The 226,254-nt window shown below is 41.1% G+C and overlaps 9 protein-coding genes across 11 annotated transcripts; 4 read left to right on the top strand and 5 right to left on the bottom strand.

The window, feature by feature from the left end:
- Positions 1 to 274: 274 nt before the first annotated feature.
- On the bottom strand, positions 275 to 17,730 carry ttll2 (tubulin tyrosine ligase-like family, member 2). The gene is made up of 8 exons (XM_072362897.1): positions 17,509 to 17,730; positions 15,318 to 16,141; positions 13,093 to 13,336; positions 12,629 to 12,775; positions 7,810 to 7,900; positions 3,029 to 3,141; positions 2,388 to 2,467; positions 275 to 329 (listed from the first exon to the last, which is right to left on the bottom strand). Exons 1-8 carry the CDS (start codon positions 17,728 to 17,730, stop codon positions 275 to 277), a joined length of 1,776 nt encoding a protein of 591 aa, XP_072218998.1.
- A 2,362-nt stretch (positions 17,731 to 20,092) lies between these two features.
- On the bottom strand, positions 20,093 to 24,620 carry LOC140267583 (high choriolytic enzyme 1). Its single transcript, XM_072362896.1, has 14 exons — positions 24,584 to 24,620; positions 22,664 to 22,705; positions 22,533 to 22,580; positions 22,404 to 22,454; positions 22,280 to 22,327; positions 22,049 to 22,096; positions 21,922 to 21,972; positions 21,798 to 21,845; positions 21,661 to 21,707; positions 21,400 to 21,469; positions 21,202 to 21,316; positions 20,678 to 20,850; positions 20,335 to 20,416; positions 20,093 to 20,234 (listed from the first exon to the last, which is right to left on the bottom strand). Exons 1-14 carry the CDS (start codon positions 24,618 to 24,620, stop codon positions 20,093 to 20,095), a joined length of 1,002 nt encoding a protein of 333 aa, XP_072218997.1.
- igf2r (insulin-like growth factor 2 receptor) lies at positions 24,564 to 68,211 on the top strand. 2 transcript variants are annotated; one of them, XM_072362766.1, is made up of 51 exons: positions 24,564 to 24,798; positions 27,289 to 27,428; positions 33,342 to 33,460; positions 34,855 to 34,953; positions 35,338 to 35,470; positions 36,225 to 36,336; positions 36,520 to 36,628; positions 36,757 to 36,916; positions 39,042 to 39,231; positions 40,639 to 40,742; positions 41,041 to 41,205; positions 41,575 to 41,718; positions 41,906 to 42,061; positions 42,157 to 42,294; positions 43,203 to 43,353; positions 43,438 to 43,606; positions 43,680 to 43,795; positions 43,888 to 44,047; positions 46,164 to 46,340; positions 46,424 to 46,519; positions 46,600 to 46,701; positions 46,907 to 47,069; positions 47,690 to 47,866; positions 48,037 to 48,183; positions 49,281 to 49,459; positions 50,018 to 50,105; positions 50,189 to 50,398; positions 50,494 to 50,624; positions 50,770 to 50,873; positions 51,443 to 51,576; positions 51,699 to 51,895; positions 52,942 to 53,068; positions 53,229 to 53,360; positions 53,969 to 54,128; positions 54,648 to 54,756; positions 55,700 to 55,781; positions 55,891 to 56,024; positions 57,744 to 57,893; positions 57,979 to 58,137; positions 58,262 to 58,472; positions 59,221 to 59,455; positions 60,355 to 60,488; positions 60,593 to 60,710; positions 61,255 to 61,401; positions 62,722 to 62,906; positions 63,074 to 63,260; positions 63,353 to 63,499; positions 63,594 to 63,663; positions 64,006 to 64,038; positions 64,672 to 64,956; positions 65,034 to 68,211. In XM_072362766.1, exons 1-51 carry the CDS (start codon positions 24,665 to 24,667, stop codon positions 65,184 to 65,186), a joined length of 7,362 nt encoding a protein of 2,453 aa, XP_072218867.1. In that variant the 5' UTR covers positions 24,564 to 24,664; the 3' UTR covers positions 65,187 to 68,211. The 2 variants fall into 2 exon arrangements, with proteins under 2 accessions (XP_072218867.1, XP_072218868.1); XM_072362767.1 differs by lacking the exon at positions 64,006 to 64,038.
- Positions 68,212 to 70,232: 2,021 nt separating this feature from the next.
- On the top strand, positions 70,233 to 78,787 carry LOC140266898 (solute carrier family 22 member 2-like). Its single transcript, XM_072362025.1, has 11 exons — positions 70,233 to 70,823; positions 72,047 to 72,150; positions 72,259 to 72,413; positions 73,164 to 73,332; positions 73,563 to 73,677; positions 74,088 to 74,188; positions 74,271 to 74,485; positions 74,573 to 74,681; positions 76,127 to 76,239; positions 76,688 to 76,787; positions 78,556 to 78,787. The coding sequence occupies exons 1-11, from the start codon at positions 70,422 to 70,424 to the stop codon at positions 78,650 to 78,652; spliced, it is 1,680 nt and encodes a 559-aa protein (XP_072218126.1). The 5' UTR covers positions 70,233 to 70,421; the 3' UTR covers positions 78,653 to 78,787.
- A 1,533-nt stretch (positions 78,788 to 80,320) lies between these two features.
- On the top strand, positions 80,321 to 102,830 carry LOC140267405 (solute carrier family 22 member 2-like). 2 transcript variants are annotated; one of them, XM_072362674.1, is made up of 12 exons: positions 80,323 to 80,834; positions 82,429 to 82,476; positions 82,600 to 82,703; positions 82,939 to 83,093; positions 83,574 to 83,742; positions 84,264 to 84,378; positions 85,021 to 85,121; positions 85,208 to 85,422; positions 85,749 to 85,857; positions 85,977 to 86,089; positions 102,412 to 102,511; positions 102,720 to 102,830. In XM_072362674.1, the coding sequence occupies exons 1-12, from the start codon at positions 80,481 to 80,483 to the stop codon at positions 102,799 to 102,801; spliced, it is 1,665 nt and encodes a 554-aa protein (XP_072218775.1). In that variant the 5' UTR covers positions 80,323 to 80,480; the 3' UTR covers positions 102,802 to 102,830. The 2 variants fall into 2 exon arrangements, with proteins under 2 accessions (XP_072218776.1, XP_072218775.1); XM_072362675.1 differs by lacking the exons at positions 102,412 to 102,511; positions 102,720 to 102,830 and adding an exon at positions 101,669 to 101,895 and having other exon boundaries at positions 80,321 to 80,834.
- On the bottom strand, positions 102,792 to 114,448 carry plg (plasminogen). The gene is made up of 19 exons (XM_072362673.1): positions 114,338 to 114,448; positions 111,559 to 111,694; positions 111,381 to 111,487; positions 111,058 to 111,172; positions 110,834 to 110,973; positions 109,714 to 109,834; positions 109,483 to 109,601; positions 108,768 to 108,930; positions 108,561 to 108,685; positions 108,277 to 108,436; positions 107,470 to 107,645; positions 107,250 to 107,398; positions 107,065 to 107,158; positions 105,923 to 106,037; positions 105,551 to 105,625; positions 105,335 to 105,475; positions 104,705 to 104,811; positions 104,374 to 104,519; positions 102,792 to 103,220 (listed from the first exon to the last, which is right to left on the bottom strand). Exons 1-19 carry the CDS (start codon positions 114,384 to 114,386, stop codon positions 103,059 to 103,061), a joined length of 2,400 nt encoding a protein of 799 aa, XP_072218774.1. The 5' UTR covers positions 114,387 to 114,448; the 3' UTR covers positions 102,792 to 103,058.
- Positions 114,449 to 141,661: 27,213 nt separating this feature from the next.
- vgll2a (vestigial-like family member 2a) lies at positions 141,662 to 149,428 on the bottom strand. Its single transcript, XM_072362033.1, has 4 exons — positions 149,245 to 149,428; positions 147,657 to 147,903; positions 145,682 to 146,164; positions 141,662 to 143,290 (listed from the first exon to the last, which is right to left on the bottom strand). Exons 1-4 carry the CDS (start codon positions 149,320 to 149,322, stop codon positions 143,220 to 143,222), a joined length of 879 nt encoding a protein of 292 aa, XP_072218134.1. The 5' UTR covers positions 149,323 to 149,428; the 3' UTR covers positions 141,662 to 143,219.
- A 42,555-nt stretch (positions 149,429 to 191,983) lies between these two features.
- Positions 191,984 to 212,989, bottom strand: rfx6 (regulatory factor X, 6). Its single transcript, XM_072362533.1, is given in 21 exon segments — positions 191,984 to 192,162; positions 193,811 to 194,011; positions 196,803 to 197,055; positions 197,057 to 197,132; positions 197,201 to 197,513; positions 199,038 to 199,244; positions 200,643 to 200,765; positions 202,430 to 202,547; positions 202,628 to 202,737; positions 204,841 to 204,985; positions 205,065 to 205,224; positions 205,360 to 205,409; positions 206,702 to 206,815; positions 206,909 to 206,986; positions 207,122 to 207,229; positions 207,824 to 207,851; positions 208,048 to 208,125; positions 208,201 to 208,262; positions 208,384 to 208,507; positions 209,945 to 210,104; positions 212,833 to 212,989. Coding segments are annotated over 21 exon segments (2,844 nt in total).
- Positions 212,990 to 216,060: 3,071 nt separating this feature from the next.
- On the top strand, positions 216,061 to 225,329 carry tdrd15 (tudor domain containing 15). The gene is given in 5 exon segments (XM_072362895.1): positions 216,061 to 216,078; positions 216,696 to 216,766; positions 218,678 to 224,284; positions 224,415 to 224,548; positions 225,316 to 225,329. Coding segments are annotated over 5 exon segments (5,844 nt in total).
- The last annotated feature ends 925 nt before the right edge of the window (positions 225,330 to 226,254 follow it).

Here is a 226,254-nt window from a genome sequence, read left to right as displayed (position 1 = left end):
CGGTACACAGGGGAATAGAAATAGATGCAGCAATTTATTTAGATGGATGCAGAGACTCCAGCGTGTTTGCATTGTAGGTGTTGCTGAGGTTTTAGAGCACAGATTATCATTCAATCATGGACCCCAGGATTCGATGGTTATGTGACCATCAGGTGCTGATCAGGAGCAAAAAAAAAGGTGTAAAAAGGCTGGTAATCACTTTGAATATTTCAATCACATTGATTCATTACTGAAATAAAGATAAGTAACTCAGATACAGCAGTAGTAGCACTTGTCAACAGGGACTGATCCCACTGTTCAGAATCAGTCCAGCAGAGATGAAGAGCATCCTGCCAGCAAACACAGAGAGCAGGTTCAAATACAGGTTCTTCATCTGAAATACAACACTTCTTTGTTACCTTTGCTCTGTATTGTCCTTGATAGTTTATTTACTGCTGAAGAAAAAGATAGGTTTGCTGTATTTTCTCATTCCCTACAAATGAAGAGAAATCATCTGAAGTGTCTGAATAGTTATTGACCAGCGGGACGACTTTTAACCTTCATAAAGAGGGCAAAAGCTCAGAGTACTGACACTTGTAACAGCTTAACTGTGCAAGTGTGAGACTTTGTTTGCAGCCTATTACCGCACAGTGGAATCTTTCTGATACTTAGGTCCCAGAAACAATGATAACACTCTACTCAAAATGTTTTTTCTCAAGCAGTATGACAAATAAATCCTTTACTTTCTCTTTAACTTATTTTCATTATCATTAATCAGATCTGCTGTAAAGGGGAAAGGGGTCTACAGAGTGGACGAGCATCTGAAAATGAATGAAATCTTAGACCAAGAGCAGCAACAGGGGTGTTTCCTACATAGCAGCTGTGGTATACGGTCATGTTCAACTATAGGCAGCAAAGTCTCAAAAAAAAAATGTAATAGATACATTTTTAGAGGAAATGTTGTAGTTTCATGATAAAAAGCTCACAAACTGTGAGACATCCAGGTGATGTAAAGCAAACCTGTGATTTAGATAAAAAAAATTGCATTTGTTTGCAGCTAAGCCTAACCAGCAGCGAAAGTAAAATGTTTTTTGGACAAAATTGGTCAGACGGGACTCAAAATTCACACAAAATTCACTCCAGCCACTCTGCCACTTTCTAATGATTCAAAATGTAAACATTGACCCAAATAACATAGACATAACATTTTATTTGGCTTAAAAACATAGTACAATTACAGACTCTAAGGTCTGAGGCTCTGATAAAGGTCAACATAGATCTATATCTCTGTTGCTCCGACCCTCTTTTCCTGACAAATGAAGTTTGATATGATCAACAGCGACATGTTACTTCTCTCAGCTGGGTGGATGTTTTTCTGGGATGGACAGAAGTAATTTAAAGCGGGAGCTCCAGAGGAGGTCAATCCACTTCCAGCAGCTGCTCAACGGGAAGTTAAACTCCTCCCTCCTGATTTTGGTCTTAGATGATGGAGGAAAGAGGCTTGAGATCTTCCAGTCTCTGACCTGCGGGCCTGAGAAAAGCTGAGTTTCACAAGACTTTTTCCTCTGGTGTCTGTAGTCCTTTAACACTGCTTGAACACCCAGTGAGAGACTCACATAGAGATCCAGGATCAGGCAGAGGACATTTCCAAGATCCACAGCCAAGAACAAATTTACACTAACATTTTTCTTCTTCTCCAAACTGAGACTCCCCCTTTCTCACTAGTCCTAAGAAATAGTATCACAGTGTCATATTCCTCAAACAGAAAGATAAAGAAAAGACAAAGTTAACAAGAGAGAAACTTTATTTGGAAGAAAAGGGTGATAAACCTACCATACTACAAGAGAACAGCCTCTGTCTGCCAATCTGTCCAAGATAAAAGGCTAAGGGTGGTGAAAATTAAGCAAATATTGTTGACAAAGAAAAGGTGAAATTCACAGTAGCTCATAGAGAAAAGGCTGTGAGCTCGTCTGGTCCCACCTCAGAATATGACAACACAGTCAAACATCCCCTCACTTTGGATGAATTCATAAAAACACGTCAATAATCCCATTTCTTCAGGGCCTGAAGACATCAGGAAGTTATTGTTAGTTTTCAGACAGTCAACGGCAACACAGAGAGGCTCAAACTTAAACATGGAAACTCGATCCACCGTCCTTGATGAAACAAAAACACAGTTTCTTCCCTGTCAGAGCAGAAAGTCAAGATGAGGAAGCAACCCAGGCTCAAGCTGGGTCAAAAGTCAAAAGCAAGCTGGAATAACAACTGCATTTAGTCATAACTTTGCCAAACAACACAAGTCAAGCCTCAACACCTCTAAATTTCCCATGCATTCCTCTACAAAAGGCCCTGGTAGCTGCAGTGAGGATGAAGATAACCCAGTGTCACTCGGTTCCCAAGCTCCCAACCTTTCTTCCCAGCCTCGGCCTCCAGGGTTCCCATTTAAACCTTTCAGTGGGTAGTTATGACAGCGGTTCTCCCTGTGAAGCTGGGGAGGAAAGGAGGATCCCTGACATCCAGAAACTGAATCTGGACAAGGCTTCGGCTGCTGTCCTCTTCTGCAGCTCCAACACTCAGGATAAAAGCCATCATCAAAAGTATAGAATTCAGATTTAGGCCCATATTTGATGTTTTAATGTCCTAAACATGTGTTTTCATGTGTAAGAATTCAAGTTTTCAATCTAAGTATTAGCTCCATACTTTGGATGTAACTGGATTACTTGCTTAATCCGAAGAATAACCACTGCTTTTAACTTTATCTTATCAAATCATCTTCACTTCCTTTTTTCCTGTTTGGTCAAGTTAAAAAGAGAATAATAAGAGAATTATTATACCCTGCGTCTCAGATATTTAACACGAAGCTTCACAGGAGCTTTAAACAGAATTGAATAATACTTGAACCATTAATCTCCAGTTGAAAATATGTCATTACAGTATGAATTACTGAAAAGAAAGCAGACTTTTAACAATAAGAATAAATAAGAGACCAAACGGTCATTACAGAGAGTCCTTAGAAGCTTCAGAGCAGTTTCCAGCTGAATAATTATACATTTGGGAAGATGGTGCCAGTGTACTCGGCCAGCTGTCTGGCACAACCATTCTGCTTGTTGCTTGTAATTACATTTTTCTTCTGTGCTGCCGGGATGCTTCTCTGCTTCTGCTCTACATTATGGACAAGAGGAAGAATTACAGTGAGTAAAACTTCTTGTTTTGACCTACTGAAACCAGATGTAGCACACAAGTCTGTCTCAGTTACAGACCTGGAGCGACATTTTGTTGTTTTATCTTTCAAGCTTGATGGGACATAATCATCAACCCTTTAAAATCCTCCTCTACCACTTGGTAGAGCACATTTTTTACTGACTATACTCTGGAAAAGGTATGTAATGCTAAAAGAGAGTATGTCTCATGGCACTACTTTTTCATAATTTAATACTTTTAACATAAAGTGTCACCCCAAACATCACGAAAGCTTTTCCTGTTATCACTGCCTTTAACAGAGCCACAGGATGACTCCTGTTACATGGACACGGCTCCACAGTGTTCTGTCAAGGCCTCTGAAGCAACTGAACGCAAACCTCTGAGGAGCAAAAGCAGGGACACAACCAGGAAGTAAGAACATCTGGCCTCCTCAGAGCAGACAGACTGAGGTAAAAACCACAGGAAGAGGCAACATTTATAGATTATGAAGACCAAGATGACTAACTATGTTGCAGAAATGGTCAAATTACGTTCAAGAGATGGTTTTAACCCACTGACTGTTGACTTAAACTTTTCTGGTTTGTTTATATGTTCACGATGAAGACTTACAGACTTTTGACGATGTTGAAATGCATAAAACAGACACATAAGCTGTGCGTTTCACAGGGACACAGCGGAATCAGTTATTTTGGGATTTTTCTCTGTGGATTAATTCAGTTGAAGTCAGCTGTCATATTCAGAGATCGACGTCTTCTGAAACACTACTGGATGATAAGTTAGATTTAATTAGCAATGTGGAAACAACATCGACTTTGTTTTATTACTTTTTTTAAAGTCCAGTCAGACAAAAGTACAATAACTGTAATATTTAAACCTCGTCTACAACCAGATTCAGGACAACATTCAGTGGAAAACATTCAGGACAGCTGTCAATCTTCCCAGGAGTGGACGTCCCAGCAAGTTCACCCCGAGGTGAAAAAGCCCAGAGCTACATCTCAGACTCTCCAGGCCTCAGTTAGCATGTTAAAGGTTAAAGTTCATGACAGCACAGTTAGAAAAAGACTGAACGAGGATGGCTTGTTTGGAAGGGCTGCAGGAGAAAGCCTCTTCTCTCTAAAAAGAACATGGCAGCACAGCTTAGGTTTGCAAAGCTGCATCTGAACAAAGCACAAGACTTCTGGAACAATGTCCTTTGGACAGACCAGAGCAAAGTGGAGATGTTTGGTCATAATGCACAGCAGCACGTTTGGAGGAAACCAAACACAGCATATCAGCACAAACACCTCATACCAGCTGTCAAGCACGGTGGTGGAGGGCTGATGATCTGGGCTGGTTCTGCAGCCACAGGACCTGGGCACCTTGCAGTCATTGAGTCCACCATGAACTCCTCTGGATACCAAAGTATTCTAGAGTCAGATGTGAGGCCATCTGTCCCACAGCTAAAGCTGGGCTGAAACTGGCTCATCAACAGGACAATGATCCCAAACACAGCAGCAGATCTACAACAGAATGTGTGAAAAAGAAAAGAATCAAGGTGTTGCAATGGTCCAGTCAGAGTCCAGACCTCAGCCTGACTGAAATGCTGTGGTGGGACCTTAAGAGAGCTGTGCAGAAACCAATGCTGCAAACCTCAATGAGCTGAAGCACCGCTGGAGAGAAGAGTGGCCAAGATTCCTCTACAACTGTGTGACGTTATCTCTAGACTGATAAGGTTACGCGGAAAGAGTTTTTGTTCATCTGAGGTTAAGTTTACCTCATTTAAAGACTTGATGACTGTGTTCCATCATGAATGTGGTCACCCTGACTCTGTTGATAAAGTAAACTGTCCATTTTTAACACTTTCCATCTTTGAATAAGTTCATGAAAATTAGTGCTAATGCTAAACAAGGAGAAAGTACGAGCCTTTACATTTTTGTGTTAAATGTACTTTTCTTTCTTCAAACAACCTACATTCATAACCCCTCACAACGACAAAGTAACACCATGTTTATCAAAATTAAACTAAAATCTCTCTGCTTTCATTTAGCAGCTTCAAGTCTTACACGGTGTATTCCATCAGTTCATGATTTTCACTTAACTTTCAAACATGTCTGAGCATGTGCGCTCATTATATGTGTCTTCAGTGTCTACAGTGAATCAAGTTCTGTTGAAAATAGTCTCTAAAAACAGAGTGATATATGATAACCTGATAACCCACAGCAAATAAACACGACTTGAACATCCTGAGGAGTTCACAGGTAAGAACACGTTATATTTGTCAGCGTATAAAACAGACTTTTAGCAGTTATTTCATTATCAAAATGATCAACACTTAGTTGGTAATAAAGCAGCTCTGCATGTCATTTTATCAGGGTAGCATTGCCGTGTCAGTTTTTCTTATCTGTTTTTTCCCCGCTATATTCTGCATGCCCACAGATTATCTTTGAAGCCAAACCACAAAATGCCACTGCTCTGCTATGCTTCAGTCTGTTTAAATGTTTCTCCCTCAGGCCAGCGCGGAGGTGCGGATGAATACTTTTATCTCTTATCGTTTAGATTACTGTAATGCCCTGCTCTCTGGTCTTCCAAAAAAGAGTATCTCTAATCTTCAGCTACTGTGGAATTCAGCCCCACGAGTGCTGACGAGAAGCAGAGGGCGGGAGCACATTTCAAAATCGCTCCATTGGCTCCCCGTATGCTTCAGGATCCATTTTAAGATTCTTTTATTCATTTTTAGATGTCTTAACTGTCTTGGGCATTCTTATTTATCGGACTTACCTTCACCATATCAACCCCCACGGACCCCGAGGTCTTCTGGCAGTGGCCTTTTAACCATACCAAGTGCTCGATCGAAAACACACGGGGAGGTGGCTTTTACTTATTATGGCCCCCGATTGTGGAACAGCCTGCCGGAGAACCTCAGGGCCGCAGAGCAGTGACGTGCACAGGGAACCCTGACGTGCAACCCCCTGTGGCCCAATTTTTGGAAAAACGCATGCTAAAGTGCCCCCTTAAGAGCCAAACCGCGTGCTAAATTGCCCTTAAGTGCCCTCTCGGGAGCCAAAATGCGTGCTTAAGGTATAGTATAGTAAGTATAGTATTTCCGCTCATGAGCAAACAAGAACCGAAACTTTAGGAAGCCAATACTGAAATTACAGACCACAAAGTGCAAAACTCACTGCAGGGTAAAAATACATCTGCGGTCACCGACGCACAAATCAGATAAAATAAACTTAAAACTTTTTCAGGGCTTTGTTAATCTGCGCCTCTGACATCATGCCCATCACCGTAAAACAGCCCTGATCCATCAAGGCATGGAGAATCTGGAGCAAATTCAACTGATTGAACTTGTTGTCTATTCTTTTGCAGTGTAACAACGTACAACATCCTGCAGAAAGAGGCCGTGTAAAACAGATTTCACATATTTCTAGCACAGCTGCTGCAGCCAAAGCAGGAAGAAAAGCTGACAAAGACTGCTGACTGTGTGAAAGTGTGAACTGACAATGTAATCGTTATCACTGCCACAGAGTTGTAGCACGAATGAATAAGATCAAGTTGCGATTATGCATCTTTTTTAATTAATGTGTTGCAGTATATTCTTTTAGAAAAATGATAGTAATGATAGAAATGATGAGTGTTGGTGTCGGTCTCATTCTGTCAGATGCAAAACTTACTGTTTTACATACTTTTTATACCAAATAAGGAACAAACTGAAAAGCCATCCAAACCAGTCATTTGAATATGATCCATCATTTGATGTAAGTTTGATAAGCTGCTAAAATATAGTTCAGTGATTATAAATAATAGAAACATTATGTGAGTTTCACATCCTTAAAAGTCAACTGCAGCAAGTTTCAGAGTAATCAGCCGCTGTTTGAGGCCACAGGAGCTTTTCCCTCCCTCCCAGATGAGAAGAGGGTGTTTCTTCCTGGAAAAACAGGGAGGACAGGATTGATTCGACAAATTTCTTTCCAAGCAAAGCAATAAATTCTGAGAAATCACCAAAACTGGTTTTGCTGTGTTACCAAACTGGCACTAAGACAGATATGGCGATGAGTGGAGGAGAAACCAGAGTAGATGGAGATGAGACACAGGCGAGGAGGTATATTGTCACATTTTTCTTTCTTTCTATATGGGAGTGTGAAAAATCTAACGTTTCTGTGACAATCAGCACAAACTAGAAGCCAGAGGGCTCCAGGGAAGTGTTTGGGTCAAAATATGAAGTTATCCACTTGTGTTGTGATGATGGTCAAAATGAAAGAGAAACAAACCCGCTGCAGGGTTGTAGCGTGGCTCTTTCTAGTCTCTCGTGGAACTGCAGAGCAACCCGACTGCATCTGTGTCACTGTAATCCCACATTTTTGAAAAGCTCCATTCTGTAATACGTTGAGCCGTGAACACCGCCCGCCCCTACAACAGGTACAAAATGTTGCAGAACTAGTACCACTAGTGTTCCTGTGTAATTTCTTTCAGTTGAAAACAAAGCGTTCGCCTCAGCAGTACTTTCAGATTCCACTTGAGCCTGATTCAATACGAAACTCGGTTCTACGGCTCATTGTGAGGTTGTTGTGAGTGTTGCTGCTGGAAATTTACCAGTAATGACGTCACCAATGCTGATTTGACCCAAAAAAGCTGGAAGGTTTGTGTTACCTTTAAAAACTTTGACAAAAACTCTCGTTTTCAGAGTCAGAACAGACCTGCACAAGTCCCTGCTCGTCTTTCTGATCTTTGTCTTGTCATACTGGAGACAAAGAGCGATGATGCTTTAAATGTCAGGAGGTGTGGTTAAAAGAGGGATTATTTGACAGGCACTGAGACTTAACATACCAACACAGTAAATATAGAACAAGTGAACCGAGTTGTCAGCAGCTGTAATAGAGATTTACAGGCTTGAGGAGGCTTGTGAAGCTGTCTCCAACAAAATGAGAAATAGTTTTACAATCCTGTAAGTATATTAGTTGGACAGCTCAGTCAGTTTTATTACCTTTGAGAGTATCAAAGTATCACTAAGCACCAGCCGGTTTGACATCAAACAGTTCTGGGGAAGAAAAAATCTCCTCATGTCAATACTAACTGATCACATCCGTAGCTGAAAACGTTGTGTTCTGACACAGTCACCATGTGCTCACTTTTCTGGGTGCAGTTTGTACCGTTTCTAAACTTGTTCCTGTTTCTATTGTTTCATCAACTACAGCTTTATCAGTCAGTAAAAGGCTCAATTATAAAACTGCGTGTAAACTGCACAGATACTGACACTAATTGTTATCTAAACTCAATATTGACAATAACTGTTATTTCAAAAGATATGTAGAAAATGCACTCATGATGGTATCAACATGTGTTCTCAGCTGATAGAATCAAACCATTATTGACTGCAAATTGGGGCAATTCTTGTGAAAGTTTTGGAATTCTTTGCTTCCTATTTTGAGATAAATTCAAGCACCAAAAGAAAATGAGACAAAAATGAAGTAATTTCAAACATGAATCAGTTTTATTTTCATATTCTATTAATTTGATTATTTATAGATGTGAATTTGGCCATAATATGTTTTACAGTAATGTGATTATTGTTTAATTCCTTTTACATGTTTAAATCTCATGTGAAAGTGGGGATGACCTCAGAATTATCAGACATGACAACGGCTCAGCTCAGGAAAGTAAGATGCCAGCATCATCCCTTCTTTATCTGAAACTCAACCGGCTTGTTTTTCTGTGTTGGATGGAAACAGGTGATGCTGCTCGGTAAATAACAGCATGGTGTAATTCTGTGGAAACAGAACATTTACAAATGTACTTCCACCTCCCCCTCATGAACCGAACAGGTTCGTCACGCACAGAGCGGCATGAATTTGAACAGGTTTACACTTCCTGTGTTGTAACTCTGACTCTGCAGGCAGCAGGTGGATGCATCCAGCAGCAGCCAGCTGGCAGCTGATAAAAGGACTCTCTAATCCCAGGAGGGGGCTCTCATTTACGCCACAGTGCCCCCCAGTGAACGGTTGATGCATTGCACAAACGTGTTTACCTGCCGTCCGCCTGGATCAACAGGCTGATCCAGATATGGCAACAGAACTTCCTTTCAGCAGCAGCCTCATCAAGCAGAACAACAGTGGACCCTCAAAAATAACAAAGAGTCCAAGGTACTCACCCGGCCGCCACCCCCCCCCCCCCCCCCCCCCCCCCCCCCCCCCCCCCCACATACCCATCTGTGGGAAGCGAGTCCAATCAACAAGGACCCCTCCCGACAACTCAGAGCCCAGAGGATCTATTGCCAAACATCCTGGTACCAGACACTCCAGGACACCCTCTTTGGTTGTAGGATTGGGTTTAAAATGCCTCCGACTCATAAAAAAATAGTTAGGGCTGGGTTCCACTGAGCCCTTCTCCTCCCCTCTTTGCTTTCCATGTCTGTATATGCCATTGTTACTGTCACCATCTGTTATCCCAGCCTGGTGTTTTTGCGTCTGTTTGTGTCTCTGCTGCTCTCTCATCTCAACAGCTCTCTCTTTACTCCGTTCAGGTTCATCCATTCAACAGGACGAATATATGCTGTTTCACAGGTTTGTTGTAACAAGAACAAACTCTGGGTGCATTTCAGAGTAGAAACAAATCTTGTGGAGTGCAGAGGGGTTTTTAAAGTGAATTGTTTATTGTATGAAAGCCCAAAGTCTTACAAAACACCACAGCAACAATGCTTCCATACTTTTTATAGATTGTTCTTAATGTTTTCTGTCATTTGGGACACATTCTGCCTCATGCAAGAACATTTTCATCATTTCTTCTATCAAGTTTCACTGAGATCAGTTTCATCCCATGAACTGCTTCAGCGTGATAAGAGCCACCTGCTTATGATGAGGTAAGTTGTAAGATTTGATGATTAGCATAAATAGTATTACATCCCAAAAAAACACCATGTAAGGCTGCATGTTCTGTTTCATCTGAGAGCAGCTTCAGAAGGGAAAATCAGGATGAAAAGATCCATCCAGTCATTTTCTGTTCCCTCTTTTAAGAAATTCAGGGTCACGGGGAGTGATGAGATCTATCCCAGCTGCCATTGGGCAAGAGGCAGGGGACACACTGGTTGGGTCACACCCAAAATGCAACGACACATGAATGCAAAGCGGTCAGACTTGATATTAGCCACTGAAAAACTTCTCTCAAAGCTAGAACATGAATTTTTAGTTTTTAGAATTAGGTTTGTCTGAGTTCTATGTTACATTTTGTTTAGTTCCCTTTTAAATCTGTTTAAATGGGTTATTTCTCGTCTATTTCTGACTCAAACATCATGTCTTAATTACTTTTAACTTTCATTTGTACCGTAGATAAAAAAAAATAAAAACTACCCCAACACCATAAACTCTTAAATTGCTCCTATGTGCCACATAAAAACAAATCTGTTCATGAAAGGGCTTCTTGCATGACACCAGATGCCTAATAAACAAACCATAAAGATTCATGTTTCCTGTGAATGACTTTGAGAAAGCGTTGTATGTTAATGTTAGATTACATGGAGAAGCAAAGTAGTTCTCAACGAGCTAATAGCCAAACACATCACTCTGTGGTCTCTGCCATATTGATCACTTGATGCTTTCTAAGTGCTAAAACACTGATGATCTCAGCTGAATTGATTTGCCTTTGTTTCCTGCTGTAATTTGATTTGCTAGTGGAAATAAATTAAGACATGCTGCCTCCGTTGGTTTTGAGGTTGCTCTCTGATATTGATGGAAATAGAGAGAGAGAAGCCATGAAACCCCTGAGAAATACAGTAGTAGTCATTTCTTTAAGGAGTCTTCAGGAATAGTTCTCCAGGCTTCTTGAAGGACATCCCAAAGCTCTTCTTTGGATGTCGGCTGCCTTTTGTTCCGTTCTCTGTCAGATGATCCCACACTGCTTCAATAATGTTGAGGTCCGGGCTCTGGGGAGGATTCATCCCTCCATAAGACCTGTTGCCACTGATTTTCAGTCCACTTCTTGTGTCATTTGGCATAGCTCAGCCTTTTCTCCCTGTTTCCCTTCCTTAAGAATGGCTTCTTGACAGCCACCCTTCCATGGAGCCCATTTCTGATGAGGCTTGGGCCAACAGTAGATGGATCAGCTGAAGGTCCAGATGCATCTCTCAGGTCCTGTCAGGTCTTTGCTGGATTTTTTCCTCTTTCTTAAGGACATCACTTTCAGATCCTGTTCATCTGCTGTAGATAGTTTTTTAGGCCTGACACTTCTTCTTTTGTCCTCCACTTGTCCAGTTTCCTCAAATGTTTTAAGGACACACTGCACACCATGCTGAGATATGCCAAGTTTTCAGCTAATAGCTCTTTGGGAATCACCTTTTTGCTGCAGAAATCCTATTTTCTGTCTGTCAAACTGTGTTATCTTTGCTGTTTTTCATAGATGCAACTAAAGAAATGGGAACAAATGATGTGTCTTTGTGACAGGCTGCTAGTAAAGATACTACAGAACTAGAACTAGTACTGGTTCTTTGTTAAATTGTCTGTTATGTGTCGACACAACACTGGTTTCTCCCTTGAGTTTGGTGCCTTTTCCTGCTTAAATGAGTCATAGGTAGGTGTTAAATGATTTACATTTACAAAACACACATTCCTCTGAAAATGGTCAGGTACAAGTGAGGGAAAAATTATGCAATGTCCAAAGAAAATCTTTAGACCTTTAGAAAGCCTGGAGGACTTTTAGTGAAGACCTCTTTAAAAGATAACAGGAAAGTCTGGCTGCTTTCGTGGTTATTCAAGACTTCTGCACATAGTTTTCCCCTAAAATACCATAACACTCCATTTCCTCTGATTAATTTTGAATGTGTATCATGTTACTCTCTATATATTTTATTCTATTTATACCTAACTTCTATTGTAAATCCTTTATTCTCTTCGTTAAGCTTTGTGTTTGCTAAGTGGTCTTTAAGCATCCTGTTAATAATTGAAGAGGACAAACAAAAGATGGTGTCAAAGCCTGACTGACTTCATTACATGTTCATGCAGTGCAACTGGATATGTTCCCCCTGCACAAACGTCACCTTATCTTTTTACCTGCCCATACAGCGACTTGTCAACAAAATACAAAAGTAGGATATGTATCAAACAGCAAACTGATATCTTTACAGTGCAGCATTATAATGACACAACACATGCACATACACAGATTTGTTATCAGACTCAATCAAATGATTGTTTTCTACAAAAGTGGCTGATAGAAATTATTCCTAATTAAACTTTTGTTGTGATGGTGAAGGTTTCTTTTTTGTTTTGAGAGACAACTGACGACAAAAACGGCCACATTCATCGATCATGAGGCACTTTTTGGTGGCTTCATATCACCTTTGGACTATAATAATCCCTCAGGTTCCTTTTTGCAGTCACTGTTGGGAGAAACCTGGTCAGACAGTTCAAATCTTTTGTTTCCTTTACTGAAGTTGTGTGGGTGTTATATGGGCACGATGCTGCACACAGGTGACACAAACCCACTCCCAAATAGTCTGGATGAGCTGCTCCTTTCCGGAGCTTAAATGCTGGAATCTCAATGATTCATTGGATGTAATACAGACACTCAGGTTATAAACAATAATTATCCAAAGGAGAGTCTGTCTGGCCACTTTTCCAGGGAACATCTTTGAAAAATAGACAGACGTTTAGCACCTCATCCCGAAAGAGAAACTGCTTCAGTTGTGTTGCTCTTTGTTGCTCTGTGTAGGAAACTGTGGTGATCTCACTATGCTTCTGATGTTATTATAAAAGCTGAATGAAGCCGTGTTGTTTGTGTCTTTCAGAGTTTTTACATTGGCTCTTTCTGTGTGATGTCATGAGATTTTCTTGCAAAATTGTGATCACTTGGATTGACCAAAGTGGGTTTGAAGCATTGACTGAGCAGAGGGGGGTCCGTTGGGCCCCATAACAGTGAATCAAAGCAATTGTCGCCATCCGTGACCTTCCTCGTGCCCTCGTCTCTCCTCCACTTCGTCTCGTCTGAGTGGCCTGATGCCAACAGACCAGTCAGCTTCTGAAGCTCCTGTGTGATGATCGTAACATCCAGTTTGTGCTGTGATGCCTTCAGGGTGGCTGCGTTAAAAGGGAACGTTCGGATGAAGTTTCCAACTCTGACTGGAGGGATGTGTTGTCCATTCGGTGCTGTGCGTCTCCCCACACGGATCCCTGCTGGACTCTGACTCCCACTGTGAATCACACACAACATTCATCATCATGTTGATTTGCCCTCCAGCAGCTGTTTCAATGCTCCACTCTCACTTAAATGTCATAATAACTACCCACAACATGTCCATAACAAAACCCCTTTAACTGACATCAGTCTTACAATTTATCAATATTCATGTATTCTGTTTGGGACTAAATTTCGTCAGAAATAAAAAAAAGAAATAGCTTTATTGCTTTAAGTGCTGTGTTTCTCATTTTCCAGAGCTGAGGAGAGGAGCAATGACTGAAGACAGAGAAGCCCAAAAGCAACGAGGAGAATGGCTGACATGGTGGGAAAGGTCAGAGAAACTGTTAATTGGACCGTTGGTTATGTCGCAAACACCTACTGTCCGTTTTTAACTGCTGAAAAAGTTGTGTAATGCAGCTACAGACGAGCATAAAGACCTGCAGCGTTGAACTGAGGAAAAACTGTAAAATTCAAAAAATTATTTTAAACCAAACAACTGCTTGACATGGAAAACATATGGCAGCCCAGTGTCATCAAAATTTATCCACTTGTCTAAAAATATAGTTATTTCATATTTAATGGATGTAAATTGTGAGATGGTAACATGCAGCATCCCCAGGCAAACATCACCTATGAATATAAAAACCATTTTCAGCTCAGAGCGCAGTAGAAAAGTAAAAAATCTGCAGTTTAGTGCCCCCCACCTTCCCCTTCCTCCCTCCTAAATAGCTTTTGTGGTCTGTCAGTCTAAACTGCTGCTGCTCCATTGCGACATCCAGTTTTTTTCCAACTGTCACAATATCACCACTTTAACAAAGATCTGGTTCAGAAGTTTCATTATTATTCAGTCTGAGAAGTTGAACCAGGGTGAGTAAGTCAAGGCAGTTTGATAAGAAATGATTCATTCTGCTTGGAAAACAAAATAACTAAATTTTCCAGAGAACCTGAAGGTTTTTGAAGATTATTTTAAACTAACTTCATGTCTGAATGGGTTAAATTGGTCCTGTATGAACATCAGAATCAAAATTTTTTGTGATTAAGCTTCACAAGCTGACATCACCACATTTATACCATTAAGAAGACGACCCTTGTCACGACTTTGCCACCAACTATCTTACAGTTCAGAGTTGCAGCAGCTATTTCTGTGGTGAAAAACTCCCGTTTTCAGGTTATTTCTCTGGAGGCTGATTTCCACACATGTTGAAGTTGAAGCATTTTCCAAGTGCAAACATTACAGAAACAGCTTTGTGTCTTAAGGGCTGCTCTACTTCTGCTGCTGTAACACGACATCCAAGTAATTATCAACCTTAATTACAGGTCAACACAGGAGGATTTAGTTCAGTCAAAGTTACGGAGCCATCCATACTTAGTTAGGTCAGAATGAGTCGAGCGATCATCTCTAGCTAGTTCACACATCTGCTATTTCATTTTCTTGTTTGTTTTTGCAGTAATATAATTACCTGTAAATGTTTGGGAGCCTCCAGGACTCAGCAGACCGTCTGTATCCCTGCCCCCTCTGCTGGGGGTCAGGTGTCAGAGAGGAAACGTCCGTCTCTCCTGAGGGATCCATTTCAGCTTCTGTTTCAGTGTTGTCATGGTTCGTTACCTCAGACATCTGAGGACTGCTTTCCATCTGGCACGATGCAAAAGCTGCACAGGTCTGTCCCTTTACCACCGAGGCATTTGTCCTTGAATGTGGGTCGAGTGTCCGGTTTAAGGTCGGGCCGGTGCAGGTTTTGTTAGCGTTGGTTTTAAATGTCGTCCCCCTGGCTTGAATAGGAGGAAGGTGTCTTTGGTAGTCGGGTATAAAAACACGTTGCCTGGTTTGTCTTTGCTTTTGCTTTTCAGGCTGAGTTTTCAGCACAGGGAGTGTTTGGTTTTCTGAGGATCTGCTACTTTTGCTCTTTCTCTGGAAATTGTGTAGTTTTAACTTGGAAAGCACAGATAAAGAGAAACGTGAGGAGTGGTTGGCACTGAAATGAGGCTGCTTGTACCTCTGCTTCTTATAAGCTCTGTCTCTGAATCTGTCAGTTGATGCGTAGTTCATCAGGTCGATCAGATCACCGATCAGCCCCTTCTTCACTGAAACGTCAGCTTGGCAGTCCAGAGTCAGCGCGGGGCTGTAGTTGACCTCCAGCAGCCAGGGTTTAAACTTATTATCAATAAGAACGTCAAAACCGAAGAGCTCCACGCAGTTTGGACACGAGGGCACAGAGGAGGCGATGGTGAGGAGGGTCAGAGTGACGATGTTGTTGATCCTCTGCCACAACAGGAGCTCATTTATGTCAAGGCTGTGGAGGAAATGCCTGAACTTGCTCATGGTCCACTTGCATCCCTGACCCACACTCCCTTTTTCGGTTCTGTAGAAGGGACCAAACTTGTTGATGCTGGTGTTGGTGAGGTGAGCGTACAGATTACGCAGAGATGACAGGTTGTACTTCTCAGTGGCAAAGCGCACCAGGCCCTCCTGATGGATATAAACCGTCAGCGGGTTAAAGCTCTTCACGCACACATAGATCCTCAAGTCAAACTTGTAGCCAGAGATCAGCAGGGGGCTGCTGATGTACTTCTGTACGATTACAGAGCAGTCGTAAACCAAGTCCTTAATGTCCTCGAAGATGAAGATCCCTCTGCCTCTGGAGAGGTCCACGGGCTTACAGATCCAGTAGATCGAGCATCTTCTGCTCAGACGCAGCTTGTTGTACTCAGCCAGGAAGCGGGTGTAGTCGTTGGGGAGGATGAAGGCAGCGGGGCTGAAGTCATAGAGAGCTGAACCGAATGTGGCCCTCATTCTCCTCAGGTGGCGTGCCAAGCAGTCCTTCCAAAAGAAAACCATAAATCAGTATTCCACGCCAAGGTCACGTTACTTTGAGCTGATTTCAGCTGATTTTTGATTTTTAAGGCTTTATTCACACCTAACATTAACACGTGCTCCTTATTTGGATGCGGTGGTTGTCAAAAAGGTGGCGAACTCTTTAGGAGGTTCCATATTTCTACATAAATATGACATCAGATTTTCACTCAAATCATAAAAGATGATCCCAGAAGGCTTCTTGTGCAGAGATGAGACCAAATCAGAACTCTGTGATATACTCAGAGAAAAGGAAACACTGGAACAGTATGCCATCAGTGAAGCATGTTGGTGTCGTGTTATGGTTGGGACCCAGCTGTTAAGATCCAGGGGTTTGGTTGTCTTTTGGTTTCTTGGACTGTTGGAACTTATAGTTTTAGTTTTATCATCTGGTTCTTAGGTGTGTTTTTGCCTTCATTGAGCCCCTGTTTGTGTGTGCATTAGTTCTTATTTTCTGTTCAGTTTAGTGTTTCTGGCCATCGTCTTTGAGCTTTTCCAACAGAATCTCCTTCCTGAGTTTTGTTTCTTGTTTATTTTGTGCTTCCTCATCACTACCTTCGTGGTGCCTTTTGTTGTTTATAAGTCAGATTTTTTTCTTCATCTTCTCTCTTCCCACCTGTTAGGGGTCCTACAACTCATTCTCCTCTGGCCATGTATTGTGACACCTAAAAACATCTCAGAATTCAGAATTGTTCTGTACAATAAAGGATTTTATGTGCAGGACTGATCAACGGTTAGTTGTAGTTATATCCTGCAACATACTTTGTAATGCTAACATAAATAATATTACTTAATCTTCTGAAAACAACAAGTTCCACAGCATCATATTTTACCTCTATATTACTTTTTTTGTTAAGTTTTTTTTTATCTACTGAGATGAGTGAAAATTTATTGATGTTTCTGGTGAATCTAGATGGTTTAGATGTGCTCGAAAAGCTCTGTTTAAAGATTAAAGATTTGCAGCTATGTTAGAGACAATTGTTTGAAGATAGGATCTTTAATATTTCAGTCAGTCATTCTTTCTTTGTTACAATATTCAGCTCGTCTAACAGTCACATATCTCACTGCTGGAGCTGTTTTGTTGCATCGAGTTTGATTTTAAAATACAAAGTTGTTCTGTAGGGCTTTTTTTTTCTTCTTTAAGGACAAATGTGTGAGTTTTATAGTGCACTTTGTGCTTTTCAGGACAAACATGTTGAGGTAGATCCACGATAAGCTTGTTTTTATTTTACGGATCAGCACCTGAACTCAGCACAGTTGTTTTGGCAGAACTCAGTGAGACCGTTTACATGAAGCTGAAAGCAGCATTTAACACACAAAGATAAGACCATCACCTTGCGTGTGATGCCCACAGTTTTGGGATGGTGGTTGAGGCGTTGCCACGGCAGCAGGTTTTGATATTCTGAGCTGTGAAACGCTGAACCCCGCCAGTAGAGATTCCAGTCTTCCTCCTCCCTCTTTCCTCCATCATATTCCTCCCATCCTCGCTCCAGAAGCACCTCCCTCACCAGCTCTGGACCTTTGTCGTGCATTCTGAACACGAAGGCTGCAGCCATGCAGCATCGTAAACTGAAGCGGATAGAAATGACCGGAAATGGGAATCAGTGATAATCAGCTTTCTGGCTTTAAACGGGGACATCAGTCATTCAGATTGATTTGTGTAGCACTTTTCATACTAAGTGAATGTAACACAAAGTGCTTTAGATGGTGCAAATGAAAACTAAGCACCAAAAACAATACAAAGAAGATTGCATAAACTTTATGTACAGATCTCATAAATCCCATAGATTTGTAATAAGACAAAGATAAAAGAATCCCAAAATTGTTCGGTACTAAAAATCCTGGAAAGTGAAACCAGCTAAAGTTCATGGATAAACAGACAAATAATTACAACTAATTACAGATACTAAGCAATTTAGCAGGAATAGTCCAAATAAAGCAGCACAAAAAGGGTTATGGTGATGGTGTGCATCCATATTCTGCACACAGCAGCTGCAAATAGCTCATCTAGTCATAAAATAATCCCTTCCACGGCGATCCCAGAGTTATTTTTATGATAATAGATTGCAAACCACTGCCACCCTCGTGTTTCATTTCATGTTTCATGTTAATTACATAGAGGTTGGAGTGTTTAATGCAGGAGGTTTGGGTGAAAACTCAAACGGTACACACATATCTGGGCATATTAAGCTTTAATAAAAACAAAGAAATAACCAGTACACACCAACAGATTCTCCCTCCCTGCTGCTTTCACAACACACTGTGTGTGAGCTGAAGCATTTGGATGGTGAATCGGAGAAGCCCAAACAAACCTGACACTTTGCTGCCCCGTCAGCACAAAAACAGGTCGACAAGAATCAGACTCCAGCTTCAGAGAGCCAGAAGTCTCACCAACCAGAGGAAATGCTGCTGCATGTTGCACTTTTTATATAAAATGCTCATATATATACAGTAAATATTGTCAAATGTGTCATCACTGGTGTAGAAGTGTGTTTATTGGTCTTTATGTAAGCATTGAGATGCATTTCAATCTCACTTCAGAGGTTTATCCACATTTATGAAGAAAACTAGAATTTGTAAATCTTCCTACTTCTCAAATTATTGTCAGTAACAGAAAAAAGTGGGAAAAGAAACCTTGTCCTACCTTGAACTGAATGCACAGTCTTGTCAGGTTAATGGAGGGAAGATCCTTTCAGCTCACCTTGCATACACAGCATTGATGACAGGCTGTCCTCTCAGCTCCTCCCACAGACAAACCACAAAAGGAGCATGCTGTGGTCATCAGTGACCCTTTACATCTACAAATCTGATAGTGGCAATCTCTGCTTTTATTATAGACACTGGTATGGGCTACTCACAGATGCAGCCATTTAATTTCCTCTTCTATTCAAAGGCAAGCCAGTTCCCAACAGGTTTCAGGGATAGACATTGCAGGGAACCTGCTGGGAAGTGAATGGCCCATGTGTGATGCAGTTGGACATTAAGAGGCTGCATCTGGAATGTTGGACAGTGCACCCATTTCAGCATTGGCTGCTGCGTTTACTAGTCTTCAGTTGAATCCAGTCACTGTTTTTGTTCCTTGATAAGTCTCTGAACTTCCATTGTTAATATGCTAGCATCCAGGTTATTCACCTGCAACTTCTTCCCCCATGCATGACATTAAAGTTCATTGTTCTGCCTGTGGGTCCTTAGGTTAAGACTGACTCTGGGAGATCATTGTACAGCCAAGTTTAACTGAATACCCCACACAGACATCTTTAGGTTGAATGGTGATTTTGTCAAGATGCTGCAGTTAATATAAAATTAAAGCCAGAATTTTAATGTAACCAAGCATTTCCACAGTCTTTACTCCAAGTTTTAACTAGCAGTCATCATTTCTTAAGGTATTTAGTCCAACAAGATCAATTAGAGCACCTGTTTGATTTCAAACCCTCTGAAGTGCATGTGTAAGTGCGACTAGCCAGTGTAATTTGAGCGTTAGTCTGGGTTTGAGGCGCTTTGTGTTCCGAATTCTGGTCAAATTTGTGACATGAAAATGTCCCACAAGTGCAGATGTGAGCTCACCAAGTCAACGTCATAGGCCTTAATATTAAACAAATTGAGGTGCAAATTACTTTAGTTTCTCCTCATGTTTAACCACCAGTTAGCAACAAAAAGGGAGTTTTCATTAATGGTTATGGCATGTGATGGAATGGTTCATGAAGAACTTAATGCTCGAGATACTTAAAAAAAAAAAAAAAACTCAGTCAAGAATAAACGCTTAAACACTTTTTATAAACACATTTTATTAAATGTCACCATGAATCTTTCGTCCGTGAGCCACCTGAAAAAGGACATTTGAGTGAGTATCACTTGTACGTTAAACCTGCTGCAGTGTGAATATTTACAGCATCTTAAACCTGTTCATTAAGGATGAGATCACACGATGCCGCTTTTGCCACAGCGGTAGAGCCTGTTCAGCTTCTGTATGTCCAGCTGGCTCAGATGGTTCCTTTGCCCGATCTCCACGCCGCTCCTTTTGGGCTCCAAAGTTTTGCTTCCGTCGATGCTGAAGTAAGACCTACAAACAACTCGAGTTGAAACAAACTGTCTGAAGACATGAAGGGTACCATAACATGAACTACATTTACTTTGGACGCGAAATGCGAGTAACTACTTACGGGCCATAGTGCATTATGGAATCAAAGTCATATGGCAGGTTGAGGGAGTCTCCATATCTCATTTCGAAGTTGCTTTTTTTGTCTAAAGAAACATTTAGAGACAGTTTAATATAGAGACCTCACATTTCTGGAACATCTAATCAAATTTCTAAATCGTAACATTTTTGGCCAAATTAAATAAACTTCAGTATTTGAGTCTATTGGCATCTTTTTTTTTTATTATTATTATTTTTTTTTTTAAAGAAAATTGTTTGCATCAAAACTGCTTTGAAAGTTGTTAAAGTTGGACACAGCCTCCGTTTCCACACAGTTGAGGACAGACCTCGTTAGGAGAGGTCTTTACCTGGTTTGATCTTCTGCCAGTGAACTGTGACGTAGCCGTCACGGTCCGCCCGGGTGTGTTCGTGATACAGCCCTATCGCGTGCAGAAGCTCGTGGCAAAGGTTCCCTACAGAGCAGGTGTCTCCAAAATACACCGGCTGGGATCCTCCGCGGCAGCCAACGAATGAGGCACACCTAAAGAAAACAATTTGCAAGATGAACATCTTGAGGCAGAAATCCTAATTTCTTAACATTTCCTTTGTTTACCCTACGAGTTCAGGGAAGGTGAACTAAGAAAACTGAACCAACATTGGCAGCCACAACACTTGCTAGTAACTGTTCTTCATTTAACATTTGGCTTTACAGCTCTGTAGTGATTTTGGGGTCCTTGCAATCCTTAGGTCAAAAGGTCTTATATCCATTTAAGATGGATAGTAGTCAACTGATCATGCAGTGCATCAAGCTGGGCACTATAATCCATGTCCCTTTGCAATTAAACCTCCAGGTTGTGTTTACAGAGATGACTAAATAAGCAGACCGTCTCACCCTCTGCCATCCTGGACATGGATGTAGTTGTACTCGTTTGTGTGCTGCTGAAAGCGGATGCATGTTGAACGCGAGATCACCCTGAAGGCCTCCTCGACCTCAGACCGACGATTGCCTGTTCGAGTGAAGACATGCAGGCGCTTTGTCATCAGTGCAGATGGTGAAACACGCAGCCAGGTCTGAGAGGCAACAACCCACCTATAGCTGGGCTGATTTTGAAAGGCACGACACCACCTGACCACAGTGTCTTCACAGCGTTCCTGTTCTCCTGTGGAGAGAAACCTTTAATTAAGGACATTTGACAGCCAGCTGCAAAAGTCTCTGCAAGCTTAATCATTTTAGTTCAGACGATCATGAAAACAATGAGGCACTCAAGTCTAAGAAAATAAATACAAGACAGTTTAATGGCCCACATACCTTTATCTTTCAGTTAAGGTGGAAACAGTTTCCTCAACTTACCGGCAATAAAACATCTCCCTCGCTAACCACAACATTGTTTTGTTGCTCTGTGACAGAAGTGAAAAAAAAACGCATTTAATAAAGTTTTTTATATATAGATATATATTACTGTAGAAATTTAAATACATGAATTTTACCTGCTAAGGTTTCTGCGCTCTCATTCAAAACTGGCTGCTTAGAAGACACTGCACCAAGAGAAAATTAAAGACTTAAACTAATAAAAGAGAGTCTAAAATGTATTTAAGATCAATTGCCACTAACCTGGGGCAATGCTGGTTTGATTCTGGGTGTTGTTCAATGAACTGGCACTTACTAAGAGAAAGAAACATAGTTGCAACTTAAATAATTAATAGGAAGTTCTTCAGCACATAAACCTGATTAAACTTACCATTTGTCTCGGTTGTGTTTGGCTGCAGCACACCAGTAGTAATATTACCTGCAGATACAAAAGTAATCCCTTATAAAACAGCGCTGGTGCAGTGAAGATGCGCACATGAATCCAGAGAGCGCCAACCTGGGGCAGCTTCTGCTGTTGGACTGACAGGGACACCTGCAACAGCAAATATATAGCATTTGATAAAGTTTGATTATTGTAGAAATTTAAATACAGTAGTTTTACCTGCTATGGTTTCTGCGCTCTCATTCAAAACTGGCTGCTTAGAAGACACTGCACCAAGAGAAAATTAAAGACTTAAACTAATATAAGAGAGTCTAAAATGTATTTAAGAGCAATCACCACTAACCTGGGGCAATGCTGGTTTGATTCTGGGTGTTGTTCAATGAACTGGCACTTACTAAGAGAAAGAAACAGTTGCTCCGTAAATTATTAGTTAATGGGAAGTTATTCAGCACATAAACCTGATTACACTTACCATTTGTCTCAGTTGTGTTTGGCTGCAGCACACCAGTAGTAATATTACCTGCAGATATAAAAGTAATCCCTTATAAAACAGCGCTGGTGCAGCAGAGTTAAGACGTGCACGTAAATCCAGAGAGCACCAACCTGGGGCAGCTTCTGCTGTTGGACTGACAGGGACACCTGCAACTACAGACAAAAAAAAAATAAAATAGTGTCTAAGCACTGATGAGAACATGTGAAATACAAATCCCTGAATCTGTACCTGTTGCCATACAACAGAAAACCACAGGCCACGTTTTACAACTCAGCAACATTTTTATACTTGGGTTAAAACAAAAACATTTGGCTAAAAGACAAGACTGAGCAGAATCTGTTGTAGCGCTGACTTAAATGTAAAAACTCTGCTGGCATCAATCATCTGAACAGCTGAGCTCACTTTCACTGATTCACTTCCCAGCTCAAAACTGAAGATAATGAGGCACCATGTCACTTCATGTGCTCAGTGATGGGCTATCAGCTGAGGAAACTGAGCACTTGTATTTCTCATGCAGTGGTTTCCTTTTTACCCCGAGTGTTTTTTAATTACATCTCAACCCAAAAAAATCATTTTAAAAGACACCAGCAGCTTCTGATTAGCTGTTAAGCATAGAGGGGTGTTGAAAAACACTACTTATAAGATTCTAACTAATGTAAACCGAGATTATCACAGAGGAATTATATCTGAAAATCGATCACTCTTCAGACTAACAAGCACAGGCTGCTTTTCTCTTAGAGGTTTTTGTAGTACCTCAGGGTGACCACTAGATGGAGACCGAGAGTAAATAACTTGAAGCTTCTCGTTTTATTCTAAGGCGTCTTCAGTTGCCAGTTTCCCCTAATGTGCATAATAGTGTAGATGATTAAGGCTGAATCAATGACAATCAGTGGATGAGGTAAAGTTAGAACTAGGTAATATCTGAATTACACTGGATTACTGTTTTGATTTATGTTGGATTCAGTGGACTCCTCCATTACAATCTTTTCTTCTGCATTTTATGGTTTCATACAAAGTTAAAACTTCCCACATCTGATAAAACACTTGTTCTGTCAACAATTAGCCCAATGAACAATTAACATATTCTTTAGATTTGATTTGTTAATCTCTTAATTATGGTCTTGAGTAGCTGTCAAATTATTTTGGTTTCCTAAGAGGAACAAGCTAAAGAAAATATATAGTGATATTTTTGTTTGACTGCTAGTCCAAAACATAAAGACATTACTACAGCACTGCACCTTAAACCACTCCTCATTTCCTTTTGAAATGCCAATAAATAGAATAGAATAGAATAGAAAATACATTATTCATCCCCCATTGGGGGAATTCAAATAAGTATGTCAAGTGATTTACTAAAAATGCGCAAACTAGAATTAGGTTTATAAGACAAAAACAGAGTTTGTACAGTTCTAATGAGCTTTAAAGATAATATTTGGTCTGAGCTTCCACGGAGACCATTTCTGATGAGACTTGTTTTAGATCTTTGCTGGATGTTTTTCCTCTTTCTTAAGGACATCACTTTCAGATACTATCTGCTGTAGATAGTTTTTCAGGGCCTGACACTTCTTCTTTTGTACTTGTGAATAAATATTGTTTTTATATTTGACAAGCTACTGGAAATAAAGTGCCTAAAAGTACAATTTAATAAAGGTTAACTTGTCTGTTATTTGTAGACACAACATTGGTTCATCCCTTGAGTTTTGTCCCGTTTTTATGTTTGAATGATTCATAGGTCAGAGTTAAGTAACTTGACTAACAAAAATGTTCAGGTACAAGAACTGGACTGTAAATGAGAAAAAACATTAAGCTACTTTGTATTTGGGTAAATTTCCCTTCATGGTTGACGAGCAACTCACACGATAATATTTGGAAAAGTTCAACGTGTGCGAATAATTAAGAAAAAACATTATCACTGGCTGAAAATCGTGTTGTTTATTGGTTGAGAGTTTTCCCACAGACATTGAACGCGTCATCATCCAGCATCATGAGAGTCATGTGATGTCCTGTCATGTGGTGCAGTCACTTCCTACTGATTCGGGTCAGAGCTGGTACACTCTGCTGTATCATGTCGTCTTAGTTAGGCTCCACAGACAGGATTCCACACGGTAAACATGTTATTTCAGGAGAAAACCACACGCCGCGCGCCTCTGAAGCTCGCCCTGTGGTTCGTGGCGTGTCTGGGGTGCTTGTCGGTCCGATCCCGGGCGGCGGAGGACACCAGCCTGTGGTACCAGGACCTCTGCAGGTAACAAACACACCTCCTGGCAGAAACACCGCAGCTAATAACAGATGGGAGCACGTCAAAGCACTTAACCGTTCATCCTTTTTACGTACACGTCGCCTAACTACACGAACTGATTCAGTAGCGTGTCAGTTGATGCTAAATTGCTTTTTTCCAGACACGCTCCTCTGCTATCACGCGACCTTTGGCATTTACCTCTTGCTAAAATCAGCTCACAGACACTGTCAGCTCTTTGTTTCAGTGACAGTATCACTTTTTAGTCCCCAGCCCCTGTCCAACGGTACCGCTCCCACCGGTGTTAGCTAGCTAACTTAGATAGCGATCACATCCACGAAAGTTGTTTTTCGTGCTCAAAAAGCGGGCTTTTTGACAAGTTTTTAAAGAGCTGACGTAAAGATGAAGTGGATGAGCTCTGTGTCTGAGTCACGCGAGATTAAAGTTTCAGTTAACGGTTTGTTTTGATCAAGCTAAAGAGTACAGCGGAGCTAACTGCTAATGTTGCACAGAACAGTTATGTACGTACCGTTGCTGGTATGTTATTAACCGGGTCAGCGGTGTGGCAGCCTCCTTAAAGCAGTCATACAAGAGAGAAGCAAATAATGTGAATGTAAATAACAGCTAAATATCTATTATATAAGTGTGTGTTGCTCCTCTGTACAGGAGCTCTGCCTCTGCGGCTACTGTCTAAATATTGACTCAGCATTAACTCAGAAATGATAACCAGTTAAGTCACACTGGCTGTATTTTATTCCCCTATTTTGACAGACTTTGTTCAAACACTTCGCCAGAGCAGGCTGTTTATAAACGTTAATGGTTCACAGGTAACCTGACTGAAGTTGAACTGCTTTCAGTGCTTATATAGCTTGTTGTTTAGTGGAGTATAATTGGTATTCAGATCAACTACATAAATAGAATTAGTTGCCTCACCCTGTGAAATTGAAACTAGCATGAAAGTAAGCTCAGGGAAATGTTCTCCCATATCAAAAGTAAAAGTGCAATGCAGAGTATAATATATATTGTCATGTTATAGGAATAATTACTTAATTGTTTCTCTTTCTTATTGCAAGATGTGGAAACTACAGTTGGAGGCTGAGCTCATTTATAGTCATGCTTAGGTTACCTCCAGTTATTCCTTTTTTAATAAAAACAATTCTGTCCAAAAGTCCCGATCCCCCCTCATTTCTTTATATTTTCCTTCCAAACAGCCAGACTTTCTTGTAATCTTTTAAAGTGGCCTTGAGCAATAGTTCTTCAGGCTTTTTCTTTCACAGTTTTTCTCTGGCTGCTTTTTCACTCATTCAGTCCAGTTCTTGTACCTGACAAGCCACTTAATATTGACCTATAAACTATTCAAGGCTACTGTGGATACATGCAGCACTCATATCGACACAATAAGGAGCCTCATCTGCTATTCTCAACGTGAAAATGGCTAAAGACACATACTGTCCACATTTTTCTTCGAAAAACAGCAAAGATAACAGTTTGACAGACAGAAAATAGGATTTCTGCAGCAACAAGGTGATTCCCAAAGAGCTATCAGCTGAAAAGCTATTAGCAGATGGACAGGATCTGAAAGTGAGGTCCTTAAGAAAGAGGAAAAAATCCAGCAAAGACCTGACAGGACCTGAGAGATGCATCTGGACCTTCAGCTGATCCATCTACTGTTGGCCCAAGCCTCATCAGAAATGGTCTCCATGGAAGGGTGGCTGTCAAGAAGCCATTCTTAAGGAAGGGAAACGGGGAGAAAAGGCTGAGCTATGCCAAATGACACAAGAAGTGGACTGAAAATCAGTGGCAACAGGTCTTATGGAGGGATGAATCCTCCCCAGAGCCCGGACCTCAACATTATTGAAGCAGTGTGGGATCATCTGACAGAGAACGGAACAAAAGGCAGCCGACATCCAAAGAAGAGCTTTAGGATGTCCTTCAAGAAGCCTGGAGAACTATTCCTGAAGACTCCTTAAAGTCTATTAAAACATATGCTGATGGTGAATGTATACAGAAATATCTGTGATGGGTCATTGTTCACACTTAGGAAAATATGAGGGTGTAAAGTAAGAAATGAGTTACCCAGAGGATAAATGATGCCTTTCCAGTCTTTCATTTGTCTAACTTACACTCTAAACCTGAAAATAATTCAAAGCTAATTTAGGAAATGTTCTTTTTTTAAATGTAGAAACCATGAAATGGTTGTTATTTGATGGGATTAATTGATTTATCGATTACTAAAACAGTTGACTTGCTGTTTCAGCTGTTCTTGTGTGTGGTTTTATCTTCAAGCGTCATAGTTTCTCTGTTTTTGACAGTCCTGCTTAAAAAAGGTTGATTTAGTGACATAATCAGTTGTCATTTATTGTGTCGGCTCTAAAAGGCAGTTTAAGTTAAGACGCACTCAGACAGGCGATGATTCTCACCTGTGGCAGCTGCCAAAGTGTCTTCTCTTAAGGTTTGATCACAAGCTGTTAATCAGTTCCTTTTCTCTCTGTCTTGCAGTTATAAATGGGAGGCTATAGACCAAGATAACAAAGTGAAATACACACTGAAGCTCTGCGAGTCTTCACCGTCCACCAGCTGTGGGCCCAGCTCTGCCGTGTGTGCTCAAGACCTCGCCACCAACGTGGAGCAGCCAGTGGGTGAGTACAGCCGACATCAGCTCCCCGTTATCAGCCAGGTGGGCTGGCATCGAGGCTCAGTCTCTGATTCTGATCGGCTGTATGTCACCGTTAGACGTGTCAGAACGTCAGTAAAATGAGCTGGAAGTAAGGAGTTAGTTTTCCTGTGAGAGGCTTGGTTTTTACGCCACATGTGTGCTCTCTTTTCTGTACTTCCATCACCTCTCCTGTAAAGGTAAAGCTGTTGAATATGATCATCATGTCACCTTTGCTCTGCCAGTGAGTAAACTGTGAAAGAGGAACCCGCCTCCCTCACTTGTATCCGGCTGCATCATATTTGCTTAGCCAGAGATGAGTGTGTTTTACAGCATCTGCTGGCCAGAATGAATCACCTCGAACCAATGTGTCATTCCTTTCCTAATTAATTAGTTCGTGTTTTGAGGAGCGAGCTGCACGTGGGCAGATATATTCTGGACCTCTCAGCGTTGCACTTTCAATCTAAATCAGCATGAAGCATGACATCAGGATGGTTTTAAACTGAAATGATATATTTTTACCACTTTATTTGGGCTGATTGATCAGTCTTCAAATCAGTGGCCGTGCAGGTCGAACCAAAGCAGCGTGAAGGTTCTGGTTGATGGCTGTCTGTCGTCTTTACAGTGAAGCTGCTTTCACTGTGCAGAAACAATGCGGACTTTGTTGAGATCTTTTCTGCTTGCAATCCTCCGGAGAATCCACAGAGAGCCGGCCTGCACGCTGTGAACAGTAGCTGCCTCACAGTTACCTCTGTTTGCCTGTAATTGCTTTCCACTTTTAGTTTGACATCTTGGATCCACATAAACATTTGGGGCAAAAACGGACCTTCTTATGGATGCAGTCACCCGCCTCATCCTGCAGTCTCTGATGTTGCAGGAAACTTTCCGTGTCCTGTGCAGCATCTTTTGTGTTCAACCGAGCGACTCCTTCAGGGCTTTAAAATGCATTCTTAATGTTCTTTATTAATCAGCTAATCTGACGAGACTAGAAATATGCAGGAATACTGAAATAAATGGCATTGAAATTCCCCAAATTCCCTCGAACTCAAGGAAAAGTATTCGAATTCCATGATTTATTCGTGGGAGAGTCGAGCAGCAATCTTCCCTTTCAAGGACTGAAACGATGACATGGCAATAATAAGATAATAAGATCGTGGATCTTAGTGTGTGATAACAGGGAATATTAGACATGCATGCGTTGAGATTGAAGGAGAAGAACATTTTAGTGCTTTTTTTTTCATGATTTTCTTTAGTTGTGGGCTTGTTGGAGAGTTTCGTAACAAACCTATCTTCCCTTTTACATGTGAATATGTGTTCCTCCTTGTTTAAAAAGTATCCTGACTGCTGTTTTTTGTTTCAAATGCTGCATCAGGCAAATGCTGCTGACAGCAGGAGGTTTGGATGCTAATCAAACTGATGTTGTTTGGATCAGTCTGTCAGTGCTTCATCAGAGGCCTGATCTCTGTGCTGATCAGGCTGAATCTCCTGCTGTGTGTGTGCGTGTGTGTGCGTGTGTGTGTGTGTGTGTGTGTGTGTGTGTGTGTCAGCAACATCTTCATCTGAGTTGGCCTCTCATGTCCAAGCCTCCCTATAGAGCGTACAAATGATTATCAACGTACATTAAAAGGCTTTTGGTCTCAACAGGGATCTTTGTGACCTTCCAAAGAATCTGTGAACTACAGAAAAATCAGTTTTTCTGGTGTGCAAAGTAAAGACTGAAAGCATGTAAAAGTCTGCATGTCTGGTCATAGGTCAGAGAGGGATTTGTCAGCAAAATGAACGTGTCAAAGTCTCAAATCGACATCTTTTACACATTCAAACATGTAATAAGAACTGTAAACATGAATGAATTGATAGAGTGGAGTCACTCCTGGGAACATGGAGCTTTCTGATGAGCTTTTTTCTGTTATGTCCTCAGTTTCTAACAGTAACTGAACATTTGACTTGTGAACCTGGTGATCAGGATTAAAAAGTGCAGGTTACAGATGTGATTTAACCATCCATCAAAACATTAATATTCAACTTATTTGAGCATATTTGGAGCTAACTTTAAACATTAAGTCACTTTCTGCATTAATTTCACCTGCAGAATAAACCTGTCATTGTTCCTTTAAGGCTGCCACATCTGGATAACATCTAACCCCACATGTGTTTGTTTCCATCTATACAAAAATATTGTATTTACAGACTATAAATGGGAGATGCTACATAGGTTATCTAGAAATCCATTTGGCTCTAAGCTCTTAACTTTTTCTTATTTCATGAAGGAAAACATTGACTTCTTTCTGAATATGTTGTTGCAGTCGACTGCATGACGCATTTTCACCATTTTCGACGCAGTTTCCGTGTTTTCCATCCGAGGAAACGGCCCGTGGCCATTCAACCAGCCTTCTTTTTGGCTAAAGTGGGCGTATCCCGGGTACAGTCACATGACTGATGACATACAAGCAAACTCAGATCGTCATACTTCGATTCAGACGAGCCAGCAGCTCTCAAAAGATTTCTTTCATGGTGTCAACAAATTTTATTACTTCTTTTAGTTGTTTTAATTGTGAAAAATGCTAAAAGCTTTGCTGTTTTATGTTATTAACAATAGATTAAAGCTAAACAACACGCAGTCCCTTTTACCTGAAGTTATTATTTAAGGAGTTCAGATGTCAGATAATCGCCGGTCCCGCCTGCTCAGATGTCAGTACTTGTTTTTCTGTGACTGATAATAAAAACTAGATGTCTTTGGGGTGTGAACTATTGACTCAAACAAAATAAAGATTTAATGGAAGTAAACGAGCCGTAGATGAATGAACAGTGAAAACAACAAATTGTAGGTTTACAGCTACGTCACAGAGGCAGAAGGTCCAACTAATCACCTGTGAATCTGAGTCTTTCTCTGCTTTCTTAAACACCTCCATCTTTAATTTATTCACATTGTTTTATCTGAACAAGCCTCGCTTTATTAGCCTGAATACTGTCTTTTTGTGTGTTTCCACATCAAAAACATGTTGAATACAACCTCTGGGATTTTGCCTCCTGGGGTAAGGGCCCCTCTGATTTAAAAGCCCCTGATTAGAGATTAGTTTATCTCAGGGGACCGATGTTCTGCTCCCATTCTAGTTAATTAACAGACACATTCATGTTCCAATAGCTTGGTTTATAATAAAAACACTGAATAATGAATTAAGTCGTGGATGGAAACCAAACATCTCGTTGTTTAGCGGTCGTGTGTTTTCATTGGCTGCCTCGATCACAAGCTTCAGTTACTACATATTATAACACGAGTCAAAGGTGTAGCTTTTTATTCCAGCAGTGTCTTAGAAATTAGATAATTTGGCAAACTTACTGGGATGTCTCTGTCTTTATGTTGAGCCTGACAGGGTCAGCTGACTGTCAGAGTCACTTCAGAGTCCCACGCAGCCTCCCCCTGGTTGCATATCAGTCTTTGGTGCTTCTCAGTCAGAGTGACGTCATTCGAGTCAGATTCCTTACTGATGAGGCGCTGCGTTGCTTTTGAAAAGCCGTGCGCTGATGACTCGTGTGGTGTCTGTGCTCATTTTACAGCTCTCCTTGTTGCATGTCCGTAAAACTTTAACAAACCAAATTTTATGGAAGTGCATAAACATGAGCAGTGTGGTCAGCTGAGCTGGAGTTTAGTCACTCTGGCTGACTGCTCACATGACCCAGGAACATATCATCAGGCTCAGCGGAGCAAAAACACGACACTCAGGCTCTTCTTGTTTTTTTGTTGTGCTGCTTGCCCGAGGCTTTATTCATGCTCCCTTTGTGGCTCTGCTCAGAAACAACCCCCCAGTTTTTCTCATCTTCTGGTGTAAAACATCACTTTAGTGTACATAGTATTCAGAATAGGTTATATTTATATCTAGGCAGATGATATTCCTGTGGGTCGTTTTAGTTCCTGAACAAATACATTTATCTTGGCCCAGTCTGCTGGTGGTGGCTGTGTTTCAGCTTTCTCTCTGAGGTGGTTGTGGTTATGAAACATGGAGGGATATGGCTTCCTGGTTGCCTTTTGCTGTATGTTTGCATTGCTTTGCACCCTTTCTGGTCTGTGTTTGCACGTGTAACCATGTTAGCTATTCCCTCTGCTCTGCGGTGTTTATCCTGTGGTCACACATCAGTAGTTTGGCCATGACAAGAGCGTACCATCTGCCTCTGAAGAATTTTAAAGCTGTTTGGCATGACAGTGTTGCTTAGACCTATGTTTACTCCATTCTGCTGGAGTAAATCAAGCTGTCTGATCTTTATGTGTACATTAATAATGACATTAAATACATATTACCTAAAAATGCTTCAATACACAGTAATAAGCATTCAAATGTATATTTTGAAGATAATTAGTTGGAGTGGAAAGAGGCAGATGGAAAAATAAAAACATGATTTAGTAGATGTTGGATTTCCTCTCTATAAACCACCTCATTGTTGTTGATATCTGGCCCAAAATTGGCACATTTATATGACACTAGAAGTCAAAATTTAGCTTTTAAAATGCATTTAAACGTTGTTAGTTTGACCAAAATCAAGCTTTTCAAAAACAAACCCAGGCTTTAAGGTTTGAGTTTGACTCTTCAAGACTCTGATCACTATAAGCATTTCCAGACTGCCGCTCTGCTCTAATAAAATCCTTTTTTTTTTTCGGCATCAAACACTCTTGGGTTGATGGCTCTTCAGTTTGTGTTCTTCCTCTTGCATTCTGAGTGTTTTTACCTTTAGTTCTTCGATGTTAGACGTACATTTTGGTGATGATGCTTTTGTACTTGGTAAAGTTTTGAATGTAGGATGTGATCACGCTTCACAAAGCAGCAGATCTTCACATTAGCTTCACAGAAAGGTGTCAGAGAATCAACATGTTTAGTACATAATCTGCTTAGTTTTGCATTGGATATGCGTGTTCTGGCTGTTGCTTCCAGTCATTTCTACACAGCCTGAAATATGAGGGATAAACATTGAATCTGTTTCAGCTGAGCAGTCTGAGGGTACAGGCAGCTCGGTCTGCAGCAGCTTCCAGTGTTAGTAGGTCACGCTGTTGGCCAGTTACAGGCTGCTATCACAGGACAATAAAGGATATTGTCCTCCTTTGATAGCAGCCTGTCCAATCACAGGGTTCAGAGAGCACACACACATAAACACACATCAGTTCTTATGCAAGCAAATTCAAGACCGATATTTAAGAGTTGGCACACAAAAATGAATACGAGAACTAGAATGAAGCCATAAATTAGGTTTAAAGTTCCTCTTGCCCATTTGTCGATGCACCTGAGTGAATTTCAGCACATCTGGTACCACATTTACAGATGTCAGTTACTCTCATAGTTTTTCATGTGCGTGACCAGCAGTGAGTTAATCTCACTGCCTGAGTCTTAAATCCAGGGAGAGCCTCTGCATGCACATCATTTCCCATAGCAGTCAGTTTTCAAATGATTAATGAAGACGTTGTGGTTAAAATAGCCTGTGTGGTGTTTGTGAGACCTCCAGAGTTTCCATTGACCTGTCGGGTCATGGACGTATGGTGGGTTATGATGTCAAACTGTCTGCTATAACAACCAAGCAGGATGAAAAACCTGGGAATGAGAGCCTGTGTGTATGTGTTTGTTGGATAAATTTACAGATTATAATCACTTTCCATGTAAGCAACCACATCAAGCCATTTTTATATACTTATAATTTGGTAAATAAGCTTATAAAAGGGGGAAAAAGCTAAACATACTTACAGATAATGTCATTTTTTCTTAGTATATTCCAGTTTCTGGATCTTGGAAAGTGTTACTGCTCATTCTCATTCGTGGGCGTTTCCATTCTTTTGTGCTATAATAGGTTAAAAGCCCTAAAATAATTCCGTTTTAATGTGTCGTGCACTGACGACGGTTTCTCTTTCTTCAATGTGCAGGTGACTTATCCCTGCAGAGGCTCACCGGCACCGTGCTCAATTACAACAGCTCAAGAAAATGTCCTGGAAAGGAAAACAACATTCAGACCAGCATCAGCTTCCAGTGTGGGAAAACCATGGTGAGACTCCCAGGCAGCGCCGCACGGACATGTTTGGAAAGACGATTGATGCGTCTCTGAAACACCTGTCCTGTTTCCACAGTTTTCATTCCAATAGCTCTCCATATTGTCCCTGCAATCTAAGCAGGTCTAAGCATACACCTCGGAAGAGTTCAGATAAGTTGCCTCTGCCAGTGTAGCGGTAACACTGTCGTACAAAGTTTTAACGGCCATCTTTGGAAAGCTTTGGAAACTCAAGTTGAGGAGCGTACAGTGCATACATGGAGCTGCCGTAAGGTTTAAAGTATTGCTAAATATTAAAAAGTGCAAAAGAATTCAACTTCACTTGAGCAGATGGTTACAACCTGAACTTCCTGTTGAAGTGTGGTGCAACTGTGGTGCCTTGTTGTTCTTTATCTCTAAGCTCGAGTGAACGTGTTATGACTTGATAGTTTTCACAAAAATGTCTCACTGAAATAAACGTGGAGCAGCTGGAATTATTTTTTGTATAAGTGTCTCCATCTCAAAGAATCCGTGGATGGAAATTAGTCAGAACCGTGTCTGACACCTCACATTTCTGCTCACCTCCACAGAGGGCGTGTGTGTGTGTGTGTGTGTGTGTGTGTGTGTGTGTGTGTGTGTGTGGGTTTGGGCTAAGCTGAGTGGTGGGTTGATGTTAAAATGTCATTTCCTGTGGAGTCACAGACCATTTTGAGTTTCAGGAGAAATTGAAACTCGGTGCAGATTTTAAAGTGGCTTCCCTTTGCAATAATCATCAAAAGCTGAAAAGAAGAACTAATAAAAGCAAAATGTAGATGATTTGTAATGGAAATTGAGCTCATCTGTACTGTTTCGACATCAATATTAGGGAGATACTTCTCTGAATAAGCAAATGAGTCATTTTAGCTTGTGGAATTTGTAGAATAGTATATTTCTACCTGACTTCTTAATTAAATTAGAACATTATTGAACTTTCGTGGGTCCTACTTTGCACTTTGTAACAATTACCTGGTCCCTGCAGATGTTTTTTTTGGCCTTTACATTCAGATTCCTCTGCTCAGAGTGGATCTGTTAGTTTTAAATCAGTGGCTCGTTTCAGCTGAAGCTGTCACAGCGTTGAGAATGAAGCTCAAACTGCATCATGTCTGCAGCAAATGATCAGAAAGAAGTAGATGCGGTTTCCTGAGAATGTCTGGTAAAAGATGAAAAGCACTGTTACTACGCCTCCAGCAGCAGACTGTGGCTGCACAGGGCTGCTCTCAGCTGTCATTGTGGGCCATAAGTTAAACATTTAAAGAAAAACGGTCATGGGACGGCTCTCTCTGACATCTGTTTTTTGGCCCTGCCGTGCATTTGCCACCCTGTTACCACCGAACTACCTTTCTTACTCATGTTCCTGTTTTTGTTTGCCACAGGGTACCCCGGAGTTTGTTGCTGTGTCTCAGTGTGTGCATTACTTTGAGTGGAAGACCTACGCCGCCTGCAAAAAAGACAAATTCAAGCCACATAAAGAGGTTTGTGGTGGAACATGCGATGGGACACCTAAGAATGAAACTGTCACCACATCTGTTGCAGGAATGGGAAACGGTGACTCAGACCAGATGAAATCTGAAGTTGTCTGATGATGTTTGAGCGGTGGTGCAGAGATATCACATGCTATCGCAGTGATTAGGTTCATTTGGAATAATTGAAAGAATGTGTGAAATACATTAAAGCCGCTCCTTTAGCAAAAAGGTTTTTCTTTTAATGAAAGCCACCCAAAAGTGTTGGAACTGTTAGTTTGATTATGACACTTCTAATGTATTTTGAGGATGGATTCCTTCTCACGGCACTTGCTGAAACATAAGTGTCTCTGAAGATATGTCAGTACTGCAGCATCAATCCTCCTATCTGTCCAGGTGCCATGCTACGCCTTTGATTCAGATGGTAAGAAGCATGACCTCAATCCCCTGATAAAAGTGAAGGATGGTTATTTGGTGGATGACGGTGACGACACCATCGACTTCTACATCAACATCTGCCGAAGTCTTAGTAAGTTTCCTGAGTGAGCGTGAATGCATCGGATGTCTGATTAGATTCGGTAACACTGAGCCTTTCCGTGAATCGGGGGGAAATTACAAAAAGCCTCGGGCTCTTAGCCCCGCCCACTCAGATCTGGCCTGGATGGATGAAGCCAGCTTTGCTTGGAAATGTTCTGTTGTGAGTTGTACCGAATAGGATGCATCTTACATCTATCCCCAGCCTCAGAGGATATCAGAGCCCAGTGGACAAACTGTTTTTGAGGGTAATGTTCCAGCAGAGTTCGCTAAAGACTATTCATCCAATCATTTTAACAAGTTTGTCCAGTTCAACGCTGGACTGCTGTAGCTTCTCAGTTCCCTGAACTACGCCCCTCTAAAAAACAGTCTCAAGCATCTCTCTGCTTGCCTGGTCTCAGGGGAGGTCGTTCAGTAGGGGTGAGAGGAGGGCTATCTTGCTTAAACTAACAGTTATTTTGACTGTTTCATACATTTCAGTGAGACCTCATGAACGTTGCATCTGGTCTTAATGAGTAAAAAAAAATAGTAATATTTATTTCAAGTCATATTTCTGCCCAGTAGATGAATCTAAGTTAAGCCTACTCTTTATTTTTTGGTTTCTTCCCACTTCTGAGGGATATTTCTGCATAATAAGGAGCTCAATCCTCCATGTTCACCAGAGCTGACTTGTCTGATAGCTCTCTAAAGGTTAACTGAGACACATTTCACTTCTCCCTTCATCTCATGCCCTTTTTCATCCTTCTCAGACAGTCCAGATAAATCGTGTCCAGAGGGCTCTGCAGCTTGCCTCATCACCAGTCAGGGTTTCTTCAGCATGGGGTCTCCTACAGATCAACTGGAGCTGGTGTCCAGCGACAGGTACCTTCATAATATGTCCGTAAAACCGAGGGCCCTCAACTGTCCTCTCTGTTTAAAGAATGACTTGTGAAGGAGGACTTTGTAGCTTAGTATGTGCAGGAATAGTTTTGATGCAATTTGAAATCCTCATTCAGCAGAAATTGATTTTTTTTCCTCTTGCTTCTCACATCCTGTCCTCTCCAGCTTGAGGTTACAGTACAAAGTGAGTCCCGGCTCATCGAAGCCAGAGTTCTGTAAAGAACACGAGCCTGCCGTCACCATCACTTTGATCTGCCCATCGAGCAGACATTCGGTAGGTTGCACAGCTGACAGGACTTTTGAATCATTAATGTCTGCTTGCTTTACTTTAATTTGGTTTTCACCGTAGTGTTTGTCAAACATGTTGTACATTCTCCCTTTTCTTGATTTTTGGCCTCACAGGGCAGCACCCCTAAGATGGTAGCCAGTTCGAACTGTCGTTATGAGGTGGAGTGGGTGACTGAGTACGCTTGTCACAGAGACTATCTGGAGAGCCATAGCTGCAAACTGACCAGCAGACAGCATGACATCTCCATAGACCTAACGCCTCTGATTCTGAGCTGTAAGTAGGTCATTCCTTGAACCAGGGGCTAAATCCTGCAGATCCTTACTCACTGTCAATTATCATCTACTGCAGCATTCGAACCATTTTCTTACGACTTAGAAGCACTTACAGTACTCTTCAAAGGTCTTTTTTTTTTGTATTTTCCTTCCAATCAGCCAGACTTTCTTGTAATATTTTAAAGTGGCTTTCTACAGACTTTCTAAAGGTTTTTCAAAGCTTTTCTTTGGAAATTGTACCTGTGTACAATGTGTTTTTGTTCTTTAAGCCACTTAACACTGACTTATGAATCATTCAAGCATAAAAAATTTAATGTGTTGTGTCGACGAACAACAGACAACTTAACAAAGAGCCAGTTTGAAATAGTATCTTTACTAGCAGTCACAAAGACACATAATTTGCTCCCATTTCTTTAGTTGCATCTATAAAAAACAGCAAAGATAACACAGTTTGACAGACAGAAAATATGATTTCTGCAGCAACAAGGTGATTCCCAAAGAGCTATTAGCTGAAAACTTGGCATATCTCAGCATGGTGTGCAGTGTGTCCTTAAAACATTTGAGGAAACTGGACAAGTGGAGGACAAAAGAAGAAGTGTCAGGCCTAAAAAACTATCTACAGCAGATGAACAGGATCTGAAAGTGATGTCCTTAAGAAAGAGGAAAAAATCCAGCAAAGACCTGACAGGACCTGAGAGATGCATCTGGACCTTCAGCTGATCCATCTACTGTTGGCCCAAGCCTCATCAGAAATGGTCTCCATGGAAGGGTGGCTGTCAAGAAGCCATTCTTAAGGAAGGGAAACAGGGAGAAAAGGCTGAGCTATGCCAAATGACACAAGAAGTGGACTGAAAATCAGTGGCAACAGGTCTTATGGAGGGATGAATCCTCCCCAGAGCCCGGACCTCAACATTATTGAAGCAGTGTGGGATCATCTGACAGAGAACGGAACAAAAGGCAGCCCACATCCAAAGAAGAGCTTTGGGATGTCCTTCAAGAAGCCTGGAGAACTATTCCTGAAGACTCCTTAAAGAAATGACAGAAAGCTCGTCTCAGAGGCTTCAGGCTGAGTTGGAGAATAAAGGAGCTCAGATCAAATATTCACTTTAAAGCTGCTTAGAACTGAACAAACTCTGTTTCTTGCCTTATATTCTGCATTTATTTGCAGAAATGAGGTGTGGCCTCAATATTTTTGCAAACTACTGTACTTTGCAGCAGCAGAGGTTTTAATGTCAGAATAATAAACACAAGCTCAACTATACATTCATACATTTACTTGCGATCATGTGATGGTGGAAGTGGGATAGAGAGTATTTTCGCTGACATCATCGCTGTTGCTTAAAAGAACAGAACTTTTTCTCAAATTTTCACCCAAATCAAAATAAAAAATCCTTTTTGAGGAATAAAAGCTTGTCTGGATTCATCAAGACGGTACACAGAAAATTAGGAGGAAATATGAGTTGTTTTCTTCAGATGCTGTTAGAATAAATCCTCAGAAAGCTCAGAGCTATAGTTGGTTCTTATTGTACCTGTCTTTGTCCTTTTCGTAGTTTTATCACTCTTATTGCTTACAAATATAAGAAGAAGAAGCTGCTGGCTCATGATGTTGCAGTTAGAGGAAGTTCTTCATGAGAAAACTGTTGTGAACTTCCTGTTTTTCTTCCGACTCATTGTTAGAAGAGTGTGTCACAGCCTGTGAAACGTCTGGTGCTTTACGGATCACCTGATGTTAATTCAAGCTGTGCTCCACATACAATTCGGGAGCTGCTAATTTGAAACCAAAGCTAGTGCCTGTGATTCAGTTAGCCTGCAGTCTTAATGTTACAGGGGATAGTTCCTCGTTTTAGGAAGAAGGCTGAAAAGACGGATAAAACACAGTTTGAAGCCAGGATAAGCTAATTTATAAAACCAGCAGAGTATAAGTTGATGTACGAAGTGACATCAAGCAAATAAGCCATAAACCTATTGTGTTTGAAGTATCAAACAGTGTTATTAGGATATTAAGGTGTTTCGTACCCTCTTTAAGTGATTGTACAGTGAACAGTCACGGCTGTTGAAATCTTGGAGAGATACGGATGATGAATATGTCAGGGTTGATCAGTGCCATGTTGTGTTTGTGCATTTAGCTACAGATCCCCCGTATTATGCCCACTCTGGGTCCAGCAGCGGGTCTGACGACTACATCTACTACCTGAACGTGTGTGGAAAGATCCCCACAGCCGAATGTGGAGAAGATCCATTCATATCGTCCTGCCAGGTGAAGGAATCCGGAAACATGAATAAAGTGGCTGGAAGATACCAGAACCAGACCCTACGGTAATATTTATTTGGGTGCAGGAGGAGTTAAATACAGATGCTGCAATACATTCACAACCTCTCAACTCATATCTATAATGTACGGGTTTTAGAAGCTATACGTTTCAGATTATATAATCTTTACTTCCATTTAATCTTTTAATCATTTTTCTCTGTCCAATTTAGCTTTAAACCTTGTTGTTGCCCTCTTCAATCTGCCTCTTTAAGACCATTTTGTGAAGGCACAGAGATGCTTTTTAGCTTATTTTATTTCATTAAAAAGAACTCAGAGCTCTGAGTTCCCCTTTGTCTTGTTGGTGGTGCCTCATAGTTGTATTTCTGGGTCTTTTGTGGCCTTTTAAAAGAGTGATGCTTTTACTTGCTGAACAAAAACCTTTTGGAGGATGTCTTTGTTGTTGTTGTCCACCTCTGACCTGAATTCACTGACACAGTAACTCATTTTCTTTTTGCATGACTCATATCAGTGTTGCGAGCTTTTAAACTCTCCAAACCATCACAGACCTCTTGAGTTATCTCTCAGGTTTCTTTTCTTCTTGTTTCTTATCTGCTGCTTGTTGACTTTGTGAAGTTCTTCTTCCAGAGCCCGTTTGTTGGCAGGGAGCCTCGTTTTCTAACCTCGCAGCTCCATATCTGCGCTCAAGCTTTGCAGTTCTTCTGAAACATTTATCATTTCTTTTTGCATGATCTCATTTTTCTGTTTGATGAGCTTGTTTCTCCTCGGCCTGAGACCCAGGAGTCGTTGTGATTTCTCCTCCAGGACCTTTTCTTTTTAATCACGGCTTCTTTGTAAGCAGACGTTATGTTTTCGCTTTTTGTTGGCGCAGCGACTTCTTTCTGCATCGTACAGCGTTTGCATTTCAAGTGTTTGGAGTATTGAAAAGCACCTTGAAGCTCTTTGAGTGCCCTGTTCTGTTATTGTCACAGTTTTTCCTTCTGAAACATTTTCTGGCTTCATTTCAACACTTCTGGCTGATGCACTTTGAGCTCTCTCAGGCTTTTGTTTGCCTTAGCGAGGTCTTTCTGTAGAGTTTCATTTAGCTCTCTCATGCTGTCTGTACTAGATTATACGTGATCTCAACTGCATCTAGATCTTGTGGTTTTTCCTTCGGTTGCACACTCACTTTAAAAGATCTGTCAGGTGAAAAATGTAGTTTTAAGAAAGACACCCGCCACTACATTGCATTGATAATGTGGCATCGCATCAGCTGAACTTTCTGTGGCTTAGTGGCAACTTTGAGCTGAGGTGCAACCACACAAAGTGAAAAGGGACAGAGAATACCACTAACTGGCTGTAAGATGAATATTGATTTCCAGTATGATGTATAAAGTTCTGCACTGCATTTTAGTTTGAATTTGTTGCATCTTTCAGCTCTCCATTGCTGCTCCCTGTGCTTTGCTCCTCTGCAGGTATTCGGATGGAGATCTGACTCTGATCTACCCAGATGGCAGCGGATGCTCCTCCGGCTTCCAGAGAATGACCATAATCAACTTTCAATGCAACAACACTGCATGTGAGACACGCAAACACCTTTGCTGTATGATTTACCTGCTTAATTTAGCAGCTCTGTTGAATACACAGTGGTAAAGAGTTGAAATCTGCCTACATTTTGTCATCAGAATAGGGGGAAAGAAATGCTTCTCAGTGTTTTCCCTGGTGACAGGATACAGGTTTCAAACTGCATGGAGATGGAAATCATTCAAGTTGTCTCGCCTGTCACGTCGTGTCGTGTCATCGTTCTTCTTTATTCAACTTCCTCCTGATGTTTGCTATAATTTGCTATAATATAATAATGGCTATCATTTCTGCAGCCAACGGAGGCCGAGGGAATCCGGTGTTCGCAGGGGAGACCGACTGCACTTATTACTTCAACTGGGAGACGACCTTCGCCTGCGTCAAGGAGAAGGAGGATCTGCTGTGTCGGGTCACAGATGGCAAAAAACACTACGACCTCTCACCCCTGACAAGATACCCCGGTTAGTTTAACTCCTCAGTTGGTGAAACTCTTTATTCTGCTTATGTGAAATGTGGCCTGAGACTTTTATTGCTTTTTTAATTCCACCTCTAATGTGATGACATATTTATGGACCCAAGGAAACGTTAATCTCATCTGTTTAAGTATGCATAAATGTTTCTGTTGCAACCCCAAAATATCTTACACTCGGCATGTTCCAATGTGAATGAAATTGTTTACTTTCCAGCTTTTTTTTTTATATCAGGCATGTAAAATGTATCACTAAACACAGCATCTATATTGCCGTAATGCAGCATCTTTTCAGCGTTAACCAACTGGTAAATTGTCATTTATAAGTCACCTTCCACTGTGTCTCTGTTTGCTGCTTCAGGGTCAGATGGCAGTGAGAACTGGGAGGCAGTGGATGCTAAATCCTCACAGTTGGACTCGCGTTACTACCTGAACGTCTGCCACAAAGTCATCCAGGCCGGGGGTGCAGTTGGCTGCTCGGAGGAAGCGTCCATCTGTGCTGTGGGTACGTTTATACACAGGAAGGAGGTTTCTAATTATTCACCAGGTTTGATTGTTTCAGATTTCTGACCCCAGATGTTCTGTCATGGCTACAGAGTCTAATGCTGTGAGAAAACTGTCAGTTTAAAACATTTTAAAGAGAAGCCTGATAACATAACCATAGCTGTTTATCGCTTGTGTCTCTGATCCAGATAAGAATAACAATACCATCAATCTGGGCAGCTTCCTCTCACCTCCACAGAAGATTAAAACAGGAGACGACATCCGACTGTTGTATGCTGATGGAGATTTTTGTGCCAATAAGAAGACAAGAATCCAAACTATCCTGACCCTCAAATGCAAACCGGGTAGGTTGAACAGAGATAAGTACGGTTTACTCTTCAGTTCTGAGTGTGTTGCTGCTTTTCCAACACATGTTGTCGCCTTTACTCGTTTCTTGCAGGAGATCTTGAGAGTGCCCCTGTGCTTCGAAGTGTTTCATCAGATCAGTGCGTTTATGAGTTGGAGTGGTACACCGCTGCTGCCTGCGTCCTCTCAAAGATGCAAGGAGACGACTGCAGGGTGGAGGACCCTCAGGCTGGTACGAGACACACAGACTCTGACTTAACAATGCTTGAACTTTAGCAAGAGACATCCAGACAGAAGATCATAGAGAAGCAATGGGTTTAATGCTTTATGTAAATGTGCATTTAGGGGCATTTTGATCTGCTCTTGCTGCTTGGAAATCAAAAATGAACCGAGAGGTTTCAGGCTCACTTTCATTTGTGCATTTGTCTGGAAGTGCAAGGCATCTTTAGGGCACTTATCAAGAGAGACAGTTCCTAAAGCACATAATGGCATCCTCACCTTCACCTGTCTGCTCGTGTGTAAATACGAGGCGTTATGATGATCCAGAACAATGAAAAACATTCATGTAGCTCCACCGTGTCGTTGTTTCAGTTGAGTAAAACGGTGGTAATTAAGGTAGCTCTGAAGTTTTTGTGGTAGTACACAAAAGCAAAAACTAACTGACCTGAGAGTTAATTATTATGCTTTCATGAAACATTTATTCTTCAGGGAAAACAGCTGAAAGTACTGAAAGATTTAAGAATTATATTATTTTTTACATCTCAGACTTTTTCTCGGGTATTTGATTGTGTTCTACCCTCAAAGAAAGCTTCTCTTTATAGGATACACACTGTTAAAACCTACAGCGTGAACTCTGAACTCTGAAATGAAACTATCATAACGCTGGCAGACTTTGGCTGTGAGGAGGTTTCACTCCACCTCCTCATCTCTGCCACCTGGTGGAGAGTGTGTGTTATGAGGCTGATATGAGTCATTCCAGAGATTTTACATCTTTTAATGCCGCACCTGACAAAGTTGTGTGAAGTGCACATATGAACAGAATGCAGTCATTTGAATTTTATGGCAGCGGTTTGGCTAAAAGGAATGGGACAGCGTTTGGACTTTAATCCTCCTCTCTGACTAACCCGTGTGGATCCACAGGGTTCTTTTTTGACCTGTCGCCTCTCACTAAACCTGACGGCAGCTTCTACAACCTGACCAATGGCAACTACAACTACTACATCAACGTCTGCGGGCCCGTCAAAACTGGCACGTGTCCTGAGAAGGCCGGAGCGTGCCAGGTAGAAAAGAGGTAAGGCCGATACGCTAACCAGTGACATCACACTCTCACAAATTTCTTTCTTCTTATATTTTACCGCCTGACTTTCCTCTTTAGTTCTTGGAGTCTTGGGAAGGCGAACTCCCATCTGTCCTACTATGACGGCCTCATCCAGCTGACCTACAGTAACGGCTCCCAGTACAACAACGAACAACACACACTCAGGTCCACTCTCATCTCCTTCCTCTGTGACCCAGAGGCTGGACCTGGAAACCCTAAATTCCAGGTAAACCTCGCCCTTCCTTTAACTGTTTAAGCTTACTCTTTGCATGTTGTTGATTTACTCTTTATGAATACAGGTTGAGGACAAATACACATACAACTTCCGCTGGTATACATCCTACGCTTGTCCTCAAAGGCCTCACGAGTGTTTGGTGACAGATCCCAACACTCTTGACCAGTACGACTTATCCAGGTACGGCACATTTAATAAGCACCAAAGCGGCATCACATTTCTAAAACACTTCCCTGCCTCACCGCCTGTGTTGTGTCCCCTTCTGCCTTCAGCCTGTCGCGGTCCTCCTCCAGCAGAAACTGGCTGGCGATGGACCTGTCAGACACCTTGAACCTGAAGAAGTACTACATCAACATATGCCGGCCCATCAACCCCATACGGGGCTGCGACCGCGATGCATCCGTCTGCGAAATGAAATACATTACTGAGCAGGTATGTAAGCACCTGGGAAACACTGCTGGCTCCGATTATTTACCTGAGTCAGAGTCGCAGCAAATGTTGGAGGTTTGTACATCAGTTATATCCCAGAATACTGCTGAATGTCCCCCCCCACACACACAGGAAGGCAATCATGAGCAGGAGAGCAGCAGCTAGTGTCTATACAAGAGGCTTTCAGGGACAGTGTTGAGTGTGGGTCATCTGGGTTAGAGCATGTCACCGTGACCAAAGAAAAATAGACGTGACACTTACGAAGAAGACTCATCTTGCAGCTACTTCATTCCTCAGGTGACGTTTACAGCTGTTTAGATAAAGTAGAGGCTTTAAAACCAGGTCTGAAACGCTTTGTGTCTGAGGGAACTATTTGCCTGTGCAGTTAACTGGACTTCATGGGTAGTGAACTGTGCGCTGGAGCAGGAAGGATCAGAGTAGCAGGCAGAAATGAAGGAGATGTGGAATAAAATGTTGTTCATCAACCAATTTCAGTGACAGTGAGGTCTTACTTAGAAACACGACTTGGTAAAAGTTGAGTCCGTGCGGCTGGGTGTGTGTGCTGCGTATATTTTAAAGGTTTAAAGATTAGATAATTAAGAAGAACCTGATTTATTGAGGTTCAGCAAACACAATCTGTGTTTCTTTATGTGCTTTTTAAAGGCTTCAAAAGGTTGATGGAAACTTGAAAGTTTCTGTTTTTGCTTGTTCTCTCTCTGTTAAACGGTTAATGGAGAAATATTCTGCCCTTTTTTCACGAGCTGACACAATTTCCTGAGGTCTTAATCATCGTATCTGACATGTTTTGGTCAAAATAACACAGAGAGACACAACAGCAGCAGCTAATTTACACCTCTGCTCCAGGGGATTGTTTTACGGCGTGGAGTGACTCACTTGAAAGAACTCTGCTCCTTTGTTCCTCAGGGTCTGCCTCTTTTGAGAGCTGTCGTACTCAATTACCCTTTAAGCGTGTTGTTACATGACGGAGTATTCAACAAATATCCAGAGAGATCAGACTACACACCAAACTGGTAGTTTTATTCCCAAATACTTGGGATTCCCCTCATCTGCAGTTGGACAATAGCCAGCTGGTGGGCTACTGATCCCTCTTTGGGCGTAGTCATCTCAGGAGTCATGTGTGAAACGGTCCAAGTTGTTAAAACACGCCCACAGAACACAATGACAGCCAACCATATCGGCTCCATAAACTCTGAACTTCACAGCTGCTCCATTCCTCTGTGCTGCCTTTAAGTGTTTAGCTGCTGACATTAGAAACTGATGCTTATGTGGGCAACAATTCACCGATGTTTGTTTTTGAGGCTGTTTCTGTTACCAGTGCTGCACTGATGGTGCATTTAATGACAGATGTATAACGCCAATTAGAAGTCAGATTTCCTTGTTGGGACACAAAATATTGGACACGGTACTGGTAGAGCTTTATTACCTCATTTATTTGTAACTATCTTTACAATTATGATGAGATTTGATGTTAACAGCAAAGCAAAAAGCAAAAGTGTCGACTTCCCAATTCTGAGGTACAGTGAATGCAGCATGATGTGAAGTTGAAGTTAGGTGGTGATAACAAAAAATAGGCTGTGTGAAGTTATAAAGTTACACATTTCCACTGGACATCTGAACAGCTCACTGAATGTCACGCTTTCAGGTCACTAAATGCAGTTTTTAAGTTGGTATCGACTTCAGATACCAAAAAATATCCTCTCAAGCACAGAAAAAGTGATTTTCTTCTTTTCTGTATGTCCCCTTTAATGTCCGCCAGATGATCGATCGGCCCTTTGTGTTTCTAGAAAATAAACCTGGTGACATGAAAGAATAATTATCGTGTACACAAATGGCCAAAGAGACTAATTATTTCTGCTAGCAGGTAGTAGTGTGTTTATTACAGCCATGTGTAATGTAGCCTGCACCTCCACCTTTATATGCGGCAACATTTCAAAACTCTGTCTCAGATTTCATTGACAGTTGGTATACGAGCAGAAATTAGACATTAAACATGAACCTGTAGTTGCGTTTCCATCGGAGTGTGAGCATCTATTTTCCAGTCATCATAACGGACTCCGTGGTGTCTGCAGAGATTTTTCAGACCTCCTTCTGTCCACAGGGCTCCCCAAAAGAGGTGGTGTCCGTCAGTAACATGGGCATCTCGAAGCGAGGACCGATCATAGAGGCACGGGACCAGCTGCTGCTGGAGTTCACAGACGGTTCCGTCTGCTTGTCGGAGGGTCAGAAGCTGTCGTACACCACACGCATCCACCTGGTCTGCTCCAGGGGAACGACTGTAAGTGAATTAAAAAGAGTGCAGCCTGTTTCTGCCCTCCATGTGTCTGCGATGTGACTGTGTTTGTGCTCCACGCCGTGCAGTCTATGGGACCGCGATTCCTGATGAAGCAGAACTGCACCGCTAACTTCATGTGGGAAACCAGGGCAGCCTGTGCCATCCAAACCATCGAGAACAACGTAAGTTCACCTTTTACATGGAACTTAAATACATTTCTGATATGAAAAGACTATTATTTGATGTCTTTTTGATATCTCAGACATGTGTCGTGGTGGACCCCAACTCTGGCTTTAAATACAACCTTCAGCTCTTGGCCTCCAGCACCGGATACAAGAAAACAGCAAATGGCAAAGACTTCCTGGTAAGACACTGTCCGCACACCCACCAGCTGAAGCTGTAATGCTTCATTTGAATATGTTTGGGTCAGTGTTAGGGGGTTAGGGTTAGACTGTGGGTGTCTTTTGATGGAAAATGTACTCAGTGGTAGTTTTATGAAGAAGGATGATGCTGAAATACAGAAACACTCAGCAGAAAGTAAACAGAAGTGCAATCGCTCCTCCCGGCAGGTGAACATCTGCTCAGAGGCAGCAGAATGTGGAAAGGGTATGTCTGGCTGTGAGCTGGAGAACGGGCTGCCCGTAAGCCCGGTGGGGGTGGAGAAGACCCTCCAGTACACCACTGATGGCATGCTCAAACTGACGTACAAGGGACCGCGGGACGATACCACAGGTACCAAACCACAAAAATCTTATGTTCACATTCAGTTACCATAGATTTAGTTATTAGTCACTAAATTCCAAGAATTTGAGGATGATTCAGGATCCAGGCACAAAAATGCTCCAAAGAACTGCTCAGATGCTATAAACGATTCAAGACCCACCTCTTTCTATGAATATATTTTCCTTTAGAAATAAACCAGTTTCAGTCACAGTTGTGGAAACGGTGCGAAGGATTCAAGTCTTGTAAGACTTGTCTTTATCTTCCTCCCGGGTAGAGAGATCAGGCTCATCACGCTGTGGCTATCCTGCATTAGAGATATCGCTTTTGTCATCTTGTCCGTACACGTGATCATTTGTCATGGTGATAAATAACAAGCCTGTCGACACACAGCAGCACTTAACCCTGCTTTCTGGCTTATTAAATCTTGTGGTTTGTAATGTGACATTACAAAACATCTTAATGAAGGCGTGTCATTGCTGCAGAGGAACATGCATTTCCTCTTATTATAAGGAGAGTTTTGACTTGGAAAACAAGTCAAGATACAAATAGTTTATATAAGTAAGGTAATTAAGTACTAAAAACTTCTTTCTTTTTGTTTGTTTTAATCTGAACTTGATCTCATCCGTCAGCAACTCGGGACACTTTCATAATTAACTTTGTGTGCGACCCGAAATCTCACCCTGGCTCATTGAAACTGGTGCGGGAGGACATGAGCACGTTACCCAGCCACGTGGTCCACAACGTCCTCTTTGAGTTCTCCACCGCCCTGGCCTGCATACCTTCTCCAGTTGACTGCAGGATCTCTGGTACAAACACACACAGATAATCAGTTTGATATGTTTCTGTGATGCAATGACGTGTTTTGGTGTAACTCAGATGACACAAACCAGATGTCTTTAATCACCAGAAGGTCTTTTTTCTGCACAAAAATGTCAGAATTACCATGTTTTTTTTTTTCTCTTCTGTTCCCCTCTAGATTCCTACGGTAATGAGTACGATCTGAGCAAGCTGATCCGGTACGGAGACGACAGTCCTTGGATTCCCATAGACACGGATGCAGTGACATCACGCAGCTTTTACATCAATGTCTGCAAACCCCTCCCGACTCTCAAGGACTGTCCAGGTCAGGAAAAAGGTTTAGACCAGCCTGCTATTTAATGAATAAAACTTGGACATTAAGTTTAGAGGCAGTGGGAGTTCAGGTTCTCCGTTACCTGCTAAACAGAATTCGAACCTACGATACAAACCTGGCTTTAACTGGTTTATTAAATATTCTTGTTAGCCTGCACTTAAAGCCACTGAGGTGCTGTTTAAACACATAATTCTTACATTTATGAAGATTTATTTGAGCTTAAATGGTCTTCATTTGTGCTGTAAGCCTCCACTTCTTTACTTTTTCCACAGTAATTAATGACAGAACTAAACAAATGACATTACTTAGCAGTCAGAAAACCTTTTACGCTCCTCCGTGCATCAACAGCTGTCAAATGAATGAAAGTTCTCACCTGTATGGTGCAATCAATTAGCTCACCAGTGGCACCAGTTGTGCCAAATAAAACTTCAAAATGGCTCCTGCAGTTCATGTTAAACTTTTTTTCATCAAACTGCATTTAACTCTAATTATGAAAGGTACTGATTAAGAATTATGTCATTTCAGAAATTAATTTACATGTTAATTATATTGGTTATTAAGGATGTTTTTCTCCCTAAAATACCAAATTTAGCTGGTCCCAGCTTAGATCAACTGGTTAACTTTATCATTTTATGACAGCTGACTTTATCACATGATCACAATAACAGTAAAAATACTTGAAAAATAAACATTTCTATCAGTTTATCTCATTTTATCTTTGTTTTTGAGGAGTTTTTTAGCAGTTAAATTAAACTCAAATTATTGGAAAGGAGCTTTAAAAATTGTAGGGAAGAAGCATTCAACAACATTAATATTTTATTTGATTAAATAACAAAAGGCCTTTTATTTAACACGATTATCACGATCATCTTCCATACAGGCATATATTTTTCATTTTTACTGAGTTATATTGTTCATAGACTGAATAATTGATCAGGCACATGAGCAGATTAATTGTTAATTGCAGCCATATGCATGTGTTTAGAGTCCTTGATTGAATTCCAGCTCTAATTAGGAGTATTTTAGAAGATCTTAAGACAAGGAATCTCAGTAATTGATGAAAATAAAGCCTTTTATCTTCCTTGCAGTGGGTCCTTTGGGTTCTTGTGGTGTGATTGATGGGAAAGGCTACAACCTGGGATACGTGCAGTCCAGCCCACAGGTGGCGGAGGACGGCTCCATCAGCATTGTGTACCAGAACGGCGACAGGTGTGGTGCTTCATCCTGGTACTCGACGCGCATCATCTTTCAGTGTGACGACAACCCGGTGAGTTGGCTGCACCCTTCCACTCTTTAACCGTCCAAGTTAAGACCACCACATGATGAGTGGTGGTGGTGTTTCTGATAGTCTTTCATTTCTTTCACTGCAGAGAATGTGGATCAGATTTGGTGTAAACACTGTAACTTAGTACCATAAATGGCTATAAAAAAGAAAAGTTATATTTCTGACCGGGTAAATGAGCCTCTGATATTTTCATTAGAAATTTTAGTGCACTGACTCACTCATAAAATCCTTGAATTATGCAACCTGTTGCCACAAAACACAGATTATACCAAACAGCGTTACTTTCCTGGTGTTGCACTGATCTGTCTCATATTTAAAATGGAGATACTTACAGGTGTTGTCTTAGTTATTGTCTAATTTTGTTCAGTGTGAATTCAGAGCACCAAACAGAATCATTACAAGAGGAAAACCTCCAGTTTTTCCACTTTTTATGATAAAGTGGTGCTACACCACCCTGTATGTATCCTGCAAAGTCACAGTGGGAAGTGGTTTTGGATGCCATGCCACCAAATGATACTGGATGTGAATGTTTGCTTGTAGGGCTCGCCCATGCTCGACCGCCAAGATGGTTGTGAATATGTCTTCATCTGGAGGACATCTGAGGCCTGCCCTATCAGGAAGTCTCAAGGTAAATCCCAAGTGATCTCAACAGTCAAACTGCATCAGAGCTGTTATGAAGTTGTAAGAGACAGCCCAAACTTTTTCTCCCAGGTGAAAACTGTCGGGTTCGGGACCCTAAGAGTGGGTACGAGTTTGACTTCAGTTCTCTGAAAGGCAGAGATTACCCCATCCAAAGCGGCAAGTACACCTACCACCTGTCGATCTGCGGGGCGCTGGAGAAAGACGTCTGCACACACAAAGACACGGGAATCGAATCCGTGTCCTCCTGCCAGGTGGAGGGAGACAATCACAAGATAGCAGGTATTAGAAACAGGCTCAAAGAAAACCCAAAAACAGCAGAATGTTTTGATCTTGGTGTCGTTTTCCTGTGCTTAACTTTTTTTGTGTGTGAGCAGGAATGGCAAACCAGGTTCTGAGCTTTGTGGGGGACCAGATCATTCTGAACTACACCAGTGGGGAAACCTGTCACACCATTTACCAGAGATCCACAGAGATCTCCTTCTCCTGCCACCCTGACAGGCATCCTGTAAGTGTATCAATAAGGTTTGATTCTGAATTTGAGAGCAAGCATGCTCAAAATGTCTGTGTCCGCTTATTAAAGATCAGGAGTCACCTCAGCTGCTCTCATTGATGGTTATTTGCTGTGTTTGTTTGATATTTCACTTGTTCAGGGAACACCAGAGTTTATTAAAGAGACTCCAGACTGCACCTACCTGTTCAACTGGCCCACTGCACTGGCCTGCGTCCCAGTCAAAACCACCAGCTGCTCCTACAAGTAACCATCCTCACCCTCCTCCTGCTCCTACTCCTTCCATCTTTGTCCCTGTCACTTCTCATCCAGACATTTCCTTAACTGTCTACTGTAGAGTAATGAAAATACTACGACAGCTGACACTGTTAGAAGCAGCAGGGGCATTATTTTGTTTGTTATTGATATGCTTGCTGAAGAAAACACGCAATGAATTAATGAATTCAGTGTTTCATCGTACTTTTTTGTAATCTGTGAACTTTTGTTGCCACTGGAGGCCACAAATTCCCCTTCTCTGACCTTAATGTGGTTTTTCCCTGAGTTTTCAAGGAATAGTTTCCTGGAAAAAAGGGACTTCTGCCTGAATAAGCCTTTTTTGTCTCCTAGAGTGAATTCAACTTGTTGTAATTTTATTTATTTTTAGTTGTAGACTAAGACAAACTCAGAGAATCTGAAAAAGATGGCTCTTATTTTCTCCTTCGTACATAAGATTTATTGTGCAATCCACATGCAAAAATGTATGTTAATAGATTAAAATGGTCTTTTTAAGCAACGCTAAGCGGAATAAACTCCAGCTTTGTCTGTTCTGTCCGCAGCGACGGTCAGGGGCACTCGTATGACCTCTCTCCTCTGGCTATGGACTCCCGGAACTGGGAGGTGGAAGTCCCAACTCAGGACAGTAAAAAACGTTTTTACATCAACGTCTGCAGGTCGTTGGTGGATCAGGGAGGTCAGTGCGCAGGCTCCTGTCTCAGTACAGCATGCACTGCAATGCGGTGACACCCATTTTCAGAGCATTATTGCATCTTCTGTAAGTTAGATGAGGTTGACCCTCCACTCATCTCGCCACAGGCTCATGGACATGTCCCACCAGTTCAGCGTCCTGTGTGAAGGATGGAGATGAATATGTGAGTCTGGGGCAGGTGGAGTCTGGTCCTACGTGGGACAGAGGTGTCCTGAAGCTGCAGTACACCAGCGGCCAGGCTTGTCCGGACGGAAAGCGACACAGGACCAGTATCATCCGCTTCAAGTGTGACAAAGACAAAGTGGTGAGAGATTCAGTGTGCAGTGGTAACACAACAAGCTCCTCCCATGTTGGTCAGCACAGCGCACTTTAGAAACCTTCAATTTCCAAGTCTTTTTATCTTATTGTGTGATTAGAAAGAATCCGTAAACTGAAACAGTTGGAGCTGTCTGGGTGAATTTAGCCTAAATAAATTAGACATGTGGGTTGTTTCCACCGCTACATCTTTCCCAGTGGACCAAGGACCTTTTAAGCAACTAAACCACAGTTTCAACCAAAGAAACTGGTAAAAACTTCAGATCTGTACAATGGTTTCATAGTTCCCTTTGGATGGCGGTTGTGCGGTGTCCTCATGGAGAAAATAACTGCTCACAAAAGATAGAAAAGAGGCCTTTCCAGGCCCTCATCTTTACTGTTCCAGAGTTGGTATTCAGAGTGTGCCTCAAGTGGAGGAGCTGAAGTATCTCTGGGTCTTGTTGTGGTTGAAAGGAGCTGAAGATTAACTGGTGGATTGGGGCAGCAGCTTCAGAGCTTCCTTTGTTAACTCCTTAAGTGTAGGAAAGGGGATAATTCCTACCCACTGTTCCTTCAAAGTGACACTCGATTAACTAACTGGGATAAACCTGGTGAGCATGAGCAGTCTGTGACATCATTCCTTTCCTTTTGAAATTGCCAAACTTTATAGACAACATATCTGAAGCCCTTTTTGTAGAATATTTATTGATTAATCGTAGTTTCGGTGCTGCAGAGCCACATCACAGCTTAGTGTAAGCGAGGTCGGATTCTCATCTTTAGCTCAAACAAGTATAAATGAAATTCATAAGGTTTCATTTGTTTTAGATGGAGAAATTTCGCTCCTCTGTGGCCCTGCTCTGAGTATCTTTTAGCTTATCTTTCCTGTTATAATGTCCCCTTGATTCTCCACTCTGCCTGCTGTCTACTGAAGACTTACTTAAAAGAAAGGGAGATAATCCTTTAATGTCTGTTAAGAAAACTGAGGCAATGCAGTCAAACTAACAGGTGTTGAAGTGAATGAAAACACTGATGAAACTTAATTATATCTCCACCCAGGATTCCCGGCCTACTCTGATCTCTGAGATTGAGGACTGTGTGTACACCTTCTTGTGGTTAACAGCCGCCGCCTGCCCCCTAAACAGCACCCAGCACGATAACTGCAGGGTCACAAACCCCGCTACAGGTCAGGCACTCAAACACTGCGATCATCACCACATATCATCTACATTCAGGTGCAAAAAGGTTCAGACGAACAGAAACTTAGTAGGAGAATGTGCTGTTTGATCCTTTTTGAAACAAGCTCTTCAAAAATGCGTCATGTTGAACTTTTGCGCCCCCCACAGGTCATTTGTTTGACCTGAACTCCTTGATGAAGGACGGGGGTTACACCGTGTACGATCATCAGGAGCCCAGGAGGATGTTCCGCATGAACATCTGTGGAAACGTGACCAACGCCGGATGCAGCCCTGGAACTGGTATGTACCTCCATCCAGTGAGTGGGCTATTCATTACAAAAGGAACACCACACTACAGACTGTACGGCACCTGCATCGGTTAAATTCCTAAAAGTTAGCAATTAGCTTGTGTTTTAAACCTGCAAATCATTCCTCTGTTGGCCACAATAATCTAACCAGCTTCCAGCCAGTCAGAGCTGGCAGACATGCGTCACTGCTGTGTGTAAACTGCTTCAGAGGGACACGAAATTTCAGCCTCTCTCAAATAATTAACCATATGTACAAAGCTGCATAATAAGTTAATTTGTTGATATAATTATGAGGATGTTAGAAATGTTTAATCAGTGTTACGCACTCATAGGCGCACACAGTTTTGAAGGTAAGCGCAGTGGTTTGTTAATAAGATTCTCAAGGTTTGTAAAAGGTCAGTCTTAGATCACCAGCTTTCTGACTGAAGACTGTCACTAAAGGTTTGTCAAATATTGCAAAAAATGGATAAATAAAGTGTTGAATTTCTCAAAAATCCTTTGAGTCCTCACTGCCCGTACGCCTGAGCAGAATTAATTTGCAAACTGGATGTTTGAAGGTGAATTTCCAGCGTTTTTAACATCTGTTTACGTGTGTTATAGCTGTGTGCATCAAGGACAGCAATACAGTGGTCAGTGGCGGTCAGGCGAGCAGAAAACTCTCCTACAAAGATCAGATTCTGGAGCTGACGTATGAAGGAGGAAGTCCCTGCTCGGCAAACCCAGACCTCAAACACAACACCATCATCCACTTCGTCTGCAGGTCCGGCCGTCCTCTGAATTTCTTCTTAGTTTTTATATTTTCTTTGTGTGTGACGCCACAGTTTGTAGGCTCCAAGCACAGCTGAAAGCTAAAAGTTCCCCTCTTACTGAAAAATCCCTTTTATTTGTCTTTCAATGTGTCCAAAGTTGTTTTAAGACATTCAAATAAAAGCAACATTTGAAAGGAGATTTAAAAGTTTGCAAGTTACAATCAGAAGTAAATAGGCCTTTAAATGTGATACATTTTTAAGTGGTTTTAGTTAAGTCAGCTAAACTGAATACTCAACTCCAGTGTTGTTTGTCCTGTTAATGGTATAATGGAAATGTATCGTCCCTGTAATATCAACACCTCCTGTATCAATACTGCAAAGAATGTGCTTGGACTGCTCTAAATATCAGGCCGACAGGATGTTTTCACTTGAAATAAAGGAAAACTGCATATTAGAACGCTGTTATATTTGTTAAGGTTTGTAGGCTGAGCTCAAGTCTGATGATCTTAACATTTCCATTGTTTGTACAGGCCTCCTAACATGGGCTCGGCCCCCCCAGAGCCGGTGCTCATCGACTCCAACGCCGACACCTGCACACACTTCTTCTCGTTCCACACGCCGCTGGTGTGTGAACAATATGTAAGTATCTTTGTGCTTTAAGTCAGACGACCCTGAACAGCTTGTTAAAAATGATTTAGAGACATTTGTTCCATTTTCTCACAAGCTGACACGATTTCCTGAGGTCTGTGACCACTGATTTACACCCTCTGCACCCGCCCCCGTCTTCTTCAGGCTACTCTTTTGAGGTCTTTGTTAGAATATGAGAGAGCATACAGTAAATACCCTGAGAGCTCAGACCGCACACCAAACTGACAGAGAAATACTTGACTGGCAGTTTTATTCTGAAGTATTTACATTTTCCCCATCTGCAGTTTGGACATGGACAGCTGCAGATCCCTTTGTTAGGCACAAGTAATGTGTTGTTAAACTGGCTGCTGACTGGTTAATGACACCATTGAGATCTCATGTTGTAATTCCTTCATTCACTGACAGATTAACATATCAGGGTTGTGTTTTGATCTGAAACTTTGAGTTTTCGTGACCTCAGAGACCCACATATATGCTCTAAACCGTTATTTTTCCATAAAAGATCCCCTTCAAATGGAATTCACCTTTTCACCCTCTAACATAATAAAATACATGTTTATTTATGAATATCAGAGTCATGACTGATTCTGACATGTTTTCATGTCTGTGTACTGTAGATAGAAAGTGTCTTTGAATTTATTGGCTTTTTACAAGAGCAAATAATTATCAGGCACTGCATTGAAGTGTAGCTTTTATATCAAGAAGTTATTTCCACATATTGAAGCAGAAAACAATTCGCATTCCTTCACAAATTGGGACTAAATTGGCTTTTTCAAGGAGAAAATAAGAGCAGTGAGCAGGAGAACTAAAACCAGCTTCTCTCAACAGATCATCAAAGGAGACGGGAATGTTTTTGTGGGATTCTCTCTGATTTATTTGGTTATTGTTCGGTGTGTCATGACATAAAGACGTTTTTTTTTCTTTTAATCATCAGGTCAAGTGTTCGGTCCAGAACGGCTCCTCTTTAATAGACCTGACTCCTCTCATTCATGTCAGCGGATACTACACAGCAACAGGTTGGTGGGCCGAGCTTTCACACTGAAACACAGGCGAGAAACAACAAATCCAGAACAATCGGGGTCTTATCCATAACTGGTAATATAATATTTGTCTGTGTCCTGTCAGATGAAGCAGTGGACCAAAGCGACGAATCTCCAGACTTTTACATCAACATCTGTCAGCCTCTGAACGTCATCCCCGGGGTCACCTGTCCGCCTGGATCTGCTGTCTGTATGGATCCTGATAACGGACCGCCTGTGGTGAGACTAACCTTTTTAACACTTTTATCAGAAAAGGCAGAGAAAGAATTCATTACTGACCTGCCTCATCAGGCCACAAACACTGCTGGTAGCGGCATTATTCCAGGAAACTAAACTAATAAGACATTTAAGTTGGAGTTGCCTCTCCAGGCACTTTGGGACATTTTAAGTTCAAACTGCACATGCTGACAAAATAACACTTAATAAAACAAAGGAGCAATATGCTCTAATGATAAATGAATAACCCAAATCATCGTCAGTACAGACTTGAAGGGTGAAGCTTTCTGTGAATTGGGTAGAAAAGTTTGTTAGTGAGATCTGAGGGAGCGGCTGTCAGTTTGGTTTACTTTAAAGGTGAGTAAAGTCAATATTCATCCATAAAGCACAAAGTAAAATAGTCAAACTATCACAGCAATACAGTGTTTATTAACTGGAATACAGTAAAACAAGAAATGTAATTGGTGAAATGGATTAAAATGTCAGGGACGTTGACGTTCTCAGCAGGAAAGGAAGCCCAAAGAGGAGAGATGGATCTTTAAAGGTGATCGACAAAGTTGGGAGAGCAAAGGCAGTGTTTTGGAAAAAGTTCTTATCGTGGTCCTGGACGAATTTAAGTTTATGGAAGAAGAGAAGAAAGGGTTACAGTGATCTGTACGGGATATAATGAGGGCATTTGTGAGGATTAATAAAGCTGAAACCTTAAGATGCTTAACAGTGTTTAGACGGTGCCTTTAAGGATCATACCAAGGCCTTTACCTGGGTAAGCTAGAGCTAATTTTTCACCTACAAACAGAACCTTAGTCTTATCAGTAGGTAGGTTCAGATAATTATATGAAAACCAGGATCTGGTGAAGGTTGGAGAGTGGAATTGAGCGTGGTAGATGACATTTTTCTGAAGAAGTAAAATATAAATAACCAACTGGAAGTGGCCTGAAATAGGCCTGTGGGGAACACCATTTGTAACGGGCCCCAGATGTGATCAGAATTATTTTAGGCTGAATAAAGTTTCTGTTTCTGCATTTAGCAGACGCTTTAATCCAACTTACAAATGAGGATATAACATTACAGCTAACACCAACAATAAGCTACGTAGAAGGAAACAACGAGTCCGGCTCTGTCAGAGGTGACAGTGTAGAGATGGAGGGAAGTACAGGGTAGGAGATGCTCTCTGAAGAGCTTCAAGGGTTTCTTGAAGCTGTTCTGGTAGCGCTCGGTGGGTCATTCCACCATCGTGGAACGACACATGAAAAGAGATTGTCTTAAGCGTGGTGTAGGAGCTGCGAGACGACAATCCTGTGACGACCGGAGGGACCGAGTTGTGACTTAAGCCTTTGTGAGAGCATCCAAGTAGATGGGAGCTGTTCCATTAAGCACTTTGTACAACATCAGTGATTTGAATTTGATGTTAAGGCTAAGAGAAGCCAGTGGAGCTCAATGAGCAGAGGGGTGATGTTTGTTCTTTTAGGCTGATCGAAGGCCAGGTGTGCCGCCGTGTTCTGGACCATCTGCAGAGGTTTCACAGCTCGGGCTGGGAGAGCAGTTAGGAGGGCGTTGCAGGAGTCAGAATCTGTGCAGCTACAGATATAATCTGATTTTATAAATTGATTATCAATAATTCCAACACAGCAAATTTAAAAAAAAAAAAGTTTATTTTTGTCTCATGACTGTCTTTTAGCTCCTTTGTCTCCTTTTAACGGTCTCTAACGGTTTCTGTTGAAGGATATTGGACAAACCACCAGCGGCCCAGAGCTCAACAGTGCCACGGGTGAGGTGTCCATCACCTACCAGAGCTTCACTAAGTGTGCTGCTGACCCTGCGCAGAACTACAGTTCAACCATCATCTTTACCTGCCAGAGAGGCCTGGAGCTGGTCAGTCAGCACTGACTGATACGAATACTCACACACAGGTTGTTGACTGCCAGGATTTAACAAAGATCTTTGTATCTGTGTCCAGGGCTCTCCACAGATGCTCAGGCTCCAGGGCTGTGTCTATGTGTTCGAGTGGGCGACCCCCCTGGTGTGTTCAGATGCCACTTACACCAGTGGCTGCAAGCTTACAGACTCTCAGCTCCAGTTCACTTTTAATCTGGAGACCCTGTCTAAAGAAGTCCAGGTGAGCTTTCTGCCTGTCAGCACAGAGGGTTTCACACACTTCTGTAGATTCTTACAGATCGGGTGATAAATGACAGGAAATACTTGAGTTACTTTTCTCTGAAGGCTACGTCTCCGTATTCCAGGTAAAAGGGAGCGCCGGCATGTATCATATCAAGGTCTGCGGCTCGGTGGCAGAGCCGGCCTGTAAGCAGAGTGCAGTTTGCCACACGTCTGGTTCTGAATCAGACAAGTCCGCTTATTCGTTCGGTGTCAGCAAGAACATGACAATGAACTTCCAGCACAAAGAGCAGGCGGTGCTGATGCAGTACGGCGGAGGAGATCCCTGCCCTCTAGGTAATAACCTGCTTTTACTCCTGTTTCCTGCTTAGTTTTAGGCTTTTTATCCGTCTGTGGATATAAATATCGCCTCGAGCTTTAAAAAGCTAAACAACAGACGTGCAAAACATAAAACAGAACAACTAAATCCAAAGTCTGACTCAAAAAGCACAGCTTAAAGGCTCATATGAACATTATCATGCTTAAGAATAGAACACACGTTATACCCTAATAGCTGAAGTTAAGCTTTTATCAGATTCTACAGCACAGGTGAGATCTTAAACCCCGACATCACAGCTCTTATCTGTGCTTTGAAAGGGTGACAGAGCAGGTTTGTTTTGGACATTTTGGATGTAAGTAGATGCTAAATCTGTCGGACTCCTTTTACGATCCAGACTCTCGTGTTGGAAACTACTTCATCCACTGATGAGTCAAAGGAATCAGCATTTTTTATGAAAACTTAACAGAATAATCTGCATTAATGAATTCCTTTGACCATTTATTGAAGCAAAGAAAGCCAATAAAGACTGAAGAAGTTTAGCTTTTTCTTCTGAACTCCCTGAATAAAACACAGCTGGTGTTTAAATGTTTCTAGCATCAGAGCAGCCGTTACTTTGTTTTTATTCAAAGCCAGTTTTGAATCTTTTATTATTGCAGCTAATAAAGGAGGACATGTGAAAAGATTCATCTTAATGGATCTTTGTGACACTTTTTTCCTTTTGCACTATTTTACCTTCTCTGAAATCCATCCTGCCTTTTTTTCCAGGCTCCGGTAAGCATCAGTCCTCCATCTTGTTCATCTGCGACCAGTCTGCAGGCCCCGGCGCCCCGCAGCTGCTGTCGGAGACGGAGGGTTGTTTGGCCACTTTCCAGTGGCGCACCAGTGTCGTTTGCCCCCCGCAGAAGATGGAGTGTAAGCTGGTCAGCCAGCATCAGACGTTCAATCTGCGAACTCTGTCCTCCCTCACTGAGCCGTGGAAGTTCAGCAACGCGGGATATTCGTGAGTCTCATTTTAGTAGATAATATCTTCGTGTTTGAAGATGCTTTCTTCTGCTTTATCTTTACTCTCGGAGCAGAAAGAGTAGTTTATAATCTCAAGGGGTTTGAATTCATTATTGTTTTATCGGCAGATTCAAAGTTTGTGCTCATTTACACGAGAGGGATAACTTTTTGCATTAAAACTTTTAGGTATATCAAAGAAAAAATAGAACAAAAATCTTCTGTGAAGCTCTAAAATGACTGAATGAATAAATCTGAATGGAGATTTATTCAAGTGTTTATGTTGACATATGCATCATTTACTTTAATTCATATCCAACACATGACAAACATTATCCCAACGGTGCACATACGCAGCAAAATGTTTAGTTTAGTAGACGTTTAGGTCTATTTGAAGTCCCAGATTTCACCAGGAATATAAACCAATATCTTGCTATTTGGTATCGTCTCTTTTTCAACCCCCAGCGGCACACAGTGACTGTGTTATTTTGACATGTCAACGTTATAAAGGGGGTGCTGAAGGTTCTTAATCAACCAATTTTCAATCAGAACTCAGCTCTGAAATCCTGGTTTGTGGTTTCTAGGATTATATCATGATGTATGGACTTCAGTTATGCAGCTTTTATATTTAAATGAAGTAATTAGGGCTAAACTCCTCGAGCTAAAAGTGGTCAAAATGTCCCCTAAATGATGGTTACGACTGGATGCAGAGTGGAACTCTGCAGTCTCCTGCTCATTGGGAAAATAAGGCTGATATAGCAGGTCTTTTTCTTTTAGAAACATACAGTTGGATTAATGTAGCCTAGAAACTGTAAAAGCATGCAGCCGTCATCCTGTTGAAAGAATCAAGAATAAGATGCGCTCCCTTTGTGACTCTTCACTCTGTGTTCGTGGCCTCAGGTATTTCATCAACCTGTGTCAGGGCATCCATGGCGATCTGACAGACTGCCCAGAGGAGGCAACCGTGTGCCGACACTCAGCAGGACAGACCCAGACCCTGGGCCGAGTTTACACTCAGAGAATGACCTTCACAGGTGGGCAGACCACTCAGACTCATTCAAAACAATTAAGAAATCTCATCCGTCTCTTGTGCATTTTAAAATGACGTCATCTTTGTCTCAAAACACCTCCTCCGCAGATGGAAAGATCTTTGTCAGCTATTCAGAGGGAGATGACGTCTGCAGCAACGGTCTGAATGCCAAGACTGTGATCCAGCTGAGCTGTGGCTCCACAGTTGGACACCCGACACTCATCAGGTGGCACAGCCCATTAAAATCAGCTTTTAAAGTTCTCTGATTTCACCTCCATTAAAGATTATATCACCTACAGAATAAGACACATTAAAGGACACTTTCATGTGGTATCATCTATGTCTAGCACACGTGATGCTTAAAAAGATAATGCACCACATTCTGCAGAAACACTGATTTACTCTTTGGTGGAGGATTTCAGACTCTCAGTTAATGGCAGATCAGAGGGTTTGTCTTTAAAGTTAAAATTTCCTTTTCTGAGATTGCAGAACACTCGGTACACTTGATGTTATTCACGGTCATGACTCTGGAACGCTGCCTGGCTTCACTATAATATACTGAAGAAAGTATATCTTCATGTTTGGATTATATTTCTTAGATTACTTGGTGTTTATTTCCTCTGTTTTTCCCCACGTTTGCAGGCTTTGTTCTTTATTTATTTTTATTCTATATTTTGGTTTTAAAACCATAAATTGGTCCTCGCTGCTAAATGTCTTTGTGAAAACCTTCGTCCTTTATCAGAGTTAATGATCTCTGTCTTTGTGAGCAGAATCGATATGGAGTCGTGTGAGTTTGTGATTGGCTGGGAGACGCGCCTGGCCTGCGCGGTGAAGCAGCGCGAGGTGGAGATGGTGAACGGGACGATAGAAGTTCCTGACACCGGAGCCAGCCTGAGTCTCGGGGCACTTTACTTCAGGTAAAAGTCACACACTTCCCCTGTTAACCTGTGTCCTAATGGCCAGACAAGTTTTTTTTGTAGAGCACAAGGCAATTCAAAGTGCTTTACAGCTACATAAAATCACAAAAGGCAAATAAAATCATTCCATAAAACCTAAAAATAAGCATTAATTAATTCAATTAAAAACGAAGCGTGCAGATGAAATACTTTCAGTTGTCATATGCACAGCTAAATAAACTGATTCTAGCCTGGATTTAAACATTGTCAGAGTTGAGGCCTGTGTCACATCTTCTGGAGGACTGTTCCAGATTTTAGGAGCATAAAGCTGAAACGCAGCCTCAGCTTGTTCAGTCCTGACTCTGGACCCCAGCAGGAGACGCCTCCCTGAGGTCCTCAGAGTCCCAGCTGGTTCATATGGCTCTAACATGTCAGAGATGTACACGAGCAGAGCTGCTTTAAAGTCTATTCTCTGAGCAACAGGAAGCCAGCGCAGAGACCTGAGCACTGGACTAATATGGTCGTATTTCCTGGTTCTAGTCAGGACTCGAGCAGCAGCTTTACGGCCCGTTTAGAGCCCAGTGAGCAGCCCGTTACAGTAGTCTAACCTGCTGGAGACCAACGCATGGATTAGTCTTTCTAAGTCTGGTTAAAGTTCAGGTCTGAGTCCAATATTACCCCGAGATTTCTAACCTAATGCAGCTTCCAGTGTCCAGAGCTGCTTCAAAGCTGGTGTTAGAGCCGGTTTTAAGTTGTGTTTTTAAGAAAGAACCAGCTGAGAACTGATGCCACCACAGATCCACATCATTACATCATCTATAGAGTTTCTATAGAGGTTTCACACAGTGCGAGGAGACATTTTATTGCAGCAGATTAGCATTTTTGTCTGTTTTCTTCCTGCAAACGAGTGTTGTTTGCCATCAGTGTTGTTAATAAAAAGCTGTTTTATTAATAATTTATACACCCAATGTGAATAGGGATCTATAACCAGCAGCTGGTGATGTTAAAGCACTGAACACTGAGCTCGTGCTCTTCTGTTTCAGCTTTGTTTCTTCTTCTTAAGCACTCTGAGCGCCACACTGGCTCTGGACTTTTGAACATGGCAGTCACAACATTTTAGTTGATCTGGCTGGTCTCCGTAGCCCCGCCCCCAGCACCTGAGCTGAGTGGTTCTTTGCTCTGGACCAGCAAAGAGTTCATAACTGGTTCAAATTCATTCACTGGCTCCAAACCAGAGCTGGAACCTCTGGTTTACTTAGTTTTTTATAATGGTAGAAGGGGAATATACTTGCTATATGCAGCTAAAATACAGGGTTTTCTTTGTTTCTTATTTGTATTTAGTCAGCATGAAGCATCTGGAGACATACGAGGTAACGGCGACCGCTACATCTACCACATCCAGTTGTCCGGCATCACCAACAACTCCGTGACCAGCTGCCTCGGTGCCAACATCTGCCAGGTCAAGCTAAACACCTCGTACAGACGCAGGATTGGCTCCTCCAGCAAAGCCAAGTACTATATTAAAGGTAATTTCTATGATTAATTACATAGTTTAATAGTCTTTTTCTCATTGTCAAAGAACAGGAAATGCATGTCAGATTGTCTGTGCAACAGATTCTTCTTTATTAAACATTCAAAAGGCTGTTTTCTGTTGGATGAACGATCATTAACGCCGTCTCTGCGTTTCCGTCAGGAGGAAACCTGGATGTGATCGTGCCGTCTGACTCGCAGTGCGGGCGCGTGAGGACCAAAAACGTCTCGTCCACCATCATGTTCCACTGCAACCCGTCGGCGGGCGTCGGCATCCCAGAGTTCATGCTGGAGACGGACGAATGCCAGTATCTGTTTGTGTGGCACACGGACGCTGTGTGCCGTCTGACGTGAGTGAACTCTGTGATTCTGTTGGATTTAGTTTCAGTTCCAGGTGGCAAACGTAGATAGATGTAAGCGCTGTCTCTGGACTGCCTTGCAGGACTGTTGATCGTGAGACGTATGACGACGGCAGCACTTCTGCGGCTCTCTCTCCGCGGAGCCAGGCGGTGGGGGTGGTGCTGACCCTCCTGTTGGTGGGTGTGACTGTCTGTCTGCTGGGACTGCTGTTCTACAAGAGGGAGAGGAGGTGAGTCCACGAGCATCTTAGGCTGGATTTGGCTTTTTTAAGTGTTTATGGACGCCTCTCGTTAACGTTTTGTACGTTTCATGTCTTCTTCCAGGGAAATGGTGATGCAGAAGGTTGCTGGCTGTTGCCGGAGAGGAAACCAAGTGTCCTATAAATATTCCAAGGTTGGTTGATTGAACTCATCAAAGCAAACACTCAGAATCCAGGTCAGCTGTGGACAAACTTCAGCCAGTCAGCTTCTTCCAGCTGTGATCCTGTTGTTCGATCAGTCCTGTTTACACCCTTTGAACTGATCTATTTTTAAATGTCGGTAGAATTGCAGCCAAATAAGAGAGAGCAATAGTTGTTTTTGCATATACAAGCGGAGGAGTTCCCACATTCAGCATGTCGCAGAGCGCTGTTTCCTGACACTTACGGGTTTGCAGAAATCCAGTGAAAAGCACACACAACAAAAACAGTATAACCCAAACTGCAGGGGCTCATTAGATCTGATCTGGTGTTCACAGCACTTCCTGCGTTGGAATATATCTCATCAAGTTGTGAGTATGAACTATCATGTGGTTTTCTTGCATGTACCCTAACTGCAAATGACAATCGATTAACTAACAATTTATTTAGTTAGTTTGGATTTAGCTCATATATAATATTATAAACTGGGGTATAAGGGTGATATTGATGTATAGAAAATTAAAATGCACTACAGCATGTAAAGATGTGATCTCCTGGATCCCAAAGCTGTCTCATGTTGTAAAGTGATTGCTTCCCAAAACGCGAGGAGAGGAATTAGGACTCAGTGGAAATTCGCTCAACAGAAACTGTTTATATCTACGTGGAGCCATCAAAGGGTTCACAGATCCTGTTCTTCTTCTTTTCTGAATATAAACTCTGGATCTCTTCCTCTGTGGTGAAAGTTTGACCTTCCGTTTGAAGAAGAGGAGGAAATGTCTGCGATGCGTGGCCTCATGTCCTTTGCACTGGCTTTTCTCTCTTGGTTTCCACAGCACCAACCTCTGAATGTCGTGGAAAACCATTGGCACACTTTTAGTTTCCCTCCTGACTTGATGCTTCCTCTTCAGCTTTGAAGATGGAACACCCTGTTCAGCTGTCTGTGGTTTGAAGCTGCAGATCTAACCTGGTTAAGCCAAGTCTGACTCTGTGTTTTACATCTTCAGGTCAACACGGATGAAGAGGGCGGTGAAGAGGAGATGGAGTGGCTGATGGAGGAGCTTGAAGCCCCGCCGACTTCCTCCTCCTCATCCTCGCAGCGCGACAGGAGTAACCACAGCAACGGTCACATCAGGACCAAGCCGGTGAACACAGAAGGTCTGCGCTCGTTCTCGCTGGACGAGCAGGAGGACGACAGCGAGGACGAGGTGCTGAGCGTGCCGGGGGTCCGAGTGGTCAAATCCTCCGGACTCTCCAGGAGCTCCACGACTCACCGCAGCGCCTTCCTACAGGTGAGTTCGGTCTCTACGCTCAGGTCTTACTGCGTCCTGGTTTACCCCCAAAACCTCACACGACCTTTCCATTTCAGGAGGAGAGCGACGAAGACCTGGTTGGCCTCCTGGATGAGTCGGACAGGAGGAAGAAGAGCAGCAAACCTCGCTCTTCAGGCCACGGTAACAACGCGGCAGTCATCAGGAAACGGGACGAGGACGACAGTGACGAGGACCTCCTCAGGGTGTGATGTGCCCTCCTCCTTCCTGCTTCCCTCCATCCAATCTGAACTCTTCTCTCAGCGAATGTCTCTGTGATAGCAGCAACAAGGAAACACCAACAGCATACTGAAAGCAGACACTTTCTCTCGTTTCGGGGATGTTTTTGTTGGGCTGCGCCTTTGCTCGGCCTACTCGGACTCGTTCGCTTGGCCGTCTGCAGACTGCCGGCGTTGGTTTTTATTTATTGGGAGCTCAATAATTGAACTGCTCTTCAGGCCATTTTGATCTGCACCCTAATTTCTCCGGTTTTCTCTCCTTGTTCTGAAACGACAGAACTTTGTCGTCTGTAGTTTTCTTCAGTCTCGCCACATTTATTTGACAGACGCAAACAGGCCAGTTGAGCATTTAACATAAACCCTGGAAGCACACGGCTCTGCAATGAGACACATCAGTGAAATGATGATGGTGATGGTTTAAAATGAAGTTGTGCCATTGCTTTTGCACTTTGACTAACAGAATGAGACATGTCTCATTGCAGACTGGGGTGAGGTCATTTTTTATTTGCCCTTTACGACTGTAATTGGGAACAATGGCGGGCGGGTTTGGCACGAAGGTGTTGGCTGGCGTTGTTTCTAAAGGGAATGAAGACACCGGTTTGTCTTTTCTTGCTGTTTACAGTTGCTTTTAGAGCAGATCTTTTCTCTTTCTTTCCCCTCGAAGAGAAAGCACGATGCCTTCCTGATGATAAATCTGCATTTTCATCGATGAATTGTGCCCAGCGACAGATTGATTTTTGTCTTGTTTTGATCAGAGTTATTGTACATAGATGATGATGATATTCTATAACGCAGATGTTTTGTTTGTTTGTGTCATTTTCACCTGTGAGTTGTTCACACGTTTAATTTTTAAGACCATTTAAATGGTCGTCTGAGCTGATTTTCTGTGTGCTTCTCAGTTGTTTGTGAAAATAGAGTTTGGCCTTAAGTGTGAATGGAAGGTTGACTGAAGGGAAAACGGATATGTTCGTCTGGATAGTGTTGGTCTGAAGTCCCCCTCCTGCTAAAGCCATAATTCTTCTGCCAAAACTGGCACTGATAAGCAGTAAGTTAGGATTTTGCTCCAGCTCGTGTAAATTAACGACTCAGTTTGGCACGCAGGTCTTTGATTGTTGCGTCGAAAGTGAGATTTTAGCTCCGTAACGCCAACCTTTTGCCACGCTGATGTCCGCCTTGTTCAGCCACGTGCATGAGATGATTCAAAAGATAGATGCAAAGAAGAAAAAAGTTTTGACCTACATTTTCTGCTCAGTAATCAAACCAGTGTTTTAAAATGGAAACAAACTGTGTTTCCAATGAGAGCTACAAACCCCACAGTATGAACACAGCTGACTAAACAAAGTGTTGCTGAGTGAGCAAATCAGATTTGATCTCCTTTCATGTCCAACACGACCTCCTCCGAGGTCTTTTATCCAAACTTTCCAACACAATTAAAGAAAAGCAGCAGCATCCTCACATGGTGATCAAAAACAAGACATACTGTCATTTTGGTCATGTTCCTCTCCTCAGCTGAGCTAAATGTTCATGTTTTTGCCAACCGATTTATCAGTTTGCAGCTGAACAAAGGACACAGATGAAGGTTTGACTTCCTGTTCCTCAGCTCAAATCCATCCGATTGTCTGGTTTCGGCTTCTCTTGTGAGGAGTTGCTGCTTATATCACTGAAAACTGAACATATTTAGGGTTTTTTTCTGGCTACAGGCGTCTAAACGCAGTCCAACAGGTAATATAAACGATAATTTGCTACATCCATCTCCTTGCATCAGCAAAAACTACTCGGTTGTTCTCAGGCAGGTGCGATTTTCACCTGACCGAGCAAACTGAAAGAAGAATGTGAACAATTCAGACATTTAATCCCTCCAAATGCACTGGAACAAGGTGAATGTAAATCCTCTGAGAGAAGCCTCTGATTCAGAAGGAGACAGTTATACCCGTGTGTGTTTTCTCTCCGTATTTAGTCTTTACAGCCCAAAGTTAGTAACGAAACATCATTTTATCGCTGAAGTCACAATGGAAAAAACACCGTTCAGGGTATTTCTAAAGCTTTCTACAAAACGTTTCCTAAACAAACTTTTGTAAGATGACATTTGCCCAAAACGCTGAAAAAAATGACAAAAAAATGCATTGGAAACATCAGTATTTTGTATGGATACGTTTGATTTGTGCCATTATTGTAAAACAAGCCAATAGAAAACATTTTGCTGTAGGAATTCCTGTTTTTATCACTCAGATTCAACTTTTAATATCAGTTTTTGACCTTTTTGAGGGATCTAGAATCTGTTTCATCACATATTATGTTAATTGTGGTGTAATCATATCATCAAACTACTGATCCAAAGCTTTAATTTACCTCTGACAGCATGAGGAACGAGAGCACACCGCGTGCAGGGCGGGAATCCAAAGAAAAACAGCATAAATCCATGTCTTTGGTCAGAATATGATTGTAAATCCAGCTGAAGTTAAATTATATCCAGCCTGTCGGTGGCAGACTTTAAGTGTTACATTCATTCACTCAACGTGTGGAGTTTTGATTAGTTTTCTGTAAATTCCTGACCTCAGTAGGAGGCGGTCTGAGACACTGTGTTTAAATCTTTGTGACTCATTTCTCCTGAGGAGACGTTGTAGCAGCAGGAGGTCCAGTTCAGTCTGTTTCTGCTTCACGTGGCACCAAAGTCTGAGGCTCACGTGCACGGTCCTGTACTGAGGCATCCTTTTCCTGAAGATATTACTGGACGTTCTTGTGCTTTTTTTTTTTTTTGTCCTCGCCGTCGATGAATCGGATTCAATCGTGGGTCGAATCGACAGAAACAGAGACTAAAGCGGCACAAGAAGCTTTGTGATGATTTGGTACTATGGGCGATCGCCTTTGTGTTTTAGTTGGTGTAAATTATGTTGTCTGATATGTTCGCAGCTCTTTGCTTGTTTTCCTATTTAAAAGAAATTTGATGTAAAAAAAAAAAAAGAATGCATTATTTGAATAAATAAGAGATCTGCTGTTCCTTACTGTTGTGGTTCAATTCAGTCACAAACTGTGGGCGAAAAGGCCCAAAACCTGAAAGAAATGCAGGAAATGAGGAGCTGACAGGTTGGACATGAAGATGTGGAAGACTTTGACTTATTGGACTGTATAAATATTTGACTTCAGACTTGACTTGTCAGGTAAGAAAGTGGCGACTACTCTGATTGAGATTCCAACCTTTTATTACATATTCTACATTTTATGCTTCAGGTTGTATTAAAAATATAATCTGGTCTTTACCAGGTGTTCAAAAAGACAAACAGTTTTGCTCATGAGATCAAAAAAAGTATCTTCTGTGATTAACACAACCTCAGAATAAACGTGTTACACTGTTTCATTATTTATTTAACTAAAACTAAGACAAAATACAGAAGCAGTGTGTGAAAAACTAAGTGAACCCCTGATCCAGCAGCTTCAGCAGCAGTGAGCTGCAGTAATGGTTTCCTGTGAGACGTTATCAGTCTCTCTCATGGTTCTGGAGGAATCTCGGCCACTCTTCTCTCCAGCGTTGCTTCAGCTCATTGAGGTTTGCAGCATTGGTTTCTGCACAGCTCTCTTAAGGTCCCACCACAGCATTTCAGTCAGGCTGAGGTCTGGACTCTGACTGGACCATTGCAACACCTTGATTCTTTTCTTTTTCACACATTCTGCTGTAGATCTGCTGCTGTGTTTGGGATCATTGTCCTGTTGATGAGCCAGTTTCAGCCCAGCTTTAGCTGTGGGACAGATGGCCTCACATCTGACTCTAGAATACTTTGGTATCCAGAGGAGTTCATGGTGGACTCAATGACTGCAAGGTGCCCAGGTCCTGTGGCTGCAGAACCAGCCCAGATCATCAGCCCTCCACCACCGTGCTTGACAGCTGGTATGAGGTGTTTGTGCTGATATGCTGTGTCTGGTTTCCTCCAAACGTGCTGCTGTGCATTAGGACCAAACATCTCCACTTTGCTCTGGTCTGTCCAAAGGACATTGTTCCAGAAGTCTTGAGCTTTGTTCAGATGCAGCTTTGCAAACCTAAGCTGTGCTGCCATGTTCTTTTTAGAGAGAAGAGGCTTTCTCCTGCAGCCCTTCCAAACAAGCCATCCTTGTTCAGTCTTTTTCTAACTGTGCTGTCATGACCTTTAACCTTTAACATGCTAACTGAGGCCTGTAGAGTCTGAGATGTAGCTCTGGGCTTTTTCACCTTGGGGTGACCTTTAACCTTTAACATGCTAACTGAGGCCTGTAGAGTCTGAGATGTAGCTCTGGGCTTCTTCACCTTGGGGTGAACTTGCTGGGACGTCCACTCCTGGGAAGATTGACAGCTGTCCTGAATGTTTTCCACTTGTGAATAATCTTTCTCTCTGTAGAATGATGGACTCCAGATAGTTTGGAAATGGCCTTATAACCCTTCCCAGACTGATGGGCAGCAACAGTTGCTTCTCTAAGATCATTGCTGATGTCTTTCCTCCTTGGCATCGTGTTAAAACACACCTGAATGCTGCAGAGCAGCAAACTGCTGCTTTTATAGAGCTGCTCATACTGACTGATGATCAGTTAATCAGGTGTATTGATCAGCAGCTCCTGGCTGCTACTTACACTGTTAATTCTTATGGAAGCTGTAAGGGTGGACTTCACACACTGCTTCAGCATTTTGTTTTAGTTTTTGTTCGTTTTAGGACCGACTCGGACTTGATGAATTTATCTCAGATATTGTGACTCGGTTTGAACTTGAACCATTTAAGAATTGCTTTGGATTTGTCTCAGATGACTTCAGAGTTTAGAAAGTATTGTTGATAACTTGATTAGTTCAGAGTGGAACTTGTCTTGAACAGCTTGACTCTGACTTTCTTTTCTAACAGTTACTAACATCTTCATTTCAGCGCTGACTGATTGACAGCATCACTGGACAGGCTTCACCGTCAGATTCATGTCTAATTAACTCTCAACAGGTGTTTTGCCAAGTTGTTAGAGTTGATCTGACGTCTGTAAAAGTGATGGCAAACTTGTTTTCATGCTCCGCTGCACAGCCTGTGAAGAACCAACGTATTTCTGTGGACCTTTGCTCCGGTTTGTGCTGTTAAAAGCTCCGTGTGTGGGGCTCTCAGTGCTCACTGTGCAGAGGGAGGCTCAGCATACAAATTACACTCTGGCTGAGTTGTTTATTGCACTCGTTTAAAGAAGAGAAACCCCTGCATCACCTCTGCAGCCATGACCACTTTTGACGACATCTTGGAAGAAGCCGGGAAGTTTGGCCGCTGCCAGAAGCGAATCTTCGCCCTGCTGTGTATGGTGTCCATGCCCTGGGCCGGCGTGTATGTGGGCATCGTCTTCCAGGGTTTCACCCCGGATCACTGGTGCCGGGACTCTGCGGTGGTGGAGAGGAGGCAGGCGTGCGGCTGGAGCCTGGAAAAAAGTCGTGAGCTGACGGTGCCTGTGGTCAACACCTCCGGAGTGCTGCAGCAGAACGGCTGCGAGCGCTACGACGTGGACTGGAACGCCACGGGGCTCACCTGTGATGCACAACAGCTGGATCTCAGCAGGACTCCCACAGCTGGCTGCACAGAGGGCTGGGAGTACGACTATGAGGGGAGGCAGTCCTTTGTTACTGAGGTGAATAACAACAAAGTGCAAAAAACACAAATGTTTGCTCAATTATTTTAGATCTTTAGGCTTAAACAAATCCGTGATTATGTCATATTGTACATTTAACTGCGCAGAAGAAGGCAAACAAAAAGTTGAATAATAAAGCTGATCAATACATTTACTGATACATATACTCATTCAATTTAAGGCCAGGAAATACAGAATTTATTTGAACAAAACAAGTGAACAGTGTTTTAATTCAACAGTTTATTTGCATGTAATTAGTTACAGTTACATAAGAATTTAAGCTGTTTGGAAGGTATGTTTTATAAGTACAAAAATGTCTCCTTTCATCCATCTTTCAGCCTTTAGCGAGTTGATCGTTTTGAAAGTTGTGTTTGAGTTACAGAGACTTCAGTTCGGGTTAGAAAGCAGCTCGTTATGTTGCATTAGCATCAACAGGAGTCACAAACAGTATGTCTAAAGATGGATGATTTTAGCATTTTTCAAGGTATTTGTTTTATTTCCTTTCATTTTTATATACCTGATTAATCCCTCTCAGTAAATTGCCTGATATTGTGATTTGTATTGAGAAAAAGTAGGTAATGCAAGTGAAAATTGAGACGATATAATCCCTACTTTGAAGGAGCTGTGATGCATAATGACTTCACATGTGGCTGAGCACAGAAATCAACATTTCTGAAGCTCGCCCAAGCTTTCATAGCTCAGCTCGTTGCCACAGAGGTGTCAATCTTCTCATCTAACTGTGCACAAACGTTTCATTTAAACCCATTTTTCTGATAATCCACATGTCAGTCGGCTAATCCCAAAGTTTGGGGTATTGTCCATGTTATCGTGTGATGGACAGGATACTTTTCCATGCAGATGGATTGTAAAGTTTCAGTGGAGTCTGAATAGCCCTCTCTGGTTGATCTTTAAAAGGAACAGGTGGTTACTTCTGTGATTCAAGGCTTTTAAATCCCCCTGAGCATGTCTTTAACCACATCTGAGCATCAGGATAGTTAAAGCATGTTTGAAACAGGCCGGACTACAGTCAGTTTAAGCAGTTACACAGCAGGACTCTCATTTTGTTCCATGTCAAATCATTTGAATACAGACAGCATCGTGATCACTATTTACCTTCCAAAAAGTCACAAACGCGTCATTTGACTTGTGAGACGGTTCTTTATCGAAGAGGTTCGTGAAATGCACACAAGGTGAGAAACGGATTTGTGTTTGACCTGTCGCAGTTTGACCTGGTGTGTTCGGACGGATGGCTGGTGGACATGTACCAAGCCACTCTGAACGTGGGCTTCCTGGTTGGGAGCATTGCCATCGGCTACCTGGCTGACAGGTGAGGCAACGTGTGATCGACATGTCACTGTTTCATTGTCACGTGTGGTCTTGATATGTTTGAGAAACACAGGGAGGGAGACTAAATGATGCTGTCACTCTTCTTCAGGTTTGGCAGGAAGATGAGCTTCCTCATGTCCAACCTGATGAACGGGATTGCAGGCATCCTGGTGGCCGTGGCTCCGAACTACGTGTCTTTACTGGTTTTCAGGACACTTTATGGGTTTGGAGTGAAAGGAGGCTGGGTGGCCGGATATGTGCTGAGTAAGAAAGTTCAAAAACACTTTAAATAATGTATTTATCTGTATGAATTAAAGCAGTTTGTTAGCAATCATTCTGCATCGTGCATTTGATTGTACAGCCAATACTTCTATAATTCTGCGTGCCCAAAGGGGTTTGAAGAAGTCCTGTTTTCCCTTGTTTTGAACTCCTTTTCTCACCAGCATGGTGCCTGTTAGAGGAGGCTGGTGGAATTGAAACATCCTGGGGAAAAAAAATTGTTTAAATAAGAAAATTTATAGAATAATAGAATAATCGTGATCTAATTTTCTGAGCCAGCTGCCTCGGTGGTGATCTTAGCATGCAAATCTTCAAGATTGCTTTTAAAAACTGCTTTTCCTTCCACCCTGACTGCTCATTGTCGCCATCAGCATGGACCAATAGCTGATATCGTTGCTCACTGTTAAATCTTGTGGTTATTTTTGAGAAGTTGCTGCCTTTTGAGCTCCAAGGTTCTTCGTCTTCTTCGTGTTTACGTCCCTCTACGACACGCCAGCTTGAACAGGAGAGATTTACTCATTTTGTAATGTCCGGTGTGTGAGACGTTTGCTAAATACTCCATCAGTCATTAAGTATTTGCTTGTTTTGCTTTGTAGGAGAAAGTTGGCGGTGAAGACAGGACTCACACGGCAACATTTAGAGAAGAGAACATAAAACAGGCTTTTTTAAAGGTTTATTTTACTCTAGACGTCAGTGAAATCCCAAACATGAAGGCACACTTTTGTCTTCCCTCAGTCACAGAGATCGTGGGGGTGGAGTACAGACGTACGGTCGGAGTCATTTACCAGATGTTCTTCAGCGTTGGCATCCTCATCCTCCCTCTGCTTGCCTACTTCATCACGGACTGGCGCTGGCTGCAGGTTGTCATCACCGTCCCCTACCTCCTGTTCCTGTCCTACTACTGGTGAGAAAACACCCTCCACTCCATCAGGTTGTAACACAAACAGTTACTGACCTCCTTTAAGCATCACTTTTACAACTGATACACACATATATGCTGCATCATACAAAAACACTTGCACGGTGCATCAAAACTGTGTTAATTATGTGAAAATTCATCATCAGTAATAAAAAATCAGAATACAAAAGTTCTACCTTTTTGTCCCGTTTGTCATCAATATTTTCGCTTCTCAGGTTCATCCCAGAGTCTCCCAGGTGGCTCCTCTCTCAGAACAAGAGATCCCAAGCTGTGAAGATCACAGAGGAAATGGCCAAAGAAAACAACATGACTCTGTCCAAGAACATCGAGGTAGCTGCTGACTCACAAAGCATCGCATCGGGGCTTAAAGACGACACACAAACCTGCACACACATGCACTTTATACGCACATTTCTCCCTTTTTTATTCCGTTTATTTCCTGAAAACATTCATAGTAGATTTAGTGCAACCTTTGTGTGTTCCAGTTGTGTTTTTGAATTACAAATTTCTTAGAAAGTCCCTGCTACACGATGATATCGTGTTTTTTAGGGTGTTTTTTCTCGGTGATTTGAATGGGACGGACTCTACTGGCTCACAAAAACGACCATGCAATTAATTAGGCTGTAAATATGACAAGATGCCAAAGCTTCACAGGCAAAAATGTTAAAAACTGCTGAACTTTAAACCAAAAATGTCCAAAAAGGAGGATTAACTGGGGCAACTTCTGTTTGATCCTGCAGACTCTGGCTGACGATAACGCAGAGACAAGCTCCGCCTCCTTCATGGACCTGATTAGAACTCCAAAAATGAGAAAACACACTTTTATTCTAAGCTACAACTGGTGAGTACATGGATTAGGTGAACAATAATCTATCAAAGACTCAGCAACAGTTTATGTGAGAGTTTGTGTCTGCCTCTTCCAGGTTCACCAGCGCCGTCGTCTACCAGGGTTTGATCATGCGGCTGGGCATTCTGGGAGGAAATGTCTACATCGACTTCCTCATCTCCGGTCTCGTTGAGTTTCCTGCCGCCTTCCTCATCCTCTTCACCATTGAGCGCATCGGCCGGCGCCTCCCATTCGCCTCGGCCAACTTCGTTGCCGGAGCGTCCTGCTTCATCACCGCGTTCATTCCTGACAGTGAGTGTGGGACACGCTGTGCTATCTGTCCCATATTCTTCTTTTAGATTGTAACATGCTCTCTTCGAACGTTCTCCATCCTCGCAGGCATGTTCTGGTTCAAGACGATCGTGGCGTGCATCGGACGGCTCGGGATCACCATGGCCTTTGAGATGGTGGTGTTTGTCAACACTGAGCTCTACCCAACGTTTGTCAGGTAAAATGAAGGAAGTGTGCGCTCAATTACGCCCAATCACAGCTCCTCTCTTTGGCGCCACTGATCCATTCAGCAGGGTCATGGTGCATCTTTTCTTTTCAAGAAATAGCACTACTTCCTGATCCTTAAAATCAAATGAGCTAAGTACAATAAAAACAATGCTGTTAACTATATGCAGCGAGACAGCCAGATGTATTCAAGCACATTTACATAACATAGTAAAAGCTACTTTTTTCACTGCCACGTTCTAATGATAACTGATAGCTACTGGTATGTACTGGTACTGGTAGTTAGCGAGATAGATGTATTAGACTCATGAAATCAGTCTCTGAACACTGGTTTATATGAATTTTTAACCGATTTTTAAACTGGTTTGGCACAAAAGAAATGTTTTTCTCATGAGACATTTCAGTTTAGTAAAGTAAAGGCCAGCTTCAGTTAAAAAAAAACACTTACTTACTCAATCAGATTTACTTTGTGATTTTGTGCATTTTCACATACAGAATAAAGGTTGTTACAAAGCTCTGAGGCTGCTCAGAAGGCATGCTGCTTTTTGCACAATATTGCCATGAACTAGGGTCTCTCACTACCGGAACTAGCCCAGGCAGACCAGGGGGTGTGGACCGCCCCATCAAAGTGCCATCATGATGAGGCAACATCTGATTGCACGGCTTTAGTCGAGCACCTGCCCATGGCGAGACGTTTTTTGTTTTTTGTTTCTTTTTTTAAGCCATTTTCATATCAAATTTCTTCTTTATTTCGGTGACATAACAAACTACAGGCGACATGGAATTAACAGCACTCGTAATATCTTTCTTCGCTTTAGCAGGTCCTGCAATTCCACTGCTGATGCTGCTAAAAATGACAGATTTTCCTTTTTGGATCTCTGAAAGTAGGACTTCAGTCTCAGAGCCCGTAAAGTTGTTATTTTTCTCATGACTCAACACTTCCTGGCACAGGAGAGAGGAAGCGTAGCCTTATATGGTATTATTTTGGCGTGGAGTATGCAAATTTACTATCCTCGTGCACGTGCACTGGAGGCATTCATCATTTACGCAGGTCGTTTACACATTATTTCCGAAGTTAAGAGCGTTTGTTGAATCTGACTTGTTCGTGGCGTGTTCGTACGAGACCTCCTTACGAAAATAAAAATACGAATATGTTCTTGCATGAGGCCCAATGTGTTGTGCAGGTCTTCACGTGTAGCTATTTTCACACTTATCCTCATTTATATTTTGCTATTTGGAGCCATTTTTTTTTAGTATAATAGACATCTTGTTTTGGTGCTCAGCCTGAAGAAACGGATCTTTCACAACTTGCCTAAAACCAGCAGTTTTTGTTTTGCATTAAAACTTTAAAAGGCTGCTTAGACAGCTGCCTAAACCATACACAGCACATATGTGATGTACTGCACTGTATTTATCTGTTCGTTCCCCTGTCTTCAGGAACCTGGGAGTGTCGGTTTGTTCCACTCTGTGTGATATTGGAGGCATCGTGGCGCCCTTCCTGCTCTACAGACTGGCCGTCATCTGGCTCGAGCTGCCGCTCATCATTTTCGGTGGGTTTTGAATTTTTATCCACTGATGTCAGAGGGTTAGGGGTTAGTGTTACATGTCAGTAAGTGCTGCACTGATCCCTTTACATCCACAGAATGTAAATTAACCAGATATATGTTTATTCAAACCTCAATAAAAAGCTTGTTCGTGTGATAATTGGTTATAATTCAAGTGCCTTTACACAAATGTTTCTGGTTACAGAAGCTACAACACAGGAAAATGTTTGCATTTATTTGTTTTTTATACAAATTTGATCTATGATTACTTCCTGGAAACCAGTTGTTACACAGATCAGGCTAATCAAGAGCAAAGAGAAAATAGTAGATTAAACAACAAATTAAAGTTTTGCTGCCTGATTTCAATAAACTGGATGTAGGTTAACGTCAACGCCATCAGATGAAACTCACATGTTTTATGAAAGCTGATGATATGGTGTACTGTGATGCACAGGGACTTTGGCTTTTCTGGCTGGCGGTTTGGTTCTGCTGCTTCCTGAGACCAGAGGTGTGCAGCTTCCCGACACCATTGAAGACATTGAGTTTCCAGAAAGGTGAGTGATGCAGGGAAAACAAACGAAAACAACGGATCCACGTCCACAATCGGAATAGTTTCAAATGTTGGGATACAATAAAACTCATCTGGCCCTCAAGTCGTCAAATTAGAGAAAAATGGAAACAAAAAGTCAAGAAATATTGTCTCAATAACTGAGGAAAAATCAGAAGTAGTGAGTGAAAGTCCACGCTGACTGCTTCCATCAATAAGGTAAGAAGCAGCCAGGAGCTGCTGATCAATGCACTGATTAACTCAACTCGACTTTATAAAGCCCTTTAAAAACAGCCGTGGCTGAAACAAAGTGCTGTTCATGAATAACAACACAAAGTATAAGACATAAAACATAAGAACAATATTAAAACAAGAAAAACAAGAAAGCAAACAGAGAAACAGAGTCTCATGCTGGGTTAAAGGCCAGGGAGCAAAAATGATCATCAGTCAGTGTGAGCAGCTCTATAAAAGCAGCAGTTTGCTGCTCTGCAGCATTCAGGTGTGTTTTAACACGATGCCAAGGAGGAAAGACATCAGCAGTGATCTTAGAGAAGCAACTGTTGCTGCCCATAAATCTGGGAAGGGTTATACATTACATTTCCAAACTATCTGGAGTCCATCATTCTACAGAGAGAAAGATTATTCACAAGTGGAAAACATTCAGGACAGCTGTCAATCTTCCCAGGAGTGGACGTCCCAGCAAGTTCACCCCAAGGTGAAAAAGCCCAGAGCTACATCTCAGACTCTACAGGCCTCAGTTAGCATGTTAAAGGTTAAAGGTCATGACAGCACAGTTAGAAAAAGACTGAACAAGGATGGCTTGTTTGGAAGGGCTGCAGGAGAAAGCCTCTTCTCTCTAAAAAGAACATGGCAGCACAGCTTAGGTTTGCAAAGCTGCATCTGAACAAAGCTCAAGACTTCTGGAACAATGTCCTTTGGACAGACCAGAGCAAAGTGGAGATGTTTGGTCCTAATGCACAGCAGCACGTTTGGAGGAAACCAAACACAGCATATCAGCACAAACACCTCATACCAGCTGTCAAGCACGGTGGTGGAGGGCTGATGATCTGGGCTGGTTCTGCAGCCACAGGACCTGGTCACCTTGCAGTCATTGAGTCCACCATGAACTCCTCTGGATACCAAAGTATTCTAGAGTCAAATGTGAGGCCATCTGTCCCACAGCTAAAGCTGGGCTGAAACTGGCTCATCAACAGGACAAAGATCCCAAACACAGCAGCAGATCTACAGCAGAATGTGTGAAAAAGAAAAGAATCAAGGTGTTGCAATGGTCCAGTCAGAGTCCAGACCTCAGCCTGACTGAAATGCTGTGGTGGGACCTTAAGAGAGCTGTGCAGAAACCAAAGCTGCAAACCTCAATGAGCTGAAGCAACGCTGGAGAGAAGAGTGGCCGAGATTCCTCCAGAACCATGAGAGAGACTGATAACGTCTCACAGGAAACCATTACTGCAGCTCACTGCTGCTGGAGCTGCTGCTACAAGCTGCTGGATCAGGGGGTTCACTTAGTTTTTCACCCACTGCTTCTGCATTTTGTTTCTTAATGTTCTAATATTTAAAACTTTTAACTTGTTTTTCACATGACTCTACATACTGTGATCATATTTTCCTCTGTGATGATTTAATTAGTGATACAAAGTAAAGAGTTTCATGCCTGCCACTTTTTTTCCAATTGACTAATGACTTCTTCGGCTAATTTTTGCAGCTGTATGTTAAAAGTTTGTATTTGATGCACTGAATGTAACTCTCTGTGTGCTCAGAGCGAAGGAGAGGGCTGAGCTGAGGATACAGCAGCTGACGAACCTGCTGCCCAACAACAACGACGTCTCATCCAACAAAGACCCAGAAGCTGTTTAATCTCCTTCAGTGACCAAAGTATTTATTTATGTGGTTGTGTTAGATAACTACTTAATATTTGTTTTCCGGTGTTTGTCTCTGAGCCTTTTATGTTTAGTCTTCATGTATAAAAAAACAGCAACATTATCATTTCCCTTTGGCATGAATAAAGTCTATTTGATTAAATTAATTTGCATTCCCTTTCATGTTTTATCTGTCATGTTTTCAGTCTCAGGAGCTTCATTATTAAATCATAAAATAACTTTCTTTGAACTCAGCTGCAGCTCCGAGTGTAGAAACATTTTTCTCTGCTTAGTGAGGACAGCCATTCCTGAAAAGCCCTGATCTCCATCACCTCCACCCACTCACAGAAGGCCATACAGGGGCCGATCTCTCCAGCCGTTTTTCATTCCTTCTGTTTTACAGATCTACTTTCAGGCTTATTGCTTTGAGTTTTCTCTCCTTGGTGACCTGCATGTTGCCCTTTTACAAACTACTCATCTTTAGCCACACTCCAGGTTGAATTACATCATCCTTTTTGATTCTGTTATTTTGCCAAGTGTTGTACTTGTTTGGTATGAACACAGAGACAGGAAACGGTGTGGCTGAAACGTGAACTAAACAAGCTAGCATGGCTACAGGTTTAGCATCTGTGGGAGTTTATAGAAACATCCCAGAAAACAAGGCTTTCACACAACCTGTTAAAGGCAGGAATGCTGATTGATCACGGGGCCAACCTGGTGGAAACCAAAACACAAGACGACAAGCAGCTATTTTACCTTTTAGCTTTGATTAAGTTCCAAAACGTTCCTGGTCTCATTAAATTAATCTAAATGAGTTTTAGATGTATTAGGATCAGAGATTGTAATTGTTGTGTTTGACTGTGGTGTTGAATCTTATGAGGGTTTGGTGTCTTAAACTTGTGTTATTTTAACTTCTGCTCCCTTTTCTTTATATCTACATATACTGTTGTGTTTCTTACTGCTGACCTGAGCTGCTGTCTATCTTGGGCAGGACAGAAGAGATTAAAATTTTAATGGTTTATTTCCTGGTTGAATAAAACAGAAGGGATGACTGAAGCCTTTTAAGGACGTTCATTACAGAGATTGATTAAAGAAAAGAGGCTGAGGAGGATACAAAATTGTGAAAAACTGCTTTAAAACTTGCAAAGATTCTTGAGGGGGTGTCTTGTGTCTTATGTTTACTGAACTGTGGAGCGACTGCAAGAATTTAGAGTTTAGTAACTTGTTTTTTTTGCTGTTGCTGCTCTTACTTTAAATTCATCAGGGGTCTCTGCAGAAGCACAGTCGGCTTTTCATCCCTCAGAGTGGGGCATCCTGCAACCAGTGGTGTTCCAAAACCTTTGGACAGGGTTGCTGGAAGCCACCGGTGGGCTTTCCATAATGTTACATGTGCCTGGATTCGGGGTTAGCGTTCATGTTTAATGTTTATCGAACACTCACTTGTGTTCTGCAGCTGCATCCATGTGATTTCGGTTTCAAATGTCGTCTCAGTGCTGCGACGGCACTTTTTTTCCAAACAGGGCAGAGGTTTTCATGAGCAGGAACTCCAAATGTGTGGTGCCCCATCACTGCTTTCATTTTGAATATTCAGGTTTATTCAGTGATTGCATAATTCTGTCATTCTGTGTTTGACTCCATCAAACAGTAACACGACTTTACCTCGAGCTCAGCTATAAGCTTTATTTTCACCAGTCACTTTTGGACTTTAGCTCCACATCGACCTGGTCAGTGAGGCAACACCTGAAGTCGCAGCAGGCAGACCTTTACAGGGCTCTACTGTACAGTGAACATCAGATTATTTTGGTGACTGAAACCTCAGTGTAGTGATGACAACCTTTGATGACCTGCTGGAGGAGGCTGGTGCTTTTGGCCGCTCTCAGAAGCGAATCTTCGCCCTGCTCTGTCTCTTGTCATTGCCTTTTGCGGGTGTGTATGTGGGTATTGTTTTCCAGGGTTTCACCCCGGATCACTGGTGCCGGGACCCTTTGATGGTGGAGAGGAGGCAGGCGTGCGGCTGGAGCCTGGAAAACAGTCGCAGGCTGACAGTCCCTGTGGTCAACACCTCAGGAGTACCCCAGCACAGCAGCTGCGAGCGCTACGACGTGGACTGGAACGCCACAGCACTCAGCTGTGATGCACAGCATCTGGACCTGAGAGGAGTTCCACTTACAGCCTGCAAGGTCAGATCCCAGGACCTCTTCTCAGCTGTTTGGTTGTGCTGTAACTATGATGTGTGGTAAAACTTTGGGTCACAACTATGAAGAGTTTTTAACACAAAAAGTAAAGTGATCACACAAGGTGAAGTAAACATCTGTTGCAGGACTTCTGGTTGAAAATACTCTTCCTGTAGATGTGGGCTTGTTATCCGAATAGAATAACCAGACACCTCCTTTATGAGTAAGACTCTACAACATCAAGTTCAGAAAAGTTGTGTAAAATATCAGTGAAAAACAGTAGGAATCTCATAAACTGATCTTTATTTCAGAGTAGAACAAAAAGAACGTATCAAATGATTAAAGTGAGACTTTTTACTATTTCATGGACCTCAGAGAGACATTAAAGACAGAAAGTAAAGTTGGGCAGATGAAATGGATCTCTTCAAACGTTCTGCAGCAGCCTGCTAGTGATGCATTGATCTGAATCAGGTGTGCTGAAGCAGGGAAACATCTAAAACCTGCAGGACAGCGGCCTTGGAGGACATCCCTGCTGTAAATGTTACACACTGACCCTATAACTGTTCACCGTGAGTCTGTCAGTGTTGTTTCACTGCAAATGTTTGACAAGGGTCTTAAAGCTGGAGTAAATCAATCCTCAGCTGTTTCTGCATTTTGTTTACGTTGTTGCTAAATCGTGTTTTTTAATTTTTTTTTTTATTTATTGCTTTTTCTTTTCTTTTTCTATCTGAGTCCACTTCTAAGCAGTGACAACGAGAGGCATGAACACAAAAGCAGCAATCTGCCATGAAAAGCCAACTGTTCAGCGAGCTATTGAAAAAGAAAGTTTACCTCCAGGGCTTTAAAACTCTGAAAAGCAGCTAAAGCCACTAAATTCAAACCTTGGGCAGGTAATAACTGTAAAGGCAGAGATGACAATGTTAGAGTCTGTCAGTCAGGATTAAAGGATTTCATTTCATCAATGGGTTGTTTTTTTTTTTTCTTGGATTGGGTTACTGCAAGAATGACTGAGAATCTGTTATTGTTGCGTTTATTTTTCTTATTAGTTCTGCTCACTGTGACCCTGAAGTTACATAAAGACGTAGCCATGTGTGAAGCCTTCGCTTAAAGATTAAAAATCAATGAAAACTCCAGAAATAAAGAAGCTTTCATGTTGACTGTTAGAGGTACAGACTTTACAAGCAGTAGCATACGCTAATTTTTATTGGATTCAGCTCATAAACAGAAAGGTATTTCAAAGTTAAATAGTAATGCTGGTTTATATCAACCTCATGTCCCATTCATCTGTCCATCATGTGTCTGCCTGGAATCACCATTTTATTAACATCTGACCTGCATTTTCATCCACTTATATGTGCAGAAATAAGCTTTAGGCTCTTTTTACAGTGTAAGGAAAGATGCCTCAACAGGTATGCCTTTAATCCACACCTTCACAGGTGCAGCCTATCAAGACAGTTAAAACAGAGAAGCCCATCCTGTACCACAACTCTGTGGGGATGAAGAGCACTCTGTTTTAGAGGCCGGACAAGTGAAGAAGGCAGCTCAAAGGCCTTTTGGCATGCTTTAAATGTGTTGATTTGATTGTGTTTTTGTCTTTGAGGATGGCTGGGAGTATCAGGATGAAGGCAGGAAGTCATTTGTCACAGAGGTAAGAAGAGAAATCTGTTTAAATCCAATTCAATCAATAAGATTGTTAATATTACACTTCACAAAGTTAAAGTTGGTGATATTTAACTTTACAAACCTTTACAAATCTTAATTTTGTCCTCAGTTCAACCTGGTGTGTTCAAATGGCTGGTTGGTGGACATGTACCAGTCCACTCTCAACGTGGGCTTCCTCGTTGGCAGCTTTGCTTTTGGATACTTTGCAGACAGGTGAGGCCACGCCTCAAACACCTGCTTGCCACAACAGTTATGGCCCATTAGTTGACTGTAAATTAAATTAGACGATCGCTCACTTCTGTCCTTTATCAAACAAGGTTTCGTTAGAGCGTTCCCCTTCTTCTGGCATCCGTCTCCTCATAGATTTCCCTGTTTTTTTAGAATGACTTTGTCAACATTATTTTATAAATGAATCCTTGTCGAGTGGGTTTTCCCCTTCTCTCTGCAGGTTTGGAAGAAAGATGAGTTTCCTCATTTCCAACATCATCACCGTGGTGGCAGGGATCATATTGGCTGTGGTTCCAGGCTACATCTCCATCCTGGTGCTCAGGGCCATCGTTGGCTTCAGTGTCAAAGGAGGCTGGATGGGCATATATGTGCTGCGTAATGACATTACACAGATACTTCTAAAGCTGCTGTGCTTGATGATACATCAGTGATGATAGTGGGAGGGATTCCATGAATTTTCTCTCTGATAGAAACAAGTTTAATGGTGAAGAGGCTCGTGATGTCATCACTACTGAGCGTTAAAGGGAAACATGGCTCAACAGAGCTAGGACTCCTAGTTAGCCTGGCTACAGTGCTGAAGAGAAACCTTTAAAACATAACCCTCTGTAACTCTAGTTGTACACATTGAAGCTGTAGCTCTATTAACAAGACAATCAAGTTGTGGTTAGAAACGAGGAACACGATAGTGGGCAGCATGGGATTTAGTATCTTGCTCAAGGTTATTTCAACGTGCTAACTGGGGAAGTTGGGGATTGAACCAGCATTCTTTCTAAAGGGTGACCTCTTTATCTACTATCTCTTTATCTCTTTGTATGATCCACTCAACTTTCATAGCCTCACCTGTTTTTCCTTCAGTCACAGAGATCGTTGGAGTGAAGTACAGACGCACTGTGGGCATCTTGTTCCAGATGTTCTTCAGTGTCGGTGTACTCATCCTCCCTCTGCTCGCCTACCTCATCACTGATTGGCGCTGGTGCCAAATTGCCATCACTGCACCCTACATCTTGTTCATATCGTACTACTGGTGAGAAACAATCGATCTTCTGTCCTTTTGTTGGCGTTTCTTATCTTCCGTGATGTAAACATTAGCTGCAGGTTCCATCGTGCTATGTTATTGTTTATATTTCAAAACTGGTTTTGAATGCCAACTACACCAATTCTTTAATGCTGAATTTAAGCCCCTGAATCCTCTCTCTGTTATCACTCTTCATGGTTCTGATATTAAGTCTTTTTTCATTATTCATTATAATTCTCTATGCCTGGCATCCAGCATTTGTTAAAAATCTAAGTTTGAAACTGGGATTGCTGCCAGTTTGTCATAGAGCAGCGAGGCTTATTACAAACCTCGAATCTCTCTCAAGGTTCCATCTTGTCATGATGGAATCAAATATAAATCCGATGCATGAATCTGTCGGCTGCTGTTGACAGTATACAGATGATGGCTCGTATTCTTCGTTGTGTTTGTAAAGCTGCTGCGATTATTGCCTCACTAAACATTTCAGGAAGTGTCCATGTGCTTTCTTATAGTTGTTGTTGTTTCATCAGGTTCATACCAGAGTCTCCAAGATGGCTCATCTCTCAGAACAGTTCTGCCAAAGCTCTGGAGATTATAGAAGCTATGGCCAAAGAGAACAACAGGAAACTCTCCACGAATGTTGAGGCAGGTTGATTTATTAGCTCACTCAAAGCAACCTTGGCTTTGGAATTCTATCTTAAACAACTTGCAGGTCCCTCTCTGCTGTGCTTCAGCTCTGCCTCCAACAGTAACAAAGTCAACTGTTGAAGAGGCAGCGCTTGACACTGGTTAGACTCCTCCTGGCTCTTAATAATCGTTTTCAGTAAGGCACAGTGGACTCTTGCTAATTCTATAATAAGAAAAACGGAGCCAGAAGAACCTGATTTATTTTCAAATTCTCTTTTCCTTTCAGTAGCGACTGTTTCAGTGAATCTTACCAAAATTTATTCAATTTAAGCTTCCGAGTTTGGGTTTGAATGGCAACTAATCATTTTATAGACGACGCCTATGAAAAGATCGAAGTAAAAACGTATGTATGTTGCTAACAAGTATCGTCTTGGCTCAAGTTTCCAATTTAATTGTGTTTTCACAGTGCAGTTTTCTGTATTCAAACCTTTAAGACTAAGTCTGTTAACGATTTGCTTTGATATTCTTATGGGATTTGTTGAAGTAGAACAAAATCCACAGGGATGCATGTTGAAAACTCTTGATGTTCAGTATCGTTTTGTCTTATTTCTTGATCTATCTATAATGTCGCAGTCCCCAACTGTTTGCTCTTTGTTGCAGACAATAAAAGACGAAGAAGTTGAGGTCATATCTGCCTCTTTGCTGGACTTAGTCAGAACTCCAAAAATGAGAAAACATACTCTCATCCTCATGTATAACTGGTGAGACTAATCTAAAATAACATTTGTAGATCAAGCTCACCCTTAGACGTCAGATACACTCAATCTTTAGTGTTTTTACTCTTTAGGTTCACCAGTGCTGTGGTTTATCAGGGCCTCATCATGAGAGTGGGGATAGCTGGAGGAAATGTCTACATTGACTTCCTAATCTCAGGCCTGGTTGAGTTTCCTGCTGCCTTTCTTATCCTCTTCACCATTGAGCGCATTGGCCGGCGCCTCCCATTTGCCTCCGCCAACATTGTAGCTGGAGTTTCCTGCATCATCACTGCCTTCATTCCTGACAGTGGGTCTTGGTCGAGGTTGGGACTTAGCAAAATTATATGCAACCCCTGGCAAAAGTTATGGTGTTACCACTCTTGAAGGATATTCATTCAGCTGTTTTGTAAAAGCTGACAGAAAAAAAGTTTTCTTCATATTATTGAGCTCTTCTTCTGTATGTTTTCAGAAGCCAGAATGTCCAGCAGTTAAATTAAATGGTTTTGTCATATCTGTGAATTCTTATAATTTTTTTTTAACAAAATGAAATGGCTGAAATAACGTAAGAGTGCTGATTCCTTCATTTTTACCAGGGGTTGTAAATGGCTGATGCTGAATTTCTGTGCACCTCAGGCATGTTCTGGTTGAAGACGGCAGTGGCCTGTATTGGTCGGCTGGGGATCACCATGGCCTTTGAGATGGTGGTGTTTGTTAATACTGAGCTCTACCCAACATTTGTAAGGTAATAAAACAGCTGAAATATCTAAATAGCCTTTGAAAGCTAATAAGAAGGGACTACCCTGAGACTGTACAACACATTATATGGTTGTGAATTAACTAATGGATTTTGACTAAATACAGGAACCTGGGCGTTTCAGTATGTTCCACTCTGTGTGATGTTGGAGGCATTGTGTCACCCTTCCTGCTCTACAGACTGGCAACCATTTGGCTGGAGTTGCCTCTCATAGTCTTTGGTAGGTTTCTGCTTCAAATGACAAGCCCCAGACATTGTTTAACATTACACTTCTACATATATAAATGAATTACAAAATATACATGTATACATACGTATGTATGTGTGTGTGCGTATACGCCTGCGTAAATGTATGTGTGAACATATGTATGCGAGCATAAATGCATGTGTGAACGTATGTATGCGTGCGTAAATGCATGTGTGAACGTATGTATGCCTGCGTAAATGCATGTGTGAACATGTGTATGCGAGCGTAAATGCATGTGTGAACGTATGTATGCCTGCGTAAATGTATGTGTGAACATATGTATGTGAGCGTAAATGCATGTGTGAACATATGTATGTGAGCGTAAATGCATGTGTGAACGTATGTATGTGAGCGTAAATGCATGTGTGAACGTATGTATGCGAGCGTAAATGCATGTGTGAACGTATGTATGCGAGCGTAAATGCATGTGTGAACGTATGTATGCGAGCGTAAATGCATGCGTGAACGTATGTATGCGAGCGTAAATGCATGTGTGAACGTATGTATGCCTGCGTAAATGCATGTGTGAACGTATGTATGTATGCATGCATGTGTGAACGTATGTATGCGAGCGTAAATGCATGTGTGAACGTATGTATGCCTGCGTAAATGCATGTGTGAACATGTGTATGCGAGCGTAAATGCATGTGTGAACGTATGTATGCGAGCGTAAATGCATGTGTGAACGTATGTATGTGTGCGTAAATGCATGTGTGAACGTATGTATGCGAGCGTAAATGCATGTGTGAACGTATGTATGCGAGCGTAAATGCATGTGTGAACGTATGTATGCGAGCGTAAATGCATGTGTGAACGTATGTATGCCAGCGTAAATGCATGTGTGAACGTATGTATGCCAGCGTAAATGCATGTGTGAACGTATGTATGCCAGCGTAAATGCATGTGTGAACGTATGTATGCCAGCGTAAATGCATGTGTGAACGTACGTATGCATGTGTGAAGGTATGTATGTATTAATGCGTAAATGCTTGTGTGAACGTATGTATGCGAGTGTAAATGCATGTGTGAACGTATGTATGCCAGCGTAAATGCATGTGTGAACGTATGTATGCGAGAGTAAATGCATGTGTGAACGTATGTATGCGAGAGTAAATGCATGTGTGAACGTATGTATGCATGCGTAAATGCATGTGTGAACGTATGTATGCGAGAGTAAATGCATGTGTGAACGTATGTATGCGAGAGTAAATGCATGTGTGAACGTATGTATGCGAGAGTAAATGCATGTGTGAACGTATGTATGCGAGCGTAAATGCTTGTGTGAACGTATGTATATGTGCGTAAATGCATGTGTGAACGTATGTATGCGTGCGTAAATGCATGTGTGAACGTCTGTATGCGAGCGTAAATGCATGTGTGAACGTATGTATGCGAGCGTAAATGCATGTGTGAACGTATGTATGCGTGCGTAAATGCATGTGTGAACGTATGTATGTATGCGTGTGTAAATGCATGTGTGAACGTATGTATGTATGCGTGTGTAAATGCATGTGTGAACGTATGTATGTATGCGAGCGTAAATGCATGTGTGAACGTATGTATGTATGCGTGTGTAAATGCATGTGTGAACGTATGTATGTATGCGTGTGTAAATGCATGTGTGAACGTATGTATGCGAGAGTAAATGCATGTGTGAACGTATGTATGTATGCCAGCGTAAATGCATGTGTGAACGTATGTATGCGAGCGTAAATGCATGTGTGAACGTATGTATGCATGCGTAAATGCATGTGTGAACGTATGTATGCATGCGTAAATGCATGTGTGAACGTATGTATGCATGCGTAAATGCATGTGTGAACGTATGTATGCGAGCGTAAATGCATGTGTGAACGTATGTAAGCGTGCGTAAATGCATGTGTGAACGTATGTATGCGTGCGTAAATGCATGTGTGAACGTATGTATGCGTGCGTAAATGCATGTGTGAACGTATGTATGCCTGCGTAAATGCATGTATGTATGCGTGTGTAAATGCATGTGTGAACGTATGTATGTATGCGTGTGTAAATGCATGTGTGAACGTATGTATGCGAGAGTAAATGCATGTGTGAACGTATGTATGTATGCCAGCGTAAATGCATGTGTGAACGTATGTATGCGAGCGTAAATGCATGTGTGAACGTATGTATGCATGCGTAAATGCATGTGTGAACGTATGTATGCATGCGTAAATGCATGTGTGAACGTATGTATGCATGCGTAAATGCATGTGTGAACGTATGTATGCGAGCGTAAATGCATGTGTGAACGTATGTAAGCGTGCGTAAATGCATGTGTGAACGTATGTATGCGTGCGTAAATGCATGTGTGAACGTATGTATGCGTGCGTAAATGCATGTGTGAACGTATGTATGCCTGCGTAAATGCATGTGTGAACGTATGTATGCCAGCGTAAATTCATGTGTGAACGTATGTATGCGTGCGTAAATGCATGTGTGAACGTATGTATGTATTAATGCGTAAATGCATGTGTGAACGTATGTATGTATGCGAGCGTAAATGCATGCGTGAACGTATGTATGTATGCGTAAATGCATGCGTGAACGTATGTATGTATGCGTGCGTAAATGCATGTGTGAACGTATGTATGCGAGAGTAAATGCATGTGTGAACGTATGTATGCGTGCGTAAATGCATGTGTGAACGTATGTATGCGTGCGTAAATGCATGTGTGAACGTATGTATGCGTGCGTAAATGCATGTGTGAACGTATGTATGCGTGCATAAATGCATGTGTGAACGTATGTATGCGTGCGTAAATGCATGTGTGAACGTATGTATGCGTGCGTAAATGCATGTGTGAACGTATGTATGCCAGCGTAAATTCATGTGTGAACGTATGTATGCGTGCGTAAATGCATGTGTGAACGTATGTATGTATTAATGCGTAAATGCATGTGTGAACGTATGTATGCCAGCGTAAATGCATGTGTGAACGTATGTATGCGAGCGTAAATGCATGTGTGAACGTATGTATGCGAGCGTAAATGCATGTGTGAACGTATGTATGTATGCGAGCGTAAATGCATGCGTGAACGTATGTATGTATGCGTAAATGCATGCGTGAACGTATGTATGTATGCGTGCGTAAATGCATGTGTGAACGTATGTATGCGTGCGTAAATGCATGTGTGAACGTATGTATGCGTGCGTAAATGCATGTGTGAACGTATGTATGCGTGCGTAAATGCATGTGTGAACGTATGTATGTATGCGTGCGTAAATGCATGTGTGAACGTATGTATGCGAGAGTAAATGCATGTGTGAACGTATGTATGTGTGCGTAAATGCATGCGTGAACGTATGTATGCGAGCGTAAATGCATGTGTGAACGTATGTATGCGAGCGTAAATGCATGTGTGAACGTATGTATGCGAGCGTAAATGCATGTGTGAACGTATGTATGCGAGCGTAAATGCATGTGTGAACGTATGTATGCGAGCGTAAATGCATGTGTGAACGTATGTATGCGAGCGTAAATGCATGTGTGAACGTATGTATGCGAGCGTAAATGCATGTGTGAACGTATGTATGCGAGCGTAAATGCATGTGTGAACGTATGTATGCCAGCGTAAATGCATGTGTGAACGTATGTATGCCAGCGTAAATGCATGTGTGAACGTATGTATGCCAGCGTAAATGCATGTGTGAACGTATGTATGCCAGCGTAAATGCATGTGTGAACGTATGTATGCCAGCGTAAATGCATGTGTGAACGTATGTATGCCAGCGTAAATGCATGTGTGAACGTATGTATGCCAGCGTAAATGCATGTGTGAACGTACGTATGCCAGCGTAAATGCATGTGTGAACGTACGTATGCCAGCGTAAATGCATGTGTGAACGTATGTATGCGAGAGTAAATGCATGTGTGAACGTATGTATGCGAGAGTAAATACATGTGTGAACGTATGTATGCGAGAGTAAATGCATGTGTGAACGTATGTATGCGAGAGTAAATACATGTGTGAACGTATGTATGCATGCGTAAATATATGTGTGAACGTATGTATGCATGCGTAAATGCATGCGTGCGTAAATGCATGTGTGAACGTATGTATGCGAGTGTAAATGCATGTGTGAACGTATGTATGCGAGTGTAAATGCATGTGTGAACGTATGTATGCCAGCGTAAATGCATGTGTGAACGTATGTATGCGAGAGTAAATGCATGTGTGAACGTATGTATGCGAGAGTAAATGCATGTGTGAACGTATGTATGCGAGAGTAAATACATGTGTGAACGTATGTATGCATGCGTAAATATATGTGTGAACGTATGTATGCATGCGTAAATGCATGTGTGAACGTATGTATGCATGCGTAAATGCATGGGTGAACGTATGTATGCGAGCGTAAATGCATGCGTGAACGTATGTATGCGAGCGTAAATGCATGCGTGAACGTATGTATGCGAGCGTAAATGCATGCGTGAACGTATGTATGCGAGCGTAAATGCATGCGTGAACGTATGTATGTATGCGTAAATGCATGTGTGAACGTATGTATGTATGCGTGCGTAAATGCATGTGTGAACGTATGTATGTATGCGTGCGTAAATGCATGTGTGAACGTATGTATGTATGCGTGCGTAAATGCATGTGTGAACGTATGTATGTATGCGTGCGTAAATGCATGTGTGAACGTATGTATGTATGCGAGAGTAAATGCATGCGTGAACGTATGTATGCGAGCGTAAATGCATGCGTGAACGTATGTATGTATGCGAGCGTAAATGCATGTGTGAACGTATGTATGCGAGAGTAAATGCATGCGTGAACGTATGTATGCGAGCGTAAATGCATGCGTGAACGTATGTATGTATGCGTAAATGCATGCGTGAACGTATGTATGTATGCGTGCGTAAATGCATGCGTGAACGTATGTATGTATGCGAGCGTAAATGCATGCGTGAACGTATGTATGTATGTATGCGTAAATGCATGCGTGAACGTATGTATGTATGCGTAAATGCATGCGTGAACGTATGTATGTATGCGTAAATGCATGCGTGAACGTATGTATGTATGTATGCGTAAATGCATGTGTGAACGTATGTATGTATGCGTGCGTAAATGCATGTGTGAACGTATGTATGTATGTATGCGTGCGTAAATGCATGTGTGAACGTATGTATGTATGTATGCGTGCGTAAATGCATGTGTGAACGTATGTATGTATGCGTGCGTAAATGCATGTGTGAACGTATGTATGTATGCGTGCGTAAATGCATGTGTGAACGTATGTATGCGAGAGTAAATGCATGTGTGAACGTATGTATGTGTGCGTAAATGCATGTGTGAACGTATGTATGCGTGCGTAAATGCATGTGTGAACGTATGTATGCGAGCGTAAATGCATGTGTGAACGTATGTATGCGTGCGTAAATGCATGTGTGAACGTATGTATGCCAGCGTAAATGCATGTGTGAACGTATGTATGCGTGCGTAAATGCATGTGTGAACGTATGTATGCGTGCGTAAATGCTTGTGTGAACGTATGTATGCGAGCGCAAATGCGTGTGTGAACGTATGTATGCGAGCGTAAATGCGTGTGTGAACGTATGTATGCGAGCGTAAATGCGTGTGTGAACGTATGTATGCGAGCGTAAATGCGTGTGTGAACGTATGTATGCGAGCGTAAATGCGTGTGTGAACGTATGTATGCGAGCGTAAATGCGTGTGTGAACGTATGTATGCCAGCGTAAATGCGTGTGTGAACGTATGTATGCCAGCGTAAATGCGTGTGTGAACGTATGTATGCCAGCGTAAATGCGTGTGTGAACGTATGTATGCCAGCGTAAATGCGTGTGTGAACGTATGTATGCCAGCGTAAATGCGTGTGTGAACGTATGTATGCCAGCGTAAATGCATGTGTGAACGTATGTATGCCAGCGTAAATGCATGTGTGAACGTATGTATGCCAGCGTAAATGCATGTGTGAACGTATGTATGCCAGCGTAAATGCATGTGTGAACGTATGTATGCCAGCGTAAATGCATGTGTGAACGTATATGTATGCCAGCGTAAATGCATGTGTGAACGTATGTATGCCAGCGTAAATGCATGTGTGAACGTATGTATGCCAGCGTAAATGCATGTGTGAACGTATGTATGCCAGCGTAAATGCATGTGTGAACGTATGTATGCCAGCGTAAATGCATGTGTGAACGTATGTATGCCAGCGTAAATGCATGTGTGAACGTATGTATGCCAGCGTAAATGCATGTGTGAACGTATGTATGCCAGCGTAAATGCATGTGTGAACGTATGTATGCCAGCGTAAATGCATGTGTGAACGTATGTATGCCAGCGTAAATGCATGTGTGAACGTATGTATGCCAGCGTAAATGCATGTGTGAACGTATGTATGCCAGCGTAAATGCATGTGTGAACGTATGTATGCCAGCGTAAATGCATGTGTGAACGTACGTATGCCAGCGTAAATGCATGTGTGAACGTACGTATGCCTGCGTAAATGCATGTGTGAACGTACGTATGTATGCGTAAATGCATGTGTGAACGTACGTATGTATGCGTGCGTAAATGCATGTGTGAACGTACGTATGTATGCGAGCGTAAATGCATGTGTGAACGTACGTATGTATGCGAGCGTAAATGCATGTGTGAACGTATGTATGCGAGAGTAAATGCATGTGTGAACGTATGTATGCCAGCGTAAATGCATGTGTGAACGTATGTATGCCAGCGTAAATGCATGTGTGAACGTATGTATGCCAGCGTAAATGCATGTGTGAACGTACGTATGCATGTGTGAAGGTATGTATGTATTAATGCGTAAATGCTTGTGTGAACGTATGTATGCGAGCGTAAATGCATGTGTGAACGTATGTATGCCAGCGTAAATGCATGTGTGAACGTATGTATGCGAGAGTAAATGCATGTGTGAACGTATGTATGCGAGAGTAAATGCATGTGTGAACGTATGTATGCATGCGTAAATGCATGTGTGAACGTATGTATGCGAGAGTAAATGCATGTGTGAACGTATGTATGCGAGAGTAAATGCATGTGTGAACGTATGTATGCGAGAGTAAATGCATGTGTGAACGTATGTATGCGAGCGTAAATGCTTGTGTGAACGTATGTATATGTGCGTAAATGCATGTGTGAACGTATGTATGCGTGCGTAAATGCATGTGTGAACGTCTGTATGCGAGCGTAAATGCATGTGTGAACGTATGTATGCGAGCGTAAATGCATGTGTGAACGTATGTATGCGAGCGTAAATGCATGTGTGAACGTATGTATGTGTGCGTAAATGCATGTGTGAACGTATGTATGCGAGCGTAAATGCATGTGTGAACGTATGTATGCCAGCGTAAATGCATGTGTGAACGTACGTATGCATGTGTGAACGTATGTATGCCAGCGTAAATGCATGTGTGAACGTATGTATGCCAGCGTAAATGCATGTGTGAACGTATGTATGCCAGCGTAAATGCATGTGTGAACGTATGTATGCCAGCGTAAATGCATGTGTGAACGTACGTATGCATGTGTGAAGGTATGTATGTATTAATGCGTAAATGCTTGTGTGAACGTATGTATGCGAGTGTAAATGCATGTGTGAACGTATGTATGCCAGCGTAAATGCATGTGTGAACGTATGTATGCGAGAGTAAATGCATGTGTGAACGTATGTATGCGAGAGTAAATGCATGTGTGAACGTATGTATGCATGCGTAAATGCATGTGTGAACGTATGTATGCGAGAGTAAATGCATGTGTGAACGTATGTATGCGAGAGTAAATGCATGTGTGAACGTATGTATGCGAGAGTAAATGCATGTGTGAACGTATGTATGCGAGCGTAAATGCTTGTGTGAACGTATGTATATGTGCGTAAATGCATGTGTGAACGTATGTATGCGTGCGTAAATGCATGTGTGAACGTCTGTATGCGAGCGTAAATGCATGTGTGAACGTATGTATGCGAGCGTAAATGCATGTGTGAACGTATGTATGCGTGCGTAAATGCATGTGTGAACGTATGTATGTATGCGTGTGTAAATGCATGTGTGAACGTATGTATGTATGCGTGTGTAAATGCATGTGTGAACGTATGTATGTATGCGAGCGTAAATGCATGTGTGAACGTATGTATGTATGCGTGTGTAAATGCATGTGTGAACGTATGTATGTATGCGTGTGTAAATGCATGTGTGAACGTATGTATGCGAGAGTAAATGCATGTGTGAACGTATGTATGTATGCCAGCGTAAATGCATGTGTGAACGTATGTATGCGAGCGTAAATGCATGTGTGAACGTATGTATGCATGCGTAAATGCATGTGTGAACGTATGTATGCATGCGTAAATGCATGTGTGAACGTATGTATGCATGCGTAAATGCATGTGTGAACGTATGTATGCGAGCGTAAATGCATGTGTGAACGTATGTAAGCGTGCGTAAATGCATGTGTGAACGTATGTATGCGTGCGTAAATGCATGTGTGAACGTATGTATGCGTGCGTAAATGCATGTGTGAACGTATGTATGCCTGCGTAAATGCATGTATGTATGCGTGTGTAAATGCATGTGTGAACGTATGTATGTATGCGTGTGTAAATGCATGTGTGAACGTATGTATGCGAGAGTAAATGCATGTGTGAACGTATGTATGTATGCCAGCGTAAATGCATGTGTGAACGTATGTATGCGAGCGTAAATGCATGTGTGAACGTATGTATGCATGCGTAAATGCATGTGTGAACGTATGTATGCATGCGTAAATGCATGTGTGAACGTATGTATGCGAGCGTAAATGCATGTGTGAACGTATGTAAGCGTGCGTAAATGCATGTGTGAACGTATGTATGCGTGCGTAAATGCATGTGTGAACGTATGTATGCGTGCGTAAATGCATGTGTGAACGTATGTATGCCTGCGTAAATGCATGTGTGAACGTATGTATGCCAGCGTAAATTCATGTGTGAACGTATGTATGCGTGCGTAAATGCATGTGTGAACGTATGTATGTATTAATGCGTAAATGCATGTGTGAACGTATGTATGTATGCGAGCGTAAATGCATGCGTGAACGTATGTATGTATGCGTAAATGCATGCGTGAACGTATGTATGTATGCGTGCGTAAATGCATGTGTGAACGTATGTATGCGAGAGTAAATGCATGTGTGAACGTATGTATGCGTGCGTAAATGCATGTGTGAACGTATGTATGCGTGCGTAAATGCATGTGTGAACGTATGTATGCGTGCGTAAATGCATGTGTGAACGTATGTATGCGTGCATAAATGCATGTGTGAACGTATGTATGCGTGCGTAAATGCATGTGTGAACGTATGTATGCGTGCGTAAATGCATGTGTGAACGTATGTATGCCAGCGTAAATTCATGTGTGAACGTATGTATGCGTGCGTAAATGCATGTGTGAACGTATGTATGTATTAATGCGTAAATGCATGTGTGAACGTATGTATGTATGCGAGCGTAAATGCATGTGTGAACGTATGTATGCGAGCGTAAATGCATGTGTGAACGTATGTATGCGAGCGTAAATGCATGTGTGAACGTATGTATGTATGCGAGCGTAAATGCATGCGTGAACGTATGTATGTATGCGTAAATGCATGTGTGAACGTATGTATGCGTGCGTAAATGCATGTGTGAACGTATGTATGCGTGCATAAATGCATGTGTGAACGTATGTATGCGTGCGTAAATGCATGTGTGAACGTATGTATGCGTGCGTAAATGCATGTGTGAACGTATGTATGCCAGCGTAAATTCATGTGTGAACGTATGTATGCGTGCGTAAATGCATGTGTGAACGTATGTATGTATTAATGCGTAAATGCATGTGTGAACGTATGTATGTATGCGAGCGTAAATGCATGTGTGAACGTATGTATGCGAGCGTAAATGCATGTGTGAACGTATGTATGCGAGCGTAAATGCATGTGTGAACGTATGTATGTATGCGAGCGTAAATGCATGCGTGAACGTATGTATGTATGCGTAAATGCATGCGTGAACGTATGTATGTATGCGTGCGTAAATGCATGTGTGAACGTATGTATGCGTGCGTAAATGCATGTGTGAACGTATGTATGCGTGCGTAAATGCATGTGTGAACGTATGTATGCGTGCGTAAATGCATGTGTGAACGTATGTATGCGTGCGTAAATGCATGTGTGAACGTATGTATGTATGCGTGCGTAAATGCATGTGTGAACGTATGTATGCGAGAGTAAATGCATGTGTGAACGTATGTATGTGTGCGTAAATGCATGCGTGAACGTATGTATGCGAGCGTAAATGCATGTGTGAACGTATGTATGCGAGCGTAAATGCATGTGTGAACGTATGTATGCGAGCGTAAATGCATGTGTGAACGTATGTATGCGAGCGTAAATGCATGTGTGAACGTATGTATGCGAGCGTAAATGCATGTGTGAACGTATGTATGCGAGCGTAAATGCATGTGTGAACGTATGTATGCGAGCGTAAATGCATGTGTGAACGTATGTATGCGAGCGTAAATGCATGTGTGAACGTATGTATGCGAGCGTAAATGCATGTGTGAACGTATGTATGCGAGCGTAAATGCATGTGTGAACGTATGTATGCCAGCGTAAATGCATGTGTGAACGTATGTATGCCAGCGTAAATGCATGTGTGAACGTATGTATGCCAGCGTAAATGCATGTGTGAACGTATGTATGCCAGCGTAAATGCATGTGTGAACGTATGTATGCCAGCGTAAATGCATGTGTGAACGTACGTATGCCAGCGTAAATGCATGTGTGAACGTACGTATGCCAGCGTAAATGCATGTGTGAACGTACGTATGCCAGCGTAAATGCATGTGTGAACGTACGTATGCCAGCGTAAATGCATGTGTGAACGTATGTATGCGAGAGTAAATGCATGTGTGAACGTATGTATGCGAGAGTAAATACATGTGTGAACGTATGTATGCGAGAGTAAATGCATGTGTGAACGTATGTATGCGAGAGTAAATACATGTGTGAACGTATGTATGCATGCGTAAATATATGTGTGAACGTATGTATGCATGCGTAAATGCATGCGTGCGTAAATGCATGTGTGAACGTATGTATGCGAGTGTAAATGCATGTGTGAACGTATGTATGCGAGTGTAAATGCATGTGTGAACGTATGTATGCCAGCGTAAATGCATGTGTGAACGTATGTATGCGAGAGTAAATGCATGTGTGAACGTATGTATGCGAGAGTAAATACATGTGTGAACGTATGTATGCATGCGTAAATATATGTGTGAACGTATGTATGCATGCGTAAATGCATGTGTGAACGTATGTATGCATGCGTAAATGCATGGGTGAACGTATGTATGCGAGCGTAAATGCATGCGTGAACGTATGTATGCGAGCGTAAATGCATGCGTGAACGTATGTATGCGAGCGTAAATGCATGCGTGAACATATGTATGCGAGCGTAAATGCATGCGTGAACATATGTATGCGAGCGTAAATGCATGCGTGAACGTATGTATGTATGCGTAAATGCATGTGTGAACGTATGTATGTATGCGTGCGTAAATGCATGTGTGAACGTATGTATGTATGCGTGCGTAAATGCATGTGTGAACGTATGTATGTATGCGTGCGTAAATGCATGTGTGAACGTATGTATGTATGCGTGCGTAAATGCATGTGTGAACGTATGTATGTATGCGTGCGTAAATGCATGTGTGAACGTATGTATGTATGCGTGCGTAAATGCATGTGTGAACGTATGTATGTATGCGTGCGTAAATGCATGTGTGAACGTATGTATGTATGCGAGAGTAAATGCATGCGTGAACGTATGTATGCGAGCGTAAATGCATGCGTGAACGTATGTATGTATGCGAGCGTAAATGCATGTGTGAACGTATGTATGCGAGAGTAAATGCATGCGTGAACGTATGTATGCGAGCGTAAATGCATGCGTGAACGTATGTATGTATGCGTAAATGCATGCGTGAACGTATGTATGTATGCGTGCGTAAATGCATGCGTGAACGTATGTATGTATGCGAGCGTAAATGCATGCGTGAACGTATGTATGTATGTATGCGTAAATGCATGCGTGAACGTATGTATGTATGCGTAAATGCATGTGTGAACGTATGTATGTATGTATGCGTGCGTAAATGCATGTGTGAACGTATGTATGTATGTATGCGTGCGTAAATGCATGTGTGAACGTATGTATGTATGTATGCGTGCGTAAATGCATGTGTGAACGTATGTATGTATGCGTGCGTAAATGCATGTGTGAACGTATGTATGTATGCGTGTGTAAATGCATGTGTGAACGTATGTATGCGAGAGTAAATGCATGTGTGAACGTATGTATGTATGCGTGTGTAAATGCATGTGTGAACGTATGTATGCGAGAGTAAATGCATGTGTGAACGTATGTATGTGTGCGTAAATGCATGTGTGAACGTATGTATGCGTGCGTAAATGCATGTGTGAACGTATGTATGCGTGCGTAAATGCATGTGTGAACGTATGTATGCCAGCGTAAATGCATGTGTGAACGTATGTATGCGTGCGTAAATGCATGTGTGAACGTATGTATGCGTGCGTAAATGCTTGTGTGAACGTATGTATGCGAGCGCAAATGCGTGTGTGAACGTATGTATGCGAGCGTAAATGCGTGTGTGAACGTATGTATGCGAGCGTAAATGCGTGTGTGAACGTATGTATGCGAGCGTAAATGCGTGTGTGAACGTATGTATGCGAGCGTAAATGCGTGTGTGAACGTATGTATGCCAGCGTAAATGCGTGTGTGAACGTATGTATGCCAGCGTAAATGCGTGTGTGAACGTATGTATGCCAGCGTAAATGCGTGTGTGAACGTATGTATGCCAGCGTAAATGCGTGTGTGAACGTATGTATGCCAGCGTAAATGCGTGTGTGAACGTATGTATGCCAGCGTAAATGCATGTGTGAACGTATGTATGCCAGCGTAAATGCATGTGTGAACGTATGTATGCCAGCGTAAATGCATGTGTGAACGTATGTATGCCAGCGTAAATGCATGTGTGAACGTATGTATGCCAGCGTAAATGCATGTGTGAACGTATATGTATGCCAGCGTAAATGCATGTGTGAACGTATGTATGCCAGCGTAAATGCATGTGTGAACGTATGTATGCCAGCGTAAATGCATGTGTGAACGTATGTATGCCAGCGTAAATGCATGTGTGAACGTATGTATGCCAGCGTAAATGCATGTGTGAACGTATGTATGCCAGCGTAAATGCATGTGTGAACGTATGTATGCCAGCGTAAATGCATGTGTGAACGTATGTATGCCAGCGTAAATGCATGTGTGAACGTATGTATGCCAGCGTAAATGCATGTGTGAACGTATGTATGCCAGCGTAAATGCATGTGTGAACGTATGTATGCCAGCGTAAATGCATGTGTGAACGTATGTATGCCAGCGTAAATGCATGTGTGAACGTATGTATGCCAGCGTAAATGCATGTGTGAACGTACGTATGCCAGCGTAAATGCATGTGTGAACGTACGTATGCCTGCGTAAATGCATGTGTGAACGTACGTATGTATGCGTAAATGCATGTGTGAACGTACGTATGTATGCGTGCGTAAATGCATGTGTGAACGTATGTATGCGAGAGTAAATGCATGTGTGAACGTATGTATGTATGTGTAAATGCATGTGTGAACGTATGTATGTATGCGTGCGTAAATGCATGTGTGAACGTATGTATGTATGCGAGCGTAAATGCATGTGTGAACGTATGTATGTATGCGAGCGTAAATGCATGTGTGAACGTATGTATGCGTGCATAAATGCATGTGTGAACGTATGTATGCGAGAGTAAATGCATGTGTGAACGTATGTATGTATGCGTAAATGCATGCGTGAACGTATGTATGTGTGCGTGCGTAAATGCATGCGTGAACGTATGTGTGCGTGCGTAAATGCATGCGTGAACGTATGTATGCGAGCGTAAATGCATGCGTGAACGTATGTATGTGTGCGTGCGTAAATGCATGCGTGAACGTATGTATGCGAGCGTAAATGCATGTGTGAACGTATGTATGCATACTTAAATGCATGTGTGAACGTATGTATGCATACTTAAATGCATGTGTGAACGTATGTATGTGTGCGTGCGTAAATGCATGTGTGAACGTATGTATGCATACTTAAATGCATGTGTGAACGTATGTATGCATACTTAAATGCATGTGTGAACATATGTATGCATACTTAAATGCATGTGTGAACGTATCTATGTATGCGTGCGTAAATGCATGTGTGAACGTATGTATGTATGCGTAAATGCATGTGTGAACGTATGTATGTATGTATGTGTGAACGTATGTATGTATGTATGCGTAAATGCATGTGTGAGCGTATGTATGCGTGTGTAAATGCATGTGTGAGCGTATGTATGCGTGTGTAAATGCATGCGTGAACGTATGTATGCGTGTGTAAATGCATGCGTGAACGTATGTATGCGTTCGTAAATGCATGCGTGAACGTATGTATGCGAGCGTAAATGCATGCGTGAACGTATGTATGCGTGCGTAAATGCATGTGTGAACGTATGTATGCGTTCGTAAATGCATGCGTGAACGTATGTATGCGTGCGTAAATGCATGTGTGAACGTATGTATGTATGCGTAAATGCATGTGTGAACGTATGTATGTATGTATGTGTGAACGTATGTATGTATGTATGCGTAAATGCATGTGTGAGCGTATGTATGCGTGTGTAAATGCATGCGTGAGCGTATGTATGCGTGTGTAAATGCATGCGTGAACGTATGTATGCGTGTGTAAATGCATGCGTGAACGTATGTATGCGTGTGTAAATGCATGCGTGAACGTATGTATGCGTTCGTAAATGCACGCGTGAACGTATGTATGTATGCGAGCGTAAATGCATGCGTGAACGTATGTATGCGTGCGTAAATTTATGCGTGAACGTATGTATGCGTGCGTAAATGCATGCGTGAACGTATGTATGCGTGCGTAAATGCATGCGTGAACGTATTTATGCGAGCGTAAATGCGTGTGTGAACGTATGTATGCGTGCGTAAATGCATGTGTGAACGAATGTATGCGAGAGTAAATGCATGTGTGAACGTATGTATGCGAGCGTAAATGCATGTGTGAACGTATGTATGCGAGAGTAAATGCATGCGTGAACGTATGTATGTATGCGTGCGTAAATGCATGTGTGAACGTATGTATGTATACATTTGATTAAAAATGTTTTTATTGATATTGCGCCAAATACAACAAATGTCATCACAAGGCACTTCAATAATACAGTCCAATTGGAATTAAATTCATTGTAATCATAAGACCCTCATCTTTTCCTGGACGTGGGTCATATGGGCTTCCCCCTGAAGATAGGCGCTGGGTTGGGGCCCGGCAGCGAGTGCCTGCCGGCCGGGCCTGTACCCAGGGGTCCGGTCGTGCATGGCCTGATAACATGACGTGGGTCCCCCTTTCGACAGGCTCACCACCCGTGGGAGGGGCCAAGGGTGTCGGGTACAGTGTGAGCTGAATAGCAGCCAAAGGCGGCAACCTCTGCAGTCTGATCCTCGGCTACTGAAGCTGGCTCTTGGGACGTGGAACCTCTCTGTTAAGGAAGAAGGCCGAGCTGGTGCCAGCGAGATTTACTCACCTCGATGCACATTTTCACACATGCATATACACTTACATATGTGCACACATACATGTAAACATGGGTTCACACATACATATGTTCACATATACCTATTTCACATGCATATTTAACACATGAATACATACATATTTCACATGCATATCCACATACATACATACATATTTCACACATGGATATACATGTGTTCACATACATAATTTCACACACGCATATATACGTGTTCACGCATGCATATAAACGTGGTCACACATGCATATTTTCACACATGCATATCAACACGTGTTCACATACATATATTCACATGCATGTACACATACATACATATTTAACACATACATATTTAACACATGAATACATACATATTTCACACATGGATATACATGTGTTCATATACATAATTTCACACACGCATATAAACGTGGTCACACATGCATATCAACACGTGTTCACATACATATTTCACACATTCATATAAACGTTTTAACACATATGTTCACACATGCATATGCACATAAATACATACAAATTTTCACACGTTTGTGTCTTTTTTATTATTGTTACCTGATACAGGGGTTGTGGCACTTATAGCTGGAGGTCTGGTGATGCTGTTGCCTGAAACAAGAGGAGCACCTCTTCCTGACACCATCGAGGATATCGAGTTCCCTGATCGGTGAGATGTTTCCCTGACTCTTTAAAGCACATAAAGCTAAAACTAATTAAATGAACTGTGTATTCATGGGATTTATTACCATTTCCCTGTATCAAGGTTTTAGGTGCTGTACTTATTTTTTTTGCAATAATTCATAGCAGAGTTAATTTCGCCATACTTACCTTATATCAATGAGATTATTTTAAGTTTTGAAATGTTATTTTCACAGGAAAAAGAATCAAGAGGACAATCAACAAGTGAAGAAACTTATAAAATCCCCTCTGATAGAAGACAAGGAAACAACCGTATGACTGTCTTTTAATTCAGTTAAAAACAAAAAGGGGGTTATTTTTCTTTTTTAATACATTTTGTACAAAGCATGACTCCCCATTTACTTTACCTTGAGATATTTTTAAGCTCTTACAGGAAAGCGCCAAGCTTAAGTGTTCCCAACAAAGAAAACAGCAGGCAGCCATTAAATAGTACCACTCTGAAAACATTTGGTCATGAACAGCACATAAAGAACACTAATGTAGCTACAGCAGTAACATTTGAGGGTGGATAGTTTCTAGTTTTCTTTGATGGTTTTCTCAATCCAATCGACAAACTTTGAGACGCGAGCGTAGACGCCAGGTTTCATGGCGTTGGCGCAACCCAAGCCCCACGATGTCACACCCTGGAGGATGAACTTGTTCTGCGCATAACAAACCAGAGGGCCTCCGCTGTCGCCCTGTAGGGAGAAAAAGGACATAGCTTATAACTCAACATGCATATTTGGTGAGTTTAATGGTTAAAATACGACAACAAAAAATTAAATGTCATTCTTTGATAAAATATCTGAGCTTTAAGTTAAGTTAGATTATGGAACATATGGTAGAGACGTGCCGTAGGTACAGTAATGTCAACTCTGTCCAGATTGCATCAGTTTTGTTTTGCCATTTTGGTGCCATTTCATGCAGGGGAGGAAGAAAATGAACCTCTATCATTCAGCTGCTCACAATTAACGCAAGAAAACTAAACAAGCACAGAAGCACAGGGCTTAAGAATATGGATACAATTCTCTTGCATGTTAAAGGGAAGCAGGGGCTGGGTTTACTATAGCCTAGATATTTTCTGGGATGTATTATCTACTTGTCAGAATGCAAATGTCTGTATCTGATTATATGTCTGTATCTGATTATATGTCTGTATCTGACTTTTTGCTGAGATATTTCCAAGGACAGAAAATAGAAAACGCTCCAAATGAACTGTAGTTTGACCACAAACAGGTTCTCTGCAGGTTTCAACAGATCAAATGTAAGACTTTTTGAGACCATAATGAATACAATTTAAGACCCATTTCACAACCATACTGGCAAAAAAGTACAAAAGGCATGAAGGAAACTGAAGGTTTTTCTTTTTTTCACATTGGAATACAAAATGCTTCAAACTAAAAACACCAGAAGCCTCTGTTGTGAACTAATATTTGTTCTACTGTTAACTTTGGACTAAAGCAAGACTGAAGTTTATGCATTTGTTTTAAATAAAAATAACGTTAATATATTTTTAAGACCGTATTTAAGACTAAATTTTAAGATAATTTTAAGGCCTTGAATTCAAATGATTGGATTTTAGACATTTTAAGACTTTAATACCCCGCAGATACCCTGACAAAATACTGCAGATAACTGAGCGTTTGTGCTGATAATGACTGCAGCTCATTCTTTCCTTCCTTCCTACAAATGTATTTGGCTTTTCACCTGTTATTTGGTAATATTTTGTATAAATATACAGTCAAGGCTGCAAAGGGGCTCACTTACTGAAATGACTTTCAGACCTTTAAAATGAAGCAACACTGCTGTCAACAGAAACATTTACACCACCGTATTGAAAGCTCTCAGTACCTGGCAGCTGTCGTTTCCTCCTTCGATGTTTCCAGCACACATTTCGTGATCTTTGACTCTTCCGTTCAGGTAGGACGGACGATTGCAAACCTTATTCTCAATCACAGGGAAGCCAGTTTCCTTCAAGACGCCTTCACCTCCCGTACCTGCAACACACCTTCCTGCAGTTATCCTTCTTATCATTGTTGCACAGCCACAGTATTGTGCTGCCGTTGAGATAAACGCCATCATTTAACTTAGACTTAAAACAATCAAAGAGTTGTTGATGCGCATCTTAAATTTGATGCTTTTTGCTTTAAAACATGTGAAAAAACACATTTGTGTGACTTACCTTGAGTCTCGCCCCATCCAGTGACATAACACTCTGTTCTGCTGGGAACGATGAAGTCCTTCTCTGGGAGACATGCAGGCAGCACTTTGTCGTTGATTAGAGCAGGTCTGAAAACACCAGAGATGTCAAAAAGTGACTCCACTGACAACTTAATGATTTTACACGTTTTCTGAACTGTTCTCGCATGCGATGCATTTTCATTTAACAACTTATATGAATAAATGACTTTGATATCTGCTTTATGTTAACGCTAATTTCTTGTTTTCATTTAAAAAATTAAATTTTCAGTGAACCAAACTGACATTGAAAGACAGCGTTTGATGTGGTGTCCAGATTACTGACTGAGATTGAGCTTCAAATAAAGGAAAAATCAACCTTTAAATCCATTTTCAATGAGAAGCTTTACAGTTACTTTGCTTCAACTGAGTAAAAATAATCTGAAGTGGTTGGAAGCATCTCCTCAAAGAAAATATGTTAAAAAAAAAAGCTTAAATTCTACAAAAATGACCTAAATCATCACAAACATTTTTCATTTTTCATTTCAACACGTGTGAGCGGTTAAATCTCACAAAGTGTACACAGTCTGTGATGCTGCATGTTCCTTGTTGGACTGCTTGAGTCTGTACTGACCTTTCCAGTTTGAGCAGAGCAATGTCGGCTCTATTGGGTCCCAGCACCAGTTTCTCCAGCTGCAGCGACTGTTTCGACGGCTCGGTGGCCGCCTCCCGTTGGATACCGAGGACGACCTGATAGGCCCCGGGCCGCTTGGACCTACAATCACGGAGCATTTGTAAACACATATCCAGCGTATGTCGTTAATGCTGATTAAAGCTGCTGTGATCTGACCTCTCCAGACAGTGGGCGGCAGTGAGGACCCACTGAGGGTCAATCAAAGTTCCCCCACAGAAATGGATTCCAGTACTGGTTGAAGGAAAGAACAGAGAGAAGTCTCAGCAGGACAGAATAAACCAAACATATGAGATGACATTTTCACTGTCAGTTAACTAAACTCACAGATTAACTAAAATGTATCTGTCACAGCTACAAAGAAGAAGTGTTTCAATAAAGATTTTACTCATTTCAAAGTAACTGTGTCATTGCTCTCTGTGTATTATACACACTGTGGTTCTTATTGTTAAATTAAAATCCAGATTAATCCCAAACACACTTTATCCACACTCTTAATTCAATGTGAAAACATGCTGTTGTTCTACTCACTTGGTCCGGAGGCTGATCTGCCAGGGCCACGAGTGAGCTTTAGACACACAACCGCCAACAATACGACCAAAACAGCGCTTGGGTTTGACAACCGGCGTCCCACATTTCAGTCCAGCTACAGAGAGAGTTCAGAGTAACTCATTTTCACATGGAGTTGGTTTAAAATGCAGAGGACAGTTCACAGATTAGAGAACAGTTCCTTACAATGAGTAGTGGACAAGCTGTTGGACCTGAGTTTTGTGCTTTACTAGAGTCTAACTGACCACTTAAAGCTCTTCTAACCCATTCACACAGGATGCTTTGACATGTAGCTTTGACATGTAGCTTTGACATGTAGCCTGGGGAAGCCGGAGTCAAACCACTGACCTTCCGATTGATGGGCGACTGCTCTTCCTCCTGAGCTACAGTTACCCCACAACTTTCTTTTCCAATATCTGACTGATCACTAGTTAAAGCTACAAAACGTAATGTACAAAAATGCCGTTATGTGCATTTCTTTATTGATTAAGAAGGCAGATTTCACATTACACAGTATGTATTATCGATGCATTAAGAAGGCTCAACACAGCTTTGTAGCTATTATTTTTCCCCAGAACCACTTGTGATATTACAGCAGTATCAATAAATCCCAAAAATTATTTTCCCCAAATCTAATATGGATTTGTTAGTAAATCAAACCCATACTGCATCGACCACTGAAAGCATGTGTTCCTTAGTAACAAAACACACAAACGACGCAAAGCAAAGCTTATTGGGCGGCTCCACAGGTTTGGATATTCAACATATTTCCTCAGCTGAGAATCTGCATCTTCTTCTCACTAAACAGCATTTTCAGTTAAGATATCGCTGAATAAACATTGTAGAGTGTGATACACAGACTGACTTTAAGGGTACGGGAGAGTTATTGATTTTCCTGGATTTCCAGGATTCTCTCCAGAGGATTTAATCCAAAACTCTGAATATAAACCGCTCCGGCTGAACTGCGTTCAGTCTAAGTTGCGGTGATGATCTAACGAATCAAAAGAGAGCCAAAAAAATCTGACTTTCAGCAAAACAAAGCTTGTTAAGCCACAAATCTCACTTTGCAGAGCGGCGTCCTGTCTTAAAACTGGCTACGTACAACCATGATAAAGTTCACCCACCACAGTCGGGGATCTGGCAGTAGTCCCATTTCTTATTCCTGTCAGTAGTGTAGCACCACGGCCCGTTCACATCGTTGTCCGGGTTTCTGCAGCTCTGGTGATGTCAGAAGGAAGAAAATCGATGAAGAAGGGTTCCTCTAAATCTACATAACAGTTAACAGTCATCTATGAACACACACGCTTACATTGCCGTCCAGCCCCTTGGTCGGGTGGCTCGCTGGTGTGAAGCTGTTGTGTTTGTGGGGGCTCTGAGCGCTCCACGCCTGGCAGGTCACACCCAGTACTGTGATGGAGGTCGGACCTCGGTACGAGTCTCCATTCCCAATCTTGCAGTCTGACGCAGCAGCAGAGAAGTGAAGGAGTGAATGTGAATGCTCAGAAGACACTTTAAAGACGGTTACATACCTATTTCTGGCGTGATCAGGGTGGACTGTGGTTGAGGCAGCGTGGTGGGTCCTCCGGAGGGCTTGCTGGAGCATTTGTCCAGGTTGCAGTACTCCCAGCGGACTTTGGGATCTATGGTGTAACACCAGGGAGCTCGGTCTCCGTCAGGGTTCCTGCACAGGTTCCTCCTGAGATCCCTGTTGGAAAAAAAAAACAACCAGAAGATATCAGCAACCCACTGAACAAAGGTTCTGTAAAGGTTCTGTAAACCAGAGGAGGAACTATGTGTTTCTGTCTGAACTAAAGAAGAAGCGACTGCTGGTAGTTCTCCACCTGTTATATGGACTTAAATGGTGTCACAGCTCTGCCTCCAACCTGATTTTCGACAGTGAAAAGAATCTTGCTCTTAAATTCATGGTTAAAGCTGAACTTTGTATGAAAAATACCTAACAATCTCAGCCAAACTCTTGGACTCTTGAGGGAAAGACTTCAATCTCTGTACTTACCAGGAGGTGGAGGAGGACACCACCTGGTAAATATATGACAGCAATGAAAAGCTCAGCTTTGAGTTTGTTGCTAGAGAGAAAAATCTATAAAACTTTGGACTGTGGTTACATGTGACACACAATAAGTCAAACAAATAATCCAGCTCTGATGATTCCAGCCCATCCTGGAAAGGTCCAGAAGACCAAAACAAGTTCAAACCAACTTGTCTTAACAAGATTTAAAAGGAAAGCTTTCTTTCCTTTCAATCTGCTTGGTTTTTACTTTGTAAAGCTTAAAAAGTTGCTGAAAATAACACTTTATTTGCCGTCATTCTATGCTCACGCTGTGGGGAACTCTTGTGGAGTTTTGTTGTGTTTGTGAGGAGTCATGGCGCTCCACATCTGGCATTTTTTCCCACTGATGGTCTCTGATGTTATTCCCCGATAAGTAGAGCCGTTCCCCTCATAGCAGTCTTCTTCCTCAGAGGGAATCACAGCTTCACCTGAAGAGAGAGAGGCAATAAATATCAACATGTGATGGCTTTCAAATGAAACAGGAGGACATTTAAAGCTACATACACACCCACAGAGCAGGTTCGTGTTATTTTGAGATATGATCTCTTATACCTGGATCAGGGGAGTCACTACAGCGTGGCACCCGGCAGTACTCCCACCGAGTTTCAGGGTCACTGGTGTAACACCAGGGCATCCTCTCGTTGTCAGGGTTACGACAGTAGTTCTCATCAAGAGATCTGGCAAAGAAGGAGAGAGTCGTTTCTTGAGTTACGAGGACCCTACTAATATCTTGCCCCCTCTTCATTCCTTACTCCTTACTTGCAGGGGTAGTTTTCTGGCGTGCGGCTGTGTTTATGTGGCGTCTGAGCCGACCAGCTCTGGCAAGTTTTGCCCGTCTCGGTTACAGCAATCGTGCCGCGGTACGTTTGACCCTCGCCGCTGACACAGGTCAACTCTGGGACAATGGTCGGAGGCGGGGATGCTGAGGACATAATAAAGGTTGTCAGGCATGCTTTGCTCTTATTTTTCAGAATTTTTCCTTCTTTCTTGCTCGACGTGGGTGAAGGTGGTCATCATTTTATCCATTTCTTATCTTTTAAATGGTGTATTTTGTTGTTTAAAAGCTGCAAATAAACCCAGTTGAGTTTAACCGTCAAATATGGAAATCTGTTGACCATTTACTCAGTGATTTAGTGACATCTAGTGGCAAAGTCACAGACTGCAGCCAAATGAAATCCTCTTTACATAAACTTTCTCTGAAAGCATGCAATTAAACCATGGTGGCTGCTAACATGGCGATTCTGAAGAAGGAAACTTGGGCTATTGTAATGGAAACAAATTTGTTCTTTAAAATACGACAAAGTTATGACTTTCATATGACATTTTTCTTAAATCCTACACACTGAAACTTTAAGATTTAAGATCTTCCAAAATGCATGAATAGTATTAAAATGTCGAAAAACACGGTTCATGACCCTGAGTTTTAGAAACTGAGCAAAAGTGAAAGAAAAGACAAGAATACATCAGGACTTACTGCAGCGGGGTATGGAACAGAAGTCCCATCGTTTGGATGGGCTGGTGGTGAAGCACCACGGTTTGGGATCTCCATCTGGGTTTCTGCAGTAGTTTTCCTCAAGATACTTCTCTGGAAGGCTGTATAAAGCATTGACAGAGGTGCTGAAGACTGGGTTTAGCCTCTGGTTTAACTTACAGAGTAGGTTTATTAACTAAACCCCCTGGAAGGTTTTCTCATGTCTTATCTTACGCGCTGGGGTTGTAGCCGTGGTTGTGAGGTTTCTGGGCGTCCCAGCGCTGGCAGGTGAAACCCTTTTCAGTGGTGAAGATTTTCCCTCTGTAGTCCTCACCGCTGCAATGTATACACTCCTCTGTGAAGGCACAAACCGACACGTCACACACTGTACGGTCTGCTGGAGGTTTCTGCGAGAAGTTTTACTTTGTGTTCTCACAGAATTTTATTGAGGAACTACAAGACACTTTCAGGCCATTGTTTGTCTACAGCTGGGTTTCCATTCACCAGTGAAGCAAGGCTGAAGAAAAATGAATCAGCCATGTTTCCACTGGCTGGTTTGAAGTGAATAAATCAGAGTACATACAGAGGTGGTGATGGTGGTAATTGGTGGAGTAATTTGCATCTCTAAAACAAAAGCCTGCAGAAGTCTAAATATTCAAGTAGTTTAAAGAGTGCTTGTAGAGCTTAATGAGCTGTTACACCTGGCTGATTGGCAGGAAACATGGCCCCAGGTGAGCTGTCAGTGCAAACACTGGAAAAGTGAATTCAACTCAAGAGTGTGACAAGAGATGCTGGTTGTTCCCAGTCAGCTGAGTCGAAAACTTGGAGCAAGTACAAACAAAATGGGAAAAGGGAAACGTACAAGTCGACAGAAAACTCAAAGCAATATGTCTGAAAATAGAAAAGGTCCAACAAAAAACATGAGAAGCAAATGGACAGAAATAGGAGTTATTGTTTGTGACTGAAATGGAAGAAACCTGTCAGAGAAGCGGTCATGGATGGTTGGATTAAAGTGAGATTCAGAGATGAATCACCATCTGTTTTGGACAAGGAGATGATGCTGGAACTTTAGTTTGCTCCAATGAAACATAGAAAGACGACTGGCTGAAGAAAACAAGCACATTTCCACCATCACATGCTCTGGGGTTGATGGGGTAAAGGAGCAGGGGAGATGGCAGCCATTACCTCTACAGGAGATGCACAGGTGGATCATTAGGCCATGCAGTATGTAGCACCACCGTCTGACAACACTATGCAGCCAAGTTTACTCATTTCAAAACTGTTGATGAAACACTTCACTTTGTATTTGCTTAATTAATGATTGGGAACCTAACTGCTGCTACATGAATCTCACCAGTACAGCTGGGTACATTGCAGTGCTCCCAGCGAGTGTCGGGGTCCGTGGTGTAACACCAGGGTCCCTGACCGTCCCCGTCAGGGTTCCTACAGAAGTTAGAGTCCAGGTCTGCTCGGGGGTGGCTCTGTGGTGTGATGCTACAACAAACACAAAGAGAAAGATTACAAAGAGCCAAAGAAGAAGTAGTAGTAACTGGAAACAGTTACCATGTCAACACATACTTTGGCCTGTGTGGGAACCTCGCTTCCCATCTCTGACACAACTTTCCAGACTTTGTTCTCGTCTTTGTTCCTCTGTAATCTGTTCCTATTCCATTTACACACTCCAAGAGATATTCTGCACAAAACAAAATAAGCCAATTATCAAGCAAGTCATACGTCCGAACCCACGCTAGTACTTAGTACTTAACTCCAAGTTTATCTCACAGTCTCCCACCGATCGTGCACCAAAGGCTGAACATTGACCACAAAGTCATAAAAACGACAAAATACACGAGACGAAGACAGGGCTCGGTCTGCTTTTATTACCCAGAAGAAGGACATACCATTCTTTTCATATAAAGCTGAGTTGCGTTTACGCATCACCACCTCCGTCTTTGAGTTTGATGCCGTGGTCCAACACTCCTGATCCTTCTCCACATACGCGAAAGACCTGCACAGATGAGGACGGTGTCAGGCTTTGATGCACCGGCCGACCGACAGGAGCGTTGAGTGTGGACTTACTTGCAAAGGAAGGACGTTTCGGTGTTGCATTTGGTGGCGCACTCAGCCACAGTGTTCACCATGTACTGTCTTTTGTTCAACGCGATCACCCACGCCCCTTCAGTTTTAGAGTAGCCTTCCACCTCAGTACCACCAACTGCAATCAGGGATTAAATCAATACACATCCCAATATGCAACATATTAACGGTACTTAATGTGTGAATGAAAACCACAACAATAAATGCTTTTAGACAAACAACAAAAAACAGTTTGTGTAACTTAAATTAAAGGAGATATTCAGGTGTTTGAATTGCCCACTTGGGCGCCATATATAGTGAGTCAGCCATTTTGTTAATGGGTACAAGTTGTTCAGTCTAAAAAGTAAATATATTAGGGGTAAGTTTTAATGCTGCTTTCTTTTAAAAACAGTTGCATGTGAGCTATGAAATGCCAAAAACAGCTTTTTACCAGCTTTTTTTATGTTTATACTGAAGATTTTAATCACTTCCAGTTCTTTAAAGTCATTTAAAGACTCAGATACAAACATTTTGATGTATGAATTTGTCTTGTGGATTTATCATTTTTCAGTGCATTCTTGTTTCATTCAACTTTGTATAATTCTTATGGTTTTGACAAATATCTGTGTGTAGCTGGGCTGATTCTGCTTTCTTGGCTTCTGTAAAATACTGGTAATAATAATAAAACAGGAATTTAAAGGATTGCAGTTTACTGGTGTCACATAGCTTTATATAAGTGTTATACAGAGAGATTACAACATGTTCTGAACCTACATTGTGCTGTCCGTTACTTCAGATTTGGCCTATACGTTTCCTGCTGGCGTTCGTTTAGAATACGAATAAACGGCGTGTGATTATGAAGTTCTGCTGCCGTCAAGCAGGCTTTGAAGCTGTTCAGCTCTACCCACTGCTGAGTCCACTGTATAGTGAACACTAACCAGTGAATGGATGATTTGAACAAAGTAAATAAACACAAGAACACAATTACTGAAATTCAAGAACAAAATCAAAGAAAAGAAAAGATTGTATTCATACCAACATATTGGTGAACTAACGTGGACAGATTTAAAGGATTGATGACAGTAACATGTTGGTTAGATTATAAAATGCTCCAATCAATTATACTCTTATCTTGTCCACTTTGTAAAAATGAGAGGTTGACTTTTCCCTCAACAGTTTGATTTAAATAGCTCAATTGTAATTAATATTAGCCCCTTGACATGTTAGTTAAGATAACTAAACTCAACTTAATGACTGATTGTCTTCGGGGGAAGAACCAGATGTGGGTTGATGCTCTGGATTAACGTGTGGCTTTGACCAAAAAAAAAACAATGTTGTAACAGTGTGCTGGGACATCCGTGTTTGCAGAGTTCAAGTACACAACACACTGGTCATCTGGTTAGGTTTTAAAATGGGGGAGACATTTTGGAAAAACAAAATTAGCAGAGGTTTGGGGCTCCTAGTTTTCTACATTTTTTCCATCAGAAAAACAGTCTGTGCTGGTTTAAATTAGTTAATTTTGTGCTAAAATCTGGAATATATCAAGAACAGTTTAAAAGTGAAGGATTAGAGGAATTAATGTAAGACTTAAACCATACTTCAAATGTATCCTAAATCGAAATAATGTCAGATTGTTGGCTGCGAAGCCATTTCTTCAAGTTGAAATTAAGGTAAACAAAGAAGTCGCACCAGGTTGCAATGGGAGCCCAAACCTGTTAGGAATGGTCTTCTGCTGTCTGTGCTGTTGTTGGGTTGAAAAGTTCAAAAGGGTCAAATGTGGTGGTGAAGAAGACAGAAGGAAATGGGGAAAAGAGAGGAAGCTGCCAGGAAGCGCACACTACAACTGGACTGGATTACAGATCCTGATGCCTGCCTCCACTCAGACTCCTGCAGTGTCGGGACACCTGTCTGGACTCTGACTGGACCATTGCAACACCTCCATTCTCTTCTTTTTCACACATTCTGCTGTAGATCTGCTGCTGTGTTTGGGATCATTGTCCTGTTGATGAGCCAGTTTCAGCCCAGCTTTAGCTGTGGGACAGATGGCCTCACATTTGGTATCCAGAGGAGTTCATGGTGGACTCAGTAACCTCTATCGTGTATCCGTTGCACCTTATTGACGTAAAAACAAGTCCTAATTGACTCTCCGCCGTTCCTCCTCATAACTCAGACGTGCCAAACAAAGTCAGAACAGCCCCGGATCGCTGTGTGCTCACACAAATCAAGATGGCGCCGCAGACTCAGCCCTGTGAAAGCTTTGAGGTGTAAGCACACCTCCATTAGCTTTGTTGCCAGCTCAGAGGTTTATCAGCTGCAGATCGACTTCTGTATCAGTCCCAAAGATGCTCACACTTGCTGATGATCAATCAATCAAATGCACTTGATTAGCTGTTCCTGGCAGCTACTTACCCTCATATAACTCCTCCATAGTTTAGATTTTTACTCACTGCTTCTACATTTTGGCTTAGTTTGTGTTTAACAATTAAAGACGAAGTGATTTTGTTTATCTGGGTTCTGAAATGACCCAACTCTAAGACCTGGAAAGGACCAAATTATCATTACGTAAAACCCTAAGAGTTGGAAGAGGGTGTAGTTTCTTTTCTACCGCCGCATATGAAGTGAAGGACATCATGAGGTTTTATCCACTTTGCACCATTTGTTCTTCAGCTTTAAGTTAGCAAAATCTAATTCAGGCAAATACAGAAATATAAAACTTTTTTTTTTGGGGGGGGAGGAGAGTTCTTATCAGTTGCAATAACAATTATTAACAATAACATCTTACCAGTGCTGATGAAGGCTCCCAAAAAGAGTGCCGCTTTGAAAAGGTCCATGTTGAGCCCCTTACACTGGCAGCTCAGTCAACTCACACAGGTCCCCTCCTGGTAAATTGTTGGGCTCCTTTTAGCAAGTCAGGAGGACAAATAAGGCATTAATCAATAGTCAATCATTGACCCGACAAGGACAGCAAAAGAGCAATGGGTCAAAATCCCTGTTTATGGGAGAAATTGGAACAGCCAGAATTCACAAAATCACAGCATTTCATTCAAGAAGAGCCACGTGTTGCTCAGTTCTTACCTTGTGCCGGCACTTCAACACCTTCTGTTGGAGATCAGGACGGCTTTCTACGAACTGAGGAGCCCCAACGAGACTATTTGTTTTGTTCTGCGCCAACAACATCAGATTTGAGAAATTGCAGCTGAGCTTTGCCCTCTTTACATATCATGTGACCTTTTGCATCAACCGCTAACGCCGTCTCCTCCTGTCGATTCTGTGAGGTGTGGAGCACTCAGGTTGCACAGCGCTGGACAGTTAAAGGCATCTACGATGCTGTTGGCTGTTTGTGTGTTTAAATCATGTAAAATTAAAGACCCTCTTTCATCTGCTGATGAAAAATTACGCTGTAGATAAAACCAGATCAATAAGTGCAGTTAATCTTCAGCTAAAAGGGATCAATGCCCTACAACGCAAACACGATTACACAAAACAACCTACTTTAGACTGTCGAGTACAGCAGGCTTGATTTTATTAAATCATACAGTTAAAGGTGCAATATCAATAATCTGGTACCAATAAAAGTTTTCTGGTACTTGCACATAAGCTCAGTGGAACAAACTCCAAGAACAAAGAAACTTATTAAGAGTTTAATGGTGTTAAATAATCGTTATTAGCTTCTGAAACACTTTTACACTTTATTTTTGCTATTTACCAAAAAAAAAAATTCAAGATTTAATCAATAAATATGTCTTTAAATCAGAAACTCTCAGTTTTGAAGTAAATCTTTAAAAAAAACACTATTGTAATCACACATCTGAATAAAATCATGTGTAAAGTTACACTTTCCTGAACTGTGGAACAAATGACCACCACTAAAAACAGTCTCCTGCTTTGTGATGCTGTTCCAGGCCTTACTGCAGTCGTCTTTGGGTTCTTCGGCTAAATGCAGCTTGGTCAGGTTGAATATTCTACTGGGCTGCTTTCACCATATATTTAGGGTTCCCGTCCATCTGAATTGGTTCTAATCAAGTCGATTTTTGATTGTAAGCAGACAGGAGATCCTCCTACAACTCACAATTCATCAGATTGCTTCCGTCACATCATCGATGAACTCCAGTGACTCTATCATTAATATCCATCTGTTCTCTCCATTCTTGAGGCTTATTTGTTTGTACTTCGTGGTAAACATTTGTTCTGTGAACTCTTCTCTTTGGACACGATGATTGGTCTGACTCATGGAGTGTTCTACGATGTCCAGGTCTTTTCATGTTGTCAAGCTCATTGGTGTGTTTTTTTTGTTTGTTTTTGAACCAAAGAGTCAATTTGATCACCTTGAAAGTTCCTGGATTGCATGTTTTAGACCAAGTTCTTGCAAACTTCCCAATCAGAAACATCACTTATCAGCATGAAATATTCACAGCCCAAGACAAGATTAATCAGTACTCATCTATATCGAGACAAATCAGTGACGTTTTCCAAAGAAAATTGAAAGAAAAAACAACCAAACCACAGCCTGCTGCCACCAGAAAAACAAACCTCCAAGAGTATGACCACATTTGATCCTCAGGTGGTTGTCTCTCTCTCTCTCTCTATACATATATACACACATATATATACATATATATGTATATATATATATATATATACATATATACATACATACACACATATATATACATATATATGTATATATATATATATACATATATATATATATATATATACATATATATATACATACATACATATATATATATATGTATATGTATATATATAGAGCCACGTGTTGCCAAGGAAAAAATCCAGCAAAGACCTGACAGGACCTGAGAGATGCATCTGGACCTTCAGCTGATCCATCTACTGTTGGCCCAAGCCTCATCAGAAATGGTCTCCATGGAAGGGTGGCTGTCAAGAAGCCATTCTTAAGGAAGGGAAACAGGGAGAAAAGGCTGAGCTGTGCCAAATGACACAAGAAGTGGACTGAAAATCAGTGGCAACAGGTCTTATGGAGGGATGAATCCTCCCCAGAGCCCGGACCTCAACATTATTGAAGCAGTGTGGGATCATCTGACAGAGAACGGAACAAAAGGCAGCCCGCATCCAAAGAAGAGCTTTGGGATGTCCTTCAAGAAGCCTGGAGAACTATTCCTGAAGACTCCTTAAAGAAATGACAGAAAGCTGGTCTCAGAGGGTTCAGGCTGAGTTGGAGAATAAAGGAGCTCAGACCAGATATTCACTTTAAAGCTCATTAGAAATGTACAAAATGTATTTTTTTCCTTATATTCTGTACTTTCATCTGTGTTTGCACGTTAAAACAAATTGCTGCATCCATTTCCTGTTTTCATGTAAATATGATGAGAAATGAGAGGCTAAAAGCTTTCAGTGCTGCATGCGAGGTTCCCAGTAAGGCCTGTTAATGGCCTGCAGAGGGTGCCATTGACCGTCAACCTTTAGGAATTCAGCCTCGTCACATCCTCACCTGAGCTGACAGTGGGTTAAGTGGATTATACTGACAAAAAGCAGCCAGAGAAAAGAAAGTGAAGACTGCTGAAGTCTAGTGTCAAGGATGAGGAATATAAAAGAACTAGAAAATGATGATGAGATCCACAAATGCAATACTATGTTCGGTGATTATTAATTCTTCAAAGCGTCAAAGTAGTGAGTGGCAATCAAAGTATGATACAATTTAAGTGACTCTGATAGGGCAGATGGTTCAAGGGACTCAGGAGTGCCTGAATGATCCTCAGTGTTTCTACTGTGCAGCAAACTCTGCTTTTCAACTTGGATTTTTTCTACTTCCCCAAAGGTCAGGTGGTGTTCGGAAAACATATCATGCTTTTATTTAACAAACACATAATGAAACATATTTATTGTTTTCTCTGCTGAAAACTGATCAACCTTAACCTTTAAAAAGCATTTACACAGCTTTGGTGTAGCCTTGGTGGGAGATAAATTGATAGAACTTAAAAAAAATTACACAAAAAGCTTCAAGCATTTAAAGACACATTGGCAACTACTTTCAGATACTTTAACCGCAGACTCAATAGTGTTCTTTTATTCTTACGAGCATGGTCAGTGCTCGTAACTCTCTATGGAGAAAGTTTTAGCTGACATTCATCGGATATATTGTTGTGTTTCTTTACATACCTCAGCTTTTGTCAGCAGCTCCTGGAATGTCAGTGTCCAGGCTGAAATAAATTCTAAATCTTCAGAAAAACGTTCTCAATCCCCTGACATTTTGTTCGACAAGTACTGGATGGTACAGAAAGGATGAATGCTGAATGTTTCCAGTGGCACAAACAGGTAAATACTTATTTATCTATTATTTGACTTCATTAGCAAATAGATACAGTCAGAATGTGTACATGTATGCATTGAAATCAATTACAGATCATTTACAATCATTACTTGGCTTCACTGTACAACTTGCACAATGCATTTAACCTTTCATTTATAATTCAACCTGTAACTTCACCAGATAATTTTAAAGGTTTTAAAGCATTTCAACAGAGTTTTAAACCATTTAAAATAACACAGTTTGGCTATATTTTTAAATGTTAATCATAATCCAACAAAAAACAACAACCAACTACGTCAGTGATAAATTAACATAACCAAATGTAAGTATAGACACATTTTAATAGTATATTGCCAATCTAAACAAAAGTGTAACATCTAAAAAATATAAGAACGCCAGTATCACACATTTAACTATTTTACATCATAACACTTTAAAATAATTGTATGAATGTAAATTTAATTGGAATATATCAAAAGAAAATATACCTTAAGCTTAGTTATAATATATTCAAGTTCTGTTGTTCAAATATATAATAAATAAATATATTCACAGCTGATTACTTTAAGTGTACTTTTTTATAGTTATATTTCAACCCAAAAAGTACAAACAAAGTATATTAAGAAAGATTGTTCCTATAAAGTTTTTATTTACAGAAATGTATGAAAAAAAAGTCTGATTAAGAACAATTAATGGCTCATTGACTTAAGATCAGCAACACTTTTGCTATAAGTTACTTAATGTACTACTAAACTTAATTTTTACCAGTCAAACATGTAATTTACTACATTACACACTCATGTATACCAAGTACACTTTAAGTTGTTCCACTTTAGCACACAAAATTATAATAAATAATCTTAAAATTAGGCTCATCTTAAAGTCAATTATAACTAAAATATACCTAAGACAAAACTACTACCAAAATAGTAAGCTTCAAGTTAACTAATCATTATCAAAGCTTAAGTTTACTAAGATTACCCTAACCGGAAGTACACTTAATAGTTTATTTATTTAGTAAGCACATATATTTATCACCAGAGAGCATTAAGTTCAACCCAAAAATCACCACAATAGTATTTCTTGAACCAGAACACATTCATATTTAAAGATATGCATCATATTTCCTGTGTTTCTACCACTTTAGCATCAGCATAAAACGTTTATCGAACCACACCTAGCATGAAGCTCATGCTAACTTCGATGCCAACTTTTAACAAATAAAAAGCTCAGTATCTCACACAGCCTCTTCGGACTTTTGTAAATGTTTCAGTGATGTTCCGCTTGTCCAGAAGACAGTCAGAAACCAGGCTCCTCTCAGTGAACCTGTAAGTTTGTAGTCATTTTGATGCCGCTTTCACCGCTCTGGTTGATTGGAGGGAGACGCTGTGGCGGCCGCCATATTGGCCAGGGGGAAGCCCCGCCTCCTAATGCACGAGCGAGCAGGACGGGATACCCACATCGGTTCCTCGAGGGCTGCTGTCCTGCAGGTTTTAGATGTTTCCCTGCTTCAACACATCTGATTCAGATGAAATGGATTCAAAAGATTGATAAGTTCTGCACAAGGCTGCCCTGCTGATGATGCATTGATGAGATAGATCTCATGCCAAAGGGCTGCTGGAGAAGTCGTGCTCATAATTTCGACTTTTTATCTCATACATTATGGATGTACTATATTCCACATTGCTGTAGCTCAGGAAGTCATCCAGTGTGTGATTGTAGAAAAAAAAAAGACTGCATGTGTTTGAGTGCAAATACATAATATGAAGAACTGTACAAGTCTCTGTGTGAATGGCAAATACATCGTAAAGTGCTTTGATAAACTTAAACAAGGTTAAAAGGTGTTATATGACCATTAATTTATGCATAAATCAGTTTGCTTGAGTCTGTGACCTGACCTCGACCACCTTGTTCAAAAAGGTCTGTTGATTTACTTCATAATGGCTCTTAAACTAAGATGTTTTTTCCATGAATCCCTAAAATGGACTTTTAATGAACTCTTGAGTTTAGATAACAATTTTTATAATCATCCCAGTTTTTTCTAGTAGGTACTTTCAGCTTTCATATTGTTTCACTGAGAGATAAAGTGTATCATTTATGTCTTTACAAGTTGAAGGTCAGTCTAGTTGGAAAAGTGAGACCACAATTCCTCACACAAGAGACAGCGACAAGAGGTGTGGGCTATGTAGCATCCAAGGTTTCTGCTCAATCAATATCCGCCCATCAGACCTCAATTTAGAAACATCACTCTCCCCTAAAAGAGAAAAATGGCTTCTCTCTTCAGCTGCAGAGCAGGGTTTCTTTTCTTTTCATTTTTTGTTTGCCTGACCAAACAATAAAACTTTTTTTTTATTGTACACACTATATGAAAGCTACATGTGTTTAAAGTTCTAATCTTTTCTTGCATTTGTTTACTTCTTTAGCTTCAATGTTGGTGATGTGATTATGTGCCATTATGGTCAGAATTAAGTTGAAATGCAGATTGATTGCCAAAGCATAAGTTCAAAATCCCCTCAATGTGTTATTGAGGTGTAATGTTAGACACTGTACAAAGATAACCAGCAACAAAAACTGCATTATAACTCAAAGGGAAGTTGTGTTGACCTCCACCAAGGTCAGTAATACACTCTTGACATGTTACAGCCTTGTAATATCCTACAGTTTGACACGATGCAGGAATTATTTGTTACAAGTGTTACATTGTGTTTTGGAGGTTTAAAAAAAAAACTGTGAAACTCTTAAGCTCACATTACTGCCTTTTCTTGCCCCCTTTTCTTGATTAAAATGACATGAGTGAAATTCTTGCTGGCCTTAAAAGCCAGGAGGAAATTTGCAGCCTGATGAAAAATGTCATCCAGTTTCTACATTACAAATTGATAACCAATAAATGTTGAGCTAACAGCTTCCAAAATATTTCTACCTCTCCTAAATACCAGAATTGCTAGCGTATCATTGCGTCTGTTGGATTGCTTTTACTTATCATGTTTTTTTTTTTTTTGGTAGACATGTTTGCTAAAGCCCCCAAAAGTCAAACAATAATAAAAACAGAAGATCAGAGCCACAGCAGACCAGCAATGGTGGCAGTCAACAAGGTAAAATGAAGGTTTTTTGTTACAGTCTGGTGGCTGTGACAAGAGTGATGTTTGTCTGATGGGTAAGTAGCCCTGAAAATACTCTAAATATATCTTTCAAATAAACTTAACCTACAGTTAATGTGTTTCTGGCATCCATTTAAAAAAAAAAAAGGAAAATAGTGACACGCATAAATTGATCTATAGTGATCTAAAGTGGCCTTATAAAGTTTGAGTTGAATTGACCACTTTAGACCACAGTGAACATAAACATAAACATAGCAAAACAGTGTTTTTATGGATCATTATCTTATGCCCTCAGATAGGATTATGTAGCAGAATTATTTAAACACGACCATGATTTTTTTCTTGATCAATCCTTTTATGAACCAACAAGTTTAAGTGCATAAACCTCACCAACTACCCTTGGATCTTAAATCTAAGCAAGTAATTTGGTCCCTAAACTTAACCAAATACTTCTGGTTCCTAGACCTAACCAAGTGGCTTAATTAGCTTTATATTTATACCCACCCACAATCTTTTTCTAGACAGATCCTTTTCCTAAATAGTTTGGGTTCTTAAACATAACCAACAACTTTTGAACCCTGAATGTAACCAGGTAGTTTTGGGTTTCTAAATCAAACCAACTATTTTTGGTTGTTAAACCTAAACAAATTGTTTTTATGACTAAACATCACCATTTAATTTGGCTTCCTACACATAACCAAGTTATTTTAGTGACTAAACCTAATCAATTATAATTAACATCAAATCATTTTAGTGTCCAAACACAACCAAATTGGACCGAACAAGATGCCTAATACAGTTTCCTGTTTAGGCATAAACAGAGAAAGCCTAAACCTAACCAACTAGAAAGTGGAATAAATTCACTCCTCTGGGGTGGTCTTGGTTTGATTCTCAAGTTTGTGGGTCTTCTGAGTTTCTTCCAACCACATTTTCCACCTTATGACTACTAATATACTTAAATATACTAACAATATATAATACATAATATATATGTATATTATGTATTATCTTTCTTGCAAACAGACCGAACAAACAGTTCTGAAAACGGTATTCTTGGAAGAGGTACAGGTACCTTTCACGGATAAACAAGATGTTAAAGGACAATAAAAATACTTATTTCACATTCATACAAATCATCTAAATAGGAAACATAATTTACATGATTTACAAGACAAGGGAAACAACGCATTGTTAAATTAGTGTAATTAATTTTCAACCTGGAGCGTGACAGTACCATAAACAAAACAATATTAATACATCGTGTTCCGCTTTGTCCACTAAAAAGAATTTTCATCTGGCTGAAATACAATTTAAAGTTTTTCTTTTGACCAACCAAGCCCTGCAAACATATCATGGTCATTCTGTATTATGGACATGAAAAACCTAATTTATTGCTCTATCAAAGCATCACCTCTTTGTGATTTTACAGTGACAACCTCATTGGACAGAAGGTCCCTGCAGACGGAAGCAGAATGACGGTTTTTTTAAACATTGTTCCTTAAATTGAGTGCATTTTTCCTTTGATTAAACCATTGCTAAAGAGACTTGCCCTTGACTGGACCATTGTAAAGCTCTGAGGTTTTGAAGGATGTGTGATTAAACACTACACGCCTCTAAAACCACACACAGTACAGGTATTTTATGCTCTGTGTGCCCACGGTTTTTACAACTGTTGCACATGGATGTGAAAAATAGAGTGAAAGCGTTCCTTCGTCTGTCCACCTCCCACATCTGATTCATGTCTTCAGTGTCTTTGTCTGCTGGTTTCAAAAAAGTAAAAACGGATGAAAAAAAAAGCTAAACAGGTTAGCACCATTGTGCCATAGGAGAGGCACCCCTCTGTCCTCTTGATTTAAAAGGATGGTTGGTAATGATACTCTTCGTTTATGTTGGGAAGTGTCAGTCTTTCTGTCAAGGCATGTTTTTACATGATTTAAATAAAACGCATGGACCTTGCAGGCTTTACGGTTCCACGTTATCATTTTCAGTGTTTACTAAGAGATGTTGGGACTTTAACATTTTATATTATCTTTTTAAATTTAGTTTAAATAGGTTGTGTGAAAGTGTCAAATGTGGATCAAAAAAGAAGAAACAGTGGACTTTACATGATTGTTTACATGTGTGTGCATAAAGTTAGCCTCTATTTTGAGGAAGGAGGGTGTCAGAATGTCCTTTGGATGTCACTGCGATGTAGTCCAACACTCCTGCAATACAGAACCAGTTGCCAAAGTTGTTGGTTCCTGGTGGAGATCTTTTTATTTGGTTCAATCTTTAGTTGTTCACCTGTTGTGATGAGATAATCCCATTAGTAACGAGTCAGAACCTCACTTTAAGGTCTTTCTTTAATTTTTAAATGGAAAATACAAATGATCTTCAGCGTCTTCACCAGTTTTATTGTATTTGGAAACTAATTTTATATACCAATATATATGTATATATGTATATATATATATATTTAAATAACCAGCTAACAGGTAAGGGTGGCAAGATTGGGTATAAAAGAACTTTGTAAAAAGACATTATGGGAGGATACATAATATTGTACTGCGAAAAGATTCAGGACGTCTGGGGAAATCTCAGTGTGTAAAAACCACTGGTGGATGAACTTCGAGTCCTCAGACGGCACCGCGTGAGAAACCATCATACATCAAGCCTTATATCAACTCTGCAGAAACATGTCCAAGTTCTCTGGACACGAGCTCATCTCAAAGGGACAGAAAGACATTGGAGTCATGTTCTGTGGTCAGATGAGTCCACGTTTCAGCTGCTTCTGGGAAAAACTGTCGTCTGCTTCTATAAAGATGAAAAACAGCAAAAGAAAAAGCCAGCGTCTGTGACATGCTAAATTTTTAACCTGTGTGCTTTTAAGCTAAATCTAAGTGCTTTATTTCTACTGGTTTTCTATTGGCCAAGAGCTTTATGGAAAGCAAAAGGCTAATAATAACCATGGGCGTTTGACCTGGTTCTGGACCAAATGTGCTCTGAGTGATTGGATCTCAACACACCCTCAATGCACTGATTAATTTTACTGTAATATCAAGTGAAAACACAAGTCCTATTTTGTAATAAATGTATTAAAAAAGGAGGATTTTACCTCCAAAAATTAACGTTCTGTTTAGATATAATTTGTTGTATTGGTTTATGTAGTCATAAACGTACAAATACAAGCCTTATATATCATATTACTATCACATGTTGTTGACAATGAGACCGCTGAGGAAAGACATGACCATCAGGGTCATCATGAGGTCACTAAAGTCATCAAGTGGTAGAATCTATTGAGACTACAGACTTGAAGAGAGTTGAAACTAACAATGTCTATAATGTGCTCAGTTTGTGCCAATTATTTTTCTTTTGGAAGCATCTGTTATTAACTATTTTTCCCGCAAAACTGAACAATTTTAATAATTAAATGTTCGATATTTTGGTCTTTTTAGACAGACAAGAATCTACCATGATTTACTGTGCTTTTTTTTTGTTTTTATTGGGAAAGTCTCCAAGACTTCACGTGTTTTGTTGTTTCAGGAGGATCACAATACATCTCCATGTAGAAGACCACAAATATAGTGCTGCACAAATATGCACACATGCACACACAGAGTCCAATGTACTGAGTCCAGCTGTCTCCGTCTCTGCCATTACTGTAAGAGAATACCCCCGGCCAGCACTCTAACCCACTCCATCAATCTCTCTCTGTTTGACAGAAGCTATGCCCACCTGTTCTCCCACAATCCACATGCAGCCACTCAGAGGCTGAAGCTCTACGTGCCACTTCAGGCCTCAGGTTTGGGCTTATTGTGGCCAGTTCGCTGCATTCTGCCTCACATGGCCAATAAATCAGGTCATAATATCCTGTACGATAAAATCATCAGCTGAATCATTTTAAACTCTTGACAGATAGGCCCTACAGGTTCTTAACTTACACTTTCAATTTGAAGTGACTTCTTTAAACAAAGCCAGTACATTAGAGGAGGAAAAAGTATACAAGTGCATTTTTAAAAATGTGATTTTCCTCTCCCTGTTCCTTACAAAAAGAGACAGATACAACTGAGGAGGTTTACAGTGTGCAATGCAGTTTTTTTTGACCGGACTGATCTCATCACAGTTTCCTGTCCTTATGGGTGAATCAGCTCAGTCAAATCCAACAGCAATGTCCTGGGAATATAATGTTCTCTCACAGTTATTCAGCAAAAAACACTTAATTATCTAAGCTGAACACCAACTCGATGTCAGAATAAGTCCAGTCCCAAACTGGGGATTTTGGATTGGATTCTGTGTCCATTCCTCAATATAGTCGGACAGTTACTGTACAAGTAAGTGCGAACATGTAAAAAGTCCAGTTAGCATGGTTAGCATTGCGCTATCTTGGCTTAAACCATGTAAACAAAGGGGGAGACTGGTGCGTATTCTGACATTAAACCAAGAAGATAACGCGGCACAATGTGACTTTGCAAGACAAAAACTCTGGTTTTCCAGTTCACACAAACTATACAGCCAGAGTCAGTGAAAAACTTTTCCAAAATAGTTCGGATCATAGCCCAAAACTGCTCAAATACTTGGAAAAATCAGTGGTAATCAAAATAATCACGTTTGATGTTTAAAAGTTAACATTTTATGCTTTTAAGATACAAAACTTGCAACATACTGATGAGAAACTGTGCCTTGAATTTCATACAGTAGGATATTTAATGCAAAACTGCTGCTATTACTTCTACTTCAAATGGCAATATTTGCTCAAAATGTTCAGTGTGAAACAACCTGCCCCTCTTTATTTGTTATGGACTGGCTTTAACTGATATTTTGGCCAGTGCAACAACAGCATCTGCAAGCATTTGAACTCATCCAAAGTACATGTTTTCTCTGTCAAGGTAAGATTAGAATTCAATCTACAGCTGTTTATAGACTCTGCTGCGTTCACCTGCTTGTCTCCAGATTTATTGATCCAGTTTATGCTGCTACGTAAATATGTGAGATCAGTATCCTCTCTTCCGACATAAAAACAATACATAGAACACCTTTAAAGGACATTTATGGGTTCTTTTTTACCACTTCTTCCCATGTTTCAGCAGTTAGAAAGTTATCAAGGTGGATCGCAACCTGACATTCAGGAGAGAGAGTAAGGTAGCAATTTTTACAATTAAAAGTGGATCAAAAGCACATCTTATTAATTTTCTAATATCCTACTATCTACTTTAAATTCATCAAGATGTCAAGATAATCCAGCAAGATATTCAGTGTATTTCACAGCAGACTGGGCTGTGATATAAATGCATGAATAAAAGAAACACGTCTGCTATATATATTTACTGCACCTCAACCGTTGCAGTGTTTTAAGACAGGTTTCAGGTTACCGTGCAGGCTCTCAGTTTGTTTTGTCATGACCAAGAGGTGCCACACAAACCCTCTGCAGCCCGGCAGGCTGAGGAATGCCAAAATGTTCCAACACTTTCGCACTCACTGGGCATCATTTTCGGTTTATATTCTGTATGAAAAAATAGATAGACTTTGTGTCAGATGACAGCTTTAATACTCGCTTCTGAGACCAGTCGTGGTGTAAACAGCCTGTTTTTCAGGGAGTTTCTACAACTGATTTCTCTATAAGAGGGTTGAGGGACACATTGGTCCTTGCTGGTTTAGTAAACTCCACTGAAACCCTAACTGTCACGTTGGAAAACATTGCGTTGGATCCCGTTTAACACCATTATCACAGCCTGTAATTCATCAGCTGGTTAGAGTAGAGGATCTTTCAGATGCAGAATTAGTGTTAAAGGGAGATGGATTGATTGGACTGATGTTAATCTGATGATTATTCAACGGCAATTCACCACAAAAGGTCGTTTTGATCATGCACCGTTAAACCCAAAGTTGTTTGAAAAAGAGGAAATGGAATGCTTTCAAAACTTTACTCAAAGTGAGACCATGTTTGTATCTTTGCACCTTCTTAAAGGCTTAAAGCTCCTTAGTTGCAAACTCAAACATTCTTTGGTGGTTTACGATCCTCTGATCTAACCTTTAGGCCGCTGCTGCCCCCATCTGAGTTAAAAATACTACAGACAAAAGAGCCTTTTAAACTTTTCCTGAATCCTTTTTTTCTTTTCACCATGGCCATAGATCATCTGTCCAACCAGATTTGCTCGCCTTCACACCTCACCAATCACTCTTCATCTCCTCCTTCCTTCACATCTTCTACACCTGTTTAGTCCTCGGCTCCATTAAGAACTTACATACAAACAGACACCCTGAGGCCCAGAGGTGCTTGCTAAAGCTTCTGGGACTCAGGCAGGAAATGGGGTGGTGGAGGAAGGGGGTTCATGGTGGGTCTCTTCTCAGGTTACCTGCTCAGGTAAGTCTGTTTGTTTAGTGGTACCTCCCAGCCGGCCGGAGGTCCAGGCTGAGACATGGAGAGCTCTCAGAGTGTGAGAGGCTCTGTTGACATTTGAGAAAAATGATACCCAACCTGACTATTGTGGGAGACCCTGTCGATCCTCCTCCTCCTCACACACCATCAATCCTTGGATGGGCTCGGTTTGTCTTGTAGCTGTTTTATGGTCCCTCAGTTCAGAAAATAACCTGGCAGTGATTCGGCACGCCGCAGCACACAAGGCGCCTGTCTACATAAAAATAAAATTATAGCCATTAATGAGATCCATCCATCGTCCCAGATAAGACTTGTCAATGTCCTGTTGGCAGCAGTTGAGAAACAGAGGAGAATGAGCTTTCACTGCCTCTGAGATATGTGCAGACAGCTGAGCAGGAGACGACTTTGAATTGAAGCGAACATGGAGATATAATGGAGAAAATGCTTATCTCTTATTTTCATTGAAGAATTCAGGAAGATTTTCAAAGTTATGATTCTCTGTTCCCAGCATTTAAACCAGAATCAAGTTGATTCAACTTTAGAAATGTTCTCTGCTGCGAGGAAACTGATGGGGGTTATGTTTTTGACATTTGGGAGGTGACAGACACTCCAAAAAGCCAAAGAATCTCAGGTGGATCATTAGCTCGGAGGAGAATCACCACATGCCACGGCACATAGTTTTTGTTCATTTCTTTGTGGGTCTATCTGCACACTTACAGTTTCCACTTCTCCTGCAGTTGAAATCAATGGAAGTCACGAATGTGGGAGGTAAACAAACTTCAACACAAGTCAGTCGATGTGTGCTCGGCAGCAGGATTTGTTTTACCACACAGCTGACAGTTTGGCACTCCGACTCAGCATAACAAGAGCTGCAGCTGTGTTTCCACCCGACACAGCCCTCAGCCCAAACACATTTAGTTGTTTCATGACAAGCTGATCAGCTATTTTAATGATTTTTTAATGTAGCCTGTCACTTCGTTTGTTGATGCAAGCACTGGAACCAAGTGTCTGTGTTGTCATCTGACTTTCAGAGACTGAAAAAGACCGAATGTTTCTGACGTTTGGTCAGCTTTTTCTCCTTAACTGCATTCCATCATGCATACAATAAAAGCATACTATGATGGTGATGGACTTGAAATCCAGAAGAGACGTGCTGGGAGAATAAAATGAAGCAGTTTTTTTATGGGTAGATGTGTTGGGAAACTAATGAAATATCAGAAACATAAATCACATATTGTAAATAAGAAAATATCTAAAAAAGAAAACAAAGACTTGTGGTCAGCGTTAGGGTAAAATACAGGTCAGAACTGATATGGAGTAGTGGGAAAAAAACAGATCAGGCTGACCAATCACAGCCGATGAGCCTTTCTGAGCGGCGGTCAGCTTCCCCAACCTGTGCTTTACCAGGAAACATGTAAATACTGGAAGAAAAAACTGCCCTTCCTCTGCAAATGTTTACAGTTTCCACCAACGATGGACAACGTTTTTATTTCTGTAGAATTTGTACCAAAAGAGATGACCGATTCAGCTACAATAACATGACAATTATTTCAATGCAATCTCATAAAATGCGTAATACCTACAGACTGTAAAATGCTGCAGTTTCACAGAGAGAACATTGTCCATTGGACACAGATATGTATATAATATATAAACATGTATGTCCGACTGAAATTGTATGAAATTAAACTTCTCAAAGTTAACACGCCCACATAAAGCAGTTTACAGTCGAATCACTCCTGCATCTACATTCAAATTGGCCTATGCAGTCTGTACACTCTCCTCAGTTCCCATCCAGTACACAGAAGAATAAGAAGCGGGTAACGACTAAGACCAACCACAAGGGATGGCTGGCATCTCTTTGTATAAACAGGCAAGTGTAAGTGTATATCAATACATTTGATTTAACAATAAACCTGCTTTCATTCACATTTTTCTGTTTCTTTTTCAAAATGCACCAGAAACTGTGACTCAAAATCAGCCCTTTAAAGGGAAAGTGATGTTTTCTTTTAAACCTGGACCTTATTTCTAGCTGTATATACGTTCATTTACTCATTGATAACCTTTTGGTGTCACTCTGAGTCATTCAGACGCTATTTAGATCATTCAAGAGCCGCATGTATATCTGCGTATATCATAACGGGAGAGAACAGGGCAAGGCCAATGCAGCCTCTAAATAAGGCACGAAACTCCTTCATTTCACCAATTCTTTGCCCCGTTCACTCCCGTTATAATATATACGGATATATACTCTCGAATTATCTGAATAGTGTCCAAACGACTACGATTACGAGTCAACTTGTGGTCACTTAAAGCGTGTCCAGACTGGCGCTCTGCTCTAATAAAATCCAGACTTTATAAACGCAGCATCGTCTGCCAAAGTCACCGTCCAAGCGACGTAAAGACGGCGTCTGTGCAGAATTCAGCTGTATCTTCCACAGAGAAAGTTAGAAGCTTGTATACTGGGACCAGGCATGCAGTTTTTGTTGTGCTTTGTTGTTGACAGCCGGCATCATTTGCCATGATTTACTGTAAGGAGGTGGGAGGACTTTGGTGGATGGCATTAATCTGTGAAGGGACGCTGAGTCTATTTCCATTCATTAGCAGATTAAATCATGAAAACTAATATTTACTAACATTATGGGAGGATAAAAAGACACTTAGTGTGTTTCAGCGTGTAAATGGTGCTTTTTTTCGTGCTTATTTTATTCTTACTCTGTTCCTTTGTCATCATCTCTCTGTGAAATGTTTTGCTGCTTTCCACTGTGTCTTTCTTGGCCCTAAAACTGTTGCAAACCGTGGCAGAAATGTGGGGAATGCTGCAGAACAGAGCAGGAGGATTCACTCAGCATTGTTAAAGGGCTGTTCCGCTCCGTCTCTCCTGTAAACAGCCGTCAAGGGAGGAGAAATCCAATAGCTTCACTTAGCTGTGATCTGCTCCAACTACAGAGATCACAGAGCGAAGGATGGAGGTCGAAAATAAGAAATCTGTAGACTGAAAAGAAGACGCATTGTTGTGTTTTTCCTTCAAAATAAAACTTAAAATGTTGCCAGATTAGAATAAAAGAGTATTAAACACCTAAAACAAAGCAGGTTCATAAAGAAAACCAAAAAGAAATGATCTATTATTCCTGCACTGACAACATTTACAGACTTTTTATTAAAGAAAGCACAAAGAACTGAATAGAAGTTTTCTCTGCAGATATTTTTCTTTCCTAACACCATTTCCTTATTTTAACTTTGAAAGTAAACAGATGCCTGCAGATGATATCCTTCTAATTCCCACCTTTGTGAGCCTTCAGTGAATTGTAGCAGAATGCTGTAATTTGATTTCTGTTGTTTCCACTTTCTCCACAGAGCTGACTGCAGAACACGCCTGAACTTGTTGCTCTGTCGGGTTTCGGAGGGACGGTTTCTGTTGAAAACAAGTGCCGGCGGCTGAAGGGATCACGGCCGGGGGGAGCCACGAGGCTGCCGAGTTCAAAGAAGTCCGATGAGCTCGAAAAAGACTCAAAAAGAACAAGATGCAGGGTTGTTGATTCTGCCTTGTCTGTCTGTTTCTGTGAAAGTCTCCTTTCATGTCAGCCTGGACTCAGTTTTTCAGCAGTGCCTCACATAGCGGAGGGACGTTTTGTTCCAGTTTGCAAAGAAGTTGTGCTCATTTCAAACCTGTCCGAACAAACATCAAATAAAAGTGAAAGTAAACTGCCACCTCGAACAAAAGTGAAGTTTATAGCAGGTCATACACGGGCCCATTCTTGCCTTAGGTTGCATCTTTAACTGCTCCAATTTGACCACATTAAGGAACACAGTGTTGAAGAATTTTGTTAAATATTCACAAATCAACATCACATTTGGAGTTCAGAGGGGAGGGAAGATGGCGTCATACACATGACCAAGATCGAGTTCCCCCACGACCACTAGTGTTGTCAGGTGTCTTTATTTTAAAACACGTTCATTTGCTGTTTAGTTGCTGCTTTTACCATTAAAAGCTGCTGGGTTGAGGTCAGAAGAACATCACAGCTTGCATTAAAACAGACACCGTAACTACATACTGCATAAAAAACTAATTTTTCCTGGATGATTCCTGCTGCCTCAGTTAAACACACAAAGCAGACGTCTTACTGAAAGACAGGATTTTAAATTTGTGCTGGACGGCACAAAAAAACCCCACAAATATATTTTTCAGCACAAATATACGTTTTTTTCTCAGTCTTGAGACTATTTAAAGTGTTTTAAACTCTTGCTCTCCTCTGTTAGTAGTTGACATCAATAGGATATTCTTTCTTGTGGTGGCTCAACTTATCTCACTTAATTTCTTTAAATTTACCAACAATGCGCCTTAAAGTAAAGCTCATTATTCAGGATTTCTGCCGTTTCGGCTCAGCTTGTTAAAACTATTCTCAGCTTATTTGTTTAATCTTCCTTTTTATTTCTATTCAACAGCTGGAACACAAGAAACTTCCGCTTCCTTACACAGTTGATAAGGGTGAAAATGCTTTTTTTCATAAGCAGTGTATCTAATAATGGCCAAAATTAATTGGGAGTCATAGAACTAAACTAACAGGCTACAAACAGTCGTTTGTTTCACCAACCTGAGCTCGTAGATGAAGCAGCTGCTCTTTCACGTCACATTTTCTGCTACAGAAACAGGACACAACTCGTCTTCCTTCATATCCACAACACAGCAGAGCTGCTCAATACCTATATACACACATAGGAGGCATAGGTAGCTTATAGGGCCAGGTAGGGAAAAGCTTGGTGAAACATGGAAAAACAAAGCATGTTAGCTTGATGAGGCCTTAGGAAGTCAATGTCTTTAAGTTCATGTCAATGAAACCTGTTTGTATGTTACCAAGAGATGCAGCAACAGATATTAGCCTGACGGAGGGGGGAAGTTGGTCTGTCCTGCAGCATTTTAGTGCATTCCTCCTGTGTTCTGCACTACTGCCTATTCTGGCTGAACGTTATATTACATCACTGTAAATGTGGTTGGAAAATTACGGCATCATAGGTTCTGCATTTGAGGGATTCAGTGAAACCACGTGCAGTATCTGCACTCCAGTGCTGAAATTCAAACCCTTCCTGTGCAAATACAGTCACTTCCAACTCCAAAAAGACCAAGATGGTGCTGCAACATACTGACTCCAAGTTTCTAATGACAGCTCACAGTCTGGTGACATCATAGCCCATCAAACCATTTCTTATATGCCATCTATCAGTGATAATAGGCTTTGATCATTTCACAAATTTGGGCAGAGATCAGCGAAGAAACAAACAAAGGTGATAGCACCATCCTGTCCAAAAGCTTTGAAACACAGAGCTGGTCTCTTAAATCTTCCTGCACACTGAAACAAACAATAAGCAATAAGCAATCCCACTGCATTACCTACTATTAACTGTAAATACCACACAATGGATCCATGATGCTGTGGCTGTGCAGAAGTGGGCTTAGATTTAAAGAAAAAAAAGGTATGATGCCAACCAAATAAGAAATCTAAGGCTAGGAAATCTGACCTTTTGCAGGGTCAAAAAAGGAAAAATAGGGTTAAATGATCAGCATGAAGCCCAAAATTACCCTCTAGAGGAATGAAACTGTGAAACTGATGCAAAAAGAGGCAATAAAACCACAGTAAAGACTGTTAAAACAACAAAATCAGAACAGGCTCCATGTTTATAGCTATTAGGATAATTTGTACTAATTTCAAAGTGAGTTTCCCTGAAAGCTGAAAGGATGGTATCTCCTCTGAAGAATGCTTGTTGTCCGTGCGAGCGGCTGGCAGCCACCCTGTTTATTCAAAGGTTAGGAATGAAGTGAATGAGTTGTTAATGTGTAGTAAATGTGGAGCGAATGCAGTGGCAAGTGGTTCTGGAGCTCAGAGGAATTAACAGGCTTCACATTCCTTAACAGGCTATGAAGATTTCAGAGGGGCAGACAATGGTTTAGATAAGGAGGAGGGCACCGATAAGATGAAACTAAACCTACTGATCGCTGTGCAGGTGATTTGCTGTGCAGGCATTTCTCATTCCTGAAATTGTTCTATTTTAATCCTAAAATATTTTTCCATTTAGCTAATTTAACATTAAAAATGTAGAGGACAGAGCAAATTGTTCCATTGTGTCAGTGGTTTCAGAAAGTCTTAAGATAATTGTGATTTATTTTGCAACAGACACTGAAAAAGGGCTGCTACAAAGTCCACAGAGACGTGATGATGATGGTCAACAAAACACTGGACCTGGGGGTTTCGTTCTTTTCTTCTCCATGAAGAAGAAGCGGCCATTTTAACCTGAACTACAATCTTTCCCTGAACCAAACCTCATCTGTGATGACATCAGCTCAGAAAATTACTTTGAAACAGTTGTTAACGGTTTCTTTTTATTGGAAAAAAGAGCAAACCATCCAATCTGAAACTTTAAAAGGGACAAATTATGGCTAAATCCACTTCCTCTGTGCTTGAGAGCATATATTTGAATATTTGAAGTCACCAACTCATAAAACTTGACTTTTGGGGGTCATATATCTGAAAATGGGACATATTCAGGTCTGCAGTGAAAACAGACGTCACCCTAGAAGGTTATCCATTCTCTCTTTTCTTTGTCTCCACCTAACTTTAACCTCAGATGAGGCTTTAGTCACTGTACCTCTAAAGAAGGAAGCTGAAACTCTTGCTTTTTGCTTTCCTATTAACACAAAATCTTATATTTGTATAGTTCACTTAACTTAAGAAATAAATTAGTTAATTATGCACTAACAGTACTTTGTTTAATGTTGTATACTTTGACAAAGAAATGTGACTTTTAATTGTTTTCATAGTTGTCATATTTTTACCAATTGGAAGTTGGAAAGGCTGATTTCCCATTCGTCAGTGAATGCACCATTCATAAGGCATCTGCAGCAAGTGTTTCAAAGACAAACGTTGGTTAAATTTTGGCCATATAAGCAACATTTCTTAATGTTAGTGGCTAAAAAGTGCGGAAAACACAGAGCAATGGAGCAACAGTGAAGTTTGTTGCCATATTCGGTTCATATTTAAAAGATGTGAATAAGAAAAGGTGAAAAACTGGCCTAATTCACAGAAAAAGTTTCTATTCTAGGAAACAATATTGCCAATCCTGTCTGACTCACTAACATTACAGTCTGAGTTGGAAAATAATAAACTAAAGTGACTGGACGAGTGACTTTACATAAAATTAATCACTATATCTCATGTTTGAGGCTCTTATGCGAGGCGGAGTCTGATCAGGTCCAAGGAGCTAACCAATTAGAGTGGAGTGTTCCCTTCTGGTTCCACAGGAAATCAAACTTGTGTGAGCATTACCCACTCTGCTTCCTGTCTCATTTGACCTTTTAAAAAAAAGTTTATTGCACATTAATCTGTTTTTTCCTGTCCTACAATGTGAGATCTCTTCATCTCCACTGATTATTTCTGTTTAAAGCTGTGCTGCCGTTGTGAAAGAAGTGCAATTTGTGTCCACCAGCATTTGTTTTGTGTGGATATCCTGCAGTCCTGCTTGTTCTTGAGGGTAAAACAACCTTTAAGGCACTTTCTCAGAGTAGCTGTAGAAGTCTGTAGATGGTTTATCAACAAAGAAACACTAATTTTGTGAAAGTAAAAAAGGAGGATAGATGCAAAACTATTACCTAATGTCCGTCAAACTGTGTAATCTTTGGCATTTTTATGGTAAAGAAATTCGAACAAACTGTGTTCAGACGACAGGCAGCTAGTGCCTGTAGATTTTATAATTGGTTCTTTGCTAATTTGTCTGTTAAGTGTAGACACAACGCTGGTTCATCCCTTGAACCTTATTTATGTTTAAATGATTCATAGAGCAGGGCAACAAAAATACACATTCCTTTAAAAACGTTCAGGTACAAGAACTGGACTGAAAATCAGTGAAAAAGCAGCCAATATCCACAGAAACACTTTAAAAGACCTTCAGAAAGCCTGGAGAACTATTGCTCAAGACCACTTTAAACGATTACAAGAAAGTCTGGCAGTTTGGAGGCAAAACAGAGCACTTTGTATCCAATTTTGGTTTATTTTTTATTGAGATTATCTTAATTTCACCACCACTTTTCCTCAGGGAAGCAGAGAGACTTCAGGAAGTGTCATCAAATCAGTAACAACACAGAAGAGAATTAATTTCAGCATCTTTTAACCAAAAACAAGTGTAAATTAAGTCTACATTAAAGGGGGATGAAAACCAAAAAGGGGACTATGAAATAAAAACCTCAGAGTACCCTGACTTAGATTCATATGACAGTAGTTTAAGCTTTACTGGACAGATAATTGATGATGATAAAACCCACAATAACATGCACAAAGACTTTGTGATTTGGGCATCATGATGTTCTCGAGTCACTAAAGCGATGCATCAATTGCACTCATTCCCACTCTTGTCCTTGAACTCAGCTCTGTGTTTCACTCAATTAGCACAGCGCCTTGCCTTCCTATTCTCCTCGAGAGATTAATTAACTCACGTCTTTGTGAGAAAAGCTTTTTTTTTCTCTTTTCTTTATTTCTTTTTTCTATTAAGCGCTCCACAGAGCAAAAAAAAAAGAGAATTAAAATCACAAGTGTTTGTGTGTATTGACAGCCAAAGAAACTGAACCTCTCCATCCTTTTCATGTCTGTCGTCGCTCAAGTCAGAAGCAGATATTAATCTACAGCTGTCTCGCTGGCACTTTGCACACAAACCTACCCACACACCATGAAGCCTTTGAGAAACAGAACACATGGCTAAAATGGACTGTCTTTTGTTTGGCTGTATGGTTTTCTTTACCTTTCCCTCTTTCTCTTCCACATTAATGAGCAAAAATCAAGCCTCTTTCTACTTATTCACCCAGTGTTTCTATCTCAACCTGTCCTTTAATTTAGTTTGTACCTGATACTTTCTGACTCCATCTAAGGTTCGTCTATTCTCATTTATTTGCACCCTGTTACGAGTACACAAACGCACATTTCACACTTTGTTCTACAGGAAAAGTAGATTGTTGCTGTTAATTTGGGGTTATCAGAGATCTTAATTAGTAAAATGACTTTAAACGTAAAATATTAACTGTTAAAAACTGGAAAATATCATTGTTAATAGAAATTCTCAGAAAATAAACAGCCAACGTGCAGCTAAACTTATTCGAGGATATTTGGGTGGGCACTGATTCCTGCTGAAATCTGATTGGCCCTTGAGGTGCATCTGTACAGTCAATGGTTGTCATGCCAGGTCTACGTGTGTGTTCTCTGTTCCTGCTTTATTTTGGAAGCCACTTATTGTCGTCATCCTAATTGTTTTCACCTGTGCATCACTGTCTTTCCCTCCGTTTAGTTATTTATAACTCAGCCTTTGTCTTGTTCGTTGCATGTTCGTCTTGTCATTTGTCAGTCGTTCAAGCATTTATACCAAGTCTAGTTTTCACGTTTTTGACCCCTTTGCATGTTTTACGACCAGAGATTTTGTACCTTTGCCTTGTCTATTCTTGCCTGCTCGTGTACCAAACCTTGGATTGATCAAACTGATACTGATTTTGGAAATCTGTTCTGTCAGAGTCGTGAATTTGAGTCGGAGCGTGATAATGGTGGCTTGGCTAGTTACAAACTATTAGAAGCCAAACATTAAAAACTAGTTTATGTGGAAATTTAATTGAGGGGAAATTAAATCATGAAGGGAAAAAAATACAACTTGAACGTTGATAAAAGGGTATTTATAAGTGAGAAACTCAGAATTCAGAATTAACTGGAAGGCAGCACGATGGTGCATTCCATCTGAATTCATCTGAAGTATCCAGTTAGAAAACTCGAGTCTAACAACGCTCAAACGTCGGATTTCTGACTTTGAAGGTGGCAGGAAGTTCACCAGCTGCAATCTCAAAATCCAAGATGGCTGCCCTGCAACTAAAAAGTGGTAATAGCTTTCATAATAAACAGTTTAGCATCGCTACCATCAGTCAATCACATGTTGATTGTCAAATAAGAATTGAAAAAAGGTAGATTTTCCCTTTTGGACAGGTTTATCTAGCAAAATTAAACTGGTTAGGGTCATTTACATTCAATCAGTAAGAATCTAAAATATAAAATTACATACCTACATACTACATACCAACAACAGGGAATTCACACAAAAAGACCCTTGATCTCTAATGCTTCATGTCAAAGTCGGTTCTAGCCATTCTGGTGAGATGACGGTTTATACCAACACCCTCCAGCTCCTTCTGGAGGATCCGCAGATTGTATTTGCAATCTCATTCTTTCGGTCATAACCCAAATATCATGACCATTGGTGGGGTTTGGGACTTCCAGCTAAGCTCCCTCTTCACCTCAACGGACCGAAGCAGCGCCCTTATAACTGCTGACGAAGCCCCAAGGCAGGGACCCATCCCGGTTCTGCTGAGAACCACGGCCCTTAGACCTGGAGGGGCTGACCCTGATTCGTGCTGCCCTTCCAGTGCACGCTGAAGGTCATGGCTTGAGGAATGGAATCACATAATCCGTAAATAGCAGCGACGTAACGCAGAAGTTCCCTAGACCAGACATCCTCTACCCAACTATGCCTTTAGATGTGATGCCATTCTAAGCTCAGAATCTGAGACTGCAGGGAGAACCCAAACTTATAAAAAAAGTAACATTTCTCTGCCTTGCTGCTTGACAATTTTGGTTTCTTCTTGTGGTGTCTTTGCCCAGAATGCAACAGTGGTGTTACGTACACCAACTGCAGGGGAAGCCAAAGATGTGAGAAACCAGCTCATTTGTTTTATTTTTGGCTGTTTACATCTCCTCTTGTGTCAAAAGTGGCTGAATTATCACTAGAATTTTGCTGTGATGAACAAACTTAACGTGAGATTCATCAAAATGTGAGCTAATCTTATAATGAGGATGTTGGTTTGAATTTTTTGTCCCATCTTTGTTGTTTTTCTTCTTCTACTGGTAATATGCAGCAGTTATTTCTCATCAGAAAGTGGCAGTAAAGGCATATGTTGTGCTCTTGTGCTTGACCAAATGTCAGGATGTGACGAGTTGGGAGTAAGAAAGCAGAAATATCTCTCACTAAACCCAGAACGTGGGCTGTGCGTAGGGCCTCATTTCACACGCAAATATGGAAAAACTTTGCTCGCCAGTGTCACGGACATAAGCTGAAGTGAGGCTCCCAAGCCTTCGCTCACGATATCCTCACACTGCGAGTCACGAGAGCCAAGGAGTAAAAGAAAACATCTACAATACCGCGAACATGTCACTAATCATAAAGCAGAGTGCTGCACCTGATGAGATGACAACTAAAAAACAAGAAAATGCTCAAGTAAAAATGTGGCCATATGAAAAGCTTCAGCTGTTCGGTGTCCTAATGCAGGAAACTGGAACTCGAGTCCTTTCCAGCTGCAGACATCAGCCTGTCATGAGTGGCGGCTGTTGAAGTTTGAAACATGGGAAGTGGGGATTTAGCGTGTCACACTAAAAAATGAAAACATGGAGAAAAGTCGGCACAGCTAAATCTAAACGTAGACTTCTGTGTTTCACTGTGCACTCTATAGACTGTGCACTCTACAACTGAATCTTGTGAGGTTGGCGTTTTTATTCTTTTATTCTGTACTGTACCTTTAAAACCACAACTTATCTTCAGTCTGCTTGTATGATCAATGACTTCCTGTGTGTTTAGGGTTAAATAATGAAATTTGTCACCAAATTGGGCAGCAGCCAGTGTTTGACCAGGATGTCAACATCTGTTTGGATACAGACACAGCAGCAACCATAAGGCTCTGCCAGCTATTTCTTTGAAGGGAAACATCATTGTCCAAACAGTTTGTGAATCAATTACCTTTTTTATGACTAATTCATCAGTCATAAAGTTGCTCAGTTGTTTTATCTATTTGATCTATTAACTAAAAACCAGTATAAACAGCATTTCGTGTGGTAATTACCTTTTTGAGCAGCCGTATGATCGGTGTGTGCATATCTGGTGAGGGGGCCCTAATTTGACCAGGAGCAGTCAAAACAATTGAAATGACAGGAGAATATAACATTATATCCCTGCTTGTGTTACTTTAAAAACACAAAAAGAGGTGTAATATGATGTAGAACAAACGGTTCTACGCTGACATTCGATGAAAGACGCTTTGACCTTGAAAAATATGAGCAGCAGCAAAGATTCAGCTGATAGAACTACCCGTGTTTTGATAAATATACATAGATCTGGGAGTTAGTGTTCAGTGTCAGACTATATTTTCAGAATTTGCATACAGGAATATGACTGAACAGTAAAAGTTAATGAAGCTAATGAAGGAGGCAGCGATTGAGAAGCATAAACAATAGCAGCTGATACCAATTAAATTCCATTCAGCTGCTATTAAAAAAGGATGGATCGGTATTAACAGCTCGACCTGATTTTCAGTTTAATCCTATTTTATTAGGTGGAATTGTCCACTTTGATGTGTAAATATGTGAATTTATGAAACCGATGAACTCAAAATCATCTTCAACCTCTGTTTTTCTTCTCTGTTATCAGCAGGAACTCATAGATCTACATCTGTGTTTCTTTTTGTGACAGAAAGACTAAACTATGCAGCCAAATTAAACTATGAAAAGATGAAGGAAAATATATTTGAACACAAAAATTTATGTCTAATCTGCACTTGATCCAAATTTAAGATTTAGCAGCAACTTAAAACAGTGAGAACACGACAATTGCCCTTTTATTGAGGCCTGATTCAAACATGTGACCCTTATAAGCATAGAAATAGACACACGCCTGCACAAACATTCACACTCACAAATGACTTTTTGACAGTTGTGTGTCCTCTGCTCCTTCCACTTACATCGCACCAGTTGTCCCAGTAGGGGAGGACTCAGCTCACACTAAATGCTCCCTTTATTAAGCTCAGAGGCTTTGCCTGCAGGCTGCACAGTGGGCCGATGTGTGTGCATGTGTGGGTGTGTGTGTTTACCGAGCTGAAGAGCAGTTGTCAGTTGACAGCTGCATGAGTGCGGAGAGAAAAAGAGTCAAGTGGCTTCAAATAGCCGTCGTTCCCTTCATTCATCAGACCCCTCCTCTCCTTCTCAGCAGCCACTGGTGTGAAGTTTGCATTTCTCTCGTTGACACACTCGTGTAGATGTTTTTAAATCTCTGCTTGCACCATAAAAGAACGAATCATAAAGTATGTTGATCAAAGAAGTCCGATCCACCCTGCAGTGAAGCGCTGTGGGTGTGCGATCACACGGTTTTACGTATAATATCACATTCCTACTTAATGCAAATGCCTTAACTAATCCTGCAGCCCTGAAATTTTCCCTCGGAGCACGTAAATGTCAGAATTAGACTAATCTGACTTTATGGGCTTTAACCTGCCAACTTCCTAATACAAAGTGCATAATGTCTGCGTGCGTGCGAGTAAAGCAGGCGACAGCCTTTTTAAATCATTAAAAAACTGCCTCGTGTGGAACTTACAAGAGAGTAAAACCTTGGTGTTAAAGACGAAACTAAGCCAAGAAACCAACAGTGCTGGACTTAGTTTGAACCAGGACCTCCTAAACAAAGATTAATGATATCCAGCCCAGTCTCACAAGAAAATATGTAATAAATCTGTTTGTCCACATGTGCAAATTAATCATTACCTGTTGTTTTGTGCAGGGAAGCATTCAGATGGGATGATGCAAGCCTTTAATCACATTTTCATGCATATAAGTCTAACCAATGCGTTTTAACCCCAATCCAAACCATATTTTGTGAGCATAAAAGCCTAAATATGTATAATTTTAAAACCTAATCCTAACCAACCTTGAGGGACGGTGAAGTCAATCCTTTCTGAGCAACATTTGGTCAGATGGACACTATCATCCACCTCCTTATAAGTGTTTTAGAACATGCTATAGCTGTGCAACATCACATTAGTGTCGCATAGGTAAGTAATGCAGGTGTGTAACATTTTTGGAGCCAATGAAAATGTAGTAATTTTAACATTTTTGAGCCACTTTTGCAATAAGCTGCTATATTTTCCATGTTTCAAGTTCAGGTGTGAAACTGCACTGACCTGACTGTGGTTTCAGGAGGTGTTCAGATTAAAAGGGTATCTTATATTAAAGATACTCTTTGTGTCTGTGCCATTCACAGCCTCCTCTTGTCTGCTACATGGATAGAGGGGAAGCCTTTTTACCCGCAGGAGAAAGTGTAGATATTATACGGAGTTTATGTATGAAAATAACTGCTGCATGTGACACTAGCTTTGTTTTTTTAAACATTACAAATCAGTGATATAAGCATAATGAAGCAGCTGCCAATATTTGTCAGCAAGCTCTGATTTTGAGATTTGAAGGTGTTAAGACATATTAAAACTACATAAGAATCTGGTAAATAAGTAAAACTTCACACATGTAACACATTACTACTGTTTTAACAGCATTTCAGTAAAGGTTCAAACTGAGGGTTACATTCATTGTTGATACATTTTTTATTTTAAGGCAAAATAAGCAGTTACTGTCGCATTTGAACTTGGCGACTGCTCACAAAGTCTGAGGATGCTCAGAAACTGAAAGACTGACTGCAGAGATTGAGATAGAAAAGGTAATTTACAGACTGAATCACAGGGGTTATGTTGTAAGGCAAAGAAAAATTAACACACACCTCGTACCGTATCCTTCGATTTTATGTAAAACACAAAAAGTCGACGCAGAGAACAGTGATTTGAACTGAACGCCGTTTCATAAAGTCCTCACACCTGTGTGATGTCATCAGCTGGTGTTCACACAAGCTCAGCCCAAATGCTGCAGCTCAAAAACATCCAAACACAGAAAAATAAGAGGAAACATGGAAAATAAAGGCAGAGGTCCTGTGTCTCTGCAGAGAAATACACCACCACACATTTCTAGTGGGTCACAAGACATGACTGAGTTATTTTTTTAAGGGCCAGTTCACTTAGTCTGCCTTAAATTAGGAGTTTAAGACACCAAGACGACACATGAGAAATAGCCATGACCAGTCCCTAAACTTTAGATGTTTAATATAAACATACTTAAAACAGAAAAGCAGCAAGTGATGCAGTAAATTAGCATGGATCAGTCAGTCGTTCAGGCATCAAACCTCAAATGAGAAAGCCGTCATTTTTGCAACTAAATGCAGTCAGCGATGTTGAATCATTAAATATGTGATTACCGAGTTAACAGCTGAGCTGAACACGTGTAAATTTGGAAAATAAACACCAGCAGACAGCGTGTACTATACACTGATTGTCATACGATGTGGTTTTAGCTGTTGGTCGAGAAAGATTTAGGAAATGATGTATTCGTCAAAATTGAACGTCCCAATGAGAAAAGCTTCCTGGAGCTGTCCACCTTTGTGCAATGCCTTGTGGGACATGTGTTTATCTCAACTTGTGCTTGGTATGAGCATGCCTAGTGTTAAAACTATTATGTAAAATCGTCTTTTAAACCTGGAGTAAATAGCACAAAGTAAAGACACAGATAAGGTTTGTAGTTGCAGTCATGGCTTAAATACCCTCTGATATCAGCTGAAATCCAACCAAAACTGTTAATTTAATTGGAACCGTGTTGTGATGTCCAGTTGAAACACGACTCCATGTAAATCAGAATGTCTGGACTCCAGCCTTCATCGTCTGCCAGATTCTCTCTGTGCGGCCTCCCCGACACCAACACGGCCTTTTCTCCAGCCATAACACTCTCCCAGTGTCTGAGCCCAGTTGCCCCAGCGAGGCAAGTCCTGCCAAGTCCTTCAAGTGCTCGTCTTTGGAGTCCGAACTCACATGTGTCTCTGTCCGTCTGTCCTCAGACTTTTTCCACTTTAGGAATGTTGTCCCTGCCTGTTACAGAAGCACAAAGAGTCTTGTCTTTGTCCATATCCATCCAGATCAGATTCCCTCCCTCCTTTCTGCGAGTCCACTTTTGTTTTCACTCTCGCTTTGTATCCAAACTGTCGGCGTTCAGCTCAGCAGGGCTGCGCTGCTGCTGCTGCTGCTGCTGCTGCTGCTGCAAAGTCCACCGTAACACAGAGCTGCAAGCAGACCAGAAGCTGTTACAGCCAAAAAAAAATGTTTTTAAGGTAAAACGGGGGGAAAGAAACCGGAGTCTCACGGATTTTTGCCTCACAGTTTCTCACAAGATGGAGCAGAAGTAGAGGAAAGAGGCTACAGCTGAAGTAGGAGACAAGGAGGGGGGGGGGGGGGGGGGGGGGGGGGGTCTCAGCGGTCTCTAAAACCAATACAAATCCTTGCTCTTATCCTGTGCCTGAAGTCCTGAGAGAGGAGCAGAGAAAGGAGGAAAAGAAAAGACAGGGAAGGAAGAGGCAAGAGAAGGGAGATTAGACAATGAAGCGCAAAATGCCTTGTTGATAAAAGCAGAAGGAAGTGCCCGAGGCAGAGGGGATGAAAGTAAGACAGCGACAGAAAGAGAAGCTGACAGCTGGTTTTAAGGTGCTGATTGACAGCCAGTTTGTTGCTTTAAACCACTTGTGTAAGTTGATCCGGATGATGGAAACAGATCTTTATTTAATTCTAGTTTGGATACTTTGTCACTGAAGCTGTTATAATCTAATTAGAATAAAAGGTAATGTTTTTTATCACACCTCAAGAGCTCCTTTTAGTCCAACATCTGCCCAATCATCCAGCGTAGGTTTAATGTGTTGATATAAATAGGAGAAAATGCACTGATTAGGTGTCATTAATTTCCATATGAGAAGTAATTATAACTAAAATTTTGTCCTTGCTGATTTGGTGCTTTTAATTCAAACTGAATGAGCACATAAATGACTAAAAGTCTGACTGGTTTGTTTAAATTAACACAACTCCACTACATATAAACCTTGCACATTTTTTATCCTGATGGGTTTTTCTTCAACAAGCAGAATTCAGTCCCCCGATACTTCGTAGATACAGTAGCTTTATGGCCAGAACGAGGCATAAAATGATGCGCCGGTACCACGTTTGCTTCTGCGAGGAGTCAGGCTGCTAAACTGGATATTTTCCACAACTAAAACAGGTGTTTTTTTGCTTAAAAGCTAGCGAAACAGACTCAGACCAGAGTAAAACTAAAAAGTAAGACAGCTCAGATTAGGTATCAAAACAGGGCCTCTTGGTTTAAAGATCTGCTTTTGTGCTGCTGCTCCAGCACCACCACCCGCCTCCTGAAGTAGACGTTTTTGGGTCTTTACAGCACCTCAGCTGCACAATTTGTATCCACCATTACAAAGCTGCTAATTTCCATGGTGCCAAAGTCAAATAACAACGTGTTGATGAGGTTATATTTCTATTTAAGTCCAGGTTGATCTGATAAAAATCCTTTATATTTGTAGATTTTCAAAAACAGAAGGCAAGTGGACCTCTTTTATACTTTTATAGTCCTAAAAGGACTTTCACCTCATGTCTCACCAAAACCATAAGAAATCTTTATCTTTAAGCACTTACAGAAGCATTTTATCATATACTTGAATCAGTTTGGCTTTTAAATTGCTTTGAGTTTGTTCTATAAAACACAGATCATGCCAGAAATGCTCAGGTTTGCTTCTGAGAGGTTTCATTGGTCGTGTGGAACAATGCTGACATCAGTACAATTAAAGATCGTGTTTTCTGTGTCAGATTGGAGCTGTTCGCATATGATTTAATGAGGAAATCCACCTGATTAAATAAAGAGCAACTCTCCATCTTCATAAAAGAAATCGCTGCATCCAACTAAGACCAGCTGTTGCTCGTCATCCAACATGCATAAGCATCACAGATAATAACTAATTTAATATCAAGTGCAACAGAAAGTTGTTTTGATAACCAATTAGGAATATTCTAATTATTCAAACATTTATCATGTGTTTCCTCTGCATGATAAATGTCCAACTGTCAAAAATCCCTGCCCAGACCGAACTCTGTGGAAACTCGAAGCTTTTGGCCCATAACAGCGACATGTTGTTTTGCGGTATGCTAGCTTACGCTCCCATGTGTCGTGTCTCCTACCGTGACCCTGAAATTGCGCGCCCTCTGCCATCTCTAAGGATTTTTCAGCCCTTTAAATGCACCCAGAGTAGCTGAGGAGAGGAGGAAGATTCCTGGATTACAGATTAAGGAAACTCAGGTGAACATAGAGGGAAGTCTTCTCTCAGCGTCTTGACATATAGTTCCACGCCTCCACATTTAGCCACTTTTTGACATTGCCTAAGTGATGAAAAGGAACCAAAGAGTTTTCATTTAGTAGTTTCAGCTCCTCACGTTTCTTACTCAAGGAGTGACGGAAGTGAGGCGATGCATTAACGAGAGGGACTCCCAAAGCAGAAGCCCTTGATTAATCATTAATTATGAAGTTTTACTCATTTCCTCCGGTTTTATTTAAGTTTTTAGGGCAGAAAATGCTGCACGCTGCTCATATTTCAGATCAAACAGACTTTAGAAATTGGCAGTACCTGTGTCCATGTTGAGTCCAATCTCTGCTCCCGCTCCTGTGAAGGCGCCACTCCAGGCCGACCCCGTCCCCGACTCCCCCTTCCCCCCGAGGTCACATGGCGAGGCGCTGGACCCCGGCACCGAGCTGCTGGACGTCAGGCGATGGTGCGACCTCACCGACGGCACCAGCAGCGAGCCGTAGCGGGGGTCGAACGCTGTGCCGTACATCTCGTGAACCCCTGGACGCGGGTAGGCTGAGCCCTGGGTGTTTATGGCGCCCCCTAGCGAGTAAGGGTGGTGGTGATGGTGGTGGTGATGAGATGGGTGCCAGGCGTCGGGGCTGGGCTGGTGGAGGTGGCTGTGCAGGGAGGCGGAGGAGTACGGGTCCCCTGGGAAGGCGAGCTCTGTGTGGGGAGCAGACAGTGTGGAGGAGACGGACGGCTGGTAGGAGCTGTTCCAGAAAGACGGAGGAAAACTCCTCTGATTCATCGGAAACGATCCGTCTGAGAAGACAGAATCCAAACAAACCTCATTTTCATTCTTTCACATTCTAATACTGACTCTTTTTGTTTGTCGATGAAGACCATTAAAAGTCAGCCTCATGCAGTTCGCTGTGTCATTTTTCAAAGTAAACAGCTTCTGCTCTGTTCAATAATCAACTCAAATTCATGGTTTTTTATGTCCAAGGTGTCACTGGAGGATCAGATATTTATGAACGTCTCTCAAAGTGTCATCATTTCATGGACAAAACAATCAATTCAGAGCGAGTAAATGCAACTAAATGTACACTTTCAGCTGTACATCTCCATGTTCAGCTCGAGAATTGAAGCTGGGTTCCAAATCTCCACTTTTAACTTTACTGCAGATTTGTGAATTTCTTGCCAAAGAAGCAGAAAAACCTCAAGATTTACTTCCTTTATAAAACATGCTGTTTCAAATGTTGCTGGGTTAAATAAAGACGCAGGAATGGTAAAAAAGGAAAAAGTTAATATGGGATAATGATCTCGTCTGATTCTCCAAAGGCAAGGAAAAAGAAAGGATGCACTGAACCTTTGTGTATTTCTTAAATCATCTATTTGTATTGTCTTTGTATATAAACTCCTGATCTTGAATGTTAATGGGGATTTTGTTCAATTTAAGCATCCAGATGACAGAAATCAATATAAAAGAATCAAAAGGCAGCTTCTTGTTGAAAAAAAATACCAGAAAGCGCAAAGATCAATGCAATGTCACTAAAAAGGATTTCAAAAACAGAAAGAAATTCCTCAGAAATACTTTGAACCGTGTTTTCAATTTAAAGCATCCAACGACCTCTGAAAGTATGCGGCACAGCAAATCATTTCCTTAATTTGACCCTTTAAAAGGTTCCTCATCGATGCATGAATTGAAACCACGTGAAATACAATGATTATGCACAACGCTTCTTGACTTATTGTTAAAGTAATTCAGACATTATCACAATCGTTGTGCGTCTACAAAAAGCTAAAGGTTGTAAAACATCGTTGTACAGAGCGACACTGCAGGAAATAACTCCACAGGCGTCATTAGTTGGTGTCCAATTCTTTGATGCTGAGAGCTTTTGAGCACATATAAAAACAGCTGCATGACTTAATTCTTTTCCTTTTTCCCCACCGAAAAGAGGCTGAAATTAAAGATGTTGAATGGTTGCTCAGCACTTCTGCAGCTTCAGCCTAAATTCTGTCAAACAAATTAAAATAAAAATATTCTATATTCCAGATCTGTACTTGAATAATCTGAAAACCTGAATAAAGTTAAGAGTCTCTCCCTCTCTATATATATATACATATATATATAAAAAGAAAGAAAGAAACAACTCAACAGCATGAACCAAATACACACATTTCTTGCACCAGAATTTCTCCCAGAAAAGGATCTTCCAGGTGTTAAACTGGGAAGATTTAGCCTGATCCGAGTTGCTTCTGCAGACACATCAATGGACAGCTCTGCCTCACACAGACCCACACAGACACACACCTCTTACGGCCTTGTGGCTGCTTGCTGCGGGGTACGCAGACGTCTGGCTGAGGGCTCGGCTGAAGTGTTCATCCACCACGGTGCTGATGTCACCCTGGAAGTAAGTGAAGAGGACGCAGCGTGAGCTCAGGTACTCGGCGCCCGGCGGCAGCTCCTTGTCTTCCTCCTTAATCGCCGGGGGTCCCGGGGGGCCGTGCCGGCTGCCGCTCTCCTGGGGGTCTTGCATTTTGGAATACAAGGCCAGTTTCTAAAAAAAAGGAAGACGGATTTATACAAACGTGTGAACAGATCCTCTCTCATAATGTTCATTTAAGAAAGTAAAAACATTTCAACAGCAAATGGCATAAAAGTACATTTTTGGAATTTACTCTTCAGGACGCAACACCTAAACCACATTTATGGTCGAAATGTGTGAATTTTCCACAAAAACTGAATATAAAAAATACATTTATTTAGAGGGTTCATCATTTAAAGTATTTTCTGAAGACTTTTTTAATACAATTGTGAAAATGACTACATAGATCATAGTGCTATGAGTATATATTGATAAAAACATTTCTCTAATACCAGCAACAATGTGGAGAGGAGCCTCAGTGGGCAGATCCACAGTCTGTTTCGGTGACAGACAGAGTGAGTTTTGGCACTATGTGAAATATGCCTGGATGTTGACTGAGAGGTTTTAACAGAGTGAAAAAAGCTATTTAACAGGTCTGGAAAGGCCTTTAAAAACCTGCTGGACTCCAACTGCTGACACTCACAGGCTTCCCTCCACCGAGAGACACAAATCTTATGCAAGTAATTAAATTAATTCAAATACGATAATTTTGCTGATTAAAAAAAAAACTAATTAAAAGGGGAAAAAACTTGAAATATGGCAAAAATCTAACTGCTAAACTGCCGGCTTACGAGAAACAATAAGACAACAAGGTGGAATCTGAACAGGTGTGGTAAGTAATTATAATTTATATTTTAATCATACAGCCAACAGGAACGCGCGGTTCCTGTTTACATCGTTTCAGCGACATTAAACATCTCCAAAATATATTTTAACAAGACATAAATAAATTATTTATTGACTGACTACACCAGTTCTGACTTTTACAAACGTCATTAAGGAGGAAACATCTAGTTTTTTTTTATTTTTATGAACTCAAAGAACTGGCAGAACAATCTGCTCACCTTTTCTGCAAGTGCGGAACTCCTGTTTAACTTCCTCCTTAACTTTTAACAAAACCTGTTAGATCTGTTTTTTAAAGTCTACCTTCAGAGTACATGTGTTAGATTTGTGGTTTCAAGCGTTTCTCTTGGTCATTAACAGCGTGTTTCAAAGATTTTTAGGTTCGATGACCGATAACGAGTTGCGTTAAAGACTGTAGAGACTCCGAGACTAAGTTTTGGAAATATACTAGAGATCAAGCCTGAATGAGCAGCGGTAACTCATACAATGCAGCTTAACTGGGAGTCCTAAGGTTTTTAAATAAGAGTTTTATTGGATGTGAAGATAGAAATGGAGCGCGTAGTGTTCTGTAGAGCCGACAGAAGTTCTGTGCGAGCTGCTAAATGCAGTCCCTGCTGAAATGACCCATACCTGGTGGTGATAGGGGCTGTAGGAGCTGAAATAAGGCTGAGGACCAAACACTTGGTACATCACATCCAGGCAACTCATGGCGAAGAAATCACGAAGAGGAACCAAGCTTCATTGAGAGAGCACGTCGGATCAGGCGGAGAGGAGTCAGTAATCCAGGCTGTGGGGAAGTCTGCTGCGCGCTCTGCGCTCTTTACGCACTACACTGCAGCTTGCTCGGTGAAGGGAACCCCTACAGCCTCCACCCTCCTGCTCGCTCCACACACCCATCCTCACGGCTCCCTCCAACCAATCACAGGCAAGAGCTTCACCTCTGCCTTAATGGGCTTTTAATTAGTGGACACTAAATCCAGACGTTTCCGTAACTTTAAATGCAGATTTTGCCCCGAAACTTTTGAAATTATTTGCTCCAGTATGTTTTAAATGTGTTTTCTGATTTTTGATAACAAATCCTGGCAAAAAATGTGGAATAATTTTCAAGTAAAGGTCATATTGAAGTAAAGCGGGAATGCTCTTTGTTCTGTTGAAAGATGAATTATCATCCTGGAAAATTACCTCAACTTAATCAAAGCTCCGTCAGATTCATGGAATGAGAAAAGTGTCCATAATGTGAGTTTTCTTCAGCCGGTCATCTTCCTGTGTTTCACTGAACCAAACTAAACTTCAAGCATCATCTCCCTAACCCTAACATCGTCCAAAGCAGATTGGTGATCCTTCAGTTAATTGTAAAATCCTTTCCACTGTTTCCACTGACAGCTCTCCTGTTGGGACATGTTTCCTGTTAATCAACCAGGTGCAACATCTCCTTAAGTTCTGAAAAACCCTCTCCTTTAACTGCAGAACTATTTGCATCTTTAGATTTTTGCAGGTATTTGTTTTAGATGGTTGTCACTGTTAGAAATACAAGGTTTTAATTTCTAATAATATCATTTATTTTTACCCGACCATGGATTGACGGTATAGAAAATGGATAATTTATTTTATTTTGTGAATTTGTGAAGGTGTAATAAAGACATGCAGCAAATCATTCTAATTATTTCAACAAAGGATAATGAGATGTATGATAAAGAATTAAGATTAGGATGAGCAGAGGCATGTGAGCAATGCAGTCCTGGATGAAGACAGGTTATAGAAATAAGACTCTCCAGACTCAGATATGGGGAATATCCTGGGGAAGAAGAGGAGTTGTGGAGAAGGTTTGACTGAAAGATGGCCTGAGAAGTCTGATCATGATACTTAGACAGAATGAGGGAGTAAGGGCTTTTTAGCAAGGAGAAATTAGGCAAAAATGATCCCGAGGGTGGTTTTAAGATGTGAAGAATACGAGGGGGGTGTTAGACATTATACAGTACAGCACTAAAGTCTTGAGCCAACCTTCATTTCTTCAAGTTATGCCTGGAAAACAAGCTTTGAGTTAGGTGAAAATTAGTGAAAAAACAGCCGATGTCCAAAGAAAAAACTTTGAGAGACACCCAGAAAGCCTGGAGAACTGTTGCTCAAGAGCACTTCAAAATATTATAAGACAATCTGGCTGCTTGGAAGAAAATATAAAGAAATGAGGGCTGGCGGCTGGTGGTTCAACACCAGCCAAGTTTCACCGAGTTTATGTGGACGGCTTTCAGGAAAAACTGTTAACCGAATCTGTCAATTCAACCACCTTTAGGACAACAGGGGAAGCCTTGATCCTGTGACCCTTATTAAGCGATTGATTATCTCCTCTCCCAGAGACCCACGCCATGTTCCTGGAGGATCTCCTCCCATCAACCTCTTGTGTTTCCCTCCTGTTCCTGAATCCCAGTGTTTTACGTAAGAGTTTCTGTAAGTAAATCCAGGGGATTCAGAATCACTAATTTACCTAACATGCATGTTTTGGATGGTGGGAGGAAGCCGGAGTATCTGGAGAAAACTCCACACAGAAAGGCCCCGGCTGGGATTTGAACCAGAAACCCTCATGCTGTGAGGTGCTGACCACCACACCACGAGCAGCTTAAATCGCATGAAGTTTAATTCCTCTTCTTCTTTTCTAATTCAGTAGAAGAATATGTAGATATTTTAAGGCAGAAATACAGTCTGTTTCAATCAGCCAATATCAATAACATCTGTATTTTCCAATAAGAATGACTGAATCTAACACCCGGTGACTTAAGGTTAGATAGAGAGTACTGTCTGGTGGTCAAGAGCTACATACCTGTGCTAAAATTAAACAAGTGACCTAAACTGTAACGGGTTATATTTAGTATGGGTGCAGCACTGCCATCGTTGCTCCCAGTTGTAGTTTTTCTAGTGTCTGAAGCCACCGTGAAGAATGTAACAGCCACCACCTGCTAATTGAACGAGTAAACAAATTAAACCAACCAATGAGTGGAATGTTAAGCTACGAGCTCCCACAATCCCTCAGCGGCCTCCCAAATTCAGGAGGTCAACAGTCAAATAGTTTGCTCCCAGTTTGGTGCTATGACCAGAGGTCAGGGGTCACCGGGAACTCAGCCAACCATTATCAGGCTACACTGCAAGAGGAAATATAATTAAATGATTTTAGCAGTGCCCTTGAACACAGCATCAATGTTCTCTCGAAACATCTTGGATTTGGCCTCAGAATCAAGCTGAATTTTAATTTTGTTCCAAATAAACTTCTTAAATCAACAAAAAAAGTGTATTTTTTAGTATCTTTAGAGTCTCTGATCTTTTTTACCTTTTAAACTAAATGTTTATTGTCATTGCATGCCAGCATTTTGGGGAGACCATTTTTAATTCTCTATGAAATTGCACCCTGAGCCGACTGGGTTCATCTATGATGCAACAAATAGTGTTTGGAAAGTCCCCGGAGTAACAGTGACATTTAAGATCAAATTCCATTTGCTGATTCAGATCTTCAGATCAGGGGTAAATGAATGTTGTTTCTAGGAAACAGGCTTGTAATGTGTAGTTTGCAGTGTCAGTGAATGCAGCAGCGCCACACCCACAGCGACTGTAAAGTACACGGGATTCCCAGCAACTAAATGTGTGATTATGCCCTCAGTTAAGATGGACAACAGCCCGGCTGGAAAGTTTCAATATGATCATCCTGAGCTGTTTAGATGAGCGTCTGGTTCATGAAGAAGTCTCCAGCTGACAGATCATCATAACCTGACAGACAAAAGCAGCTAGATTCACGTGAAACACAGTTTTTTTAGGATCAGTTTCATATTTTTACATCATCAGAGCAGTGTCATGTGTTTTCTGAAAAGCAGTTTTTACATTTTTCCACTTTTTCAGGCCACAAATACTGTGCTAATCACCTCTGACACGATGTTTGCCTCGGATCAGAACACTGATTACTTTTAAAGGATAATGCTGAAGCAAATAAAGAAGCTTTATATTTATATTTGTATCTTTCCTAATTTGTTGTATTAATCATTCCAAAGTCATAGTGGGCAGCTATTTATTAAATTTATGAGAGCTTTAGCTTTTATAGCGTTAGTGCAGTCGCACTCCAAACCTGCAGGGGGCTCTACAGTCAGTGAATTTTACAAAGGACAATACTATATCCTTCCATAGATCAGGGATCAGATGCTTAAATGAAACATACACCCACAAACCATGCACACGCCTTTCTCATCACACAAACAGGAATGTGCACACCTCACGTATTATTTAGACCATGCGTAAACGCACATTTTACAAGCAGCTGCAGCCTGAAACAATGAAGAAGAAACAAACAGAAAAGGCAATAGAATTTACCAGAATTATTTCAAAGACTAATATGCAATTAAATTGAACTCAGTTTTATTCATGTAGCCCCAAAGCACAACAAGTCATCTCAAGACACTTCGAAGACACAGTTCAATTCAAGCGAATTCATTGTAGTACCACCAAGATCCAATCAAAACCAATTCATTCAATTCCAAATGAGTCCAGTTCATACAGAGCCAATTCAAAGAAAGTAGTCTAGCTAAAGAAACCAACAGACTGCATCGAAACTTCATCTCGATCCAATCCCCCGTCCTGAGCGTGCACGAGGCGAAGGTGGAAAGAAAAAACTCCCTTTTAACAGGAGAGGTGCATCATGGGAGGTATCCCAGCAGTGGTCACCTGGGCCATCCCTAACTATAAGCTTTATCAAAAAGGAAAGTTTTCAGCCTGATCTTAAAGGTAGAGAGGGTGTCTGCTTCCTGAAGCCAAACTGGCAGCTGGTTCCACAGAGAGGTGCCTGATAACTGAAGGCTCTGCCTCCCATTCTGCTTTTAGAAACTCTGGGAACCACAAGGAAACCTGCAGTCTGAGAGCAAAGAGCTCTGTTGGGGAAATATCCAACTATGAGATCTTTAAGATATGATGGAGCTCGGTCATTAAGAACTTAATATGTGAGGAGAACAAGTTTAAATTCTACTCAGAGCCAATAAAGAGAAGCTAAAACTGGAGAAATATGATCTCTGCTGTTAGATCTCATCAGAACTGGATCGACTGGAGGCCCAATAATAGAGAATTACAGTAGTCCAGTCTTGAAGTAACAAATGCATGGAGCAGTTTTTCTGCATCCCTCTGAAACAGGATGGTCCTGATTTTAACAATATTACGAAGGCGAAAGAAGGCAGTCCTAGAAACCTGTTTTACATGTGAGTCAGATGATAAATCCTGGTCAAAAATAACTCCAAAGTTCCTCACTGTAGCAGCAGAAGCCAAGGGAATGCCTTCTGGAGTTACTACATAAGTAGATAGTTTCTCCCTGAAGTCCAAAGACAACATCAAAAGTGATTTTCTTTCGTATTTTCTCATTAGTTCTCACATCATACTCCTTTTTAACTGTGGATATTATGAATAACGGCAGCTGTATGTCACAGGTGTTTAAAGATTCCTCTGATTTTGTGGTTTGGGTTTCCAAAGAACACCATTATCCATCCATGCATCTGTGTCTCCCATCTCCACATAGTTCGTATAATGTTGCCAGAGTTGCCATTACCGAGGCTCTGATGCCATGTTGGCGTGCGCTAATACAGAGTTAATCACTCAACAGTTTTGATAAACCCACCAAATTACACAGATTTCATTTTCTCTACCTCCCTGATCAGTAAAACTTTCCTTCTTCGTTCTCGTTGCTTTCATTAAAACTGTGTTTTTAATTGGAAAATGTGTTAATTTGAGCATCGGGGGAGTGTCTGCATCCATCGTGTCTGGGATCTGGCTTGTGCACACGCATGTAAGTTTCAGGATGAGTGAGATTCATAACCATACGTATGCAGAGCTTCATAAATCTGGCTAAAGTAACACATCTCTGCCTTTGTGTGGAAAGAAAGTTTCACACATCTGGTTTCAGTTTACTCAAAACAAAACAAAACGTTTCTCATAATAAGCAAACTCAACACTACTCATGAGGCGGTTTCTCACCTTTAAATCTGTTCTTTTGTCTCCTTTTTTTATATTGTATATATAGTGTTGTAATCACTTCCGTTCTATCAAAATAAGAAGGTCTGTCTCATCTGATCAGACTTAACATCCTTTATAAATACCAGTTTGCGTGTGGAAAAAGGAATATTTCTCCTTTTTTTGGTCTATAAATAAACATATTCAAATGGTTGTACATTAACAAAATCATTATGGTGCGACCATCGATTCTTTTCAGCTGTGCACAAATAAAAAAACTAAAGTTCTTTGTTCTGATTTTTGTCATTGTGGCACTTGACTGTCCTTTTGATTGACCCCTCCAACAACCAGCACACCTGTTCCCCACCACAAGTGGCCTAGAGAAGCTATTAAAACCCAAAATACCTTCCATTGAAGTGCAGCTAGGCTCATCTCAGGGGCCACATTCAACAATCGCTGTTTTATGGACCTGGTCTGCCAAGGTTCTATGAGGAATTTTCAATCAAGAACGTTCAGCATCTTCTCTGCTGTCACTCACAGGTTTGATGGATTTGATAGAAGGTTATTGGAAGAGGCAGATGCTCTTCAGATTAAATTAGTTTACAGCAAAGAAGACACTTCAGAGGCAGGGATGCTGGCTTTGAGTTAGTTTAGGATACTTCAAGTCTCATCCCAAAGTTTACAGAAATGAGGAAACTTTAAGTTTCTTGTGAATTGTATTCTGTTTCAGGACTTGAATATAGGACTACTTGCTTTTTTGGTGGTTGTTCAGCATTGCTTGGACAGAAGATGACTTTGGAGCATATATCCGAGAGCAGTCTGACTTTCACAAGATTCACTGGTGCTAAGAAGAGTAGGAAGTTATTGAACTGAACTGAACGGAGCAGGATAACACTTTATTGATCCTAAAAGGGGAATTATATTATTGCTGTATGAAATATTGAGGAATAGTAATTAAATGAATTAGAAAGTTAGAACAGTAGCAGAGAGAGGTGTGATAGAAATCTTCAGAGATCGCCATGAAAGGATTTGGTGGTTTTTGCAGCATAGCAACAGCCGAGCACATATATGACACAGAAATCTTAGTCAAAAGTTCAACATCCACGGTGGAGCGACTCTTCTTCTCTGTCACATGACCAGGATTTAACTATCTGATGTTAAAATACACTTCAATAAAAAATGACTGAAGCCTTTCACACTGCGTAGCATCCCCTCTTCTTTTAACATCGGTCTGTAAACATCTGGAACTGAGGAGACCAGCTGTTGGGCCTTCGGCAGAGAAATGTTGTCCCATTCTTGTGTGATGGAGGATTCCAGCTGCTCAGCAGTCCTGGACTGCAGGCAGGTCACTCTTCTACTACGAAGCCATGCTGGAACAGATGCAGGATGTGGTTTAACTTTGTCTTGCTGAAATATGAAAGGCCTTCTCTGACAAAGACGTCATCTGGATGTGACCAGATGTTGCCCTACAACCTGGATATACCTTTCAACATTGATGGAGCCTTTCCAGATGTGCAGGTTTCCAGTTCCACAGGCACTAATGCCCCCCCCCCATAACATCAGAGATGCCGGCTTTGATAACAACCTGGATGGCCCATCTTTACAAACTCTTTAAAGAGACTCCGCCTCTTTAAGGTGCTCTATATCTTTATTGTTGTATACCCACGCATCAGGAGGTTCTGTAGTATAGCAGTTATCACATCTGCTTTACACGCAGAAGCTCCTGGGCTCAGAACCAAGCAGCAGGGACTCTTTTCCTTCAGTTTGGTTGTACCTCCACAGTGCAATGACAAGAAATGGCTGTTCTATTCTATTCTATTCTATTCTATTCTATTCTATTCTATTCTATTCTACTGCAGACTTGTTGCTGATTAACCTGATTAGCTACATATTCCTCCAGCTTTCTTTTTAGTACCACTTACTTTTCCAGCCCCTGTCTCAGCTGTTTTGTCTTTAAGGTCTGTTGCACATGTCTAATAGTCTAATAATAAAATACTACTACTTGCAAATCATTGCATCCTGTCTTTATTAACATTTCTTGTAATGGGGGGGAGGGGGGGGGGGGGGGGGGTTGTATGTTATCCTAGGAACATCTCCACTCTTCGTGTTCATGCTGTATGTTTGCGTATGAGACATGGTGAGCAGGTGTGCGTTAGGTAAGTGTTAATCCCGTTCATTCATCCTTCATTGGTGATTTTCTCTCATGATGGAGAGTGTGCATGTTTTGTTCGACCACATGATGAAGAAGACCCGACCGTGACCCTCCATTACCAGTAGACTACCAGTTTCCCACCAAGGACAGAGCTTGTGTGCAGACTTGAGCCATACTTGTTGCTCTATGCCTGTGTGCACTCAGAGTGTGCACGGCAGTGTTTTTCATGTTTAACTGTATATTTCTAAATGTGGATTTGAGACGCCACTGCGCGATAGCAGATAAATTAGATTTTGGTCCTGTCCGTGTTTTCTTTGGTTTTAAATACAGTCGTTTAACATTTAAGATAGAAATATAAATCACATGCTATAGTTCTTCAATTAAAATCAACTGTAAGGTCAAACTTAATCTATTTATGATTCTTTTTGAACTACAAAGAGTTAGCAGGAAAAAGGAAAGCCTGTTTGGTGTGATGCATTTCAAAATCTCCACAAAATGCTTTTGTCACAGGTCACAAACAGAAATCCTTCAGTCTGCTTTTTGTAGCTCAATAGCTGCAGAAGGTGTTTGTTAATCTAGATTTAAAAAATAAAATCACAAATCTTTTTCTCTTGGTACTATTTTTGAAGGACATCATCTTTTAAAAAGCCACAAGCTTTTTTGTATTTTTGTTGAAGGGTGCGGCTAATCAATACGTATATTTTAGTGTTTTCATTTATTTTTTCGAACTAATCTACCTTGACCAAACGAAAAGAAAAGAAAAACTGAGGCACATCTTTAGGTTCATAGCCAGAGAGGATGGTTTATAATGTGAGACACGGATTTGCACCGTTCTATGTTCTGTATTGTTTGTGTTCTGTGTTAGATTGAAGATTAAATCATCACCTTGGGTTTCTGTCTTTTGTTCTTGTGTTATTCCTCAGCCTGTTTCTTCAGTGGCAACAGTTAGTTTTGCTTTCTGCTTTGCCAACAGACCTGAATTTAGTTTGCCAGTTACTACACCTGCCTCCTGTATGTCCTTAGCTCTCCGTGTAACTGCTCCCTGTTTTCCTTTAAGCGTTAGATCCTCATTATTGTTTTTTTGTTGAATGTCTTGTTAGTTTATGCAAAGTTGCTTATTATTTTATTTGTTTGTTTTGAATAAAATATCTCTGCCACCTGCCTACATCATGCCTGTGTTTGGGTCTCTTAATTTGTCTGCGGTTGATCTCCTTATCTACTAAATATGCCACAGTCAGCTGTCAGTGGTATCATAACAAAGTGGAAGCGATTGGGAACGACAGCAACTCGGCCACGACAGAGCGGGGTCAGCGGATGCTCAGGTGCACAGTGCGCAGAGGTCACCTTCAGACCTCCAAATTTCATGTGGCCTTCAGATTAGCTCAAGAACAGTGCGTAGAGAGCTTCATGGAATGGGTTTCCATGGTAACTGCATCCAAGCCATACATCACCAAGTGCAATGCAAAGCGTCGGATGCAGCGTTGTAAAGCACGCCGCCACTGGACTCTAGAGCAGTGGAGACGCGTTCTCTGGAGTGACGAATCGCGCTTCTCCAAGTGTAAAGTCTGGTGGAGGGGGGATTATGGTGTGGGGTTGTTCTTCAGGAGCTGGGCTTGCCCCCTTAGTTCCAGTGAAAGGAACTCTGAATGCTTCAGGATACAAAGAGATTTTGGATCATTTCATGTTCCCAACTCTGTGGAAACAGTTTGAGGATGGACCCTTCCTGTTCCAACATGTTCCAAAGCAAGGTCCATAAAGACATGGATGAGCCAGTTTGGTGTGGAAGAACCTGACTGACCTGCACATCAGTGTCTGACCTCACAAATGCGCTTCTTGAAGAGTGGTCAAAAACTCCCATAAACACACTCCTAAACCTTGTCCAGAAGAGTTGAAGCTGTTATAGGCTGCAAAGTGTGGGCCAACGTCATGTTAAACCCAATGGATTAAGAATGGGATGTCACTGAAGGCAGATGAGCCAATACTTTTGAGGTAATATAGTGTACCTCTACTAACAGGCATCTGCATGCATTTCATACAGATTAAAGTCCAATTAAAGATGTTTAACAGTCATCCACCACAACCTTTCTACTTTACTGTCTCTGGTCGGATTTTACCTTTGGAAGAATGAGGAAAGTTAAAGAGGAAGAATGCAAAAAATACCAAAACAACATGAAAAACAAGAAAAAGAAACAAATAGCATGACTATACAGTAAGTAAGAATGTAAAAGATGATTATAAAGTCTCTTTTTACCTCAACTCTACTCAAGTTTCTGTCTTTTCTGGAATGTAACTTCCTAACACAACATTTCAATGATACAGCTACAAAATGAAAGGAGAATTGAGGTGATAAATCGATTGCCCGCAGGTTTGAAGTGATCTTAATTCAAACGGTACACCGATTGAAATAGCTGATATGCTTAATTTCAACACAAATATAACATCCAGCCCATTTTTAATTTCAGCTCCAACAATAGATTTTGTAGCCACCTATTCAGGATCTGAAAGCAATAAACTAAAAATTAATTTACATTTATCATGAAAGCCAAGAATAGCAAGGGCATATTTGAACATCAATTTAATTTGATTCATTATGTGTTGATTTTGAAAGAATAACTTCTCTGATAGCCTCCAATAGAAGACCTTAAAGGTTCAAGGACGGCCTGTTTGCAGAATAAAAAAGAAAACTGGCTGAATATATGTTTATGGCCGTTCTCACATCCCTGTGGGCTGCAGCAGACCCTCAGATTTTTACCAAAGTTCTTGTTTCACCAAGTAGATTAATAGAAGTAATTGTGTGAATATCTGCTAAGCAAATCTGCATAATAAAGCTAAAGAAAAACTGGGGATGTGCTTGTCCGGCAGATGGTGCAGCAGAAAAGGTTCCAAACGGCTGTAATGAACAGCAGTGAATGCTCATCCTGGGTCGTCTTTATTGTGTTTCGTATTTCATGATGTCCAAATGTTTTCAGTCTGGACTGCAGGCAGGTCACTCTCCTACTGTGAAGCCATGCTGGTGGAATAGATGCAGTATGTGGTCCAAAGAAGGCGGCAGTGTTTCTGGATTGTGTTCACATGTGGCTTCTTCCTTGCATGATAGCGCTTTAACCTGCATCTGTGCATGTTACGGTGAGCTGTGTTCACAGAGAGTGATTCCTGGAAGTGTTCCTGAGCCCATGCAGTGATTTCCAGGACAGAATCAGGTCTGTTTTTAATGCAGAGCTGCCTGAGGTCCTGAAGATCAGGCACCCAATATGGATTTTCCACTGTGTCCGTGGCACATAAAGATGTCTCCAGAGTCTCTGAAGATTTGAAGATAATGGAATAATCAAAGTCGGAGGATATTATTTTTTTTATTTGGGGACGCAGTTTTTTGCCCTCTTACCATCTTTACGTCTGAGAGACTCTGCCTCTGTAAGGTGCTCTTTTTATATCTAGTTTCCATTACAAACCCGTTGCCAACTAACCCAATTAACCTTGTGATTGGGAATTCTTTCTGATGCTACTTTCTGAAAGAGTTCACTATACAGGGAATGGCTAAAGCCTGAATTGGGATACTTATTTATCAAAGTTTAGTTTAATTGCTGCTCTGTAGCTTTAGTTTTCTTTGTGTTTTTCAACTAGCTTCTGAAAAAGGTGCTTGTAGATTAAAACTACGTCAAACTAAAATGCTCTTTGGCTCCTCCAACAGGCGTAGGATGTAACACCAGCGTCATAAAATCAAAACTCTGTGCAAGCCCTGCACATTTACAGCCACGCACATGAATTTGTCATGTTGAAGTGGCCTCAAAGATGCCATCAAAAGCCCATAAAATTGTGCCTGTTAGGAAAACGCTGTGGTGCTGGAAGCCAAAGTTGTGAACTGCGGTATCTCAGCCCCCAGTAGCTGCACAAGAAAAACATTCGTACTTCAAGATAAGTCAGAAGCTGATAGTTTTAAGGCCCTCAAACTTCTCTGGAATTGAAGGTTTTGTAAGAGTGTCTGTCATGTATTTGTCACATGTTCAGACTCCTCATCACATGTTAAAATAAGATTACCTCCTTTGTAAGCGCCTCCTCATGCCGAGTGTCCTCCCCTCACTCTGTTCTTTCCAGCCTTGCCTCCTTGGCGGGCCCCTGGGTGCTGCTGCTCCCGTTGGGCGTGCTGACAGGTCCAGCTGTCTTCTCTGTTTTGCCCTTGGCTGTGGCCCATTAATTTCCTCCAAAGGCCCCCTAAGCGACAGCTCTCCTTCATAGTGACCATACTTGGAAAAGAGGTGCTCAACGGACAAACACACACACACACACACATATAGAATAAGAGGACACATAAGTCACAGGCAAGAGTGGATTCCCAACCTGTGAATGACAAGGCTGTTTTTTAAGAGCACACATGATGTTGAATTAATATCTTCGATGTCTGTATGTTCCTTACCTAAACAGCCTGTATGATGCACAATCAAACATGGCGTTAAATGAAAATAGGCTGTCAATATTGTACAAGACGGTGCAAACTTTAGGGTAAAAGTTGCACCAGGCACAACATTCTTTGCTTCTGTAATGAAAAGACAGAATGATGAATATAAACAATTTGCTTCACACTGCTGTGTTGGTGTTAATCAGACCTTCAGCCCAGCCGTACGCCCATGCTGCCTCTCCAAGCAATGTAAATTAGATCCGTTAATGAATGTTTTCTTTCATCACATACAAGTGCAAAGTAACTATGCCGTCTATGCCCACCTTGCCTCTCCGTTTACCACCCCAGTGTGCCAAGCATTCAGACTAAATGAAAATATACACGGGCAGATCCATGCCTGGCATTCCCTCTTAACAAGCTGCAGAAACACTGCGGAGCGCGGCTGCTATGCGGCAGGGAATGTCGAGAATCCTCATGCTTAGACCGACGAGCGCTCCCAACTTTCACCGTTATCAGACTGATCACCACGCTTGGAGAGCTGTGTTTTTATCCAGCAGCTATTCAAGTAAAATGTCAAAAAATCTGAAGAATATGAGGCATATTTCTTGTTCTGTCTACTTCGAGAGTGTGAAATTAGAGAATATACCAATCATTTAAAGGTTTAATGAGCAAATGTTGACTAAAAAGACACTTAGCATAACACAGTCCACTTTAGGGGTATCTGAATATGTATCTTAAATATATTCAATTCCTTCTTTTTCTTTTTATCAATATGAATGTTTATTTCTTTGCATTTTGCTGCAGATAAATGGGGTTGGGTGAAACAACCAAACATCAAAGCGTTTATAAAGACCTATCCATTCTTAATTGTCATGAATTTCCCACATGAACGTCAAGAAAAACCAAATATGATGTCAGGCATGATGTTGGCATTGCCTCCCTGGCACCTCCAGTTCCCATTAAAGTTTCTGCTCAATCTCTGACATAAAAGATGGTAAAGATACCAAGTTATGTCAGTCAGCTACAAAATGCTGCAAGTTTCAAACACTCTCCTGTCCTTGGCGTCTGAATTAGACTGCATTCACACATTTTCTGACACGACAACATTGTTTAACGCCCTAAACATCAATCAAGCTGCTACTAAGAGAAATCTCTGTGAGTTCTTTACATGCATATTACACTGATACACCTGCCTGCTTCTTTGGTTCTGCTACGGCATTATGTGGGTATGTATTTGAACAGAAAGTATGATATAATTTGACCCGTTACTACAAAATTTGTGGTGCGGTACTCACCGTACGAGCTGGTAAAGTAAAAGTACTTTTTACAAGCAAATCACACAAGCAAGGCGATGTAAAGGTTGTGGGACAGTCACTTAATTACTGGCACTCTGTTCGGGGGGAGAGCTAACAGTGTTTGACTGAAGAAGTGTAAAATATATCTTTCATCAGATCAAGCTCACTTGAGGTGTGTTGCTGTGGATCTGTGGAAATGCACAGTCAATGCACAGCCTGGAATTAAACATAATCAGGGGAGTTAAAATGGTGGATAATTCCACAAAGTCCAAAACTGATTAAATTCTAGTTTTTAATTCTAGTTAAAAGAAAGACCGGAAACTCAAAGAATAACCAATTTATTTTTCTTCACACCTAAACACAAACCAAAGCCAAAAGCTTTGGTAGGATCAGAATATAGACGTTAAATCTGGAGGATTTCTTTGAGCTGAAAATAAAATAGCAAGTATGAATAGAATAATGACCTTTTCCTTCTTCAGCAGACTGTTTGTTTCCTTTAATTATCCTCAGGTGGAGGAAGCGATTATGAGGCAAAAGCTGCATTCAGGCCACATAATAACAAAACACAATGTGGTGAATTACAGCACAGTTTCTGCCGTTGGTTTTACTGCATTGTGAGAACTTCTCCCAACAGTTAAAAAGTCCATATAACTGACATAACAACGTGTTAATATCAGCTGTACAGCAGTTGGTGTGAACTGCACGCAGCTGAATGCAGACGAGCGTGAAGACGGCTGGAAGTTCAGCCCAGAAACCCGAGTAACAGCTCCTGTATGAGGTTACCGCTGTTAAAACTGTGCCACATTCGTCAGATTGTGTCCTGCATGACAAAGATTCCTGACACAAATCTTCCGATGGTGTCTCAATAAAAAGCTTGAACAGCGCAGCCTGTAAACGAGGCATTCTGGTCTTGTGGCGAGGGGAGGAATTCGTGGCCTGTCACGGTTGAATTCTGCTAGAAAATATGCGAGAGTGAATCCACTCCACTCACTTGTGGCAGCTTGATTGTGAGCAGAGGCGGTAATACCACCTCATGTATCCCATTCATGTCCTAAAGCTGTCAAATTTAACATGCATTACATATGACAGCTGAGAGTATTTGTCCAACCTCACCATAGCCAGTAAATCTTTTCATTTCAGTGATTTTGTTTTAGTTTCTCTGTCATTACTCTACCTGTTTGGCTGTTGAGACAATACGACTGACCATCAATAAAGAGTTTAAGCTTCTTTAAACTATGCTTAATGCACAACATTAATGAATTTTGTTTTCATTCAAATACAAATTATTAAAAATAAATCACTTTTAGTGCATTTTACACTGCAAACTTGCTGTATGTCGACAGTTGTTGGGTTTCCATTTACTAGCAAAGCAAATCTGAAGGGAACTTAAGCAAAGCTGCCAAAGAAGAATGTGAATCAGACACGTTTCCATTAACTGGTTTGAAGAGAATAAACTAGACTGCAGAGTCGTCAGCGGGTGGCGGGATGTTTGCAGTTCAGTAGAAGATGTAGCTGCGCTAACCAGAAACAAACCCAGAGAAAGTGGACATAAACAAGTGGAAAAACCGAGAGTTTTTCTGGAATATCAGGGAAGAAACCGGTCAATCTTTTCTTATTCAGGTCATCTGAATGCAAACCAAAACCAGCAATGCTCTCATCTATGTAGTTATTTTTGTGCTCGTTCTTTTAGGTTCATGGAAAGAGCTTCAGCTCTTTGTACTTTGGTCAAAAACCCCGGATTTTAAATACAATGAGAAAGTATCTAATCAGCTTTCAGTCCCATGTCATGTGACCCTGCAGTAGCTGCAGGTTTTTAGCGGCTCTGGCTCTGATCAGCATTGATGTGATCACAACACCCAAGTGCACAGGCCAATTTTCAATTAGCATAGTTAATTTTTCTATCCATTAACACATCTATTTACTGTAAAGTCTCCCATTTTTACAGTTTTACCTGTCTACCTCACAGCTGGCAGCTCATTACAAGTCTCACTCTGTGGACTGACTTTTGTAGTCCAGTTAAAAATGTGAAACATCTTAGAAATGATTTCATTATCCTAGAAAGTTGTGCCAGGAAATTGCCAGCAGGATACACCGTTACCACACTTTTTCTTTTGCCGGTGAGGTATCGAGGCCATCTTCTTTTGTGAAACTGTGGAACACACTTTCTTTTGACATCAGAATGTCAAACCCTCAATATTTTGAATGTAAGAGACCTTTCTTTTTAATCAGAATTGTGAATTAAAGCAACATTAAAGCCAAGTTCCAGTCTTACATTGTATGCTCTAAACTCAACACCAGAGAGGTTTGTTGACCTTAAAACTAAGTACTTCTTACTCATTCTGAAGTACTTTTTAAGGCTTTTGATGGCATCATTGAGGCTTCTTTAACATGACAACAAATTCATGTCTATGTATGGCTGTACATGTGCAGGGCTCATGTGGACATCTGTTTTTATTACAGTGGTGTTGCAGCCCACAACTGTAAGTGGAGCCAAAGAGCAAAAAAATGGCCAAATACTCTAGTGTTGGTTTAATAATTCACAAGATGTGTGGCAACTTTGACCACGTGGCAGCTCTTGAGGAACTTTCTAGGAATTTTTGGTCAAAAATGAATTAAAACTACCAAAATCATCCTATTTTTACACTACCCATCGCTTTTCTTAAAGGTGAGGGCTACAGAATCGCTTCTGGTCCTTCTATAATTATCAATAGCTTTGTTCGTTTATGTAACCCCAACTCCAGCTCATCAAGACCAACAGCTTTTAAATAATCTAAGTAAAACATGCCCCCTTTTATGCTCTTAAGTGTGTATTTTTCAAAGGGTTGAATCAAACACCTCCTTTGAGCGAAGTGGTACATTTAAAGGTAATCAACCGCTGTTTATGACAGCAGATCTAGAGGAAAAAATACTAGTTCATTTATAGTAGTGAAAGCTTTTAAAGCTGCAGCAGCTACAGGTACCAGTAATTAAATTGTGCTGGAATAAGATATAAATTTGGAAACAGAAAGAACCTGCCAACACTATCCATCAGTATGACAAGCCATAACTCTGAGTATGATTTTGAAGCTTGATCAGGTTTCAACTCACCATTTAGAAAGCAGGTTCTTATGTCAGTGTGAGCTCAGGTCCTGTGACTGGCAACAGGACCCCGCTGCCGGCCACCCGACCGCCATCTTGCAGGGTTTAGAGATGAGGTCAGACTCCTCTTTTTCTATTTGTGTGTGCGTCTGTGTGAGAGATACACACACCTGCCTCCAGTGTGACAGCTCTATGAGCGTCCTCGTGAATCATGAGTCATGTGGCTCCCTCCTTCGTATGTACCCAAGTTAGAAATGGCCCTGAAATGTGTCCCCGAAGGTGTGTCTGCGTGCACGTTCGTGAATATGGGAGTAAGGGCATTCACCAATGTTGGGGAAGTCACTTTAGCCCTTTCCCATTCTGGTAAATCTTCCCTAAAACACCTACAGTCGCATTATTGCATGGTTGTTGAATCATTTTTCTGGCAACTGTATCCATAACAAGGCCAAAGCAAATTGAGAGTCGTTTTATATCTGTTTCTAAGCTTTCACTCTGAACCCCTAAATGTTACTCGGACTAACACACACTGAAAAAATAAAAATAGGTGGAGATGAGCACAGTTGTGAGCTATTTTAGCGCTGCCCTAGAGGTAGGCAACATTGCTGCAGCAACTCTGGGCATACTGGGTCTTTCTTTGAATGTTTTTGAGATTTTTCCAAGCTTTTCTCTGCAAAAACACAGATTTCTGAAACATTTTTCCGTGCTGCTGGGGGGACTTCTGCTGGTAACTGACAGTTGAAAAAAAAAATAAAATTTCTGTTATGATGCGTAACCATGACAACAGGAAAGTTGCTACCCTGTAGGAGCAGCTCTCCGGAGTCCAAGTGATGCCTGGGAGAAGATCCCAAATCAAGATGAGTTGAAGAGGAGACGTCTAGGATGCAGAGCAGGAACAGAGATAAAGGAGGAGGATGTTTAAACTACATCTTCCCTTGATCATTGAGGAAAGTGTGAGATCACTGGCAGATAAAATGGAAAAGCTTGAATCTCTGAGGACACAGCAGGAATATAACAGCTCTCTGCTTAGCTTTACGACTATATGGGCAGACAGAGACTGCGGACAGGGAGGTAACAGCAAAGGAAGAAGATTACAGATCTTGTTAACAAATTATGGTTTAATCATGGACATGTCACTAAGAAGGAGCATCTCTGCACCCCAGATGTTGAACTGTTGGCTGGGAGCTTCTGTCCATGTTGTCTACTGAGAGAGTTCACCTGTGTTACCTGCTGTTGCCGTGTGTGACATCATCAGCTAAGTTTTTCCCAAGCTACAAAAACAAGACCCTCTGATGGTTTCTACCACACCTTCCTCTCTGCTACACACTACATTTTGTTATCTACCTATAACAATAGTATATTTTTGATAAGAATTAATACTTAACAAGAATTGTAGCCTGTTGATGCTACATAGATGTTCCTATTGTCTCAAGTGAGACAATGTCATCAGTGTGCCTCTGAGAAGATTAGAAACTTTCAGCTGGAAGCTCTCGAAGCAGTTGCTCATAAAAGGTGAAGCACTTTGAATAATAGCTGAGATGCTGGAGCTCAGAGAGAGGAAAACGTAGAGTATGTGTATTGTAAAACCGAATCAGCCTACCACTGTAGCACAAACTAAATGCATTGCAGCATAAAGCAGCAGCAACGGCAACACATACAGTCCACAGAGTGGAACAAACATAAGGTTTCACGTTAGCATTTCAATTTAAATCAGTTAGTTTAAATGGACTCTGGTAAAGACCACATTCATGGAATAATCAATAGAATACTCAGGTACTTAGATAATGGTTTGCTGTTCCTGAGCAGAAGCAACAAATTGATGCTTTTAGTTGCTCAATGAACAAATCTAATAACTAAAAGTGCTCCCTTTGCTGCCTTTCTCTATGTAGCCATGATATTTGTACTGAAACAGGTTTGTTTGTCAAACATCAACACAACAAAGATATTTGAAACTGCTTCACTGTTTACACTCATGCTCTTTTAGTGTCGGAACAGCTTCAGTCTTCCTGCAAATAGGGAATTCAGGGAATTTGGAAAAAGGGTAGACTTGTCCTTTTAGCCAAAAAAACAAGGTCTAAAGACATCTCTGAGGTAAAAACAAAGCGGCACACTGTAAGAAGGAGTGGTGGATCACTCGTTCCTTGCAGTGTAAAAACTTCTGCTTTTCAAATTGTTGCAGTGGAAAAAAAAGTGCACACTCTTCCTGGCTCGCACTGCCTGGAGGATTTCAGCATAAAAAGAGATCTGGGAACTAAAACGCCTTTGCAGCTAGATTGTAGGAAAAAAACAGTGTCAGAAGTTTGAGACAAGCATTTTTTTTCCATAAAAATACCAAAACAAGCCTAAAAATAATAATTTTTTAAGCTTTTAAAAGAGATAAAACATTGTACTAATACACTGCAGATAAGCCAGAAACATGGAAAAATATGCCACAAGCCTCTAAAGATTTGCTTTTAAAACTAATTTCAGGACTAAGAGAACAAAGGTATAAATACAAATCGTACAGGAGAATTTAAATCTTTGTCAGACAGCAAACATGACAGAGCTGAAGGACGGAGAAATAACATTTATCTGTATGGATTAGAGGCTGAGGTCAGGCTGAGGTTTACAGTGAAGTAGGGAAGAGATGGCTGGCTGATTCATGTTTGTTTGAGCGATAACAACAGTTGTTGCCCTCATGAACCACAGAAAGACAGCACAAACCAATGTTTCCTGCTTTTAAGTCAGTAAGGAAACAGAAAATGAATGTAAGAAAAAAAAGGGAACAGAACACATGATGCTGTTTTATTCGAACAGTTCATGTACATGTCAACTTAAATGTCATTAGTTAGTCTTTCTAAAGAGGGATGACAGCAGAAATATGATTATTGAAGCCATTTTCCAGGCAATTTAGTGATAAAATCTGTTATTTGTCATCTTGCTGCACTGACATCAAAGCATTCTGCTATGTTGGAACAAACTTGTAAATATGTGAAAAGAAAGAGAAAAAAGTTACTGAATGTTATTGAAAAATATGATTTCAAAGACATGCCATTTTTCATCCACATAAGAAAACATTCGTAAAGAATGTGAAAGTCTGAAAATGTTGACATTGAATGGCCATGTATGAAATGATTTGTTTTCCCTGCAATCATTGATGATTTATGGCTTTGTTTAGATATCTCAAGGCCCCTTGTTAAGTTCTATGGAGAAAGTTCTTTGTGTTATCTGAACAGTGAAAAGTCCTTGCTGACTTAAAGCACAAAATGTGGTTTGTTTAACAACTCTAAAATCAGAAAATACGTCTAGTGAATATAATCCAGAGCGAAATGCTTTTGACAAAACCATCTGCACCTGAGGTACTCATGAACACAGGTATTTTTAATAATGGGTTTTTATCTCCTGCGCCCAGTCAAATGTAACAACAATGTGTTGGACTCTTCTGCTATTTGTCAGCAACAAACCATCTCAAAGTGTTCTCACAAACTCAAAGTCAAACCAGTGTGCCCAGTCTGGTGACTGGCTGGTTGGCATCAGGTTCTGTATTGATGCATTATTGTTTTTATACTGCAGTGCACTCCATAAATTTCTTAATGTAATGTTTATGTGTCCCTTTAGCATGATTAGCATCAGCACTATCTTGGCTAATCTTAAAGGGAAACTCCAATATTTTTAAACATAGACCTTATTTCTGGCATGAAATACATTCATCTACTCACCGAGAACAGTTTGGTGAAAGTCGGCGTCCTTCGGAAGAAATTTAGATAACTTGCGATCGGCATATATCCATATAACGGAGTGAACGGGGCAATGATGATGCAGCCTCGAAATAAGGCATTATCTGTCTTTATTTCACCAACACTTTAAGAAGAATGAATGAATGAACGTGTACTATAGCTCTGTTAGCTCATAGCTGCTGTTATGTGGCTATTTGCGGCTATAGGAGAGCTAATGGAGGGATTTCTACACAGGCACTCTACTGGGACCATTTCATCCACACGCCCCCCTGCAGCACAGTTTATTTACTCCGTGCTCTGTGACAGTCGGCTAACTTCACACGGAGTTTGCTACTGCTAGTTTTGTGCAACATGGCGGGATATTTATCAGACTTTGACAATGCGAACGACGACTTTGAGTAAGATGGACGTTCTTACCGGAGTGACTGAGCTGTGCTGCAGCCATGCGTGTCGATGAAGTCGTCCCTGTGTAGAAATCCCTCCATTAGCTCTCCTATAGCTGCAAGTAGCCACATAACAGTAGCTATGAGCTAACAGAGCTATAGCACACGTTCGTTCATTCATTCTTCTTAAAGTATTGGTGAAATAAAGACAGATAATGCCTTATTTAGAGGCTGCATCGTCTAAGCCCCGTTCACTCCATTATATGGATAAACGCCGATCGCGAGTTATCTAAATAGCTTTTGAAGGAAGAACTTTCACCAAACGGTTCTCTGTGAGTAGATGAACGTATTTCATGCCAGAAATAAGGTCTAGGTTTAAAAATACCGGAGTTCCCCTTTAACATTACCTGGTCGCTCTAGTGTACAGGGCCTGTAATTTCGATGCAGCTGGCCAGGTTCGAGTCCCGGCCCGAGGCCCTTTGTCTCTGCCCTCTTGCCTGTCCACCTACTGTTAAATGATGTTGAAGATTGGTGGGTTGTGGAGATTGTTGAGGATCCATGAGCAGACGGTCGACCGGAGATATATTGAAATCTGACTGAAGGTTTTACTTAAAACTGAAACTAAAAAGCATTGCCAGGCTGGATGGATGTCCATAAAATAAACTCAGACCAAACTATCCATCCATCCATTTTTGTCCTCTTATCCAAGGTCGGCTCGCGGATGCAACAGGTCCAGGAGTTAAACCCAGACATCCCTCTCCCCAGCAACACTCTCCAGCTGCTCCTGGGGGATCCCGAGGCGTTCCCAGGCCAGAAGGGATATCTAATCCCTCCAATGAGTCCTGGGTCTGCCCCGGGGCCTGCTCCCAGTAGGATGTGCCTGTAAAACCTCCAAAAGGAGGCGATCAGGAGGCATAATAACCAGAACCACCTCAGTTGAGTCCTTTCGATGCAGAGGAACAGCGGCTCTACTCCAAAGTAACCAGACAAACACCAGGAAACAGACAATCAGGAATAAACGGTGTGATGACAACAGCGAGAATCAGACAATAACTGAGGGAAACCAAGGTGCTTGAACAAGGTGTGTGTGGAGGAGCTGAGGAAACCACACAGGCGGGACTAAGCAAAACTAGGAAGAGAAGCCAACACAGAATCTAAATTCTAATAAACCACAAAAGGGATTAAACACTAAAACAAGGAATAAATAAATGAACCAACAAGGAAACACCTCACAGAAAAAAACTGAACAAACTAAAAGAGAAAATCCACAAACCCTTACAAATGAAGGCCACCAGTGCCCCAAAAAAAACCTTTAAGAAAGTTTACCGTTGCTATGGAAACAAAGGGTATCAGCCACGAGCCAAAAGCCCGCAGTTGTTGAGTCCACACAAAGATGCCACAGCTGGATTCAGAGAAATTTCCACTCTGAAAGGCAAAATGTTTGGTTTCAGTGTTTCTACATGTGACTGATGGGCGTAAACAGAGAAATCCGAAATTATCAAGAGACGCATGTTTGTGTGAACAGGACCCAAATTTGGCGTTGACATATGCAACATTTAACCCACTGACATCTGAATGCACCACCCACTTAAAGATCACCCTCTTCAGGGACACCAGTCCAACTCCGCACTCCACAAACACCTTAAGAAGAACAAGGTGTGACCTGGCTTTCCAAACTTCCCCAGGATGCACCAGACTCAGCCCGATTCTCAGCTGTCCCAGTCTGCATCCAACAGAACAGTTAATAAGCTGATTATAACTGAACAGAACAGCACAAATTAGTTTGATTCAAATGAAATATTTCACCCTCAAAAATCAAACATCTGATGGAAGTTATCGGGCCTTAAACTGACCAACCAAATATTTCTCAAACACTTTGTTTTCATTTATATTTTGAGTTAAGCGTAATAAAACTGCTCATCAAAAATCTAAACCGACACCATTTACAACAAGATGTAAACAAACAATCCGAAAAAGAAAAATTAACCAAACAAGCTCGTTAGGTTGCTCTTTTGTGGTTCCCTGATTACGCCGCATCTCTTCTTAATTATCAGTCGTACTTTACATCTTCTCCACCCGCGTCTCTTCTTCCTTTCATGCTTGCGTCTAATCTGTTGTTGATTAGCTGAATGGGCCTCGAGGATAAAGGCAGAAGGAGCAGCGACGACATTCTTGTTACCAGGTGTCAGCCTCTGGGGCTCGGCTGGAGAAGAAACAGGCTCGACACTTGTTGAGGAAATATATTCCATCACCCAGGAGTTCAGCTATGGAAGCCGGCGCCAAGAAGTCATCCAGGCCATTCAAACAGAATACAAACTGGTAATTATGCAAGGCAAAGCAGAGTATTTAATGAACATTTCTCGCATTTCAGCTCTGCCCCCACCTGCTTGTTCGGATGCTAAACTGAAAACGTTTTTTGTTTCGGATCCCTCCCGAGTGTCGCTCCTCATCACCTCATCACCTCACGGGATGCTCTTAATTAACGTGCGTGTTGGCTTCATCTTTGAAGACCTCCATAATTAAAAAAGAATCATCTTCATGCTCTTATTGTTTGTCTGTGAATAAAAGGAGTGTTTGCCTTGCTTGTCCCTCTTGTGTCAAAAGACACTGGTTCTGGTTTTTCTGCTGAGGGTTTTCTTTGAATGTGGGGGATAAATAGGCAGAGGCTGGATAATGAAAAGAGCCAAGTCCACCGAGGACCTACGAGCCACCTGATAAATTGGCTTGTTAAGAGGAGAAAGATCACTATGCGGCATATCCATCCCATTCAGTCCCAGCAACACAGGTGCAAAACAGACAACAGACAAATGGGAATCAATCAAATCGTGCTAACGCTGGTGCTTGTATTGGCACGGAAACGCTGACGGCCACTCAGCTGGACGGGGTGGGAGGGGGTGATCAATTCAATTTTCAGCTGTATGGACTCAGTTTGGGCAATTGTTGCATGTACATTAATACATGTAGACTCAGAGAGAGGGTAGAAATGTTTAACAGGTTATTGGAGGTCTAACAGGCATCTATCCCAAGGTCGGCTTCGTACTGTGTGAATGAGAGTGAGGACAATGAAAAGCGGTGAATAAAGGAGGCGTGTGCGTGTGTTTGTGTGCACAACCCATTACCCAGACATCACCAACATTGTATAGGCGGCCGATTCTGTTGTCAATGCTGGAAGACGGTGGGATCGCATTTGATATCTGAAGGGAGAGACGGAAACAAAGACATGAGAGGGTAAAGGGGTAGAGACATGAAGGGAAACAGGGTATGGATGATGGATGGATGGATGTGTGGAGGAGGGGAGGGAAGGGAAGTGTATAAAGGGTTGGACTGCGCTTCTTTTCTGTCAGTCTCCAAGCAACTCACAATAGAAGGTCAGAGAAAGGGAGAAGAGGGAGACAGTAATGCAGAATACTCCTTTATTTAACCACATACAGACAGGTAGGCAGGGACGACAAACTGAGGGTGTGCCATCAAAAATGGCATTAACTGTCAGTCTCCGAACACATGTAAGATCTGTAATTGGGATTTTGGAGTCTGAACAATTCCACGGGCCTGATAATGACTTAAAGGTGAGATTGGATCATTTACTTCAAACGATAACAGACAAAAGTTTCAGTGAGCCAAGAGCCAATTTAGTCCAAATTCATTTTGTTTACACATCACCAGAGAATTCTATTACCTGAACCTTTTTAAAATGAAAAATCTGAATAACGATCACACGAATTAATGTTTTATAATACAAAAGAACACAGAAAACACATTAACTGTCAAAAGTGAGACATTTTACTGTTTCATGAAAGATTTTGGTTCATCTTGAATTTGATGGCAGCGTGTTGAGATGGAGCAACAACGGGCTGGAAAGGTAAATCACAGTAAAAAGAAACAGCTGGAAGAACATGATGCAGCTAATTAGGTCAATTAGGAACAGGCCAAGTGTCCCTCAGAGGAAAAGAATGATGTTCCTCAAAGAAAAATTGTGCAGACTGAATATTCCTTCATCTACAGGACATAATATCTTTAAAAGATTCAGAGAATAAGGAGTCACCACTGTGTGAAAGGAACATAGCTGAAGATTGGTGCTCTGCGTTAAAAACAGATGTGATTCTGCGCTGGAATGGGCTCAGAAACACTTCCAGAAACCATCACAGCTCACCGTAACATCCACAAAAGCAGGTTAAAGCTCCATCGTGCAAAGACGCTACATGTGAACATGATCCAAAACTCTGCCGTCTTCTCTGGACCAAAACTCATTAAAAATGGACTGAATCTGTGGTCAGATTCTTTTCTGAAATCATGGACGTTCTCTGGATTAAAGAGAAGAGCGACCGTCCGGTTCAGATCGGCGCTCAGTTCGAAAGGTCCGAAAACGGGGGAAAAACATGAGACAAAGCTATGTTGAGACAAAATAAACCCTTACCACATGGAAATCACGAAGGAAGAAGCTCTTTATCTTGTTTTTTCCCCTCAACTACTAATTTAGTCAACTATCAGGTGGTCGTAATCTCCAACTCAGCCACTAGATGTCAGTAATAGTTACAGTTATTCTAAATTAAGGAAAAAATGATGGTTTTGGTTGTCAGAAATCACTGCTGCCTGTGTCTAAACTAAAAGACACACCGATCATTGAAGGCCACACTTTGGGATATTTTAATTTGGTTAGCAAATATGTTACTGATATATTGGTTCTAAATTATTTATAACTTAACAGATGCATAAAGATGTAAATCTCTTCATAGTTCGTTGAGAATGGGAAGTTAAAGCCAACGACGACCACAAAAGAGCCTTTCCAGCAGTTATTAACCCCCTACAAACTCATCATTGTTTCTCAAAATGTCATATTTCAGTTATTGCCTTAAAAATGGCTTTAAAATGGCCTGAGGTATGATTATCCTCCTTTAAGTTAACAGGTATCTATGAATATGCCAAAAGAATGTTGGTAAGTGTAAAATAAGAGGCCGATTTTACTTATGTTACACGAAAACAAGAATAAAAAAGGGACAGCGACCAAAAACTCATCCTGAAGATCACAGCAGACATTCAGGCTCCTGAAGGGCTGAAATATTTCATGACCAAACATTGGTGAGCCTTACAATAACAGCCAAACAAAGCCACGTAAAGAGAGTTTTCCACAACAAAATGTTCCATCAGAAAGTAATGACTTCAAAATGAAAAGCAGTATCTATGAACCCAACATATTTCCTCGGCTGACAATGCGGCGGTCGTTGTGGTCAAGAGTATCCGGTCACCTCTCAGACAAGGAGTCTTGGTACTTCGCGGATCCTTGAATTTTGTTAGAGAAGAGGGTGAAATTCTTAAATGACGGCTGACAAAAAAGAAATCTCTCCAAGGACCTTAGTCAAGAAGAGCACTTTGTGTAAAAGGGTGTAATTATGGGGTTCAGAGGAAGCTTCTTTGGAGGAGGCTGGATCGTGTGTGCAGAAATTGGTATTCTGTATTTCCAGAGTGTTGTACTGTACTTGAAAGGAGTGGTGTTAATTTAACTGAGAAAACTATTTAACAAGGTAATCAAGATAGAGATGAAGACCTCATCTGATTTTCTTTATCAGCTGGAATCAATTGAATTAAATTAATGAATTAAACAACAGTAAATAAATAAATTGACTACTACTTACTGATGTTTTTTTGGCCCGAGTCTCCAATGCCGATCTTCTCCTTAGAAACTAAAAGGAAAAATGGCTGCTCGCTCAAGGGCACATGATAGGTTTTCCCTTTGGTGCAAGAGTTGTTTCTAAAGGGAGTCATTGAAACTCTTTAGAAAAAGTTGTCAGTACACTGGTACAATGTCCAATAGAAAAGCATTAAGAAATAGAATAATTTCATCCCCAGTTCAAGGAAGAAAGCTTCACAGATGAATGGTTTTGTCCAGTGTTAATGCGACAGCCCAGCAAACAACAGCACTCTGTGCCCTTCAGCTGAATATTCACTTAAAGGAGCTCTTTCATTTTTCTTTCCACTATTCATGTGATTTCACTTTATAGAATAAGTGTTATTTTGGTACCTGTAGCTTTTGTGGTGAATCTGCTTCAGCAGCTGGTGGAATCGACCTGTTTGGTATGAACCATGAAGTCCCGCAGCCTCCTGCTAATTTAGCTTCTTCTTCATTCTGTCCTAGACCCAGCAGTCACGTGGATTTCACTTTATATCAACCTCCATCAGAACCAGAACCAGGGAGAGCGGCCATCTGCTTCAACCAGCTGGGGTTTGAGAGGACAGGAAAGAGGGCGGAGCGGTGCATCATGGGAGGGAGGAACTGCAGAAATAGGATCTTTCCTGATAGTTCTAATCAGAACTCTGGCCACAGCATTTTGGATCAGCTGGAGGCTTTTCAGAGAATTTGTGGACCAGCCCGATAATAAAGAATCACAGTAGTCCAATCTTGAAGTAACAAATGCATGGAGCAGTTTGTCTGCATCACTCTGAGACAGGATGCTGCAACTACGGGTTGCCCACGACGACAACAACAACAGCGGATGCACAGGCAGCAGGTCATGGAGGAGGGAAACGAGCCGGCGCCATAACCTTCATGCTGCAAAAAGACACTTTCCCACGTGGAAGCTAGGATGGGGAACCATGTGAGAGAGCTGTTTGTGGAGTACAGCTCAGCATTCAACACCATAGTCCCCTCCAGGCTGGTCACTAAGCTGTGGGACCTTGGACTGAACTCCTCTCTGTGTAGGTGGGTCCACAGCTTCCTAACCAGCAGACAACAGGTGATACCCGCGGGTTCCCATAATACACCCCTTCAAGGCTGAGTCCCCTGCTGTACTCCCTGCACACACGACTGTGTCCACATCAGACAGAAATATTATCATTAGGTTTGCTGACGATACAGCCATTGTGGGGTTAATCTCCCATGACAAGGAGGAGGCCTACAGGAAGGAGGTCATCCACCTGGAGAGCTGGTGCCGGGAGAATAACCTCCCGCTGGACGCCAGCAAAACGAAGGAGCCGACTGCCTACAGGAGGAGAGTGACATCCGTCCACTGGGTGGAGAGGGTGGACAGTCCTGTTAAAAAGGCCAGGAGGCGTTTCTTCCACCTCAGAGACTTCAGGCTCCCCCTCAAGGTGCCCAGGAACTTTTACACCTGCACCACTGAGAGTATCACCACATGGATGGGCTGAGAAGATCCTCAGGCAGCCCCACCACCCCGACACTCACTCCTCTCCCTGCTGCCTTCAGGCCACCGGTTCTGCAGCCTGAGATCCAAATTGTGTGATTATTGTGATACTTTTATCTTATTTATTTTAAATTCTTAGGTAGCAGGATGAGGACATTTTCACTGCACATTGTACTGTGTGATTGCACATGTGACAAATAAAACTCTTGATCTGTGTCTTTTATGTAAAATGTAAAATGTAAAATGTAATTTATTTCTACAGCCCTTTACAACAATCCATTTCGGTACCAAAGTGCTTTACAGCAGATAATAAATAAAGAAAAGAATAAGTACAAAACAATAAAATAACAGTAAACGCAATAAAATACAGCAAAATTGAATAAGATAATATAAAAGAGTCACCATACTACTGGGTATTAAAAGCCATCTGAAATGAATATGTTTTTAGCCTAGATTTAAAGAGGCCCAGGTCAGAAATAAGATGCATCTCGGGGGGGGGGGGCTTATTCCAGAGCCTGGGGGCAGCAGCAGAAAAGGCTCGGTCACCCCAGGGCTTTTATTTTGACCTGAACACTTCCAACAAAAGTTGATTTGTTGACCTCAGAGCTCTACCAGGGTTACGGACAGTTAAAAGCTCAGATAAATATGATGGGGTGAGGCCGTTAAGAGCTTTAAAAACAAACATTAAAAGTTTAAAATCAATTCTATAAAAGGACAGGAAGCCAATGAAGGGAGTTAAGAGCAGGAGTGATACGTCTGTTAGTGTTGGTTAAAAGACGGGAAGCAGCATTTTGCACAAGTTGAAGGCGACTGAGAGAAGTCTGGGAGACGCCGACATAAAGTCCAGTGCAGTAGTATATTATTATATTATACCTGATTAATATGTTTTCTAATTGCTTGTCTTATTGTGCACGAGTCCTTATGGGCGCCAAAGCCCAGCTGCAACGAGGCAAAATTTAAATTCTGAGCTTAAAACTTTAAACTGAGCTTATAATAAAGTGAGGATTACAAAATGCTAAATAATTCTGCCTGATGTAACCCTGATAAAGTTTGCTGTGCCAGCCAACAGTCATTAGCCCTGCATCTCTTCTCCCTTTCAAGGTGAGGCTAAAAAACTCTGACTTCAGCTGCATTAATGGTGTAATTTTATAAAAGCTCAATAAAGGACACACGTCCTCTTGATGAAAGATAGAAACAAAAAAAGAGTTTTACTTTGGAGGAGGTGGAAAATACAGAGAAGTAAAAAGTACAAAGAATGTTTGAACTTGAAAGTCTGACAGAGGTAAAACGTGTTAAATGGTAAGGAGCTCGCACACCGTTCTTCCATCAAGGTTATCATGTACACAATGTGAATGGTTTATAGCTTGATTTTTGACGGATCTCAAATTCCACTCAGTTGTTGAGCGAGTGACTGAGGGAGGCTGGAAATAAAAGGAGTAACGGTGAAGAAAAGAAGTCCTTTGTGACGGCAAATTATCATGTAGTTTGCAACAGATAACTGAATCATTCACCAAGAGGTTTGGACAAAACTTTCATGTTAGGCACTGAACATCCTGACCTTACTGTACACTTTAATTCACACACGAGAGAGCTCACATACTTTTGGGATTCCAGTTGATTCTATACTTTTTAGTCTCTTGATTTTCCACGTTTTGTTCACACTGCTTTAGTTTTTGCTCTGGTTTAGTCTTTGTTTTGGTGTCTTCATTTAGCTTTAGCACTTGTGTGCTTTCGTTTTAGGCCTCTTCATTGGTTTATGTTACTTGAGTTTGTCCCGTTTAATTTCTAGCTTTTGTTTCCTAAGTCCTTGGTATTGTGCCATGTCTTTAACTCATTAGTGTACATGTTTCTCTGCAGTCTGTATCTGGGATATCTGGGGCTGAAACACCAACTGCTACAGCCAAAATGAAAAAGCAAGCTTGGGATATTCATGGGAAATGACGGATAAACAGGGAATGAGGGTAAAAGAGAAGCTGCCTTGGTGTTATTCCAGCTTTCTGTCCATCTTCCTTTCCCCGTGTGTCAAAAGGCAAACATAAAAACCAGAGAATTTATCCAATAAGTCATAATTGATCATATTAATACCATTACTCTAACTTAATATAAGGTTGTCGTGATGAATGCATTCAGATAACTTTGTTCTGATGTTACTTTCTCATCTGAAAAACCAAAACTTTAACTCATCGTCTATTTTCAATGTTAAATTAGATATACAGTAAAGTCCACCTTGATCAGAACACAAAGTGGCAGTTTTTAATCATAAAGCTTAATGGTTAGCTGAGCTGGTGACATTAAACTATCCAACACCATCATCTCTGAGTGAGTACTGTGCTGCTTACTTCATTAGATGCGCCTCATTATGTTATCAATGCTGCTACAAACCTCCTGCTTGTGTTTCGTGCCACGGGAGTCTGTTCATTTACTGTTTACATTACTGTTCATTTTACAGCTGGTTAAAACTCTCAGTTTTACACCGGGGCACCACAGATGAAAAGCAGCAGGGCTGAGCTGTCATGGAAGGGTCAGCTGCCGTTTCACACCAAAAGCTGATGTCAGAGAACGGTCAGTCGGTGTAAAACAGGACCTTTGGCAAAGACAGGCATATTTGAAGTCTACTATAACATTTCAGGAGATCACAAAGCAATACAAAGAGACCACAATGGCTTAGTATACATTCAGGTCAGTGACAGGTAAAGGTAGTAAAAGATAATAGATTTAATGGAATTCGAAGTGGAGAGAGGAGTTCAGGAACTATTGAGCAGGATCCAACCATGACTTGGCGAGATGGATAATCCCAGCGGAGACCAAACCGAGCTTCAAACCAGGTAAGAGTTGGATCGCAAGCTTAAAGAACTCATGTGGGAGTGAAAGATGGGGAACCAGATCGATTATTCAAAAACCTTCAGGGATTAGGTTGTGATGCTGCAGCAGGTGTTGAAGGTGAGCAGGTTACTGGACAGATCTGTGGATCCTGGCTTGCATGAATGAGAACAGGTCATGACAGGGGAGATATAGAGGAAGACACGGGGCTCCAAATCATATTTCCTTCCGAAAGTCAAGTGAGGCAGATCCAAACAACGACAGTCGGAGAACTCCCAAAACTCCAGGAATGAAACAGAACCGGATCAGGTCCAGGATCCAAACAAGGTTGATCCACTGGACAATAAAGAGTAATAAACAGGTGACGGAATTACATTTAAAAAAAAAACCTTTAAACATCCAGAGATCTAAAAAGTCAATCGTTAAGGGGGTCAGGTTTCCATGACAACGGGAAGTAGGATCAGGATGAATAAACTGAAGCTGGGACTCAGGTACAGAATGCTGGAGAGTTGCTAACTGAGGTCAGGTGAGACTGATCAGGTGATTAGTGACTGATGCAGAGAGCAGGAAACGAGCAGAGTCAGAAAACAAAAAGAGATGTTCTGGTGGTTGTAACACATGTTCCCCATTTCCACAGCTGGCTGTGCAGAGAGCTCCATGCTGACCTGTGGCACCTTTTGTCATAAAGTTGGGTGGTTGGCATAAAATGAGCACTTCAACATAAAATAGATTATTAAACCGAACCTTTGCCCCTTGTTCATCCCTCACCTGCTGTCACTTTACTCATCGTCCATCATAGTATTTATTGCTCTTCGGTCCTCTCAGTCATTTGCAAGTTTGTCGTTGTTTTTGGACTTTTTCCCCGTTCTACAGCGCTCTTAATTTGCTCAATAAAATAAATATTTGGCTCATTGTCAATTTGCCTCGGGGCTGTCTGCATTTGGGTCGACCTCTACCACATTCAGCATGGATCACAACACCCCCAGATGCAATTTTTCACAGTTTCCACTTCAGCTTCAGAGCTCAAAGTTAACTGTGGATCACCTTTGTCCAAAGCTGTGTTCAGTTAGACTGAGTCGTCTGGTTCCCATAAATAAATCATGTGTCTGTGAGGTATAGAAGATTAAATCATCTTACTCTGAAAACACACATCTTTACAGCTACCCAATCACATTCCAGCACGAACCGAATGAGGATTATTTCTTCTGAAACATTTGAAATTAGACATTTGTGCAATAATATAACTAAAGATATTTAAAAAGTACCTTTCATGATACAAAAGGTCCTCTCTTGAAGCAGAGTCTTCCTTCAGAGCAGCTGTAATACGACATTTTACAGTAAAAATGACCTCATCAATAACAAACTTAGCGGGAGTCATTTATATAAGAATAAAATATGTAAAATAACACGAAGGGTGGAGTTAACTGGAAACCAAAACACACAAATGATCCTCTGGCAAAGGAGTGAACCAGGCAGGCAAACTAATAACTAAAACATAATAAAGGTAAAAAAACGTAAGAGAATGCAGCTGAAGGGCAGGTTATGATCATGTGACCCGAGAAGGTGAGAAAAGCAGGGCGGGGAGCTGGATGGTTGGTTAAATAACGAGCTGGACTGGAGATTAAAGGACAAGAAACTGTCACAACACAAATGCTGTTTGGCCAAAAACATCTCCGACAGATAAAATTATGACACAAATAGTGAAGGCTCTGCGCTTTAATTCAGCTGGTCAAATAAAAGATGCAATTAAGTCCACAAAGAGCATTTTACCTTGGATACTTTAACGTGGGTGAAAAGGCACACCGAGATTAAAAAAAAAGATGGGAACTTTCTGTCTGTACTCCTTTCTCCGCACTGTTTCAGACAGTCCTACTTACTTCAGAGTGGTATTCATGTCCTTTCTGCTTTGTGCCATTTGAGAGAACAGATGAATAAACCATCTGTTCAGATTAGAAACTGGTATTATACAAAGGGCAAAGTGAAGGATTAATGTTGATTCTGCTTTTCAGTGCTTTTTGCTCTGTTTAAAACTGTCAAGACCACTTAGAAATGCAAAAAAAAACACTTCAAACAACACAATATTATACACAGTTTTATCAACACAAGCCATTCCTTAAGTCATAAAGCATTCTGACACCAAACACACACTTAAAATGGTGAAAGATGCTTGTTAAAGAATAACTAAACACAAAGGCAATGCAGAGAGCTTCGATATTTCAAACTCTCAAATCAAATTAAACTTTGAGGTGAAACCTTTCGCTGCAGCCTTTGAGGAGCAGCTCGGGATGTAATTAGAAGTCTTATTGATGTCTGTTAGTCTTACCAAGGTGAGTCAAGACAGGAAAGAGGTATATGAAAGCAGGATGTGGGATGGGCTTGGCTGTGCTGAATAGAACGTTTCTTTTATGCTGTAAGAATGTATTTCTGTGTGAAAGAGAGATGAGAAATTGTTCCTGCGTTTGTGCTAAAGCTCACGTATAGTTTCTCCCTTTCAGATAGGAACAGGAAGACATTTAACTGACAAAAAAAGTCTAAGTTGGCACTTAACCCTAACAATGATTGATGCAAATCATGAATAAATTAAAAATCTAATGGCGAACGCAGCAGAGGCTGAACCTCAAGGTTCACATTTGTAATTTGTTGTATTTTATCACATCGAAAACAGAAGACAAACCACACAAAGTGCTTTGTTTTTTTATTCTGAAACTATAAAACACTCACTGTTGGCCTTGTTGCTCAGTTTCTGTGTTACTTTGACCAAAACTTGTCACAGGAAATTGTGTCAGCTTATGAAAACGGGCATAATACACTCATTTAATTAGGTACACCTTCCTTGTACCAACTTTTGTCTTCTTGGAAACATTCCTCGGAGATTTGGGTCCACATTGACATGACAGCGTCACGCTGTTGCTGCAGATGTGTCGGCTGCACATCTATGATGCGAATCTCCCAAAGCTGCTCTGTTGGATTGAGATCTGGTGACTGAGGAGGCCACTGGAGTGCAGGGAACTCATTTTCATCTTCAAGAAACCAGTTTGAGATGATATGAGCTTTGTGACATGGTGCATTATCCTGCTGGAAGCAGCCATCAGAGGATGGGGACATATATAAAATTATAGATAGAATTGACATATTTATAGAACGTGCGCATGTTATTCTTGCCTAAAAAGCTAATTTTGCGTTAACAGAATAAAATTCAGTTGACTTGCACATCAGAAATTAAAACAAATTAACCCGGTACCCGAAATTAGCGGAAATTAAAAATTTCCGGCACTAATTCGACGCGCCTGAACGTCGCAGCTGAAATGGGCTGCTGAGACTCATCAGACCAGGCAACGTTTGTCCAATCTTCTACTGTCCAGTTCTGGTGAGCCTGTGTGAATTATAGTCTCAGTTTCCTGCTGTTTGCTGACAGGAGGCACCCGGTGTGGTCTTCTGCTGCTGCAGCCCATCTTCTTCAAGGTTCCACGTGTTGTGCGTTCAGAGATGGTTTTTCTGCATTCATCGGTTGGAACGAGCGCTTATTTGAGTTCCTGTTGCCTTCGTATCATCTGGAACCAGTCTGCTCATTGTCCTCTGACCTCTCACATCAACGAGGCATTTTCTCTGGATATTTTCTCTTTTTCGGACCATTCTCTGTAAACCCAGAGATGGTTGTGGGTGAAAATCCCAGCAGATCAGCTGTTTCTGACACACTCAGACCAGCCCGTCTGGCACCAACAACCATGCCGCGTTCAAAGTCACTTAAATCCCCGTTCTTATCCTTTCCGATGCACGGTTTGAACTTCAGCAGGTTGTCTTGACCGCCTCCACGTGCCTAAATGTATTGAGTTGCTGCCATGCGATTGGCTGATTAGCTGTAAACGAGCAGTTGAACAGTGCAGTTATTCAGTCATTTGAACATCAGTCACTTTTCCATTAATGTTCCTCATGTTTCAGATGTGAAAGTTACAGAGACACTGTTGTGCACACTATTTTCCCTTAACACGAGATTAAACTTTACATAAAGTGTAAATAAATCACCATGAAGTGAATAAACTACCCAAACATCGACAGAGGCTGATGTTAAGCGATGAATTCAGCTGGAGAAACCGAAGTAATCAGTCATTAAAAGTCATTTTAAAAGACTGCAGTGACACATACCAAACCATGCCACATCAAAACACTCTGCTGGATTACTTTGTGTCTGTGAGTGAAACACCTGCAGCTTTGGCAGGTGTAAAAGCTAAAAACGATCAGGTAACTCCTCACAGAACCACACAAAGCTGTCTGCACAGCTGAACATGATGTAAAGCAATTAAATGAATCAGCCTTACACTTTGTACTTCGTCTAAAGATCCTCAATCAGCGCTCGGTTTCAGTCCAAACTGCTGTGGACTCCATTTCAACAAAGGAACACTCACCTCAGGAATCTAAAGAGTTTTTTTTTTTAAATAAAACCTTGATATTTAACTAGAAAGTCCACTTGTAGCTTCTAGTTGATTTTGGAAACATCAGAAATAATAGACTAAAAAACTCTAAATGTATTGCTCGTGTCATTTCCAGGGCAGTATGTCATTAACAATGACAGAGCCCAAGTTGCTAAAGGAAAAAGTGCTTTTAAAGTGCTTTTAAATATTTTCTATCTCTAAGTAAGCCCTCTTTCAACATTCTGCATATCAGGTCATAACACAAAACTATCTGGTCCTTACTGAGTCTTAAAACTAGATGAATACAACCTCATGAACAACAACACACGACATATTTCACTGTGTCAACAAAAACTGAGACAAAATACAGAAACAATGTGTGAAAAACTAGCTCCATTCTTACTGCTTCCACATGAATTAACAGTGTAAGTAGCCGCCAGGCGTTGCTGATCAATACACCTGATTAACTGATCATCAGTCAGTGTGAGCAGCTCTATAAAAGCAGCAGTTTGCTGCTCTGCAGCATTCAGGTGTGTTTTAACACGATGCCAAGGAGGAAAGACATCAGCAACGATCTTAGAGAAGCAACTGTTGCTGCCCATCAGTCTGGGAAGGGTTATAAGGCCATTTCCAAACTATCTGGAGTCCATCATTCTACAGAGAGAAAGATTATTCACAAGTGGAAAACATTCAGGACAGCTGTCAATCTTCCCAGGAGTGGACGTCCCAGCAAGTTCACCCCAAGGTGAAAAAGCCCAGAGCTACATCTCAGACTCTACAGGCCTCAGTTAGCATGTTAAAGGTTAAAGGTCATGGCAGCACAGTTAGAAAAAGACTGAACAAGGATGGCTTGTTTGGAAGGGCTGCAGGAGAAAGCCTCTTCTCTCTAAAAAGAACATGGCAGCACAGCTTAGGTTTGCAAAGCTGCATCTGAACAAAGCACAAGACTTCTGGAACAATGTCCTTTGGACAGACCAGAGCAAAGTGGAGATGTTTGGTCCTAATGCACAGCAGCACGTTTGGAGGAAACCAAACACAGCATATCAGCACAAACACCTCATACCAGCTGTCAAGCACGGTGGTGGAGGGCTGATGATCTGGGCTGGTTCTGCAGCCACAGGACCTGGGCACCTTGCAGTCATTGAGTCCACCATGAACTCCTCTGGATACCAAAGTATTCTAGAGTCAAATGTGAGGCCATCTGTCCCACAGCTAAAGCTGGGCTGAAACTGGCTCATCAACAGGACAAAGATCCCAAACACAGCAGCAGATCTACAGCAGAATGTGTGAAAAAGAAAAGAATCAAGGTGTTGCAATGGTCCAGTCAGAGTCCAGACCTCTTAGCAGTTTTATTTCTTTTGTTTATCTAAAACTCCTAATTGGTTCTAGGTCGTTGATTGTCTCACTTCCTTTATGGTTTTTGGAAAAACTGTCCCTGTATTCAAAGGTCAGTTTTTAAGGCTGTGACAGCAGCAGCATAACGGAGTAATAACTAATAGAAGAAAGACTCAGCATTGATTTACTGGTCATTTAAAAGGAGGAGCAGAATAATTCCATCTTTGGGAATCCTACCACAATGTGTCCAAAGCTTTTAATGGACAGAGTACTTTTTGGGCTTAAAGACAACATCAGGAGGAACACATTTAGGCCTAATGTGGCAGGTCAAACTAAAATTAAAGAAGAAGAAAAGGCAGCTGGACATTAAACTCTGAAACATTACATTACAGTTTTAATTTGGACAAATCGTCTTCCTTTGAGGCTAAAAGTTTGATGTATTTTCAGAGACATAAAGAGTTAAACGGTCTGATATTTGAGTGGTTTACCTCATATTATTTCTCATTTTCTGAAATGTCATCAGTAAAGAAACAAACGTGTTCCTGAGGCTTTAGACACGAACCTGAAAAAATAAGAGTTTTTACTACTTTCAAGAAGCCTTTGTGTGAGAACCTGATTCACTACCAATAAAGAAGAAAACAAATTTAATGTGCAAGTTATTTTGCGAATAGAGACCTTGGCTTTTACTGCGCTGAAATGTTTTTCTCAGACTTTTCCTTAAGGTAAATTAAGCTTTTGTTTAATTCTACCAGATCCTTTGAACTCCATTAACATTGAATATTTCTGCATGTTAGTTTCAGCCTCAACTATAAATGCTGGAGACAGATTTGGGAACATTACTCAGATGTTCCCTTTCACAGATGACTTGTTTCTGCTTTGGTTTTCCTGCTCTTTGCTAAGCAAACGGGGACAGTTATAAGTTAATCCTGAGGTTGGGAAAAACAGGAGCTGCATGATTTTCCTGCATGAACAACTCAGGCTGCAGTGGAAAAACAACTGCAGCCGAGTTTCCTGCTGAGATGAGTCTGGGTGTCGCAGGCTTTGTCAGAGTTTTGGTGACACCTGGTGGCGGATGCCTGGTGTTACACAGAAAGCTCAAACTGGCAGTTAATAATGAGAGACCTCTTTTGATCAAAATCCTAATTCAATCCCTTGCTCCATCCCTCTGTTATGAACATGTAAAGGTTCTCCTTTTGGAGATCAAGGAGTAGAGGTGAAGTAGCTCTTTAGCCGAGGCTTTGGGGGCCATTTTGATGACTAGATGACCACTACTCTGTGATCCCTAAAAGAAAAAGGTCAGATCTGCAAAACAGAGGGGTAGGACCTACATATCACATAAGCTAATCATGAATTTATTGATATGTATTGTTTGTGTAGCCACAGTGTTGCGTTTGAGTGACATCGTACTTTATTACACTGAATGTTCAGGTTCAGGAGTGCAGTTTCTGAACATTAACCTACAGCATTTCTCACCAAGCTTTACAAGCTTTAAACTGCTGCTGTGTTAGCCTGCGGCATCATGTTTCTGCGGGTGCTGCAGAAACGGGACAAAACTCAGCAATAAAACCAAAAACCTGAAGACGAAACCAAAAACACGACATTTAAGAAACATGTTTGTGTTAAATGTTTCATTAAATGTGTTTTTTGTTTTCACAAGTTCTGTTTGGACGCTTTTTATTTGAGTTATTCACACAGCTACGTTACCACACCTCTAATTATTATCCCGTTTAATGTATTTTAAAAGGCCATTTACATGTGTTAGGGTCGGCAGAAATTGGCGTTTTATGACGACTAACCAAGTAAAAGAGGATTTTAAAAAGCCACAATATTCTTTTATGCCTAAAACTTATTTAAACATGCACTAATAAAGTATTAAACTTTAAAAAAGGCTTTACTTTTCACCCTCTTTGCTCACGAGTCTTACGCACAGCAGAAATCTGTGGGCTAAACATTTAAACCTGCTTAAATCCCTCATGTCTCTGGATTATCCTCTTTTTGTTCAAGAGATGATGAAAAATCACAGTTTTGTTGAAACTAACAGCAGACACTTAATGTGCGATGACAGTCTTGTCTGCAGCACAGCGTGACACTGAAACTACCTGAGACAAACACACACGTGGAGGCTGCCTCAATCAGCTTTAATGCAAAGTTCTGGTTAAACATTGGCCCAAAGTTTGCCTTCTGCCTTCTGTTGTTTTTACACTAAAGGTCCTGCAATTGTTGCAGGCATTATTGACTTAGTAATTAAAGTATTTTAACGTGGGGATTCTGTAATCATTACATATGCCGCCATCTGTTCCTGCACTGCTGCACGAGCACCTGAAATGGATTTTTCCCCCTGAGTAGATAACGTATAAAAACCAATCAAGAGGGGCGGAGGGAGGACGGCCACATCACCACCATTCACTAAAACAGTTTAGCAGAGGTGTGTTTGTCTTTTCCTCAGTTTTTATGAAAAATCTCAATGATCTGTCCGTTTTTATTGCCTTTTTTTGTCTAACACAGAGCTTCATAAATACTACGTGTCACTACTATATACGCAATGTTTATTTGCTATTTGAATCTATCTGTTGCATTTAGCCAATTTCTTCTCTTGGCTGATAAGCATGAATAGAGTATGACTTTAAAAGGGATCAATTTGATCCTGAAATAAACCTAATTAGGTTATTTAGGCACCTAAAAAATAACCAAACGGCGAGTGAAGGCTAAAGTAAGCAGTGCAGAGGACATATTATTGTTCTGTAAGTAATTCCACCATCTGCCTTTGCATGAGAGTGTGACAGAAGGTTTGTTAAGGAGTTATTTCATAGTATCAGAAAGTCTAAAACTAGTAAATCAAGCAGAAACAGTGGATATTAAACTGTTTGTATCCCAGATACCTTATTTCCAAAGGTTAGCAGGAGTGAAGGTTGTGTTATTGCTTATTTCCACGTGTAAACATCTTGGCATACATCTTTATGTCCCTGTCTGAATTTACCTCTTTTATTTTTACATATATTTCTCTGCTTTTTTATTTTAATGCTATTCTAATGTTTGTTACACCATAGGGGCTGAGGGAAATGTAATTTTGATTCTACTATATGTCTTTTATATGTGGCAGAATTGACAACAATGATAATATATGTTGTGGGTGTTTTTGAGACTGAGAGACGCTGCAGTTTCTGTTTGTTAGCTGCATTTTATGAGAAAAGAGTCTCTTGATTTTCAATGATGCAACTGATCAATAAAGAGTTATTTTGCTGTGGAAAAATCCAAACTATAACATTTACATTCAGTGCAACAAACCCGCCTGCATCCAGCCTTTCATGATCTTCTGGTTTTATTACGATCCATCTGGTCTAAGCACATGTCCTGAAGAGGAGGCACTAGTTCATGTTTTACATGGGTCACCATTAATAGCTCAAATACAGGCTTCCTCCTTCACACCTCGCGCTCTTTCTGTGAGTCTGTTGGTTCTGTAACATTAAAGTAAACACTTTTATCTGACTCATATCTGCCTCCATTGTTCCACATAAAACAATTACAAGTAAAATGCTCCCATCTTTGATCCGCAGGCTTCTGTTGTACTTCCCTGCAGTAATCTCCACATTTAAAGGGTCGTGTATTTTGTTTCCTGTTCAATTCGACCTAAATACTTCCATTATCCCTGCAAAAAATGTCCAAAGATACAACAAGAAGCTAAATGGTATTATTTACTGTGGCCATTACAGCTTCAACCCCTACAGGAGACTCTTGATTTTTGGTTTTATCCACAAAAGTAGAAATAACGTCGTTATTTGACCACAATCAGAAAATTCTCAGCAGTTGTTCACAGTAATGATGCCCAGTCGTTGACTTCTGACTTTACTTTTCATATGAGGATAACTTTTTTTTTTCAGGAAATGTCACAGTATCTGGTGTATTATGATAAATATTAATGGAAGCATTCACTGAATATATGTGATTATTATCTTAATTTTCATCCAGCTTCATTTGGACAAAAAATTTAACTTTGGTTCAGGTTATGCTAATTCAATGCCTTTTTACTTTCTCATCACCCTCAGGATGCTAAAAAGCTAGATATTATAAAAGTATCTGTAATTAAAGTTCGCATGTCACAGTGTTGTCAAGAACCTATGTTAGCTTTAAGCTATTAGCTTTTGACCAATTTCCAAAACATACCAATTCCATTTTTTAAAGCATTCTCAGGATGCTAAAAAGCTAGATATTCTAAAAGTATCTGTAATTAAAATTAGCATAGTTGTTATAACCTTATCTTAGCTTCTCACTATTAGCTTTTTGTTAATTTCTAGAACAGCCATTTACAATTTTTATTAATCCAACTTCATTGTTAAAGTAAACTCTTCACCATCGGAATGCTAAATGCTAAATATTATAAAAGAATATATAAAATCAAAGTTAGCATGTGAGCATAGTCGTTATGAACTTATTTTAGCTAAATATTATTCACATATTTTCTAAATCTGATGCCATTATTAACGCATTTATATCACCCTTAATGTGCTAAATGCTAAATATTATAAAAGAATATATAAAATCAAAGTTAGCATGTGAGCATAGTCGTTATGAACTTATTTTAGCTAAATATTATTCACATATTTTCTAAATCTGATGCCATTATTAACGCATTTATATCACCCTTAATGTGCTAAAATGCTAAATATTATAAAAGTCTATGTCATCAAATTTGTCATGTTACATTGTTGTCATGAACCTATGTTAGCTTTAAGCTATTAGCTTTTGACCAATTTCCAGAACAGACATATTTAAAAAAAAATTAAATTCCATTTGTATAGCAATCTCAAAATAATATATAAAATCAAAGTTAGCATGTGAGCATAGTCGTTATGAACTTATTTTAGCTTTTAGCTATTACTATATTTAGCTATGATTAAAGCATTCATATCACCCTTAATATGCTAAAATGCTAAATACTATAAAAGTATGTGTAATTATGCTGATAATATGTAATCACAATGTGCTTGTTATGAACCTATTTTAGCTTTTTTTGCCAATTATCAGAACAACTAGACCCATTTTTTCAAAATCCAACTTCATTGTTAAAGCATTCTCGTCAACCTCAGGATACTAAAATGCTAAATTATATATTAAAGTATACATATATAAAATCACAGTTAGCATGTTAGCCACTTAACTATGTTATGTTAGCCACTAACGAACTTATGTTAGCTTTTAACTATTAGCTTTTGGCCAATTTTTGGAAAACAGAAAACATATTTTCTAAATCTAAAGCATTCATATCAACCTTAATATGCTAAAATGCAAGATATCATAAAATAGATGCAATTAAAGTTATGAGACAATGTTAGCATAGTCATTATTATGAATTTTACTTATGAGCTTCTAAAGAAACCAAAATATGAAATAAAAGATAAAATTTTCAGCATTTAGTTCACATTATTGTCTAAATGTCTGAAAGCATATTAGGGTTCTGAGACAGAAAAGAGCTCCGATACTGTCAGAAAAAGCAGCAGCGACAGCAGAACATCTGTTTTACAGTCAGTGATGACCACAGTGTTCTGACTTCCAAGGCTTTATTTACACACAGAAAAAAATGGAAGAATCGTGTACTGGTCCATTTCCACACCATGATGAGTCTAACTTCTGACATAGTATTTCAGACTCATGACTTGATACTCAAAATACTGACTTTGTATCTCAAAAAACCCACATTTAGCATTTAATAAATATCTCAAAATTCAGAAAAACATTCTCAAAATCCTTGTCATTTCAGAATTCTGACTTAGTATTCAAAATATTTATGAATATTGAACATTTGTGACTTGATATCTCCAAAGTAAATTGTACAAACTTTGACTTTGTATCTCAAATCCATAAAAACAATATAATTCGTAGTATTTCAGAATTCTGACTTGGCAAATTTTTTACTTAATATCTTAATATCTTAAAATAAATGTGACTTACTACTGAATTATTATCTTGAAAATCTGAGATACTTTCTCAAAATCTTAAGTTAATATCTCTAATTTCTGTTTCACAAAATTGTGTCTTAGTATCTCAAAACGCTGACTAAGCAGTTAATTAGCATCTCTAAACTTTGTATCTCAGAATTTTGAGATAAAACTCTCTGACTTATTATCTCAAAATTATGACTCAGTACTAAATTAGTATCTGAAACTTTTGAGATACTTGCTCAGAATCCAGTACCTCAAAATTCTAGCTTTTTCAAAATTTTGTGATATTGAGTCGTAATTTTGATTTTGGGGAATCTGTTGTTGTAGGTTTTCATCTCTGTGATGGAACTGAGCTAAAAGGCAAAGGAGCTAAAGTTTTCCATTATTTCCAAGCTGGATAAATTACTGAATTAATAAAGGAAAATACTTATAACTCCTACTGTACTCATATTTCATGCTTTAAAGGAATAGTCCACAATTTTGTGATGGTATTTTTTTCCCCATTTTATATAACAGTAGTAATTAAACTCATCATAAAACAGTTATATTATGTATATGTCCATGTAAAAAGTGTCTTTCAAAAATAAAGATTCATAAGACTGTCCTGCTGGCTTGGTGAAGGTTTTGACTGTACCTGAACCTGAGTGGGTTGAACTCCTGGGTTTGAGTTAAGCTGACAAACCAGTCAATTTTTTACAGAAAACATCCTGCACAATCGCATGCGCCGCGTCGCGTCGCTGTAACCTGATCCATCACTGAACTCCTCCTGTACCCATAAACACCGTGTTGATGGGGGGCAGTGAGGACACCAGGTCCTGTACCTCTGAGGACGCCGTCCCACGCTGCTGAGCCAACAGAACATCCTGTGACGTGAACGGCGAGGGAAGTCCGAACATGCAGGGAGCAGATCCGGACGAGGGGAGGGAATGATCTGAAGAGGAAGAGGATATATTAGATGAAAACCACTCAGTGCTCAGACAAAATTAATCTTAAGTACCGTTTATGGTCTCGAGAGCTTTATGTTAGTGTTAAATGGTATTTTGTGACTGTTTCCATGCATGAACGATCCACACAACCTAGGATAGGACTGGATAGTGTAGTGGTTAGATTGCTACCTTTCATGTAGGTGACCTGGGTTCAAATCCCCTGCATGAAAGGTTCTACTACCTCCAGTAGGGGTCCTTAGGCAAGAGCCCCTTACCCTATCTGCCTACCTGTAAGTCGCTTTGGATAAAAGCGTCTGATAAATGCATAAACATAACAACATAAACAACAACCTCTAAACAAACTGAACATCTCATCCAACACATTCTCACATCACAGGCAATGCGATATTTGTCACGATTCATACATCTAGTACATTCCTATGTTTTGGGTTTCCTTTTGGTCATCAGGTTACTTAATTAATTACTCACTTAACGTCTCACCTGCTGTTTATTTGTAATTTTCAGTTGTTGCTTGCTGGATCATTATACACATTTCGTGCTTTGTTTCCTGCCCCTGAGGTCTTTCCTCGTGGACCCTTTTTTCAGTTTTCTGTTAATAAAGCTCCATCTGACCATCTGCCGGCTACAGAACGATCCGACAAGCAACAACTGAAAACCAGGGGTAAATATACTGAGGAAGTAAATTATAAAAACAAACAGCAGATGAGATAAGAGCAAAGGAAACAAGGTGGGAAGCAGGAAGTATGTGGGAAAATACTACAAAATAAAACCGGAAGTGAACTAACAACGGGGTAAGAAGTAACCTGAAGGGAAAGCCAGAACATGGAAAAGTACAAAAAAAACATGAATCAAGACAGTGTTTTGCTCAAGGACACTTTGGCATGTCAGCTGGGGAAGCCAGGGATAGAACCACCAACCTCTCATCCAGCAAATGAGCGCTCTAGTATCTGAGCAGCAGCTGCCCCAGCCTGGTATATGTCTTCTACACGTCTGCTTATCTGGCCTCGCTCAGCAGCTGGACTTTTGTGAGATTCTCAAAAGATTTACAAACTATTGTGAAAGTTTGGAGCTTTCTATGTCCTGTACTGTCAGCTAAAGATGGCTGTTACAGCTCTTATTCACCGACTGGATGATTGTTTTGTCCAATCAGCCTTTCCAAATATTTCGTTAACACCCTCTCCTGACTTTTTCACATTGGTGAAATGTTGTAAAGTGAATTTTACTTTGTAACATAATCAGGTTTTTGCTTATATGTCTTGTTTTTCCAGATGATCAATTCGTCTGTTTGTGACTGTATTTTGTTTTCTGCTGTTCCTGTTAGACCCCCGTGTTTGTAGAGCAGCGTAATGTTAGTTTTGATCACCCAAAAGCCCTTTTTATGATTTTCAGCCACATGCTAGTTGGCCCAGCTTAGTAAATCTGGACCTAAACTTAGTCATAAAAACACGTGTTCGCTTGCATTAAAGATCACTGCAGTCATAGATAGACAAATATAGTGCAATTACTTATCGACAGTTTACCACCTCTGTTTTCAGTTAGCCAAATAAATAATAATCTTAGTAATTTCAAGTTGAATTGAACTAAAACTGAAAGAAGAAAACTATTCAAGTGTTCCAGGTTGGTCCAGCTGACCTGCTCCAGTTTCCACCTCGCTGAAAAAGCCTCCTGTGGGTTTCCTTCCTGGGTCGTCCAGGATATTCAGCGGATCGTGGACTTCAGAGAACGTCGAAGGGAAGTGGCGCAGACTGCCGACGCTGCTGATGACGGACACGTGCTGGTCAACCAGTGATGTCATGCGCTGGCTGTCCAAGTAACTTCCATTGCCATAGTATCCTGCTGCGGGAGGAAAGTTTGGAGCTAAGTGTGTTTTCATTAGAACGAGTTTCCAACATGAAAATTTAATGCGAGCTGGCACCGGACTGGATAACGTCTCAGTCTGGATAACCAGGGAGGAAATCTGATGGGGTGCAAAAGCTGGAGGTAAAACACCACAACACAACTCATAAGTACCGTAAATTCTGGACTATAGAGCACCTGAATATAAGCTGCATAAAGAAAATCCATTTTGTACTTGTATAGGTCGCACCGGATTATTGTAATATGAGATATTTACAGAGAAAGATGTTATACGTGAGGATTTTTAAACTTTTAATGAAATACTTATGGTAACATGAACAAATACATGCTGCAAATGCTTTTTTTCAGTGCCTGTAACCGATGGTTTTAACTTAAATACCTATCGGTAACGCACAAATACATGCTGAAAATGCTTTTTTTCCCTGAACAGTGCCTGTAACAGCAATGGTTTTAACTTAAATACCTATGTTAACGCAGAAATACATGTTGTAAATGCTTTTTTCCCCGAAAAGTTTCTGTAACACTTATGCTTTTAACTTAAATACTTATCAGTAACTCAAATACATGGCGTAAATGCTTTTTTTCCCTGAACAGTGCCTGTAACAGCGATGGTTTTTAACTTAAATACCTATCGGTAACGCACAAATACGTGGCATAAATGCTTTTTTCCCGAACAGTGACGGTAACACGGCTGGTAACAAAAAAAAAGACAGTAGCCTACCAGAAAAAGTTATTGATGCCTTCTTCCTCTCCCTCCTGTGCACTAAAACCATCAAATTCATCTTCTTTACTGTCCTAATTGAACTTCATCACTCACTGCATCATATGCATTTCTTAATTTGTTCTCTATGTTGAGGGTGAGTACAAATGATTTACAATAATTTAGTGTTTGATTTATCACTATTTCATTGGAGCACTCTCTGTGAACTATTCCTTAATTTTATTGGTCTAATGTTACGAGGCTAAATGTTTCTGGCCATGAAAAAAAAGAAAAAAAAACGTATATTAGCCGCATCGTTTTATAAGCCACGGTGTTCAAAGCCTAAAGTAACGGCTTATAGTCCGAAATTTACGGTAATTCTAACCCGAACCCCATCGTTTAAGGCTCGATAAGTATTGATAGATACACAAAAATATATAAATTTCACCATAAAAAGTCAATACAAACATGATTTTTTTAAGCAGAAATATTTTTTCTAATCCAATCATTCATAACATTGAAAAACACTTGTTTAAAATTGTGTCGTGATGGTGCTTTAGCCTAAGTTTGTGAACCTTAAAGCTAAGTTCACTGACTTTTGTAATGCTCATCACCGGGCCTGAAACTACCTCAGAGCACCTGGGAGCTGAGCTACTGCAGTTCATAAAGTTGAGCCACAAACGGTCTCTACATGTCGACAAATTCATTTTAAAGGCTGCACATGTGCAGGGCTTTGAGGGGGGGGGGGGGGGGGGGGGGGGGGGGGGGTCTATGTATGACAATGGTGCTACATCCCACAACATTTTGCCAAAGAACAAATAATTAGCCAAGATTTTCAGCATTTTTTTCCACAGTGCTCGCCCACACAGACCGGTCATCACTCCCCACGTGCATCAGTAAGATTTGACCACCCAAGTCGATGTCACAGCCTTATCTTCCCGGGCACTAACAGCCTCAAGCTGAGAGCGATCCAACGCAGCTGTTTAGCCATCACAATGTGATCCTTATCAGAGCTGCTTTGGTCCCTCAGCTGCCCATTTTTCCTGCTTTTACCATGATGGAGCCGACCCCTTCACAGGTGGTGTTTTAATGGGATAATCAGTGTTCACCTGTCATCAGTCCACCTGTCTCTGGGTTTAATAATGAAGCTCCTGAATCTCAGTCATGGTGCTCAGGCTCAAGATCATTACTCTCACTTTAGGTCATTTACATACACAAGCATTACTGCCATGTAGAAGAACACAATGTCCACTGTTTTAAATGTTGATTTTTCTGATTGTTCATAAAACTTTACATTTAAAGTCAATAAATTAACTGCTGAAATGCACAGATCAGTTCAATTTTGGTTAATTGTCTGTTTGTCCATAAATTTTAGCCTGTTTTCTGGTCTTCAATTGAATTCTATTTACTTTGTTTATTCAGCGTTTTGCTTTTTAGGGTTATCTGTTTATTTGATATCTAACGTAGCCTGTAAATTCAAATGATCTTTCATTTTACTGTATTCACGTTTATGGTCCCATAAATCATGTTGTGTGGCCCTGCGATGGACTGGCGACTCGTCCAGGGTTGGCCCAGTGTTAGCTGGGACAGGCTCCCGACCCCTGAGACTCTGAATTGGATTAAACGGGTATAAAAATCGGATGAATTGATAGATGCTGCCATACTTTTATCAGTCTAACAGTATTATTTGAGTTCCTCAGTTCATTTATGAATTAAATGTGACTGCTTGATCTATAAAGTAGGCTATAGTAATGTATCTCCTGTTGTTGGGTGCGGTGGCCTGAGGGGCGGCCCATCTTAAGTGGGTGGTGATCCCTTAGCTCCACCTTTTTTATAGCTTTTTTGGTGAAACTAAATTCTATATCAGGCTGGTTAAATTTAAGATGAACACTTAAAGCTTAAAATTGCAATATGGCTTAAAAATGTTATAATTCTAAGCTAATTTGTCACACAACCACAGCTGAGATGTGTATTTTTAAGGCATATTTGGCTGCTTCAGAGTTAAAAATGAAGTTATTTGAGATCAGGTGATGAATGAGGCTAACACTGAAGTCTGAGAATCCTTACCGTTGTGTCCCGTCACAGAGTAGCCCTGTCCCTGACACCCACCACCAGTGAGGTTCAGCCCAGCCCCCACAAAGCCAAATCCCTCTGCGGGGTCCAGAATCTGAGCAGCTGTCTGTGGGTCCAGCTGTTGTTCAGTCTGAACAGGATCTGACCCGGGAGTGTAGCAGTCGGTGCTGCCGGACGAGTGGTGGGCCGACGCAGGATGAGGATTGTAGAACGAGTCTTTGGTCAGGAGCTGGTCGTTGATGGGGGGGGTACCGAGGGAGGTGGCAGTTCAGAGGTGACTCTTGAGACTGAAGCGGAGTCAGACACTGATTCTGGGTCTGAGACCTGAAACAAAGCTGTGTTTTAGCCTTATGAAACAATGATATTGTTACTAATGACTATCTGAAGCTGACCTGAGGGCAGTCTGGTAGTTCGGAGCTGAGGAGCCGCTGGCTGGTGGAAAATAACTGGAGCTGGTCTGAGGTAAGCAGTGGTACAGGGTCTCTGGGTATGATGGGCAGGGGCTGGGCTGAGTCATTACGCCAAGAGAGGACAGGCAGGAGGACAAGGAGGAGGAGCAGGTGGAGGTAGAAGAGGAAGAGGACGTCAAGGGCCTCCCCGCCATGGGCCCCTGGTTGATGACGGAGCCTCGGTGCACTAATGTAGCGGGAGAGATTGGAGGCGTCATGAGGGGACCGCTGACCTGAGAGAAGTCCATCTGACCACCTGAGTGTGGAAGAAGAGGAGAAACAGGGAGGCTACGATGAACACATGAAAACAGGAAGTACATCAGGATTTAGTTTCTTTGTCTGGACTATTTGGTTCTTCAGACATGAGGACTTGTATGTAACATGTCCTCCAGTCTGTGTTTTTCTTATAAAAGGTGTTTACGATGTGCTGAAGTTGAGCCTCTTTTCTGTTTGGAGGTATGGTGGCTCAGGCATAGACGGGTCATTCCATGTCAAGTCAACCACGGCTTCCTACTTTACCCTTTTTATTTGGATTGTTTTGAAACACCTGGGAGACATTTTTACAGGCTAAACATCTAAATGAGTATCTGAACATCTAAACGCTGCACCACAGCGTACTCATTTCTTTTCGTTTTGCTTCCAAGGAGCCAGACGTTCAGTGGCAACAGGTCTTATGGAGGGATGAATCCTCCCCAGAGCCCGGACCTCAACATTATTGAAGCAGTGTGGGATCATCTGACAGAGAACGGAACAAAAGGCAGCCCACATCCAAAGAAGAGCTTTGGGATGTCCTTCAAGAAGCCTGGAGAACTATTCCTGAAGACTCCTTAAAGAAATGACAGAAAGCTCGTCTCAGAGGGTTCAGGCTGAGTTGGAGAATAAAGGAGCTCAGACCAGATGTTCACTTTAAAGCTGCTGAGAACTGAACAAACTCTGTTTTTGCCTTATATTCTGCATTTACTTTGTTTCAAGATATCACTGCACCTATTTTCTGTTTTTTTTTTTTCTGGCAAAATAAAGTGAATATTTCCAGTAAATATAATACATTTTCATACCCAAATCCACTTCCCTCCCTCACCGACTGCCTAAATTAATTAAAATCCTGGTTTTACTCAAATTTCCTTTAACCAAACAGCGAGAAATTTGAATTTCCTCTAACTGGTACCAAATCAACACGACCCAAAGCTGGTCATGAGTCCTCAACAGTATACTCTCATTCCAGTCCTACATGAATAACATTCAGCTGCTCTGTGGTACTCCTTATTACCAGAACTGAACTCTCTTTCCATTTTCAAGTCCAAATTCAAGACTCATCAGTTTAAAATAGCAAACTCCACTTACTTTCTACCTCACATTGTTTTTACTTTCCTTTAAATTGTTTCTTATTTGTCTTTGTGATTTTGTCACGAGGTGTGCTTGAGTGTTGTGAAAGGCGCCTTGAAATAAAATGTATTATTTGGTTCATATATGATACGAGGGAACATGTGCAGGCAAACAACATGGAAGCACACAGGATTTAAAACTAATCTTTGGTTTAAACATCGTTACAATTTCATAATCTGCTGCCATTTGTCTGTAATGAGATCAGGGAGACAGCAGTTTCACCAAAGTTAGTCAGTTCTGTATTTATAGCTTGTTATCTCTGAATTTTTTTGGTTAATTGCAGTGTCTCACATCCAAAATAGCTTTTAAGGGCTGTCATAGGAGTTAGAATCCTCCTCTTTCTTCTGTCTGTGAGTTTACGGTGTGATTTGGCATTCGGAAGAGGTTTTTCTTTTACCTGAAACTGTGAACCCAGAAGAGTCGCTTCCCTGGTAGAGAACAGGCTTCGCGTCCAGGCTCTGCTGCTGATTGGTGGACAGAGACATGTAGGCGTGCTCTCCAAAAGACTCATTCTTCACCGACTGGTCAGCAGGAGCAGAGGATTTGTTGCGATTGGCTAGGAAGCAGGAACTGGGCGAGGCCATGAATGCTGCTTTACTGGCATCTGAAGGTGATGTGATAGAAACACAACATCTGGTAACACCCCATTAAAGTTTCTTAAATAGTTCATGATGTTCATTTATTGTTATTGTTGGACTTCTTTGGCATGAGTTTGACATGTTTGTGTGACGTGACTTTTGAACATCAGGAAATAATAACGACTCCTGTGGGTTCTAAAATCAGGTGGACACAAACTCTGATCACTTGGGATCTTTGTCCTGCTGATGAGCCAGTTTCAGCCCAGCTTTAGCTGTGGGACAGATGGCCTCACATTTGACTCTAGAATACTTTGGTATCCAGAGGAGTTCATGGTGGACTCAATGACTGCAAGGTGCCCAGGTCCTGTGGCTGCAGAACCAGCCCAGATCATCAGCCCTCCACCACCGTGCTTGACAGCTGGTATGAGGTGTTTGTGCTGATCTGCTGTGTTTGGTTTCCTCCAAACGTGCTGCTGTGCATTATGACCAAACATCTCCACTTTGCTCTGGTCTGTCCAAAGGACATTGTTCCAGAAGTCTTGTGCTTTGTTCAGATGCAGCTTTGCAAACCTAAGCTGTGCTGCCATGTTCTTTTTAGAGAGAAGAGGCTTTCTCCTGCAGCCCTTCCAAACAAGCCATCCTTGTTCAGTCTTTTTCTAATTGTGCTGTCATGACCTTTAACCTTTAACATGCTAACTGAGGCCTGTAGAGTCTGAGATGTAGCTCTGGGCTTTTTCACCTTGGGGTGAACTTGCTGGGACGTCCACTCCTGGGAAGATTGACAGCTGTCCTGAATGTTTTCCACTTGTGAATAATCTTTCTCTCTGTAGACTCCAGATAGTTTGGAAATGGCCTTATAACCCTTCCCAGACTGATGGGCAGCAACAGTTGCTTCTCTAAGATCAATGCTGATGTCTTTCCTCCTTGGCATCATGTTAACACACACCTGGATGCTGCAGAGCAGCAAACTGCTGCTTTTATAGAGCTGCTCACACTTACTGATGATCAGTTAATCAGAGCATTGATCAGCAGCTTCTGGCTGCTACTTACTCTGTTAATTCATATGGAAGTAGTTAGTTTTTCACTCACTGCTTCTGCATTTTGTCTTGTTTTTTGCCTAATAAAAAATGACACTGTAATATATCATGTGTTGTTGTTATTCTGAGGTCGAATTTACTGAATATTAAGACATGTTAAGGACCAGCTTTAAATTTTATGAGTTCCCGATATATAAAACACTAGAATTAAAACAGTGTATACTTTGTTTTTCACATGACTGTAAGAAAATGCTCTTTATTTGGTGTTTGCACATTCCTCAAAACAATCACTATGAGCCTCCTTCAATGTTTATCAGTAACAATTCAAGCTAAATGTGTCAAACATGTGTGAGAGCAGATGTTTCCGTGTATCGTTATGACTGATACCTGCATTTTTCATGTATTTGTCCAGCAGGTTCTGCAGGTCCTGGTCCTTGTCATTGTTGAACTGAGTCTCCAGAGCCAGCAGGATGTACTCATCTAACAGCATCCTGATCAGATGGAAGGACCCTTTGAACACAGACGACAAGGTGCTCATGAGAAACTTCATATCCATGTAAAAGTTTTAAAAACCACATGATGAAGCGCTAAAATGTGACACTGGGTCCAGACGAGCTCTCGCATGATCATTTTCTGTTTGACCTTTAGGACCAAGCTGCTCTTTGTTTGACCTGCAGGGCCACAGGTTTGTGTTTGAGCTTCAGTGGGACTTCAGAGACCCACCAAATGGTCAGTGTTTATTCATGCACACAGGCTATGTGTGCATGTGTTTGAACAGAGAGCACACGAACCACAGATAAGACCCTGTGTAATCAAGGCAAGTCTGGCCATTACAATTTATGATGCTATTGTAGCAATCTGCTTCAAGCTGGTTTGTGTCAGACCTGTGTTTCTGTGGGAGATGGGCTTGTTTGACTATATTTATGGATTCTAAAAGCTTTGTGGGGGCCAAATTGCTGGACCCGTGAAGTGCTGTGCCAGAACATACCCTCAGGGTTGGGCGTTCAGCTGTAATGTTTGGAGTTAGGATAAAAGGATCTGGGAAAACATTACGGCAATTGAGAGTCCACACAAATATAATAAAAAGAGGATGTGTGCGAGTGTGTAAAAGGTTACCCATCTTTTCTAAACTCTCATGTTTTTATTATGATTATCTGTGTTGTTTGAACTATTTAGATCACATTTCCCAGAATTCCCCCTGATATCTTTGACACGAAATGTTTACGTAAAAAAATACCAAACTGCTATTTTAAGACTTTCCGATCTGTTCTTTTTACTGTTTATTCGATGAACTCTGCTGTTCTGGTGTGTTTTGACCCGTCTGCAACCTTTGACACTGGATCATAAAATCTTCTTTCATATCTTGAATTATTTATAGACATTAAAGGTGGTTTTCTACATTGGTTCAAGTCATATTTGATGAACAGGAGTTTCTCAGCTAACATGTGGAGTTCCACAGGGCTCCATTCTGGGTCCGGTGCTGTTCTCATTGTAAAAAATGTCCTTCCATCGCTTCGTGGATGATATTCTTAATAAAAAAATATTTTCAGACTTTATCAGACAGCTTAAACGACATCAAAGACTTAATTAATTTGAACTTTCTTCATGTTGATGAAAAAAAATTCACATTGTCACATGAGACTGGGCCAACAGGTTAAATATGGATTAAAAAACACCACGAATGTATCCTTTAACTAAGCAACTGAACTGTACTGTGCAACTTCCTGGTGTGAATATGTGCAGCTGTGAGTAAAATATGTTCATTTCTGCAATTAGATGCTTTAACATAATTTGCAACATAATTTTAGAAACTTTTAGACACAATTCAACGTATAATCGTTTTATATGAGATTTTTGAAGGATCCCTGTCCGAGAATCAACATGAAATGGCTAATAAAGGGCTGCTTTGCTGAGAAAAACTGCATTAAAGCATTTCCTATTGAAACAAATAATAAGAGCCTACTCTGTTCTGATTGGTCAGCTCCAGTGGTCTGATCGGGAACCGCCAATCACAGCTCCTCTGATTTCATTGGTTTGAGATGAACCCTAAACGTTGTTTTTCAGGACTTCACAAACTTAAGAATACCTGCAAAATTCCTATTTTCTCAATCCTACGTCAGATACTGGTGACATGTGCAACACTGATCATATAATAACATCTGAGCTGATCTTACCAAAGCTTGAGGCATTGTTGAGTGTGAGGTTGTGCATCACTCTGGCACCAAAGAAGCTCCACCTGAGGAGGAAATCCTGAGCTCGCTTCCTCACGGACCGACCGCTCTGCTTACCCGGCTGATCGAGACACAAGGGCAGAGGCGGATAGTGAAGCATGTGTGCACAAATATGAGGACACACAGGTGAACATTCGTTACCTTGATGACTTTATGCTCAACCACAGAGTCCAACCACTCGATGAACGATTCCACGGTGGCATTTTTCCTCAGCAGCTCCTTCAGCTCCTGAAAGACAGTGATGGAATCATCTGGAAAAAAGCAAAACATTTCACAGGAAGAGACCAGTTTTAAATGTTCTGTGTCAATTCTACACATTTTTAGACATTTTTCTGCCTAATCTTTTTTAAAAAATGCTAATTTTTCTTCGCTGAAAGCTAAACTTCTGTGATACATTTCCTTTCTAGTTGTGGAAACCTTTATAGAGACACAGAAAGACGATGAGTGAGAAGAAAAATGTGGAATTATGCATATTTCAGCGGTCAATAAGGCAAAAAAACACAATCTAAGAAGGGATAATGTGATCATTAAAAGCTGGATTTCACATAAATACATTCCAAAAGTCACCTTTTACCTCAAAACAGACCTTTTAGAATAAATAAAAGATAATTTAGTACAGAAGAAGCATCCATTATGGGAGGTAAAACTTCCCCATTTATTCACTAATATTAAAACAATCTGTTTTGTATTAAAAAAGTCCTGAATTTCTTATTCAAATTCCATATTTCAAAATACAAATTAGTCATTATTTGATTAAATATTGTCTGACTGAAACTGACACACTTAAATCTATGTTATAAATAAAAATAACACAGGTTATGTATTAATTAATACATTTAAATATGTTCAGTTTGACATCTGGAGCATCTCTGCAGGCCTGTTTGACTCAAATGAAACCACATGTGGCCCCGATGCTCCACATATACCGAATGGGTTAGTTATTAAGTAGGAGAATAAGTATTATCTGATCAACTTTTTACTTTTTTTAGCAGTAGACTTTTAAAAGTTTCTTTAACTTAAATTTGAAGCATCCCTTTGCAAAATAGGTTGTAGCTGTAATACTTCAGATATTTGGGTGATGCAAAAGTCCTGATGCAGCCCTCATTTCTTTATATTTTCCTTCCAAGCAGCCAGATTTTCTTGTAATCTCTTAAAGTGGCCTTGAGCAACAATTCTCCAGGCTTTCTGAAGGTCTTTCAAAGTTTTTCTTTGGACATTTTCTGCTTTTTCAATCATTTTCAGAGGAATGTGGTTTTTCATTTGTTAAGCCACTTAACTCTGACCTATGAATCATTCTAGCAGAAAAAAAGGCTCCTAAATCAGGGACTGAACCAGCGTTGTGTCGACACATAACAGACAACTTAGTAAAGAACAAGTTTGAAATAGTATTTTTAGGCACTTTGTTACCAGCAGCCTGTCACAAAGACACATCATTTGTTCCCATTTCTTTAGTTGCATCTATGAAAAATAGCAGAAAACACAGTTTGACAGACAGAAAATAGAATTTCTGCAGCAACAAGGTGATTCCCAAAGAGCTATTAGCTGAAAACTTGGCATATCTCAGCATGGTGTGCAGTGTGTCCTTAAAACATTTGAGGAAACTGGACAAGTGGAGGACAAAAGAAGAAGTGTCAGGCCTAAAAAACTATCTACAGCAGATGAACAGGATCTGAAAGTGATGTCCTTAAGAAAGAGGAAAAAATCCAGCAAAGACCTGACAGGACCTGAGAGATGCATCTGGACCTTCAGCTGATCCATCTACTGTTGGCCCAAGCCTCATCAGAAATGGTCTCCATGGAAGGGTGGCTGTCAAGAAGCCGTTCTTAAGGAAGGGAAACAGGGAGAAAAGGCTGAGCTATGCCAAATGACACAAGAAGTGGACTGAAAATCAGTGGCAACAGGTCTTATGGAGGGATGAATCCTCCCCAGAGCCCAGACCTCAACATTATTGAAGCAGTGTGGGATCATCTGACAGAGAACGGAACAAAAGGCAGCCCACATCCAAAGAAGAGCTTTGGGATGTCCTTCAAGAAGCCTGGAGAACTATTCCTGAAGACTACTTAAAGAAATGACAGAAAGCTTGTCTCAGAGGGTTCAGGCTGAGTTGGAGGATAAAGGAGCTCAGACCAGATATTCACTTTAAAGCTGCTTAGAATTTGTGTTTGTGTGTTTTAATAAATATCTGCACCTATTTCCTGGTAATACCTAAAGAATTAAGAGGTAGATGGAATAACTTTGTTGAGTGCTGTAGCTTCACTTCCCACCATAAAAAAAATCAATGCTATAGACCTCTTCATAGAGCTCAAACATCATAATTATCTATGAAGGCAAACATAAGATTACAGTCGTCGTACACTCAGAGTAGATGTCTGAGTCCTGGTCTCCAGTGAACGTAATGCTGAGCAGAGGCTGCGAGCTGATGCTGCTCAGATCCACGCTGTCGATATCCAGAACCATGCTGGTCACTACCGCCTGGTCAAAGAGCGCCGGACGTGCGATCTGAGGTCACAGAGACGTGATATCAATCACTCTTACTTTGACACTTCAGAGTACATTGCTATGTGTTGTGTTGCTGTACCTGTGCCAGGTGTAAGAAGGAGGTCTGTCTCTTCAGGGAGGAAACGAAGCGCCGTGCGATGGGGAGCTTCTTAGCTGCAAGGCATTCTGGGAGATTCTCCAGAGAAGAGGCCAACCAGTGCTCCCAGTGTTTGGCAAAGTTTCTGATATCTGCCAACAGGCTGATAAAAAAAAAACAAGACTGGCTGATTTAATCTTTTTTATCCAACATTTAGGATTTAGGTTGGACTGTTTAAAAAGTAAGAAAGTTTGATTTGTGCATCGTGAAAAAACGACGTGCGGCTGGAGCAACAAACCTTTCAGGCATCTCCTGCATCGTGGCAGGAATCAAAACGTCTGTCAACACCTGAGAAGATGAGCGACACATTACAACAGAGCAACACGGTGGTAATTCACAAAGCTAATCCACGGATTTACCTTGATTTATCAGCTTCATTTTTAGGTTTTTGTCTTTGATTTGTTACATTTCGGCTTTTATTTTCCTGCCCAAACTTCTCTTGCTCAGCAGAGACAGAGAAAATCCTCAAAGAGTCAGAGTTTAACTCAGTAAAGCAACAGATAAACTGACCATCCATCCATCCATTTTCCAGCTCTTATCCGAGCCTGGGTTGGCATTCCTCTTCCCAGCTCCTGCTGGGAGATCCAGAGGCGTCCCCGGGTCAGAAGGCGCATATAATACCTTCAGGGAGTTCTGGGTGTGCCCCGGGATCTCCTTCCAGTTGGATGTGTCCTCAACCTCCAAAGGAGGCATCCTGATAAGATGCCAGCACCACCTAAGCTGACTCCTTTCGATGTGAAGGAACTCAGAGCTCCTCTCCTTATTTCTAAGGCTGAACCCTTTAAAGGAAACTCATTTCAGCTGCTTGTATCCTTTCTGTCACTCAACTGAAGATCAGTGTGTGAGAGTTCAATCAACCTCAGACATCAGCAGTAATAGTCAGAATCACTGTATGGATACCTAAACCAAGTTTTAGGGATGGTTTAGGTGGTTTCACCTCGACTAATCTTTGATAAAACAGAGTATAGTCAGTGAAAAATGTGCTCCACTAAATGGTAGATCAGGAAGTTCAAGGGTTAATCCGATCCCTGCTGCCATTGGCTGAAAGGCCGGTACGCCCCGGATGGGTCGTCGGTCCATCACACAGACAAACAACCATGCGCACTCACTCCTAAGGTCAGTTCAAAAACACCATTTAACCTCGTGCACGTGCATGTTTTTGAGAGGACACCCTCTGCTACACGGGAAGAACATGCAAACTCTTGGCTGACCAACATAATTAACCTGTGATCTCGAGATAAAGATGTTAAAAGTGGACGCTCTTGGCTTCCGTAGTTTCGTAATAGATCTGGTTTGGAAACCATCCTAAAAAACAGAAGCAGGGATTTTAAATTCCTCACAAAACAGACGTGATTATGTCTTGATCCATGTTTCCTGGCCTTTGGGTTTCTGGTCTTTTCTAAGGTTTTATAACTTGTTTTACCCGCTGATCTGCGTTCTTGGTTGGTATTTTATTTGTACTTTACATATCTGTTTATTCTTGTTTCATGTACCTTTTAGTCCCTTTGAGGCCTCCATACTTTAGCATCTAATAAAAATGCATGTAAATAAAAACATAAAGATAAGTATTTCAGGGCAACCTTGTAGAGAATGGAGTCACAGACACAGAAGATGTCGACTATAACGTGGTTTTCAAGCAGCGGCAGCAGGTGGTCGGGCATTCCCTGCCAGAAGTGGAGCAGAAAATTCTGGATCTGAAAGGGAAATATTTTAATTATTCTATTAATCTGAGTACAAATGGAAACTTTCACAGTTTAAATAAGATCTCATGCAACATGAATGATCACCTCCTCGAAGTTTACATTAATGGCATTATCCAGGATGCACTGGCAGTGTGTTTTATACATCATGATCAGAGTGTCCACCTGTGGAAAGAAAAGAGTGAGATACGTCAACAATCAAACCAGCCAGATCAGTGAGTTGTAATGGGATATCTTCAGGGGTAATCCATGTGTTTTCTGTGACCCAAGATAAATAAAAGTGACAGATTGATCAGGGACCTTTTCTCTGGAGATATTTCCCTGGAGCAGAAGATGCTGAGCGTTGGGAAAGTCCGGGAGCAACGTTCCAGTTTTAGAGCTCAGAGAGTATTTCCTGGTGAAGCCACCCTGCAGAACACAACAGTGTCAGGAACTTTATACTTTGGCTAGTCTCGATATCACTCCGTAAATCATAAAATAATGTGATTTTTTTGGTTGAGTTAACAGTAAAGCCTTGTCTTGAGGGCGTAAAACCTGCTTTGTTCACTAAAAATAAGAAAACAGCCTCAGTACAAGTTTAGAAACTCTGCCAGTGGTTGTTGTCTGTGCTGGCAGTTAAATTTAGCATTTTATCATGCCGCTACTCTCTGTAGAATGTTAGTTTTTCCTCCAACTAGTTCTGCATTTTGGAGTAAATAATTAATAATTTAATATTTCATGCTCTGTTGTTCATCTTAGGTTTTGTATCCTTAATTTCAAGAGCTTTGGGCCCTTGTAGAACCTAAGAAAAGTTGCTAAATAAGTGTTTAATGAGGTATAGCTTGCCTGTCACATGACATGAGTTAATGCTCATAGAGGGGTTGTTCGGTCTACATTTCATTGTAAATTTAACTTGACAACTTTAAATTATGTCATTTGTAGCTGACGTTTACATCCACGATTACAAGTTCTGTCAAGTTAGAGAGAAAATGAGTTTCTTGCTTTTGTTCCTGTGATAATTACCTCATTCTTGAGCTTGCTTCCTGAAAATCTGTGAGCAAAACAAAACCAAATTTTAGATTAAAAACAAAAATATCTTAAAGATGAAACCAGCTGTTAAAAAAAGACAAAAGAACTCAACCCAGGCTTGAGATATTATGAAATCGTGAGATAATGCAACTCTTGGCATTAAGAATCAAAGGAGAACTGTTTCAAGGCAACAGAAAGAGCAGCAGTTTAAAAGTTACCTGGTCAAACCTTTCCCCGAATACACAGAGTGATAGTAAGCGCTGCTCTCCTTGATGCCAATTCCATAGTAATGATATCTGAAATGTCAACACGATAAAGTCAGAAATGGATCGACCGGTTGTAAAAAAAGCAAGCTGTTGTAAAGTGTTTACTTTGAGTGTCCTCTGGTTCCCAGTCGTCTTGTAGTTAGAAGAGGAAACTTCTGTCGGATTGTCTGATGAGGACAGGAGGTTTAGGTTAGATCATTATGAGCTCCATCCTCTTCATCCCTTTCTTTGTAGCTTTATAAGTATCTCAAAGTCCACATGTCTGATTTACAGAAGGGATAAACACACCTTCCCAAAAGTGGCAGCACAGGCCGGTTCGAGCTTCTCTTTCCTGCAGAAGTCCAGGTAGTGAGCGTAGAGTATACACCTGGGCAAACACACTCCTTCACACACGATGTAGTTCTCCTCCAGCCTGGAGAGACACAAAATCACTAAACTATTAAAACAGTACGTTGAATATCCACTGAAGACAGTAATTGTTAATATTCTGGCAAATAATCATCAGTAAATGTGGTTTATAGGGTTTAATGTGGTTAAGATGTACGACACTGACAAATATAGAGCTTCCTGTTAGGCTTCAGTTTATTGTATCAGTTGGTTGTTTCCTTAAAAATCTCCAACCTTGAGAAGAACGTCACACACAGGTCAAAAACTCTATATCTGCTGTTTTAGATTAACCAAAATTACAGCAAATTCACTCGTTTTCAAAAGTGGAACCACTTCATATGAGCGGATTTGCCCCAGCTCAAGGGTTTCTGTGTTAAATGCTCTTTAGATGTTTTTTCTAATTAGATAATTACTGGAACATGGAGTTAAAGCAGCAGATAAATGATCGAGGGGGTTTTACATGTGGTTCACCACAACATTCATGAGGTTTTACTTACAACCTGGCCCCTGTCAGGTCTAATTACAACCTCAAATGAACCTCAGTTTCAGTACTTCTTAAACAGAAATTAAACCAAAATGCAGAGCCAGTGAAAGCACCGTGAAGACTGAGCCACATTTACAGGCTTTGGAGCGACAGATGCTGCATCCGTATGAGAACATTTTCATATAAGTTCAAGTTTATGAAGCAACACGGTGCAAAGTCCCATTTTGCACGTACTAAAACAGCATGGCTCTGTTGGATAAACGCACATTTGGACTAAAAGCGCTCAGAACTTACAGGCTCAAGGCTTCTTTCAACCCTAAAAGGTTATTTCAACCATGGTTCTTTGGTATTACGACAGTGTGGAGGAGTTGGGTAAATCCTGCCTGCTGGAGCGTGTCGCTCCTCCCTGACAGTTAAAACTTCAGTATATATGGAATACACTTCAGCTGTATAAATGCTGTGAGAAAGTCAGATGTATGTTTTATTGTTTGGATTGGAGCTTAAGGCAACACTTGAGAAGTTTGCAAACCTTAAAACTGTGTGATTCTGACTCCTTTTGACGTTTTGATGCACCTTCCTGGGCCTGAAACTGACCTAAAGCAGTTTATAACATTAGTTTCCGGCCCTGCACCACATTGTTTTGCTTTACTGGTGCTTCTGATGGCGTCTTTCTGGCCTCTTGAACCAGTTAATGTGCATGGCTGTGCATGCGCAGGGGCTCAGATGGAGAATAGTTACATACCACAACTGTAAGGGGAGCCAAAAAGCTATAAGTTCTGCCCTGAGAGTTGAAGTACCACCTTTCTGTCAACCAGGGCATGTTGTGAGGTGGAATTTCTCCCCAGGAACTCTTGTTCAAATCCAGCTAAAGAATCCGAGTGCCGACAGAACTCAGTGAAAGCAAAATAAATATAACAACACAGCAAGACTGAAAAAGTCACTTTCTGACAGTCTATCCACTGCTGCCGGTGCTCCTACCACTGCAGAGTGAGCTGGGTCTGTTTCTTCTTGTCCTTGATGATCTGGCTGATGGTCTTCCTGGAGGAAGCGACGCTCTGTTTGATGGTCAGGTCCGAGTGTAAGTCCACCAGATCGTGATCGTCCTCAGACGACGGCGTCTCGTTGCTGTCCTCTGCTTCTGATGGAGACGAGCACAGCGCAGAGTTGATCAGCGACGTACTTTATCACAGTTTACACCAAACCAGGCTTCCACATGACAAAAGGCTCAAATTTGCATTTAAGGATTTGTTTGTGATGAGAAAATGGAAACATGTAGGATCTTTGTCATTTTAAAGTGCTAATATGAGTCATACAATGCTGCATTTTCACTAATTTAATTCATTTCAGTGTCAATGTTTCTTTGAAACCCTTCAGAGCTACAATACTTTTCGAATTGGCTCAGTTTGGCTTTCTTTTTCTGACCTTGAGAGGATTATTTGTACCTTTATGTATCTCTTAACTTAGATCGGACACTGGTGTGTACACAGAGGGAACAGCTTTGTGGGTAATGGACCATTATGTTCAGAAATCTGCCGTTTTAAGCTTTTCAAAGCCTTATTGTGCTCAACGGGAATGTTTTAATTGCTTCTTATTCACAAATAGTTCATTTTTCTAATGATTGAACTTTCCCTCAAAGTAAAGCACAGGAAGAAAGTGAACACCTCTAATAACATTCTTTAATTGTTAAAGCTATAAAAGCAATTATCGGACTTCGTCACAACAGCTTTAAGACGTGTCTGAAAACAGCTTTGAAAGGTTTTTATTGGTATTTGGCAACGTTCAACGGGCCACTAAACCAAGGATGAACAATAGAAAGTCACAAGTGAGGAGTCTAGATCAGAAGAAAACTATAAAGATGTAATAAGTGAAGTAATAGAATAATTACAGAGGTTATAGTGAATGTGAAACTATGTTAAAATGAGCTCGGAGTAAAATAAGATGGAACTAAAACCTTAAAAAACAAGGCTGGTGTGTTTTTCTGGTCTGCAGCAGCAACTCCACTCATCAGGTCCAGCAAACACAGCTGGAAGCTGTTGCATAATGCAGCCATGTGACCCATCAAGGCCAATATTAAAGGACAGCAACAGAGTAATGCAAGAGGACAGATAAAACACTTAGTGAGGCCATACCGAGAGAAAGGGCCACACAGCCAACAGGGACGACGTGGAACATGTAAATATAGACAGAAAGCAGAAACAAATGTTTGACTCACAGCAGAACATGATGAAAGTGAGACGTTTGACTGTTTCATAAAAAATAGAAGCTCATCCGAAATTCAGCACGTCTCAAAAAAACGATGATGCTAAAAAGGTTACAAAGACACGGCTGGAGGAACACGTTGCAGCGAATTAGGTTAACGGCGACGTCTGGGTAAAAAAAGCAGCACCTCAGAGAGATTTCTGGGCTTTTGATGCCCTCTGCACATCCACAAATGCAGGCTACAGCTCATCATACAGAGAAGAAGCCAAATGTGAACATGCTGCAGAAACATTTCATTTAAATGACACAAAATAACTGCAGGTGTGCGTCGCTCAGCTCAGTTTTATTCATCTATTAATCCTTTAATTTTGGCTGCTTTTACTTCTTGATATGTCTTTTACTTTTATTGTGGCCTACTTTTGCCTAGTCTTTCATTTATACTTAAACATTTTACTTTCTGTGTGTTTTCTATCTGTTTTATCTATGATGTGGCTCATCATTGGAATAAATTAACATATTCATCATTTTATTCTATTTAATGGCCTAAAAGTACCCTTTTAGGATTTTAGAACTGAATATTTTTCAATGCTTCTTGTGTCTCATTGCAAATCTCCAAAATTTATGAGCTTTACTTCATTTATAGTTAACATTTTGCTTGTTTTGAAGTTCTACTATAGTACATGATGGGGAAAAAATGGCAGCATTAAACCTTTTTTGTCTTTTATTGAGTTTTTATGAGGCAGAACCATGAGCAAAATTACTCAGTGCAGGTTTTTAAAGGTTTGTTTTGAACTAATCTCGACTGTGTGCACGACTACAATGATGTTGGGTTTGCTTTTGGGTGCTTTTGTGTTACGTTTGAGGACAAAACTCGCATGCTTTTGAGCAAAAGCAGTTTGGTTTTAACCTGGGAGATGGAAGTCTCAGGACTGGGTCTCTAGAGTTTTGGGAAATTGAGGAATAATTTCAAGAAATGTGTACCTGCATATTAAAAAAACTGTAAATAAAGCATGTGTGATTCTCGAAGGCTCTAAAGTGAAGTTTGCTTGTTGAGAAGTTGAATTAAAGGTTATATTTGTTCTGTGCACAAATGATCTGTTTTTAACAGCTACCTGTGTGTCCGGTATGTGAGTTTAAAGCTGCATTTCATTATATTCTTCTTACTAACACTAAGTAGACACTTATTAATCTTCCTTCCTGTTTTATTTCTCATCATTTGTACTCTAAAAAGTTCGGTAGATGGAGATGTGAGCTCCATAAATTTGCTCATTTCACAGAAAAAACACGACAAAGGCCACATAATGCAGCTCGGATCGAACTAAGGCAACATGTAAACACAAGCTTAATGGAATGAAAATCAAGGGAAACCGCTTTATTTGATTAAAACCTTGTATTTGTTTGAAATATTGCAGTGATTTACTACATTATCTCCTTTATATACATGACTGTCAGACCAATAAATGCAACTGTTCAGTGACGTTGTAGCACCACCTTGTGGTTGACTTGTGTCACTGCTTTCACCTGAGCTCAAACAACAGGTTTACATGTATAATTTCAGGTAAAACAGAGGACGAGGTGGGAATAAAAGAAGGAATCTTAGTAGTAGGAAATAAAAGAGTCTGAGAATTAATGAAACCAGATTGAGAGACTTGTGTTGGCTGGTTTACCTGATTTAATCCCAGAGTCGTCCTCCTGATGAAACTGCGTTTGTCCGTTAAAATCTGAGTGCGTTTTCTCTGTCGAGCTGCACAAAGTTTTGGAAAAAGATTGAATAAGAAACACGTCATCTCTGGCTGAACTCTCGCTGCTGCGTTTCATCGGCATGATAACCGAAAAAAGGTCAAATATTCAAAGGTTAAGCAAACATGTATATTAAAAAAAAGACCAAAATGAAAGTGAAGTCTGCTGGAAAAAGATAAGATCCTCAGCGAGTTTGAACCGGCTCAAATGAATCTCAAACGCTGCTTTTTAAGTCCTCCTTCAGACGAGTCCAGGTAGAGATAAAGAAGATCACCGCTATCAGGTCCAGCATTTTGGAAAGCTGCAGGAAAAGTGGAACAAAAGGTCAGTTTTTGCTGCTGATCAGGCAGACAGAACCACGTCAGACTGACAAAGCTGGGCTGAGGGAGAGCAGAGCTAATGAAGCCTTAGATGCATTCATCATATTTACAGAAGACTGAGCTAATCCAGTTTATTAATGATTAACAAAATAACCCTCATCCATCTGTCCATCCATCCATCCTGCCTCCCACCGTCAGCCAGCCCTCTGCATCAGGTTAAACACACACACTGATCCACTTTGTTTTCACTTTATCTGGATAGTTTTAACTCTGAAATGCATGCGTGTGCATCTTGTCTGGATAATGTTGTGTGACGCTTGTGTTAGCCTGAAAGAAGATAAAGAACAAAGAAAGACACAACGCTGTCATTTTAGCTGCATCCAATACCAAAGTAGCCAGTTTTACACATGTAATACGTGTTAAAGAATTATCAGTGTTCACACATTACTGGGTGATTGGTGTTTATGTGGGCAGGTTTTCCTCCATTTAAAACCTTAATAAGAATTAATGTCAACTTCACAGAATAACCGTTAGCTGATTAAACTGTAGAGGACATGTTACAGAGGACCCCTAACTCCTATACTGAATAATTAGTTCTGTGTTCTACAATAATTCTGTAATTAAGAGGTTAAATGCAAAAGTTTTAGGAGTTTGATTTGCATGTGATGCACTCCTGTAATGGAAGAAACAAGTACAAAGCAACACTTTTTCCTTGGGGTTTATGGTCTAATTGGAAAAAAAACTGTGCCGACCCTCATTTCATCTTTCTTAAAAGCCTTCAAACTGATCTTAGAGAAATATTTTCCAGGTTTTCTGGAGGTCTTTCAAGGTCAAATCCTTGTTTTTTTGTGTTGTTTGTTGTTTTTTCCAGATTATTAAGTTACTTAACATTGATGTATGAATCATTCAATAATAATTTGGTGAAATCTAATTTGTTATATCTATGAAAAACACCAAAGAAAACACAGTCTGACCGACAGAAAATAGGATTTCTGAAGCAACAAGGTGATTCCCAAAGAGCTATTAGCTGAAAACTTGGCATATATCAGCAACGTGTACAGTGTGTCCTTAAAACATTTGAGGAAACTGGACAAGTGGAGGACAAAAGAAGAAGTGTCAGGCCTAAAAAACTATCTACAGCTGCCAGCATGTGAAGAAAAGCTTTAAAAAGTCCGTCAAGAAGCCTGGAGAACTATTCCTGAAGACTACTTACGCAAATTAAAAGAAAGCTCGTCTGAGTGGGTTCAGGTTGTGTTGAAGAATAAAGGTGCTCAGACCAAATATTTCACTTTAAAACAAACCCTGTTTTAACCTTATACATACTATATTTCAATTCACGTTAGCATGTTTTGACATTATAATAAAAACACGTTTATCGTTTATCGCACTCCGCACCAATCTGTGGCGCTAAAGTACCAATTCGTTGTTTACCAACCGCCAATAAAACCGAAGAAGAAGAAGACGTTCAGGAGGGCTGCAGCATCCTGGCGCGAATGTCGCGGTTCAACAGGTTTGAAAATTAGCAACAAGGTGAGCCAGGTAACCGCAGGCAGAGATGTCACCAACAGACCAGTGCTGCTAGTTACTGACGTTATTATGAGATAAAACTGACTGATATTTAGCTAGTTTTAGACCTATTAAACTCGCCGAAACGTCACGAATTTCGCAAAATTTTATTTAGCGTTAGCACTTTCCCCGCTAACTCCCGCTGAAAACCCCCTGAAATTATCCCAAGGAGAAAGTCTGCTGAACCTCCGTTTTCCACGACATCCTCCTTCACCAGGTGCGTTAGAATAATTACAGTTTACCAAATACGTGAACTTTAAATTTGAAATAATTAGATAGCTACATTTGAAGCTAATTAGTGTGCTTAAAAATCCATTTTTTTTTACCTTTCCATGTGCATCTTCATATAAACTTGAAAATACTTACGAATATGGCCTGTTTCCTAATTCATTTTAGACAGTATATATGAAACATTATTGGCTTAATGAATCTCAATGGCACTGAAACAATAATTTTTCATTAACATCATTAACAACGCGATACTTCACATTTCTCGCGAGATTAGACTATGAACAAAATAGGTATAATTAATGTCCTCCGAGTCAGTTTTATTACATCATCAGGTTTTATGATAGTAACATTATCAGTTTGAATATAACATAACAGAATATAACAGTGGATTAAACCAGCTGAATGCATCACTTTTCTACACTTTAAAGTCTATTTTTTAGCTGATAAAATGTCAAATTACCTGTGGTGTATTGAAATTTACAGGAACAAATCAAATTGCTTGGGTAAAAGGTTACAGAAAAACACCACATATGACACAAGCATGTCCATGTTCCACCAAATTAACGAGAAGTAGTGGATCTTTGAAAGAGCTCAGCATAATTACCCAGAACCACGTGAAACTAATCCAGAAAGCACCTTCTTACCTGGAAATCCTGTTTTCATCTATTTAAATTAGGGTGCAGCAGTGCTCTTAAATTACTTTAACAACAACAGTTCCCAAAAACTGAATCAAATGAAAACATTTTACTATTTTATTAAAGATATTAGATAATTTGTAATGTGACGGCAGGTTTCCCGCTGTGTAGCATCCCCTCTTCTTTTAACATCAGTCTGTAAACATCTGGAAACTGAGGAAAACAGCTGTTGGACCATTCTTATCTGATATAGGATTCTAGCTTTTTTTTTTTATGAAACATCTGGACTGCAGGCAGGTCACTCTTCTACTACGAAGCCATCCTGTTGGAATAGATGCAGTTTTTGGTTTAACGTTGTCTTGCTGAAATATGAAAGGTCTTCTCTGACAAATAGGTCAACTGGATGGGAGCAGACGTCGCTGTAAAACCTGTATATACCTCTCAGCAGTGATGGAGCCTTTCCAGATGTGCAGTACCCCACCATACCATCAGAGATACAAAGTTTTAAAACAGATAACTGGATGGAAGGAGTTTCTTGAGTAGGGTTTTAGCCCAATACATTAGGAGCATTAGGTGTTAAATAGGAGCTCCAGATGAACATTTTACACTTGCAGCGCTGCTGTAAACACTATTAATCCCACAAATGAATAGTTTACCGGCTAAACAGTCTGTTTATTAATAAAAAAAATGAAGTAATGATGAGCAAACATCTCCACTTTGCTCTGGTCTGTCCAAAGGACATTGTTCCAGAAGTCTTGAGCTTTGTTCAGATGCAGCTTTGCAAACCTAAGCTGTGCTGCCATGTTCTTTTTAGAGAGAAGAGGCTTTCTCCTGCAGCCCTTCCACACAAGCCATCCTTGTTCAGTCTTTTTCTAACTGTGCTGTCATGAACTTTAACCTTTAACATGCTAACTGAGGCCTGCAGAGTCTGAGATGTAGCTCTTGACTTTTATAAAATGTCCCAATTTACTGATAGATCCTTGATTTATGCTTTTGTTTGCTAAATTTAAGCACTGTGACACATTTTGTCCCCCTCAGGTTCTATTGGAGATGTGACTGACCCTCATTTTTGCTACCATGCAGTCCCTGCTGGGCTCAGGTCATGAAAAGTAAGTCAAACTATGTTAAATAAATAAAATGATATGGGTGTGGCTTTAAATGCAACATAGAACACACAGTTTTATCTGAAGTTCACATCTGTTGTAGATGTTTTCATTTTAAAAACGTTTTACTGACTCATTAGCTTAAACTTCAACAGCGATTTGGTCAATTATCGTTAATTTATGTACAAAACATAGTGTGGACACGATGAATTGTGTTGTGTTTAAGATCAACATGAATATTTAGGAATTTATAAAACATTTTGGTATCAAGAAGGGCATCGCATGAACAGTTAATTTGACTTTAATGACAACTATCAACTTGCAAAATTGCTGTATTTGTTGACTGAAATTAAAGGGTTTTAATTTGCATTATTGTGAAAAAATGGTGAGGGCTGCGTCAGGAAAGGCTTCCGGCGTAAAACCAAACCAATGATGCGAGATTGACTCGCTGTGGCGACCCCTGATGAAGGGAGAGCCCGAAAGAAGAAGAGGACGAATTGGCATTATTGTGAAAGATAGTTAAATGAAGCTGTTCTTGACAAGTTTGTAACATTTTTATGTTTATTTCTACTTCCATCTGTCCAATACTATAGAAAGAAAAACAATGTAATTTGACCCTGTCTGCACAGCTGATCCAGTTAAAAGTCTGTTAGAGACTGCGATTATCCGAGTTAAGTTCAACTTTTAAAAACAGTAACCTGTAGTGACTGAAACTCTGAGTATGACCCTTATGATCAGATCAGGACATCTTTAGTTTGAGTTCATGATCTTAGAATCTGCAGATTTTAGAAATGGCTCCAAAAATCATCCATGACTTGGACTTTTGCACCATGTGTCCGTCCAGTGGTTCCCAAACTTTCTCTGCCTGCCCCCCCTTTGGTTCAGACTCCATTGTAGTTTATTTCACAACTTGAAATGTAACAAACCTCAACCATTTTTGAAAAAATTAAAGTAAACTGCCATTAAATTTATTTTTTGATAAATAACAAACCGCCTTCACAGTTGAACTATTCAAAGTGTTGGCTGCAGAGTCATCAAACCATGTCCATCGCACAGAGACGTATTAATTCCTCCGCTATGGTGTGCAGCTTTGTACACGGCGCCTCTCGCTAGGCAACTTTATCTGAGGCGAGTTGAGCATTTGCCGACAAGGATGCAGCTTTAGTAAAAAATTACTGTTGAGCACAGCAGTTTACACGTTTTAGTCTGAAAGACTCAACTGGTTTGTCTTGGTGCTCTGGATGTTTTGTCTCTAAGTGGCGTCTTAGCTTGTTCGGCTTCAAGCTGTCACAAGCTAGCAGCGGCTAGCTGTGGCCTCCCCTCATTACCCACCTTTGTACCGGTGAAGCCAAAGGCAAGACGCGTGTCATCATATCTTCTCCTCTTTGCCATGGAAGGAAACTGCTTTGGAAGCTTCATCCTCTGCTTTCCGTTTACTGGGAGCCCCATTAAAAACGTTTCCATGTTATGCTAGCAGTGTCATTTATTGATTCATTCATTCATGCATTCCATCCACCACCCCCTCCCCCCCAGTTTGGGAACCACTGTTAGTCCGTCCGGAGAGTGCTGTCAAATTAACCTTTTTTAGGGCATGGAGCAGCTTCCAGCTGCAGTCAGTCATCATCACTAAAAGGAAGTAAAAAGATGCAAATCAACACTTTCAGTAACACTGCAGTCATAATCTTTGCAGTTTTTGCACTACTTTTCATCTATGTTGCGTCCAAAGAAACCATTAAAAGCCAAACACTGTCATGACATCATGTCCACGATAAGTATGTAAATATCTGACTGGTATTGTAAATAAAACATCTATTTTATTCTGCAAGTGCTTGTCAAAATAATCCCCTAATCTCTGAAAAATAAACGTTGGGTATGAATGTGTGACTGAAGGTTGATGGAAGTTGCTTCAATTTGCAGGTCACAAGATTTGGGTCCATCAGCGACCTGTGCTCTTTGGCCGGTGGACCTGAAGTTGACTCACCTGGATTGGAGCCCCGAGGCGACCCTGATACACTTCCAGGGACAGTACCTTACCACGTGTGAACTTGACTATAACATCTTGCAGAGGGAAATCCAGAACGTGCCAAAGGCGAGAGCCGCGGTGGATATCGGAGAGTTTTGCCTCGTAGAAGATCTGACTTCAGCTCGATGGTTCAGAGGAAGGGTTCAGAACCGAAAGGAGGACTTGTTCGATGTATTCCTCATAGATCACGGCAACGTTTTGAGTGCTGACATTGCCCAGATATCTTCCTGCTCAAATGACCTGTTGTTCCTACCTCCAAAAATAGTTTGTGGCTTTCTTGCAAATGTGCTGCTTCTTCAGAGTTGCTCTCATTCTGTAGTGGACTATTTGTCAAGCCTGACTGGCAGAAGTATCAAAGGTTTCATGCAAGCTGTCCTTCCTCACAGTGTCATCCTGTTGGAAGCTCTCGACATCAACAACGACCTTGTTGAACATGGCTTTGGGAGACATGTGGACACAGATACCTTCCTCCTCTTGGTTGAGATGCTCACAGAGATGCCACTGAAACAAAACATCCCGCCACCTCCTGACTTAATTATTGATAAGTCAAGACAGCAACAATTTAGCTTCAAATCATACAGCCTGAAGGGATATAAAGACTTTTTGTCTTTCTGTGGGCCCAGATTGAGTTGTGGGACAAGTGCTAAAGTGCGAGTGACCGCTGCTGTCAACCCTGGGCTGTTTTTTTGTCAGATGGCCCATGTGAAGACTGATCTCTGGCAAATGTCAAAGAAACTGGCTGAGATTTGTGAGTACAGGACGGAAGAACAGCATCGAAAGACTCCAGAGAACTTGGGTCAGCTGTGCGCAGTTAAAAGAAAAGATGGGAAATGGTACAGAGGCTTTTTGCAGTTCCTCCCAGTCAACTCTCAAGTAAGAGTTTTGTTCACTGACTACGGATTCTCCGAGTCTGTCAAAGTTGAAGACGTCCACAGGTTGCCACCTAATTTTTATTCACCACCCATCATGGCGTTTCCGTGCTCTCTTTCCTCACTGACCAATCAGGACACAGCAATCAAAACCGAGCAGTTGAATTTGCTGAAGGCGGGCTTGCTCGGAGGAGTGTTGGAAGTGGAGATCAGCGGTTTCGATGAGGAACAGCATCTTTACACCATCACTGTAAGTGGTTCTGAAGATAAACATGTGGGAAAAGAGCCCATAGAAAAGCTTCCCACTGAGCCAGTTATTGGACCTGAAAGAGGAGGCTTCGTGTACTATGAGACAGTCCGGGGCGAAGCATTGGACAAAACACTGGCGGCTGAGGCGGTGCAGGTTGGCTCCGTCTTTGTGGGCTATGTGGAGCACGCCCAGGATCCAAATCACTTCTGGATCAGAACGCAAAAACGCAATGATGAGTTTGAGGAAATGATGGACAAAATGACCGATTACTTCAGTGAAGTGAAGCTGGATGAAGATATTCTGTTGAATCCAGAGGTTGGGGCCATGTGTTGCGCGCTTTATGAGAAAGACATGCATTTCTACAGGGGTGTGGTGACTGACACTCTGGAGCACGGCGCTGAAGTTCTCTTTATCGACTTTGGAAACATTGAAAAAGTGCCCCACATGCTGATCAAGACCATACCCAAGGTGTTTGCCAGCCAGTCAGCATTTGCAATCTGTTGCACTCTTGCTAATGTCTTTCCTTTGGATGACTTCTGGTCCAGCGTCACATGTGAGTCTTTCAGAAAAGCTGTGTCAGACAGAGCCTTGCTCGTCCGTGTTGTCCAGATCAGGAAAAACAAATTTGCTGTGGATCTCTATGAGATTGGAAGTGATAAAAGCATCACTGAGCTCTTGGTCTCTTCGGATCTTGCTGAATGCATTCCCATGGAGCGTGCGATGCAAAATAAGGACGTGACGGAAAAGAGTAAGCGCTCAAAATGCACTGTGACGTCTGACATCAGTGGAAAGTCAAAGCAGTCGGAGAAATGTGAACCGGAAGAGAATCTGTTAAAAAAGAAAACTGACAAAGTTCAAGCTACAGCTGGCTTCAAAACGTTGAATATCAAGCCTGGGTTTGAGTTTGCTGTGCACTGCTCCTGCATCAACTCTCCATCAGATTTCTGGTGCCAGCCTCTAGATAAAGTTCCAGATTTGCAGAAACTGATGGATGAGGTCCAGCAATATTACTCAGCTCACAACGTGCCCCTCCAGCCGGGTGAGTCGTGTTGTGTTGCCAAGTCGCCTCACGATGGAAGCTGGTACAGGGGCTTCATCTTAGGAAGACAGAAGGGTCACATTGCAGTGGTGCTGGTTGACTATGGCTCTACCATCCAAGTCAGAGAGCACAGTCTCCAGGCAGTAATGCCAACATTTCTTTGTTTGGAAGGACAAGCTTTCAGGTGCAGCCTTTACAATGTGACTGGACCTGCAGACCACAAGAACTGTGGGGATTGGAGTCCACGAGCTTGTAACTTGCTGAAAGATTTCATCCTCAACAGCGCAGACAGTCTGACGTGTGAAGTTGTCTCCCAGTTAAATGTGAAAAACAAAGGGCTGTGCAATGTTGTATTTCTCTACAACGCCAAAACGCAGCAGAACGTAACAAACGCTCTCATAGAACAGGGACTTGCAGCACGAACAACTGTGTCAACAAGGCAACACTCAGCAGTATTTCCTGAGACTTTTGTCTACTCTTCCTTTGATCTAAGCTCAGGAGATGAGGAGCAAGTCTACGTCACCCACATCGACAGTCAGTGCGAGGTCTACTGCCATCTCGAGAGAAACGTTGAACTCATCGAGAAGCTTGAAAGGAGAATCTCGGATGAGGTTGAAAAGCTGATGCAAGCCAGTACGAGATCTGTTGTGAAGCTGTGTCTGGCAAAATACTTGGATGGCAAGTGGTACCGGGGCGTGGCTCTGCCCACCCTGTCGCCTCTGCATCTCAGCGTGTTTTTTGTGGATTACGGAAACACAAACATTTGTGAGAAAAATAAAGTTGCGTTCATTCCTCAGGACTGTGCGGATTTGTGGTTCACGCCGATGCAGGCTGTGAGGTGCAACCTCGATTCAGTACCCAAGGAGGAGCTCTGTGCCGACGCCAAAGAATGGCTGAACGGTGCCGTCCTCAACAAGCTGGTGAGAGCTGTCGTCCGTGGAAAGAGGGACGATGGTTCATTTGATGTCCAGCTGTTGGACGGGGAGATTAACATCAATGAGAAAGTGAAGGAGCTCGTTCTCAGTTTTCTGCCCAAACCAACGACGGCTGTTAGTTTTGTCACAAGCAGCCCAAAGACTAAATGTAAAACTCAGCCGACAAAAAGCAGAAATGAATCATTCAAGCACAAGAATCCACCCAAAGAGATGACAACTAAAGCCCCCGAGGGCAGAAGAAAGAAAGAAATCACGAAAATGTTTCACAGGAAAAAGAACATGGAAGTAAAACAAGTTCAGAATAAAAGACCTCAGAGAGACTCCTGTGTAAAGCGACAAGATCAGGATGCAAAATCAAAGCAAACGCAGCACAGCAAGCAAGCAGAAACTCCCCAGTTCTTGTGTTTGCCCAGCAAGAACTTGAGTGTAGGCTTCAGGGCAAAATGCTTCGTGTCCCATATCGACTCTGTTCGCAGCTTTTTCCTGCAGCTGTCGGAGGATGAATCGGCCATCTTGAAAATGAATGAAGATCTCAACTCAACCGTTTTTAGGGATTCATTGGAGACGGCGTCATCGTTAAAAATGAATGACGTTGCTCTGGCTGAGTTTGAGGAGGATGGTGCTTTGTATCGTTCGCTTCTGAAGACCGCCGAAGATGGTTCTTGTTTCAAGGTGGAGTTTGTGGACTATGGGAACGCTGCGGTCGTTGGGAAGGAAAAGATCTATCCTCTACCAACGGAGTATCGGTCTCAGCCCAGATTCAGCATACCGTGCTCACTGCTGCACACAAGCACATATGAAAGTGAGGCTTCTTTCACTAATGCTGTGATGGAGAAGCCTCTCATGGTCGACTTCATTCATTCACACGGGATTCAGTGGCTTGTTCAGGTTGAGATTCTTGATCAAGAGGTCGGACTTGATGCCACGCTTGAAAGCAGCTGTTTAACTGTAAATGAAGAGTCTCAGTTGAGTTTAGCTGACACCGAAGAGGAGGCGAGGTCCTGTGAGCAGGATCTCAGGGAGGAGGTTTGCCAGGACGAAGGTAGAAGCTTGATGCCTGAGTCACCACCTGTCACCCTGGCAACCAAACTGAAGGTAAGACCCTTTAGACGCCTGAGACGGCATCACACCAAAAAGAAGAGTCCCAGAAAAACCAAAAAGAGAGGTCGCACAAACCTAATCCTACCTCCAACTATTAAAGCAAGAGACATGGAGAATGGAACAGTTCTGTCGGTCCAGAGTAATGGAACTTTTTACATCTCACTTACTCGGTCCAGCACCTTGCTCAGGGCCTTGGAAAGACTTGTATCTGCCAACATCTACAAGTGCAGGACAGTTGCTGAAGATGATCTCAAGCAAGGCCTCAAGTGCTTAGTCCAAGTAGAGGACAACAAGTGGCAAAGAGCTGCTGTTTTGCATATAAATGAGGAAAAATTGAAGGTCTTCCTGGTGGATCATGGAATAACAAAAGATGTTCTAAGTGGCTCCGTTCGACACCAGTGTGGAGACCTGATAAAGTTCCCGAACCTTGCAGTGCTGTGCAAGATGAACAGCTTTGGGTTCAGCGAGAGTGAGAACACGAGCAAATACTGGTGTGAAACTCTCAAAACGCTCATAGGCACAGAAGTCAGGCTGGCGTTTGTGCGTCATTCTGAGGAAGACGACCTTTGGATGGTTGAAATCGTCACGAGTGGACTGTTCCTCACCCATAAAATCAAGGCCTCTCTGCAGCACTTTGGAGAGAAGAACCCGTCACCTGCTCAAACCCAAAGTGAGAGCACAGAAAGAAAGGACCTGAGCGCTCCTCAGCAGCTCGTCTGTGCACCTCTGGATACAGACGGAGCGTATTCTGGTTTTGCTGCTGCAGTTACGTCTCCCTTTGACTTCTGCGTCATTCTTGACGATTTGTTTCCCATCGAGAACAAAGTATCAATCATGTTGGACAACCTGTCGGAGCCAACGGCTCCACTTCCTGCTGCCCACCTGGTCCCAGGAACCTGCTGCATGTTGAAATCAGACTTCAGAAACAAGTGGTGTCGGGCCGAAATCGCACACGTCGACACCGCAGTAGGCCTCAGGCTCATAGATTACGGTGATTACGAATGCATCCCCTATTGTGATGCCTCCAAGCTAAAGGAGCTTCTGGTGGAGCTAACAGACCTCCCAAAGGTGACCTGCTCCTGCATCCTGAGAGGGGTGGAGCCAGCTGGTGTTGACGGACAGTGGACCAATGAGGCGGTGGCCTTCTTCCGGCAATGTTTGTACCAGAAGAACCTCCGGATCTTCTTCAGAGAGTTTCTGTCCAACTCGCACTGGAAGGTGGATATTCTGGCAGATGGCGTCCATGTTGCTAAGGAGCTAGTTGACGCCGGACACGCCAACTACATGGACGTCCTTCTTGGACTCAGGTAGGCTCTTACTTCTCTACATTCCATTTTCACAGATTTTACGGCGAAGTACGTTCCCAGAAATCTGTGATATCAGGAAACAAGGAACCGAAACATTTATGCATTAAACTTATGGTATGACTGCATTCAGGTTCCAGATGGAGAGTTCCTCTAAACCTCTTCCTCAAGGCTCTGACAGCGAGGAAGAGGAGGGCTCGGAAGTTGAGGACATTGATGGACCTGAGAGGAAGATGTCAGTCAGCGCTGATTCAAGATCAAACCAGTGTAAGAAACGATAGCATCAGTTCATCTTATCCAGGGTATCTTTAGTGTGCAGGACTCTACCGTAGAAGGTAATTCACCTTCTTATAAGTAACTAGCCTTTTTTAAAGGGATGGTTTGGGTTTTCTTACTGACTTACCAGCAGTAGGCAACCGTCAGACATCCCACTGTTTTGAGGAGCAGGGAGGAATTGGACGGGGTGGAAAGACGTATTTAATCGAGTTAAATTTAAAGCAACTCAAGAGAGCCTTCCTGGAGCCTTCAGGGGGCTGAAATCCCGCAGTCCATAACTCTGGTGTCCACACCTTCTCGCTTTATGGTCACTTGACATTTTTGTGGGCTTTTCATGGTGTCTTTGCGGCCTCAACATGTCAGCAGAGTCATGCGTATGGCTGTACATGTGCAGGGCTCACACAGACGGTTTGGTCCTCACGTTGTTTGCCTGCATCCTGTCAAAGTTTCATACGGTTAGAAAGCTGCGTCGGGTCTTTGTAGAGCTTTTGTTAAACATGGCATATCATGAAAGTACTTTGCTGACTTGGCTCTAAAGGAATACGGTTTGCTGCTATTTGCGTATTTACTGCCAAAATACATCAGCCACCGACTTAGACTCATCTTAAAATGTAGTTTTTTTCTTCCTTTTTTCAGTTTAGCGTGAAGTCACATCAGAAATGTGCCTTTTTAAAGATTTTTAATATAATTACACTAAAAATACTAATAAGTAGACATACTTGTGATAAACATCGACACTTTGTTTTCTTGCCCAACAGGTTTCCTGATGTGAAGGCAGCTTCTTCAGATCGTTGCCGTGGTGTTTCCCTGTGAATCAGTACAATTGATTATATTTTGATTTGTTCAGTCAGTTCATTTTGTTTTATTTGAGAAGCACAAAAATCTGTGAAGAGTTTAAATATTTTTCTTTTTGAAACGTTCGTATTAATGTCACTTTCATGGATTATAAATTACTTATTCTTTTCTTTAAATGCTTGTTGTGGATTATGTGAAATAAATATCACAAAGGTGACTCTGCTTGAATAATCACTAACTCAGAGGCGCTGTTGACAGTTCAAGTGGAAGTTGAATGACGTGCACTTTAACTGCTGCTGAGCGAGGATGGTTTGTTTTGAATAAATGGACAGAAAGAGCAGCGCTTTGTGCTCACTGGTTGTAGAGTATGATGGCGATATTATGAAAGGGGTGCATCTGGATGAAAGCATGTAATAGAGTGTCATTAAGACCTGAGTTTATGTGTTAATAACAGCCGTGCAGAACCGGTGCTGATTGGTACAAACCTGATAGTATTTGGGGTTTTCACATATATAACATAACCTCGTAATTAAAGCAATTATTAGTCTGTGACACAAAAACACAGCACGGATACATGAAAAAGCTTGTGGATTGTATCGGGGTTTTTTTTTTTTTTTATTTAAAAAAATCATATTGTCATAAGTGGGATTCGAACCCGCGCCTCCAGAGGAAACCGCAAACTCGGCCCACACGGCCAGCATCACGGTGTATGTAACGACCGTTAAATGTAGATATGTATTCACCAAAGGGTTTATCAACATTATTCGTATGTTATAATGGTTTAATTGGAAAGTGAAGCCGCCATCTTCGTCTAGGAGCCGTCTGTCAAACACGTAGGTAGCAGAAGAAAAAAAAAATCGTTTTAGGAGCGAATTTCCTTTTAAGTTCTGAAGCCTTCCAAG

The sequence above is a fragment of the Leuresthes tenuis genome, unplaced genomic scaffold, assembly GCF_036924035.1.
Source record: "Leuresthes tenuis unplaced genomic scaffold, fLeuTen1.0.hap1 SCAF_13, whole genome shotgun sequence".
NCBI classification, from domain to species: domain Eukaryota; kingdom Metazoa; phylum Chordata; class Actinopteri; order Atheriniformes; family Atherinopsidae; genus Leuresthes; species Leuresthes tenuis.
This window is presented reverse-complemented; position numbering and strand designations above follow the sequence as displayed.

Excerpts from the sequence above, each read along its gene's own strand:
- ttll2 (XM_072362897.1), bottom strand. The coding sequence starts at position 17,730 with ATGGCTGCAGCCTTCGTGTTCAGAATGCACGACAAAGGTCCAGAGCTG. Across the intron at positions 16,142-17,508 it reads CTGTGGGCATCACACGCAAG|GACTGCTTGGCACGCCACCT; the intron begins GTGATGGTCTTA and ends TTCTTTTGGAAG. Across the intron at positions 12,776-13,092 it reads GAGACGAGGGCACGAGGAAG|ATGTTCCCTGGAAAAGTGGC; the intron begins GTCACGGATGGC and ends TATTTTTCAAAG.
- LOC140267583 (XM_072362896.1), bottom strand. The coding sequence starts at position 24,620 with ATGATACAGCAGAGTGTACCAGCTCTGACCCGAATCA. Across the intron at positions 21,708-21,797 it reads GAGCGCAGAAACCTTAGCAG|AGCAACAAAACAATGTTGTG; the intron begins GTAAAATTCATG and ends CTTCTGTCACAG. Across the intron at positions 20,851-21,201 it reads CATGTCCAGGATGGCAGAGG|GTGTGCCTCATTCGTTGGCT; the intron begins GTGAGACGGTCT and ends TGTTTTCTTTAG.
- igf2r (XM_072362766.1), top strand. The coding sequence starts at position 24,665 with ATGTTATTTCAGGAGAAAACCACACGCCGCGCGCCTCTGAAGCTCGCC. Across the intron at positions 55,782-55,890 it reads CGGATACTACACAGCAACAG|ATGAAGCAGTGGACCAAAGC; the intron begins GTTGGTGGGCCG and ends GTGTCCTGTCAG. Across the intron at positions 60,711-61,254 it reads GGACACCCGACACTCATCAG|AATCGATATGGAGTCGTGTG; the intron begins GTGGCACAGCCC and ends CTTTGTGAGCAG.
- LOC140266898 (XM_072362025.1), top strand. The coding sequence starts at position 70,422 with ATGACCACTTTTGACGACATCTTGGAAGAAGCCGGGAAGTTTGGCCGC. Across the intron at positions 70,824-72,046 it reads GGCAGTCCTTTGTTACTGAG|TTTGACCTGGTGTGTTCGGA; the intron begins GTGAATAACAAC and ends GACCTGTCGCAG. Across the intron at positions 76,240-76,687 it reads GCTGCCGCTCATCATTTTCG|GGACTTTGGCTTTTCTGGCT; the intron begins GTGGGTTTTGAA and ends TGTGATGCACAG.
- LOC140267405 (XM_072362674.1), top strand. The coding sequence starts at position 80,481 with ATGACAACCTTTGATGACCTGCTGGAGGAGGCTGGTGCTTTTGGCCGC. Across the intron at positions 82,477-82,599 it reads GGAAGTCATTTGTCACAGAG|TTCAACCTGGTGTGTTCAAA; the intron begins GTAAGAAGAGAA and ends TTTTGTCCTCAG. Across the intron at positions 86,090-102,411 it reads GTTGCCTCTCATAGTCTTTG|GGGTTGTGGCACTTATAGCT; the intron begins GTAGGTTTCTGC and ends TACCTGATACAG.
- plg (XM_072362673.1), bottom strand. The coding sequence starts at position 114,386 with ATGGACCTTTTCAAAGCGGCACTCTTTTTGGGAGCCTTCATCAGCACT. Across the intron at positions 111,488-111,558 it reads GAAACGTCCTTCCTTTGCAA|GTCTTTCGCGTATGTGGAGA; the intron begins GTAAGTCCACAC and ends TCATCTGTGCAG. Across the intron at positions 108,437-108,560 it reads TAGTGACTCCCCTGATCCAG|GTGAAGCTGTGATTCCCTCT; the intron begins GTATAAGAGATC and ends CTCTCTCTTCAG.
- vgll2a (XM_072362033.1), bottom strand. The coding sequence starts at position 149,322 with ATGAGTTGCCTGGATGTGATGTACCAAGTGTTTGGTCCTCAGCCTTAT. Across the intron at positions 147,904-149,244 it reads ACAGCCCCTATCACCACCAG|AAACTGGCCTTGTATTCCAA; the intron begins GTATGGGTCATT and ends CCTTTTTTTTAG. Across the intron at positions 143,291-145,681 it reads TGGACTCAACATGGACACAG|CTCTGTGTTACGGTGGACTT; the intron begins GTACTGCCAATT and ends GTCTGCTTGCAG.